At 52.9% G+C, this 243793-nt stretch overlaps 10 protein-coding genes, 1 long non-coding RNA gene and 1 pseudogene across 20 annotated transcripts; 6 read left to right on the top strand and 6 right to left on the bottom strand.

Moving 5' to 3' along the window:
- Positions 1-604: 604 nt before the first annotated feature.
- Positions 605-12221, top strand: LOC105480546 (semaphorin 3G). The gene is made up of 16 exons (XM_011739584.3): positions 605-798; positions 2360-2520; positions 2646-2708; positions 2963-3082; positions 3357-3447; positions 3576-3692; positions 3856-4001; positions 4217-4331; positions 4442-4511; positions 4745-4889; positions 5184-5415; positions 5511-5602; positions 6293-6334; positions 7079-7307; positions 7614-7753; positions 9200-12221. Exons 1-16 carry the CDS (start codon positions 684-686, stop codon positions 9668-9670), a joined length of 2349 nt encoding a protein of 782 aa, XP_011737886.2. The 5' UTR covers positions 605-683; the 3' UTR covers positions 9671-12221.
- Positions 12222-22794: 10573 nt separating this feature from the next.
- On the bottom strand, positions 22795-37196 carry LOC105480545 (PHD finger protein 7). The gene is made up of 11 exons (XM_011739582.3): positions 36545-37196; positions 34870-34979; positions 33405-33457; positions 32867-32958; positions 26505-26606; positions 26005-26129; positions 25376-25535; positions 24682-24788; positions 24095-24211; positions 23551-23672; positions 22795-23339 (listed from the first exon to the last, which is right to left on the bottom strand). Exons 2-11 carry the CDS (start codon positions 34908-34910, stop codon positions 23113-23115), a joined length of 1146 nt encoding a protein of 381 aa, XP_011737884.1. The 5' UTR covers positions 34911-34979; positions 36545-37196; the 3' UTR covers positions 22795-23112.
- A 474-nt stretch (positions 37197-37670) lies between these two features.
- Positions 37671-47717, top strand: LOC105480544 (BRCA1 associated deubiquitinase 1). Of its 4 annotated transcripts, none has more exons than XM_011739579.3 (17): positions 37671-37991; positions 38090-38119; positions 38226-38280; positions 39228-39360; positions 40066-40185; positions 40677-40738; positions 40821-40963; positions 41230-41308; positions 41761-41884; positions 42225-42372; positions 43141-43325; positions 43849-43982; positions 44849-45327; positions 45445-45605; positions 45870-45962; positions 46066-46138; positions 46319-47717. In XM_011739579.3, exons 1-17 carry the CDS (start codon positions 37955-37957, stop codon positions 46450-46452), a joined length of 2190 nt encoding a protein of 729 aa, XP_011737881.1. In that variant the 5' UTR covers positions 37671-37954; the 3' UTR covers positions 46453-47717. The 4 variants fall into 4 exon arrangements, with proteins under 4 accessions (XP_011737881.1, XP_011737880.1, XP_011737882.1 ...); XM_011739578.3 differs by having other exon boundaries at positions 37836-37991; positions 45801-45962; XM_011739580.3 differs by lacking the exon at positions 45870-45962 and having other exon boundaries at positions 37836-37991; positions 46004-46138.
- A 536-nt stretch (positions 47718-48253) lies between these two features.
- On the bottom strand, positions 48254-139697 carry LOC105480542 (dynein axonemal heavy chain 1). 2 transcript variants are annotated; one of them, XM_071091828.1, is made up of 81 exons: positions 137896-139697; positions 137001-137094; positions 136189-136305; positions 130704-130800; positions 129676-130042; positions 128587-128659; positions 126162-126336; positions 125583-125739; positions 124477-124609; positions 121216-121377; positions 120129-120381; positions 103726-103883; positions 102665-102876; positions 101608-101906; positions 100383-100533; positions 99281-99474; positions 98942-99167; positions 98265-98384; positions 97786-97868; positions 96262-96403; positions 95654-95809; positions 95060-95258; positions 94728-94981; positions 93315-93527; positions 91570-91734; positions 90764-90885; positions 90495-90600; positions 89784-89963; positions 89134-89274; positions 88435-88598; positions 88090-88203; positions 87171-87359; positions 86757-86862; positions 86018-86131; positions 85368-85517; positions 83793-83879; positions 83498-83684; positions 81999-82090; positions 81662-81816; positions 79623-79800; positions 78514-78708; positions 78304-78423; positions 77932-78090; positions 77742-77849; positions 76491-76631; positions 76189-76349; positions 75523-75680; positions 73241-73414; positions 72661-72699; positions 69849-70027; positions 68514-68744; positions 66897-67093; positions 66277-66412; positions 65133-65341; positions 64696-64867; positions 63749-63940; positions 63278-63388; positions 62379-62564; positions 61871-62062; positions 60400-60567; positions 60125-60316; positions 59798-59929; positions 59155-59280; positions 57685-57804; positions 57411-57560; positions 57136-57296; positions 56052-56277; positions 55716-55911; positions 55256-55407; positions 54077-54273; positions 53675-53823; positions 53271-53425; positions 53059-53190; positions 52215-52385; positions 51952-52131; positions 51705-51881; positions 50879-51049; positions 50596-50726; positions 49549-49900; positions 48973-49207; positions 48254-48413 (listed from the first exon to the last, which is right to left on the bottom strand). In XM_071091828.1, the coding sequence occupies exons 5-81, from the start codon at positions 130006-130008 to the stop codon at positions 48292-48294; spliced, it is 12798 nt and encodes a 4265-aa protein (XP_070947929.1). In that variant the 5' UTR covers positions 130009-130042; positions 130704-130800; positions 136189-136305; positions 137001-137094; positions 137896-139697; the 3' UTR covers positions 48254-48291. The 2 variants fall into 2 exon arrangements, with proteins under 2 accessions (XP_070947929.1, XP_070947930.1); XM_071091829.1 differs by lacking the exons at positions 66277-66412; positions 66897-67093.
- LOC105480541 (serine/threonine-protein phosphatase 2A 56 kDa regulatory subunit gamma isoform pseudogene) lies at positions 73737-75208 on the bottom strand (annotated as a pseudogene).
- Positions 139698-159754: 20057 nt separating the features above from the next.
- LOC105480540 (glycerate kinase) lies at positions 159755-164504 on the bottom strand. 2 transcript variants are annotated; one of them, XM_011739573.3, is made up of 4 exons: positions 162303-164480; positions 161911-162062; positions 161107-161282; positions 159755-160767 (listed from the first exon to the last, which is right to left on the bottom strand). In XM_011739573.3, exons 1-4 carry the CDS (start codon positions 162677-162679, stop codon positions 159901-159903), a joined length of 1572 nt encoding a protein of 523 aa, XP_011737875.2. In that variant the 5' UTR covers positions 162680-164480; the 3' UTR covers positions 159755-159900. The 2 variants fall into 2 exon arrangements, with proteins under 2 accessions (XP_011737875.2, XP_011737876.1); XM_011739574.3 differs by lacking the exon at positions 161107-161282 and having other exon boundaries at positions 160452-160767; positions 162303-164504.
- Positions 164505-164954: 450 nt separating this feature from the next.
- LOC105480539 (uncharacterized) lies at positions 164955-179948 on the top strand. The gene is made up of 3 exons (XR_986497.3): positions 164955-165206; positions 168410-168513; positions 179791-179948. It is a non-coding gene; the product is annotated as an uncharacterized lncRNA (long non-coding RNA).
- LOC139360823 (uncharacterized) lies at positions 165359-167870 on the top strand (the record flags this gene model as incomplete). The annotated part of the gene is made up of 3 exons (XM_071088919.1): positions 165359-165639; positions 165875-165926; positions 166475-167870. Coding segments are annotated over 3 exons (726 nt in total), but the record flags the coding sequence as incomplete, so codon positions are not given.
- Positions 170151-179862, bottom strand: LOC139361972 (uncharacterized). Its single transcript, XM_071091827.1, has 6 exons — positions 179723-179862; positions 175735-175866; positions 174406-174589; positions 173542-173817; positions 172596-172702; positions 170151-172260 (listed from the first exon to the last, which is right to left on the bottom strand). Exons 1-6 carry the CDS (start codon positions 179750-179752, stop codon positions 171925-171927), a joined length of 1065 nt encoding a protein of 354 aa, XP_070947928.1. The 5' UTR covers positions 179753-179862; the 3' UTR covers positions 170151-171924.
- A 1728-nt stretch (positions 179949-181676) lies between the features above and the next one.
- On the top strand, positions 181677-206720 carry LOC105480538 (WD repeat domain 82). Its single transcript, XM_011739572.3, has 9 exons — positions 181677-182132; positions 189406-189503; positions 193533-193599; positions 199661-199760; positions 200636-200752; positions 201306-201461; positions 201915-201984; positions 202502-202644; positions 203662-206720. The coding sequence occupies exons 1-9, from the start codon at positions 181972-181974 to the stop codon at positions 203689-203691; spliced, it is 942 nt and encodes a 313-aa protein (XP_011737874.1). The 5' UTR covers positions 181677-181971; the 3' UTR covers positions 203692-206720.
- Positions 206721-211152: 4432 nt separating this feature from the next.
- Positions 211153-215976, bottom strand: LOC105480537 (protein phosphatase, Mg2+/Mn2+ dependent 1M). 3 transcript variants are annotated; one of them, XM_011739566.3, is made up of 10 exons: positions 215688-215976; positions 214937-215054; positions 214520-214774; positions 213953-214065; positions 213506-213590; positions 213290-213408; positions 213039-213102; positions 212676-212783; positions 212416-212564; positions 211153-212071 (listed from the first exon to the last, which is right to left on the bottom strand). In XM_011739566.3, exons 1-10 carry the CDS (start codon positions 215909-215911, stop codon positions 211927-211929), a joined length of 1380 nt encoding a protein of 459 aa, XP_011737868.1. In that variant the 5' UTR covers positions 215912-215976; the 3' UTR covers positions 211153-211926. The 3 variants fall into 3 exon arrangements, with proteins under 3 accessions (XP_011737868.1, XP_024648217.1, XP_011737873.1); XM_024792449.2 differs by lacking the exon at positions 214520-214774 and having other exon boundaries at positions 215688-215926; XM_011739571.2 differs by lacking the exon at positions 215688-215976 and having other exon boundaries at positions 214870-214937.
- A 7024-nt stretch (positions 215977-223000) lies between these two features.
- LOC105480535 (twinfilin-2) lies at positions 223001-242074 on the top strand. 3 transcript variants are annotated; one of them, XM_071091826.1, is made up of 9 exons: positions 223001-223174; positions 227423-227500; positions 230441-230619; positions 231013-231108; positions 231319-231423; positions 231556-231681; positions 232478-232628; positions 232765-232886; positions 238210-241536. In XM_071091826.1, exons 1-9 carry the CDS (start codon positions 223150-223152, stop codon positions 241303-241305), a joined length of 3978 nt encoding a protein of 1325 aa, XP_070947927.1. In that variant the 5' UTR covers positions 223001-223149; the 3' UTR covers positions 241306-241536. The 3 variants fall into 3 exon arrangements, with proteins under 3 accessions (XP_070947927.1, XP_024648216.2, XP_011737866.1); XM_024792448.2 differs by lacking the exon at positions 238210-241536 and adding an exon at positions 233344-233933 and having other exon boundaries at positions 223007-223174; XM_011739564.3 differs by lacking the exons at positions 223001-223174; positions 227423-227500; positions 230441-230619; ... (3 more) ...; positions 232478-232628; positions 232765-232886 and adding an exon at positions 233509-237014 and having other exon boundaries at positions 238210-242074.
- The last annotated feature ends 1719 nt before the right edge of the window (positions 242075-243793 follow it).

The raw sequence follows: 243793 nt of genomic DNA, 5'->3' as shown, positions 1-243793 counted from the left end.
CCCCAAAGCAAGCCTGGTGAGCTGAGATGGGGCCTGTAGATGTGGCGAGAGGCTGGGGTGGCTGGAAGCCAGAGGGGGACAGGCCTGGGTGGAAGAGGCTGGGCAGTCATCTCTTGCTGGCTCTATGAAGTGTTGCCAGACCTCAAACACCAGCCTAGGACATGGTGCCCCCTCTGGCCGAGGCTTCAGGAGGCTGGAACATCCTGGAATTGGGGCAGGGCCAGTTTGGAAGGTCTCTGCTGTGGGCAGTGGAGGGGCAGAGAACAAGGCAGAGCCCAGCTCGGCCTCTACCCAGCCCATCAACCTCGACCTCTGATCCCTGACCTCCCTTCCAGGCTCTCTCCCCACTTGTCACTTTGCTGGAGCCTGAGGACCTGTATTTGTGGACATCTCTGTACACATGGCCCGTGCCCCAGCTGGGAAGGTCTTCCCAATGGAGAGCTAGCTGGCCAGTGTGACACAAAGGCCTGCACTGGGCCAACAAGGTGGAAGGAGAAGTGGCAGGTGGACGGCAAGGCCCCGGCCTCCTTCTCTCCCCCCTCCCTCTTCCCGCCCAGGACTGGGTGGAGCCACTGCCTTATAAGTGGTGGCCTGGTGGCAGCAGAGCAAACTACAGCCGGCGGCCAGCAGGACCAGAGGGCGGCTCTGCAGGCAGGCGGCAGCGGTGCCCTCAGTTCCCCACCATGGCCCCCTCGGCCTGGGCCATCTGCTGGCTGCTAGGGGGCCTCCTGCTCCATGGGGGTAGCTCCAGCCCCAGCCCTGGCCCCAGTGTGCCCCGCCTGCGGCTCTCCTACCGAGGTACCAGCCCCTGCATGCCCTGTTTGTGTGCATGTGCTCTGTTTGTGTGCATGTGCCCTGTTTGGGTGCCTTGGGCTCTTGGGTGCCTGGCCAGCTGTAGGGGAGTGGGAGGGAGGCAGGTCCTGGGAGATAGGACCAGGGTGGTGGGGAGGGACCTGAGGAGGACTGCTGAGAAAGGGACAGATGGAAACCCCGAGAGAACTCAATAAAGATGGGGAGGGGACAGAGGAAGGGACCAGGCAGGGGAGAGGGACAGAAAGGATGGGGCTGAAGGGTCTGTCTGGGCTCAGCTGGCACTTTTTGCCCAGGGTGGCCAATGGGAGAGTGGGCAGCACTCTATCCCTTGGTCCTGGGGCCACAGAGAAGGGGAGGAACCCCTTGCAGCCCACTTCCCAGAGTGGGTTTCTTCATGTGCTCCCCCATCCAAGAAGTGCCTCAGCCCAGGGGGAGTTTCACCTCCCCTCTTTGCCCATCCCAGCCTGGGGGTTCCTGTGTTCTACCCTAGACATGTGAGCCGGCTCAGGCCTCCACGGACGGGCCCGGGGAAGGCCCCTGAGACAGGCTCTTGGGAGATCCTTCCTAAGGAAACCAGAGGGGTGACCACCTTCCCCTGGGAAGCCCAGTCTGGTGGGGGAGACACCACTCCCTCCTGGAGAGGCTGAGGGGAATGTGGTCTTATTCTGGGACCTGTGGTTTTGGCGGGAGGTCAGACTACTAGAAAAAGCCCCAAATAGGGAAAGTTCCCCAAGGTACTGTCATCCATGGAGGGCTTCCCGGAAGAGACTGTTGATGAGTTTTGGGGGTGGAATGGGTGTTGGGTGGAGATGCTTCTGTAGGGAAGGCATAGGACACTCTGGGCCTTCCCAAAGGTGGTCAGTGCCCCCTTCCTACCACATCCTACTGCCCCCATTACTTCCCCCTCCCCAGCCAAGCCTGAGGACCTACCTCAGGATCCTCAACTCCTGGGACCAACGTCCCCAGACAGCTCCCGGCTCTCATCTCTGGGGCCGGGATGGCCAACATCTATGGGGAGAAAATTCTCTTCGGCTGCAGACCTGGACTGGAGGTGGGAGCCCTTCCTGGCCACACCTGCCCTCTCCTGCACTCAGGCGGTTGCCAGGGGTCCCCTCTGCTGGGAACACTTTTGCCTGCTGGCCCACCCTCCAGCTGAGTCAGGCGGCTTGCAAAGACTCCCACCCTTCCTCCAGGATCTTCCAGCACTTTGCTCTAGTTTCTGCTGGTTGGGGCCATCCTCCCTGGGGACTGGGTAGGGCACAGATGGGACAGTGGGAAGATAGCTGCACGATGAAGGGCTAAGGAATGGAGGGGTGGGAGGTAGGTCCCAGGGTAGGCTGGGCTGGGTGGGAGGCTCTGAGCCTCCCGTCCCACCTGTCCCCAGGAGCCATGGTCCAAAAACCTTCCAGCACCACGTGGATGGAAACATTTTCCAGATGTGAGTGTGTCAGGGGTGGATGCTCAGCCGGAGCCTCCACCTCCACTCCTTGGCTGGGGAACTAGGCTGAGCCATGGCCCTGATCTGCCTCCCTGTACTCCCTCCTAGACCTCCTATCTGCCAACCGCTCTGCCATCTTTCTGGGCCCCCGGGGCTCCCTGAACTTCCAGGCCATGTACCTAGACGAGTACCGGGACCGCCTCTTTCTGGGTGGCCTGGATGCCCTCTACTCTCTGCGACTGGACCAGGCATGGCCAGATCCCCGGGAGGTGAGCTGGACTGGCAGGGCAGGGGGTCTGTTTGAGAGCTGGGCACCTCCAGATGGGAGGCCACATGGGGAAACTGAGCCTGTGAGATCAGGGGAGGACCTGAGGTCAGCCAGGCTGTGTTTCAGGTCCTGTGGCCGCCGCAGCCAGGACAGAGGGAGGAGTGTGTTCAAAAGGGAAGAGATCCTTTGGTGAGTGCTGTCGGGAGGGATGGCCCCTCAACCCGACACCCTGCCCTGACCTTCAGGATAGTCTGTGGCCACGCCCCAGGTGCCCCTACCAGGGGCATTTGGAGCAGATCCTGAGGGCTTTTGAAGGTCTGCTGGGAATGTCACACCCACCCCCTTCCCCAGAGCTGACTGCCAGACAGGGCTGAGCCTTGGGCCCCAAGGAGATGGCGAGCACCCCCTCTCACCCCTCAGCCACCCACTCCTTCTCCCCACAGACAGAGTGTGCCAACTTCGTGCGGGTGCTGCAGCCTCACAACCGGACCCACCTGCTAGCCTGTGGCACTGGGGCCTTCCAGCCCACCTGCGCCCTCATCACAGTGGGCCACCGTGGGGAGGTGAGCCTGGGCCAGGCCCCACAAGGGACTGGGAGGTAGTGACATTTCCTCCCTGCTGCCTGAACGTTCCCATTGAGCCTGGGTAGGGACAGAAGGGCAGGGACAGAAAGGCGCCTTTGTGTCGGGGAGCTGACCCCATTAGAGGGGCCCTGGATGAGGACGCCTTCCGCCCGCCCCCACTCTCTAGCTGCACGCAAGGGCTCCTGCTTGGGTGTGGGCTGCTGGCGCGTGTCTCCCAGGTGACGCCCCTCCCTCCCTCTCTCCCTCCCCTTAGCATGTGCTCCACCTGGAGCCCGGCAGTGTGGAAAGCGGCCGGGGGCGGTGCCCTCACGAACCCAGCCGTCCCTTTGCCAGCACCTTTGTAGGTGGGTGATGCCCAGGCCAGGGTGGGAACAGGGAGGGTGGCAGCTGGCCTATGTCACTGAGAAGGGAGGGACCCGGCTGCTGGGCCTGGGCCTCCTCCCCTGACTCTGTTCCCCAACCCCCACCCCAGGCGGGGAGCTGTACACGGGTCTCACCGCTGACTTCCTGGGGCGAGAGGCCATGGTCTTCCGAAGCGGAGGTCCTCGGCCAGCTCTGCGTTCTGACTCTGACCAGAGCCTCTTGCACGGTGAGGCCTGCCCCTGGGACTGGCACGGGGGAAGAGGCTACTTTCCCGGCTAGGACACCAGCCTCCAGTGGGAGCCGCCTGCCCCATTCCTCTCCCCACTGGGTTCTGCTCCCGTCCTGCCTGTGGGGCCCCTCCACCCAGCATGACCCTGTCGCCCTTCCAGACCCCCGGTTTGTGATGGCCGCCCGGATCCCTGAGAACTCTGACCAGGACAATGACAAGGTGTACTTCTTCTTCTCAGAAACTGTCCCCTCGCCCGATGGTGGCTCGAACTATGTCACTGTCAGCCGCGTGGGCCGCGTCTGTGTGGTGAGAGCTGGGAAGGGGTGGTGAGGTTCAAGTCCCCGCTGCACTCTCCCATTCCCAGACCTTTCTCCCCCAACCCCTGGCCAGCAGTAGGGAAACTGAGGCAAGGATGCAAAGCTGACATGCATACCTCTCCCCGAGTGGGCGAGGGTATTAGAGCGGATGGTGGGACCCATCCTCGTGGGGCCCAAGGCTGACTCTGGCCCCTTATCCTGCAGAATGATGCTGGGGGCCAGCGGGTGCTGGTGAACAAATGGAGCACTTTCCTCAAGGCCAGGCTGGTCTGCTCAGTGCCCGGCCCTGGTGGTGCCGAGACCCACTTTGACCAGCTAGGTGAGGGCCTGGCCAAGCAGGTCTAGGGCTCGGGACTAGGGAGGGCTGAGAGCTGGTGAGTCAGGGCATTGGCGGTGGCCATGACACTCGTGCTCCCTTTTCTACCCCAGAGGACGTGTTCCTGCTATGGCCCAAGGCCGGGAAAAGCCTTGAGGTGTATGCGCTGTTCAGCACTGTCAGGTGGGCACACCCAGCTTCCCTGCACCCAGCACCCTGGCCTTGCGATGGACCCCGTCTTTGTGACCTATGACTGTACTCTCTGAGTCTCTCTTTGCCTTTGCCTTGGGGTCTTTGCTTTTTGGAGTCTCTGCTTGCACAGGCACTATTATCCTGTGTCCTGCCCATGGAACCAGGCTATCCCCTTCTTGTCCTTGATGGCCACTCTGGCCTGACTGTCCCGTGTGCCCTGGCAGTGCCGTGTTCCAGGGCTTCGCCGTCTGTGTGTACCACATGGCAGACATCTGGGAGGTCTTCAACGGGCCCTTTGCCCACCGAGATGGGCCTCAGCACCAGTGGGGGCCCTATGTGGGCAAGGTGCCCTTCCCCCGCCCTGGCGTGGTGAGTATCTCCTGGGGCAAGGCCAGGGAATTGAGTTCTGAGCAGATGTGGGGAAGGGCTCCTTGGAGTGGCCCCATGTCCCCATGCACCCCCATGGCAGCGGACGTTGGCTGAGCCTGGGCTCCAGAGGGCCTGGGTGGGGTGGGGTGGGGTGGGGTGGGGTGGGTGTGGTGGGAGAGGAGAGCCCTCCTGCAGTGAGAGAGGTTGCCCTGGTTGTGGTGGAAACAGACTGGTGGTGGGGGTGTGTGTGCTGTCTCAGGATACCTCAGGCCCTCCCTTCCCTGCTGCCCACAGTGCCCCAGCAAGATGACTGCGCAGCCAGGGCGGCCTTTTGGCAGCACCAAGGACTACCCAGATGAGGTGCTGCAGTTTGCCCGAGCCCATCCCCTCATGTTCTGGCCTGTGCGGCCTCGGCATGGCCGCCCTGTCCTTGTCAAGACCCACCTGGCCCAGCAGCTACACCAGATCGTGGTGGACCGCGTGGAGGCAGAGGATGGGACCTACGATGTCATCTTCCTGGGGACTGGTAGGACAGCTGAGCAAGAGTGGCCAGGCTGGAGAGGGGTGTGGGGTCCCTGGCTGTCCCCTCCTGTCCCACTGACCCCTCTTCCCTGGCTCCAGACTCAGGCTCCGTGCTCAAAGTCATGGCCCTCCAGGCAGGGGGCTCAGCTGAACCCGAGGAAGTGGTTCTGGAGGAGCTCCAGGTGTTTAAGGTAAGCAAGGGGCTGATGGAAGGGTCCCTCCAAGCCCCATCTTTGGGTCTGAGCCTAGCTGCAGGGATGCAGGAGCAAGCCCAGTAGGGAGCCAGCCTGTCTTTACTGAATTTGCAGCTGGCAGGATGCTGGGGAGAGGGTGCAGAAAGAGATGCCCCCGCCACCTCCGCTGTGGCAGAGGCCTTGCAGCCACTTATGAATGACTGGAGGCCCAGAGCTACAGCCTGTGAGCTGAAAGTGCCTGGGGTGCTGGGAGGGATGGTCAAGGGGAGCAACCCTTTGCAAAACCCTGTTGGGCTCACGTTGCAGGGAGGAGATGGTTGAGACCCCAAGGCCCCTCTAGAGACTCAGGAAGGGGATAGTCTGTGTTTGGAGGCCTGTTGTACCTCCTGGACCTGAGCTGGGTAATTTAGGACAGCTGCCTCATTGCTGGGGAACAAGTGGAGAGAGGGGACACTCTAGCTCTGTGCTTTCAGCCAAGCCTCCTGCTTGGAGGCCAGCCATGACCAGGGGGCCTTTCTTGTAACCCATTGTCTGGGAAAGACTGTCTAGCCTTAGCTGCCAAGGAGTGCAAGACCCAGCCTGGGAGCTAGGTGGTTCCCACCCCAGGGTTGGAGGAGACCGAAAGCAGGGGGGCAGTGACAGGTCCTGGTCCACCCCACCCACGCTGAGACCCTTCTCCTTCCCCAGGTGCCAACAGCTATCACTGAAATGGAGATCTCTGTCAAAAGGGTAAGAGCAGCTGCCACCCTCCTCTTGGACCCCTCTTCTGCCCCTGCTCCACAGCCTCCTCCTCTGCCCCTGCTCCACAGCCTCCTCCTCTGCCCCTGCTCCGCAGCCTCCTCAAGCTCCACTGTAGTCTGGGGAAAGCTGTGCTGAGGCAGGCCTGATTAGCCCCTGCAACAAGTGGCCAGTGGGCATTGGAAGCACCGAGTAAGTGGGGCTGCGTCCAGATAAGGGGATAGCCACAAAGCCCAGTTCCTAAGGGAGGCAAAAGTGTGCCTGAAAACAAAATCCAGATGTTAAGTCCAACAAGGCCACTTTTTAGAGGCCTGCTATATTTGCCAAGTGGCAAAACCCGTCTCCCCGTGTTTATCTGCTTCAGTGTATCTTTGTGCAAATCCTAACTTTTGTGCAAGGATTGCTTAAAGCAAGGTGCACCTCTAAAGTCAGGGACAAGTCAGGATAAAGGCCCCTGGGATAGAGGGCAAAGGTCAGCAGCTGGGAGGGCCTGGAGAAGTCCCTTAGAGAAAACATCCCAGGTCTTGGTTCTCCTCCATCCCTTCTGTGTCCTGGCACAGAATCTGGTATGCAGCAGGTGGGTGATAAACACTTTTTATTTTTTGAATGAATCCAAGAGGTTCTGGAAGACTTCCTGCAAGTGGCAGGGGTCTCAGGAAGCCAAGGGGCTGAGAGCCTGGCTGCGTGTGGGCGAACCCCGGGCTCACCTCAGGCTCTACTTCCGTCCCTCCTCAGCAAATGCTGTATGTGGGCTCTCGGCTGGGTGTGGCCCAGCTGCGGCTGCACCAGTGTGAGACTTACGGCACTGCCTGTGCAGAGTGCTGCCTAGCCCGGGACCCATACTGTGCCTGGGACGGTGCCTCCTGTACCCACTACCGCCCCAGCCTCGGCAAGCGCCGGTTCCGCCGGCAGGACATCCGGCATGGCAACCCTGTCCTGCAGTGCCCGGGCCAGAGCCAGGAAGGTGAGTGGTGGCAGGTGGGAGGGCCCAGGCTGGGCTTGAACTCACCCCTGTGGCTCAGCTCCACCCCTGCAAAGTGTGTTCTCAGAATGGTCTTCTTATGATGGATAGTCCTGTTTCCCTCTCTGTGTAGCTCCTGCTAGTGCATGGAAGCAGAGCCTTTGGACACAGTGGCTGGCTTAGGGATCCATGGATACCTAAGTTCTTGTCATACTAGTGGGGCTTCTGAACTGTGGTGAACTGAAGGTGGTGGCACTGGGATCTGGGTCCCATAGTTCCCAACCTGAGCCAACCTCTGCCTCTCTCCAGAGGAGGCAGTGGGACTTGTGGCGGCTACCACGGTCTACGGCACGGAGCACAACAGCACCTTCCTGGAGTGCCTGCCCAAGTCTCCCCAGGCTGCTGTCCGCTGGCTCTTGCAGAGGCCAGGGGATGAGGGGCCTGACCAGGTGAGTGAGAAGACCCCTGCCTCCAGCCTCCATGTCCTGAGGTCACTTCCCATCCTGAACCCCAAGACCTGAGCCCTAGAAAGGGGTTCTGGGGAAGCACCTGCCAAGATCAACCTAAGAAAAGTGTGTATTAGGCTCCTGAGGTGCCTAGATGGACGTGCCCTATGTCTGCCTTCTGGGAATGCCCAGGCCAGATGTGGCTGGAACTCCCCCAGTCTGGCAGGTGGGTGGTGGAAGAGAGGGAAGAGGGTCTGGGCTGGCCAGTAAGTCTTCCATATTTACACACATGGCTCATCTTTGAAGGTTTCTCTTCTCCAGGGGTTCTTGGTTCTCTTCTGCCCCAGGCAGGGGAGGGGGCTGTGCCCTGGGCCCAGGACTAGGCTTCAGAACCTCCCTATGCTACACACACACACAGCAGAAGAGAACCTTCTGGGTCCTTAACCACTGGTCCTTGCCCTCCACCTTCAAAGCCTGGCCCCACACTTCCTCCCTGGAGTCCAGCTGTCTGCTCAGGCCCTCTCCTCCCCCATCCGGAAAGGTCTCTCAACCCCAGGGATGGTTTAAGTCTGGGGCCTGAGGATGGGCATTGGCTGGGGCAGAGAAGGGGAGGGGCAGGAGTGGATTGATTACAGGAGGGGCTCTCCCTCCAGCCTGGGAACTGGAGGAGGCCAGCCTTGGGCCAGCTGTTGGGCTGGGCACTGAGAAGATTCCCCAGGGGAGGAGGGGAGCAGCAAGATGGTGTTTCATAACACTAGCTAACGGCCCAAGCAATCCACCCTCAACACACAGATGTGCAGACTAAAGCCCACACAGGGTCCAGGCCAGAGGCCAGCTGGGATCAGAACGGCACTCCCGCTTCCCACGCTGTGATGGGCGCTCAGCCCACCCTGGGCTGGGGCTGTTAGCTCGCACCGTCGGGGTGTGAACAGTTCAGACCAGGATGGGAAGGCTGCGTGTGTGTGTCTGTGTGTGTGTGTGTGTGTGTGCGCGTGCGCGCGTGCATGTGCATGTGTGCAGTATAGGGAGGTTCTGAAGCCTAGTCCTGGGCCCAGGGGCACAGCCCCTCCCTTGAGAAAAGCCTGTAGATGGGATGGTACCTCCAGAAGGGCTAAGGGGATAACATCTTAGCCCCTCTGTTCCTTGGGAATGTGTGCCAGGGCCCTCCGAGGCCAAGATTGGTGTCCTCTGACTAAGAGAGAAACTAGCCAGTAAAATCCTTGAGGAGGCCCCTTCCTGGGCTACGGGAAGGTGAGGCCCCACCTGAATTAGCTCGTGGTCTAGAGGAGGCCCACATTGCCAAGCTGCTGGTCCTCTCCTGGGAAGGGGAGAACAGGGCAAGAAGTGGCCAGGCACTGGGCCCCAAGGATGGCAGAAAAGCTGGGGCAGAGAAGCTGATGGTACACTCCCACCTCGCACCACACTCACGCCCTCCCGCCCGCCTGGCAGGTGAAGACGGACGAGCGAGTCTTGCACACGGAGCGAGGGCTGCTGTTCCGCAGGCTCAGCCGTTTCGATGCGGGCACATATACCTGCACCACTCTGGAGCATGGCTTCTCCCAGACTGTGGTCCGCCTGGCTCTGGTGGTGATTGTGGCCTCACAGCTGGACAACGTGTTCCCTCCGGAGCCAAAGCCAGAGGAGCCCCCAGCCCGGGGAGGCCTGGCTTCCACCCGACCCAAGGCCTGGTACAAGGACATCCTGCAGCTCATCGGCTTTGCCAACCTGCCCCGGGTAGATGAGTACTGTGAGCGCGTGTGGTGCAGGGGCACCATGGAATGCTCAGGCTCCTTCCGGAGCCGGAGCCGGGGCAAGCAGGCCAAGGGCAAGAGCTGGGCAGGGCTGGAGCTAGGCAAGAAGATGAAGAGCCGGGTGCATGCTGAGCACAATCGGACACCCCGGGAGGTGGAGGCCACGTAGAAGCGGGCAGAGGAGGGGTGGTCAGAATGGGCTGGGGGAGCCCACTAGCAGCCCCCAGCATCTCCCACCCACTGGCTAGGGCAGAGGGGGTCAGGATGTCTGTTTGCCTCTTAGAGACGGGTGTCTCTGCCCCCACACTGCTACTGGGCCACCTACAGAAAAGACTGGGGTCTGATGGAGGGGCCGGCTGCTTGAGGCCTGTTCCCTGCCCCTCTCTGTGCTCTCAGACCCAGCTGGAGCCAGCACCCTTTGGCCGCTGGCAGCCCCGAGGGATCTGCCATTTGTTCTCAGAGATGGCCTGGCTTCCGGAGCACATTTCCGGGTGTGCCCAGAGGCAAGAGGGTTGGGTGGTTCTTTCCCAGTCTACAGAACAATGGCCATTCTGAGTGACCCTCTGAGTGGGTGTGTGGGTGGGTCTAGGGGGTGTATCGGTAGCGGGCTCTCAGGGAGCCAGAGGAGGGAGGAAATGGCCTCTAAGCTAGCACCCCGCAAGAAGAGCCTACCTGACCGACTTGGGGAGGGAACATGGAGGTGTTAGGAAGGTGGAGCAACAATGCACCTCCCCTCCTGTCATGCCCTGATATCTTGGTGGCTCTCTGCCACTGCCCACCGCCTCTTCTCCATCTGAGAATCAGAGAGAGGCATAGATAATCTAGAGGCATGGACTGCTAGAGTCCCCAGGGATCTGGGTTGGTCAGGGCTTAGGCTTCACTTTGTAAACCAGGTGGGGGCATCTCACAGCCTGACTTCCTTTCCCCAGGCCAGGGTTGCTGGGATACCTACCCCTCCTGAGAGGACCCCCTCCCCACTGTCAGGCTCTCCATTCCCACGAGCGGGGAGGGGTGGGTTTTGGGGGATTGTTGTCCCTTGTGTCTGTGGACTAGAGATAGGGCGGGGGAGCTGGGGAAGGGTGCAGGCGGGAAGAGTGGGCTGTCTTTCCCAGGGTGATGCAAGCATGCCGCAGCCCTGGAGGCTGGGAATGTGGAGGCTCTGTGAGCCCTGCAGTCCTCAGAATCAGGGCCAGGGATGCAGAAGATTGAGAGGATATGGAGATGGACAGAGGGCAGGAGACCCTTAGGATAGACTGTGGGACCCAAGCAGGAACAGGTGTCCACAAGGACTCAGGATGGCATCAGTTAGCTCAGAAGCCACCTGTAAGACCCCGTGTTTCCATCTCTGGAATCTCTGTTTTATGCTAAATGGATTTAGGAAGACTGTTTTTCTTTTAAGGGGGAAACAAGGTAGAGAAAAAAACGAAGTGTAAGTCCTGCTGATTCTTGGGGGGAAAGATCGGACGGCAAGGATGCATTCTGCCGGGGCATGTAGCGGAGGTGTTTTTGCCATCAGCAGTTTCTCAGGCTGGGGAGCACAGAGCGGAGGAGGAGGACTAAATGAAAAGTTGTTCCCAGCCTGCACATGAACACGTTCATGATGCACAAAACTGACTGGAAAGAGATAAGACCACCGGGTTTGAGATTCCCTCCATTAAAACAACCAAGACAAAGAAAGGAGGGGAAAAAAAGATAAAAATCAAGACAGGGTTCCCTGCCCCACTGAAACTCAAACCCAGACTGCCTACCCCTGGCACCTCCAGAGAACTGGGACCTGAAATACCTGCTCCTTTCTCCCTTTTGACCATGTAGTAAATGAACCAGAAGCAGAGATTAACCTATCAACGCCCTGAGAAGCCTTCCAGCCTGCAGTGCTGTCTGCTGGGAGGTCAGCTGGTCAAAGCAGAGGAGGAGAGGAGGAGAGGATAGGGGCTGAAGAGCAGAAGGGAGGGGAGACAGAGGGGATTAAAGAGGGGAGGAGAGAGTGCGGAGCTCCAAGAAAGGGTGTCAGAGCTGCAGCCAGCTCTGCCCTCTACCCTAGGGAGGCCAGAAAGAAACAAACAGCCCTCTGGGCCTTTAGGCTAGACTCTGGCTTGGCAGGCTCCAGGCAGGGTCCTCTGGGAAGTTACTCTAGAAAATGAAGGGAGGAGGAGCACAAGGTCCTCAGCAACGAACACCTGCACTTGGAAAAAGTGGACAGCTTCTGCCAACCGCACCCCACCCATGGTACTGTATGCTACTAACTCCTGGAAACGCCCTGTATGTTCGAGTTCTATTTTTGTATTTGTATGTTGAGATGGGCTTTGTGGTTTCTCTGTTCTCAGAGCATATTTCTTGTAATTACTATTGTTATTTTTATTGTCATGACTGCCCCTGAGCTCTGGTGAGAAAAGCCAAATTTATAAGGAAAGGGATGAAGTTAATATTTGCATCATGTAATTATATCATTACTGTGTATCTGTGTATTGTACTAAATGGACTGATGCCAGCACATGAGCTGAAAATGAAGAGCCCTCCCATCCATTGCATGAGAAAGAAGGTCACCCTGAGTGACCTCTGTTTCATGATTTCCCAAACAGGTTTTAGAGCTGGAAAAGGACTTAAAGAAAGAGACTGGGTGGTGCTTTCTAGAAAGGAGGAAGATGGGTATCAGGGGAAGGAAGGAGTTAGAGGGCTTTGTCTATGAAGCCGAGATTGCTCATTAAATGAGGAACATCCTGGCCTGTGGGCTTGTAAGACTGACCTTCTTGGGACTTCAGGAGGATCTTGAACCAAAAGAGAAAAAAAAACATTGGCAAAGGGCAGCTGGGCACGTAGGCAGCTCTGCTCCTTTTTCATAATAACACTTGACATTTGTCACAGTGACACTTGGCATGGTTCCTGCCTTCATCCCAAGCCACATACCAACGGATATTAAGTCCTCATGGCTGGGGGACTGGGGCTGTGCTGTGGGGGCTGTGGCTTCTGGAAAGGAGGGGAGGCCCCGAACATCTGACCTATTGGGCACACTGCAGGAGGTCCGTCTGGGCATGGCTCCCACTCCCCAGTGACTACAACACCCCAGCCCAAAGAGCAGACTCCACTGCTGCTGGAGGAAGATTGAAGGGTCATAACCCTACCTTCCCAGGGAGACTTCCCTGGGCCTCTTGCTTGAGCAGGCCCCTCAATCCATGCTGTAGACTAGGGGTCTTAACAGGTCAGTCATAAGTCTCATCTTGCAGCCCGGGCCCTGGAGCTGGCCTTTCCTTTTGTTCCTTGCGCCCTCCACGATCACTTAGGCCTGACAGAGCCTGAAACCCTGTCACCCCACCCCAGGAAGCATCATCACCTCTGACTGAGAAGTGTCACCAGGGCACCCACCTGGCACAGTGTGCTGGGCTGGGAGGGGTGTGTGAAGGCGGGCTCCAGAGCCCCCTTCTTCCCTCATGCACCACTCTCCCCAGGGTGGCCTGGAAGAACCCTCTGGACCAGACCCCTCCCTTGTCCACACCACCTCCCCCTCCCATCTCGAGCCCTATTTCCTGCCTCAGTGATTTCAGCCTCTCTCTAGTCTTGTCAAAGCTCTTTCCTCCGCGTCTAAAGCTTCCTCTGTTCTTGGGGCCTCTGTTCCATGACTTCCCAAACAGGTTTAGAGCTGGAAAGGTGCTTAGAGAATGAGACTAGCCCAGTGGTTCCAAGAGATAACTATAATCCCATGGGACCCTCCACGATCTCCTGGTCCCCATGTTCTGCCCCTTTGGCCCTGACAGAGCTGAAATGCTGCCTGCTGGCTTGCCCTGTGAAGGCCCTGAGAAGTCCTGTGATGATCTCTTGCTAATGTGCATGCCTACTATGTGCTATGTGCTTTTCCAAAACATTTGGTTCTCTCTTTTTTCCCATGGAGCAGCTAACATCTCATGTTTCTAACATTTTGAAGAACATATTTTGGAAAAATGTTGATTAGGTTAATTCCCTCCCTTAACATGTGAGCTTGATTAATTAGTAATTGCCTTCCCAGCCTGTAGGCTCTGGAAGCCCCAGCCTTCTGCTGAAATAGCCACATCTTGGTTTCCTATGACCCTTGCCGGAGTAGACTCTGCTACCCCAGGACAGGGCTGCCAAGTGGCCAATCTGCTGCCCTTTGGGCCTGGACTGTGCTCTGTTCCTGGCTCTCGTCCTCCCATACCCAGCCTACTTCTGGCTCCTCCTGTGTCTGGCATGGTCCTCTGTGGAGGGCTAGCATTCACCCCTAGTCTGTGGCTGTCCTGCCATCCAACAGAATCATTTCTAAGAAGGTAGGGGGCAGGGAGGAGTCAGAATAAGAGGAAAACAGAGTTTCCACTTTCTCAAGTGACTCCTGGGCTTTTCTTTCATTGGCTAAGCTCGGGGTCAGGCCCTAGACAGCCCTCGAATCCCTTGCTTGGAAGAGTGGTCAGGTAGCAGCCCCCAGGAACCTGGTGTACCTCCCGCCAGCCTGTCCTCTTCATGGGCTGGCAGGGGGTCCAGCTGCAGCTCCAGCCAGGTGGGCCCCAGAAGACTGGCTCACATGCCTCTGGAAATCCAGCAAACAGAGGCGCCCCTGGCCAACCACATCTTAGAGCTAGGAGGTAGTTGCTCAGAAATAGCCCAGTTTCCATCCCAGTTAAGGTCCCATCCCAGCCTCACGTAAGTCTTGGATTGCAGTGGGTTCTACAAGAAGGAAGTTCAACATACACCAAGAAGAAATTCCCAGGGTCTTCTAAGACTTTAAACTTGGAGAGAGGGACAGTGGGTAGGGCTAGGTTTGGACACAATATCTGAAAAGGTTGCCAGGCACGATGGCTCACACCTGCAATCCCAGCACTTTCGGAGGCTGAGGCGAGTGGATCAGCTGAGGTCAGGAGTTTGAGACCAGCCTGGCCAACATGGTGAAACCCCTTCTCTACTAAAAATACAAAAATTAGCTGGTGGCACACACCTGTAATCCCAGCTACTCAGGAGACTGAGGCACGAGAATAATTTGTACCCGGGAGGTAGAGGTTGCAGTGAGCCAAGATCGTGCCACTGCACTCCAGCCTGGGCAACAAAGCAAGACTCTGTCTCAAAAAATAAAAAAAAAAATAAATAAAAATCTGATAAGGTGCCTGGGAATTGTTGGGCCCCACCCTGGCTCTCCTTCCATACTCAGCCATCCCTCGGGTGTACAGGAGACAAGGCAAGGCAGCTGTGGCCCTGTGCCCATTCTCACTGCCCAGTCCCTGGCCGCCTTTGCTGTGGGTACCACTACTGGGCCCCTCTCCCTTAGAGACTGCATCCTAATGAAGCCTTTCACTTTCCTTGCTGGATTTCCATTAAGGAAACTCCTGGTTCCTCATGAAGCCTTTAAAAAAATCACCCTCCACTGAGGACGAGGGCTGCTGCAAAGTCTCCAGGGAGGCCATGTAAGGGATATGGGGCTGTCTTTGGGCCAGGCCTCCAGTGGCTAGCTAACAGCCTGCATGCAGGGACACTGCTGATGGGAGGACTCAGCTGACCAGTCTTGACCTCTTTACCCCAGAGAGGATGATGACCAGAGTACCCCCTAATCCACCCAAAAGGGCCTGTTTCACTGCTGTGAGGAATGACCAGGGCAAGGAGACAGTTGCGGGCTGATAGGATTCCAAAGTAACTCAACAGAGGCCTGGAACAGAGTCCAGGTGTCTATCACCAAATGGAGGGGACTGGACTCAGGACACATGAAGCCCAGATTGATGGAGGGCGAGGCAGGCTCTGCTCTCACAGATGAAGGCATAGGGGAATGACGTGGTACACTAGCCACTTGCTCTGTGGACATGATCTCATCTGTTCACCCCCCTACTCCTGCCCCCAGCTGATAAGAATCTGGTGATGTTTCCTGTAGTCCAAGGGTCTCAGACAATGGTGTGAACGGCTGGCCCTACTGGAAAGGACATTGTTCAGGGAAGAAAAAACAACACACCAGCACAAAGCCAGGGCAGGACCTGTCGAAATGTAAGGGGCTGTTTACAAACCCATGATTTCTAAGGGGAAGAACACAATGGAGAATTGTTTTGGCAAGGCTGGTGTCTCCTCCAGTATGCTCCCGGGGGCTGGAGATGGCTTTGATGATCCAGACAGGTCTCAGATGCTCTGAAAAGGATGGACACTAATGGCGCAGATGCCTTCCTGTTTATTAGGGGTATGTGCAGGGCAGGGTCAAGAAGCCAGTTTACACCAAAGACAAGGGGAAGGGGCTCCTGGGGCTTACCCCATCCATCTGGACCTCATGCTGTCAAATTGCTCAGGGATCCCAGGATTAGAGCAGGTTTGCTAGGGAGAAGTGAGGGCACGGGCTTTTTGTTTTGGGGAAAAAAATCAGTTCTTCAGTTTTTCTGTCGTTTTTTGGAAAAATGTACAAGCCATGACACCTTTGCAAATAGCCAGCTTCTTTGAAATGGAGCTTCCTGGCTTAGTCACTAGGGAGACTTCTTTTTGAGACGGAGTCTCGCTCTGTCCGCCAGGCTGGAGTGCAGTGGTGCGATCTCGGCTCACTGCAAGCTCCGCCTCCCGGGTTCACGCCATTCTCCTGCCTCAGCCTCCTGAGTAGCTGGGACTACAGGCGCCCGCCACCGCGCCCGGCTAATTTTTTGTATTTGTAGTAGAGATGGGGTTTCACATTGGTCTCGATCTCCTGACCTTGTGATCTGCCCGCCTCGGCCTCCCAAAGTGCTGGGATTACAGGCGTGAGCCACCGCACCCGGCTCACTAGGGAGACTTCTCACACCTGGGGGCCCCCATGATGCTGTGACTGGGGGCACCTGGGAAACTGATGCTGTCTCCCTGGGGTCAGGGCCAGTGGAGGTGCTGCTTCTCACAGCATCCTCCCACCCCACCCATAGAGGCTAGAGCCTTTGAGCCATCACCCAGAGATCCTGATGTCAGTGAGTGTGCATTCGGGTGGACATGGACCTGTGCATGTGTGCACTTGGGAGGAGGGTGGGGCAGAAAAGGAATAGAATCATATCCCACATTCCCCTTGGGACTGGCAGTCGCCATTTTTGGTGGAGGAGAGGGCAGCGGGATGCCTCTCAGTGAGTAACTGGGAGACATTTTTGGTGGGTCAGGAGAGCCACTTTGGATCTGGAGGGACTATGAAGGAGGTCTTGTCTGAGGATTTGACCTGTGAGGGGGAACCGTCATTAGTAGCTTTCAAACTCATCTCTAATCCCAACAGGAACGTGCCTCATGAATAAATTCAAACAGATGTGTTTAGAACAATTGAGGTGCAATAAGTCTCAAGCAATCCTGAAACAGAAGCAAGATTTTCATAAGCCATTCCCAGCCTTCCAGGTCTGGGGTTGGGGCGGGGTGGGTCATAATCATCTTCATCAACATGCTAACACTGCCCTCTGGTGTTTGGCAGCAAAACACAGGCTTATGAATACGGGGTACGGAGCATCCATCAATTCTGTAGACATTAAACTGCCTCTGAACGTGGAGTCCTGGGCCAGGCATCATGAGGGGAAGAAAGGTTAATAAGACAGACAGGTCCCTGCTGATAAGGAGCTTCTGATCTAGCAGGAGAGACAGACCCACAACTGTAGGACAGACAGAGAATGACATGGGCTATAACAGGGGTACAAATAGAGCCAGTAAGAGTGCCTAGAGATGAAGAAGTAGCCCTTAGGCTGTGTTTAACAGGCTGAAGATGGATGCCAGGATTCTCCAGGCTGAGAACCCCAGGCCCAGGGCCCAGTATTCTGAGGCAGCCAGAGCAGAACGCCTGTGGGTGGGGTGTCCTGGGAGATGCAGCTATGGAAGGCCCTATTTGTAGAAGGTCTTGAATGCCAATCTCAGCAGGGCCATCCTGAGCAAAGAGTTAGCAGATGTTTTGTGGCAATTGGCAGAAGGGAAAAGGGTGGATGTGTCAGAGAAGCAAGTGGACACAGGAAACCATGCAGACAGAAGACTTTCGCTGCCCATCCTATGAGGCACCAAAGTCTGAGCTGAGCACTGACAATGGGAAGGAGAGGAAGGCAAACATTTGAAAAACAGTCAAACTGACAAAAAAGAGGTTGGCTGAGCAGAGAGGGAAGCCGAAGGAAATTGTGAGGTTTCTGGCCTTAGTTTATGGTTCCTGTAAAGGTAACGATTAGAGGAAGGGGAGCAGGTGCTTTGGGAAAGTTTTATTTAACATCTATTTCTACTATCCCTAAGTGAACTAATTTGTCCCAGCTCCTAAGTTATGAAACAGTAATTAATTCTAATAAGACACATCAGTTATGAAAATAGGTATTAAAATTTTTAAACATGTGTTTGTAATGAAACAGGCATTTAAAAGAAGATGAGCTTGGGGCATCTTGTAGTGCCAGAAAGTAAAAAAGTGCTCAAAAACAAAACCAAACCAAACACACAGTGATGGGGATGTGTGAAAAGGTCACATGAACACCCAATGGCGAATGCAATTTGAGCAACAAAATAAAGTATTATTACATTGTAACCCAAAGTATCAAGTACATGTCTAGGAGTCCATACTAAATGATTGAACAGGCTGTGCACGGTGGCTCACGCCTGTAATCCCAGCATTTTGGGAGGCCGAGGCGGGTGGATCACCTGAGGTCAGGAGTTCGAGACCAGCCTGACCAACATGGTGAAACCCTCTCTCTACTAAAAATACAAAATTAGCCGGGCATGGTGGCTGGAGCATGCCTGTAATCCCAGCTACTTGGGAGGCTGAGGCAGGAGAATCACTTGAACCCGGCAGGCGGAGGTTGCAGTGAGCTAAGATTGCGCCACTGCTCTCCACCCTGGGCAACAAGAGCAAAACTCCGTTTCACAAAAAAACAAACAAACAAAAAGATTGACTAAATAAATGAACAGGAGAGAATAGGTAAATCTCCCATGCAGAACCATTCCAAATAATTTATGTAGATACTCCATCCTCAAGGAGTTGCATAAAAATCCCTACTTAACTGTAGGCTCCACATAGTGACTTCCCTTTGGAAGGTGTAGTATGAAAAGAGGAAAAGCCCGGGCACAGTGGCTCACACCTGTAATCCCAGAACTTTGGTAGGCTGAGGTGGGTGGATCTCAAGGTCAGGAGTTCGAGACCAGCCTGGCCAACATAGTGAAACCCCATCTCTACTAAAAAATAATTAGCTGGTGTGGTGGTGCACATCTGTAATCCCAGCTACTTAGAGACTGAGGCAGGAGAATTGCTTGAACCCGGGAGGCAGAGGTTGCAGTGAACCAAGATTGTACCACTGTATTCCGGCCTGGGCAACAGAGTACAACTCCATCTCAAAAAAATAAAAAAAATAAAAAATAAAAAAAAAAAAGAAAGAAAGAAAAGAAAAGGGGGGAAAAGGGTAACTTTACAGTGGAGAAATCTGACAAAACCTTCCTCAGCCAAATGATCAAAGTCAACCTCAGTAGTGACAGGTCATGTTGATACTATGTAACTTTGATATGATGTGATGAAAATGACACTTCATCCGTATCTTCCTCCCCAAAACCCATAACCCCAGTCTAATCATGAGAAAAACATCAGAACAATCCCAGTTGAGAGACACTCTGCAAAATACTTGACCAGTACTCCTCAGAACTGTCAAGGTCTTCAGAATCAAGGAAAGTCTGCCACTGGGTCACAACCAAGAGGAACCTAAGGAGATATGACACCATGCAATGTGGTATCCTGGAACAGAAAAGACAAGAAAATCTGAATAAAATTTGGGCTTTAGTCAATAATGATGTATCAATATTAATTCTTTAATTGTGACAAATTTGCTGTACTAATGTGTTAATAGTAGGAGAAAGTAGGTTTGGGATATATGGGACTCTATATTATCTTTACAATTTTTCTGTAAGTCTAAAACTATTCTAAACTAAAAGCCTATTTAAGAAAGAAGCTGGCTGGGTGTGGTGGCTTACGCCTGTAATCTCAGCACTTTACGAGGCCAAGGTGGGCAGATCCCTTGAGCCCGGGAGTTCAGGACCAGCCTTGGCAACATGGTGAAACCTCATCTCTAAAAAAAAATTTAAAAAATTAGCCAGGCATGGTGGTGCGTGCCTGTAGTCTCAGCTACTTGGAAGGCTGAGGTGGGAGGATTACCTGAGCCCAGGGAGGTAGGGGCAGCGAGCCATGATCATGCCACTGCAGAGAGTGAGACCCTGTCTCAAAAAAAAAAAAAAAAAAAAAAGGGCTGGGCATGGTGGCTCATGCCTGTAATCCCAGCATTTTGGGATGCTGAGGCAAGCAGATCACGAGGTCAGGAGTTCGAGACCAGCCTGACCAACTTGGTGAAACCCTGTCTCTGCTAAAAATACAAAATTAGCCTGGCATAGTGGCATGTGCCTGTAATCCCAGCTACTCAGGAGGCTGAGGAAGGAGAATCGCTTGAACCCGAGAGGCAGAGATTGCAGTGAGCTGAGATTATGCCACTGCACACTAGCCTGGGCAACAGAGTGAGACTCCCTCTCAAACAAAAAAAAAAGAAAGAAAGAAAAAGAAAAAAAAGCAAAAAGAGGCCGGGCACGGTGGCGGGCGCGGTGGCTCACACTTGTAATCTCAGCACTTTGGGTAGCCGAGGTGGGCGGATCACGAGGTCAACAGACTGTCTCAAAAAAAAAAAAAAAGCAAAAAAGGGAAAAAAGAAGTAAACCAGTTATTTAGTGGAGAATGACTGATTAGGCCCAGATGAAGAATAGAACATTTCAAAGTTGGACTTTCCAGCCTATAAAAATAGGCTATTAACATCAGTGGAGACTAAAAATACAAAGAGTAAGAAACAGTTAATAGGTGTGTGTGTGTGTATGCATGCACTGTTCTGTTAGCTAAGCAAGTACCCACAACGCCAACTGTACACAGAGGTAGGGGCGGCTGACATCTGGGTGACAAAAACTACCCCCTTCCAAGCTCCCCTTCCGCCCACTGAATCTGAAGTTGAGAGGGCACTGTTAGGGGCCATTACTCTCAGTTTAGATAGTGTTTTTCACACTTGAGTATACAAATAGACTCCTTAAGAAAATATATTAATACTACCACAGATCCCTAAGAATTTGCCTAGTGACCCAAGTTACAGAAACTCTAGGTTTAGAACTAAAGTCTTAATCTAGGGAGCATCTTTCAGTTATGAATTGTCACTGCAAGAGTTGAATCTTTAGAATGGGTTAAATATTGTGTTTTATATGAAAGCTCACAATTAAAAAATGTTCCTGTTACTTGTAGAGCTCTGACAAAATTTCCCTGGATAGCCAGATAAGCAAGGATAGGATTGAGTGGTCAAACCCAAGAGAAAGGAAATGAAGAAAAAGGGCATAATTGTGGGGAGCCCTAGGAGGACAGCTGTGCAGGAACTCTAGGAGCAGCCAGCCCAGGAGCAGGTGGCTCTGGGAGGCAGGTCTTCAGGAAAAGAAGTGCAGCTGATAGTGATCTGATGCCTGGCCTATGAGGAAAACTGCATTTTGAGACATTTTGTTGATCATTTGCAACATTTGAGAAGAATGAGCAATAGGTATATACCAAAAAAGCAGCAGTTATTACTTTCAGAAAAAAACATTGTACAAAAGAAGAAAAGTATAGTGTACTGCTTGGCTCAGTGTGAACAGTATTTCTAGCATCATAATAATATAAACACTGAAAGTTAACGAAAATTGTGATACAATTATCTGAGGCGAATGAAGATGGGAAGATTATGTTTTTTTAATTTAATTTTTTTTTGAGACAATCTTGCTCTGTTGCCCAGGCTGGAGTGTAGTGGCGCAATCTCGACTCACTGCAACCTCTGCCACCCAGGCTCAAGCAATTCTCCTGCCTCAGCCTCCCGAGTAGCTGGGATTATAGGCACCCACCACTATGCCCAGCTAATTTTTGTATTTTTAGTAGAGATGGGGTTTCACCATATTGGCAAAGCTGGTATTGAACTCCTGACCTTAAGTGATCTGCCTGCCTCGGCCTCCCAAAGTGCTGGGATTAACGGGCATGAGCCACCGTGCCCAGTCAAAAATGAGAAGATTGTAAAAGTGCTAACTCTTTATGTAACATAATAGAAAGTCAATAATGTCTAAGATTAATAAATTAAGAAACAGCTTTAAAAAATGGGAAGTAGTTGCCTTTAGAGAGTAGGAATGGAAGTAGGGAAGGGTAAATCAAAACTGTTTTTCATTATAATCCTTTTAGTACTATTAGACTTTTAAAAGTCTGTGTTACTTTGCGTGTATACTTTGATAATAACAGAAAGACACAGCCAGCCTCCATTTGATTTCAAGTGAATTTGCTCAAATCTGAAGACACTCATTGCATACACACCTTGGATATAAGTCTTCAGGGTCTACAACGTTTGGAATGAGAACATCGTCTTCCTCTGTTAGTGGCGATGATACAGTGGCAAGATGTTGAGAACTATCTGGTTCTGAATTCTCCCCACTAACCAAATCCCATGAAATCATTAAAAATATAAAAATGTAAGATAGGCTTTGTTCAATTTCTCACTAGGCCTTCTGCCAGATTCCCATCCTAGTTGTCTTGCCTGTTTTTGTTTGAGATGGAGTCTTGCTCTGTCGCCCAGGCTGGAGTGCAGTGGCACAATCTCCGCTCACTGCAACCTCCACCTCCCTGATTCAAGTGATTCTCTTGCCTCAGCCTCCCAAGTATCTGGGATTACAGGTGCCTGCCACCATGCCCAGCAAATTTTTGTATTTTCAGTAAAGATGGGGTTTTACCATGTTGGCTAGGCTGGTCTAGAACTCCTGACCTCAAGTGATCTGTCTGCCTTGGCCTCCCAAAGTGCTGGGATTACAGGCATGAGCCAGTGCGCCCGGCCACCTTCCCTAATTTGAATGTCCTGGCATGCAAATTCATAGTTAAACTCTGGACGGAAATGCTCAAACCACCAGGCAGTGAGGGTTTGACTGGGCTCACTCATGCTGTGGAAGTATGCTGAAGCCCACACCAGTCTGGAAAGAATGGAGTCCCTTATGCCCCATGTATAAGCATGGCAGTCCCTGACTTGTTTGAGTCCAGGGCCCCAAGCCTTGCAACAAGGGCCTATTCTCCATCCAGTGTGGACTGCTATGCTGGCTCACCTCCCTAAAGAGAACCTGTGTACTTATTATTTGCACAATGATTGATGAAGATTCTCTGCCCCTATAATGCCAATTTCTGTATAAACAGGTTTCCTTCCCTCCAAAGAAACATGTCTATATTCTAAGCTAAAAGTTCTACATTAATTCCCTGAATTTTATGGATTAGGAGGGTGAGTTTTCTTATTCTTGTACTCTACCCCCTAGAATCTTTACTACCCACGCAAATTTCAGAATGAATTTATAAGGAGACACCAATGGAGAGAACACCTTTATTGCAAAACAACAAACATGGGTGAAGAAGAGGCATGTGAAAACCAGATTAAGGTGGAAGAATCTTGGTGGGAGGAGAGGAGGAGAAAGCAGAGGCACTCTTGTAGCCATAAACTCATTTCCTTGTTGGCATCTGGGCTGCTCCCTCCTCATGCTCCCCTGAGACTTCTCTTTGCTTGGCTCATACACTCACTGCTGGTCCTGCTTCCTTGTCTCACAGTCCCAGAGTGTTCCCTCCCCAAACCGGATGGAGGAGCACAGCTTCATACCCTATTGTGCGGGATAGCAGCTACTCAGAAGGTGTTACTTGGATTTTTTGCAGCTGTTAGTGATTCTGACACCCTTGGACCTCCAGGAGTGGCTCCTCCTGCCACGAGAGGACTCTGGCTTTTCTAATAAGGAAGGTTCTGGCCAATCTGTCCAAGAAAGGCCCGGATTCTCTTCCAGGGTGTTGTCTCTGCAGAAATGCTCCTCAGGGTGGAAGGTGCTGCTGCAGCAAGGGATGTCCCCTGAGTTTTCAGGTATGTAGTCTGTGGTGAGAGAAAGGCAGGAGAGGAAAACTCAAGCTTCTGCTTCTCCCAGGCACAGGTCCTTAAGCTCCTCTCTAGCCACTTTCCTTCCAAAGTCAAAGGCATTAACTATTAATCCCTCTCTGGTGGGATGCCTTCCTCCTTCCCCAGGCACCACAAGTCCCTACAGCCCGCTCCTTGCTCTGAGGCTGGCCCATCCCTCCAGCCTCACCTGTGGCTGCAGCAGGTGAACACTCCTCACACTCCCATTTCTTACTGTTGGATCTAAGAGAGGAGCAGTCCCTGTGGGTTCCGTGGGATCCGCATGTATCACACAGAATGAGGCACCACCTCCTACAGGAAGAGCCCAGGAAGGATTGTGGAGACATACAGAACACTAACTGCCATTCTTGGATGTTTGCTATGGGCCAGGCATTTTTTACGGCACATTTTACCCACCATGAATGTATAGCTCAGAGGGGATGAGTGCTGATCCCGGGAGCCTGCCATCAGTCATAACCCCTTGAAAGGTAGATTAGGAAAGGAATTGGCTCTGAATGTCTCTCCACTGGGCACAAGGTGAGTGGATCTTGCAGGGGAGACCTGTTCACTTGCACACAAGTGAGTCAGGGGCTGGTCAAGAATGAGACTTAGCAATTGTGTTTATCCTAAGGTCTGCATACAAGAGTGAATTTCTTACTTCCAGTAACTGTGCCAAGGTCTAACTCTAAGATAGCACTGATGAGAGCTCTTTCTAGCCAGAATCCTTCTCCTACCCTTCATCCTCAAAGCTGTCTCTGCCTTGTTCATACAGACAGATGGGGGCATCACAGTGCTGATAGCGCTGATATAAGTCTGAGAAAGCCCCTGGCTCGAGTTCCCAGGCAGCATCTCTGCAGTGGGAGAAAAAACAGTGAATAAGAACATAACGGGTTGGTGAAACTTTTGTCCATCAGGGAGGAATTAGGAAGAACCCCAAGCTAAGCACAGTAAGAGTTCAGTAGGCTGCCCGAACACTTCCAACAAGGCTGGTCAAGTGGCCTGGCAGTGGGAGAGGGTTGAAGCAGGATGAATGGAACATGCATGCGGGTTCCTTAGTTCCACTGTGGAATCCAAGAACTCAACCACCCAGGGAATTCTGATTCCCCAAATGCCCTTTTTATCAACAAGCATCCGCTTCCCCCACAAACTTCTTTCCCCTCCCTTGTTTTGATAATTGAAAAGCACTCCCTCCTCCCTTTCCTTCTTCACTATAAGTGCCTCTGCTGCTCTCATTCTCTGAACTATCCTCTCACTCACCTCCTCTCTAGAAATCTAGGCAACCCTCTCCCTGGCTCAGTTCCTGCTCTGGGGTTCCCACTACCTGTCTGGAATATGAATTCCCATTCTCAGCATTTCTTGAGGAAATTCTTTTCGATTGTTACACTGTGGACATTTGAAGAAATGCTTTGCTGATGTGTGGGCATATTTCTGTAAGAGAAACAGGTAAGAGCTTTGTGTTTATAAAAACCCTTTGACTACCTTCTTTCCCCTCCCACCCTCACCCCCACAAAGAGGATGTTGCTAAGAGAGTTTGACTGACGGTACAGGAAAAGGAGTTTGGGTGGGCTAGGGTGAGGACTGCAAATCCAAGTGTCAGACCTGGGACCAAAATACTTTCAAGAGAATTCCCAGGAGTGCCTCAGCCGTCATCTCTGGCCATGGGGCTCGGCAGTACTAAGTAGGGGTCAGGTACCTGGATACACATTTGCCTTTTCTTTCATCCCAGGAAGTGAGGCTGACAGGGAGGCTCCTCAGCGCATTCTGGGATGAGCCCATTTGCTCTAGCAATGCCGAAGATTTTGCTTATTCTAAATCTTATGTGTGAGGTCCTATAGGTCAGGAATGACCACAGACTGGACTGACTTTCTTCTAACTGCCTGAAACCAGCCCTGAATACAGGCCTCCAGCATGGAGCACCAAAGCTGAGGCACGCCTGAGGCACGCCCAGGGTGCTCTGGTTCCAGGCAGAGAACCAGGGCAATGGTGGAAGGGCCCCAGGGCAGAAAAAGCCCCACCTGTATGCACTTGCGGTGGTAGATGGCTTGACTACAACATGGGCTCTGGATGTTCTCAACACTCTGTTGGGATAGGTCTTCACAACACAAGATGCAACTTTCCTCCCCCATATTCCCATGTTGGATGTTCTGTGCTGGGCGATGTTTGTCACAAAATGATCTGTGGCAGGTAAACAGACTTGGTTTCTGGTTTGTCATCGATGCAGTTTCCCAATGGCCCACTCTAGGAGGGGCAGCCAGCCACCCAGGTTGGTGCCCAGTGAACCTCCACACTCATGGGGAAGAGGAGAGGCAGGGTGAAGAACAGCCACATGCCTTCTCATGGCTGCTCGCCTACTGAGCAAAGTTCCCAGAACTGTCTCCATAGCCTCTTGTTCCTGAAAGCCCCACTTAGTGCTGAGCAACTGTTTAAGTACCCCAGCTGTTTGTAATTTAAGGAGGGGGCAGGAAGCAAGAAGAAACCCCTGTGAAATCTCCAAGTCAAGACACTGTTTCTTATTACTGAATGGAGGGACAGATTCACTGGTGAATCAAAACAGGCCTGCTTGTGAGAACTGGACTCTGATTTCATTAGTGGCTGAAAAACAAGTTGCAAAAAGGAAGCCGGACTTTTCCCCTTCCTCACTCACTTGTACTCTCCAAAAAATTGTGAAAGGCAACCCTTTTCTTGGCCACAAGGCAGATGGAAGTTTCTGATGCACTGATCCTTCTGGCAGTTGATAGCAGCTCCCTTTTTCTTGCACACAAAGCAGATCTGCAAATGAGTTCCCAGACAGTGCTCAGGACCCCAAGAAAGGCAAATAGACACAGTGTGAGACATTTTTCTATTAAATGGAAGTTTTGTGAAATAATAGCCATTCCCTTTCCTCGGTGGTCCTGAATGCTCTGGGGCACCTGGAAGCTGAGCTTCAAGCAGCACTGAGTTCTTTCCTGTTTTCTCAAGATGTTTCTCCCTCTTCTCACTTAGGACACCATACCCCAGAGGAATATGGGACTTAAGGACTAGTTGGAAAATCCAAGAGTCCTTTGATGTCTAAACTAGGAAGTAGGGAAGAGAATAGAAACAGGAATGATGGGTGAGGTATGAAAAGAGGCCTACCCCAAGGTCCTCACTTCAGGGGATTCTAACCTTCCTAGAAGCCCGAGCTGCCTCCTTTTTGATATCTTCAGGCAGGAATCCATGGAAACCTCTGTTGGACTGGCCCCTCTGAGGCAGCTTACTAGATAAGATCTGGGGGGCAGTAGAACCAGGCTGTTAATATTGATCAGTGAAACAGTGCAGTGAGGTGAGGAGAAAGACAGGGTAAGAGAGCTAAAGAATAGAGATTGGGCTGAGCGCGGTGGCTTACGCCTGAAATGCCAGCACTTTGGGAGGCCGAGGCGGGCGGATCACAAGGTCAGGAGATGGAGACCATCCTGGCTAACACGGTGAAACCCTGTCTCTACTAAAAATACAAAAAAAATTAGCTGGGCGTGTTGTCACGCGCCTGTAGTCCCAGCTACTCTGGAGGCTGAGGCAGGAGAATGGCGTGAAACCAGGAGGGCGGAGCTTGCAGTGAGCCGAGATCGGGCCTCTGCACACCAGCCTGGGCGACAGAGCAAGACTCCGTCTCAAAAAAAAAAAAGAATAGAGCTTGGTGTGGAATATATATGCACTGACAGGGTAATTTATTTAGTGAAAGCTTACATAGCACCAACCATGTGTTGAGTAGTCTAGGCGGTTTCAAATATTAACTCATTGAATCCTCCCAACAGCCCTAGGAGGTAGGTACTATTATTGTCTTTATTTTATAGGAGAGATGATGCGACTTGCTCAAGGCCACAGGACTCTGGAACCTGGACTCTTACTTTTGCTCTAGGCTGCCTCTCATTTACTGAGGGCTGCTATTGTATGCTGGCACTTTGGGGGAAACATTTCCTTTGTATTTACTTATTTTATGCTTACAATCCTTGGCCAGGCACGGTGGCTCACGCCTGTAATTCTAGCACTTTGGGAAGCTGAGGCAGGCAGACCATCTGAGGTCAGGAGTTTGAGACCAGCCTGGCCAATATGGTGAAACCCTTTCTCTACTAAAAATACAAAAACCAGGGCATGGTGGTGCACATGGTGGTGCGCACCTGTAATCCCAGCTAGTCTGAGGCAGGAGAATCACTTGAACCCGGGAGGCGGAGGTTGCACTGAGCCAAGATTGTACCACTATACTCTAGCCTGGGCAACAGAGTGAGACTCCGTCTCAAAAAAAAAAAAAAAAAAAAATCCTGTAATGGCAGATGCTATTATGACCCTTATCTTACAGAGGAGGCCACTGAGGTGCAGTGTGGCAAGTGACACTGCCCGCCGGGGTTATAGGGCAAGGAGGAACAGAGCTGGCTATTCACACCCAGGCCCATGGAATCCACACTCTTACCCTTCCTGCTGCATCACCTTTTTTTTTTTTTTTTTTTTTTTGAGACGGAGTCTCGCTGTGTCGCCCAGGCTGGAGTGCAGTGGCGCGATCTCAGCTCACTGAAAGCTCCACCTCCCGGGTTCATGCCATTCTCCCACCTCAGCCTCCGAGTAGCTGGAACTACAGGCGCCCGCCACCTCGCCCAGCTAGTTTTTTGTATTTTTAGTAGAGACGGGGTTTCACCATGTTAGCCAGGATGGTCTCGATCTCCTGACCTCGTGATCCACCCACCTCGGCCTCCCAAAGTGCTGGGATTACAGGCTTGAGCCACCGCGCCCGGCCTGCATCACCTCTTAGTAAATACTCTTCTTAGAGTAATACAGGAAGAAAAACAGGGTTTTAATATCTCTTGATGTTGTCATTCTGTTGTCATTCATTCTAGTCAAATGATAGGGGAAGGAATTGGACTTTTGAAACATATATTTTAAAACTATCCCAGGGCTTTGGGATAATATGAGTGATTTGTTTTCTTTATACTTTTAAGTATCATTCATGTTTTCTGCAATAAGCATGTATTGATTCTATAAACAGAAAAATCAATAGTGAAAGATCAGAAACAATCTAAATGTCCTTTAATCGGGATTTGTTCTGATACTTTTTGGCATACCTATAGCATGAAATACTAATTAGCTACTAAAAAGAAAAAAACTAAACCTATATGTTTTATATAGAAAGATGTCCGAGATATATATGATGGAAAAAAGCCAAGATACAAAGCACTCTGTATAATGTTTAATGTAAAAAATGTATATGCTTGTAAATGCATCAAAATTACAACTAAGCCCTGACACCTGATAGGACTTACAAGAAAGGAAAATCACAGACCAATCTTTCTCATGAGCACAGATATAAAAATCAAACAAAACAGATGCAAACTGAATCCAGCACTGTATAAAAAGGACAATACATCATGACCAAGTAGGGTTTATACCAAGAATGCAAGATTAGTTTAACATTAGAGCATTTAGTTGATGTAACAAACTACATTAACAAAATTAAAGAGAAAAATCAAGATAATCTCAATAAATACAGTAAAAGTGACAAAATTCAACACCCATTCATGATACTCTGGGCAAACTATATATGAATAAAAGGGATCTTCAACCTGATAAAAACACCTATAAAAAAACCCACAGCTAACATACTTTTATAGTGAAAAATTAGATGCTGTCTCCTGATGTTGGGAACAAGACAAAGATAACAACTCACACCACTTCTATTCAACATTAGGTTGAAGGTCCTAGCCAATACAACAAGGCAAGAAGAAATAAAAGGCAAAGATTGAGAGGAAGAAGTAGAACTGTCTTTATTCACACATGACGTGGTTATGTGCATAGGGAATCCTGTGTACACAAGGCATTTACAACAAAATAAAAACAACTAACCAAACTGAATTTAACAAGATTATAGGATACAAATCAATATACAAAAATAAAATGCATTTCTATATGCCAGCAATAAACTTAAAAATGAAATAAAAATACTATTTACGATAGCATAACCACAAAATATTTAGGAATACATTTAACAAAAGATGTACAAGACTTCGTCACTAAAACTGCAAAACATTGCTGAGATATATTTTAAAAGACCCAAATAAATGGAGAAATATACCATGTCCATGGATTGGAAGGTTCAATATTATTTGTCAATTCTTCACAAATTGACCTATAAATTCAATGCAATCCCAATCACAATCCCAGTAGATGTTTTTTTAAAGAAAAATTCACAAGCTTAATATAAACTTTATAAAGAAAGGACCTGATAGTCAAAACAATCTTGGAAAAGATTATAGAACTTAACAATACTGAATTTCAAGACACTACAAAGCCACAATAATGAAGACAGTGGGGATTGGTGTAAGAATAGATACACAGATAAATGACATAAACAGATCATCCAGATCCACAGACTGATTTTGACAAAGGCACCAAGGTAGTTCTATGGGTAGGCAAAGATTTCCTGTGACACACAAAAAGCACTGACCATAAAAGAAGAAATGGATAAACTGGGCTCCATTACAATCATTGTTCTTTGAAAGACACCATTAAGAAAATGAAAAGGCAAGCCAAAGACTAGGAAGAAAATAGTCTTAATACATACATTTGAAAAAGAACTTGTATCCGAAATATGTAAGCAATTCTTACAACTCAATAATAAAACCACTCAATTTTTTTTTTTTTTTTTGAGCCGGAGTCTCGCACTGTCACCCAGGCTGGAGTGCGGTGGCGTGATCTCAGCTCACTGCAAGCTCTACTTCCCTGCTTCATGCCATTCTCCTGCCTCAGCCTCCGGAGTAGCTGGGACCACAGGCACCTGCCACCATGCCCGGCTAATTTTTTGTTTTAGTAGAGATGGGATTTCACCGTGTTAGCCAGGATGGTCTCGATCTCCTGACCTCATGATCCACCCGCCTTGGCCTCCCAAAATGCTGGGATTACAGGCATGAGCCACCATGCCCAGCCCGGCCCACATATTTTCTTTTGTTAAGTATCTGTACAAATATTTTTGCCCATTTAAAACATTGAGTGGTGGCCAGGCGCGGTGGCTCATGCCTGTAATCCCAGAACTTTGGGAGGCCAAGGTGGGTGGATCACGAGGTCAAGAGATCGAGACCATCCTGGTTAACACGGTGAAACCCCATCTCTACTAAAAATACAAAAATTAGCCACGTGTGGTGGCGGGCGCCTGTAGTCCCAGCTACTTGGGAGGCTGAGGCAGGAGAATTGCTCCAACCCAGAAGGCGGAGTTTGCAGTGAGCTGAGACCGTACCACTGCACTCCAGCCTGGGCGACAGAGCAAGACTCCATCTCAAAAAAAAAAAAAAGAAAATATGTGAATGGCCAATAAGCACATGAAAAGAAGCCTTGGTCATCAGAAAAATGGAAATTAAAACCACAATGAAATACCAATACACACCTAGAATGGCTAAAATTAAAAACACTGACAAAACAAAGTTTTGGCAAGAATACTGTGCAACTGGAATTCTTTTTTTTTTTTTTTTTTTGAGACAAAGTCTGGCTCTGTAGCCCAGGCTGGAGTGCAGTAGCACGATCTCGGCTCACTGCAGCCTCCGCCTCCTGGGTTCACACCATTCTCCTGCTTCAGCCAGTAGCTGGGACTACAGGCGCCGCCATCACGCCTGGCTAATTTTTTTTGTATTTTTAGTAGAGACGGGATTTCACCGTGTTCGCCAGGATGGTCTCGATCTCCTGACCTTGTGATCCGCCCGCCTCGGCCTCCCAAAGTGCTGGGATTACAGGCGTGAGCCACCGCACCCGGCCACAACTGGAATTCTTTTTTTTTTTTTTTTTTTTTTTTTTTTTTTTGAGGCGGCTCTGTCGCCCAGGCTGGAGTGCAGTGGCGCGATCTCGGCTCACTGCAAGCTCCGCCTCCCGGGTTCACGCCATTCTCCTGCCTCAGCCTCCCGAGTAGCTGGGACTACAGGCGCCACCACCACGCCCGGCTAATTTTTTTTGTATTTTTAGTGGAGACGGGGTTTCATTGTGTTAGCCAGGATGGTCTCGATCTCCTGACCTCGTGATCCGCCCGTCTCGGCCTCCCAAAGTGCTGGGATTACAGGCTTGAGCCACCGCGCCTGGCCTGGAATTCTTATAAATTGCTGGTAGGAGTGTAAACTGGTACAACCACTTTGGACAGTGATGTGGCAACCTCACATAAAGTTAAATATCTAATTAGCATACAACTAATAATTCCACTTCTAGGCATTTGCACAAAAGCAGTGAAAGCACATGTTCACAAAAAGACTTGTACACAAACGCTTAAAGTAGCTTTATTCATAATGGTCCTCAAATGGAAACAATTCACATGTTCATCAACAGGTGAACAGATAAGCAAATGGTAACTTATTCATGCAACCGAATACTACCAGGTAATAAAAAGGCACAAGCAACGAATACATGCAACAATATGGATGAATCTCCAAAACACCGTGTTGGGAGAAAAAAGCCAGATACAAAAGATTATAAACTGTATGATTTCATTTATATCAAGTAAAAGAATAGCCAAAAATAATCCATGGATCAGAACAGTGATTACATCTAGTAGGATTGACTGGAAAAGGAGGCAGGAGTGAACTTTCTGGGATGATGAAAATGTTACTTATTTTGATTGGGGTGGTGGTTATGTGGGGACATACATTTATAAAAACTTATCAAACTGTGTCCTTAAAATTAGTGAATTTTATTTAAGACCAGCCTGGCTAACATGGTGAAACCCATCTCTACCAAAAATACAAAAATAGCCAGGCGTGGTGGCAGGTGCCTGTAATCCCAGCTACTTGGGAGGCTGGGGCAGGAGAATCACTTGAACCCGGGAGGCAGAAGTTGCAGTGAGCCGGGATTGTGCCACTGTACTCCAGCCTGGGCGAGAGAGTGAGACTCCATTCTCAAAAAAAGAAAAAAATTGGTGAATTTTACAGTATGGAAGTCATACCTAATAAAAAAGAATATTAAGAAAAAACAATTAGAAAGATGTTATAACTTTGATAGCATTTGTTTCTGAGGAGAGGGAGAAGGATTGGAAACATTGTTTAGGGAAGAGACTTTTTTACTGAACTTACTTTATACTGTCAGGATTTTATACCAGACACATATATTTTTGTTTTTTTGAGGCAGGGTCTTCCTCTATCACCCAGGCTGGAGTGTGGTAGTGTGATCACCGCTCACTGCAGCGTCCACCTCCAGCGCTCAAGTGATCCTCTTGCCTTAGCCTCTGGAGTTGCTAGGACTACAGGTGTTTGCCACCCTGCCCAACTTTTTTTTTTTTTTTAATTTTTTTTGTAGAGACACGTTTGCCCAGTCTCAAACTCCTGGGTTCAAGAGATCCTCCTGCCTTGGCCTCCCAAAGTGCTGGGATTACAGGCGTGAGCCACTGCGCCCAGCCTAAAAATAGATTTTAAAAGAAAAAAGCTATTAAGAAAAACAAAAAAACAAGTCTGTGGATCTGAGGATGGATGTAACAGAGAATAGTCAGTACATCAAAAGCCATAGGATATTCAAAGCAAAGGAGGTCTCATACTCACAAGACAGAAATAATGCACGCTGATATTGTCTTTCTGAAGAAATTCCCCTAATTTTTCAGGATCCCCAGGTTCTTGAAGGCATAGCCAGCAAACTGGAAGAAAGGACACTCAGAATTTGGCTCAAGTTGACCATTAAGAATGGAAGGGAAGGGTGAGAATGTAATCATTCCTCTAAGTCAGGAAGGAGTAGAATACTAGGAAAAGGGTCACTTTGGCAAGAAGGCAGGTTGGGAGGAGGTCTTATTTGGTATCAATTAGGCTGTCACATAATTCTGGTTACAATGAACAAGTTGGCCACAACTGCTCACTTCACTTTTTTTGTTTTGTTTTATTCTAAAGTGACTTGAATAACTTGTTTCTTGAACTTCAAACATGGTAATTTAAAATGACAGTTCCTGAGTCCTCAAGATCTTAAGAGAATCTGGGAAAGAACTAGGGCTGGGAGAAAGAGAAGCAGCAAGTGTACTGCCCCACACAGGTGGCCTTCTTTGCTGAGGGCTGGAGGCAGTGGCTGAACACAAGCTCCAGTCTTTCTTACCAGGCCCTGAAGACGGTTTCCTCTGGGTTACCCTCCTAGTCTTGGCAGATTTCCTATACAAGAGAAATAAGAAGCACGAGGTGTTCTTTGAGGACCTTGTTGATAACCTTTTTAACATTTCCCTTTTTTTTTTTTTTTTTTTTGAGACGGAGTCTCGCTGTGTCGCCCAGGCTAGAGTGCAGTGGCCGGATCTCAGCTCACTGCAAGCTCCGCCTCCCGGGTTTACGCCATTCTCCTGCCTCAGCCTCCCGAGTAGCTGGGACTACAGGCGCCTGCCACCTCGCCCGGCTAGTTTTTTGTATTTTTTAGTAGAGACGGGATTTCACCGTGTTAGCCAGGATGGTCTCGATCTCCTGACCTCGTGATCCACCCGTCTCGGCCTCCCAAAGTGCTGGAATTACAGGCTTGAGCCACCGCGCCCAGCCAACATTTCCCTTAAAATGCCATTCATGGGTCTGATGAAGGACCAAAATATCTAAAGCCTAAGACATCAGCTTATTTTCCTATTTCATATATATATATATATATATATATATTTTTTTTTTTTTTTTTTCTTGAGACAGAGTCTGGCTCTGTTGCCTAGGCTGGAGTGCAGTAGCACGATCTCAGCTTACTGCAACCTCCGCCTCCTGGGTTCAAGCAATTCTCCTGCCTCAGCCTCCCGAGGAGCTGGGATTACAGGCACCTGCCACCACGCCCAGCTAATTTCTGTATTTTCAGTAGAGACGGGGTTTCACCATGTTGACCAGGCTGGTCTAGAACTCCTGACCTCAGGTGATCCACCCGCCTCGGCCTCCCAAAGTGCTGACATTACAGGCGTGAGCCACTGTACCCGACCATATTTCGTATTTTTTTTAAAGTGCAAAACATACTCTCACTGAGTTATTTGAGGGCAGGAACCAGACTGTAAGCATCTCTCTCTCCCCAGTGCCTGTTCTGCCTATGTTGCAATTAATGCAAGAGTAAACCCCCTTTTACTTTTTTACTGTTTCTTCTGCCAACTATTCTGAATCTCAGGTGGTACCAGCTTTACAAAGCATACTAAAATAAACCAAAATTGATAAAAGTATTTCCCGTTGTGAGGCACTATGCTTAGCACTTTACATGTATTGGCTCAATTAATCTACAGTAGCTCAATGAATCTACAGAACACTCTAAATACCATTATTATGTACATTTTCCAGATGAGGAAACTGAGATATAAAGAAACGAAGTGACTTCTGTCACAGTTGTTAGCAAGTGGCAGAGCTAGGATATGAATCTGGGTAGTAAGGTTCCAGAGTCAGCATTTTGCTACTAGGGACAGCACTGATAAGACAGGTATGACAGCTCCCAGCTCCCAGTGTATGCTTCCACACTGTCCAACCCCAACCACCAAGACTATGACAAAGGGGGCAAAAAGTGCAACCTATACCACAGGCCATTGGACAGTTTCTCCCAAACTCTCTATGTCAATTCCTTCTACCTCAATCTTTGGCGTTCCTTCTTTTCTTTTAGAGTCTTCATTCGCTGCTGTCTCTTTCTCCTATCTTGAATTCTTCTATATTATTTTGAGGACAACACAGGCTCTTCCAGCTATAAATATAAATGGGGTTTGGTAAGCAATTTAATTCTGTATTTGGTTATCAAGTTCCCCAGGGTCAAGGCAATGGTGCACTTCACCTCCCAACCCATGTGATGGAATAAAAGGGACTGTTCTAGGTACTTGACGTGTTAAGTCACAAAAACGCCATGCAATAGGTACCATTATTATCCCCATTTTCAAGATGAGGGGACTGAGACACAGGTTTAAGTATCCTGCCCAAGGTAAGAGTTAGTAAGTGATATAGGTAGGATTTGAACTCAAGTAGCCTGGCTCCAGAGGCCAACACTAACTCTCATGTTATACTGCTATCACACAGTAGCAAAAGAACTTAGAACCATTACTTGACCTAGCTAAATGGTTCTTTGTGCCTACAAAAGCACACATGAAGTAGGACTCAGGAAAAAAAGGCTCCTTTTGCACCTAAGTATGGGTGCCTTAATTCTACCCAGTAAAAGCTAGATAAGGTAGCTTTTTCCTAGGCAAAGGAGCCTGTGAGATTCGGGCTGCCTAAAAGCAAGAACTCCCTCTAGTGAGAGACAAGAGGTAACACTGACAAAACCCTCTAGGCTCTATCATTATTTATTTTTTATTTTTTATTTTTTTTTGAGACAGGGTCTCTCATTGTTGCCCAGGCTGGAGTGCAGTGGGTGAGTGCGGGAAAGTGCCACTTTCTTAGGCTCAGATGATCCTCCTGACTCAGCCTCCCAAATAGCTGGGACCACAGGTGCCATGCCACCGCACCAGCTAATTTTTTTGCAGAAACGGGATTTTGCCATGTTGCCCAGGATGGTCTCCAACTCCTGGGCTCCAGCGATCCTCTCGCCTCAGCCTCCCAAAGTGCTGGGATTACAGGTATGAGCCACCAGGCCTGGCCTCTCCTATCAATTCTTTTCACCTAGGCTCAGGTGGCCACTGAGATATGGTTTGTTCCCAACTTTTGTCTCCATCTGAGCCGAGTACAATAGCCAAAGTGCAGAAGGTACCTTGTCTATTTCCAATGTCAGCCAACTCCGGCTGTTACCTGTTTTCATTAGTAAACAAACTGTAAAACAAATGTATAGTTTCACCATTTAAGGGGGAGATCCCTGAAAGTGAAGGGGAACTAAAGAAAGAAAATCCACTGCTGTGAAGAAAGGACTATCTAGTCAGGGGAGAGGAGAAGGACAGCATTTCTTAGAAGGAGCGCTGGGTGAATCAGGTCACTCCAGAGACACTCCAGTATCCATGGCCTCCGATCACCACTGGAGATCGGGAATATCTTCAGGGACTGTATTCTGCATGAATAAGGACGACTGAGAAAATTACTGTTCAAGAAACCAAAGCCACCCTGCCCTCCCCTTCTTTGTGCTTGTTCTGTCTCCTCCTCTAACCCATGAGTTGCAGAAGCAATCACATCTGATGGCTTCTTCCTCAAGGAAAACATTGGACAGGCTGGAAGAGGAGAGAGAAGAGCACGTCCTGACCTTGCTATTCCCACAGGGGTCCATGTGAGCGGACTGCGGAGCAGTTCCCAGTTACTGGGGCTACCCCGACCATCCAGCAATAGAAATAAAACCTTGAAACTTCAGTTCTTTGCATCGCTGGGCCAAGACGTTCCTTGAGTAGGATTCTGTGCACACACTGCTATAGTTACAAGACGTTACGATCATCTGAAGGGGGGCGTTGCAAATACGGCTTCCACGAGCTGCCAGGCAGTGGCCTCCTAAACCGGCGGACGCTCCTCGAAACGCTTATCAAGTTGTTTCACTGGACAGGTGCTGGGTAAATGCTTGTTGAGAAAATAAAAAATAAATAAACGCGTTCGACTCGCCGCGGCAAGAATGATTTATTTGTAAAATACGTGTCGGTGTGATCACAACCGTTCCCGAGGTTCACAGCCGGAGAAGGGGCTCAAGGAGCATCCCGCGGATGCCAGACCAGGCTCATGTCGCGCCTGCCAGACGGCTAGTGCAGGGCCGGGCCGAGGTCGCCTCCGCCGCTCCTCCTCGCGGTAGCTCACCGGCCGCCGCTCCCGGCCAGAGCCACCCTCCCAGCTGTCTCTGAGGGCGCCGCTGTACCGGAGCTTTAGTCGTTGACACAGGCCGTGGTAGCTACCTCTGGGCGGCCGCCCTGCGCGGTGACTGCGCCGGCGAAGACGGCGAGATTGCAAACGGAGGCGGGTCACGCGGACTGTGACCCTCGGGAACCGCGGCAACGCCTACCGTTGGTAGAAAGGGACCGCTAACGGCCGCGCGCTAACGGCCGCGCGCCCGCCCCGCCCCTCCTTCCGCGCCTCAGGGCCCAGCACCACCCGCCCCCGCCCCTTCCCCTCGCCGCCCCCGCCCCTTCCCCTCGCCGCCCCCGCCCCTTCCCCTCGCCGCCCCCGCCCCTTCCCCTCGCCGCCCCCGCCCCTTCCCCTCGCCGCCCCCGCCCCTTCCCCTCGCCGCCCCCGCCCCTTCCCCTCTCCCGCGCCTAGCCCCGCCCATCCCCTCCTTTTTCCCTAGCCTGCCCCGCCCCTCCTCTCGCACCACCCGCGCCCAGCACTTCCCGGCCCCGCCTTTTCCCTTCGCCCGCCCTCGCCCCTCCTCTCCCTCCACCCGGGCCTAGTACTGCCCGGCCCCGCCCCTTGCCCTCGCCGGTCCCGCCCCTCCTCTCGAGCCTCAGCGCTCAGCATCGCCCGGCCCCCCTCTTCCCCTCGCCCGCCTCGCCCCGCCCCTCCCCTTCGCCTCCGTCCCTCTGCGCGTGCGCGTTCGCCTTCGAGCGCGTGCCCGCGTCTGAAGTCCGGCCGGCGGAAGACGAGCCCAGAGGCGGAGCAGGGCCGTCGCGCCTTAGTGACGTCGTGCCGCCGGCGCGGGCGGGTGACGCGGCTGGGCCCGTTGTCTGTGTGTGGGGCTGAGGGGCCCCGGGGGCAGTGGGGGCTCCCGGTGGGGGCAGCGGTGGGGCGGGAGGGCCTGGACATGGCGCTGAGGGGCCGCCCCGCGGGAAGATGAATAAGGGCTGGCTGGAGCTGGAGAGCGACCCGGGTAAGGAGGGGACCGGGAGGGCCAGGGGCTGGGGAGGCCGGATGGGCCCGGAACGCGCCTGCCTGACCATCACCCCCTCCCCTTGTCGCCCCACCCAGGCCTCTTCACCTTGTTGGTGGAAGATTTCGGTAAGAGCCTCTTCTGCCTGCCTAACCGGGGATGTGGGGGGCCCACCCCTGCGCCCTCACTCACCAGAGTCTGTCCTTCCCTACTGCTTTCCTTTCCTCATCGCAGGTGTCAAAGGGGTGCAAGTGGAGGAGATCTACGACCTTCAGAGCAAATGCCAGGGGTAAGTGGCTGTACACCAGGGCTGCCCCTTACACCCAGAGTGCTGGGGAAGGTCCCAGAGAACAGGCCCCTTAGGGAAGGCAGTGCCAGGAACCCTACGTTATAAAATCTGACATAAAGAAGCAGCCTTGCTCTCTGAGTGCGCGCCTCCTGATCAAACTGATACTTTCTTTTCTCCCAATCTTTCCTTAGCGCTTCCCTTTTTGTAGCGGCCCGCTCCCTACCCCTAACCATCCTTTGGTTCAGCTGCTTTCTTGGCCTTGCAGCAGGAAGACCCAGGGCACACAGTGCCTTTTGTGCGGTTGTGTAATGTATTAATTTCAGTGTGTCCATGTGTGCCTGGCTTTAATCCTGACACAAAGTCATCCTGTATTGATTGGTTGGGGTGACAAGGCCCCTCCTGGGTGCCCACACTTAGGATCTTGTCCCAGTGGGCCTGCAGAATAGAGATGTAGGAGAGTAGCAATAGTAGCAACAGTAACTGAACCAAGAAGTCTGCTTTAATTTCCTGGAACAAAAGAGACTGGTGTAGGTGTTCATTTGCTTTCCTGACTTCATTGGGGCCCACAAGTGAGAATTAGTGCCTCAGTTCCTCATCAGAGTTTTTGTTCTTGTCTTACTTTGTGTTCTTACCCTGTCCCATCCTTGACCCTCAGTTCCAGCTTTTCTTCTCTTACCCTGAACCATAGACTTTATAAGGAGACTGGGTGGACTCCCGGAGCATCACAGCCAGAAGCTTATGCTTAGCTCTGCCTGTGGCAGGCCTTTGGTGTATGAGAGCACAAGGCCACTTCAGACACAGTATTGGGAAGAAGCCAGGGGAGAGGTGGGATCACAGCAAGGACACCTGAGTGATGACGCAGTACAAAGGCTTAGTGGGAGAAATAAGGGAATGCTGATTGCCTTCTCCCCTTTGGCTGATTTGGCTCTGCTTCTTACTTCCCCCAGCCCTGTATATGGATTTATCTTCCTGTTCAAATGGATCGAAGAGCGCCGGTCCCGGCGAAAGGTCTCTACCTTGGTGGATGATACGTCCGTGATTGATGATGATATTGTGAATAACATGTTCTTTGCCCACCAGGTCTGCTGGACTCTGTGCTTTGTTTGGAGGTTGGGATGCTGCCATTTTTTTGCTTGGGAAGTGGAAATGGAGGAAGACAGAAGGAGGAGATAGGCAGATTCTAGGGGCGGTGGCTACAGAAACCCTCGCAGAAGGAACTGAGCTCTAATTCATTAAAGGGAACAGCTTCAGAGTAGGGGAGTGTGTGAGTCCACTCTCTGTGTCCTCAGATACCCAGTGCGTATTTGGTAGGTGCTTGTTAAATAAATAAACATTAGGCAAAGATGGAGCTGAGAATGGGAGTTGTCCAGATATGACTGACCTGCTTTGGATCCCTATTCTTTTTTTTTTTTTTTTTTTTGAGACAGAGTCTCGCTCTGCCGCCCAGGCTGGAGTGCAGTGGCGTGATCTTGGCTCACTGCAAGCTCCGCCTCCCGGGTTCACGCCATTCTCCTGCCTCAGCCTCCTGAGTAGCTGGGACTACAGGCGCCCGCCACCTCGCCCGGCTAGTTTTTTTGTATTTTTTAGTAGAGACGGGGTTTCACTGTGTCAGCCAGGATGGTCTCGATCTCCTGACCTCGTGATCCGCCCGTCTCGGCCTCCCAAAGTGCTGGGATTACAGGCTTGAGCCACCGCGCCTGGCCTGGATCCCCATTCTTGATGTATGTGGGCTTGTGGTTTGCAGTGAGGGGTACTGTGTATGGGTGACTATTCTTGATTTCACAGCTGATACCCAACTCTTGTGCGACTCATGCCTTGCTGAGCGTGCTCCTGAACTGCAGCAACGTGGACCTGGGACCCACCCTGAGTCGCATGAAGGACTTCACCAAGGGCTTCAGCCCTGAGGTAGGCTGCAGTGCCTTCATCCTGGCTCACAGCCAACTGGGCAGATCTGACCCTGAGGGCCACTGGGAATGCTACCACATGATACTGGGTACTATTAGGCTGGGTTTTTTTTTGGTTCTTTTTCAAATGATCATTTATATTACATTAGACTCTTAAATAAATTGTGTAAGGCCATTGTTTTTAGGCACAGTTGTGGGGAAAGGAGACAGGCTTAGGGAAGGAGGAGACTTTCCTTAAGTCACACCATGTCAGAATCTTCTCTGTCAGGACTTTTCCTCTCAGGCCATGTTGCTTCCTAGTATCCACGAATTACCATGCAAGGCCAGCACAGTCCATCTCTTTGGGACTCCAGAGCTCTTTTCTGCCCTGACAAACCTTTTAAGAAAGTTCATCTGGAATGCCTCCAGGCTGCTCTTTGAAGCTTTGCCTTCCAACCATAGTCCTACCTGAGGAGAAATTATTCTGATACAGCCTTATTTTCTTCCCCGTAGAGCAAAGGATATGCGATTGGCAATGCCCCGGAGTTGGCCAAGGCACATAATAGCCATGCCAGGTGTGTGGGAGCTGTGGGAGCTGATGTGGGGTGCGAGTAGGGGGAGTATCATTTTTTGGGTCTTGACTCTGTCCTTCCCCAGGCCCGAGCCACGCCACCTCCCTGAGAAGCAGAATGGCCTTAGTGCAGTGCGGACCATGGAGGCGTTCCACTTTGTCAGCTATGTGCCTATCACAGGCCGGCTGTTTGAGCTGGATGGGCTGAAGGTCTACCCCATTGACCATGGTAGGCACCATGAGCTGGAGGCCCGTTGGGTGTCTCTGCCTACCTCCTAGGGAGCTGGGGCTCAGGGCCCTCTGGTATGTGGGACCCAGTGGCAGGGGTTGTGGGTACCGACACCTGGCCCTGGCTGGGGTTTCACCCTGCACCATATTGCCTGACCAGCTCCTGACTTCCTGGCTCAACTGCTCTCCCGTGTCTTCCTTCCCACTGCTGGCCTGCCCAAACTCAGGGTTTCCTTCTCGCTGATTCCTTGTCTTGGTCTCCACCAGGGCCCTGGGGGGAGGATGAGGAGTGGACAGACAAGGCCCGGCGGGTCATCATGGAGCGTATTGGCCTCGCCACTGCAGGGTAAGGGCCCTGCACCTGCCCTGTTCTACCTTCTGGAGCTGTACCTACTTTGGGAGGGACAGAGAGTATCCAGGTGATTTGTAAATTGCAAGGCCATATGGTGAATCTGGCAAGATCAGGCTTAGATCATGGGCTCTCAACTCCTTGTCCTATTTCCTGCCTGGGCTGCCTGTGGCCTGCTCCTCGTTGGGCTGGGGGAGGGGCAGGCCTTGGTGGAGCCTTAGGCAGCCCAGGTCTGCTAGTTCACTTCCTGATAGGCCCCTCATACAGCTTGTTGGAAGGTACCAGCTCAGGTGCCTGGCGTGTATGGCTAGTCGCTGCCTGCCTGTTGGGGTGGGGCCTATACCTACAGCTGCAGGTGTGACTGCAGGGAGCCCTGCCAGGATATCTGCCTCAACCTGATGGCGGGGCCGGGGCAGGAGCTGCTCTCACGGCTGCGGCTGTGACTGCAGGGAGCCCTACCACGACATCCGCTTCAACCTGATGGCAGTGGTGCCCGATCGCAGGATCAAGTATGAGGCCAGGTTGCATGTGCTGAAGGTGAACCGTCAGACAGTACTAGAGGCTTTGCAGCAGGTAGGTGCCCTTTCTCCCTGGCCCCTGCCCAGCCCAACCCTCCCTGCATTCCTCCTCCCTTCCCCCACAACATTTGTCTCTGATTCCCGAACACACTCTTTTGTAGATCTGGGTTTCAGCTAACCACATCTTTTCTTTGCTCCCTTTATGGGAAAGGTGGGACTTGGAGTGGGGAGGGAGAATAGCTTCTAAAAGGAAGTTTGCATTTGGGTGTTTTATTTCCCTGTAAGTGAATGGGTAGAGCCAAGGCCATTATTCCTTTAGGTCCTCAGCCCTTAGCTGTTCAAGGTAGAAGCCCGGGTCTACCCTTCCTCCTCTGAGCCTTGGATTCTGTTGTTAGCTGATAAGAGTAACACAGCCGGAGCTGATTCAGACCCACAAGTCTCAAGAGTCACAGCTGCCTGAGGAGTCCAAGTCAGCCAGCAACAAGTCCCCGCTGGTGCTGGAAGCAAACAGGGCCCCTGCAGCCACTGAGGGCACCCACACAGGTACTAGGGGGTTTGGGACCTCGTGTGGGCCTCAGAGCCACCCCCTGATGTCTGACCTGGGAGGCCTAAGCCGGGCAAGTCTTTTTCTGGGGATGTCCTTGGGCAGTGTTCTTCCCCTGGCAGAAGGTAGAGGGAGAGCAGTCCTTTCCTAAAGAAAGGCACCTGTAGGCCGGGCGCGGTGGCTCAAGCCTGTAATCCCAGCACTTTGGGAGGCCGAGATGGGCGGATCACGAGGTCGAGAGATCGAGACCATCCTGGCTAACATGGTGAAACCCCATCTCTACTAAAAAATACAAAAAACTAGCCGGGCGAGGTGGCGGGCGCCTGTAGTCCCAGCTACTCGGGAGGCTGAGGCAGGAGAATGGCGTAAACCCAGGAGGTAGAGCTTGCAGTGAGCTGAGATCCGGCCACTGCACTCCAGCCTGGGTGACAGAGCGAGACTCCGTCTCAAAAAAAAAAGAAAAAAGAAAAAAAAAAGGCACCTGTAAAGGGCTGCTATTACCACAGGCCCCTGGGCCCTTCTGTGTAATGTACACTCCCTTTCTAGTTTTCTCTAGAGGCATTTTTTTTTCTGCCTCTTTTTTTTTTCCATCTCATTCTTTTCCCTGTCTCATTGCGGGATCATGACTTAGAGCTTGCTGACTTCCATTCCACCGGCTGGCTCGGCTGTTCTTCCCTGGGAAGTGCTGTTCCACAGGGCTGGGGAGACCGTGAGCTTTTCTTGGAGATCCTACTGGAGGTCCTGCCTGTGTTCTTGCCCTGTCTCAGATGGTGCAGAGGAGGCGGCTGGTTCATGCACACAAGCCCCATCCCATAGCCCTCCCAGCAAACCCAAGCTGGTGGTGAAGCCTCCAGGCAGTAGCCTCAACGGTGTTCCCCCCAACCCCACTCCCATTGTCCAGCGGCTGCCAGCCTTTCTAGACAATCACAACTATGCCAAGTCCCCCATGCAGGTAAGCTGGGAGCACCCTTGCAGGATTCTCTACTTGATTCTCTTGAGAGGCTGCAACAGGCAATTTCCCCATGTGGTTCCTTGGTGTTCACCCTTGGCATGGCTGGGTCAAGCTGCCTGGGCCTGGGATGCCAGATTCCTCTGCCTGATACAAAAAGGCCTCACAACAGCAGGGGCTTAGGGAGGCAGGGAGAATTCCTTTGAATTTAATCTACTTACGTGACTGTGGGATTAAATGTTTAGGTCACGTTCCTTGGTACAACTTTATGGGTTGGGTTTTACTGGCAAAATAAAGGCTTGTGTTTCAGGGCACTCTGTTTCTCTTAGAACCCCTCCGTGGGTTTCTATGCAGTGTAAGTGGGTGGCAGCCACCCCACAAGCCAAGGACAGGCCGTGGAACACCTGGAGGGGTTCCGCTGACTCAGTCTGGAAAACCATGTTTGGCTTTCTCTCTGGCTGTGAGTGTCTAGGCTCAGCCTGGGCTGAGCAGTGCTTGTTTGTAACTGCCCTGGTCTTTGTCCCAGGAGGAAGAAGACCTGGCGGCCGGTGTGGGCCGCAGCCGAGTTCCAGTCCGCCCACCCCAGCAGTACTCAGATGATGAGGATGACTATGAGGATGACGAGGAGGATGACGTGCAGAATACCAACTCTGCCATTAGGTCAGCCCCAGCTTTCTTTTTTTTTTTTTTTTTTTTTTTGAGACAGAGTCTTGCTCTGTCGCCCAGGCTGGGGTGCAGTGGCCGGATCTCAGCTCACTGCAAGCTCCGCCTCCCGGGTTTAGACCATTCTCCTGCCTCAGCCTCCCGAGTAGCTGGGACTACAGGCGCCCGCCACCTCGCCCGGCTAGTTTTTTGTATTTTTTAGTAGAGACGGGGTTTCACCGTGTTAGCCAGGATGGTCTCGATCTCCTGACCTCGTGATCCGCCCGTCTCGGCCTCCCAAAGTGCTGGGATTACAGGCTTGAGCCACCGCGCCCGGCCAAGCCCCAGCTTTCTAAGGCTACCAGGCTCTGGGTGCTTCAGATCTCATTCTGAATATCTCAGTCTGTGTCTGAGAATGCCCTGCAGCAGATAATGTTGAGCACCTGCAAAATTTGGGGCCCTGGGGGAGGCTGGCACGATGGGGCTGACCCCAAGTGTCCAGGAAGTTTTTGGTGGACTGGGGGGTAAGCATATAAGCATAGATCATGTCCTGTTGGAAGTGGCCTTTTAGCCAGGCCTTGAAGGATTGGTTGCAGGGATGGAGATGTGGGTGGTGGGGAGGCAGCTTTGCTGGAACACAGGGCATTGGCAAAAGGCCAGGAGTGAGATGGCTGGAATAGAGGAAGTGTCTTTTGAGGACACTTGGCTGCAGCTGACAGAACTTGATGCCAGGCTTAGCAAGGCTAGTTCAAGCTGCTTAGACCAAGTATAAGGAGTTTTAGGGTCAGCCCCTGGAGGTCAGGATGTGTTTAAGCCATTCTGGGTACTGCTGGGTATGGTCACCTGGCCCGTTCCCTTGCTTCACATCTTCTCCGGCCCCACAGGTATAAGCGGAAGGGAACAGGGAAGCCAGGGGCATTGAGCGGTTCTGCTGATGGGCAACTGTCAGTGCTGCAGCCCAACACCATCAACGTCTTGGCTGAGAAGCTCAAAGAGTCCCAGAAGGACCTGTCAATTCCTCTGTCCATCAAGACTAGCAGCGGGGCTGGGAGTCCGGCTGTGGCAGTGCCCACACACTCGCAGCCCTCGCCCACCCCCAGCAATGAGAGTACGGACACGGCCTCTGAGATCGGCAGTGCTTTCAACTCGCCACTGCGCTCGCCCATCCGCTCGGCCAACCCGACGCGGCCCTCCAGCCCTGTCACCTCCCACATCTCCAAGGTGCTTTTTGGAGAGGATGACAGCCTGCTGCGTGTTGACTGCATACGCTACAACCGTGCTGTCCGTGATCTGGGTCCTGTCATCAGCACAGGCCTGCTGCACCTGGCTGAGGATGGGGTGCTGAGTCCCCTGGCGCTGACAGGTGGGCCTTGGACTGGCTCACTGGCCACTTGGTGCACCCAGGAGGGAGAAGGGAAGTGGCCAAGTGACCACAAAGTGTCCTGCACTCTAATGATTTTCTTGTGACCTCTCTTCCCAGAGGGTGGGAAGGGTTCCTCGCCCTCCATCAGACCAATCCAAGGCAGCCAGGGGTCCAGCAGCCCAGTGGAGAAGGAGGTCGTGGAAGCCACGGACAGCAGAGAGAAGACAGGGCTGGTGAGGCCTGGCGAGCCCTCGAGTGGGGAGAAGTACTCACCCAAGGTGAGCCTCCTTTGTGGCTTTCTCCTTTAATCCTGGAGGAGGGTAGGGCCTGAGCTCCTCCTGCCCGGGTGCCAAGTTCTTGATGGGAACTTTGGTGTGAAGATTGGCTGGAGCCATGTGCCAGGAAGACTTTCTGGGTTGGGTGGTGGCAGGGGCCTCTGTAGGCATGGACTCGCTGCTCATCCTTGCCTCTAGCTGCCTATTGCTCGTGGGGCTTTGTTGCTGGCCAGCCCCCATCAGAGGTGCAATGCTGGGTTTTGGCAGGAGCTGCTGGCACTGCTAAAGTGTGTGGAGGCTGAGATTGCAAACTATGAGGCGTGCCTCAAGGAAGAGGTAGAGAAGAGGAAGAAGTTCAAGGTGGGTGATCTCTCCAGTTGCCTGATCTGGCCTCTCCCAAGGTCTGCGGTGGCTGCTCTGGCAAGATTGGCTCCAGTGCTCTCAGCCTTCTCCTCTCCTACAGATTGATGACCAGAGAAGGACCCACAACTACGATGAGTTCATCTGCACCTTTATCTCCATGCTGGCTCAGGAAGGTGAGGCGATGTGCTGCTGGCTTAACTGGAATGCCCTGCTGAGGGCCATGTCCTTCAGCTTCCCTCCCCTGGCCTCTCCTGAGGCTTGAGCAGACCTTGGGGCACAGGGAGGGCCATGAGAGCCTTAGCTCCTGGCCTGAGGCAGCCAGCACCTGCTCAAGGGTCTCTGCCTCTCCACAGGCATGCTGGCCAACCTAGTGGAGCAGAACATCTCCGTGCGGCGGCGCCAAGGGGTCAGCATCGGCCGGCTCCACAAGCAGCGGAAGCCTGACCGACGGAAACGCTCTCGCCCCTATAAGGCCAAGCGCCAGTGAGGACTGCTGGCCCCGACTCTGCAGCCCACTCTTGCCGTGTGGCCCTCACCAGGGTCCTTCCCTGCCCCACTTCCCCTTTTCCAAGTATTACTGAATAGTCCCAGCCAGAGTGTCCAGGCCCTGGGAATGGGAGGAACCAGGCCACATTCCTTCCATCGTGCCCTGAGGCCTGCCACAGGGCAGATCAGCCCCATAGTGCTCAGGAGGCAGCATCTGGAGTTGGGGCACAGCCAGGTACTGCAGCTTCCTCCACAGCCGGCTGTGGAGCAGCAGGACCTGGCCCTTCTGCCTGGGCAGCGGAATATATATTTTACCTATCAGAGACATCTATTTTTCTGGGCTCCAACCCAGCATGCCACCATAGGTTCCTACCTGACTATGCTTTCTCTCCTAGGAGCTGTCCTGGTGGGCCCAGGTCCTTATATCATGCCAGGGTCCCAACTACAGGGTCCCAGCTGGGGGCCTGGGTGGGCCTTGGGCCCTGCTGCTCTAGCCCCAGCCACCAGCCTGTCCCTGTCGTAAGGAAGCCAGGCCTTCTCTCTTCGTTCCTCTTAGGAGAGTGCCAAACTCAGGGACCCAGCACTGGGCTGGGTTGGGAGTAGGGTGTCCCAGTGGGGTTGGGGTGAGCAGGCTGCTGGGATCCCATGGCCTGAGCAGAGCATGTGGGAACTGTTTCGTGGCCTGTGAACTGTCTTCCTTGTTCTAGCCAGGCTGTTCAAGACTGCTCTCCACAGCAAGGTTCTGGGGCTCTTCGCCTTCAGTGTTGTGGCCCTAGATATGGGCCTAAATTGGGCTCTAGGTCTCTGTCCCTGGAGCTTGGGGCTCAGAGGAGCCTCTGTCCAGCCCCTCAGTATTACCATGTCTCCCTCTTAGGGGTAGCAGAGACAGGGTTGCTTATAGGAAGCTGGCACCCTCAGCTCTCCCTGCTACTCCAGCTTCCTCAGCTTCTGCAAGGCACTCAGGGTGGGGACAGCAGGATCAAGACAACCAGTTGGAGCCCCTGTGTTCCAGAGGGCCTGATGCCAAGGGGTAATGGGCCCAGCAGTGCCTCTGGAGTCCAGGCCCCAACACAGCCCCATGGCCTCTGCCAGATGGTTTTGAAAAAGGTGATCCAAGCAGGCCCCTTTATCTGTACATAGTGACTGAGTGGGGGGTGCCGGCAAGTGTGGCAGCTGCCTCTGGGCTGAGCACAGCCTGACCCCTCTAGCCCCTGTAAATACTGGATCAATGAATAAAACTCTCCTAAGAATCTCCTGAGAAATGAACCCTCCTGTGGTTGCTGGCCTGAGATGTGGAGGCTGGGCTATGTGTGTGTGGTGGGAGGGGGGCCTTACTAGACCTCGTGTGCTCAGGGCCCTGGGACCAGAAAGGTAAAAGTATATGATCTTTGAGCGTCCAACTGTCTTGGGCCAGAGATCCTTGGGATCCTAGGCCTGGGATTTGGACCTGAGCTGAGGAGGGCTTCAGGTGGACTGTAGACAGGGTGTACTTTCTGGGGGGAGGGCCATGGCTTTCACCAAATCTGTGGCTTTGCAACCTGGAGAGGTGCTGGGACTCTGGGTCAAAGAGGCAGGGCTGCCTCTAATCTTGCCTGGTGTGTTCTCCCTGGGAGGGCGCTGGGCATCTCTTCCTTGTTGCGTTTGGACAGGTAAAGCAGGTCAAAGCTGCCACCTCTGTCCCGCTCTCCTCTGCCAACTGCATCATCTGCTGAGGCTGCTGCAGCCCCTCACTACCCCACTGGCAATGAATCCTGCAGAGGGGTCCTCATGCAAGCAGCTAAGGCACAGCTGGACTGCTTAGAAAATTCAGCTTTAATGGCCTCAGCCCTTCTGTCTCAGTCTAGTAGTCCAGGGCACAGATGAGGGCCACACCACGCTTTATCCAGTGTCGCTGGGGCTGATGGGTGGGGATCTCCACAGCAATGACATAGTTGGTGGAGTGTCCTGTGGTTGATAGTGTTCCTGGAATGGGCAAGGAGGGGGACGGGTTAGGTCATGCCCTATTACTACTAGAGCAGGGATAGCGTAGGGGCAGGGCAGTGGGCAGGCTAAGCTGAGGACAGGGAGGGGGCCCTGATCCAAGAGGAAGCCTGCCTGGTGAGGGGGTCTGGCCAGGGTTCAAGCCTGCCCAGGGTTACTGTATTGGGGACTGAAGATAGGGATGGCAGAGTTGATGCCACTTTTCATTCTCCAATGGACCCAGTCCAGACAAGCTCCTGCTCTGGGCCTCAGTTACCCCTCTGAACTCCCAATGACAGGCTGGGGCTTGTAGGCTCTTGGGGCCCAAGGTGGGCCTGCTGAGGGAGGCATGTAGGATAGGAGCTCAGGGGTGCTCCCCACAGCCAGATGGCAGGCCTTGGGCATTAACCTGCCTGCTGCTTGCTGGCCTGGCCCAAATCTCTGTTGTCCTTCCTTGTTCAGCTAACCTGGATCAGTCTGACTGGCTTGGGCTGGGCCGGGCTGGGTTAGTCCTGGGTACCCCCCCCGCCCATAGTGTAGGCTCCCACCCCAGGCCTCATACCAGCACGAGTCAGTGTCTTGTAGATGGGGCACAGGTAAAAGTCCTGGTCCTGAGCCATGCGGTTGGGTGTTGGCAAGAGCCAGATAACGGCCATCTCTGTGTACAGCTCCTTGGGCTGAGACTCGGCCAGCTGGAAGGCCTCTGGATCCCAGCGGGCACCTTCCAGGAATAATCCATGGATATAGCACCCTACTTGGGGTCTTTGTGTTAACTCCGATGGTGTCTCAAGCATCACCTGTGGGTAGACACAGACACACCCCCCACACACAACAATACCCAGAATCTGGGTTAGGAGGCACAAAACTCCCTTCTGAGCTCTGCCTAATGCTGCCTGCCTGCCCATCATCATGTACCTACCACGTTAGCCCACGGCCTGTGGTCTGTGCCCTGCCTCTGTGGATTTCTGATGGACCCAGGCCAGACCCGTTCCTGGGACTCATGGCCTCTTCTGGCTTGGGTCTTTCCATGCCCTGGCTTAGGGAACCCCCAACTGCCAACCAACCGTGGCCTCAGAGCCTCTCCTCCTTGGGCTGTACCCTAGCCTGTCACCTGACCCGGCCCTGGCTGTGCCCAGACCTTGAAATCAAAGGAGATGGTGTCGATGGAGATGACAAATTTGCGGGCAAAATTCTGCAGAGTGCCTGTTAAGAAAGCCTGGGGGAAGAAGAAGCCACTGATCCAGAAGACAGCTGGGATGCCACCTTGGATCCAGGCCTGCAGGAAGTCCAGGCGTTGCAGCAGGTCCATGACCCATGAGGACAGAGGCTTGAGCGATGGGTAGGCCTTGGCACTCCAGAGCTGAGGCACAGTATTGTTGTACAGGCTGGCAGCCATCAGCTCCAGCTGCGAGGACATCACCACCAGCCCCTTGAGTGCCTTGAGTAGGTCTTGCAGTGTCTGTGTGATCACCCGCAGCAGCCGATTGTACCTGTGAGGCCAGTGGCAAGAGAATAGGTAGTGGGCTGGGGTCGCGTGGCAGTAGCTCAAGGCCCCAGCTCAAGGCCACAGACTGAAAAGTAGCGTGGCCCCAGCTCAAGGCCACAGACTGAAAAGCAATGGCAAAATACAGAGACTAAGAGCAGAGAACTGGGTCAGGTGGCCTGGGTACAAATCCCAGCTCTGGCCCTTAGCAAATGTGTGAACTTGGACTGGGATAGCTTACTGAATATTTTGGGGGCACAGTTTACTCGTCTACAAAATGTGAATAATAAAAATATGGCTGAGTTGGCCAGGCACGGTGGCTAACGCCTATAATCCCAGCACTTTGGGAGGCTGAGGCAGGTGGATCATGAGGTCAGGAGATGGAGACCATCCTGGCCAACATGGTGAAACCCCGTCTCTATTAAAATACAAAAATTAGCTGGGTGTGGTGGTGCACGCCTGTAGTCCCAGCTGCTCAGGAGGCTGAGGCAGGAGAATCGCTTGAACCCGGGAGGTGGAGGTTTCAGTGAACTGAGATCACACCACTGCTGGCAACAGACAGAGACTCTGTCTCAACAACAAACATGGCTGAGTTAGAGGTGTAGCACTTGGCATGGCACCCGGCCCATAGTAACTCCTGTTGTTATTTCTCTACAGTCCAGTGGCCGCTGACTTGGGGCGGGGGTGTGGCGAGGTGATTACCTAATGACCTCTTGTACTAGCACTGTGTTCATTGATTCCTCATACAGCACTGGGTACTTGGCCATCACCCATTGCAAGTTGATAGGCTCAGGCACCTTGAGCAGAATGTTTTGGGTGACGTCCTCCACTATCTGCAGGGGCAAAGGAACACGGGGGTCAAGGCTGGCCCCCCTTATCCCCTGTGTGATTCCACATACACAGAGCTCCTTCCCACAGGGGAGTGGGCAGGATGGTGGAGCCCAGCCCGTCCAGCCCTTGGGCCCCTTCCTCTGACACCACCCACCTCCTCCCGGCCCCGGCCGCCTGCAGAAGATGATTTGGGTTGCAGCTGGATGATGGTGCCCAGGAGAGCGAACGTCTCGTTCTGGGCAAAGGTGATGTTGGCATTGTCATGCAGGCCAAAGATCTCAGGCATATCATTGAGTGGGAGGCTCTTGATGTAGGAGAGGTAGCCCTAGGAGGGAGGAGGCCAACATGGAAGCCCCTGGCTTGCTCCACCCCAGCCTTCAGAGTTACCCTCCAATGGAGCACATCCCCACTTGTCATATCCCCACTTGTCACTCCTGCTTATAACCCTTATGCATGTCCCTGCCTTCGGACTCCAGGCCTCTGAGGCACTGTGTGGCATGGCCCTTGCTTCCCTCCCAGCCCCCTTGTTACTGCCATCCATTCCCTGCCCCTCTATTCAGTGGCCCAAATTTGTCAGGCTCCTTCCTGCCACAGGCCTTTTGCACTGATGACCCACACAACCCAGCCCTGGCTCATGGCTTCTCCCCACACATCTTAGGGGAAGCGTCATTTCTGTGGCAGCCCTCCCTGACTGTGGAGTCTGAGCCTTGTTACCATCTTGGAGGAGCTGCCCCAAGCCTCCACTGAGTAATTCTACCCAGGAAGTGGCTGACCAGGAGTTCACTCACAGAGGCGAACCCCATTGGGCAGGGACTGACTCCCTTGCCAAGGCTGTCTTCGTGGGATGGATTGATTGATGAAAAGAACGCTGATGGAGGGTGGGGGCTGCGTCTCCTCCCACCCAGCACCAAGGTGCTCATGGTACCCTAGAACCCCAGCCTAGCAGGCCCCTCCTGTGTAGCCCTTTGGGCTGGACTCACGTGGAGGTCATAGGTGGGTGGGATCTGGTGGTAGATGCCCGAGGCACTGTAGCTGTGCTCAGGGGAGAGCACGTCAGGGTTGTAGAAGTCCTCCAGGATGTTCATGATGCAGCGCCGGTCCCAGTCATCAGTGACACGGCCCCCGTAATTGATCTCCCCTGCCGTGTACTTGAGGACCTATGGGGTGGGTGGGTGAGGGCTCCCCTAAGTGCCCAGTCCCCCAAGTCCCAGTCTGCCCCAGGCCCACCTTGTAGGGGATGTCATCATATTCGTCCAGGAACATCTTGAGCTGGCTGATGCAGATGCGCAGGTCTCCGTCTGTGAACTCATAGGGGATGTTGAAGCCCAGGGGCCCAAACTTACGGCGCTCCAGGGCATTCCCATGGAACAAGCACAGAGACAGCAACAGAGACTTGAACTCCATCACCTGGGGGAGGTGGGAGGCAGCGGAGGTGAGGAGCCGGGACAGGGGCCAGGTATGATGGGCCTGTGTGCCCAAGTGTGCCTCACCTTGTGGCAGGAGTTGAGGAAGTCTTCACTAAGGCTATTGTAGGACTTCAGCAGGTTGGCCTTGACACCGCGTGGCGGCTCAATGGTCATCTTGGAGCCGTTCTGCAGGATGGACACTGGGAACTTGTTGCTGGGCAGGCTGGTGAGCCAGAGGCGGAAGTCCCTGTGTACCTGATGGCCATGGCTCCACGTGAGCATTGAGATCCATGCCTGGTGGCCATCCTGACACCAGGCTGCCTCCTGCTCAGGGACCCTGAGGTGGGTCAGACGCGGCTGCACAGACAACTGGTTAAAAATTGGGCTTTTGGCTGGGCGCAGTGGCTCACGTGTGTAATCCCAGCACTTTGGGAGGCCAAGACAGGCGAATCACTAGGTCAGGAGTTCGAGAACAGCCTGGCTAACATGGTGAAACCCTGTCTCCACTAAAAATACAAAAAATTAGCTGGACGTAGTGGTGGGCGCCTGTAATCCTAGCTACTCAGGAGGCTGAGGCAGAAGAATCACTTGAACCTGGGAGGTGAAGGTTGCAGTGAACCGAGATCGCACCACTGCACTCCAGCCCTGGTGACAGAGTGAGACTCCATCTAAAAAAAGAAAAAGGGGCTTTGGCAAGTCCCAGGTCACAGTCTGTGCTGGGTGTCCCTGGGCAAGTCACATCACCACTTGTACAGGTAACTGGGGGTGGGGGTGGATTGAGAGGATTAAGGACGTCAATGCGTGGCACATGTCAGTTGCCGAGCACATGCGGCAGAGTGCTTTGCATGATTCTCTTATTTCTGCCTCGTTAGTCCCTGATGGATGCAGAGGAGGCCCCAGTGGGCCTGTGATGGGCAGGGCAACACACCTTGTCGGGGTTGATGTGCTCAATGAGGCGTTCTAGGGCTGGCATCCAGCTTGGTGCCAGGTGGCAGTTCTGGAAGAAGACCCACTTGCCCCTCTCTATGGAGCTGCGCATCATGGCTTCTGCCCGAGGGCCCTGCAGGGGCAGGAGCACTGAGCAGGGGGGCAGCTAGCCCATCCCCCAGCCCACTCCCTTCCTCCCTGCCTAGCCCTGACCTGCCCCTGGCCCAGGGAGATGGCAGAGAGCTTTTTGGAGAACTTCATTTCTTCGGCAAACTTGTAGAGGTCGGCAGCAGGGTCTGTGCCGGGTGACAGCACAAAGATGAGGGGCGTGGTGGAGTTGGAGTCTTTGAACACCACTGACAGGTTGGCTGTCTGCAAGGGCAGGGGGAGATGCTGAGACCACCTGGGGCTGCAGAGCGATCAGGGCAAGGGAGGGGGATCTGGGGTTCTCAGAGTGGTCCCCAGTGACTTCCTGGTGGGGGCTGGAACCTCTCAGAGCCTTTAGGGAGCAAGCAGGGGTCCTGGCCTGGCCAAGTAGTCTATCCAGATGCAGCCAGGGCCCTAGGACCCAGGGCGGGGACGAGCTCAAGGTGCCACTCCTGCCAGGGTGCCAGCACTTGCCTGGGGCTCAATGAAGCGTGGTTCCAGGTTGGTGGCCACAAAGTCCTGCATGGCGTTGGTAACCTTATCCCCGCGCAGGCAGCGGAGGACTAGCAGCTTCTGGAACTGGTCTAGGTACTTGTCCCAGATGCCAGGCAAAGGCTCCCTGCAATAGTAGCCCACACCTCCCTGAGAGCCAGCCTGTTGGAAGGAGGTTGGTGGCCCTAGGGATTCGGCTGGCTGGACAGCTGGGGAGAGTGGGCTATCCCAGGGATACAGCACTGGGGGCACAGAGGAGATGTGGCCACAGCTGCTGGGCAACCCTGGGTGGCCCCCTAGAGAAGGCTCTCAGACAAGACTTTCCTAGGGACTCGTCCCCTCAATGGGCTCATCCTGCCATATTCTGGGGTCCAGCTAACCGGTGGGGCTCAAGGCTGTCGAAGATGACCCGGAATTCTGAGAGGTGCTTCACGAAGTCGGAAGAGAAGGAGGAAAAGTTTGGCAGGTTCGAGAGTGCTAGGATGTCTCGCCAGGCCCGGTCTGACAGCCAGTCCGGTGCTGGATTCTCAGTCATGATCTGGATGGAGCCCCCGGACAGGAGGTAGTGCCACTCACTCTGGCAGGGGACAGGAGGAGGCTCATGCTCAGGCCCTCAGCTCCTTCTGCTCTGGGCACCCCCACCCAGTAGTGTCTCTCCAACCACCCTCACCTGGAGAAACTGAGTCTCCCTTGGGGGTGGTAGTCAAACAGGTCTGGGTTAGTGTTCCCACCCTGCCTTTTCCTGACTGTGTGCCTTTAGGACAAGAGATGTGACTTCTCTGGGCCTCTGCCTTCTCATTTGGGAGTAGAAAGAATCAGAAGGTTGACTGCTTCCCAGGCCAGAGTCCTGTGCCAGGCATGCAGTTAGGGCTCTGGCAGTGGTGGCTGTCACTCTCACTGTCTCGGCAGGGCTTTCCACTGCACCACGAAATGCGTGGGGCTTCATGAGAGTGTGAGTTCCTGGCCAAGCAGGTGTGGGAGGCTCAGGACAGTCTGTCCCTGGGGACAGTCTTCGTGCTCACCAGCACACTCAAGGCTCGAGAAGGCCTGTGCTCACAGCATTGGCCTTCTTGAACCTTGAGCCATTGGTTGGAGCACAATTAACCCAGGGTCTTCTGGCTGTTTTTATTTATTTATTTATTTTGAGACAGAGTCTTGCTCTGTCTTCTAGGCTGGAGTGCAGTGGCACGATCTCAGCCCACTGCAACCTCCACCTTCTGGGTTCAAGCGATCCTCCTGCCTCAGCCTCCTGAGTAGCTGGGATTACAGGCATGCACCACCACACTCAGCTAATTTTTGTATTTTTAGTAGAGACCAGGGTGGTCTTGAACTCCTGGCCTCAAGTGATACACCTACCTAAGTCTCCCAAAGTGCTGGGATTGCAGGTGTGAGTCACCGTGCCCAGCCCTGGCTGTTTTAAATCAAGGAATTGTGTTTCCTCTGCCCCTTTGCTCTTGTGGCGCCCTCATGCCTGGCTTTCCCTTTCCTTCCAGCCTATTCTCAGGCCCTGCCACAGGGCCACCCCTCAGGCAGTCTGTCCTTGGCATCTCTGCCAGCACCTGGTTGATTTTGCCTTCGTTCATCATGATGCGAACACACAGCAGGAAGGCAAACATCAGCTTGTGCTTCTCAAAGAGACTGCGGCAGACGTTGCTGTAGAGGCTGTAGGTCAGGTAGCGGTTGATGTTGGAGATGCGCTTCTTCAGGTTGTCTGTGGAGTGGAGAAGTGATGGCAGCGCAGAGAGGTGAGAGGAAGGAAGAGCCCCGGCGTCCAGCCCAGCCTAGCCAGTCTCCCCAGCAGCCATAGGGGCAGCCTGGGCTTCCCCTTGGGCACTTGGTGTTCCCAGTGAAGGGGCTCTGAGGAGGGTAGGAGTGCTGTGTGCATTCTTATGTATTGTGAGTCTAAGAGGAGAGTGTATGCCAGTGAACACAGTTGTGAGTCTGTGTGTGCCCCACAGTGGAAATGTGTCCACATGGGTCATATCTGTGCAGGGTGGGAGCCTGGCATGCCGGTGCTACCTGCTCTCTCTGAATTGGCGATGCCCGAGAGGAAGATGTTGAGAAACCACTCGAGGGAGTACTGGTACATGGGGTCCACGTTGGCCAGGTCAGACACACAGAAGAAGAGGATCTGGGTGCGGACAGCCACGGGTATGTACTCCATGCGTGTCAGGTCGATGTCCTTCTCCGTCTGCTCTGCAATCCTGACCTTGGCCTGTGGGTGCAGTGGGTGGGGGGAGGGGTCAAAGAGCAGAAGGCAGAGGGTTTGGGGGGCAGGCCTAGGGCAGACAGGGAGAAGTGGGGGGCAGGCCCGGGGCACGCCCAGGGCAGGTAGGGGGGCAGGCAGCGGCTGACCTGGATCTCAGCAGCTTTCATCTTGGAGGCTTCCAGCACCTTGATGAGTTCCATGTCATCTACAGGGTTGCCCTCGGAAGAGCTGAGCCGGTACAGGATCTGGTCCTCAATGTCCTTCAGCTCCTGGCGCATCTTGGCATTACTGATAATCAGCTGGTTCTTGGCCTCCTCCAGGTCGGGTCGCTCCTCTGCCACTACCTGGCCCAGTAGCTGGTCCTCTAGGCCACTGCCGGGGGGAGGGGACACCAAGTCTGTACTACCTGGTGGGCGCCAGAGGGCCAGCTGTGAACCTGCTCACTTATCCACCTGTGCTTCTAGGGCTCCAAGAGCCTAGCATCCTTGCCAGTGTTGTCCTAGGAGGCCTAGCCTCCATCTCAGGCTTCAGGGCTAGTGCAGAGCCTGCCTTCAAAGATACCAGTTCTCAGTGAGACCTTGCGGGGCAGCCTGTAATCCTAGAAGGGGCTGAGCAGTTGGATGTGTGAATGGCTGGGGTCTCAGGACAATACCTCCTTGGCAGGAGGGGCTGTGATACCCGGAGCAAGCCTTCAGGGTGTTTTTGCCCCCTGCTTTGTGGAGAGGTTCACACTGACCACTGAAATGGAGGCCTTAGCACAAAGCAGGCCTGTGGGCTGTGGGCTGTGTGTGGATGGCCCGTGAAAACCACAGTGCCTGGGCTTGTGACAGCAAAGGTAAGAAGCAGGGTATTTGGGTTCAGGGAGCCAGAGTGTGCCCGACTCAGGGCTCTGGGGCAGCTCTGAGGATGAGGGCACAGGGCCTGGTGAGGGCTCAGCAGGAGAGAAGGGGTCCCTGAAGGAGGTGAGGCTGGTGCTAGACACAGAGGCTGGGGACCTTGGCCAGGGATCTGATGAGGTGGGGATGAAGGTTCTTAGGTGGAAACAGTGGTGGGTAGGAGGAGCTGGTGGAAGGGCTAGAAAGGCTTGCAATGTGAGTGCCTGGGGGGAAACTGGTGGAGACTTTGAGTGGGGGAAAGTCCCACTGACTCCCGACCTGGGGGTGGGAGAGGGGCAGCTGGGCAGGCAGAGTCAGAGCTGATGCTTGCGGGTTCCCAGGGGTGGGGGCTTACCTGGGCGACAGGGTGAAGTTGATAAGGGTGAGTTTGGTAGAGATCTCGGGCGTGTAGTGTGGGTTGGGCAGCTTGGTGGTGATGTACATCCTGAAGTCCTCATGGTAGGGGATCACCGTGTCCCCCAGCTTCAGCACCGTGTTTCCCTGCTGCTTGTACGTCTGTGGCAGGTGGGACTGGTGGGTACTATGGCCTAAGCATCACCAGTGGGGCAGGGGGAGGGGACTGCCCTGTCCAGGCCTACAGCCACCCTGCCATCACCACTGAAGACTCACCTGCTTGAGCAGCACAGGCTCCAGGGCCGGGTCCAGCTCCTCGCCCACGTTCTCCAGAAGACATGGTTTTCCAAAGCGGATGGCGTTCTCCATGCTGCGCAGGAAGTCACGGTCACTCAACTTGAACACGTCTAGCCCATTGTCCTTCTCCTGTAAGGAAAGGGTGAAAGAAGAGGTTGCAGGGACTGACAGCCAGCCTGAGGCTCTGCTGCTCACCATTACCCTTGCTATGCCTGGCTGGGGTGGGGTGGTGGTGCCTGGTGGGTGGGCTCACCATGTTCTTGATCCATTTGTTGGCCTGGCTCTGAGGGTCAATGAAGTGGGTCCAGCGCTGGGAAAACTGGTTGATGACCCCATTCTCCACCGAAAGTGTGTCGTTGGGGAGGCCAGCGATCTGTGGAGAGCCAGGCACTGGACTAGGTCAGGGCTTTCCTGCAAGCAGGGTCACTGGGGGCATCAGCATCTCCCAGCCTCATGCTTTGGCTATGGACTTCCCTCTCCTTACTGCATCCCCTTGGAGGTTGCGGGCAGGTAACAATGTGGGCAAGGCCTCACCCCAGGACTCTTGCCTCTCCCCCGCTCCTGGGCTGGATACCTAACCATGGCACAGCCCCTGAGAAAGCACAGGCCCAAGGACACTGATGGCCCCAGATGGACAGAGAAATCCACAGACAGAAATGCCCTCCTTCGCTGTGCCTTTCTGTCCTCTTGCCTACTGAGTGCTCGCTTGGTGAGACCATCTTCATGGAGCCCATACCCCACTGACCCTCTTGACCTCTGCCTACGCCTGGCCTCTGCCTATGGCCTCTTGGTTCCCTCTCTTTGCCAACTCTCCCTGCCCTTCGGAGTCTTGCTCAGACACTTCCTTTAGGAAACCTTTTCTTTTCTTTTTTGGCAATGGCAAGATCTTGGCTCACTGGAGCCTCCACCTCCTGGGTTCAGGTGATCCTCCCATCTCAGTCTCCCCAGTAGCTGGGACTACAGGCATGTACCACCATGCCTGGCTAATTTTTGAATTTTTAGTAGAGACAGGGTTTTGCCATGTTGCCCAGACTAGTCTCGAACTTCTGGGCTCAAGCAATCCACCTGCCTTGGCCTCCCAAAGTGCTGGGATTACACTGCATCCGACCAGACAACCCTTCTAAATCCGACTGTGGATGCTGCTTCTCAACCTCCACCCAACCCATTTTTTTTTTTTTTTTTTTTTTTTTTTTTTTTTTTTTTTTGAGACAGAGTCTCGCTCTGTCACTCAGGCTGGAGTGAAGTGGCACAATCTTTGCTCACTGCAACCTCCACCTCTTGGGTTCAAGCCAATTCTCCTGCCTCAGCCTCCCGAGTAGCTGGGATTATAGGCTTGTGCCCCCACACCTGGCTAATTTTTATATTTTTAGTAGAGACGGGTTTTCACCGTGTTGGCCAAGCTGGTCTCGAACTCCTCACCTCAGGTGATCCACCTACCTTGGCCTCCCAAAATGCTGGGATTACAAGCGTGAGCCACCATGCCCGGCCCATCACACTCTTAAAAGTACCCCTAATCCCTCTCCCCACATTTAGCTGTGCCACACTCAGTCCAGCTTTCTTCTCCTCTCCTACCCACCACCCTCTTGCTGGACAGGAGGGTTCAGCAGAGGCAGCTCCGAGCCAGGCCCTGGAAAGCAGGGTAGGAAGGAGGCAGAAGGCTCCTGGCCCAGCCTGGACCACACCACAGGCCCTGCCTGGGCATTCCTGCCCCTGGGGTGGGCACCTGCCACGAGCGGATCTTCACAGGGTTCCCCAGCGTCCCGATTAGCGTGGGCTCGGAGGTGTGTGGGACGTTGTGGCTCCTGAGCTGCTTGACCCAGCTGTCGTAGAGCACTGTGCGGTACTGGCCCTGGGGAGATGCCAGACTCAGGACCACTCCACCATGACACCCACAGAGACCTCCCAACTCCCACTAAGCCACAGTCCTTGGCAGTTACAGAGACCTGAGCTCAGACATGGAGCCAGATACCTGCATTCTAATCCCACTTTGGGTGAATTTCTTGGCCTCCACAAACCTCAGCCCTTCATCTGTGAAATGCTAACGATGCCCGCCTGTAGTGGCGGCTATGAGGATTAAATGGGACACAGATGGCATGTTTAGAATAGTGCCTGGCACGCAGCAAGTGCAGAAGTGTGAGCTCTTCTATGTTCCCACTAGGTGGCTTTTCTGGCTGTTTTGTACACTGCTGTATTCCCAGTGCTTTACAGTGCCTGGCTCAGAGAGGGAGCCTGCTAAGTGCTTGTTGAATGACTGAGTGAGGGGAGAGCCACCTGCAGGCTGCCTGTCATTGGAGGCGAGGCCTCAAGGAGGAAGGGTCTCTTTGGGAAGGCGAGGCTGGTCAGAGACACAGGTGGGGACTTCTTACCGTGAAGGGGCCCAGGTAGGCCACAAAGCCGGCGGCCACCAGGACATCGCCAGAGATGTTGTTGAGCATGTACTGAAGGTTCTCCACCGTCTCCTGCCAGCGCACCTTCTCATCCGACAGCCCGTTGATGAGCTGGAGGGGCAGCCCCGTGGCGTGGGCTCTGGGAGGCTGGGCTAGGGGCCTGGGGCTGACCTACCCGCTGTAGCACCTGGGGTTGCCAGGGAGGGGGTGTGGACAGCCACCCCAAGACCCACCCTCGCCCTGGTCCCTTCTGGCCCCTGTCTGGGCCAGGCCCACCCGCAGGCCTTGCAGGAGAAGGGTGCATACCTTGCCAGCGCGGCCCAGCCGCTGCTCACACTGCTCACACTTCAGCTCCAGCTCCTCCTTCTTGGTAATGCATTCCCGGTACTTAGCCTGCATTGTGGCGATGCCGTCCTCCACCTCACGAAGGCGCTGTTTTGCCTCATCCAGGATCCGCTGTGTCACCCCCAGGTCGTCCTGGGCCTCCCGCAGGGCTTGCTGTGGGGCGAAGGGCGCAGGGTTAGCTCGCCAAGTACCCCGGGGAGGGGAGCATACCCCCACCAACTCCACTCAGCCCTCACCCGCTTGGGCTCCACGGCCTTGGCCACGAAGTGGTACTTGTGCATGGCGCGCACCCACTGGCAGATGGAGGTGCAAGCCTTGGACACCTTGGCAATGGCGGCTGGCTGGAACTCTTCATTATCGATGTACGGCTGGATGGCTTTGATTACCACGTCCCCAATGTTGTCCTGAGGTGGGAAGCCTGGGCCTCAAGAGGTTGCTTCTCAAAGGTGACAGGGGAAGGGCTCTGCTGGGAGGTGGGGCCTGCCGAGGGACGCCCTGACTTTTATGCCCTGTGCAGGCCTCAGTATAGATTCTTTCTCCTTAAGGAACAACATAGCCCAGAAAGGCTGGCCAGAAAGGAATCTTTGGTCCCCAGGATTTTAGATCATATGATTAGGGAGGTCTTCCTTGGTATACTGTGGCAGTCTCGAGAGCCCATAACACACAAGACCTCACTTAAAAGCTCATTTAGAGGCAAGGGCTACTTTCTGAAAGCAAGCCCATCAGCAGGTATTGGGATGAGTGAGTGGTTCTGAGGCCCACCAGGCTCATGTTCAACCTCAAGAGCTGACGCCATCCCCTGGGGCTCTTGTCCCACCCAGGGAGAGTCCAGCCCTGTAATTCATAATAGGCCCAGGTATTTGCATTGCTCATGAGCTCCCAGAGGTCAGAGCGTGGGCCCCGGGGAGCCTAAGCACCAGCCTTGAGCACTCCTGACTTGGGCGCTTCTCTCAGAGGGACTTGATTAGGCCTGTGGGGCCTCTAGTTTCCTGTCTGATGGAAGAGGAGAAGGAGGGGTGGGACAGCCCATAAGGAGTCCAGATGCTGCTGAAATGGGTGTGGGATGTGCCCAGGGCCTGATACTGACACACAGTGGATGGTGGCCTGTGTGGGACAGGCAGCTACCCCCTAGCTAATTTCTGGGCTGCAGAGCTAAGGGGCTATGAGCTCCAGGCTACTTAACCATGGCACAGCCCCTGAGAGAGCACATGCCCAAGGATACTGATGGCCCCAGATGGACAGAGAAACCCAGAGACAGACAGGGAAGCTGGGCCCCAGGTGCTGAGGCTGAGGGAGAGAGGGAATGACTGGGCAGATGGTGAAGGTCTTGGCCAAGGCCTGGGGGTTGCTGGGAAGTAAGGGCATGAAAGAGAATCCCCAGGCTGTGGAGACTTGGAATGACCATGGGTGACTTCCTATACGGCACAGGAGCCTGTCCAGGTCCCAATTTCCTCAATACCTTTCTGTGGGTGGGTCTGTCACCCTCAGACTGAGAACTCCTTGGGGCCGGGCTCTGGTTCCAGCCATCTGCGTGGCCCTCAGGCCCTTGTGTGGTGCTGGTGGTGGGGAGGTGGACAGAGAGAGACGGGACAGAGGCCACTGCACATGCAGATGCTGTGGTGGGGCAGGCTCCTCTCCAGCTTCACTGTCCTGCCGGGCAGGCCTTGTCCTCACTTGCTGGCTGGCCAGGGTGCCTGGCATGCTTACCTTGTCAAACTTGAAAAGGCTCTCGAGGAAGCGGCCCGGGTCCTGCAGCAGCCCCTTGCCAGGCTCCCAGTAGTCATCCACCTTGGTGCCTGGCTTTTCTCCAGGCACCTTCTTGGGCTTGATGCCTTTCATGATGCACACAGCTTCTATGACCAGCTTCACGCCTGGGGGTGGCCGCTGCATGGCACGTACCTGCAGGCCCAGCCACCAAGTGGGGAAGACTCAGACCCAGTGGGCACCCCTGGGCAGGGACCCTGACAGAAAGGTTGGCCCTACCAACCAAGTCCCTACTACCACAGGACACGGGCAGATCCAGAGATCCACCGAGGTTGGCCTCAGCCCACAGTTCCTCCTGCTCCTCAACCCAGGTACCCATACTCCTACCTGGGCCCTGGGGGCTGGAACGAGGAGGGCGGGGCAGGCAGCTGGGTCCCAGGGGATGTGCAGAAGGAGGGCCTGAGGACAGAAGCATATGAGAGGGAATGCCAGGAGATGCCCTGCTGCCCACCTCAGTCACGTCGTTCTTGTTGAGGTTGCGCAGGCTGGCCAGTGCCGCATCCAGGGCCGGCAACGCCTCGTCCAGGTCCTTCTGAGCATCATCGGCAATAGCTTGTGCCTTCTTGGCCTTCTCATTGGCTTTGATCTCCTCTGTCTGCACTGAATTCCGGGTCTCCTCGGCGATGGCCGTATCCACCTGGGGATGGGAGACACAGGGCTGTCCTCTTCCCTTTTCTCTTCTCTGCATCTCAGTCTCCTCAGATGGAAGGAAATGAGCGTTGGGGTGCCCTGTTCTCCAAGGGCCCTCCAGCTGTGATAGGCCAGAGAGGCCTGGGAATATCAGGAGTCCCTTCCACCTCCTGAGTGCTCACCACAGACCTGACATGTGGCTGGGGGCCTTACAAGTTTGGATATCAGTGCCCCACAGGCAGGGCCCCCTAAGCCTGCAGGCACCTTCACGCAAGACAGAGAAAGACCTTCCTCCTGCCTTTCTTCCAGCTTCTATCTGCTGGGAAATTTTGCAATGCACTGACTTTGCTGAGCAGGATACTTGACTATTCCTTCCAGAAAGTTGTCATAAGGAATACACAAACTGCAAGGTCTGCTGTGAGGATCGGGCCCTCCAACGCGGGGCCCTGTGCTGGGCAGACTCCGGGTTGTGGTTATTGGAATCGTTTGGATTCCTCTGCCTTGCTCCTCACCGACCCCCTGCCCAGTGCAGTGCCTGGCACAGAAGAGCTACCAGGCAAACATTCCATGACTAAATGGATGACTACTGATTGAGGAAGCTGGGGCACAAGGAGGCCAGATGACTTGCGGGGGCCAAGCAGCTAGCAAGCCTGTGCCTGTGTGAGGGTGCTGAGCTTCCTCAGAGTCAGGCATCAGGGAGGGGCTCAGGAGCACCCCAACCTTGATCTGCTCCATGGTGAGCATGGTGTCCTTGGCAGCCTCCTCCAGCAGGGGGTGCATACTCTCCAGGTCCTCCTGCATCTTGGCTACGTCCTCAGAAGTGCGCAGCAGCTGGGGGTCGGGGCACAGAGAGGAAAACAGGTGTGGCAGGGGACAGAGAGAGCACAGGGCCTGCTGGGCCACCCTCATTCATGAGAGAAAGGCTGTGGCTGGCAGGTTCAGTGGCCCCCAAGTTGCCCAGACAACCCCAGAGGAAGGGCATCAGTCCCCCAAGTATCTGTGGGGTGCCCTGCTCTGGCCTGGCCCTTGACTGGCAACTTTTGTGCTTTTGACGAGGGGGGAAGCCACCCACTTCAACAATGTGGGCTGCAGTTTGAAAGGCCGAGCGCGGTGTCACCCTGGAGTTAGGGCTGAGTCAGCAGGTAGCCTGCAGGCAGCTGGCCTTGTCCACGGGGACTCGCCTGGGCCCACCTTGTCGAGGCCGCTCTTCATGCGGTTCTTGGCAGTTTTCAGCTCCAGTTTCTTCTGCCCGATGAGGATGGAGAAAATATGAAGCAGCTCCAAGTAGCTCTTGGGGGTCACATAGTTGTGGCGGGTCAGCTCTGCCAGGTACTCGATGCACTTCTTGGACACTGACTGGTGGATGTACACACAGACCTGGATCTGGGGGAGTGAGACCATGGATGCCGGCCTGGTAGAGGCCCCAAGAAAGACAGGGAGTGGGTGCCCACAGCCACTGCAGCCTGGGCCGAGGAGGGCACCACAGCAGGAACCTCCATGCCTCTCACACTCACTCTGTGAGCCTCACGACCTCCAGGTCAAGGTCACCTTTTGTGCAGATGAAAAACCCCAGGCCCAGGGAAGTCCAGAGGTTAGTTCAAATTCACATAGCTATCAAGGGCAGGGCTGGCTTTGAACTTGGACCTAGGTTTCTCCCAGCTCTTGGCCCAGTGGTCTTGTCACAGCCCCCATGACCTGCCTGTCTCTGAGAGCCCTGAGGGGTTGCCTCCTCAGATACTGGATCTAGGGGGAGAGAGGGCCCAAGGCCTCAGCACAGCTGGGCAGGGAAATGTTGGGACTGTCACGGTCTCAGGTTGGACCAGGCAAATCTACATCCCCATCTGTGGTCTCTGGAGCTCTATCAGGGGGTTCTTGGAAGAAAGCACCATGAAGCCCTCAGGGAATAAGGGAAACAGTACCCATGCAGCTGTGTTCCCAGCACTCTAATCACTGTGATGACCTGTGGCACTGCCCATTTACAGATGAGGAAACGGAGGCTTAGACAGGAAGCACAGCCTGACCAAAAGCTTGCCCTCTGTGGTGGGCCTGGGAATCTCACCCAGACCTTGGTGACCCTGAGCCCATGCCTCAAACTAAACAGTTCTCCCCAAGGGCCTGAGCTTCACCAAGACACCCACCAGTCCTTGGATTTCTTCCTGGGAGGATTCCAGTTCTGGGATCTCATTGAGGAACATGGTGGCTACAGACTTCAGGGCCTCTGCCGGCCACTCGTTAAACCAGTCGATGGTACAGCAGTTGACCAGGGAAGGAAACTGCCTCAGACGAGCTCGGAAGACCTCTCCGATGGGGCTGGAAAGCCAGAAATCCAAATGAGGTCCAGAGACACTGACCAGTGCCCCCAGGAGCCCAGGACCCAGGGTCCTTGCACAGCCCTGTGGCATGGCAGCCAGGACAGAGCAGCACAACAGCCTGGGCCCAACGACATGATGGCCAGGCCCAGGGCTGCGTCTCCTCATCTCAGGCTCCAGCGCGTGGTGTCCAGTGTCCCTGGGGCCAAGCCCTGTACACACCCAGCTCCGCTGCCCCGGCGCAGCCTGGCGACAGCTGCCTGTACCTCATGCACAGCACCATGTGGATGTTACTGCGCACACGTCCAGTGTAAGCAGCCATGAGGTTGGCCTTGGTGGGCTGCAGGCCCTGCTCCTGGACATAGGGCCGCATGGTGCTGACGATCTGGTCCTGCTCATCCACGGTATAGAGGTTGGGAATGTCACCGGAGTTTAGGACGTTGTTGATATCCTCCAGGAAGGATTCGTTCTTGATCTGGGGAGGAGTGAAGGGTTGGGGAGCTAAGCCCCTGCAAGTTGGACTTCATGACCATAGTTTTGTTGGACCTTCACAACAGCTCCATTTGACAGACTGCACCACTAAGGCTCAGAGAAGCCCAGAGTCACACAAGTGACCTCATAAGAGACTAGCCCGTATTCATAGTCTAGGATTTGCCCCCGTACAGAAGCTATGAAAACCACCGGGTTGCAGCAGGACCCTGGGTCCTCAGTGGGGGATTTGGCATCTTCCTCTTCACCCCTCTCCATGCCTCAGTTTACTCACAAGAGGAAACCATTGCCACGGGCAGAGATAGGTCCTTGCCCATCTCATACAGCCTGGGCCCGGCTTGTGTTAGATGGCATCCTCCCTTTCCTGACTCACACAGTGGCTGCCTTGAAGGGAGTTCTGGGGTTAGGACAGGGCTGTGAGCAGAGGGGCCTTTGTCCAGGGTGGGGCATGTTCAGGGGCTTCAGCCTGGGCCCCTGGGCCCAACCCTGACCACCAGCCAGGTGGAAGCCTGTTCTGTCTTGTGACCCTAGACAACCTCTCAGAGATCTAGGGAGAAGCCTCATGTCACTCCAAGAGGGAACAGGGAAGCCATGGGTCTCCAGCACTTTGGAGACAAGCCCTGTGGTCCTTGAGGTGGGATGCCATTGGCCAGTGAGTGGGGTGCTATGCTACCAGGGCTTGCTTTACCCTTGGGGTATGAGTGATGATCTATGCCCCACCTTAGCTCTGAGAGGTTGGATTTGGTCTCATGCTCTCAACTTGCCCATCTGTGGCCCCACCTGGTCCTGGCGGTTTCTTCTGAGATCTGCCCTGACTGACAGTGAGCTGGGCATGAAGGACTGACCACCTTCTGGGATGCTATGCTCAGATGGGGTTGTGTCCAGCCCCCCGAGCCCTGCCCTCTGCTGTGGCAGTGGCACCTGGGTGTCCGAGAACAGGAAGGTGATGGGTAGGTTCTGAAGGCCTGCCTTGAGCAGGACCTTCTTGACATCCTCGCGCCACTCGGGCATGCCGTAGTTCTTGGATAGTTCAATCTGGAAGCACTCGTACTCGGCCCTGGAGGCAGAAGTTTGGGTTGAAGCATGCTAGGGGCTTGGGGCCAGGCGCTGAAAGGTGGTGGGTGGCCACACCCTACCCCGACCACCTGGAGTTCTGCTCCCATCCTGAGCAGACCTGCAGGCCCTTCAGGCCCTGAACCCGCTTTTTTGCCTCTAGACCTTTGCCCAAGCTGTTCCCTCGGTCCAAACGCCCTTCCCTTCCATCCTCCCAGCTCTGATTCTAAGAGCAGCCCTGGCCACCTCCCCTAGTAATCCCTCTGGGATGCCTGCTCTACACTTCCCTCCCCACAGCACCACAGGGCACTGCTGCTGCCTCTCCCTGCAGCCCAGGTCCTGCTACTAGTCTTTCCAGAAGCCTGTGGGCTGTGCAGGTCTGCTTCAGGGCTGCCTGAGGCCTCTACCACTGTACAAAAGCATGGGTTAAACCGAGCAGCCAGCCCGCCCCGGCCACCCACTGCCCAGCACGCCTCGGAGGCCCTCACATGTGCGAGGCAAGCCGTGTGAGGGAGCTGCGGCCACTGCCACCCACACCCAGCAGGAGTGCATTGCCCAGCGCCTGGCGCAGGGTGCGGCTGATGCGGCAGATGTGGCTCATGGCGTCCATGAAGAGGACCAGCTTCAGCTTGGCCGTGTTGATCTGGTTGTAGTCCTCTATGTACTCCTCAATCACCTGCATCATCTGCGCACCAAGGTGAGGATGGCGAAGGCGGGGCTTCTCTTACTGTAAGGTCTCCCCGCTCCCCCGCACCCACCTGCTTTCTTCTCTGTCCTGACCGAGAAGCATGGGTACCTTGACAACCCTGTGACCTGGCCAGCTGCATGTTTCCCCTGCAGGCTCGAGCCCAAGCTGAACATTCCCAGACACTGATAAACTTGCTTAGGTTGTTGCTCTAAACACTGAGGGATTGGCCTAGTGCGGTGGCTCATGCCTATAATCCCAGCACTGTGGGAAGCCAAGGCGGGAGGATCACTCCAGCCCAGGAGTTCAAGACCAGCCTGGGCAACATGGCAAAACTCTGCCTCTACCAAAAAAATATATATATAAAAATTAACTGGGCATGTTGGTGCATGCCTGTGGTCCCAGCTACTTGGGAGGCTGAGGTGGGACAACTGATAGAGCCCATGAGGTGGAGGCTGCAGTAAGCCAAGTTTGTGCCACTGCCCTCCAGCCTGGGTGATGGAGCAAGGCTCAGTCACACACACACACACAAACAAAAACAAAAACAAAACCCACTGAGGGATCAAGCATATTGTTAAACACATAAAAGCTAGCCCCAGCCCACCCAAATTCCTTCAGTCCTCATGTGAACTCCATAACTCATATGACTCCTTCGTTGCAGACGTACCATACTGAGCTAGAACATCTCTGCTCTCCCCCATAAGTGAGTTCCCCTAATAAATGCTCTGGACTGATTACCCTGGAATTTAATGCTTCTTTCTTTGGAATCTCAACCAGTCCAATCTAGGGATGGCTTGGGGGCAGTCCCTTGTAGGAACTTGCTTTCTGCCACTTTTGGGGTGACTCCAGCCATGGGCTCAGGCAATCAGAGCACCGTGTACTGGGGCCCTCCCTGATGGGGAGCTCACCTGCCACAGCGTACCCTGCTCCTCCTGTGCATGGTGGGGATGCTGGGCCTTAAGAAGCCAGGCCCCCCTGCACGAGGCCTCACCCAGGGACACATGGAGGCCTGAGAGGTGAGTCAGAGCCCTGCCTGCTCCTTCTGGGGCTCACCAGGGTGTGCTGACCCTGGGACCCTGGTGGGAGCTCTGGGAACTAGGAAAGGATGCATATAGAGAGAAAAAGAACCATGGCCCCAGGCCCCCCAACCCAGCCCTCTGTGGAGGGATGATTGCCCCTATGTCTAGAGCCCATCTCAGCTGGACCACAGGCTGGTTCTCAGAGATAAGCAAAGAAACTGGTACCCAGAGAAAGCAAGGGCATGCTGGGAGTCTCCTGGAGCTGGCCTTCTCATCCCGAATCCTGGCCCCCTGGTTACAGTGTGGTGGTCTGTTAGTGGTGACTGCAGGGGGCCTGGGCCCCAGGGAGGCAGATTGAAGAAGACCCCACCAGGGGTAGGGCGCCTGCCTGGACCCCTCACCTTACTCTCACTGGTGATGAGCTCGTAGGACTTGACATCGGAGCCTGGTGACATGAAGTCCCCATAAAGAATGGGCTGGAAGGGGCACACCTTGTTAAAGGTCACCTCCCACTGCTCCATGCAGCGCTTGAGGAGCTGGTCGAACCAGCTGCGGTCCTCCTCATTCACCAGTCGGTCCCGGAACACGCGGCAGTTCTCATGATACCACAGTCGCAGCAGCTGCACTTGGTCCTGTGGTAGCCCCAGCATCGGTGCCTGTCCTTGGCCCCCGAGCCCTCAGCTATCTCTCAAAGCACTAGGCGAGGGAGGGTGGACCGCAGTTCCTGGGGCCCTGACTGGAGCCTGGCTCCCCTACCACGGCCCAGGCACAGTGTGCGGGGGCTGCTGGCCAGTGCGACTGCTGGCTGGCTGAGGATGCAGTGGACTGCACAGTGCTGCCTGGCCTCCTCATGCCTCAGCTCCAAGTCCAGCTGGCCAAGTGCCTCCTGGGTGTCTGGCTCTGCTAGTTTGTCACAAGCACCTCACTTCCACCATTTAGCCCCCTGTGGCTCCCCTAACCCCAAGCCTGTGAGCGATGCTTGATTCTCCTAATACCTTCCCAACACCCCACATCTAACCACCCACCAAGCCACACTGACATGACCCACAAATCTCCTCGGAACCTGCCCCTCTCTCCATCTCTGCTGCCGCCTCTGTCCCAGCTTCCTTGCATCTCCCTGGGTGGCAGAACTGCCCTCCGGAAGCTCCCAGCCTTTTCTGTAGACTTTGTTGGCTATAAACATGGCTACAAGGCCAGGGCCAGCTTCTGTCCTGCTCACCCCATCTCCTTAGCCTGGGCTACACATACACTGGCCGCTCAGTCCCATTCCAAAGTGCAGGTCTGTCCCCCGCCCACCCACACAGCTCCTCATTAGAACAAATTTAAGCTCCATGCTGCCCCCCCACCGTGTCTAGTGCCTGGCCCCATCCCTGCCACTGCTCCTGACACCTGGCTCCCTACTACACTTCCCCCTCCTTCCACCTGAGTGTTTTTGGTTCCCAGAGGGCACCCTGCTCACTGTCCCTCAAGCGTTCTCACATGCAGGGCCCACACCAGAAGCCCTCTTTCTCCCTCATCTTGCCCTGGCTCTCTCATGTGATCCCTGTCTCAGCCACCATTCCAGGTGTGGGTTCAACCCACAAGACTGGGCTCAGCTGCACCAAGGCTAGGCTCTGGGGGGCCTGGCATCCCCATGTTCCAGGGCCTGTTTGGGCAGGAAGGCCTGAGATTGGTGGGGCTGGGGAGGATGGGGAGAGCAGTGTGGGCATTGGGGAGGGTGCCTGCCCGGTCCTCACCTCGACCTTGGCTGGATCAGCCATGAGCATGCCTTGGAAGACTTTGGAGAGGTCCCTCAGGTTGAAGGTGTAGTGGGACTTGGCTGGAGTGGGCAGCAGCTGGGAGGTGATGGTGGCATACACCATGATGGTGGCTTCCACAAGGGGGTCCGTGAAGTGGGCAATGTGGGGGGCCCCGGCTGGGGGAATAGGAGAGTGGCCTGGGTCACATGCCAGGAGCTCCCTCTGTTGCCTCTGCAGGTCCTGACGTCCTTGCCTTTGCTGTGCCCCCCACTAAGCCCCTTCCCCAGCCTTCAGGCTTGGATTCCATGTACCCTTTGGCTCCGTCTTGGATGTCCCCAGTGTGGGGGAGGTGAAGAATCTCCTGCTCTGCACCCCCTATATCTTTATGCCAACATGGCCTGTCGGAGCACTGGGACTCATCATGGAATTGGGGGTGCTCGTGTGGTCAGTGCTGGGCGGGGCCATTACTGCCTTGTCCTACGGGGGCTGTGCCCAGACCTGAACATTCCATCTCTGAGCCACATGTGGGGAGGGTCTCATGGTCCACATAGGCCTCAAGATGCCTAAGAGTGGGTGTGGGGAGGCCTGGAGCACACCCCCGACCTTGAGGGCTCACTACCCACTTCAGGGCTGCCCACTTCTCAACCTGCATTTTCACCACTCACACACCTATTGGCCTGTTCTTTGAAAACTATCCAATTCTGTGCTGGGAACTCAAATTCTGTCAGTGGAAACTCGGTGAGAGGTAGAAAAAACGGAAAGAAAGGGCAGGAGAGGGGCTTGTCTGTTGACACAGGAACTGGGCACAGAGTGACCCAAACAGACATACTCCTCGCTCTCAAGCTGACATTCTTGTCGGGAGGCCGACAATGAGTGGATTAGCAAGTAACAAAGACAGCAAACAGGTGTCAAGGGCTACGGGCAGCCCCGCAGCAGGAAAGGGCCTGGGGATGGCCAGAGTTGGGCTTGGGGGCGATTTTACAGCAACGCTGGGGGAGGCCTCACTGAGGAAGGGGATGTCAAGCAAAGAAGTGAGATGCAAACTCGCACATAACTGGAGAAAAATTGTCCCAGGCAGAGGGAAAAGCAAGGGCAAAGGCCTAGAGGTGGGAGCAGGCCTGGCATGTTAAGGACCAGCAATGAGGGGGTGAGCAGGAGGCGGTGAGATCAGAGGATGAGGTGGGGCGAACTGAGGATGGCTTTCCCTACCACTGTCAGGACCCGGGCTCTTGCCTGGATGCGATGGGTGAGAGAGGAGGAATGTGGCCTGATGGAATGATTTCATGGGTCCCTGTGCCCTTAAGCAGAAGATAGACCTTAGGCAGGAGAAGGCAGCTGCCAGGAGACCATGGCAGGGCTGCAGCACTGGCCAGGTGGGCGAGGACAGGGTGGTGAGCAGTGGCTGATCGGGATGGATTCTTAAGGGAGAACCTATGGGAACTCCTGACAGGTGAGCTGTGGGGCGAGGGAAGGGGGCATGGAGGATGGTGCCAAGACTCCATCTTGCCTGGAGCACCTGGAAGGATGGAGCTGCCAAAGCCTGAGATGAGAAGAGTGCAGGGACCAGGGCACTTAGGAGTTTGGCTCTAGACAGGTTCGGGGAGATGCGGAGCCAGGTGTTGAGGGGAGAGGTCTGGGCTGAGGATGTAGACTTGGGAGTTGCCAGCACAAAGATGGATTTCCCCATCAGAGGCGGGATGGGACTGTCTGAGGAGAGTGTGGTTGGAGGGAGAAGAGGGAGGAGAGTGTGGTTGGAGGGAGAAGAGGCTGGAGACCAAGCCCAGTCCATCTGAGAATGGGCAGCCAGGGATGGGGGAGGCCTGAGAGAAGCCTGCAGCAGGAAGGGGATGTCTGCTGGCCAGCACTACTGACCCCCGGGAAGGCGAGGACAAGGGCTGACCGCTGGTCTGGCCACAGAAGGCCACTGGTGACAAGAGCACTCTCAGAGGGTGAGGCGGGCATTCACAGGAAAGTGGGAGGGAAGGGCGGGTACAGGGGGAAGAGGCAATGCTTTGGAGGAGTTTTGCTATCAAGGTGAGCAGAGAGGTAGAGTGATGGGCTGGGGCAGGTGGGAAGGGGGCCCAGAGAGGCTGTTTTGCATTTGGTGGTTAAGATGGAGAATGGGGCCTGTTTGTGGAAGGCCCAATGGCGAAGGGAGCACTGGTGTTGGTGGGGAAGAGGGGAGCCGCATTCCCAGGCAGGCCCAGGAGGAGGCTGGGCTTTGCCGTGGAGCAGCAGTCCGTTCCCAGCCACAGGAAGGAAGGCAGGGCGCAGGTAAGCAGATGGGTGCAGACCCAAAAGGCAGCTGTCTCCCGACAGCCTCTTTCAGCTGAAGGCAGGGGGAGGAGGCAGGCCTGGGCAAGGACAGGGGCTGCAGTGGTCAGCTGCCTTGCCACGACGACGGGCAGATTCATCACAATGTCTGCCCCACAGACATCCCGGCTTTCCTGCGCACACCTGCTCCCTGGAGTTCTGATTCTTCACATAGGGTGGGAGTTTGTTGGATTCCCTTATTCATGCATTCATTTTGCATTTAATTTGCGTCTATCATCAGCTGGACACTAACGCAGGCATGGAAGGGCTGGCTGACTCTAAGAATGGGTGAATGAGCCTGTGGGGCAGCCAGTGCCTGTGTCAACCTTTGCTCTGGCACCCAGTGGCCCAAGGTCCCCGCATGAACCTGGGGATGGTTCACCACGGCGCCTGGTCCCAGTCTCAACATATCCAACCAGAGCCCAGAGCTCCTCCTGGAACCAGTGCCCCCTTCCCACCCAGGCCCTCCTGGGCCTCCGCCCAGGCCCACACTTACGCACAGGCTCCCGGTAGCTTTTCTCTCCAAGGAGTCCATCTAGAGGATGGAGGGAGAGACACGGGGCTCGGGGTTAGGTGGACATCTTGCTGCTCACCCTGGCCAGGTGAAATGGTAGGGGAAACAGCATCTTGGGGTAAGCTTTTCCCCAAACTCCATAAAGGCTCAGAGACACTCCATCCATCCTATCTTGTGGCTTCTCCTGATTTACAAAAGTAACATGCCTCCCCCAGAGTTTCTGGGCAAGTACTAATGTATACATATGTATGTATGTGAGTGAGTGCATATCTATGTGTATCATACATCCAGCAATCACCACGTGCCAGGCTTCATGCTAGGTACTCTACATGCAATATCATATTTAACCCTCACAACCTGGAATGGTAGGTACAGATGAAGAAACAGGCTCAGAGAGATTCATGAGCTGCCAAAGGTCACACAGCTGAGTGAGAGGTGAAGCCGGGGTTGCGGTCATGGTTTGGCCACTCCACCCTTTCTGGTGGCCACCCAGCTGTCCTTGGTCTGGCCTCCCTGGCCTGGGCTTCTGCCTTTGTCCATGCTCACCCCCACCAATACTCACTCATCCAGTTGCCCAGGATGGTAGAGAAGATGCGTTTCTTGCTGACCTCGTCCATCTCAGCGAAAGACAGGTAGTTAAAGTGACGCATCAGCCGTGGGGTGATGGTGTTCCTGCCTCCACCGGGGGGGCCCATGGCACAGACGAAGTTGATGTCCACTAGGTTCTTGAAGGCGCCTGGAGTAGGGGCAGGAAGTCAGGAAGGGCCCTGGCCAGGGCTGCATTCATTATGACCTTTGTGGCCCCTTCGCCATACAAAAATTCAAAATTATACTTTAGAACAGTATTGGAATAAAGACAAATACATCAATATTACACATGAAAATTTTTCTTTGCCCTAAAAATTCATCCTCCTCCCCTTTAATTTTTTTTACAAAGTTTAAAAGTACTTTTTTACTGCAGACATTTTCATATACAACGTTAGTGAAATTGAGCCCCTCCCCCGGCATGGTGAACACATACTTCAACCTTATAAAAACATTCAAGTAACCCTGGACATTTTCATGTCACTCTCTTTTTTAGTACCTGGGGATTGGCTTTGGCTAGATTTTCTATTTTAACCCATGCTTCTTCCTGTACTTTCATTTTTAGCTTCTCTTTTAGTTCTTCTGCTTTGAACTGTTGTGTACAGTCATCAAATAGCTTTTGGTTCATCTCCATGAACAGCTTCAGGGCGTTGTATAGCAAGCCATGTATTATCTTGTTGCAATGGGTCTTTGAGTTGCGGTACAAGGAAGGAAACACGATGGGCAGAATCTTTGCGGCGTTGTCACTGATTAAACTCATGATGTATTCATTATTCCAGTAATAGAGAGCTCGCTCTGCCACCTAGAAATGTGGGCTGGAGACACATTTGGCCAACTGCCGGAAGAGGGGCTCCATAGTCTTCACAAATTCTGATGGTTCAATGACATCTAAAATCGCTTCTAATTCATTTAAGAACATTACTTCTTTTGGACTGTGAGTCTTTGGCCAGTATTTGAGAAGTGCCATCACAACAGGTTCTGTGAGGGTGTTGTCCTTTTCTAAAAACTGCACTACACAGTATGCCAGCGGGGGGTGGTAGACACTCAGAGATCTCACTTTGCAAAGGTAGTAACACCTTCAATAAGAAAATCTTGTGTTCTTTAAGTGGTAAGGCAAATCCATTAATTATACTTCCCAATATTTCCAGTAACTCTGCTATGCCATTATGATGCTCTGTTTCATAAATAAACCTATAAAATAGATTATCTGTTTTCTGATGTAAGCTCTCAAGCCTAGGAATTTCCCATAGATTCTGTGAAGGGTGGTTTTAAGAAAATCTCTCTCCTGAGGATCTTCACTGTCAAAGAGCTCTAAAAGCTGCAATACAAACTTCTGAGCAATGTATTTCTTTGCTATATTAGGTTGGAAATCTGGAGACTCTAAAAATATTAAGAAAAATTCATAAACAAGTGTAGATGAGGCCAGGCTGCTTCTAACATCGGTTCATCTTCCTCTGGGTCAAATTCTGCTCCCCTAGGATTAGAGGAAGGTGGGAATGTTCGAAACGTGTTAACTGCAAACATATGGACTACTTCTGGGTAAATAGGCTCTGTGATCACATTCCGATTATGGGTGATATATTCTACCATTTCACTTCAAGCAGCTCGTGTTACTTCCTTCCACTTTAGGTCACTTAGTGGATCAGAAACAAAGTCAAAAGAGGACGCAACACTGACGTAACCTTGGGATAAAAAGCTTCTCTTGATCAGCAGGAGGAACATCTTTTAAGGATGGTAGTTTTTGAAGTTCTCTATTATTGCTTGCACTAAACCTTGAAGAATTGTGCCATTTGTCTTTCTTCACTATGGGCTGAGAGACGGGTACTTTTATTTTAGCAGACACTGTAGATGGGACAGCAACAAGGATGTTTTCCTGACGGAAATTTGCTCTGATTCTACTATGTCTTGTCCTTCTTTTGAACTTATTCCACTCTTCTCTGCTTTTGGTGATTCTTTCTCCTTCTTGTTTTTATTCGGCATGGCTGGAGTGGGCCGCCGCCGCCACTGCCCCTGCCGCCGCCTGGGGACTGAGTCGTTTGCTTGCTCTCGCTTCACCTTTTTCAGGTTCCCAGAGACTGCGGCAGCCATGGCGGCGGCGTCTCTCCGCCCCTCCCCCCGCCGGCCCCCCTTTAATTTTAAGATAAATTACAACATTTTTGTGGGTGCCTTAAAGTAGTGTAGGCCTTTAGTGCTGCGCCTCCTGTGCTCTTGCACAGCACGCCCAGCCCTTGCCCTGCCAGCCAGGCCAGCCACACTCACCGATGATCTTGCGGTCGTACCAGCCGCCGTGGTCCATCCACTGGCGCAACAGCTCGATGGGTGGCTGTGCGCCGTAGGTCTCCAGGGCCGGCATGTTCAGGTCATCGATGAAGAAGATAAAGCTGCGCCCCAGAGGTGGTCCAAACACACCCTTCCGCCTGAGGGGAGAGGCTGTGTGAGCCCAGCACCCACAGGCACCAGGTCCTCTGAGAATCCAGGGGCAACGGGGTGGCAGCTCTCCCTTTGGGAAGCCCTTGCTAAATTTCAGCCTCCTCCAAATTGCTAGATGTCTTGACCCACCCTCATCCTTGTTCTGACTGTCCTGGGACAGCTGGGACAGGCTGACTTGAGTCTGAGCTCCCTCAAAGTGAGTCTCACCTCGCAGGCAGATGGACAACAGGCTTCTCACAGACAGACCCAGGGCCCTGCCCAAGGGCCCAGCCAGGGCGAGCACCCACCTGCTGACCAGCTTTGTAGGAATTTTTGATAGAGGGAAGGCTCTGGAGCAGTCTGTGAGGGAACCCTGGGCCCCTTGAGGGGCTGCCAGTTCCCCCTTGGAGGTTTCTGGCAAACCCAGGAGCATAATTTGGTGGAGAGGTGGGACAGCAGCTGGGTTGGCCAGACCAGGGGGACGCAGGGGTGAGGAAGGAGGGAGGGGTGCCCTGCCTCTTGTCCAGTTTGCTGTCAATGACGTCCTGGGTCTGGTTGGCTGAAGTGCGGGCTGAGAAGGTGAGGAAGTGGCTGACATACTCCAGTGCCAGGTTCTTAAGGAGCTTGTCAGAGATGGTGAGTGTCTTCCCCGTGCCTGTCGGCCCAATGCACAGCACCTGGCAGAGCAGGGATGGCACAGAAGGAGCACGCAGTGGGCCTGGTGCACAGGAGGAGCTGCCCCTGCATCAGTGTGGGAGGCTGGTCAAACCCCAGTGTAGGCCTTGGGGACGGTGGAGGCAGGGCCTGGGGGTGCTCACAGGCTTCTTGTTGGTGAGCAGCATGTCCAGCAAATGGGACATCTGCACGGTGTCCATGGTGGGCACAATGATGTTGCAGTAGTTGGTGTCTGGTACCATGGTGAATGGAGCTGAGGAGTCCATCCACTTCACCCAGGCAACCTGGAATCACAGGTGGCTCGGCGGTGGGCCTGGAACCCCTTCCTGCCCCACTCCTGGCTGCGGCCCCATGGCCAAGTGCAGAAGGGCCAGGAGCTGCACGGCTGGGCTTTGGCAAGAGGGTCCAGGGGCAGGGTTGCTTCTGGCGGAAACAGAAAGTCCTGTGCCCTGCTTTCTGCATGGGGAGGGTAACTCCCAGCACAAACAGCCAAGAATGGGGACTGAGCACAACTGCATAGGAGGGCTCTCCCTGCCCAGTTTGGGGGCTCCCTAAGGACTGCCAGGCCCTGAGTCTCTGCAGAAAGGAGATGCTCCGAGAATTGAACAGCCCAGAATGCAAAGGTGTTTGCTGTTTAGTTTCAGGCTACCCAAGAAATGTGGGGACCAGAACCATGGGCGCTGGTAGCTGGAAGCTGAGAGGCCACTGGGTCCAGTCTTCCCATCACCGTCCCTGCCTGCACAAATCCCTTCACTCACAGCAGCCCTGACCCAGCTTGCAGACGTCCCCTGAAGGGGGGATCACTACGGCCAGCCAAACCAATGCATCCCACTGGGCACAGTCCTAACTGTTAGACCCAAATGCGCCCTGGGAGCCCCCAGCAGGACCCTGCACAGTAATGGACAGGTCTCTGCAGACACCTTTCCACCTCTGTCCTCCTGGGCTGGGGTCTTGACCTTGGGATGAGGGTGGGCTCCTGGAGCCCTTGCTAGCTGATAGCAGCGATGAGGACACTAAAGCAGGCTTCAAGAGCTTGCCCCCCACCCCTGGGGAGCCCAGTCTCGGGGAAAATGGGGCTTTTAAGTGGAACTGAGGTGGGCAGTCCCTGGGCTCCGCATCAATGTGGAAGAGGCAGTGTGTATGGCTGGAAAGGGAAGTACTGGAACGTCTCCCCTCTCAGCCCAGCCCTAGGTTCAAGTACAGTTCTGCCACATCTGGAAAACAAGCACAACAGTAACCACTCTACAGGGCCATGAGGATTCATGGGATGATGTAAATAACCCCCGCCTGAGACCTGGTGGCCGTCAATGTGACCGATCCCTGTGTGGCCATAATTCATTGTGGGAACAGCAGCCACCCTCCCTGTGCAGTCTCTGGGGAGGACCTGTGGCCACCTGCTTGTATTCCTCCTCTTCATCCTCATTGTCATTGGTGCCACTGATGCCCGCATCCTCCAGCCTGTAATCGAACACCAGCCCCTCTTCTGGGAAGAGCAGAGTCAGCTGCCAGGAACCAGGAGGAGAAGCAGGCTGTCAGGCCCAGTAGGGCTGAGGCTCCTGGTCCCTGGGGGCTGCCTGCTCTCACCTGTTCGTTCTCCATCTTGAGCCTTAGCCAGTGGCTAAAGCTGGTGCGGCCATTGCTGTCCCCAGTGACACCCACACTCCAGATCAGGGAGAAGATGAACCAGGGCTCAATCAACTCTGCGACGCGACTCAGCTTTTCAGAGGGTATTTTCTTGAGGCCCTGGGGATGAAGGGAACAGTATCAGGCTGAGACAGGAATAGTATCAAGCGGCCTGAGGAAGTGGAGCAGGGGCATGTCTTGACCTCTGCCACACAGCTTTGTTTCTCTACAGCCAATTGGACAGGTGGTCTTGTGACCCATGTTGCACCAATCCAATTCTCTCTTTCAGGCCCCAGAGAGCAAGGAGAACAGTGTGGGGAGAGGGACCAGTACCTCTCTAGGCAGAAAGGGCTTGAAGAAGCAGTCCAGCAGCTTGAGGAGGCTCATGGTCAGGTTGCAGTTGGTTGAGGCGATCACCTCCTTCACTGAGGACCGAACGAAGGAGATGGATTCCTGCAGGGAGCAGGCACCCGGTTCTCATGGCTAGCAGCCACAGTGCCCTGCTGCCCTGCCGGGGTCAGGCATACCCATGGCCTCACTCACCTCCAGGAAGCTGACAAAGAGGGCCTTGAAATGCTCCTCGTAGGGCTTCAGCAAGGGGGGCAGCTTTTTCAGCCAGCACTCGATGAAAGGCATGAGCCCCAGGATGCTGGGCTCCAGGTACACCATGCCACAGCGGGAGACCGTAGCTGGTGAAGCCACCGCCAGGTCTTGTACCTCGAACATCATGGTCATTGCCTGGTGCCAAGACGAACCACATGAATGGGCTGGCTGCCAGTCCCCAGGCCTGGAGAAAGGGCTGCAGGGCTGCAGGGAGGGGCTGCACATCCTGTAAGTGGGCGATGTGGGCAGGCTGTGGGGCAGGGGCAGTGCTGGGTGGGATGCAGGAACCGCTGGGTCCTCAGCTGATAATGTGGCTCTCCCTGGAGCCCTGAGGAGGACCCCAAGCCAGGAGATTCCTGGAGTTCGCTGACCAGACTGGGGTGAGGACATTTTGGGGTCCCTGGAGGCCTGGGGACATCTGATGGGAACTGTGTATTTTGCTCCAGAGCGCCCCCCCCAACCCCTGTGCACATAGACACAGGTCCACATTGACTGCCAGCTATTTGCTTTTAGAAGGATTCAAGAGCTGAACTCAGTGTAGACCTGTGAGTTGCTCTTGTGCCCAGGCCATATCCCTCTTTCTCTGACAACTGCTCCTCACACACCAGGCAGGTCCCCATGGTGGTCTGTGCCAGGCATCTCCCAGACCCCGGGCACACTGCCAGGACCAGATGCATACCTGACCCCACCTGACCCTACTGAGGCAACATGACTGAAAGTGGGCCTGGGAGGCAAGAGGCAGCATCAACCAGGGAGCAGTGGGACAGGCATCCTGGTGGACTCAGAACACAACAGAAAGAGGGTCTGTATAAAGGGTGCTCTGAACAACTGTGGGACACCCTGAGGTGTGGGAGCTCAGGCCAGGGAGGGGCACTAGGAGCTGAGCCTAAGCTCCTGCTAGCAGGAGGGCTTTTGCTGAGTCACGGTGACAGCCTGAGACGCACCCATGGCCTTGAAAGGGGTGAGGGGGCAGAGTTTGGCCAGCATGGTGCAGCCTCCAGGCCCACCCAGCCTTGGAGGATAGTGGGCAGGTGGACAGGTGGGTGCACCTCCGTGAGCTTGATGATCTCCCCAGAGCTGAGGCACAGCTTCTTGTTGTCATCCAGCACCGTGTTCATGTTCTCAATCCAGACGGCGTCCACCGGCCCATCGAACATGTACCACTTCTTGTTGGTGTCGGAGGCGATGGCCCCAGCCCGGATGAGCGAGGAGAAAATCCCGTCTGTCCTGCAGCGCCAGGGAGGAGAGGGCTGGAGACATCAGGGAGGCTGTGCTTCGAGCACAGCTGGCTCCCAGGGAAGCCTGGCCCCCAGGTGGGCGGGCTCTGCTTTACATTTTCCTTCAATCTCTTTGTCCTTTTAAAAAGTATAATAGGAAAAGTGGGAATTTTTGGTGTCACATGGTGTAATGAAGACATGGGCTTATGTACCCGCCCTGCTGAAGCCCCATTAAAGGTGAAATCCCAACAGGAAAAAGGGACAGGGGAGGAGGCAACAGCAGAGATGGAGGCAGCGCAGCTCTGGAAGACAATGGACAGAGATGGAGGAGGGTAAATGACAGAGCAGAGAAAGCAGCGTGGTGAGAAGTGGCCAGGTCCTGCTTCAGAACCCAGGGGCCTCAGACCTCAGAGGCAGCACACACCAGGGAAGGGGCTGGTAGGGCTGACAAAGATGCTGTGCTTGGTCCAGCCTTAGGCTCTGGAAATTTCTCCTAGGTGTCTATATATGCACATCCTTGTAAAATCCAGTTTCAGCAAAGAACCCTGCTAAGTCAGTTTAGCCAGAACCCTTGATATCTGATCACTCTTGAGGCTCCTTCCCTACACTACCCCCAGGTGATGTCTGGTTACCCTGAGGCCTGCCTTCAGTTGGAATCCTGTTAGGTTGGTTCAGCCAGAATCCCCCTCACCACTGATGTTTCCTCTGGATTTTCCACCCACTGATGCTCACCCTGCCCCTTGACTATAGATTCCCATTGACCCATGCTGTATTCAGAGCCTGGTCTCTCCCCTTAACTACAAGGCCCCAGTGCAGTGGTCTCTGTGCCTGCCATGCTCCTGAATACGTTCTTCCTCAGCATGCTTTAACAAGTATCATTGAGGGCCGGGTGTGGTGGCTCACACCTGTAATTCCAGCACTTTGGGAAGCCGAGGTGGGCAGATCACCTGGGGTAGGGAGTTGGAGGCCAGCCTGACTAACATGGTGAAATCCTGTCTCTACTAAAAATACAAAATTAGCCGGGCGTGGTGGCACATGCCTATAATCCCAGCTACTCGGGAGGCTGAGGCAGAATGGCTTGAACCCAGGAGGCGGAGGTTGCAGTGAGCCGAGATGGCGCCATTGCACTTCAGCCTGGGCAACAAGAGCGAAACTGAGTCTCAAAAAAAAAAAAAAAAGTTTCATTGAATAATTTTTTTTTTTTAAACAGGGGACCTTTTTCTGGTCTGACCCCCAGCCCCCCCACCTACCTACATAAGAAACTGGAGTGGATATGGGGGAGAATCTTCATCAGAAATGGGGGAAGCAGTACAGGTTCATGTTGTGGAAGGTGGGCGACTGTCCCTTCCCAGTGACCATCCCCTACAGGGCTCCCAGAACACTGGAGCCAAGCAGACACCCCCAGCAGAGAACTAGAGACTCTTGTCTGGAGAAACAGAATAGCCTTAGAGAAAGGCCCCTCAGGTTCTGATGTCTCAGCAGTCTCCATCCAGCTGCCCTTCTCCCATCTCAGTGCACTTCCCCTAAAATGCATACCCCGGCCTGGGAGCGGGGGCCCGGAGAGGGCTCACCAGCTTCTCTCAGGTCATAACAATGGCCAGATACTGCAGAGGCACTGAGCATGTTAAGTCATTCTTGCCTTACCATGAGCATGGTGCCATTATTGTCCCCCACTTTACAGACGAGGGAACCATGGCCTGGGGGGTGAGGAGAATCACTCAGCAAGGAAGTAGAATGGAGAATAGAATCCCAGACGCTGGACTGCAGAACCTGGCCTTCCACTGGGCTAATGGAGGGAGGGGTGTCTGCAGCCAACAGCCTCCAGAGGTCTGGGAGCAGGGCATCACTGGTGGGACTTGGGGGTCACTCACCACTCATGGGTGAGGAGGTCAAACTCCCCGTACAGCTGGCCCATCGTGATGGACTTGGGGTTGAGCACGTAGTAGTTGACAGCCTCGTACATGCCACCACTGATGGATGGCTGCCCTTTCAGTGATGTCATGGCAGCTGCCAGGACTCTGTAACACTGGGAGACGGATCGCCTGAGAGTGAGGCTCCCAGAGAGCAGGGCTGGAGTGGGCTGGGGACCACGGGGCGGGGAGGGGTATTCTATGCCAAGGGGCACAAATGGAGGCCAACCCCTGTTGAAGCCACACCCCCTGCAGGCCCACTGTCTGGACACTGGCTGCCAAGCTTGGCTCTGCTTACAGTACTCTTGCCGGAGCCTGTGGGCCCGACGAGCATGAGGCCGTGTCGCACCACCGTGGTCTCGTAGAGCTGGATGCACTTGGTCAGGAAGCCTGGGGACATGGCATGGGGCCCAAGGGTCAGAGCATGGGCTTGGGTCCTGGCCACACCACTATGGGTGAGTCACTGCACTTCCTGAGCCCCAATTTCCTCATCTATAAAATGAGGACGGTGGTAGCACCTACATCATAGGCAAGGGCAGGTGAAGCCTAAGCACAGAACTTGGCACAGAGTAGAAACTCTGTAAATGCCAGCCATTCTTCCCACTGTGACCACCATTCCTTCACAGCCGTTGGTCAGGTGGTCAGCCTTCACCAGCTTGCTCAGTGTCAGCTGTCACAGGCCCCAACTTCAGCCCTGGCCTGCTGAGAGCACCACCTCAATTAAGTGCTGACTCCTATGAGCAAACTTCCTAGAGACAAGATCCTAGGGTCAGTCAGGAGCTATAGAGACAGCTGCCAGCAGGCAGAGACCAGGTCCACGGGGTAGGGAATAAATGCCTCCCTTTGGCCCAAGAAGGGTGGTCTCTGCCAAAGGGATAGGGCCCAATTAGCCAGGGATGGCGAAGGTGACCTAAGGCTGTGAGGGAGAGAAGAGCTTGAGGCTTCATTCAACAAGCCTGCTGGGGTCGGGGGTGCAGGAGGTGACCAGAGGAGGAAGCATTAGAGCCGCATGTGGAACTGAAGCACAATGGAAGGCATCTGGGAGAGGCCTTGCAGGGCTGAGCAGGAGCACATCAACTGCCCGGGGCCCCAAGGAGGGCCCTGAGTGGCCAGGGTGACCGGCCATGGCTTCCCAGAGGAGCTCCCCTTGCAGCCCCACCAGAGGACCTGCTGGAGGGGGTGGCCAGCTAGGGATGAACTGAGACCCTCATCCTACTATGAGGAGTGAAGGTTTGGGATGAGAGAGAGTCTATTTGAGGGCAGTGTGTCCCACAGCCCTCCCAGACATGTGGTGGCCTTTGCAACAAGTCAGTGAAGGAAGGACCCAAATGTTCTTTTTTAGCGCGATGACGCCAGGGGTGTCACTCAACAAGGAACATGGGCAAGTCCCGCTAGTGGGGTGGAGCCAAGAGGCCTCTGGAAGAGGTGAGTGGTGGCTCTGGTGAAGTGGCCTGGGGTGCAAAGAACATGGCCTTGAAGCTCCAGTCACACCCCAGTGAGGTCCAGGCCCTGATGAAGCAAGGCCCAAGAGAAGCCTGGGGCTCTCAGCCCACACGGGAAGGAGGGCCCGGGAAGGGGACAATGCCTGCTTCCCCACCACCAGGAAGGTTTTGGTGGAGACTGGGCCAGGACATCTGCCCTACCCCTGGATTGCTCGGCTGAGAGCCTGGGCCTGCAGCACACTTGGCCAGGTGTGAGCGCCCCAGGGGCTGGACTGTCCTGTCTCTGTCTCCCTGACCTGGACTCCAAGGTGGCCAGGGCCAGCCCTTCAACGAACACTCAGGGCCCAAGGCTCACCCTCCACGTCCTTGAGGTTGCTCTTCCTGCAGGCCTCGCGGATGGCCTCGTCCAGGATGCCATAGTCCGTGTCCTCCTCCCTGATGGTGGGAAACAGGTCGGACACGATCCCAGAGAAGAGCTTGAGGTCCTCCTGCAGGAACTTGGGTACATTCACGTCACGGATGGCCCGGAGGCAGATCAGCTCCTGCAGCAGGTGCCAGCCGAGCCTTCAGGGCGGTGGGCCAGCTGCCCTCCAGCTGCCCAGGACCCCTCCCAGAGTTCCACTCCTGGAGCACTGCTGGGTGGAGCTCACCTCATTCATGCTGGGGTTTTCTCGCTTGAGGTTCCCAGCAGCCGAGATCACAGTCTTCACGGCTCTCATCCCGAAGTCATAGTGATCCTGTCACCATACAGAAGGAGGCATGGGTGAGCACTGTCCCTCTCCGAGGCTTCTGCCTGGAACACTCTGCCTCCCACCTGGCAGCTGGCCAATTCTCATCACCAGCTCACAGCACTTCCCTTGCAGACCTGCTGGGACCACCTACATGCCCAGCCTGGGCAGATGCCCCTTCTTTGGGCTCCCCAGACACCCTGTACTTTACTGTCCCGATAGCCCCCTCCTTTATCCGATACCCATCCTGCATCCTTTGATCACTGTCCCAGCACATGGCCAGGGGCAGGAAGGCACTCTAGCTGTGCTGGAAAAGTGAATGAAGGAGTTTCCCATCTGTGCAACAATCAACTTGGCCTTGATGGCCCTTGAGCTTCCTTCTAACATTCTCCCATAACATCTCTCCAGACCCATCTTTTTGGTCACACCACAGTGGTTTTTTCCCTAGCCTGTTTCTCTTCATTACACAGTAAGTGTGTTGGAAATAGTTAAATTAATCATTCTGCCCCATGGTGCCCAGCCAAGAGGGCTCCATATAGACCCAATCCATAGACTAGCATATGTTCCAGAAATCTTGGACTTGGAGTCGCATGAAGAGGCTGGGCTTGACTTTGGGTCATTTCTACTTGGGAAGGGTTGAGTGCATTTCCAAAACCATGTGGGATAGTTGCTCTGATTGGGGGTGTGGAGCATTTTGGAAAGAAGGGTATGTGGGAGCGCCGGCACCTAGGAGTGCACCGTGATGAACTGCCGCTGCTTTTCCTGGTAACAGGCTGCATCTTTTCTAGCTCATAGATTTTGGTGGACTGCATCTGGCCAAAGATAGTACTGATTACCCCTGACCACAGTCATTGGTGTTCATGGATGAGCAGGTGACCCAGAGAAGGCCCATTGGGGTGACACCAGGGATATTTTTCTGAAATCATGATGGAAAACAAAGTTGCTAGCATGTCAGCCCAGAGGTGGGACTCGTCTCTGCTGCTGCAAAGTGGGGGCCTGCCTGGGAACCAAGCTGAACAGGAAAGCTCATCCACCAGCACTGGTGCCTGGGCCGCCCCATCTGTCCTTAGAATCTGGGCTCAGCACGCTGAGTGGAAGGATGGTGGTGCTGGGAGGCTCGGAGGGCCTGGTGTCCTGTTCTGGTCCCCACGAGGCCCAAGTGCACTTGCTTCCCAGCCTGGAGTTCTGAAGCTCTTCGTGCCCTAATGATCGAGGCTCTTGCACCTGAACTAGCCAGATGGGCATCTGTTCCTGGCTCCTGCTCCAGCGCTGCTGTGTACTGCATGAGCCTGGCCAGACCTTTAGTTACCTAGGACCTCAATGTCCTCAACTGACAAATGGGCATGTAACTCCTATCTCCAAGGATTGCTGGGAGAAGCCCACAAGGTAATGCCTGTAAAGCACCGGGCATAGAGCCTGGCCCTCAGCAGGTGCCCTGGAGGCTGGGAGCAGGCAGAAGTTCTCAGACCCTGGAACCCCATCAGGGCAGGACCGCACCTGGGAGCTGAGCTGCTCAGAAGACAGCTTGAAGGTGGTTGTGATCTTCTTAGCCAGCACACTGGCCTCATTAAAACCAAAGGAATAGAGGGAGATCTCAGCGATCATGGCGTAATCTGGAACCATCATGGCCACGGGTCGGAAGAGCGCCTGGGGCACACGGTGCACATGTGAATAGCAGACAGAGCTCACTCCCAGAGCATCCTCAGCTTCACCCGGCCCTCCTCCCCAACGCACTGGGACTCTCTGCTGCACCAAGCCTGCCACAGCTGAGGCTTCCACTCCCCTGAGGCTGGCAGCTCTGCCATTAGAGTGGATCCTTTGTGTTGATCCAAACCTGCCCCCACATGACTCCCAGGAGATGCCCCTCTTGGCTCCTGCTTTCCTATTTCTCCTGAAGGCCCAGGGTGAACCGGTCTCATAAGATTCCCCCTCCACACCACATCCCTAGGCAGCCTGACTTCTCCCATGAGAAGCACCCTGAGAACAAGTTTGAGGCCCTGAGGCCTCCCCTCCATGGCTAGGGGACTGCCACAGGGAATCACAGTCCCTGGAGTCCAAGCAATTGTGTCCTTGCATAAGTGACTTAGCCTCTCTGAACTCAGGCCAGAGCTCTGGTGCTTCCTGGGCCACTCTGGGCCTGCACTTGCCTTCAGATTGTCAGGCAGCTCCGTGCGGCCAGCGTAGCCTGGGTTCATGGTGATAAACACCGCGCAGGATGGCACCAGTGGGATCTCCACACCCTCAAACATGAAGCGTTCCACCTGCAGCAGGGAGAGGCTGACTTGCCTGGGACTAGGGTGCCCAGCCTTGTCCCCTCCTCTGAGTGGGCCCCTTGTCCCCTGGTGATGCCCCTGTCCTGGCTGTAGCTGGTAGGCCAGGCCTGGACCCCTGACCATGGGTTGGACCCTGTCTCAGGATCTGGCCTGAAACCTCAGGCCCCAGTGGCTGGCTGCCCATGGCCTCCCAACTCCTGGCTTCAGGCCCTTGGAGGTCTCCACATCTCCTGCTTCCCACTCACTCCACCCTCAATTCCCCAGCCCCAAGCAAGCTTAGCCTGACTAGGGGAGTTGAGGAGGAGGTAACTGCCAGCCTCTCAGCTCTTGTCTCCAGAACAAGGTTCCTGGCTGCCCTGCACGTGGCTAGAGAGAGGACTAATGCCTGGGGCTTTCCATAAAGGTCAGGATGTAACGAGGAGGGGACTCCTTCATCCCCCGCAGCTTGGCCTGGGAGATGCCCACAGACTGGGGTGAGGGTGTGCCCCCTGGGACAAGAGAGGCTGGACCCAGGGCGGACCCTAGCGCCTGGCTTCTCAGCCTGCAATGGGGAGCAGTATGGTGGCACGAGTGTGGCAGATCCAAGGGAGTAGAGCGGCGCCCCCAGGCTTACCCGCTGCTGCTGCGCCTTCTGGATGGTGGTGATCTGCTGCGCCACCACAGACAGCACCTCAATGTCGATGCGATTGAACTCGTCGAAGCAGGCCCAGGCCCCGGCACTGAGTGAGGCCAGAACATCGGATGGGGCACATGTGTTCAGAGCCCAACCTGGGCACCTCCCTCTGAGGGCCCCCTCCAACTCCACTCAGGAGGAAGCCCTCAGGGACAATCTCCATCAGCTCAGTCTTCAACCCACTGCCACTCCCCACCCCACTGCCCCCGGGACCAAGCCCTGATGCCTATTAACCCCTTCTGTCCCCTCCACCATCCTTTGAGGCCCCTCTCAGGCAATGTCCTCACCTAGCCCTCCCCAAGGAGAGTTTGGCTGTTCTACCCCATCCTGTGCCACCCTCAGGCCCAGCCTCACCTGGCCAGCCCCTTGAAGAACTTGCCCATGGCCATGAAGTCAAGCTGGTCAGAGCAGTTGAACACAACGGTCTGTATGGCCAAGGCCTTGCCCAGGTCTTTGGTGGTCTCAGTTTTGCCTGTGCCAGCCGGGCCAGCTGGGGCACCCCCAAACTTGAGGTGCAGGGCCCCGGTCAGTGTCAGGTAGCACCTGCAGGAGAGCGAGGAGGTGGGCTCGGGCTGCACATAGCCCAGACACTCCCCCTTTCCTTGGAATTTCCTGTGGGCTGGGGCCTCTAGCCCCGTTCCCCTCTGGGGGGCCTGGGTGTGCCCAGCCCGGCTCCAGGGTCAGGACTGGGGCCTGCGGACACCTGCCCAGCGTGTTCCTTGTCCCACTTCACTGCCCTGCCCAACTTTGCCCAGGGACCCCTGGGGATGGCCAACATGTGGCCACACTTGACTTCCCTCACTCAAAACACAGCTTGAAAATCCAGCTGGTGCTAGACACAGGCAGCAAGATGACGTGACTGACTGAGGTAGGAGAGAACTATTAGAAAAGGGCTCACCCATGATGTCTCTCAGCTCAGTTCCTCTGGCACATTAAAGGAGGAATTGACGGATAAAAACAGGAAAGTGCATACCCATTAGATGCTCACTGAGTGCCACACGTGTGCTGAGAGCTCTACATGTATCAGCTCATGAAGTTCTCATTACCACCCTGAGGAGGCCTCAGAGGAAACTCAGGCACAGAGGGGTCAAGTCACCTGCCCGAAGTCATTCTGCTTGTGACGGGCAGAACTGAGATCTGAGCCCAAAGCCCTTGGTTTTAACCCTGCTCTGCTCTGATGGACTAGATCACCCCAGAATGGCCATGGTCCCTGGACTCCTGGGCCAGAGAGAACTGGAGGGAGGGTGGGAAGGAGCAAGAAGGGAACGCTCACCTGTCGGTGAGGGGCGTGATCACCAGCCTCCCACTGTTGCCCAGGTACTCGTAGCCATAGATGAACTCAGCATTCACAGCACGGATATACAGGTCATTATTTGTCCAGTAGTACCTGGTGGTGCAGGGAGATGGGGGCCTGGCTATGGGGCTGTGGGCCACTGGGCAGGATATATAGTCAAGGAGAGAGGGTTCTTTTTGGGACTGAGGGCATCAAGGCACACATGCCCAGCTTGTCCCAGAGCCTCGAGGACAGGGACCAGCTTATTGCTAACTGACTTTCCTCTTTTCCCCTGCCCCTTCCTGGCAGCTGCTCTGGCCCTGGGGGCGCCCCCCACATCCTCACCTCAGCTGTGAGATCCACTCGAAGTCATTCACGCTGACCACATTCTCCTGGATTAGCTTGCTCACCACATCCTTGGCGTGGACCTCAATGACGATTAGTGCTGACAGCACTGCCCGCTGCATACGGGACAGCTTCCCTCGCACCAGGGCCACCAGATCACTGAGCTGCAGGAGTGGGGGGCACTGTCAAAATCAGGGTATCACGAGGAGGCTCACCCTCCCCTTTCATAGAGGGTGGGCTTCCACCACGAACGGTCCCTCTATCCTGGGGGGCTCTGATGGTCTGAGTTGGGAGGGAAGCAGGGACCAGGCTGGGGGAAGAAGGAAGTAGAATGGAGACACATGCCTGGTGTCTGCCTCCCTGCAGCATGTGGTGCTGTCTGAGCCCTCAATGCCGGGAGGGGGAGCCTGGCAAGGTGCCGGAGCACAGGGCAAGGGGTACCTGCGGTACTGTGCAGGAGGGACCAGGCGCATGGCTCCCTCACTGACCCTTGGGGAGGCGGCATCGCCTCAGGCCCATCCTTCCTGTGGGTGGCTTGTTGTAAGACACTTCAAGGGTGTCTGACCTCTCCTTTAGACCCAACCCTGGGCCTCTTCCAGGCTCAATATAGGAAAAAGCTCCTGGACTGGACTGGGACTGGGCCCTCCTGTGCCATGTTGGGGGTGGAGGGGGACAGACAGGGGTCCTCTTGACTCCAACCTGCTGGCAGAGCTGGGGGAACAGCCGGCTTCTGAGGTCGCTGGCCTCCAGAGCCTCTGCCACCTCCATGGTCCAGTAGGTCTGGCACCCAGCGATGGTCACCTGGCCAGGCCAGTTCAGAACCCACTGGGTCCTGAGCATCTGGGAAGACAACATGGGCAGGCTGACCTGGACAGCTGCAGCCCCAATCCCGTTCTCTCTTCTTCCTCTGAATGCTGTCTATGCTCTGGCCTTTCAGACTTGACTCCAGTTGTTGATGCCACCAGTCCCTCTAGAGCAGGGAAGCCCTTATGCTCTGGGCTTCTCGGGGTGGCAGAGATATCTCTGAACTGACTCTGCAGGCTGGGGAGTCACCTAGAGCCCAGCTGCAGGTCACGGTCATAGGGCTGAGAGAAAGACTACAGGAGAGGGCCCAGCCTGGAGCCTGGCACCCAGTGAGTGCTGGGAACGGAATAGCCATCCCGATGATCATTAGGAGTGAGTCTCACTTTATGGAGTGTGTACAGAAAGGAAAGACTTCAGAGTCCCTCCTGAGCCCCCAGGGCCCTCATGGCTGCAGCCTGAGGACGAGGCCGGCTGGAGCAGGAGAGCACTGAGAGGAAACAGAGGGGCGCAGGGGCGGAAGACTGTATGGGCTGCGGGAGGCTCACCGTGGGGTAGGCCCTGATGGCCCTCTCAATGATGTCGTGCACACTGGCCTTCATGCTGCGCTCTACCTCCTGCAGCCAGTCCTCCACGTTGCTAGAGGGGTAGATGGAGAAGGACAACTGCACCTCCTCCCCCTCGGCCGAGTACATGTGCGTGATCTCCAGGTCCTCCTGGAACAGCAGCTGCGAGCAGTGGGGGAGCAGAAGTGGGGTCACCTCTGGTATGCCCAGATGCCCTGGCCACCACAGCCCCAGCGCTGAACCTGCCCGGTGCCCTCCACCTCAGGAAGAGAGCCCTGACTTCGCGTCCCCCCGCGAGTCTATCTTGCCTGCCTTCTCCCCAGCAGTGTTCAGGCCCCAGCCCAGGCCTGGCATGAAGCAGGCTTTGGGGAAGGAGGCTGACTGCCCTGCATGTCCCCAGCCTCCCAAATAGATAAGGGAAGACAAAGCAGGTCACAGGCCTCTGGCCTCATGGGTTTTGCAGTGTGCTGGGGAGACAGGGAGCCCCTGGTGAGTTGGAAATCCAGGGCTCCCAGCCCTGAACTGGAGATTCTGCAGTTGACCTTCCTCCCACAGGCCCCGGGGGTGTCTCCAAAGACCAGGAATGTCATTTGCCACGTTTCCTGCTAAAAGGGCTCAGCACAAAAAGAGAGAGGTTCTCCCTGGGAAGATGCCCCATGCTCCTGGCCCTGAGCCCCAGGCCCTGCTGCCCACCCGGGCGATGTTCTCGAAGCACTTGCGCAGGTGTGGCTGGACGGCCGTGGGGTCCTTCGTCTGCGACAAGATCTCTAGTAGTTCGTCATCTGACAGGAAGTAGAATCTGCCAGGGGAACAGGGGTGAGGAATCGGGTCGTGCAGGCTCCCTGGGCCCCAGCTGCCCCAGCACTACGGACATCCCCACACCCTAGCCTGAGCAGGGCCCTGGACGCCTCAGCCTCATGGGCAGGCAGTGGTGGAGTGGGCATGGGCCAAGTGGCGCCCACCTGGGGAAGGCACTCCGCTTGGTCTCCAGATACTCGCTGAGGCCCTTCTGCACCAGGTCCAGAATCTTGTTGCAGTCCCGCAGGCTGTCCAGCATCCTCAGGTCGGAACACACATTGATCACCTGCAGGACCCAGGCCATGCACAGAAACGGGTGGTGAGCATGGTCCAGGTAGCAAGGCAGGCTCGTCCCAGAGCACCCTCACCAGCCAGAGCTCCTCAGCAGGGACTGGGGAGGAAGATGCAGAAAAATTCTGCCTGAGCCAGTGGCTGCATCCATCAGCCCCACAGAAAAAATTCTATGGTCAAACAAGTTAGAGTTAAACAAAGCTAAAGAGTTTGCTTTGCTGCAGGACTTGTCAGGGCTTCTAAAATGCTAATATGGGCCGGGCACGGTGGCTTACGCCTGTAATCCCAGCGCTTTGGGAGGCTGAGGCGGGTGGATTACCTGAGGTCAGGAGTTCGAGACCAGCCTGACCAACATGGTGAACTCCCGACTCTACTAAAAAAAAAAAAAAAAAAAAAATCAGCTGGGCGTGGTGGCACATGCCTGTAGTCCCAGCTACTCGGGAGGCTGAGGCAGGAGAATGGCGTGAACCCGGGAGGCGGAGCTTGCAGTGAGCCGAGATTGTGCCACTGCACTCCAGCCTGGATGACAGAGCGAGACTCTGTCTAAAAAAAAAAAAAGACCAAATCCTCAGTAAGCCAGCTACCAGCTTTTTCTGTGTAGGGAGGGAAGAGACTAGGAAGCTACGTGACCAGGGCCCTTGGGCATCCCAGCTTCCCCTCCCACCCCCGTTGAGCTTGCCTCCCGGTTCTCATAGGCATTCTTCATGATCTTCTTCCAGATCCGCTCCATGGTCTGGTAGCGCTTGCTCTCCACAGGCAGCTGCCGGTTGATGTCCTCAGAGCTAAAGATGGGCTCCAGGTAGAGCCAGGACCGCTGACAGTTCAGCCACTCCTCCAGAACCTCCTGGGGAGGGGAGGGGCAGGGAGGGGTGTGATATGGACTGTCAGGGTCCAAGCTGGGGTTTGTCCCAATGACTGAGACATTTCACCCCACCAGCATGTTGGGCAGAGCACTGGACACCAGAGCCAGTGTCTACAGGGAGATTTCTAGATGGTGCTGTCATCTGTGATACTCCAGGGAACAAAGAGGATACAGGGATGCCTGCCCTCCAGAGAAGTCCCACATCCCCACAGGACACCCAAGCCTCCAAAGGAGCTGGGGGAGCTGCTCTTCCGAAGGAAGGAACACACCCACGCCAGCAAAGCCTGCAGTGATAGGAAAGACTTGGAGCCTGGGAGACAAACCAGCCTCCTTCCTGGAAGGACTTCTGGGTCCATGACCCCAGGATTCTCTGAGATCCAATGGGTCTTGAGTGTGAGAGTCCTAAAATACTCTCTGAAACATGAGTCCAAGGGTGAGACATCTTCAAAATGAGCCATTTCCCCCTTCTGCCTCCAAAATCCCAATTCAGGATGTATCTCTTGTCTTCTCGCATCAGCGCAAACTCACACACTCATCCATTTCTTCCTCATGGGATGGGGGTCACAGTCAGCAGTGTCAGCACTGTGCCAGGCCCTGGTGGGCACTAGGGGAAATAGAATGGAACGTGGCCTGGTCCCTTCCCTCGAGGGGCCTACAGCCCACTAGGGAGCCAGTTCTGCCTCTGAATCATGGACCCAGCATGTGTAGTGGACTCCGTAAGAGGCACTGACAATGGCCTTGGTGGGAACCCCTTGAAGGAGGGTGAGGGAGATTTGGCAAGGCTGCTTGGTGCTGGGCCTTGGAGGAGATGGAAGGCGGGCATCGAACTCCAGGTCGAGTGGACAGCGTGAGCAGAGGGAGACCTGGGACAGTGCTGACCAGCTCAGGCCTCTCTGGGTGGTCCAGGCACACAGAGGAGCCCTCCTCACTTGCTTCTGGCCTTCACCGGAGGTCTCTGAACAGCTCCCAGGGAGGCCGGGGGAAAGGGATATCACAGTCACACCTGCAGGCTGGCCCTGGGACTGCCCTCCAGGGCTCTGTGGGCAGCCCTTGCCTCTGGCCTTGAGAGCCCAAGACAAGCACAGTCCCTGGTGGCCCAGTCCCTGGTGGCCCAGTCCCCTCAACCAAGGTAGCTCCAAATGAGACGAGAATGGAAGCTCAGGACAGGGTCGGAAAGGGTACTGAGGTGCTCTGGGGCCTTGTGATATCTGGCCCAGAAAGTGTCAGTACTGGAGATCCTGGTTGTACCAAGCTCAGGCAGCCCTGGGGAGGCCGGCTGGCAGTTCTCAGGCCCATCCTCAGCCACATTTTGGGACCGAAATACTGCCCCTACACACCCTTATCTGCCTCATTCAGTAGCTGAACCTCATGGATGGAGAGCCCATCCTAGTTGCCCCCCTCTGAATGCACTGGGGCGGGGTCTGCCAGAGAGCCAGGGCTGTGTGAATAGGGGCAAGGCACTGCGACGCTTTGAACCCCACCCGGAGACCATCAGTGACACCTGTGGGCCGGGCTCTCTGAATTGGGGGAGCAATAAGGGAAGGACTGGGGGGAGGGCCGACCTGGGTCAGCTTCAGTTTGTTCTCCCAGGAGTTGATGCGCTGCTCAAAGGGCTTCTTGTAGGGTGAAAATGACATGCTCTGAGTCATGACGATGTGGTCGTCCAGCAGCTGCGAGGCCTCGTCCGGGCTCTTCAGGATGTAGGTGTCTGTCGCCTTGTAGGGCAGTACATTGAACAGGATGGTCGACCACTCCTTCTCCATCTTGTCCAGTGCCTGGGGTGGGGGACAAGCCAGGCTGAGTTCCGGGAGGAGCTGGTCCTGATGCTGTCTGACTAGCCCTGCCCAGAGAAGCAGCAGACAGTACCTGGCCATGACCTCCACATGGCCCCTCTGGCAAATACTCTCGGCTTGTTTGGCAACAAGTCCCATGTGAGCCCTTGTCTGAATTCAGGGCCAATTCACTCTTTTTTTTTTTTTTTTTTTTTTCTGAGGTGGAGTCTTGCTCTGTTACCTAGGCTGGAGTGCAGTGGCACAATCTTGGTTCACAGCAACCTTTGCCTCCCAGATTCAAGCAATTCTCCTGCCTCAGCCTCCCGAGTAGCTGGGATTACAGGCGTGCACCACCATGCCCAGATAGTTTTTGGGTTTTTATTAGAGACGGAGTTTCACTATGTTAGCCAGGCTGGTCTCAAACTCCTGACCTCAAGTGATCCACCGCCTTGGCCTCCCAAAGTGCTGGGATTATAGGCATGAGCCACTGTGTTCAGCCCATTTCACTCTTACACATGTGCTGCATGTGGTTGTACATACATGTTGGGAGGCAGCTAAGATTAGCAGGAGTGTGGGCGTTGGTCTCACCTCCGGCATTTACTGTGTCACCCTGGCCAGTTGCTGAACTTTTCTGAGCCTTAATTGATGTATATTTGTTTTGTTTTGTTTTGTTTTGAGACAGGGTCTCAGTCTGTCTCCCTGGCTGGAGTGCAGTGGCATAATCACTGCTCACTGCAGCCTTGGCCTCCCAAGAAGCTGGGACCACAAGTATGTGCCACCATGCCTGGCTAATATCTTAATTTTCTGTAGAGATGGGGGTCTCCCTATGTGCCTAGGCTGGTCTCAAACTCCTGGGCTCAAGTGATCCTTCCTCCTCAGCCTCCCAAAGTGTTGGGATTTACAAGCATGTGTCACTGCACCCGGCCTGACTCAATCTGTTAAATTGAGGCTAATGCTATCAGCTCCTTCTCGGGGCTCTTGAGAGGAGTAACTGAAGAATAATAGCAATGGTGGACACTGTCAAGAACTCTATGTGCATTATTAACTCACTTAATAGAATGCATCTCAATCCCTGGGCCTCATGGCCCCAGGGATGGGGCTTATTACTGTCATCCTCCCAAGTGGCTGTGGTTGCCAGAGCAGGAGGCCAGGCTGTCTGGCAGGGCCTGGCTGGGGTGGTTGGGCCCACTGGTGGCTGCCCACCTGCTCGATGGCGTACTCCTTGCCAGCCACCTCGGCCACCTTGCTGATGCTCTCGATATGGTCCTGCAGGTTCATCTCGAGGCAGCGAGCAAAGGTCAGGTTGGCCTTGGGCCTGACGTTGATGTTGATCTGGTTGGACAGTGTCTCCCAGTGCCGGTTCCGCATGCCAGGGTTGCGCAGTCCCTGGATCAGCGGGATGTATGGTTTGAACTCCTCGATGCGGGCCCGGATGTCCAAAGCCACTTCCTGGCAGGCTGCCGGGTAGGACAGAAAGGCATAAGAGGCAGGCGGCAGAGGCAGGGAGGAGGAGATCAGCCGGCTTGTCTCCCTACCTGGCATGTCCTTGAACTGCTTCACGCACTTGTGCATGGTCTTGAAGGCTTCAACCACGTTCTTCTCCAGCTGCTCGGCATCAATGGCAGAGAGGGGGTCATTCATCCAGCTCTCCGACCAGCGCAGCCAGTCAGAGGCTGTGGTCCAAAGGTCCAGGTAGGGCTGGAACTCCTTCACCATCCTGGAGAGCTTGTCATACTGCAGGGACAGGAGGGCAGGGATGGGGCTGTCCTGGGACACTCCTCAGTCTCTCTCCATGCTGCCCCTTCTTGGGCCAGGTCCTCTCCCTCTCCCTTACTCCTGGCTGCTGTCCCTGACCCTGCCGCCACACACCTGGGCCTGGTCTCCCTTCTTCTCTTCCCACCCGAGATCTGGGCTCTGAGCTGTTGCACCAGGCCTGGGCTGACCCTCAGGCCTACTGCCTGGTACCAGGGGCCTCCTCAACCTGAGGGCCAGGGTTGGGCTATCTCCACTCTGCAGCCTGCTGGGTCCTGCCCCCAAATGCCAGAGCCCTGCCCCCTGGCAGCTGCATCTACATGAGATGCTTCCTCAAGCCTGGGGGGATGGGGGAAGGGTGCCTGCAGGAGGCCTACATTGGTGATGGGCAAGCCGAAGATGCGCTCGCGGTTGTTGTAGAGCATGGCCAGCTGCTGGCAGTCCTTCAGCTGCTTCTTAACGCGCCGCACCTCGTTGGCGATCTCGTGTGCTCGCGAAATCTCCACGTGGATGGAAAAGCCAGCTACCACCAGCTGCAGGCCAAGGAGCAATGAATGGGTCAGATGCCCCTGCAGCCCTACTTGTGTCCACGCCTTCCCATGCAAACCCAGGGAACCAGAGGTCCCAGGACATCCACTCCTCTCAGTTCTAAGGAGGTTGTTCTCCTGGAGTGAGCAGGTTCCTCACAGAAAGGCCAGGGGAGACCCAGTGCCCTGACACTGTGCCCACTGCCCAGTGGGCTGCCAAGGACACAACAGAAGAGCTGAGAGCTTTACTACTCTGAATCTTTCTGGAGCTTGCTGCCTAGGCATCTCTTTGGCCTTTGGGTTCATTCTTTCAGCCATTTATTCATTCATCCATCTGCTCGCCCATCACATGTTGACTCAGCACCTCCTGAATGCAAGAAGTGAGGCCAGGCCCTGGAGAACTGTGTGTGCGTGTGGTGGGGGGTGTGTCCAGCACCAAGCCTGCAGCTGTGCCCCACCTGCAGCCCTTCCAGCTTCTCTTGGAAGTTGTTCTGATCCATGATCTGGATTTTGCGGAACTTCTCCTCATCCTCCACATGCTGCTGCTGCACCAGCTCTATCTGCCCAAGGATCTTAGAAGGCCAGTTGCTGGCAATCCATCTGGCCGGGATGGGGGTGGGGATTGGGAGAAATATCGCGGCTGAAGTGGTGGAGTGGCAAGGCCAGGCAGGGGCATCCCACCAGGCACCCAGGCAGCCAGAGAGAAGGGGGATCAGGGGAAATCCAGGCAGCTATGGAGGCCCCTTGGGGCCGGACAGCTGGGAAGTGCAGGTGAGCTGGGAGGCACTACTGCCACCATCAGGGAGGCTGCCCTGCCCACTGGGAGCTACAGTCTGCATCCAGTGAGATGCAGACCCAAGGTGCCCAGTGCAGTGATGGGGACCAAGGGGAAGTGAGAGGAGTGAGGCTGAGTTCCCCTCTTAAGCCTCAAGGGCCAGAGGGGCCTTTCCTCAGAGGAGGCAAAGCCACAGTTTCTAGCCAGGGCCCTCAGGCCAGCTGCCTTCAGGTCAGACCAACTCCCTTTGCCCAGCTGACATAGGGGATCTGTGGGATGTGGGGATTCCATCTGCAGCCGGCCTAGGGATGCTGACCCTGGGGGAGCTCCCCCTGAGCATCCGGGTGCCCTGTCTGCCAGTGTCTCCCTCTCCTGGGCAGGGTCCTGACGGTCCTGACTCCCCCAACACCTGTGAGGCAGCAATGGGTGTGGGGTCTCTGGCGGCCTCAGTATGGCTTGGTTGGAAAAGGGCACCTAAGGCTGTTTCCCACAAGGCTTTTGACTTGGGTGGGGACAAATGCCCCTCTCCAGGGATTGCCCACCAGGCTGAGCTTTGCCTCTCTCAGTGCTCCCAAGAACCCCAAAGGGCACCAGCCACAAACAGGAAACCCTAGGTCCACAGTAAAATACGTGTGTCAGGCTGGGCGCGGTGGCTCACGCCTGTAATCCTAGCAGTTTGGGAGGGCAAGGCAGGCGGATCACCTGAGGTCAGGAATTCAAGACCGGCCTGGCCAACATGATGAAACCCCGTCTCTACCGAAAATACAAAAATTAGCCAGGCTTGGTGGTGGGCACCTGTAATCCCAGCTACTCAGGAGGCTGAGGCAGGGAGAATCACTTGAACCCGGGAGGCAGAGGTCACAATGAGCTGAGATCGTGCCACTGCACTCCAGCCTGGGTGACAGAGCAAAACCCTGTCTCAAAAAATAAACAAGCAAAATGTGTGCCAGGCCACTGACAGGACAGAGACAGGGTTGGGGAGCCACTGAGGCCAAGAGGCCCAAATGAATTCCCTCTGCCCCACTGGCCACCTGGCCCTGGCTGCTCTCGGCCCATGTGTGGAGCCCTGGCCTCTGGAATCTCAGTGGGGCGTTTCTGGGGAGACTGTACAGACTGTGGCAGCCGGGGCATTTGGGAGCCTCTGCAGCTCAGCAGCTCCCCTCACGTTCCAACCTGCACCTGGCATGGGGGTCAAGCTCCCACTCACTTGTCATTGAAGTCATCTGAGCTGAGGTTGTAGAGGAATTCATCCATGACCTGGTAGTCATCCATGACCTTCACAATCCGCTCCTGCACAGACAGGTGGTAATGAGACTGCATGTGTGCCAGGGAGGGGTGGGTAATCGGAACCTGGCTCCCCAGAGAGACGGGTGCTAGAGAGGGGCTGCTCTCTTTCAGATCGGGAGGCCTGGGCCGGGAGAGGAGGCCCAGGGTGCAAGGGCAGCATCAGGCTCAGGGTTCCAACAGCCATGGCCACCACACCTCCAGCTTCCATCCCCCGACCCCCAGACAGCAGAGCTCTGAAGCCCCGGCTCACAACCCCCTAAACCCCATCTGTCCTCTGTCCAACTACCTCACCCTCAGCCTCCTGGGTCCTGACCTCCCAGTCCGTGCCTGACCCAGCCCTCGGACTCTTAACACCAGCCCTGTGCCTCCCTGGCCCCAGTGCCCGTGTGCCTGCCTCACCTCCAGGCCCACCAGCCTCTCCGGGATGCCCTTCATCCACTCTCGCAGCTCAGCCAACTCCTCAATGCTGTTGGGTTTCTCATAGATCTTGCGGCTGATGCTGCGGAACTCATCGCAGATCTGGCAGTGGGAGGAGGCGCTGGGGAGGGCAGCGTGCTGCTCCCTTGCCTTCCCTCGCCTGCTCCTCCTCCTCGGTCTCCCGCATCTCCCAACAGGTAACTGTCCCCTCCCCCAAAACATCTTGCGGTGCTTTCCAAGAGGGGTGCTCTTGGTGGGCTCCCTGGGTTGCTGAGGACTGTCAGTGGGGCAAGGGTGTGACTCGGCACACCTCACCCTCTCAGCCTCCTCCAGCCCTATCAACACACGCAGGGCTTCTGAGGCCTGTGCTCGAATCCCCTAGCTCCATGAAACAAGTCCGTCAAGGGCTTGTTTCCTTCGTGAGGCTTCCCAGGCCTCTACAAGTCTGGGGAAGGAGGTGGAAATCCCCATTTCCTGGGACCTCCCATATGGGACAACTCCCCGCAGACAGGCAGGGATGGGGCAGGGTGATTTCCAGCTCCTTCCCTTGGCCTGGGCGTCCGCAGACACCCCAGACCCTGCCTGGGAACATACTGCCGTGTATGTGAGGGTCCGTGTGTGCTGCTGTGGTCACTGAGGTGGGGCAGGTGGGCACTTACGCTGTCCACTTCCTTGTGCAGGTTCTTGGCAAGGATGTCCAGCATGGAAGTGGCCAGGGCCTTGCGCTTCTTGGACAGGCTCTGCTTGACGTTGTCAGTGTTGATGTAGAAAGGCCCAATGATGATGCTGCTGGGCAGTGAGCTGTCCAGGATCTCCTTCTCCTGCAAGTGGGTGAGCACCACCTCCCGCACGTCCTGGGCCAACAGGCCCTGCGTCTGGTAGGCTCTGAGGACAGCAAGCACACGGGAGGGGGCAGAGGACGGTGAGCAGAGTGGGCAGGGGATACACATGCACAGACACACGGACACGCTCCAGCACACATGGGCACACATACGCACTTGAGGAAGGAGGCAATGTCATTGTTGTTCAGCTCCAGGTATTTTCGGTACTCCTTGGCATAGGCCTGCAGTGGGATCATGGCCTTGGACACAGCACTGGCAATGGTGGCCCGTAGCTCTTCCACCAGTGGCTCATGAAGGCCCACTGACTCCAGCAGGGGGTCACCGCTGATGAAGATGTCCTCCATCACCAGCTGCGGAGGGAAGGCATGGGGCAGGGCAGACCTGGATGAGCCAGGGGGTGAATGGGCAGAGGGGAGATGGGGAGTCCTCCCGAGGAGCAAGCAGGGGCAGGATGTGGCCTGAAGCCTAGTGGGCAGCAGGGTGCCAAACACAGAGAGCGGGGATGCAGGGGGAGGAGGGAGTTTGCTGTGCTGTCTCTTTACAAGGCCAGAAGCCCCTGTGAGGCCCACCAAGAGGCAGCATCTTCCTCTGCCTGGGCATGACTCTGCCTGGGCCTGACTCAGCCCAGGACCAAGGGAAGGTGCAGAAAAGACAACCGGGTGATGAAGGCTCTGACTGACCAGCAAGGGAGACAAGAAGGGCTAGGGTTACAGGGGCTCTTGGGCCTGGAAGTGGGCTGTGTGCAGCTGGGTGTGTGTGCAGTGGCAGTGACTGGTGGGGACTTTGGACAGAGGGTCTGTATGTGGAAGCCAGCCCGTGTCCACCTCTGGAGATGAAGAGAGAGGCCAAGAGCTGGGTGGGATCAAGAGCATGGGGTCTGCATCAGATCTGGCTGTAGCAGCAGAGGTCCAGCAAGCCCAGGGTTCAGATCGCAGTTCCGACACTTGGCAGCTATGCAAACTTAGGTTAACTATTACACTTCTCCAAGCCTCACCTACAAAATCTGACACTAGCAGCTACACAATCTTAGGCTATTACACTTCTCCAAGCCCCACCTACAGAATGCGAGGGTTAATAGGTCACAGTGCAGCTTGTGATGAGCATTAAATGGGATACTTGAGAGTTACAGGGCTGAGCGTGCTGCCTGCCCGACAGGAGGCCTGTGATACAGCTGAACTGCAGCAGTACCCCGAGCTCAGGGAGCCATCAGCAGCCAGGGCAGCAGGTGCATGGGGCCTGCTCAGGCTGCAGCATGTACCTTCTCCAGCTGGGGCACAGCATGGGTGGCCAGGATGCCCTTGTCAAAGAGGTTCAGCAGAGATGTCTCAAACTGCTCCAGTGGGGTGCTATAGTGCACCCCGGAGCTGTCCAGCACCAGGTCCACAATGAACAGGGGATTCTTCCGGGGCCTGCAGGCAATAGCGGGTTGACTGTGGGCAAAGGCCTAGGAGGCCTGCGTGCAGGGGCGGCCCTCTGTCCTTCTTGCCAGCGCTATGACTCTCAAGCCTCTTCATGCACAATACTTGCCTTCTCCTTCCTCCCAGACACCTCCAGGTTATCAGACAGGAAGACCCAGGCCAACCAAATAGGTTCCTCTGCTCCTAACATGCCCCGAGGTCCACAAGCGCCACAAGAGAGGGAGGCTCCCAACCCCTGTGCTGAGGTTGCCAGGGCCTAGGCATTGTGACCCCCACACTCTCCCTGGGAGCCCATCTTCCTTGGCTTCGCATCTCCGTTATGCAGCAAGAACCAAGCCTGGATCCCAGCTGGGGCCCTCTGATGGTTTCTAACTGTACTTAGAATAAATCCAGCCCCCAGCTCAGACTTCAGGAGGCCCCGTGAGATCTGGCCTGGTCCCTGCAAGCTCTCCCACTCCATCCTGAGCAGCCCTCCCTCCCCTCACCCATTCCAGCCACACTGGCCAGCCTTTCCTTCCTCAACTGTGCCAGGCTCATCCTCCCCTTGGTGCCTCCGCCCATGCTGATCTCTCCGCCTGTACCTGCCTCCACCTTGCATCACCTCACAACTTGTTTCTTCTTAACATCTCAGGTCTTGGCACAGATGCCTGACCCCCTGGCAAAGGCCCACCCCCAGTGTCCACCATGGCCCCTGCCAAAACCGGCAATGACTGTGTGTATTTATTTATCTGCTTGCTGCCTGTCTTTCCCATGAGACCAGGGACTGGGCCTCTCTTGTTCCCCTAGAACCATGCCTGGTTCACAGCAAGTGCTCAAAGAATATTTCTGCACTGAGTAACTCAATGATCGAGTAAATGAAGGTCACCAGAAGCAATGCAAGCCAGGGTTGGTGGGACATTGTCCAGCAGACTGCAGGGAGCTCAGCTCTGGCTCTCCCTAATGCCTGGGACCTGGCACGGATGGGCACCCTGGCCCTGGTCCTCGACCCTGCTCCATCCCAACCACTGGGGCCTAGCAAGGAACAGTTCTGGTGTCAAGAGGTGCCTCCGCCCAGCTGGGCCCCACCTGTAGGGGCTGTTAATTAAGTCGTCACCCCAGACCATGTCATCGGTGCAGTTAAGTACGCTGCAGCAGGCGTCACTGATGAACTGTGAGAAGCTGGCAAGTGAGTCCTGCACCAGGAAGCGCAGCGTGTCCTGCAGCATGTACTTCACCATCTCCATCAGCTTGCGCAGCTTGGACATGAGGTACACTTCCCAGTTGGTCTCGTAGAGGTTGTACCAGCCCTTGCTCATGTCGCGCAGGCTGCTGCGCATGGCCACCTTCAGCGAGCTGATCCAGCTGTCCTTGAGGAACATCTGCACCTGGAGTGGCCACAGGCATCATCACATGGCCACCCTGGGGACCCACCACCTATAGCTGCACTTAAGGACTCTACCACCAGGGCGCTTGGGGTGGCTCAGGGCTCATCTCACTGCAGAGGGATGTCCCCTACCCCAACTTATCGCCAAACCCTGCCAACCAACAGCCTCATGTGACCCTGGGGGCTCAGGGCTGCTGGGCGGGGAAGGAGGGAAGAAAGGAGGGACGGAGGGAGGACAGGGCAGCAGAAGTGGGACTTTCCCTCCAGGCATGAGAGAGAGAGACAGAGACCCAGAGAATGAGATGAGAGAAGCAGAGAGACAGAGAACAAGACTAAAATGGGCCGAGAGGGAAAGACACAGAGAATGAGGCAGAGACACAGACAAAGACAGAGTGGAGTGCGGAGGGGGTACACCCCCACCTCCCTCATACCCTAATCCACAGGTCAACATGGGGGTGCCTGAGGTTCCTGCTCCCCCTTCTAAGACAAGGGATCTGCTTCAGAGGCAACCAGAGTTGGGATGGAAAAGGTTTGGAAAGAAAGCCTGCCCTGGTTTTCCCTTCTCTCCAAGAGAGCCTCCAATAAGGTCTCCAATAAGGTCTAGGAAGAGACTGAGGCTAGGTTTTGAGAAAAGCAGGGGCTCACAGCCTCACCACGTGGCCCATTGACCCTGGCCTTCTGCTGCGGCTCAGAACTGTGCCTGCCAGCTCCAAGGGTCTGCCCTGCGCTTGCCCCTCTGTGCCCTTGATGCCCACAAACCTGGGAGAAGGTCTGTGACTGGATCTGCTCAAACTCCTCCAGTCGGCTGTACTTGGAGAGGTTCGAGTGGAACAGGGACATGGTGGTCACCTTGTTGCACTCGGCCCTCACCTTGCTGAGGGCCGTGATGACCTCTGGCCGTGTGAGCAGGGACACGAAAGTGAAGTCCTCCTTCTGCTCCCGGAAGTGGTACTTGGGGACACTCACCAGCCCTGTAGGGGTAGGGGCCAAGGGCCAGGATCAGACCCTACCTGGCCAAACCAGGGGACAGGACAGATTCACAGGGTGCTTGATGGAGGGCTATGACTCCTGCCTTCTCCCTGAAGAGTGACTGGAGTTCCCAGAGCCCCGCCTTTCCTTAGTTTGCCGGAGTGGTGCTGCAGCTTTTCAGTGAGGTGCCTACTCTGAGAATGGGTAAAAGAATTCCTTCCAAGACCCCCTAGTCACAGGCTCCTCTGAGAAGTAGATGAGAACTGAGAACCCTCTCCTCATCCACTCCTGCCCGTGCTGCACACAAGCTCAAGGTCTGTCCACAGCCTGCCCTGGGGCACCAAGGAAGGAAAGGGTAGGTACCAGGACCTCTCGGAATGCCCACTGTCCATACCCCAGCCTGCGTCCTGAGTACATGACAAGCAGGAAGCTGAGTCTAGGAAGGTTGGCAGGTGAGTTGAAAGCAAGGAGGGTTCTCGGGCCCCGGGGTCCTGCTCTGAGACTCGGTCTCCTCTCTTGCTACTGGAGGAAGAAGGACTATCCTCTAGGTCAGATCAGCAGAGCCCCTTCCATCTACTGCTGCAGCATCATTTCCTAGTACACATTCACCTTGCAACTTCTGTGCTATTCCCACTAATATGTTCAAAAACAGCCTTCTTCCCCTTCCCCCCATCCAGAGCCCTCCAGGCAGCAGGGACAAGTGAGACAAGTGCTGGGGACGGGGGAGGTGCAGGGAGTGTCGGGCTGATGATGTCCACAGTGGCAGGGCAGATGATCCTGGAGGGGAAGGTGGGAGGGGGCTCTGGCCAGGTGGATGGCCATGGGGCCCGTCTTGGTCCAGTGACCCTCACCTTGCTCAGGCACCTGCTCCTCCTCCTTCTTGGGGAGGGTCACGTAGGAGAAGGTCTGGGGCTTGGAAGAGACAATGTGGTCAAAGTTGATTTTGTTCATGCTGCGCTCATAGTCCAGGCTCACTTCTCTGGCGAGACTGCTGAGGTGCTCTAGAACCCTGCCCATGGAGATGAGAGATGGGGGAATCAGGGGCTCCACACCCTGTGAACCCCAGCCGGGGGCCAGGCTCTCCTCTGGCATGGACCTGGGGACACGCATTTAGGGCTTCCCTTCTGGATTCATGGGCATACCCCTGCCCGGCCCTGAGCCACTAACATCCAAGTGTGCCTCCCCTGCTTCTTTCATGCCCCTTGTCCCCATTTTCTGTCCCCCATTTTCTGCCCCTGGTCCCCATTTTCTGTCCCCCATTTTCTGCCCCGGTCCCCATTTTCTGTCCCCCATTTTCTGCCCCTTGTCCCCATTTTCTGTTGTCAGTCTCTGGAGCCAAGGCAGGCCCCAAAGCAGTGGGACGGGGTGTAGGAAGTCCTGGGCCTGGAAGCCTCAGAGAACTGCCACTCACTGCCTGCACCTCCCCCACCCGCTGCCCCATGGCTCAGTGAAAGATGCCTGCCACTGAGCTCCTTTGCTTTCACTGAGCAATCACAGCAGCACCTGGAAGGTGCTGAGAACTCAGGATGTGCAAGACCATGACTGGGCCTGAGGGTAGGTGACCCCTGCACTTCACCCTGAAACTGGGCTCCGAGATCGGAAATCAGCAGACCTGGCGTGAGCGTGCACACCATCTACCCCGTCCTCACACAGGCAGACCCCTTGGAGGCCATTTCACTCACTTGCTCGCTCGCTCACTCACTCGCTCACTCACTCCTCAGCACATGTTTCCTATGCCCCTGTGTTCCGGCACCTGGCTTGCTCAGGCCTTATCTGAGCCAGCCGGCGTCTCCGTCCTTTGTGGACAGCCCTTTCTGTTCCTTGAGTTGGTCTCTTCCATTGATCTCTCCCTCCCTCCCACCTCTGCCACCCCTGAACAGTCCCATCAGCCCTGGTAATGGCACCACAAGGGAATCTCAGTTTCCTGCAGCCCACACTTGCACCAGAGCTGCGGGATGTTGGAGAACTTCACCGGCAGGGGACTGGTCTCACCTTCAACACACCCTCAACCTGACCTAGAAATCCATTCACTCCCTCGGAACCTGGAAAAGAGTCTTTCTCACCTTCTCTGCCAACTCACAGACATGCCCTCCCTCACTGGGTGAAGTCCATCGAATTTCATCTGGAACTCAGAAGCCATTGGACAGAAATGACCCCATTTCCACACCCCGGAATCTCCCTGCCTTCTGCCAGGGTAGAAAACATGCCCTGCTCACAGGAAGAGCCCAGCAAGCTTCCCTTCATGGGAGCCCCTCTTTTCAGCCACCTCAGTCTCTTTGCCTTCCCTCCCACGCCCTCCCAGGGGTCCCCACACACTCCGGTGTGTCCCACATTAGAAGCCGCCCCTTGACTTCCTTCCCTCCCTTGACTTTATCTCTTTGTGTTTCTTTATGGAAAAACTGGTGTGCTCACTTCTTCCCATCCTCATCTCTCCTCTTGCTGCCCCTGAGACTGCTCCAGGCTCTGCCTCATCTCACTGTACTCTCAGAGACTTGGCACAGTGGCTCCCTCCTACTCTGCTGCACCACTGTCCTCATGGAGCTTCTGGAACACCCTTCCCCTGGATCTTCCTCACCTCCCTGACTTCTAAACACTGCCTGTGCCAGGGGTCCTGAGACCTCTCGTCTTCCCCAGCTACACCTCCCACCAGGTGAACTCCTCTAGCCTTGGACTCTGAACACCACCTATTCTATTCAGCCAGAACCCTCACACCTATCTGCAGTTCTCTCCCCTCATTTATCCACCAGCCCACTCAACACTGACACTGGAAGCCTCACAACATGTCAGAACTAGCACGTCGGAAAGCAAGCTCTTCATTTCTGTCCATGACCGTCACTTGCTTGCCCCCAACCCCCACTAGCCTCCTTGTCTCTGAACAGCAGTGCACACACCCTGCTAATCAAAGCCCTAGGGAGGGGGTCCCTGGTCTCTTCCCGCTACTGGATGTGCAACACCATGACCGGGCCCGAGGGTGGGTGACCCCTGCACCTGATCCTGAAATTGGGCTTTGAGATTGGAAATCCCTAGATCTGGGGTGAGCTTGCATTTAGTCCATTAGCAGCTCTCATTGGCTCCACCTCTGAGGAAACCTCAAATATATCTCTTTCTCCCCTGCTACTCAGCTACTATTCTGGTTCAAGCCACCGTCATGGTCTCTGGCCCTGATTATGGCATTAGTCTCCTCGTTGATCTCCCTGCTTCCATTCTTGCCCCCTTACAACTCATTCTCCACTGGAGTTGGAAAAAGATATCTTAAATATGTAAATGATCAAGCCACTCCTCTGCTCACCACCACCCATGGCTTGCACAGACTGTCAGCCTGTGGCCGCATCTCTGCCCCTGCATGTGGTCCAGCCTCTCCGACCAACATCTCTCTCTCTGCATCCCAGCCACAGTAACCCTGTCCTGCTCCTCAAGTACCACAAACTTGTCCCTACCTCAGCCTCAGGACTGCTGTTCCTTCTGCCAGAATCCTCTTCTTCCCTTATTTTTTTAAACCTCAACTCAAATGTTATCACCACTATGAGGAAGGCTTTCCCTGACCGCCTAATATAAAGAAGCCCTTCTGAGACACCTCTATTCCCTTCTCTCACTTGGTCTTCACAGCACTTATCAGAACCCTAAATCACCCAGAGTTTTCATTGTCTGTCTTTCTGGCCAGGCGGAGAGTCCCCAGGGTGCAGGCTGTTTGTTGGAAATGTTCACTGCTATGTCCCCAGTGCCTGACACAAGACGGGTACTTCCATACATGGCTGCTTGCTGGCCTGACATCCACTCCCTCCCTTCTTCCTCAGTTTTGTTCTAGAATTCCATCCTTCCTCACTTGACTCAGGGGAAGATGACTACAGCCCCAGCTCCAGGGGTACATCTCAGCTAGTCCAAGCCAATTGTGGTGGAACTTACCCCGACTGCAGTTGGTTTAGGAGTGGGAGCATGTCCCAGTTATGATCAACCACTGATGCAGAGATATGAAAGTCAAGCCCTCTGCAGTGAGCTAAGATTGCTCCACTGCACTCTAGCCTGGGGGACAGAGCAAGACCCTGTCTCAAAAAAAAAAAAAAAGTCAAGCCCTCTTGTTCTGGCTCCCTCCAGGACAAATTCGGTGGTGCCATGCTTGCTCCAGAGTTTCCCACAGGAACTAGACTTCTCAAACCATATTTCACCAGCTGCTTCTTCTATTATACCCCCTGCTTCCTTCACTTCCTTGTAGATTTCTCCTGAGAGGATTTCATCAATCACTTGCACAAGAATCCCCAAATCAGGGTCTGCTTCTAGGGAATCCAATTGAAGACAACCCTTGTTGTGGTCATGAAACTGCTGCTGCCATCTCGCCTGAAGATGAAGCCAGCATACACTGCAGACAGAGCCCTGATGCACCAACCTTGGGGTGGCCTGCATTGGTTTTCCTGCTACAGGTACAGGAATGCACTTCCCTACTGTCTAAGCCAATCTGAGATCAGCATCTTTTATACTTAAAGCCAAAAACATTATAAACTGAATAAAATTCAAGAAACAGAATTCTGGACAGCCAAGGTAAGGTGGCTACATTGATTCAAATTTCCCAACACACCCTAGGAAGGAAGGAAGGGAGGGAAGGAAAGAAGGAAGGAAGGAAAGAAGAAAAAGCTAACACTACCAAAACCCACACCTTTAGCACAACTAGAATAAGCAGAATGCCTAGATTTCAAATTATCTTTAAATTAAATACATAAACATCTATCTTCAGTGAGCTGTCTCTCACACTCTTGCTACAAGTTTTCACAGAGAACAAGGGTAGTCTAAGAAAAACTGCAGAAAAGGGAAATAGTGGTAACCCCAAGATAGATCTAAAATCCTACCAGAGGTTGGGCGCAGTGGCTCACACCTGTAATCCCAGCACTTTGGGAGGCTGAGGTAGGTGGATCACCTGAGGTCAGGAGTTCAAGAACAGCCTGGCCAACATGGTGAAACCCTGTCTCTACTAAAAATACAAAAATTAGCCAGGCGTGGTGGTGAGCGACTGTAGTCCCAGCTACTCGAGAGGCTGAGGCAGGAGAATCATTTGAACAGAGACGGCAGAGGTTGCAGTAAGATGAGATCGCACCACTGCACTCCAGGCTGGGTGACAGAGGAAGACTTCATCTCAATAAATAAATAAATAAATAAATAAAATAAAATAAAATAAAATCCCACCAGAAAGAGAAAGTAACCCCGGCTGCGCACAGTGGCTAATGCCTGTAATCACAGCACTTTGGGAGGCCGATGTGGGTGGATGAATTGAGCCCAGGAATTCGAGACCAGCCTGGGCAACAAAGTGAGACCCCCATCTCTACAAAAAATTAAAAAATAGCAGGTGTGGTGGCACATGCCTGTAGTCCCAGCTACCAGGGAGGCTGAGGCAGGAGGATTACTTGAGCCCAAGAGTTTGAGGTTGCAGTTAGCTGTGATTGCGCCACGGCACTCCAGCCTGAGTGAAAGAGAGAGACCGTATCTCAAAAAAAGAGAAAGTGACCCTAACTGTAAAAATACTGGAAAAAATCCCAGGTAAATCAGAGCACTTACTACAAGGAAGGGACTTAAGGACATGCAATTCAAGGCAGTATTCTTTGAAACGCATGACTTACGGGACAGGAGGTAGAAGGAAAGGGGTCCTTTGCAGACTGGAGGGTAAGGGAAAAGAAGCAAAAGTGAAATTTTGAGTTCTGCAAGATAAGAGGACAAAAACGTTGGAGGACCCACATCCCTCTCCCCAGCACATATGTACACACACACACACACACACACACACACACACACGAACACGGCATTCTAAAAAAAAAAAACAAAAACTAGTGTGCAATACTGACAGAGGAGGGCGCCTTTGAACTAGAAAGCTTGCAAATCACTCCAAATCCTGAAATGAACAGGTGAAAGCTGACTACATTTGCTTCTATAAGAAAAAGAGAGCATCTTTTAGCTTTGTTTGTACGTTTGAGAAGATGAGAGCATCTTAACTGATAAAATTCCCATCACCCTTAAAAAAAATAAACAAGGACCAAGCAGAAGAAAACTGTAACACAACACTTCAGCTAAATAGCCTTAAACAAGTGTTTGGGCATCTGAAAAACCACCTTGAATCAGAAATTCAAAAATAAAACATATAAATGACAAATGTCGGTAAGAAAAGAGACTTCCTTAAGCTCAAGGAAAAAGTAGAAAATAAAATTATCTTGGGGAGGAAGGTGCCCAAGAGAAAATAGAGTCAAATCAAAGCATAATGAAGTAAACTGAAGAAAGGCAGGATATAACCAAAAGAATAAAAATGAGAGAAAATAAAGGAAGTAAAAGAAAGAAAATAAAAATTTAAAAAATAAATAAAATTAGAAAGAAATAACTAAAAAGGGCCAGAAACTGGTTGAATTAAAAGATAGGCAAAGAAGCAGCAATATATAAAAAGATACATATATATATATAAAGATATAGATACATAATGGAATCTTTGATGAAGAAAAACAAAAGAATGGAACAGAACCAAGATTTAAAACTGCAATTCAAGGGAATTTTTTTTTTAGACGGAGTCTGGCTCTGTCACCCAGGCTGGAGTGCGGTGGTGCAATCTTTGTTCAATGCAAGCTCCGCCTCCCAGGTTCAAGCGATTCTCCTGTCTCAGCCTCCCGAGTAGCTGCCACCTCGCCTGGCTAGTTTTTTGTATTTTTTTAGTAGAGACGGGGTTTCACCGTGTTAGCCAGGATGGTCTCGATCTCCTGACTTCGTGATCCGCCCATCTCGGCCTCCCAAAGTGCTGGGATTACAGGCTTGAGCCACCGCGCCCGGCCTGGCCTCAGACTTCTTAAAAGCAACACACAGGCAAGGCAACCAAAGTGGAGTATTTTTTTAAAACTCATAGAATAAAAGCTGTGAACTAAGAATTTTATATCTGATCAAGCTGTCCTTCATGTTTTAAATGTGTGAGAACTCAAGGAACTCTATACCCTTGAGCCCTTCATGAGGAATCTACTAGAAAAGGAACTTTATATAACCAAGAGATGGCGGGAGACTTCAGGAAAAAAGACTGATACGTTTAATAGAGTTTATTGTAAGTTGAAGACTAAAAGGTGGAGATGAGTGTGGAGGAAAGTAATAATATTTTAACGGTTAAAATATGAAGTAGAGTATGGGCATGGAGGCTCATGCCTGTAATCCCAGCACTTTGGGAGGCCGAGGCAGGTGGATCATTTGAGGTCAGGAGTTCGAAAACAGCCTGGCCAACATGATGACCTTCTTTACTAAAAACACAAAAAATAGCCAGGCATGGTGGTAGGCTCCTGTAATCCCAGCTACTCAGGAGTCTGAGGCAGGAGAATAGCTTGAGCCCGGGAGGCAGAGGTTGCAGTGAGCAGAGATGGCACCATTACACTCCATCCTGGGTGACAGAATGAGACTCCATCTCAAAAATAAATAAATAGATTAATTAATTAATTAAGTAGAGCTGAGCATGGTGACTCACTCCTATAATCCCAACACTTTGGGAGGCTGAGGTGAGCAGATTGCTTGAGCCCAAGAGTTTGAGACCAGCCTGGGCAACATAGGGAGACCCTGTCTCTACAAAAATACAAAAATTTACCAAGCGTGGTAGCTCACACCTGTGGTCCCAGCTACTCAGGAGGCTGAAGTATGAGGATAGCTTGAGCACAGAAGGTCAAGGCTGAAGTGAGCTATGATTGTGCTACTGCACTGTGGTATGGGTGACAGAGCAAGACCCTGTCTCAAAACAAAACAAACAACAATGAAACAGGCCAGATACTAAAGGGTTAAGTAGGAAAGCAGGGGATAATGGAGACTATAAAAGAAACCACTAGGAAGAGCACAGTGGCTCACGCCTGTAATCCCAGCACTTTGGGAGGACAAGGTGGGCGGATCATGAGGTCAGGAAATCAAGACCATCCTGGCTAACACAGTGAAACTCTGTCTCTACTAAAAATACAAAATATTAGCCAGGCATGGTGGCAGGCGCCCGTAGTCCCAGCTACTTGGGAGGCTGAGGCAGGAGAATGGTGTGAACCCGGGAGGTGCAGCTTGCAGTGAGCTAAGATTGCGCCACTGCACTCCAGCCTGGGTGACACAGCGAGACTCCATCTCAAAAAACAACAACAACAAAATAAAAACCACTAAAATAAAGGTACAACCCTTCCTAGACACCAAAAGAAATTTTTAAAATAGAAGAACTAAGAAAACATATCATGTAGAGAAAGAAACACAGCATTGTATTACAATACACATAATGATTATAACATGAAGTAATATGACTGAGTTGAGGTCAAACCTATTAGCCATACCAATAAATGTGAATGGGCTTAACTTATTACAGGAAAAATATTTTAAATTTGGGTCACAAATAAAACTCAGACTATATGCTGAAAGTAAGAAATTGATCTAAAATGAATTAGTTCAGAAAGGCTCAAAATAGAGGGATTTATCAGGCAAATGGAAACAATAAAATTTCAGGTTGCTATGTTGATATCAAACAAAGTAAAATGCAGATCCAAAAGCATTAGAACTCCACCAAAAGCCTCCTGGAACTGATAAACAACTTCAGTAAAGTTTCGGGAAACAAAATCAATGTACAAAAATCAGGAGCATTGCCACACACCAATAATGTTCAAGGTAAGAGCCAAATCAAGAACACAATCCCATTTACAATTGCCACAAAAAAAATACCTAGGAATACCTTTAACCAAGGAGGTAAAAGATCTGTAGAAGAACCACAAAACACTGCTAAAAGAAATCAGAGATGACACAAACAAATGGAAAAACACTCCGTGCTGATGGACTGGAAGAATCAATACTGTCAACATGGCCACACTGTCTAAAGCAATCTACAGATTCCCATCAAACTACCAAGTCATTTTTCACAGAACTAGGAAAAAATTAGCTGAAAATTCATATGAAACCTAAAAAGAGCCTGCATAGCCAAAGCAAACCTAAGCAAAAAGAACAAAGCTGGAGGCATCGCCTTATCTTCAAACTGTACTACAAGGCTACAGTAACCAAAACACCATAGTACTGTTACAAAAACAGACACATAGGCCAATGTAACAGAATAGAGAGCCCAGAAATAAAGCCACACACCTATAGCCATCTGATCTTCAACAAAGTTGACAAAAATAGGCAATGGGGAATGTGTTGCGGCAAGTCAGGGACCCCGAACAGAGGGAATGGGTGAAGCCATGGCAGAAGAACATAAATTGTGAAGATTTCATGGACATTTATTAGTTCCCCAAATTAATACTTTTATAATTTCTTATGTCTGTCTTTACTGCAATCTCTGAACATAAATTATGAAGATTTCATGGACATTTATCACTTCCTCAGTCAATACTCTTATAATTTCCTATGCCTGTCTTTACTTTAATCTCTTAAACCCATCATCTTCGTAAGCTGAGGATGTATGAAGCCTCAGGACCCTGTGATGATTGCATTATCTGTACAAATTGCTTGTAAAACATGTGTGTTCGAACAATATGAAATCTGGGCACCCTGAGGCCGGGCGCGGTGGCTCAAGCCTGTAATCCCAGCACTTTGGGAGGCCGAGACGGGCGGATCACGAGGTCAGGAGATCGAGGCCATCCTGGCGAACACGGTGAAACCCCGTCTCTACTAAAAAAAAATACAAAAAAACTAGCCGGGCGAGGCGGCGGGCGCCTGTAGTCCCAGCTACTCGGGAGGCTGAGGCAGGAGAATGGCGTAAACCCGGGGGGCGGAGCTTGCAGTGAGCTGAGATCCGGCCACTGCACTCCAGCCCGGGCGACAGAGACTCCGTCTCAAAAAAAAAAAAAAAAAAAAAAAAAAAAAAAAAAAAAAAGAAATCTGGGCACCCTGAAAAGGAACAGGATAACAGCGATTTTCAGGGAACAAGAGAGATAACCATAAGGTCTGACTGCCAGCAGAGCCAAGCAGAACAGAGTCATATTTTTCTTACTGCAGAAAGCAAATAGGAGAAATATCACTGAATTCCTTTCCCAGCAAGGAATAACCCTGGGAAAGGAATGCATTCCCAGGGGAGGTCTGTGGACAGCTGCTCTGGGAGTGTCTGCTTTAAGCAGTTGAAGATAAGGGATAAAATACGCCCTGGTCTCTGGCAGTGCCCTCAGGCTTGCTAGGATTAGGAAATTCCAGCCTGGCGAATTCTAGTCAGACTGGTTGTCTGCTCTTGAACCCTGTTTCCTGTTAAGATGTTTATCAATGACAATGCATGCCCAGCAGGACATGGAACCGCCTCAGTAATTCTAATTTCACCCTGGCCTTGTGATCTTGCTCTGCCTCTCTGCCCTTGTGATCTTTTATTGCCCTTTCAAGCATGTGATTTTTGTGACTTACTCCCTGTTCATACCCCCCTCCCCTTTTGAAATCCCTAATAAAAACTTGCTGGTTTTGTGGCTCAAGGGACATCACAGAACCTGCCGATATGTGATGTCATTCCTGGAGGTTGAGCTGTAAAATTTCTTTCTTTGTACTCTTTCTCTTTATTTCTCAGACTGGCTGACACTTAGGGAAAATAGAAAAGAACGTATGTTGAAATACTGGGGGCTGGTTCCCCCGATAGGAAAGCACTTCCTATTCAATAAATGGTGCTGGGATAGCTGGCTAGCCATATGCAGAAGATTGAAACTGGACCCTTACCTTTCACCATAAACAAAAATTAACTCAAGATGGATTAAAGATTTAAGTTGTTCTTTCTTTCTTTCTTTCTTTCTTTCTTTCTTTCTTTCTTTCTTTCTTTCTTTCTTTCTTTCTTTCTTCTTTCTTTCTTTCTTTCTTTCTTTCTTTTTCTTTCTTTCCTTCTTTCTTTCTTTTTCTTTCTTTCTTTCTTTCTTTCTTTCTTCTTTCTTTTTTTCTGAGACAGCATCTCGCTCTGTCACCCAGGTTGGAGTGCAGTGGTACCAGCGCGTCTCACTGCAATCTCCACTTCCTAGGTTCAAGTGATCCTCCCACCTCAGCCTCCCAAGGAGCTAGGACAACAGGTGCGCCCCACCATGCCTAGCTAATTTTTTTGTGGTTTTTGGTAGAGATGAGGTTTCACCATGTTGTCCAGGCTGATCTTGAACTCCTGAGCTCAAACCATCCATCTGGCTCAACCTCCTAAAGTGCTGAGATTACAGGTGTCAGCCATCTCGTTCAGCCAGGATTAAATATTTAAATGTCAGACCTCAAACCATAAGAATCCTAGAAGAAAACCTAGGAATCACCATTCTGGACATTGGCCTTGGGAAAGAATTTATGACTAAGTCCTCAAAAGCAATCGCAACAAAAACAAAAATTGAAGAGTGGGACCTAATTAAAGAGCTTTTACACAGCAAAAGAAACTATCAACAAAGTAGACAGACAACCTGCAGAATTGGAGAAAATATTCACAAACTATGCATCTGACAAAGGTCTAATATCCAGAATCCATAAGGAACTTAAGCAATTGAACAAAGAAAAAATGAATAATCCCATTTAAAAAATGGGAAAAGGGAGCTGGGCACAGTGGCTCATGCCTGTAATCCCAGCACTTTCGGAGGCCAAGGCGGGCAGATCACTTGAGGTCAGGAGTTCGAGACCCACCTGACCAACATGGAGAAACCCCGTCTCTACTAAAAATACAAAATTAGTCAGGTGTGGTGGCACATGCCTGTAATCCCAGCTACTCGGGAGGCTGAGGCAGGAGAATCGCTTGAACCCAGGAGACGGAGGTTGCGGTGAGCCGAGATTGTGCCATTGAACTCCAGCCTGGGCAACAAGAACAAAACTCCACCTCGAAAAAAAAAAAAAAGGAAAAAGGGTCAGGTGCGGTGGCTCATACCTGTAATCCCAGCACTTTGGGAGGCTGACACAGGCGGATCACCTGAGGTCAGGAGTTCAAAACCAACCTGGCCAACATGGGAAAACCCCATCTCTACTAAATATACAAAAATTAGCCAAGTGTGGTAGCACACACCTGTAATTCCAGCTACTCAGGGAGACTAAGGCATGAGAATCGCTTGAACCCAGGAGGTGGAGTTGAGTGTCAAGGGGAAAAAAAAAAAAGAAATACTAGGTTTCAGAATTTGTGGACTACCTTTTTTTTTTTTTTTTTTTTTTTTTTGAGACGGAGTGTGGCTCTGTCACCAGACTGGAGTGTAGTGGCGCAATCTCAGCTCACTGCAACCTCTGCCTCCTGGGTTCAAGCAATTCTCCTGCCTCAGCCTCCCAAGTAGCTGGGACTACAGGCGCCTGCCACCATGCCCAGCTAATTTTGCATTTTTAGTAGAGACGGGGTTTCACCATGTTAGCCAGAATGGTCTCTTGACCTCGTGATCCACCTGCCTCGGCCTCCCAAAGTGCTGGGATTACAGGTGTGACCCACCGTGCCCAGCCCCTTTGTGGACTACTTTTAAAGCAATTATCAGAAGAAAGTTCATAGCCTTAAACACATTTGTCAATAAGAATGAAATGAATTAAATTCCTAATACATGCAGGCACACACACACACATACACACACACACATACACCCAACACACGAACTATTCAACAGAACAGGTAAGCCCAAAGATGGCACAAGGAAGGAAATAAAGATAAAAGTAGAAATTCAAAAAAGAGATATAGAAAAGCAATTACATTAATAAACCTAAATCCTCTTTTTTAAATTAACAAACCGGGCCTGGTGCAGTGGTTCACACCTGTAATCCCAGCACTTTGGGAGGCCAAGGCAGGTGGATCACCTGAGGTCAGGAGTTTGAGACCAGCCTGGCCAATATGGTGAAACTCCATCTCTACTAAAACTACAAAAAATTGGCGAGGTGTGGTGGCGGGTACCTGTAATCCCAGCTATTCAGGAGGTTGAGGCAGGAGAATCTCTTGAACCCGGGAGGTGGAGGTTGCAGTGAGCCGAGATTGCACCATTGCACTCCAGCCTGGGTAACAAGAGCGAAATTCCGTCTCGAAAAAAAAAAACACAAACAACAACAACAACAACAACAACAAACTGAACAAACTACTAAGTAACTTAATAAAGCAAAAACAGGAAGAGAGCATAACTTTACAAAATAATAGGTAATGAGGAGTAAACATTGAACCAGAAAAAAAAATTGAAAATAAAAAACAACTTTGCAGAATTCTATGCAAATGTATTTCAAAACGGATATAAGATGGATAATTTTCTAGAGAAACAATGTATATGAAAATGACTCCATTAGAAGTAGAAAGTTTAAAATAGACCAATTTCTTTCTTTCTTTCTTTTTTTTTTTTTTTTGAGACAGAGTCTCCCTCTATCACCCAGGCTGGAGTGCAGCAGCACCATCTCGGGTCACTGCAACCTCCGCCTCCTGGGTTCAAACGATTCTTGTGCCTCAGCCTCCTGAGTAGCTGGGGCTACAGGTGTGTGCACCACGCCAAGCTAATTTTTGTATTTTTAGTAGAGACGGGGTTTTACTATGTTGGCCAGGCTGGTCTCGAACTCCTGACCTCAGGTGATCTGCCCGCCTCTGCTTCCCAAAGTGATAGGATTACAACTGTGAGCCACCACGCCCGGCCAGTCAAATGATTTTTAACAAGGATGCCAAGACAATTGAATGTGCAAAAGAACATCTGTAGCATGCTACCCTTCACCTAAGAAAGTGGGGAGTATAAGAAAACATACATATATCTGAAATATACATGTTTCTACTCATTTGTGCAACAAAAAACACAGAAAGGATAAACCAGAAACTATCAATATTGGTTACCTGTGGGCATGTGGTAGGAACACAATGGAAAAGATGGGGAATGTGGACAGGATGTGGAGGTGGAGAGTAACAGATTTCTGAGTATAGCTTTTTGAGTAATAGCTATTTTGAGTAGTATACAAACAGTCATGTGCTACATAATGACATTTTGGTTACAGATTGCATATATGATGGTGGTTCCATAAGATTATAACGGAGCTGAAAAATTCCCATTGCTTAGTGACATCATAGCCCTCGTAATGTCAAAACACAACAAATTACTCAAGTGTTTGCGGTGATGCTAGTGTAAACAAACCTACTGCAGCCAGTCATATAAAAGCATAGCTCATACAGTTATGTATAGAACATAAGTGATAATGATAATAAATGACTGTGTTACTGGTTTATTTACTATACCTTACTATACTATACTATACTTTTTAATTGTTATTTTAGAGTGTATTCCTTCTACCTTTTTTTTTTTAAGTTAACTGTAAAACAGCCTCAGGCAGGTCCTTCAGAAAGTATCCCATAATCATAGGAGATGACAGCTCCATGTGTCATCTGTCCCTGAAGATTACTGTCTCATTACTGTCCCTGAAGACCTTCTAGTGGGATAAGATGTAGAGCTGGATGATAGTGATATTGACGACCCAGGCCCTGTGCAGGCCTGAGCTAATGTGTGTTCTTGTGTCTTTGTTTTTAACAAAAATGTTTAAAAAGCAAAAAACAAACAAACAAACAAAACCACATTTTTTAAAAGCTTATAGAATAAGGATTTAAGAAAAAAAATATGTATATATATATATTTTTGAAACGGAGTCTCACTCTGTCCCCCAGGCTGGAGTGCAGTGGTGCGATCTTGTCTCACTGTAACTTCCACCTCCAGGGTTTAAGAGATTCTTCTGCCCCAGCCTCCTAGGTAGCTGGGATTACAGGCACCCACGACCACACCTGGCTAATTTTTGTATTTTTAGTAGAGACAGGGTTTCACTATATTGGACAGGCTGGTCTCGAACTCCTGACCTCAAGTGATCCACCCGCCTCTGCCTCCCAAAGTGCTGGGATTACAGGCATGAGCCACCGTGTCCAACCTTAAAGAAAATATGTTAATACAAAAGAGTCAAAAAGTTTTTTTAATTAAAAGTTTATAAAATAGAAAAGTTAAAGTAAGCTAAAATTAATTAATTAATTAATTAATTAATTTTGAGACAGTCCCACTCTGTCACCCATGCTGGAGTGCAGTGGAGCCATCTCAGCTCACTGCAACCTCTGCCTCCCAGGTTCAAGCAACTCTGGTGCCTCAGCCTCCCAAGTAGCTGGTATTATAGTCATGTGCCACCATGCTCAGCTAATTTTTGTACTTTTTTAAGTAGAGATGGCGTTTTGCCATGTTGGCCAGGCTAGTCTTGAACTCCTGGCCTCAATCAATCCACCCACCTTGGCCTCCCAAAGTGCTGGGATTACAGACCTAAGCTATCATGCCTGGTCCTAAGGTGTGTTGGGTTAATTTATTATTGAAGAAAGAAAATGTTAAAATAAATTTAGTGTAGCCTAAGTGTATATAGTATTTATAAAGTCCACAGTAGTGTATAATAATATCCTAGGTCTTCACATTCACTCACCACTCACTCACTGACTCAACCAGAGCAACTTCCAGCCCTGCAAAGTCCATTCATGGTAAGTGCCCTACATAGATGTACCATGTTTTATCTTGTATACTGTATTTTTACTGTACCTTTTCTATGTTTAGATACACGAATATTTGCCATTGTGTTACAGTTGCCTGCAATATTTAGTAATCACACCCTGTATAGTTTTGTGGCCTAGGAGCACTAGGCTGTACCATATATCCTGGGTGTGCAGCCAGCTATATCATCAAGGTCTGTGTCAGTACACACTATGATGTTTGCACAACGATGAAATCACCTAATGACACATTTCTCAGAACACGTCCCCACCATTAAGTGATGCATGACTGTAAATATACAGATGTTCCTCTACTTACAGTGGGGCTACATTCCAAGTAAACCTGTCATAAGTTTAAAATGCACTTGATACACCTAAGCTACTGAACACCATAGTTTAGCCTAATCTACCTTAAATGTGCTCAGAACACTCACATTAGCCTACAGTTGGGCAAAATTATGTAACACAAAGTCTATTTTATAATAAAGTGTTTAAAATCTCTTGAAATGAATACTGTACTGAAAATGAAAAAAAGATCAGTTGCATGGATGCTTGAAGTACAGTTTCTACTGAATGCATATCACTTTCACACCATCATAAAGTTGAAAAATGATAAGTCGGCTGGGTGTGGTGGTTCACACCTGTAATCCCTTTGGGAGGCTGAGACTGGGGATTACCTGAGGTCAGGAGCTCGAGACCAGCTTGGCCAAAATGGTGAAACTTCGTCCCTACTAAAAATACAAAAATTAGCCAGGCATGGTGGTGGGTGCCTTTAATCCCAGCTACCTGGGAGGCTGAGGCAGGGAATCTCTTGAACCCAGGAGGCAGAGGTTGCAGCAATCCAAGATCGAGCCACTGTACTCTAGCCTGGGAGACAAGAATCAAACTCCATTTCAAAATAAATAAATAAATAAATAGAAAGAAAGAAAGAAAAATGGTAAGTCAAACTATCATAAATTGGGGACCATCTGTATATATATTTCCCAGACCTGTCTGCTATGGAAGTCTCAAAATAATGATATCCCAGTAGCAATGAGCACATCTAATGTCCAGATCTTGGCTTCTAAATATCATTCCTCAACTAAAAGGAACTTCCAGCCAGGCATGATGGCTCACGCCCATAATCCTAACACTTTGTGAAGCCAAGGTGGGAGATTTACTTGAGCCTAGGCATTCAAGACCAGCCTAGGCAACACAGGGATATCTGTCTCTACAAAAAATAAACAGAATTAACCAGAGGTTGTGGTACATGCCTAAGTCCCAGCTACTCAGGAGTCTGAGGTGGGAGGCTTGCTTGAGCACAGGAAACTGAGGCTACCATGAGCCAAGATGGCCCCACTGCACTCTGGGCACTCCAGCCTGGGTGACAGAGTAAGAACTTGTCTCAAAAAATAAACTAAAATAATAAAAGGAGCTTCCTTGGAGAAACAGCTGGTTTCAGGACTGGACCTGGGAAAATACACAATGAGCCTGGAAATTCTTGCTGTGCCAGAAAGTAAAGTTATCTTAGGGGCACGTTGCTAATAAACCATCATCCAAGGGTTTTGAAGAATAATGGAAACATGGTAAAACGACATAGGAATTAACTTGAAAAGTCTCCCACTGGCCACATCTGGGACAATTTGAGCATCGAAATTTTTAAAAAGTAGTCAATTGTAACCCTTTGAATAAAATAAGAATCCAAGAGTGCATATGGATAATGAGGGATCTGGAGATGGACAAAAAGTTGTTTGGGGCCCCAACAAGTCCACAGGGCAATAGGCAGGACAGTCTCAAACAGACGAGCCCTGAGGGAGCTCCACCCTAGAGTAGCACCAACTTCCTAGGGGAAGGTTCCCTGGAGAAGGAGATGCCCAGAATGGGGAAGGCCGAGCGGGGACTCACGAGGGGCCTTTGCGCATCCGAGGCGTGCTCAGGGCCCACTGCTTGATCTTGCTCAGGCTCTGTTCACTGATGACACGCTGGCCGTCAGAGGGCATGCAGTCCACATACAGGTTGTAGAGCAGCAGCGCCTCCGTGTTCTTGCGCAGGGCGTTGGCCTGAACCACACGTTGTGCGAACACACAAGGGTCCTCAGCACAGAAGAGAAGCTGGATCCGTGGCACCCAGTACTGACAGACCTGAAGGGGTGGCCTTCCTGGGGGCCAGGTGGGAGGGAGAAGGGGACACACAGTTAGGCTTCTGGGCTGAAGCACTAAGTTCCAGCCGGCTGTGCCGCGGATGCCCTGTGACCCTGAACAAATTGTTTCCCTCTTCTGACCCCCTGTTGCATCTGTGAAATGGGCATGACGACACTCCCTGCCTGGCCCATCTCGCAAGGTATCATGGACGGATGTGAAAGCACATAGACAAGGCTGGGATGCGGTGGCTGACGCCTGTAATCCCAGCACTTTGGGAGGCCGAGGGGGGAGGATTTCTTGAGGCCAGGAGTTCGAGACCAACCTGGCCACCATGGTAAAACCCTGTCTTTACTAAAAATACAAAAAAGTAGCCGGGTGTGGTGGTGGGCGCTTGTAATCCCAGCTACTTGGGAGACTGAGGCACAAGAGTCGCTTGAACCCGGGAGGAAGAGGTTACAGTGAGCCAAGATTGCACCACCGCCCTTCAACCTGGGTGACAGAGCCAGATTCCGTCTCAAAAATAAAAATAAAAAAGAAAAGAAAGTATTTAGACAAGCAGTTATACAGGCATGGCTGTTCAAGTGCCCATCCCTTGATCCCACACCCAGGGCAGGCATTACTTATTGATGAGACTTGGGCTCAGAGCTGACATGCCAAATAATGGCCACTTGTCCTTTCTGGGGTCTCTTGAGTGATGAGTCCTCTGGTCCTTACCAGTCAGTGCGTTGGGCAAACAGAGCAAAGTAGAATCCAGAACTGATCTGGCAGTGCCCTGGGTGGGGTTGGCCTCAGTCATGGGCCGGTCAGTCCCAAGCTGGGGGTCTGCCTGGGGCAGCAGCAGCAGCTCGTACCTTCAGGGGTGACCCCTGCATTCAGGATGGGCCTCCCCATCTCATCTCGCACCAGGCCTTTCTCGTCTGTCTTGTGCACCAGGTATAGCTTCTTCTCCTCATCGTAGTCCAGGACACCGACCTCGCACCATTCGTACTTCAGCTTCTGACTCTTGGGGTCCTCTGAAACAGGAGAGGAAACCCCACCAGTGCCACCTGCCATGGGGGCAGGAAGGGGCCTCTGAGTGCTGGCAGCAGCGCTGGGAATGGGTCTCAGAGATCACCAGTCTGGCGTCTCTCCCGCCGAGATGCCCCCATCTGCTCCAGCAGAGCCAGGACCCTGCTTCCTCCCAGCCGAGCTGGCCTCTGAGGAACCCAGGCTGCAGGAGAGCCAGAAAGACCAGGCTTCTCTGCCCTGGTGCTCAGCACAACCTGCACCAGGGCAGAGAGAAACACAGGCCAATAGGAGGCTGGGACAGGCAGCACGAAAGCCCCAAGTTAAGGGAGACCTGCTGAGAACCCATTTGTAAAGGTCATGAATGAGTTGGACCCCCTTCAAGGTGACCAAGACCAGGGTGAAGCCCTCCTCACAGGCTGCCCCTGGCTGCTCAGTCCCTGGGCCCCTCATCTGAGAACAGGGCATGGCAGGGCAGGACAGGGCAGGAGCCGCTCTTTGGTCAGGATGGGCCTCCCACTGGTTCCCTGGGCTGAAAGCCTGTGCCCACTTCTCTAGCTTACCTCCTGCCGCTGCCCCTCACACATTTCTCTCCAGCCACACTGGATATCTGGCTATTGCCGTGAGTTTCAACCTTGTTCCCATGGCAGAGCCTCTGCACTGGTTGTGCCCTCGGCTTGGAACTCTCTCCACTCAGGTTACCTCATTGCTGGTTGTTCCCTTCACCAAGGAGAAGCCTCTGTGCCTAAAATAGCACCCCTGTCCCAGGCACTCTCTGACTTGTTACCCCATTCTATCCCTCACAGTGCCGAAAGTCACACTACTTACGCATCAGCTCCTGGTTCACAGCTGACCTGCTCACACTAGTGTCAGCTCACTAAGGGCAGGAGCGACTTTGTCCCGTCTCAGTCACAGCTGTGTCCCTGGGCCTAGAATGAAAACTAGTACCTTGCAGGTGTTCGATAAATTTTTGCAGAAGGAAGATGCACACACATGGTGCCCAGTAGAGCAGCCACAATGCATAGTGGCTTAAAAACAAACTGAGGCCAGGCGCGGTGGTTCAAGCCTATAATCCCTGCACTCTGGGAGGCAGAGGTGGGCGGATTGCACTCAGGAGTTCGAGAGTACCTTGGGCAACATGGTGAAACCCCGTCTCCACAAAAATACAAAAAATTAGCTGGGAGTAGTGGTGTGTGCCCGAAGTCCCAGCTACCTGGGAGGCTGAGGCACAAAAATTGTTTAAACCTGGGACATGGAGGTTGCAGTGAGCCGAGATAAAAGCTGTTTGTTTTGTTTTGTTTTGTTTGTTTTTGTTTTTTTCAGATGGAGTCTTGCTCTGTTGCCCATGCTGGAGTGCAGTGGTACAATCTCCACTTACTGCAACCTCCGCCTCCCAGGTTCAAGCAATTCTCTGCCTCAGCCTCCCAAGTAGGTGGGATTACAGGTGCACGCCACCATGGCCAGCTAATTTTTGTATTTTTAGTAGCGACTGGGTTTCACCATGTTGTTCAGGCTGGTCTTGAACTCCTGACCTCACAATCTGCCCATCTCAGCTTCCCAAAGTACTGGGATTACAGGCATGAGCCACCACGCCTGGCCCCCTGTTTTTTTGTTTTGTTTTGTTTTGTTTTGTTTGAGTTCTACAGACTGGGTTGAGGAAGGAAGGGCTGGAATTCTCAGGAAATGCTCCCCACCTGTTGACACCAGCTAGATGAGTAAAGAATGGATAAAGAAGGCCTATAGCTCACCTATTTTGCTTCTCTGTTTTGCTTTTCCCTTCCCTTCCTAGTAGGTTCCCTTTCTGAAAATGCTGGCCTTGTCTCTGCTCAACTCAGATGAAAATATGTCACTGGAAGCTCCCAGCAGAAAACAAGAGGTCCCCGGCAGAGCCCCTCCCTGCTCACCCGTCCTCCCACCCATGCCACCACCCCAGTCTCCCAGCAGAGCACCTCGGTGGAGCCTGGTACTTGGTGCATTTAAGGTTAATGCAGTCCCAAACCTTCTGGTTTTATCACCAGGAATTGGTGATCTGGGAACAATTGAGTTAAATTATTTTTGTAATCAAGTCCAAAGTAAAGAGAACATTCTGGGCTTCTTGTCTAGTTCAGAGAAATTGATTCCAGCATTAACGTGTTTATAAAATGAAACATAAATTTACAGCCTGCTCAATGGACTGGTTGTGCAGTCTTAAAACCAGTCATGGCTCTTACAATCCTGCTTCCCACCTGGAGCTGGCCTACTGGGTCCACTTCCCACTCACAGCATCTTGTCCACCCACCAGGTGGGGAGCAGAGCAGCCTTCAGCCCTGCACAGGGGAACAGCCACCTCCAACTTCCCAAATGATGACCCAGACCTTCCTAGGATGCTGCATCGAGACCCAGCCGTGCAGGCCAAGACAGCAGCCATGGATGCCCACCTGGCATTGCTTTCCACAGCAGGAAACGGGAGAACCTTCACAGCCACTGGGGCAGGCCTGAGGCCAAAGGAGCAGCCAGGGGCACTCCCTGGGCAGATACAGGCAAGGCTAAGACAAGGCAAACCTGTGTGGCATCAAGTGGGCATGGTGAGGTGTGACAGTGGTTGTTGATGGGTGACAGTAGGCGAGTGTGTTTCTGTGTGGTGAAAATGTGTACATGAGAGTGGTTGTTGGGGGTGTGCGTGACAGTGAGTGTGTTTGTCAATGTGTGTGACGATGGGGATGTATGTTTGTGAGCAAGTGTGTGATGGTATGTGTTGTGCACACAGAAGTGAAAGCTGAGGGGCCACGGTTAGAGCTGCAACAATGGGGCTTCTGGGTGGAGGGATGGAGAGTGGAACTGTGCCCCTCGTGCATGTTTCAACATTCCCAATGAGCATGTACACATTTTACTACCAATAAATCAAACATTTTTCAAAACACTAGGCACTATCCAGCTGTCCCTTTTCCAGCCCTGGTCCCTGCATTTCCTGCCTCTGTGAGGCCAGCTCCTAGGCCTGTCTCCCAGCTGAGAGGTCTTGAAAGACCCCTCGCCTTCGGTGGCTGCCAGGTCCCAGGGGAGCCCAGAGTCTGTGACAGGGCTGCTACTGGAATGAGATAGTGCCCTCACTCCAGACTGGCCTTGCTCACCATGCCCCAGGAAGTCATCAGTGGGCAGGAGGGCTTTTCCTGGGACAGGTTTCCTGTCCAGAGACCCTGGCTCCAAACCCATGTTGATCCACTCTCTGGGAGTCCGGCAGTCAAAGTCCTCATTGTCAAATACCTGGAAGAAAGCAGACCAACATTGGGAGGAAGCAGCTCCTCTAGTGGGACCCAGGTGGGACTGGGTGTGCCAAAGGATGGGGCGCCTAAGTAATCCCCTCCCCAGGTGAGAGAGCAGCAGGCTGGGACTGGGGGTTGACCCTCTCCACTGGGGGCTAGGGGCTGACCCACTCCACTGCTGCTCCCAGGGGTGCACAGCATCTGGTTGGGTGTTTGAAACCCTGGATCCCCATCCAGCCAAGCCACCTGAGGCTCAGGCAGAAGGGTGTCCAGGGACCCAGAGCAGGCGGTAGGTTCTTTCTCCCACTGCCCAGGGCCACCTAGCTCAGGCCCAAGGGAAGAGGTGGCCCTTGGGTTTTCCTGGGGACCCTACTACAACTTGGAAATGATGAGATTCAGGGCTGTTAGGAGGCAGCCCTTAGCTAGACTCAGCTTTACCTCCTTACAGGGACCACCAGGCGAGAGACACTCAGGGCCGCAGAGAGGAAGGGAGGGGAGGTGGGTGAACGCCAGAGCCAGGCCATGCTCCCTCTTTCTCCTCCCTGGATTCATTTCCTGATTCATACCCCGAGGGGGTGGCACTGATTCCCTCTTCCATCCCTGCTCTTCCCGTTTCAGTGAGCCCAGAAGCAGCTCTCTACCCTGAGGTGGGCCCTGGTCAAGGAGGACTACTCCACAGTCCAGCTGGGCCACATCTAGATTGCCCATGGGTGGCATGGAGGCCAAGGCCAGGCATACAGTCTACCCAGGGAAGAAGCAAAGACTCAGCATTCCGGGGGGCTGGGGGCCCCTCCTGCCGCATCTAGGATGCTCAAAGTGCCTGGGATGGGTTCCTATTGGTGACCTGCCCTGTTTGACAAGAGAGTGCTGGTGACTGGTGTGGGAATCCCCTTTCAGATCTGACTCCTGAGCTTCCACTGGGGTCCTGCACCTCTGCTCCCTGTCCCTCAACCATCTGTGGAAGCCCGGCTCACCTTCAGTGGGAGGTAGATGGGGAAGAGTGGGTCATGGCCCTGCTCGATGGTTTGGGGGTGCTGGGGGTCCAGGTGCCTAGGCATGAGCTTGTTGGAGTCGATGCCTTGGCTGAACAGCAACTGCTCAATGTCCAGGCTCAGGTACTGCTGTTTCCTCCTGGTCAAGGGCAGGGATGGGACCTCAGGATGGCTTGGCTTGTGTGATGTGGTTCCATGGGTGTCCACAAGGGCTTACGGGGTTGTGGGGACAGGGGTGTGGCCGAGAGACCCCTCTGGAGCCCTCCGCCCCTCTGAGACTCATCAGGAAGTCGTGTGGTGGCTGGGGCTGGTGTCCTGGGCTCCAATTGTCCTTCTGTCCTGCCCCGCAGTCCCATTCACTGACCTCAACACCACCTTCCCCAATTCCAAAACATGTAAATTGTTCCTATTAAGACACCAAAGGGCTAGAAGATTCGATCTAAACACTTGTGCACAGGTTCTGCTATGAGGATTGTCACCTGGTGATCTGCAGTTCCTCACCCCCTGAGACAGGTGGATGCCATCTCCCAGACAGTCTCCCCACAGCCCACCCAGCCGTACCTCTCGATCTCAATCTTGCGAGGACGCTGGCCTGGCAGCACCTGGAAAGGCACCTGCACCTTGGGCTCATAGGCCTGCAGTGGGAAGTCAGTCTGGGCGAGCAGCCGGGTGGTGGACCCAATGCACTGCTGCTCCACGCGCTCCTGGAAGTCCTCAGGAACCTCGAAGGTTCCAACTGCAGGTAGAAGCAGGGGCAGGGGCTTTGGGGCTCAGGCCAGCACCCAACAACCAGCCTCCACCCCATAAAACAAATCATCTATCAGGCAGTATGCTTTGGAGTGTGGGAAGCTCAGAGCTTGCCAGTGGCTGGGAGAAAGGCATGGCACCAGGTGCCCTGGGGCTATGAGCCTGGAGGGATGGTGGCTTCCAGAAGGTCTGTCCTGGCCCTGCTCTCCCTGTCCAGAGCCAGCATGCTTGACCACTCCTTTCCATACCACCCATGACTCCAGCACCAGGGGCCATTGCTCAAGCCAGGTGTTGAGTTCAACAAGGGCAAGGGTTACCACTAGACAGGAAGATGAAATGGGATGGGCTCCTCCCACACCTACTGCAGAAGCCCCTCAGCATATTAGAGTCTGATATTCATTCCCTGAGGCTATTGCCAGCTTGAGGCATCCTGGATACTGTGGGTGGCTCCACCATTCTGGCCCTGCAGGACCCTCAAATCACAAAATGACTGCCCCTACTTAGATGAGCAGGGTATACAGAGGCTTCCATTCCATACCTAGGGGAAGGGGAGTTGGTGGGGAGAGATCCATTGATAGGATGACCATCCATCTCAGTTTGCCCGCGACACCAGATGGTCAATGGAGAAGAAAGTCCCAGGCAAAGTCCGAGACCACAGAGGTGGGGAGAGGGGAGTGGGCACTTGCTTCAGGAGGGGATGACCACATTTCCCAGGGCCTGGCTGCGCTCTGGGCAGTCTCCTGATGGTCCCCTCTATTTTCTGGTTGGAAGAAGGGTCCAGAGTCCCAGGGGCCCTGGTGACCCCTTCCTTGGGCCTTACTGCCTCCCTGGGACCAAGAGGTGGTTGTGCTGCAGGAGGGCCCACCTTAGGAGTGTCATCTGGGGTCCCACAGAGGCCTCCAGAGGTGGAGCCTGGGCAGTGTCCAAGGCTCAGCGGAGCCTCCACTATTAGCTGGAGTCTGCTCTCACCAGGTTGCCGAGTAGTCAAGGGACCCCACCAAAAAGGTCCAGATCTCAGGGCTGCCAAGAAGGTTCTTTCCAGAGCCCTAATCACCAGTTCTTGAGGCTGCGTGACACCACTCCACCCCCAGGACCCACTCAGTGGCCAAGAAGGAGCCAGGGTGAAGAGACCCACACCTGGCCTCCAGACCCTGCTGTGTCTGTGCGCCGGGGGAGGCTACCCCAGCCCTCGGGCAGCAGAGTGAATGTCCACAACTGGCTGCTGAGAGCCCTGACTGACACTACCCTGTGCCGCTGGGGCCTACTTTTTCTCATGTGGGCAGAGCTGCCATCTGCCGATCACCCCCTGCCCACCCTGCCATGAGTGGCAGGAGCACCATTCCCAATACCCTCAGTGCTGAGATCTGTGGTTGGTAGCCATTTTCTGGGTCACAGATACTTGTGATACTGTTGGAAACAATAGGCCAGACCCTCAGGTAAGTGCACAAATGTACATGCTCATGGTGTTTTCTAAGGCCTGTGGGCTCCGAGAGGACTGGTCTGGATGGTGACAGCAAGGAGCCAGGTCTTTCCTGGGGGTGGGGAGGAGGGGTGGACAGGGGGAGCCACAGGGCATCTGGGCCTGATCCAAGGGGACATCCTGTCTGCCAGAGGAGAGGGGCAAACTCTGGCCAGGTGGGAGGCCACCTGTGCAGTTCCTCACCACCACTCAGGGCTTCTCCTGGAGCCCCTGTACTCCCCTCTGCCACTGGGGAAGGCCCCACACCCTGCAGACCTGTCCCAGTCCTCGCCACTCCAGCCATGCTCTGAGACTCTCCATGAGCCTGAGAGGAGAAGCCCCCTTTCCTCCTTCAGCAAGGATCTCCCAGGCATCTATCTGAGCCAGGCCCTGTTCTAGGTGCTGGGGCCACAGCAGGGAGCAACTCAGACAGTCCTGGCCTTTTCAGGGCCCACATTCCAGAGGAGGCAGAAAATACACCCATATGCCCTTCTGACCTCAGCCAGGGAAAGAAAGCTGTGGCTCTGACCCCCGGCAGCCCAGCCCAGCCCAGCTCAGTGTCAAGGTCACGGCTCCACTAACAGTAATGACTCGGCAGCTATGGCTGACTGAGCACTCACCATGAGTGGGCGCTTGTGAAGCACCCTGTTTCTTGTTATCCCCACTCCACAGTTAAGGAAGCTGAGGCCCACAGCCAAGAAAAGGTTGTCTCCCTGAGGCCAAAAGCCTGCTTGGAAATACCTACTGGAACCCACTCACACAGCCCTCCTGAGCACTGACCTCTTGGGGTGAACTTGTCGAGGTCAGCCTGCCGCAGGAGGTTCTGGCTCATTCGGGGGCCACGACACACCTCCTGAAACCAAACCGCGGAGCCCTGAGTATGTGTCAACATCCCAGGGACAGGCAGGACCCGGGAGGGACCATGAGGCCAGGCGCCTCCCTTGAGGTCCACCAGGGAGCACTCCAGGAGCACAGGAGTGGGCAGAACCAGTGAGTACGCACAATTTCCCATTCAAAGGCCACAGTGGGCAACACGTGTGGCCACCCAGGACATCCTGACCCCGCCCCATTCTGGTCCAGCCCAGCTCCCCTCGTTGCTCTGAGAACACTCCACAGTGCATCCTGGGGCTGAGCCACGAAGCAGATACTGCAAGGCCAGCAGGTATCTCTGTACATACTTCCTCTCCCAAGGGCCACTGGCACTGCAGGTGTAATGCATATCAGGGGGTCCTCACCCTGTCTTTCTTGGCCCCTCCCTGGCCTAAAGCCTAGGACTGCCTGGGACATACAGGACTCTGAATTCTCTCCTTGTCATTCCCTCCCTCCCCTCTTTCCCCTGCCCCCAGCCTCCTCCCTCACATTCTAGCCTTCTTCATACAGCCGCGCCCTCTCTCAGGGACCCCAAGTCTTTGTATCTGTTGTCTCCCCTGCCTGGAACACGCTCCCAGGCCCCACTCTTACATCCTGTCTCTTAGATCTCAGCAGTATATCACCTCTTCTGTGGAACTTCCCAACCAGAGCAGGGGAGGGGGTCATCCCTACCAAAGCCACTGCCCCATGACAACGACAATAGGGACATGGGCGTCTCATCCCTGCTGCATCTCCAGGGCTCCATCCAGGGCCTGGCACACAGCAGGAGCTCAGTAATGAGTTGTCGAATGAATGGACAGATGGATGGGTGGTGAGAAAAATGGATGGAAGGATGGATGAGGGCAGAATAGAGGGTAGATGGATAGAAAGACAGATGGATAGGTTGATAGACAGCTAAATGAACAGATGGACTGACTGATGGGGAGAAGGATGAAAGGATGGGTGAACGGAGCCCAGAGGAAGGGCTGAGGCTTGGTAGGGGATGGCTGCCATACTCACTCCAAGTTGATCCAAGGTTCCAGGGCTGAGGATGTCAGAGTAGTACCCACGCTGCTTCATCAGCGGGTACTTCTTATCATTGCCTGTCAGGGGTGACTTCCGGGGCTGCCCCAAGTCTGAGAGTGTGGGTGGGGCCGGGGGCAGGGATAAATGTGGGAGCTTGGGGTCAAGGGCTGGAGGATTCCCCAATCCATAGTCTGATCCTGGAAGAATCTTCTCCGGGTTATACTCTAGGCCCCTGTGGGTCCCCGCTTGGACTCCAGGAGCACCGCTGCACTCTGGGCCTTGAGGGGTCCTTCCTGGGCTACAACCTTTACTGTTAGGCTGCTCCATGCTGCTTCTCAGAGAGATGCCCCAGCCGAAGCTCCTAGGAGAAGATCCCAACGTCAGTCCGCCCTTGCCAGCCTCTGTCTCAGCCCCCAGACACATGGATGCCTAGATTGCCTGTCTGCCACAAGCCCCAGCCCATGACCCATGGGTAACAGAAGAGCAAGGAGGAGGGAGTGGTCTCCTTCTAATCTGGACAGGCATACAGTACCCCAAGTCCCACCAGGAGACAGTGGGGCCTGCCCTGGACACTGCATGTGAGAAATGAGCCTACCCAGAGTTAAGGCTGAGTGAGGGGAAGCACTGCAGATGCCCCCAACCCATGCATGTGACTGCACTTGTCCACCCCTCTCCCCTATTTTATAGAGTAAGGCCTGGCTTCTCAGTAGTGGGAGATGGGGAGGGAGGCCCAGAGTTCGCTCACCCAATAAATTTCCCTAAAATGACTTTCAGCCAGAAGCAGCCCTAGCACCTCCAGCCTAGCCCTGCTAGACTTCCCTGCCTTTTCCCAGTGTGGTGCATGAGCCTCCCTAGCACCTGTGAGCGCGGGACCATGCCCTGCGTCCCCTGTGTTTGCCCACTCTACTTCCTCCCATACCCCAGGAGCCAGAGGAATAAATGGCCTCCCCAGCAGGACCCCAATCCTGACCCTCCATAGGCCCACAGATCCCTCTACCAGCCACAAAATAGCATTCACCTACCCTGGCTCTCAGGGTCAGATCAGCTCAGGAAACGTATACCCTCCTGTCTTATGCAAGGGAGTAGCAGATGCCGCCGGGGTGCGTGCACATCCACCACCTGGAGGACAACGGTTTATAGAGTTTTTATTGTGGGAGGAGCAAGCCCTTGAAAAGCCACTGTTGCTTTTGGCTACCTCAAAACTCATCACCATGGAGAATCCTTGGGCAGGAGTACATGACAAGACATTGGACAAGGATATGGTGAAGAAGAGGTTTGTATATAATGCTAGTGCAAAAAATAAAAAGAGGGTCGGGCGCGGTGGCTCAAGGCTGTAATCCCAGCACTTTGGGAGGCTGAGACGGGCGGATCACGAGGTCAGGAGATCGAGACCATCCTGGCTAACACTGTGAAACCCCATCTCTACTAAGAAATACAAAAAACTAGCCAGGCGAGGTGGCAGGTGCCTGTAGTCCCAGCTACTCCGGAGGCTGAGGCAGGAGAATGGCATAAACCCGGGAGGCGGAGTTTGCAGTGAGCTGAGATCCGGCCACTGCACTCCAGCCTGGGCGACAGAGCGAGACTCCGCCTCAAAAAAAAAAAAAAAAAAAAAAAAAAGAGGGTCTACAATTATCTCAATAAAAATTGCAATTAGAAAAGAAGAGGCCGGGGCGGTGGCTCACTCCCATAATCCCAGCACTTTGGGAGGCCAAGGTGGGTGGATCACCTGAGGTCAGGAGTTTGAGACCAGCCTGGCCAACATGGTGAAACCCCATCTCTACTAAAAATACAAAATTAGCCAGGTGTGGTGGCACATGCCTCTAATCCCAGCTACTCGGGAGGCTGAGGCAGGAGAATCACTTGAACCCGGGAGGCAGAGGTTGCAGTAAGCTGAGATCGCGCCATTGCACCCCAACCTGGGTGACAAGAGCAAAACTCCATCTCAAAAACAAAACAAAACAAAACAAAAAAATGGCCAGGCTTGGTGGCTCATGCCTGTAATCCCAGCACTTCGGGAGGCTGACGTGGGCAGATCACTTGACGTCAGGAGTTTGAGACCAGCCTGGCCAACATGGCAAAACCCCATTTCTACTAAAAACACAAAAATTAGCTGGGTGTGGTGGTGTACACTTGTAATCCTAGCTACTCCAGAGGCTGAGGCAGGAGAATCATTTGAACCCTGGAGACAGAGGTTGCAGTGAGCCAAGATCATGCCACTGCATTCCAGCCTAGGCGACAGAGCGAGCTTCTGTCTCAAAAAAGAAAAGAAAAGAAAAGAAAAGAAATAAAAGGAAAGCATCTTAACAAAAGGAAATAGAGGCTTAGCCCAAGCAAGCCGCCCTTCCCTGGCCCCATCCTATTTTCCCATCCCTTCTGCACACTGAGACAAAGAGCCAAGAGCTTGAAGAACAGGGCACTCTTTTTGCTGGGTGTTTTGTGCTAGTGCAGGCCTCCTGATGGATCGTGGCAGGGGGCCCTTGCCTGCACTGACCTGAGGAGTGGGGTGGGTGGCCAGAGCTGTCTAGAGCAAAACTACCCAGCAGTGCTGAAGCAGCATTCAGCAGCTGAGTCCATTTCTAAGAAGGGGGTGGTGAGTTGTCAGGGCACCTGAGGGCTGAAGAAGGGCAGATGGGGCTCTGGCAGGAAGCCCCAGACACTCAGCCCAAAGGCCGACCTGCCTCCAGCCAGTCTGGCCTGCCAGGCCTCCCCCAGCGGAACTCCGCTCCCTGAATCCAGTCTCTGGCGGCCAGCTGCCTCCCAGGGCAGGTGCTGAAGACAATGCCAAGTCTGGCCCACCTGTCTAACAGTCACCAGCCCTTCCCGGAGCACCCTAAAGAACAGAGGACCCCTTGGGGCTCAGCCTCATCATGCTGCAAACCCATAGATGTTTGTTTCATCTTTGAACAAAATCACCCAACAGAGCAGGGCTTAGAGAGGCCAGGGTCCCAGATCCACAGGAGAGCATTCCATTCCATGACTTCCTCAGCTCTCAGAGAGGCCTGAACATGCTTGGTTTGCTTTACTGGTGCATTATAAGGAGTTATAAGGATCTTTGGAGATAACAGATGTGCAAATGTCCAGGAAACTGCAGGGTTGCTGGGGGCAAAATGAATCCATAATGGGTGAACTTGCTGCCCCGGTAAACTGTTTCCCTCCATGCAAGCTGGCAGTGGGGGGATGCACCGAGGTGTGTCCCAAAGAAGGTGTGGGAGTGAGCTGCAAACTCAGAACCTGTTTCCCCTCCATCCCTCAGCCCTTCACAGTGGCTCCCTTCCAGCCCTGCCCCAACTCTGTGCACCTGTGCATTACCAGTATACTCAGGAGCTAGGACAGACAGAAAGAAAGACCTAATCTGCCTCCTGCCGTGGCCTCATAGGTGACAGCAGTCTCTACCTGGGAATGAGTGTGACTGGCAGGGGGGAGAAGGACATGGCTCCCAGCAAGGCCTCTGCCTCTGGTCATTCTGGGCAGCTCTCCCTGTGTGTTGAAGGTAACTGGCCAGTGAGATGGCAGGCGTGGCCCTGGTGGGCACAGTGTTGGGAATGGTGACTGTTATTGGGGACTTAGACTTATTTTATGCATCATCTCATTTAAACTTCTAAGGTGGGAACTGAGAGTATCCTCATTTCTCAGAGGCAGGAAAACAAAGCTCAGAGAAGTGACCTGCTCAAGATCACACAGCCAGCAAGAGCCACAGTTGAAATTTGAACCCAAGTTCTTCTTTCTCCCCACTCAGATCACCTGGGAGCCCTATTGGCCTGAGCCAGCGGAAGCTTCTGGTTGGATTCACTGACATTCAACCCCACTTGATTCAACCAGTAGCCAAGCACTTGGCTGAATAGACACAGATGAATAGGGGTATTCCAACCTCACAGCAGGTACCACTATTATTGCCAGTTTACAACTGAGGAAACTAGGGCCCAGGAAAGTAAAGAAACTTGCAAAGGTCACACAACCAAACACTGGCAGAACCAGAATGGAAACTGAGGTCTTCACCTCTGGCTGACTCAAAGGTCCATGTTCTAGCACCACAACAGTGTTCTCCAACTGGGTGCTGAGATTCTGCAAAGTGGGTGCCTGTGGGGAGCCACCTAAGCAGGAGGGCTTCTATGCCACCCACCCCTGATTCAATAAGGACCCTGCACCTTTATCCATTTCACACCCCGGGGTTCTGCATAAGCAGACAAATGGATCTGTGACTTTAAGGGATTTTGGAAGCATCTGCCCTTGGGGCTACCAGGCAAACAACACCATGAGTGGTTCTTGCTCTTCCAGGCTTGGGGTTCTCTCCACCATTTTGAAGCATTCACCTGATGCAAACTGCCCCCCACAACTGTGTCTTTCCCCTCCAGTGTATGTCTCCCTGTATTATATGCGCACATCTGTCTTTCCTGTCAGCTGCACAAGCATTTTCAAGTAACGTTGATCTCTGGAAACTTGGCACCTAGCACCTAGCATGAGACTGGCATGGGCTTGGCACACAGCTGGTGCCTAGAAAGTACTTGCTGAATGATTGTGTGAACAAATGAACTAATGGATGGGCGAAGTGGAGAAAAGAATGAAATTGACCTCTGTAACAACTCCGGTAGGGATCTGGAGAGGGACTGGGTAGCTGATGGGACTTCCACATGCTCAGCATGGGGATGGGGCCCAAAAACTGGTCTGGTAAGTACAGGACTTAACTGCAAGGCTGTTTAAAGTGCACTTCTAGGCCGGGCGCAGTGGCTCACGCCTGTAATCCAAACATTGGGGAGGCCAAGGCGAGCGGACCACCTGAGGTCAGGAGTTTAAGACCAGATTGGCCAACAGGGTGAAACCCCGTCTCTACAAAAATACAAAAATTAGCCGGCATGATGGCGAGTGCCTGTAATCCCAGCTACTCGGGAGGCTGAGGCGGGAGAATCGCTTGAACCCGGGGGGCGGAGGTTACAGTGAGCCGAGATCGCGCCATTGCACTCCAACTTGGGCGACAGAGCGAGACTCCGTCTCAAAATTAATAAATAAAATAAAGTGCACCTCCCTTCTTTCCCCCTGGCCAAGGCTCAGCAACCAGACTCCTGCGAGACCCCACCCCCCACCCCCCACCCCCCACCCCCGTCCACTAGCCCTCCGCGCCTTTTCGAGGCCTCGCTGCCCGCGCTGGCCTCGCAACCCCTCCGCCTCACCTACCTACCGGCTCCACCGAGCAGTGCGGGGATGCGTCATCCCCGTCTCTAGGGAGGGACGCTAAGCCGTTGCTAAGGGGCGGGGCCATCCGGCACCGCAAGGCGGGAGCTTCCGTCCGCGAACCTCCCCAGCCTGAACCCATACCTACCCACCAACTCCAGGTCTCGGTTACTTCCGCCCAGGACGCTAGGACTGGGGTGTTCCAGCACATGCCCCTATCGGCAGGATTAGGGCCGGCCTGGGAGTGTCACTCTTCTAAGTTCCATTACTCACCCATCTTCTCTCCTGTGCCCTTTTAGAGTAAGCAGCGAAACAGCTAAATGCAGTGTGAGAACTTTGATTAATTCCTGATTTAAATACATATACATATGTAAATAATTTGGGGAGGAATAATTGGAGAAATTTACGAATTGGAAGTTGGCATTTAAGCCACAGCTGCGGGACAGCTGGTCAGGGCACTGAGGAAAAGGTGGGTTCTGGTTCTCCTGGGGCTTGGCTCACACAGCCACACCCTCCCCATTGCACGGTGACTCCACTCTGGCCGCCGCCTCCACTGGGCAGAAGTTGCGCCCGACCCCCGCTCGGCTCAGGCGCCCACCCTCTGATGCCCTTCATCTGCTCTCAGGACCTGGCATGGGTTCAGGTTTTCACCCTCCTGCCCTATTCTGAATATTGAGTTATGTTAATTTTCTTAGATGTGATAATGCTACTGTGGTTGTATCAGACTATCCTTAGTTGATGTGGCCTGAAGTGTTTCAAGAAACACATCAGAATGTCCGCTACAATTTCCTTTCAAATAGTTCAGCAAAAATTATATATAGGTAAGCATAGCTAGATAAAAAGAGAAAGAGGAGATAAAGTAAAAGTGGTGCAATGTAACAATTAGAGAATCTGATGGTCACAGATGTCCACTGTACCAGGCTTCCGATTTTTTCTGTAAGGGAAAGAAGTGGTTCACAAACCAAATGAACCAAAAGAAAAAGATCACCTCATCTGACCTGAGAACCCCTGCCCAGAGCCTTCTCAAAACTGGCCCCATTTCATAGATGGGGAAACAGACTTGGTGAGACATTTAATGTTGGGGGAGGTCATAGGCCCTGATGTTGAATTTTACTTGGCATTTTAGTCGTGCTGGCTTGATGCCAGGCCTGTTGCTGGGCACTAAGTGTCTGGAACTGAACTGGACCCTATCTCCACCATAAATTATATTGAGTGGGAAAGATGGAGAGGCCAGGCCATGAGGAACCCAGAGGCAGGGTGTAAGCTCTGCCTGGAGACAGCAGTTCAGCCCTTGCACAGGCTTCCGCTTCCTCTGTCTAGAACCTGTCTCCATTCACTCACATGTCTGGCAGACTCCTACTTATCCTTCAAGACCTGATACTGGTGCAACCTTTCCTGAATCCAAACCGTGGTTTTATTTTTCTTGTTGGCATTCACACAGTAGGTACTTGGTGATCACTGCAGAAGGAAGGAAGGAGCATGATGGGAACTGGAGGCAAGGTGTCCACAGCTCTTAGAAGGGACAGGGACCCCATCATCCTGTTTAGGGCAGTCTGGCTGCTCAGTGGGTCTGGGTATAGGCTGGGTACCCCCCACTTGGCCTGTAGAGAGGCACCTGCTTCCCTGCTTTTGCCTGGTACTTCCCACACTGGGTACAGCTGTCCAAAAAGCTGCAGCATCCATCCGGGTTGCCACGGCAACATCAGCCTATGGTGGGACGTCAGGAATGAGAGGGGCAGAAAGCTAATCCTGGAAAGTTGCCAGGCAACACAGTGGGCTGGTGACACCACAGGGGCTGTGGCTGCTGGACAGATGGACAGGCCACAGCTGAAAGGGTCCACTCTCAGGAGGCCCGGTTCACAGAACCACTCACTGCCTACCATGTGATGGTCACTGCTGTTTCTCCCAACTGGAGAATGAACTTGAGGGGTGGGGGCCAAAGGGAGCTGGTTTTGCCAGCAGCCCTGCCAGCTCCACTTCACCCCTCTTCAAGGGCGTGCTGTGGCCTCCCTCCTCCCTGGCAGGAGACCATGAGTCAGTCCCTGTTCTTCTGGGTCTCAGGGGCTACCCTCTAATGCTCTGTCTTCTCCCATGGCTGGGCAAGGGTTCAGGCTTTGGCCTTCCTGCCCTGTCCTGAAGGCTACCATACTTACCTTGCTCCCTGGGAAAGGAGCAAGGGGCTGAGCCATGACCCACTGGACTTCTGCCCCTCTTGTGATGGGAGGGCCATCTTTTAACCTGAATAAGCTGGAAGACAGGTAAGCCTTACTCTTGTTGAAACAGGCGGACTGGGTTTCTACAAGAGTTGGGGAGTCACTGCCCATCTCTTGCTCAGAGCCCCCTTGCTGAGGACTCTGGTGGCCTAGAAGCTGGGGGATTGGGGCAGATGGGCTGCTTAGGAGGCCCTGGCCCAGAGCCATGCCTTTCCAGCATGGGGTCTGAGGGCATGGCAGGTCTGCACGCCCCCTCCCCTGTGTCTCCTTGCTGGCTGAGACGGGAGCAATGCTTCACTGACTGCAGAGATGAAAGCCCCTTGTGAATGGGCAGCAGAATGGGCCCTTCATGTGGCTGGCCAGCCAGAACGGAAGGTGACAGGCATCCAGACTGCATGGCTGAGCTACCCGCTCCCCACCTGCCCCCAGCCTGCCTCTTGGGCCCCCAGGATCTTACTCTGATTTTCTAGGCCAGGGGCTCTGAGCTATGCCAAGAGAAAGTGAGTTGCAGGCATGGGGGGGTGTCAGAGAAGGGACTCGGTGAGGTCTAGGATTCACCACCTCCCCAGGCCTCCCTGACATAAGCCTCCCTGCCATTGCTTAGCTGCCCTCAGCAGTTCTGATCAGCATAATCATTTCTTTGATGAATAAAAATGGAGACAAATTAATTCTCCTTTGATCCACATGATCACCTTGACAGACAAGACCTTGAAAGCCCAGAGCTCAAGGAAGAAGGAGTAGAATAGAGTTTCTCGGGGGCTGGAGGACTGGAGACCACTGGTCCATGAACAGACAGTCTTCATCCATCACAGCCCCCACCTAATCCCGTGCCCACCTTTACTCCTGTGCAACCTCCCTGCCAGAGCCTCCTCCTTCTTTGTTTTTCTATGATCTTCCATCCCATCTTGGGTTACTTCTCAGGACGCCCTCCCTGAGTGCCTTGGCCAACAGAACACACATGCTCCTCAGGGCCCCAGAGGACCATGGTCAGTACCACTTGGTAGATGGTCACTGCTGAGTCCCTCACCGGACGGTGGGCTTGAGCTGTGGGTTGGTGACATCACAGTGGATGTGGCTGCTGGATAGATGGACAGGCCACAGCTGAAAGTGTCCACTCTCAGGAAGCCCAGCTCAGAGAACCACTCACTCTGTACCATGTGATGGTCATTGCTGTTTCTCCCAACTGGAGGGTGGACTTGATGGCTGGGGCAGAGGCACGGCTTTTCTCAGCAGCCCTGCCCATGCATCAGTCCAGGAAAGATCCATAGAAATGACTGGAAGATACAGCAACCCATATCAGGGCCACCACCCCAAAGATAGTGGCTGCTGACACCAGCCCACCTGCACATGACCCCACATTATCCCACCCTCACCTCCTCTCCCCCAGCCTATTTTTCTCTGACCTCCATCTGAGGGTGCAGGATGCTGAGGCTCTGTGCTCCAGGAGCAGCAGCCCAGGGGGGATGCCTGCTGGTCCCCACCTTCCTGGGCCAAAGCACCAGATGGCAGGCTCTGAGACAAAGACATCTTCCGCAGGACATTTCCCGGGAGGGCTCCAGGAGCTGCACAGCAAACTGCTTATTATAATTAGACTCTGAGCACCTCTAATTTTCCCTCGGTCCCAAGGAGTTTGGTGAGCATCAGCTGAGCAATATCTTGGCAGAGTGGGTGACTTCATCAACCTGGCCCTGTGACCCACCAAGTGCCTCCACTCCCACTTTCCAGGGAATCTGGGTTTGCTAAGGCTTAGCTGGGCCCTCCCATCCACCCGTCCCCCAAGGCTGGCCACTTTGGGGACCAGACGCCAGCATGACCTTTCATCCACCCCTAGGAAGGGCTCTGGATGGGGCAGGAGGCTTGGATTCTTCAGATTACTCACCGGGCAAGTCCTTTCCTTTGTTAGGCCTCAGTTTTTCTTCTGCACAATGAGGAACAGAAACCTTGCCCAGAGTCATGGTGGGGTCATCAGCACAGAGTGGTGTGAGGGACACCAAGACTTTTCCTGCCCCGAATACTTCCATTCCCGGCAAAAGCACTGCCCTTGCCAGACCTCCAGGAGGGAGTGTGTAAAAAACTCCCAGCAGGTCAGTAAGGAAGGGTTTGTTCCAAAGAGATGGAATCCCTCACTCCCAAAGAGGTGCGACAATCCTCCTCCCCACCACCCCTTGCAAATGGCCTGGGGACATTCAAACAGCTAGGGTGGCCATTAGAGCTGACAACGTCCTTGGCAATCCGCTCCCACACTCTGGGTCTGCAAACTGAGGTGGCAAGAAGGGAGGGGCCTCACCCAAAGTCTTGGCAGAGTGGGATGGGAACCTGTGGCTGTCCTGCAGGATATAGGGAGCCGCAAGGAAAAGACCATGAGACAAAGACTTGTTGCCCTGGGAATTCCACTTCCCTTTACAGGAGGATAAGGGGCATCTGCCTGGCCTCGTACTCCTCTCACTCCTTGTCCCTCCTCCACTCCACCATCCTGAGGTGGGGCATCAGGAAGCCGGCAGCAGGCCTACCTTATGCACCAGACACTGATAGTTGCGAGAGTCTCAGTTCCCCTATTTATGGAAGAACTGGACTGTCCACCACCTGGGCCCCCAGTCATCCTCCTGCTGCCCCCTGTGGAGCATTCTCCTCCTGGAGAGTCCCCACCCCACTGTCTTTCTCTTTCCCCTGTACTCCTGATAGGCCACTCAAGAGCCTGGCACTGGCTGGGTGTGGTGGCTCATACCTGTAATCCCAGCACTTTGGGAGGCCGAGGCGGCGGATCACGAGGTCAGGAGATCGAGACCATCCTGTTTAACACAGTGAAACCCTGTCTTGACTAAAAATATAAAAAGTTAGCCAGGCATGGTGGTGGACACCTGTAGTCCCAGCTATTCGGGAGGCTGAGGCAGGAGAATGGCGTGAACCTGGGAGGCGGAGCTTGCAGTGAGCCGAGATCACACCAGGGCACTCCAGCCTGGGCGACAGAGCAAGACTCCATCTCAAAAAACAAAAAAAAAAAAAACAAAACAAATATGAAAATTAGCCAGACACGGTGGTGCATGCCTGTAGTCCCAGCTATATGGGAGGCTGAGGCAGGAAAACTGCCTGAACCCAGGAGGCACAGGGTTCCAGTGAGCTGAGATCATGCCACTGTGCTCCAGCTTGGGTGACAGAGACTCCATCTCAAAAAAAAAAAAAAAAAAAAAGAAAAAAGAGCCTGGCAATACTGGGTCTCCTGCCCACTTCCTCTGTACCCTTGGAGGCCTCTGGAAAATGTCATCTCCAACCCTAAGCAGTGACTCTGAAGTGTACAGAAGGGGCTCAGGTTTCCACCTGGACCAACAGAGGGGGCCCTGAGAGTATGACCCAAGATACCCCCTCTCTGTTCTCTTCCCAACCTGGCCTCAGCCTTCCCTCCAAGCAGAGAAAAACTGGTCCTTGCAGGCCCTGAAGGCAGTATTGGCTGCTCCCAGTTTTCAGGTGAGCAGACTGAGGTCCTGGAGCAGAGCCTTGTTGCAGGCACACACACTGCTGGCCAGGCAGAGCTGGCTTGGCAGCTGGACCCTTGGTCCCTGCCCAGGACCTTCCCTGCTACCCCTCCTGGTTCCCCAGCCCTCCTGGCTGGCTCTTAGAGAAGGCAGGTGGGCCTCAGGATGGGCAGGGCCTGCCCTGGGGAGGGAACTTGGGCTCGGAAGCAGGTCGGGGGGGCGGTGGTCAGCAGGTGCAGGATAATGGGGCCACTGGGGGAGGCCCAGGGAGCAGGTGCTGCCCATGGAGGGGCTGAGGTTGCCATTGTATGCCCAGCTTTGGTGGGCCCAGAGCAGGAGGGGGGTCCCTGTGGGCCGCCAGGCTGCCCTGGCTCATGCTCAGAGGTCGTCCTGATGCCTGGGCTCAGGCACACAGCCAGGCCCCTCCCCTGGGTCCCAGCCACCCCACCAGGTTGCCATGACAACCAACACTTTCATCCCTGTCCCTTTGTCTGGTCACGGTCCAGCTTTTGTGACCAGCTATAATTGGTGGGTGGAGGGAAGGGGGCCTTGCATCAGGATATACTCAGCTGGGGTTGAGCTGTGAACTCAGGCAAAGGAAGGCTGGACGGCAGGTTAAAGAAAACTGGAGATGCAAAAAGGCTGGGCTTTGCTGACATTTCCCCCTGCAGCCTCCTCTCCTGGCTGCTGGCCACATGCTCAGAATTGAGTCTGCTGGCCCCAGAGTGAACTGTCCCATCTCTGGGCCTCATTTTCCCCTCTGTGACTGCAACTGCGGATGACCCCTCTGCCCAGATGCGCTGTGGTTCTGGGAGGCAAAAAGGCATGAGCCAACCCAGAGCTTAACTGCTTTGTGCAACTGAGGAGACTGAGGCATAGAGCAAAGCTGGATCCCGGTCCCGGTCACACCCACGGTGAGCCAGTGGCAGAGCCAGCCCTCCTGCAGGCCCAGCGCCTCAAGTATTAGGCCCCCAAACCAAACAAACTGAACCTCACAGTTTTTCTCCCCTAGTGCCCCCATAGGGAGGAGCCTTGCCAGCAGGACTCAGCAGGGGTGTAAGGGGGCCCACACCTCCATCATCCTCCCCCAGGCCCCACCAGCTGTGTGCCTTTGGGAAAGTCCCTTGGGGCCAAGTCCAGGGTGTGAAAAACAAGGGGGTGTGTAGAAACAGTCAACCCTCCCTCAGCTGGGGTGAGAAGGAGGTAAGGCCTGCTCTGCACAACGCCAGCTCATTGCCAATCCCACAAACACCACACACCCTGCTCCCACCCATCGCCCCTGCCCACCCACATGACACTGCATTGCCCAAATGGCTGCCCTGCCCATGCTCTGGGCATTCCTTTGCCCCTGTGGTTGCCTTCCCCTGTGGTGCCCTCTGTCCTCTGAAAGGAACCTGGTGGTCCCTGGTGACCAGGGCTCAGGGAAGATGATCACTGCTGTCCTTTAAATCTAAAGAATTCCCCCTTGAGACAAGCACTGGTTTTCAACAGGGAAACAGAAGAAGCAGCAGAGAGTGCTGCGGCAGCCAGTTTCGCTGCTGCAGACAGAGGCTCCGGGATGGGACCGCACTGGAAGAGGCAACAGGATGGCTTTGTCCTTTCTTGGGCGGCTCTTCTGATCTTTGAGGGAAGCCAGGGTTTCCTGCAAGCCCCTCGCCCCAGGCTCAACACCCTGTAGCCTTGTGGGAAAAGTATGGGCACCCCAGACAATGATGTGTTTCTAAAGGGTCTGTGACCCTCCAAGGGATCTGGGGCTCAGCGGGGCCCTCAGGCTCAGGAGGGACTCCCACCACCACGGCCGCTTCACAGGCATGACAGGTCCACTGGTGCCCCTCAATGAGACACTTGAGGAGCAGGGGGACCAGAGGGGAGGGGCTGGGGCTGAGCAGAGAACTGATTCAATAACTAGCAGCGCAGACCCTGCATGTCATCGTGGCTCTGCCATCCCAAGAAAATGTCACTTCTTCCCCATGGACATTCTTCTCTGCAGTTAGCTCTGCATCTACGCTGGATGTGAGTAGGGTGGTAGCAGGATCAGCTACTTGGGGCCAACAGATGGGTACCACTGTTGTACCAATGGTACAAGGCTGTACCACTGGGCAGCCCAAGCCAGAAGGAGCACAGTGTCCACCTCTACAGCTATTCATCCTTATTATGGGCTAGGAACCAGTTACTAAGAAATTAGCATGTGGCCAGGTGTGGTGGCTCACACCTGTAATCCCAGCACTCTGGGAAGCCAAGGTAGGAGGACTGTTGAGCCCAGGAGTTTGAGGCAAGGTAGGAGGACTGTTTGAGCCCAGGAGTTTGAGGCCAGCCTAGGCAACATGGCAAGACCCCCATCTCTACAAAAAAATTTTAAAAATTAGCTGGGCATGGTGGCATGTGTGCACCTGTAGTCCCAGCTATTCGGGAGGCTAAGGTGGGAGGATCGCTTGAGCCCAGAAGGTCAAGGCTGCAGGGAACCATGATCACGCCACTGCACTCCAGCCTGGGTGACACAGTTAGACCCTGTCTCTGAAAAATAAAATAGAAAAGTGAGCATATGCCATGAGGTTTATACACATTATGTCATTTAATCCTCACACCAATCCTAGAAGGGGGTGGCTGTTACTGTTTCCCTTTTTGCAGGTGGGGACACTGAGACTCTGAGAGGTGAAGCTGGCCAGGGAAAGGAAATTGGCAGACTTGCCTGGGTAGAGGGGAGGGTAGGAGGCAGGGCTGAGTCAACTGTTGGAAGAAGACAGTGCAAGACAGATTTGGGCTCAGGATACAACATTTTTATAATGGTCCCAACCAAAGGACTGGGCTGCCCAGATGGCAGGAGCTCCCTGTCATGGGAGGCATGCCAGGGGAAGCTGAATAGGCACCTTTCCTGTCATTTGGACACCTGAATGGAAAGAGAGTACCTATCCAGAGCAAATGAGGCCTTAAGGTGTCAATCCTGGCCCCAGCCCAGTGCTGGAAGGTACAGAGAAGACAGCACCTCCCAGGTAGGGGTTGAAGGACCCAGGGGGCACACCCTGCTGAAAACTATGCCCCCACTGTCCCATCTCCAGGAGTGGCTTCCACTTTCCAAAATGTGTCTGTCTTAGGGAGAAATTTCAGGACACCTGAGAGGGGCACAAGCAGGAACACAAGGCTGGTTGCAAATTCCCCCAATTTTTCACCCCAGGCACTTCCCTTGTCTCATCCTAGTTCCAGCCTGTGGGGATGTCTCAGAGCCCAACCCCACTCCCAAGGCCCCTCTCCGCAAGGCTGACAGCCTCCTCCTAAACCATCCCTTACACTCAACCAAAGCAGCAAGCCCCACTGATTCTTCTCCTAAATATCCCTCAAATCTATCCACTCCTTTCTGGATCCACAGATGCAGCCCTGGCCACCTCCTCCCTGGTCTCCCAGTCACCAGCGCCAGTTCATATTCTACCCAGCAGCCCTGTGTAGACGCCTCCACAGCCCACAGTCCTCCCTGATCTGGCCCCACTCTCCCCACTCAGTGCCCTCATGCTGTCCTCCAGCCAGAGGGAAGCCCTTTCAGTTCCTGACACACACCCTGTCCCCCTGTCACCTGCATCTCATTCACTGCAGCTTGGACATCTTTCCTCCAAGGCCTGGGTTAAACACCCCTAGGTGCCCACAACCATGGCAAAATTGTGTGGCCAGAGTCATTAACATGTCTGCCTCCTTGGAGAGACCAAAGGTGCCATGGGGCAGAGTCCAACCTGTCTTACCCAGCCTATATTCCCATCCCCTGGTCCTGCTGCCTGGCACAGAGGAAATGTTCAGTGAGCAACAGCTGAATGCATGCAAGCATGAATGCATGAATGAGAGTGTGACTGAGGCTGAGAGAGCTGTCCCACACAGGCAGGTCCCCAAGGACAGCTGAGTCTAGAAGCCATGATAAAAAGTGGATTGAGGGAGACGTTTGGGGCAGGAGACTAACTGGGCCAACAGGTCCTCTGTGGAGGCCCGGACTTGTGTAGCCCCAACTCCTGCCCTGAATCAAAAAGATGGGACAGATCCATGCACCTGCCAGAAGGGACAGGAATGGGGGATTCAAGCCAAATAGAGTGAGTGAGGCAGATTCCTAGAGGTCTTGCCCACTCCCTCTGGCCCACAGATTCCCTTTCAGCAAAGTCACCTTAAAGTCTTTCCTGGGGACTGTGATGGGGTGTGAGAGAATTGAGCCCAGGCCAAAAGACCAGTCACAGTGCACCTCCCCTACTCAACCAGAGGGGAAGACGCCTGCCTCTTTGTGGCTTTGTATACACACACACACACACACACACACACACACACACACAACTTCCCCCATGCAGAGACTGAGCAGGGCGTCCCTGGGCCTGGGAGACCTTGAACCTCCAGTCACCACTCTCTGTGGGTGGCCCCTGGCTTCCTTGTACCCCTCCCAGCTCAGCGACAGCCTCCTGAACTTCCTGGCAGGCTTCCAGGCCTCGGAGAAAGCCGCTGTCTCTGCCACACCATTACTGTCACCATCACTGCTGCTGCGAAAATGCAATTACAGCAAACAACAGTCGCCGCCTCACTTGAGCCTCACCATCCACACCTGGAACTAATTAACTTAATTAGGCCTTAATGAGCTACACTGGTCGAAATGCCTATTTTTACTTAATTATCCCCTAATGTGCTTGGCATGGAGGAGCACAGGACCCGGAGGATGGCTTTGGCAGTGGCAGTGGCAACCACCTCCTCTCCCTGAAGAAGAGACTCTCAGGAGGTGATGCCTGTCTGCCTGGAGTGGGCCCTAAAAAGCTGAGGAGGGGTGAGGCAGGGGCCACGGGCCACGCTGTAAGAACAGCAGCCTACCAGCTCCAGCCTCCCATCATTCCCACTGCACAGTCTGAGCTGGGGCTGAAGTCACACTTTGCTCAGTTGGGGGTGTAACAGGCATGACCTGGCTGGCTTTTGCATTCATAGACCTCTGACAGGGACGACATGGGATCAGAGAGTTACTCTTCCAACTGTCTCTAATGGGAAGGCACAGAGAGATGAAGGGCTTGCCTAAGAACACACAGCTAACTGGTGGCAATGGATGTGAATGGCTCCCAGGCCCTTTGAAGGAGCACTTTAAGCCATGATGGGGTCCTGTCAGGGTGGAGTCTAGCCTCTTTCACACCAGGCCAGGCTAGGATAGGCAGAGGATCACTTAGACAGCTGGTCTCCAGGGTCCCTATGGCAGCACCTTCCACCCCCAGTTGGGCCTTGGCTCCTGAAAGCCAAGTTTGCATCATCAACTTCTCTAGCTTTGGGGTGAGGTGAGGTGGTCTTGGTTCACTAGACAGATATGGGGGAGGCTTCAAGAGCAGGGTCCCTCCCTACTGGCCCCTGCCTTGACCCTGCTAGGGTCTCCAGATCAATGGCTCATTTGAATCTCTGGGTTCCTGGGGCTGGAGGGGTACCCTGTCCCTTGTATAAGCACAATGCACCTCTATGCTAAAGATGGATCAATCTCCAGGGCAACCCCCTCTCTGGAACTCCAGGCTTAAATCTGACAACTGTTTCCTTGGCACCTCCAGCCCTATCCAGCCCCAGGAGTCCCAGTCCTAACACAGACGACCCAGAACCTTTGATTTCCCTCTCCCTGGTCTGCTTTTCCCAGCATCCCCCTCTTCTGAAAATGGTCATGCCATTGGCTCATGTGCTTAAGCCAGAAACTGAAGAACGGCTCTGGACCACCCTCTCTCACACCCTACAGCCAACCCTTCCTGAAGTCCTGTTGGCTTTGCCTCCAGATAACATCCCCAAATGTCAACTTCCCACCACCTCCCAGCAAGCACCCAATCCTGGCCACCATCCTCTCCCATCTCGACAGCATCTCCCTTGGTCTTCATGGAGCCTCCACAATCTGGTCTCCATGAAGCTGTCATAGTGATTTAAGGAAAAAAAATCATTCCCTAGTTCAAAATCCAATGACTTCCCATGACACTTATAATAATAAAGTTCATAGGCCTTAGCCCAACCTACAGAGCCCCACCTGCCTCGCTGGTCCCATCCACCTCCTTTCCCTTCTCCTTGCCCCACTGACGTGGGCTGTCCTTCAGGGCCTCACAGGCCTCAGGGCCTCTACACTGCCTACTCCTTCTGCCTTGAATGCTCTTCCCGCTGACCTTTGGATCACTCAGATCTTGGCTTAAACATCACTGCAGCCTTCTCTGGCCCCACACTCTAAAGTCTCCTCCTAGGCCCTAGCCCTGTTAGATCGCCTCCTAGATCACCCTGTTAGAATCTTATGCATGGCACCTGCTAGCATCTGAAAATGCTGTTTCTATCTCCCTTGAACTTCATCTGTTTTGATCCCTACTGAATCCCCAGCCTAGAACACCATATGCCTGGCACACTGTATGAACTTTCTGCTAAATGGGTGTTAGAGGAATGCCTTGACTTTTCCACAAGTGATTGGAGTCCCCAGCCCCTTCCTTGAGCTGCCCAGAGCCCACCCAAATACCTTAGGCCAGAGCATAGTATCCATGAATCCTACATCCTGGCCCCCAGCCTCTGCTCACATGGTCCAACCACCTGGAATGCCCTTTTCCTATCATTTGCTAATGGAAACTCTGGCCTGCCCCCAGGCTTCTGACCAGTGAGGGTGTGGGTGGGGACCACCATCTGTTTGAACTAGTGAGCTTGACTTGGTCCTTGGCCTTGGCTCTTCCTGGGATTTCTCTCTGCCTACTCTTTGGAGAGAACTCCCTGGGCCTGTGTCTGTCTGGACTCTGAGGACATGAGCCTCTGGAGGTGCTGGCCTTCATCTCTGCCTGCTCATTGCTCCCCATTCCTGCCCCAGTAGCCAATCCCAAGGTGGCTGGCCTAGAGTCAGCACTTAGCAAACATTTGATGAAGGAAGGAGGGTGGATAGGCATATGGGGTCCCTCAGCTGTGGGTCCTATCTCAGGGCTGAGGATGTGGCCAGGTCTGAGTATAAGCCTAGGCAGCTAGCCCAAGTGAGGAGAGGCTGCCTCCAGCTCTACCCAGTCCCAGGAGGCCCAGTCCTAACACAGACAATTCAGGATCCTCCCACCAGCCAGCGTTCCCCTGACTATGGCTATGCCATTTGTTCCCTGGCCTCAGGCTCCCCTCCTGTGCTGGCCCTCACCTCCTTGGCTTGAAACGGCCTCTTTCCTGAGGCTGAAAAGTCCAGGGGCACCAGGCCAGATGGCTGGGTGCTCAGGACCTTCTGGCCCTCTGACCACAGCCCCTGCCTCCTCTGAGAGGTGAGAGTGGGCTCCTCTCTCCTCCTGGCAGCCCTGGCCTCTGCCAGTGGATCTTCACTGTGCCATCTCACAGATTATGCCCCAGCCTTCATAGAAATAAGGAGGTTTTAGTCTTGTTGTGACTATTGCCTGTGACCAGAGCTGTCCACCAACCTTCTGTGTGCCCACCCCACCTGCGCCCTGCCTGAGGGGCTAGGCCCCTGGAGACAGCTCTGACTAGTAATTCCCTTTGTCCAGGATAGACTCTCTCTGTCCTTCTGAACTGGAGAATCTGTCTCCCACCTGGAAGGCCTGGGCTTTGGGTGTCATCCCAGACCTTCCCACTCAGTGGCACCCCATCTTACCAGCAGCATTCCCAGCTGGCTGGACCCTGCTCTCATCCGAGCCCCTCCCACCCTGGATCCTAGATCTAGAGCCATGCGGTCAGGGCAGGACAGACTTGAGGACGCTCAGTGTGAGGGGAGTCACTGACCTGTAGGGACCAAAACCGGGGTTTGGGACTTGGCACCGTCCTTTACTGGGTCTTGCTGCCTTGGTTTATCCACCTAAGAGGCAGAGACATCGTTGTCATTTAGCAGGATGTAGGTGACGCCCATGAGATGGAAGCATGAAGTGCGTTGTAAACCTAGCCTTGGTGACTTCACCTCAATTGCTGTTGAGGTGGGAGCAGGGAGTTGTGGGGTTTTAAACACCAGTCTACCCTCTAAGAAGGCTGTGGTTCCAGCACTGCAGGCTGAGCACAGGGATCAAGCGAGATCACAGGGCCCAGGAAATGGGTTCCATTCTCTGCAGCCAGGGACTTTCATCTGCTTCATTCATGCAATGGGGCTAACCCATAAAGGGGCAGGACACAAAGGGAAGGCACGGCTCTGAGGACATAATTTGGAAGGAAGGAAGAGGGATGGCAAGTTCCTTGGGTCCTATCTCCTAGGGGGCTCTGGATAGTCCCAAGATGTCTGAGATTATGGAGCATAAACTCTCTCCTTTGACAAGAGGAAACTGAGACCCAAAGGAGAGGGTCAGCCCAGGTCATCCTGCTGGGCCAGAAGTACGGTTGCTGGGGGCTGATACCGGTTCTTACAGCACCTCCTTGAAGGCCCTGGAGCCTCAGTTTCCCTACCCTCACAATGGTGGCACTGACTCCCATCTTCCTTTCTTCCCTTCCTTCCCGCAATGCCCCCCACTCAAGAAAGCTGTGAGGTTCGCTGAGGTTCACTGAGGGTAAGGCTGTGGACAGAGTCAGGGCCCTGCCTCCTAGCCTTGTATAAGGTGGAGGAGAGGCTAAGGGAACCAGGAGCCTGGGGACCACCTCAGTACCTCCAAAGGCAGCCCCACTCCTTCCAAGGGAAAGAGGCCATGGGGCAGGACACCTCCTTGGGGGTAAGGGGGGACATACCCAGGCTTGGGGAGTCTCCAGCCACAACAGGCTCCCTCTTGGGATTGGCACTGCCATGACTCTACCACCTTCCTTGCCCTGAGCCCCACTTTCCCCATGAATCCAATGAGGATAACAGGGATCATCCCTGTCCTGTCAGTCTGTGGCCTCCTGGGGTCACCAAGCATAGCCAACCGGCCAGTGGGTATGAGACGGTGGCTCTTATGAATAGCAAAGCCCTAAAGAGAGACAAAACAGCCTGCTAATGGTGGCATTTCAGGCAGAGAACTTGGGGGCAGAGGAGCCTGCAGTGCTCAGCCCCCCAATCACAGCCACCCCAGCCAAGCCACTGCCCCTGCCTTGCCCTGGGGCTAGGGTCAAGGGTGGCAATGTCTGTCAGCGATGTGAGTAGGCTGTCAGGGACTCCATTAGCCCAGGAAAATGCCTTTCTGTCCCCACTTACTCTTCTGTCCTAGGCTATGGGCTGCCTGCAGTCACCTCACATGCACAGCAGCCGCCACCACCCACCCATCTCCCTCCCTCCGAGCAGAGGCAGCTGCTAGGCCTCCATGCTGGAACCAAAATTGAATGAGCACTCTCACAATGTCGCCTCCCGCTGACAGCTCCTAATTGCATGTTGAAGCCATGTGATGGAGCCCAAGTTACACTAATTATGTCATTACCCTAATTAAGTAAATACTGTATGTGCTAATTGGCTGAAATCTCTTCAGGGGGATGGGCGCTGGTGTCCCCTGGGCTTCACTTGGGTGGGCTGGAGGTAACAGAGGAAGGTGGGGGCCCACCCCTCCCTGGGGTCACCCAGTGGGCATCAGTGAGGGCCCCTGACCATAGCGCAAGACAGGTGTGCCTGTGCTGCAGGGGAGTATGCAGAAGGTACTGACCAAGTGGTCAGAGACCCAGGTCGAAGGCCTGACTTGACCCTGACAGGCTGGTGGTCTTGAATAAGCCCTTTCTTCTTTTGATGTGGGCCCCCTTGCTGTTCTTCCCCTCAGCCAGCCCAGGGCCTGTGGCCTTTCAGACATACTGGGCACAGGGGCACCAGAGGAGCCCAGTGTTCAGTCATCTATAGATGCCAGCTATGTGCCTGGCCTGGGGTAGCAGCAGGAAGAATGGCTGATGACTGAGCAAAGCCCCAGTTCCTGGGCTTAGCACCCAAGTAAACTAGCCAAAGGACAAACAGGGCTGGCATTCCCAGGAAGGCAAGTGAGGTGGGAGGCTCTGAAGAGGTCTGAAGGGCTTTCTGAAGAAGGGGGACTTCACTTACAAAGGAGGGAGAATATCACTGCATTAGAACTCAGATCATCTCTAAGATGTGATGTCTAAAGCATTAGAACTCAGATCACCTCCAAGATGTGATTTCTAAATCATACCAAACTTTTTTTTTTTTTTTTTGAGACAGTCTTACTCTGTTGCCCAGGCTGGAGTGCAGTGGCACAATTGTGGCTCACTGTAGCCTCACTCTCCTGAGCTCTGGTGAGCCTCCCACCTCAGCCTCCCGAGTAGCTGGGACTACAGGTGCACACCATCACACCCGCCTAATTTTTGTTTGTAGAGACAGGGGTCTCACCATGTTCCCCAGGCTGGTCCCAAACTCCTAACCTCAAGCAATCCACTGGCCTCAGCCTCCCAAATTGCTAGGATTACAGGCATGAGCCACCAAGGCTGGCCTAAGTACCAAAATTCTTTTTTTTTTTTGAGACGGACTCTCCCTTTGTCTCCCAGGCTGGAGTGCAGTGGCCGGATCTCAGCTCACTGCAAGCTCCGCCTCCCGGGTTTACGCCATTCTCCTGCCTCAGCCTCTCAAGTAGCTGGGACTACAGGCGCCCGCCACCTCGCCCGGCTAGTTTTTTTTTTTTTTTGTATTTTTTAGTAGAGACAGGGTTTCACCGTGTTTTTTTTTTTTTTTTTTTTTTTTTTTTTTTTTTTTTTTTTTGAGACAGAGTCTTGCCTTGTCACACAAGCTGGAGTGCAGTGGCGTGATCTCGGCTCACTGCAAGCTCTGCCTCCCGGGTTCACGCCATTCCCCTGCCTCAGCCTCCCAAGTAGCTAGGACTACAGGCGCATGCCGTCACACCCGGCTAATTTTTTGTTGTTGTTGTATTTTTAGTAGAGACGGGGTTTCACCATGTTAGCCAGGATGGTCTCGATCTCTTGACCTCATGATCTGCCCATCTTGGCCTCCCAAAATGCTGGGATTACAGGCGTGAGCCACCACGCCACCACACCCGGCCAATACCAAAATTCTTAACCATGACCTTAGAGTGGGACTTGGGAGGAATGACAACAGCCATCTAGAAGGAAGATCTCCGGATGGGACTCCAACCTACTTGGGGGTACTAGGGGTGCAGAAAGAATGCAGCCCTGTGTCAGGGACTGGTATGTAAGCCTCAGTAGGGCTGGAGCCCCATCATGCCCCTTCTGAGCAGATCAGCACAGACCAGCTGGTCAGGTGGACTCCATCCCTGCCCTGTCCTTCACGGAGCTTTAGGGAGAGTCCCAAAGGCAGGTGGTGGGGCTGGGGCCTCCAACAGCTGGGTCCTCTCACATCACTTAGGGCCCAACAGCGCTCTGTCTCCCAAGTGTGCCAGGTGCCGCAGCATGGCCATCCCACTCTCCCAGCTCCACCCCGCCCGCCTGCCTGCCGCCATCTCTACAAACATATGCTGCGGCTCCACACCCGGCAAACACCACATGCTCACTTTGGTGGGCAATGGCTCCCTCCCCGTTTGCTCACTTGCTTCCCAGGACCCCAGGCCCAGTACAGCCCCCTACCCCGACTCAAGCCCTGGGCTGGCTGAACTCCCAGGGTGGCCTTGGCCAGTCCCCAGGTCTCAAGCTCCCAGTAGGTGACATCTGCTCATTCCTTGCCTGTCCCAGGCCTTCATTCATTCTACATAATGTGGTCTGGGCTCCCGTGGGCTGGCTCCAGACACAGAGACAGACAGGAAGCAATCCTTTCAAACGTCTGCAACGTACTCAAATGAGTAAGAAAGAAAATATGTACACACACACACACACACACAGAAAGAGAGAGAGAAAGCAATAGAGCACAATATTCACAGTAGTTGAACATATCCCCAAAGGGGCACATGTGTGTCTTCTGTACTATTACTATTCTGGCAACTTTTCTGTAAGTTTGAAATCATTTCTAAATAAAAAATAAATAAAGAAGAATAAGGAAAGAAAAAAGGAAGGAAGGAAGGTCCTTTCCTTTCTCCAAGCTCCAGGCTATAGGAAAAGACAGCTGGACCGGTGGCAGCCAGGTCACTGTACCCCTGCTGGGTGGGGCCAGCAGGGATTCCCTGAGGAGGTGATAGGGCTTGGGGCAGTCTAAGGGGCACACACCTCTGACCCTTGTATGCAGGGTGGCACTGAGGGGCTGACTCTCTGAGAGTCTCCCTGTCACAGCTTTAGGCAAGCCCTCACTCCCTCCCCTCCTCCTACTCTCCAAAGAATGTGCTCTGGGAGTCTGAGATAAGAAGGGGAACTTCCCTTGGTCACAAGGTGTGGGAAGGTGGCTGGAACTTCTGTGCCTTTGAGTGTGAGAGGAGGCTGAACTGGCCCGGGGGCTGCGCCTGGTGGGGCGAGAGGGATGGGATGGCCCTACTCAAGGCCATCCTGTCCTCCCTCCCAGCGAACACTCACACAGACTCACCGAGCTGACTTCCCCAGGCAGTGCCCTTGCCTGTCACAGCAGCACTTGGCAGCAGGAGGGCAGCAGCAGGGAAGTGGCTCATTATTTCATCCTTCATTAGCTCGGCATTAGGCAGCCTGAGAATTGTGGGGTGTGGAGTGGGAGCCTCTGGTTCTGTGGTCCCGCAGCTCCGGGCCCACCCCTTGCAGCCTCCTTCCCCCCATCCGCTCTCTCTCCCCTGCTTCCCTACCTCTTTCATCTCCACTCCTCTCCTGCCTCCCTGTGCTCCCTACCCTGCCCTCCTCCCTGGGGTGGAGGCAGGGCACACACGCTCCGTAAGAGGGGCTTCCCCTACCCAGTTCTCAGTCACAGGATAGGCCCCTTCACTATCCCCTCCCCGAAAAGACAGTGACACCAGCATCCTGATGTGTGGTCAATCATGGTGTGTGTCCTGGGTGTTCTGAGCTCTCAAAGAATGACTGGGACCCCTGCCTGGCCTCACAGCCCATCTCCTCTCCCCTCCACCTCAGGCTGCCACTTTAGAGCCTGGACTGCCCCAGAGTGGATCTGCCCCCCCGCCCCCACTCCAGGAGGCTCTGGCTGGGATGCTCAGGGCTGGGGAACCCAGGGGTCAGCAGAAACCGATTCCTCCATTCAGACGCTGTTGTTTCTTCTCACGTCTTTGTAGCCTTGTCACTGGCCGCAGTCCTCCCAGCCAGCCCACCAGCCCAGCCCCTAACCCAACGACTGGCGGGTTTCCCTCCCTGCCAGTCCCCTTCGTACATGGCCTTCTGCCATTCAAGTCCTATTGGTCTCCTCTGAATCCAGAGCCTGGCACGGGACAGGGGTGGGACCCCTCTGCCCAGCTCAGTCATCAGCCATTGGCCCCCTGCAACCTGCCTTTCACCCTGCTCTTCTCCTGCCCACGCCCCTCACTTGCCCACCACCTCCTCACCCTGTCCCTGCTCTCCCGCCCCTCTAACAGTCTCCCCACTCTCAGTCTGGCCCCTCACCTCCCCTGCCCCCTCCCCATTTCCTCTCCCCTCCTCTACTGGCCCTTTAGTCCCTGGGTGTCAGGCTTTATCTCTCCGAGGGGGGCGGGCAGGCGGGCAGGCGGCAGGCTCGTTGTTCTCCCCTCCCCTCTCCTCTTCTCTCTCATCCTCTCCCTTCTCTCTTCCCCCTCCAGCCTCCACTCCTTCGCCTGCTCACTCACCCTCTCCCTCTCCCGCTGCCCCCCCTTTCTCCCCCACCTCTTTGTTTCAGCTGAGAACCAGCTCCTCGGGACAGTTCCCACACTGCAGTGCCTCTGGTGAGGAGACAGCGCCACTGAGGTGAGCCTTGGGGATCTGGGGACACAGGCATAGGGCGGCCGGAGCCCTGGAGGGCAGACAGGTGGAGAGAATGGGAAGAATGCTTCTCTGCCCTGGGCAATGGGAGCAGCAATGGAGTGCCAGCTTCAGGTCCCCAAGGGGTCAGCAGGAGTGGGGGGCAGAGGTGCGGCCAGTTAGCCGCAAGGGACAAGGCTGGCCGGGAGCTGGCAGGCTCTGTTCCTGCCCGGGTGCCTGGCTTCTGTGGGTGGCCCTGAGCTGAGAGAGACCCTCAGGGGGACCTGAGAGGGTGGGCGGGGGCTGGGCTGCCTGGAACAGCCTGCCCCTGAAGGTTTTAGTATATGCCCAGTCCTGGAGTCCAGGGCTCTGACCCTGCCTCTGACTGGGCTGCAGCTATTGGGTTACTGGGTGCCAGCAGCGGTACCGTCCAGGGGACTGTGACCCTCACAGGTGCCTGTGCTAGCAGGGGGGTTGGCGGCTGGCTGGAATGTGCTGGGGCTGCTCCCACTGCCCAGGTGGAGAGTCTGAGCGGAGGGAGAGATCTTCCCCCTGCCACAGGCTCACAGGTTTTACTCCAAGCTACTGATCCCCAGACCCATAGAGCCACATGGCAAAGACAGGCACTTCTGCCTCCCCTAGGGATCTTTGATCAGCTCCCTCCAGACAGCATCCCTAGAAGAGCTTTGCCTAGAGTTGCAAACAGCAGGGTTTCAACCCAGAGCCTAGATATTCCTGCAGTCAGCTTCCTGGAACTGGGCAGGACAGGGAGGAACGGGGGCTCTGTGGATAGGGGTGGGGAGAGCAGGTGGAGACACAGGCCTGGCTCCAATGAGGCTACAAGTGTGATTTTTGGAGATAACCCAGGGCCACAAGGAGATCCTGAGACTCTAAAGCTGTGCAGGTGGGTGGGAATGATCTGAAGGGGCAGAAGCCAAGTGCCAGGGGCCCCACCCCCTTCTCAGCTGGTGCTGGGGATGGAGAGGCAGGGCTGGATAAGGGAAGAAATGTATGGCTCACACCATCCCAGGGAGGTGGGCAGGGCGGCTCTGCTGGCTGCTAGTGGAGGAAAAGAAGAGGCCAGCCCAGACATGAGGGGACACCAGGGAAAACCTTCTCAATGGGATGCATTTTGGGGGTCTAGCCTCTGGCTGTCTGATTGGGGCAGAGCCAAGTCCTACAGCTCCCTGGCTCCCCAAGGAGGCAGTGGTGGACCAAATCATGGTAAGTAGTGGTCCCATGAGGCAGAGCTGCTAAGGGCAGTGGCCCCACAGGACGGGGCAGATGGGGCATTTGCTTCTAGGGGCCAACTGTCTTGCCCTCTCCCCTTGGCTAGAACTTCCTCATCTGAGCAAGGTGACAGCTGCACTTGCTCCCACCCCTGCCCCCCAGAAATCCCTGGATGGGAGCAACATGTCTAGAGAGGTGGAATCAGAGCTGTGAGCATGAGCTGGTGCCAGGCTGAGTGTCCACCCCCGGCCCACCCTCCTCCAGCCACTACAAACCAGCCTGAGTCAGGAGAAGTGGAAAGCAAAGCCTCAGAACTGGCCCTAGCGGTTACTGGGGAGAGGTCTGGCCCACAGCCTTGGGGAGAAAGCCCATCTCTCCTGGACTAGGCACAGCTCACGACAACCCCATAGTCCTATTGCTCACACAGCAGCCTGCCAAGGTCATTGGCTTGCCCATCACCCAGGGTGTGTGTGTCCCTCACCCTTGCATACCACCTCCCTTCCCCTAGCACATCCCAAATCCTCTTACCTAGCTAGGGATTCTGGCCTGGGGTTAAGCCAGTCCTCCCTCACCACAGTCTGGGCCTCCTCATGTCCCTTACACATGACCCAGACCCAGAGGGAGGCAGGTTGCCCTACCCATTTTCCAGAGACGTTGGGGGGGGCTCTCTTCCAGGTGGCTCAGCTCACTCTGACTCCAGGCGATCATCCATCAACTCTGTGACCTCCTAGGGCACTACACACCCTACTGGCCATTAAAGACTCAAATACCATTCCCTGCTGGTGCCTGTCTAGTGCCAGAGGCCAGCAGGTTGCTCACTCAGCCCCAGTCAGTGAGCACCAAGGTCCCACTGGCTCTAACCCTGGTCCTACCATGGAACAAGGGGGCCTCCCTGAGCCAAGAGCTCCCTGAGATTCCCCTTGGAAGAGGCCAGTACTTCAACCTTCTTTCTCTCCCTCCCTGAGCTCCCCACTTGCACAGAGCTTTCCCGCATAGATCCACCTGCCGCTGATACCTCCCTAAAGAGGCGATAGGGCAAGGATGTTTTCCCCATTAAACAGACGAGAAAATAGGCCTGGAGAAAGGAAGGTGGGAAGGCCAGGACAAGGACTTACCACCTGACTCCTATTCCAGTGCTCCTTCCAAGCCACTTAACTGCCATCCTCGTGAGATCCTACATGGGAGTGGGGTCCCTATGCCCACCAAAGTGTCCACTAGCTGCCCAGCCTCTGCCCCCCAAAATCCTCAAAGCCCTGAGGCATTCCCAGAGACAGAGAGGCTCAGTTACTCCCAACAGTGTTTGAGCCAGGGCTTTCGGCCTTGGTTCCAAAGCAGGCATCTAAAGGGTTCCCTGGGCTGGCTAAAGGCTTTGGAGCTGAGGCTGCATAGGGGAGGTGGGAGAGGGTTCTCAGAGCCTGTAATGCACCTCTCCTATCTGCAACCCCTTCCATCTCCTTGCATGCCCCCACCTCTCACCCTCTGCAGTAAGGATGTTGGCTCTCAGCATTAAAGTCCCAAAACAGCTCCATGACATTATTCCCTGCCAAAATCTTCGTGAGGTTTGCCATTGCTGTCAACATGAAGTCAACTCCCTCGGCCAGGCACACTAGCCTCTGCCAGTCTTTTGGGCCTCTTTGCCCAACTTGCTCCTTGTATCCCCTACACTCTACACCTGTCTCCACCCTGGGATGGGGCACAGCACAGCTCAGAGACTGGTTGTGGGCTGCACTACACATTCACATGTTTATATATGTATCCATGCACACACACGCACATGCACACTCACATACACACAGATGTGCATACAGATGCAGACACACATTTATGTAGAAGCCTACCACTCAACTGAGCATGGTTCTGCCAAATCACACACACAATGGAGCTGTCCCTCTGAGCCAAGAAGAGTCCAACACATCTGCTGTGTGGATCACTGGAGAGGCCAAGCATGGTTATGTCGCCATCCCAAGCCCTTGAGGGGCAGTGGGGAAGCAGTAGATCCCCTGGATCTGGCTGAGCCCTTGCTTGGCCCCAGGGTCTCTGAGCCCCAGAGAGTAGCAGAGGATAGTCAAGCAGGTTCCAACTAGGTTCTCATTCTCGTTCTGTAGCCTTTATGTGAGACTATGCAGTCCCAAACAAGCCACCTTTTCTCTCTGTATCTGCAACTATAAATCAAATAGTTGGGACTAGCTGACACTGAAGGGCTGCCCAGGCCCACTGCCCCACTGCTCTTGGCTCATGCCAAGTGCAGAGAAGGGAGATGCCTGTGAGGGCTGCTATAGCCAGCAGGGCCAGACACCCTCCATGGTGAAATCCTCCAGCTAGGCCAGGGGAAGCTTCAGAAAATGAAGATGAGGTGGGCACAAGGACGGCAGCAGCTGGAAGAGAAAGAAGCCAAGATCAAGGGAGGGGCACTTTAATGATCCAAAATTGACATTTATGGAGCAAGTAATGAGTCCTATGGAAACATTCACTGTGCAGGGTTTATCTCATCTCATCATCCAGACTGTGGCCACATACATCCTTTCTTATCTCTGGGGTATCCAGTGAACAAATCTAATGGGTTAGGCTCACAGACTATTTGGCCCTATGGGGTCCAATCCAGGCCCTGGCCTCCCAGACCCTATAAACAGAAGTATAGGGAAGGGATCAATGTACAGCAGGGGGAACTTCCTGCAAGATCCTATCCATACCCAAAGCCCTCAGCAGGGATGCAGGGAGCCATGTGCCCTGTACTAAGTATCTGTGTGTATACTCACAGATGCATTCCCACTCTTAGTACGCCAACACCAACGTCTGTATACTCACACACCCACCACACACACACACTGGGGACATGGCTGCCAGGCCCTCAGCCCCTGCCCCAGTTCTCCTATCCTGCTTTTGCCTGGAACTTGGCACCCAGTGCCAATACTCATGCTCCCAAGAGCAAGTACTGAGGCAGGAACTGGTTACGTGCAGAGGCTGCCAGAGGAGCACCAGGGTACAGGATCATGTGAGGATCACCATAACCCCAGAGACTGTGACCCTAGTCAGCAGGAACTCCACACCAGCACAGAAGGAAAGGAAGTAGTACCCGTGCATCCCAGTGGGGTGCAAGCTCCCCTTTACCTAAACCTCCCTGGTCCCCAGAGTCCACTTACCATGTTCACCTCCCTCCCAATCCCCAGCCTGCCATGCGTGAGCCAGGCCCCCAGGTCATGAACCATCTGCAAGCTAGGCTGTTCAGAGCCCAGGTGGGGAAGGGAAACCCTTCCCAGCGGAAAGTCCCGCCAGCCCTGGCCCAGGGCCCCTCAACACCCTCAGGGAGGAGGGGAGGGCTGGGGTGGAAGAAGTGCCTGTAAGAGCAGCCCCAGGCCTCGCTGTTCTCTATGGCTTTTTATTCCTATGTGATTCTACTGCTCACTCATATAGGGATTGGAGCCGTGGTGCACGGCGGGGACAGCCAGCGGAGGGCTCTGACACTGAGCAAGGGAGCCCAAAGGGAGGCAGGACAGTGGCACCTCCCTCTCTCAACCCAGGCTGCTGGCCAGGCCAAGGCAGTCGTTCCTCTATTCCCACTTGCCTCTTCTCCCACCAGCGGTCATGGGAAGGGGTGTGGGCCACTGGACCTCATCACTGGCTGGACCCACCATCCCAGTGCTGAGACCCCCACTGAAGGGCTAACATCAGGGTCTGGACTTGGTCCCCAGAGGAGTGGCTGAAGGAACTGGGGATGTTCAGCCTAGGACAAGGGCTGTCACAAGGAAACAGCACTGGGGGGTGGGACAAACTTCAGCTCAACCAGAAGTGCAGTATGTGGCTAAGGGCTGTCCAAAGACAGAAGGGACATCCATCTAACGAGGCCTATAAGCTGAGACTGGAGAGGCCATGGTGACGGTGCCATGGCGGAGTCATGGTTGGGTGGGTGGCTGGTCATCACAGATTGCAGTCTTTAGGCCTGTCCTCCCTGGGGTCTCTGCTCACACACATCAAAGCTCTCAGGAGCCAGGCTCAACCCTCACACGCTCCAGAGACACAGGCACAGGCACCCATTATGTGAGGCACACCCTGCATGTACTCAGTCCAGCAGAGGGGCGTTAAGAGTCCTGCCAGGCCCTGGCACTATGGCTGCAGCCATACCACACTCCTCTCCCAGCGGCTCCCCTGTGAGGCCTCACTCTGAGGGAAGGTGCACGGAGAACCCATGTCATGGTCCTATTTATTTTCAGACGTTCTCGCTTCACAGAAAGAAACAGGGTGAGGGGCTCAAGAGAGAGGCTGCCCAAGGGAGAAGCATGGGAACACTGAACTGGCCAAGGGGCTTGTCCTTGTCCTCAGGGGTACCTGCTGCCATGCAGAAAGTAGGGGTAGGGGGGAGGCCCCATCTGCTAGTCTGGCTGGAAGGGAATAGACATAGAGCAGAGGCCCTGAGTGGGAGGTGACAGCTAACCAAACAGCCAAGGCCAAGGAGAGGAGGGGCCCTAAGGCTTAGTGAGGCCCTGAGGACCAACCTTGCTCTGCCATCTGACCTTGCCCTTGTAGGCCTCCTCTGAACTCTCAAAATGTGACCTATGCCATCACCGAGGCCGCAGGAACAAGAGGTGGGTGTCCATGACATTGGTACCTGTCATCCCTGTGTGCAGCAGGTGTGCCCCACCCTGGAGGCGGCAGAAAAAGGTATGTGAGTCATTGTGGGCTAGGAAGGTGGCCATGTCCAGGCCCTCAGCTGCAGCCTGGCTGGCAAGCTCAGGTGTGACCCAGGCCCCAGCAGCCTCTGTGGGCCCATCCTGCCCATCAGTGCCACCGCTCAAAAACAGCACATCTATTTGCCCCAGCGGCCACCTTCTCAACTCTGCTCCAACACGCAGGGCCAGTTCCTGGTTCCGGCCACCCCTGCCAGAGCCCTGCAGCTGCACTGTGGGCTCACCACCAGCCAGCAGGCAGACTGGGCCCCTTCCCCGTGCCATGGTCTCCAGAGCCTCCTCCAGCTGCAGGTCTGGGATCTGAAGCTCAGCTGCCAGCTCATGGAGCTGCACATCTTCCTCCACAGAAGCCCCAGCCGTGGATGGGGTGCGGCGGGTTCTAGCCACATGGGCCAGCAGCCCGTAGAACTGGGCCATACTTTTTACATCACCCTGCATGGCTGCACTCAGCACCACAGCCTGGTAGCCCAGTGCCTCAGCCTGCCGCTGGGCCTCAGCTAGTGCCAGCACATTGGAGCCAATGATCACATTCAGGACATGGCCACAGGTGCGTGGCCCATGGGGATCAGAGTCGGCCCGAGACAGCACAGTCTTCACGGAACGTGGCAGGGCTGCACGGAGGCCGTAGCGATTGAGGATATGCAGGCAATCTTGCACACTGTGGGAACTGGCCACAGTGGGGCCGCTGGCAATCACCTCCACAGGGTCCCCCACCACATCTGACAGGATGAGGCTCACCACCTAGGGAAGAGCCACCACACAAGGCTCAGGCCCCCTTCCTCCTCCCCTCAGAGCCCATAAGGACAAACTGCTCCTTGGGTATCCACACACCCTCCCCCTAACTCAGTGCATTTCCTTACCCATGGTTAACTCCTCTCACGTGGGCTTGCAAAACACCTGGTCATGCAGGCACCTCCTCCCCATCTCTGGCACCCCTCCCATGATGTCACCCAGCCAGCCCCATAGTCTTTCACACCATGCCCCTGCCAATCTGTATGCTGTTCTAGGCTTTCACATCCCTGGCACATGTGGATCTGGCTCCACCAACCCAAGGCTGCCTGGGGAAGAAGTGACTCATACCTGCGCAGGGTAGGCGGCCTGAGCCAGCCCCCCACCCTTGAGCTGGGACAGGGCCTTCCGAATGGTGTTCAACTCCTGGATGGTGGCTCCACGGGCTGCCAGCAGTCTGGTGAGTGTCTGCTTCTCCTCCAGTGTGACAGGTGGGATGGGGGCAGGCAGCAGAGCTGACCCCCCACCTGCAGAGACAATGAGGGTATCAGGCAGAGGAACTATCCCAACCCAGGGAACCAGGCGAGCAGGGGTGACAAGTCCACATTAGAAAAGGGGGGTTGGAAAGGTGGGGTTAGGGTGCCCCCGTGTGGATATGCAATATGTATACAGTCACCACATCTTGGCCGCTGGAGGTTGTCCCCTGCCTTGGGGTACCCCAGGTCCCAGGAGGCACTGGAAGAACTAATTACTTAAGAGAATAGAACAGGAGGCAGGGCAGGGGGCACACAATGGAAGATTAAGGAGAAGACTCCTTGAGGTCTGAAAGCCTAGCTCTAGGTAACATCAGTACAGACAACAGCAACAGCAGTGACATTTTCCAAGGACTCTATGGATGTGCCAGGCCCTGCATTAGGTGCTCCCCGTGCACCCTCTCACTGACACCCAAAAGGTCAGTTCAGGGGGAGGACTCCACAGCTCAGGGGAGGCCAGACGAATAGTCCAAGGCAACCCGGGAGTCACCATCCAGGCTCCTTACCACCTCCCTTGCTCCTAACTTCACCCTGTGACCCTGGGGGCTCAGATCTGATTTCTCAAAGACCTGATATTGGGTGTACCCCCCACCAACTGTCTTGGGCCAATGTGGTATTAAACCTGAGATCAGCACGAGCAGCAGGTCATCAGCTGTGAGTCCCTCAGCCAGTTGCCGGATGGCCAGCGCAGCCCGCAGTGCATCGCGGTCCGGGAGGTTGTCCTCCGCACCCTCGAATACTTGGACACGGCTATGTGGCTTCAGCAGCATCTCCCTGGGGAGGGAAAGGTCAGCGTGCAAGAGATGGGGTGGGCTCCTCTCCTCCCACCTCATCTCTCAACTTTACAGGTGAGGGGGGCATGAACGAAGATGCCCACTGACATGCATCCTGGGGCCAGGCCAGACCCAGGAGAAAAGGGAAGCAGGTGGGGAAAGGAGGCCTGATTCAGCCTGGGTCTGGGCCCAGGTTTCCCTCCAGATAGACAGCAGGAGGCAGCCCCCCATGGCTCCTTACTGCTTGCCGGCGCGCTCCATGGCAGCACGGATCCCCTTGGGAATGCTGATCACGCCCTGCACAAGATGCTGGCCCAGTAGTTCCTCAGCGGCAGCTGCCATGCCCATCACAGCCTTGCCAAAGCCCACCAGGTAGACGTTTTGCCTCAGCTGAAAGCTCCGGTCCCGCACCTTCAGCTGTCTGCCACTAGGGTCCAAGGATAGTGCCCGGTGCAGCATGGGGCCCGGCAGCACTGCACCCACAGCACTCTCAAACAGCTGCCAGGCCTGCTCTGCCAAGGCCATGCTGCTGGCCAGCCGGGCCACTGAGCCCCGCCAGAGGAGTGGATGCAAGGGGGCTCGGGCCAAGCGGGGCAGGACCTGCAGGGCTGCAGCCATGCCCCACTGCTCTCAGCACTGCCTGGCACCCATGGCTGCCTAGAGGGAAAAAGCACAACTGAGGCCCTTGCAAGGCAAAAGACAGGAGGTCCCCCACGGCCAGTGGACCCCACAGCTGCTGCTACAAGAAGGAGCCATCTGATAGCCCCAGGAGACTTCCTGAAGCCCACAGCTGCAGGATCTCACTCATCCTTGGATACCAGCCCTGCCACCCAGCCATGTCCTCCTCTTCTGCAGACCACATGCCGGCCCTCTGGATACTCTGCCTTAAGTCCAAAGTTCCTATTAGCTGGGCCCTCCTCCTAGGTCATCCCTTTGGCTGTGAGTTAATCATTGACAGAGGGAGTAATTTCTACCAATGGGCTCCCATCCCACCCCTTTTCCACCCCCTGCACTTCTGAGCTCTTACCCAGGGGCAACGCCCCTTTCTGGCACTCCTTCCTTGCCTCTTTACTACCTCTGCTGCCAAGAGTCTGTTGATTGTCCCACCAACTGACCCCGAGCCCACTGACCTCCAGCCTACTCTACTTTATCTCATGAGACTGGGATTAGGAGGCTGGGAAGTCAGGGTCTATAGGAGGCTGCAGGTTTATCAGGTCAAGCCCAGAGCATATCCTCAGGGCAAGCAATCTGAGGAATCCCAGTATTCAGGCCAGTTCAGCAAGAGGTTTAGTTTCAAATCAGGAGTGAGGGCAAAGTCTGGCTCATGGTGGAACCTTAGGAAAGTCCCCAGGCACCATGTGAGGCCATGTGCCATGAAGCCCAATTGCAGGACAGAAAAGGATGCCCTTCTACCCACATAGCTGGCCAGACCCAACCCTGCCAAGAACACCCCTTCTAGTTCCAAGATAACAAAAACAAGTCCTAGATCACACCACCCACAGTGGTGAGAGCCCAAGAGCTGAAGTAGGCAAAGGCCAGGCTCCCATAACTGAGCCCAGATAGCCATTTTCCCCACTGGGCAGAGTAAAAGCTAAAGAAGCCTTGGGGTGAAGGTCAGGAAGCTGTAGAGGGGTATAGGAACAACAAAGACCCAAAGAGCTCATCTGTACTACATATGTACTATTGCATCTACTTTAATAAATGCCTACCATAAATGCTGCAAGCTGACTTCATCAGCAAGTATGGACTGAGCGGGGTAAGGAGGCTGGGAATTGAGCTTCCAGCTGTATCTACTACAGGTTTTCTGAGCGGCTGGGGACATCCATTTCTCTCACTGGGCCTCATCCACAAAATGAGACACAAGGTGAGATTAACACTACACTCTCCCCTTAACACCCTCAGGCTCTCTGATACTGTCCACTGCAACACAGATCTCAAATACCGGTTTATCCTACACCCAAATGTGGTGGTTACTTCTAGACTCTGACCATTTTGTGTGCCTAGTCTCAGCTCTCCCGTAAGGGAAGACAGCCATGCTTGACTTCTGTTGTGAAACGGAACACAGAGGGCATCGTCATGGGGATTCCGAAAATGGGTCCAGTTATGGCCAGGGGGACCCCTGGAGCTTGCCCATTAGGCTTGGAGCTAAAAGCATCTTAGCAACTAAGACAGCCGGTCTTTATAGCCTGGGTGAAATCTGTATTTACTTCCCAGATGGACAAGAGCCTAGAAGATCCCAGTCTTGCCACTGGGTATGAGCAGAGGACGGGGGACGCTCAATGCCAAGGCTGCCAGAGAAAATACAGGACGTCCTGTTAAATTTGAATTTCAGAAAAACAAGTAATTTTTAAAGTATAAATATGTGCATACAATGTTTAGGACTTAACAATTATTCATCGTTTATCTTAACTCAAATTTAACTGGACACGGCCGGGCGCAGTGGCTCAGGCCTGTAATCCCAGCACTCTGGAAGGCTGAGGCGGGCGCATCACCTAAGGTGTGGAATTCCAGACCAGCCTGACCAGCATGGTAAAACCCCGTCTCTACTAAAAATACAAAAATTAGCCAGGTGTGGTGGGCGCCTGTAATCCAGCTACTCAGGAGACTGAGGCACGCGAATTATTTGAACCGGGGAGGCGGAGGTTGCAGTGAGCCGAAATCGCGCCACTGCACTCCAGCCTGGGTGACAGAGTGAGACTCTGTCTCAAAAAAAAAAAATTAACTGGACTCTCTGCATTTTTATTTGCTAAGTCCTCCAATTCTATACAAGACATGGTCTCTCCGAAACTCCGGAGGGATCCAAAGCAAAACACGGAAACAGGAAGACTACCGGCCTTGACTCCTCCCCGCTATTAAAGGGGGCTGGCACCATTTCCGGTTTCCCGCAGTCAGCAGGGGGCTGGAAGTGACGTCATCCTCAGATAGGGCCTTCGCGAGGCAAACCGCTGCCGCGTAATGCCCGGTGATACGAGAAAGAAGGGCCTGCTGCCACCAAGACCCTTCGTCGCCCAGCCCAGGGATTGCTTCTGAAGGTCATGCGCGCCCTGCCAGCGCAGACTTACCAGCCCACAGCTCCGGGCCACGGCGCCCAGCACTGGAGACCGGAAGTACTCGCGGGTGGGCGGAGCGGAATCCGGAAGTGTGGGTGGGTGGATCGGCGCTGGCGGCTGCGAGCTCTGGCTGAAGCTGGGGTCTGGAAGGGAGAGTTTAGGATATTGACTCCTTGCTGGCCACCAACAGACCTGGAAGGAGTCACCTTCAGCCCTCATTTTCTTAATCTCTACATTGAGGGTAATAATCCCCGCCTCACTGATTGCAGATTTTTTTTTTCGAGACGGGGGTGTCACTCTGTCGCCCAGACTGGAGTGCAGAGGCGCGGTCTCGGCCCAGTGCAACCTCCGCCTCCCGGATTCAAGCGATTCTCATGCCTCAGCCTCCCGAATAGCTGGGATTACAGGCATGTGCCACCACGCCGGGCTAATTTTTGTATTTTTTAGTAGAGACCAGCTTTCGCTATGTTGGCCTCTCTGGTCTCGAACGCCTAACCTCAATCGATCCACCTACCTCAGCCTCCCAAAGTGATGGGATTACACACTTGAGCCGCCGCGCCTGGCCTCTCCCTTCCTTTATCTTGTACGATCAGTCAGCAGATACACCCTGAGGACTGGGCTGAGCAAACGAACTGAGAATCACTACTTACCCACAACTAACCCCTTCTGGAGCCAGATTAAGTAATTCTCGCTCCTCTCCATGGTTTTTATTCCACAACTTATTAGTGTTCTCCCCTCTCCCACCATGGGCCACCAAATACAGCTCTGACCTAGCAAGAGTTCCATTCCGCTATCCTCAAGCACATAAACTGCATGTAAAAGCGAATGACTCTGGACCTTCCTCACTGTCCCTGCTCTCATGCTGGGCCCACCCTGAGCTGGCTGGATGCCTTCCCACATTCATGAGTCCTCATCAGACTCCAAGAACACAAAACAGTTCACTGTTTTTACTGATGTTTTCTTATGGAGATAGAGGAGAGAGTTGCATCACAAATCACATACTTGATTTCCTAACGATTTTATTGAAACATGTTTCTTGGCAGGGCCCAGTGTTTCACGCCTGTAATACCAACACTTGGGGGGGCCAAGGTGGGCGGATCGCTTGAGCCTAGAAATCCGAGACCAGCCTGAGAACATGGCAAAACTCTTATCTCTACAAAAAAAAAAAAAAAAAGAGCCGGGTGTGGTGGCATGCTCTTGTAGTCCCAGCTACTTGGGAGGCTGAGGTGGGAGGATCTCCTGAGCATGGGAGGTAGAGGCTACAGTGAACCTTGATCATGCCACTGCACTCCAGCCTGGTCCCATGTCTCAAAAAAAACCAACCAACAAACAAAAACACATTTCTTTCTCCTATTTTTGAGGTGGTGTCTTGCTCTGTCACCCAGGCTGGAGTGCAATGGCACAATCTTGGCTCACTGTCACTATACTCCAGCCTGGGCACAATCCCGGCTCACTGCAACCTCCGTCTCCCAGATTCAAGCGATTCTCCTGCCTCAGCCTCCCAAATAGCTGGGACTACAGGCACCCACCACCACGCCCAGCTAATTTTTGTATTTTCAGTAGAGATGGGGTTTCACCATGTTGGCCAGGCTGGTCTCGAACTCCTGATCTTGTGATCCACCCACCTTGGCCTCCCAAAGTGCTAGGATTACAGGTGTATAAACAATTACAGGCGCCCGGCCAATATAAACAATCTTCACCTTTCCCCACGCTGGGGAACACTAATTGCCACTGCTTGGTGTCTGTGTTTCCCTGATGGCTGCCCTCACACTTTATGCTTGAATAAATTCTTTTAACTGGATCTCGAACCTTTTGATGATTTTTAGGTTGACATTAGAAATGTGTTTTTGGGCCAGGCGCAGTGGCTCATCCCTGCAATCTCAGTACTTTGGGAGGTTGAGGCAGCTGGGATCATTTGAGGTCAGGAGTTGGAGACCAGTCTGACCAATATGGTGAAACCCCATCTCTACTAAAAATACAAAAATTAGCTGGGCATGGGCCAGGCGCAGTGGCTCACACCTATAATCCTAGCACTCTGGGAGGCTAAGGCGGGTGGATCACCTGAAGTCAGGAGTTCAAGACCAGCCTGGTCAGCATAGCGAAACTCCGTCTCTACTAAAAATACAAAAATTAGCCAGGCATGGTGGTATGTGCCTGTAATTCCAGCTACTGGGGGCGCTGAGGCTGGGAGGCTGAGGCAGGAGGATCGCTTGAACCTGGGGGGGTGCAGTGAACCAAGATTGCGCCACTGCACTCCAGTCTGGGTGACTCCGTCTCCAAAAAAAAAAAAAAAAAGATTGTTTATATAGGCAAAAACGGGTGCTGACCGGAATTACATTTTGCAAAAAAAGCTAACATAAATACAAGATTTGATTGGCTACCATTTATTATACTCGAAGGAGTTTGCTTAACATTCTATTGTAAAGAGACAACAATCACAAGGGTCTCTATCTCCCACATCATCTAGTCTAAGTTTGAATGAAGAATAGGGAGCCTGGTTAATGTATAACATTTCAATATAAAGGTCAGGAAGCAGCAGTCATGGATCAGAGAAGAAAAAAAAAGCAATGCCTGCTCAGTTTCCAGGGTTTAACTTTTCTCCTTCACATTATAAATTGAGAATGTCCTGAAATTTTCTTTTCTTTTCACACCCCCTACCTGCTCCCTTTGGCAGTTGCTACATCTCTCTGTAGGTCTCCAAACCATGCTGTGCTCTTGTCATGAAACTTTACCCTCCCCTGGCCCCCACTTGAGATCTCTCCCTGGATTTTTCTTTTTCATATATATATATATATATATATATATATATATATATATATATATTTTTTTTTTTTTTTTTTTTTTTTTTTTTGAGATAGGGTCTCACTCTGTCACCCAGGTTGGAGTTCAGTGGCATGATCTTGGATCATTGCAACCTCCACCTCCCAGGCTCAAGTGATCTTCCCACCTCAGTCTCCCAAGTAGCTGGGACCACAGGCATGAACCACCATACCCAGCTAATTTTTTGTATTTTTTGTAGACAGGTGGTTTTGCCATGTTGCCCAGGCTGGTCTCAGACTTCTGAGCTTAAGCCATCCACCTGCCTCCGTCTCCCAAATTGCTGGGATTACAGGCGTGAGCCACCACACCCGTCCTTCTCCCTGGATTTTTCCTTTTAAAATATGAAACTGTGTATTCCTTCTCCTAAATGATTTCCCACCACATCATCAAAACAAAGGCATCCTCAGGTGGAATTGCTCTCTTTAATGCGGGAGAGGTTGTAAATACTGAAAATTTTATTGTTTTTCCTTGGTTATAGTCGGCTGTCTTCATCCATCCATGCATTTATTACTTCTTCAGACATAATTCAAGAATTTCCTGAGTGCCTTCTGTGTGGGCCAAATGCTGTAGCTGCTGGGATAGGTAAGAAGTGGTACTTTTAATTTTAATTTTTTTTTTTGAGAGACAAAGTCTCGCACTGTCGACCAGGCTGGAGGACAGTGGTGATTACAGCTCACTGTATCCTCAACCTCCTGAGTTATAGCAATCCTCCTGCCTCAGCCTCTCAAGTAGCTGGGACTACGGGTGCACACCACCATGCCTGGCTAATGTTTTGGAGAGACAGGGTCTTGCTTTGTTGCCCAAGCTGGTCTCAAACTCCTGGACTCAAGCAGTTCTCCTGTCCCAGCCTCTGAAAGTGCTGGGACTATAGGCGTGAGCCACTGTGCCCAGCCTGGGCTTGCAGGGTTGCTCCGTGGGAGGGAAGGTCAGCTGTGTTGGAGGCAGGGTAGAATGGAGCTGTGTCCTGTGTAAGGGCTCTGAAACACCTTAAAGCTGGGAGGCCGAGACGGGCAGATCACTTGAGGTCAGGAGTTCGAGACCAGCCTGGCCAACACAGCAAAATCCCGTTTCTACTAAAAATACGAAAAAAAAAAAAAATAGCCGGACGTGGTGTCATGCACCTGTAATCCCAGCTACTCAGGAGGCTGAGGTGGGAGAATTGCTTGAACCCAGGAGGTAGAGGTTGCAGTGAGCCGGGATCACACCACTGCACTCCAGCCTGGGCCACAAAGTGAGACTCTGTCTTAAAAAAATAAATAAATAAATAAAATAGGCCGGGCGCAGTGGCTCACACCTGTAATCCCAGCACTTTGGGAGGCCGAGGTGGGCGGATCAAGAGGTCAGGAGATCGAGACCATCCTGGCTAACACGGTGAAACCCCGTCTCTACTAAAAATACAAAAAAATTAGCCAAGCGTGGTGGCGGGCGCCTGTAGTCCCAGCTAAAGGGGGGCTGAGGCAGGAGAATGGCATGAACCCGGGGGGCGGAGCTTGCAGTGAGCGGAGATCGCGCCACTGCACTCCAGCCTGGGCGACAGAGCAAGACTCCAGCTCAATAAATAAATAAATAAATAAATAAATAAATAAAAAGGAAACACCTTAAAGCTATTTTTCTTGGAAGGAGGAGTTGGGTAGAGTAAAACAAAGCACCAGGAAGCAGTTCAGTTATGACTAGGCAAGTCACTGATGAGAGGCCACTAAAACTGTATGTTGGATTGTTTGGGAAAGTTTTTAAGCCTTTGGAAACAGTGCTGTAGTTTTAGAGACAGAGGCCTTGGCCCTGAGACTCTAGGCAGGTCCTCCTGGCTCTGAGCAGTCAAGGCTTATCTGGGAAGATTCCATCCTTTCCTTCCAGACTAAGAAGGCATTGTTTCCTAACAGTGGTCTTTGTTAAATGTGAATGATTGCTTGTCCTTTGCCCTGGAAACAGAACACAAGCTTTCCAGTGCTGAAGCAGAGTGTGAATTCAGACTTTAGGGCTTACTGGCTAAGTGACCCTGAGAAAGTTAACCTTTCAGAACTTCAGAGTCTTCATCACAATATATTTCCAGTGCATGTAGAGAGACTCACTGTTGTTGCTGTACTAGTCCTGGGTTGAGCCAGCTTCATGGGTGTGACCTGTGCAGTCAGAAGGATGCTACACTTGGTTTAATAGTGTTGGAACCGAACTGTCGATTCCCTCCTGGGCAGGGGTCGCCGCGAAGGATCACCGACACGAGATTCACAGCAGAGAGTTATTTATTACTAGCGCGCTAGGGTCCCAAGCTCTAAGTTGGCCTTGGGACCCCGACTGCTTGTTACAGGCTGTTTATATAGGCAAACACAAGTTTAAACACAGCTTAGGGCGCGAAATTCAAACAAAGCTTTAGGCGCGTGGTAATTGGGTCTGTCTATGGCCTGAGCAAGGTGTCTTGTTCTAATTGGTTAGAGCAGGACCTTATGAGGTTTTTTTCCTGGAGTTGTTGATTCCGGGAACTTTGAGGCAGGGTGGGACCCCATGAGGTTGTTTCCCGGAATTGGCAGGGTGGGACCCTATCAGGGTGGGACCTTATCCAGAGCCACCTGGTGTTAATTTTTTTAAGTTCTTTTTTTATGAGGCCTAGTTTCTAAGTTTTATGCGGCCTAGTTTTATTCCCTCCTCTTTTTGTATCAGAGGCTCAATCTTGAGCCTCTTCTTCAGTCCTGAGGGTCTGGTATTGTTGGGTCAGAACCATAGCATGTACTATGTTTAATCTATTTTTAATAAGGGTGAGTAAGCGGTTGAGTATGCATGGCCTGAAAGTCAGGATGAGCGTGAGCAGGATGAGGGGTCCTAAGATGGTGGAGATTAGGGTGCTAAGCCAAGGGGATTGGTTGTACCAATTTTTAAACTAACTTTGTTGAGATTTTTTCTTTTTTTTTCTCTTGTCTAATTTTTTTCTTAGTTTTGCCATAGAATCTTTAACTATTCCTGAATGATCTGCATAAAAACAACATTGCTCTTTCAGGGCTGCACAGAGCCTGCCCTCTTTCAGAAAGACAATTTCTAGTCCTTGTCGGTTTTGTAATATAACTTCAGACAGAGAAATCAAGGACTCTTCAAGTTTTGTGATAGATTGTTCTATGGCTCTAAGGTCTTCATCTATGGCTACTTTAAGTTGTTGCAGATGATGGTTACCATGCACTAGGGCTGCTGTCCTGGTTTTAACTTTAGCCGCTACCTTAATTCCTAACATGTCGGCGAGGGTGAGGGAGATTAAGGGCGGGGAGGTGCTTTGAGGAGCTTTTAGTTGGGGCTTCTCTGATATGGAAACCGGGGGCTTCCTAGCTTCAAATAAAACCTGGTTTGGCCTTACTGCAACAGCGGCAGTGTCTGGATTGACTAATAGTCTGGAGGGGAATTTTAGGCGGGTTGTGCTGGTATAAATAGAGACCTTATATTAACCTTGTTGTTATTTATCTGTTATCAGATTTTGCCGCATCTTCAAACTTGATGCGAACCAGGTTGCAATTTTCCGAATATTGGGTTGTGGTACAGGGCTGGACAAAGGACATGGTTATATACCAGGGTTTTGTGGCCTATTTTTACTTTCCATTATTAGTAGTTACACAGGACCAGCTTTTGCAATATAAGTGAGTCAGATTTTCACAAGTTTTTCTTATTTGTCCTGTCCTGAATCCGGGACAGGCATAAAACCCGTTCCGGCTGATGGACACCTTTCTAGCCTGTCCTTTCCATTCTTGTCCATCCTGAGGAGTCCTTAATAGGACTCCTGTGGGACCAGTAAACCGGGGGCCTGTGTTTTTTATCTTTCCTGCTATTTTTTTTTTTTTAGGTTGAAATAGAGGTCTGGAAACCAAGTCTTTATAGGAGCATTCTCGGAGGTCTTATTTAAGACCTCTTGATTATTAAAATTAACTATCTGTCAGGTCAGGCTAAATGGCCGGTGGGGGTTAGCGTCAAAAACTACACTAGAGACGGCGCAGGGAAGAAGGGCAAACAATAAGCAAGGAGTTATATACGAGAGAGTTTTATCTTGAGCGGGTCCGCGGAGCGTCGGAGTTTCCATGTCTTAAGTGGTGTTGGTCCGGACGTCTCTGGAGCAGCCTTGGCGTGGGATGCGTGGATCCAAGTGGAGATTCCGTCAACCTTTATGGCTGTGGGCGTGGTCAGGAGAACAATGTAGGGTCCTTTCCACCGAGGCTCTAGTCCTTGAGTGTGGTGCCGTCTAACGTAGACAGAGTCTCCCACCTGGAAGGGGTGACTGGTCTGTGGATGTCCTGGTTGGTACAGTTCTGCCAAGGGGGCCCAGATTTGGGCCTGTACTGCTTGGAGTCCTTTTAGCCGAGCCTGTAGGTCAGTTTTAGGATCAGAGGGGGAGAAGGAGTTAAGCAAGGTTGACAAAGGGGGAGATCCTCCGTAGAGGATTTCATATGGAGTGAGCCTAAAACGGTTAGGCGTATTTTGGGCCCTTAACAGAGCTAAGGATAGGAGGCGTCATCTTTTAAACCAGTCTCTAAGGTTAATTTAGTAAGGGTCTCTTTTATTGTTCTATTTATTCTTTCTACCTGTCCTGAGCTCTGGGGTTTATAGGCACAATGTAATTTCCAATTAATCCCCAATATCCTGGCGAGCCCTTGACTTACCTGAGAAACGGAGGCCGGCCCGTTATCTGACCCAATTACCTTGGGAAGTCTGAATCTAGGAAAGATTTCTTCTAGAATTTTCTTGGCTACTATGTGTGCCGTTTCTTGCCGGGTGGGGTAGGCTTCTACCCATCCTGAAAAGATATCTATAAACACTAGTAAGTACTTATATCCAGCATAGTGAGGTTTTACTTCAGTGAAGTCTATTTCCCAATAGACTCCTGGGCGATTACCACGAGTTCGTTTCCTTTCTGGCACTCGGGTAGCCCTAGCGTTTACCTGCTGACAGACCTTACAGGCAGATGTCACTTGTTCTACGAGGTTACTTGCCTTTGGGATTAGAAAGTTAGTTTTTTTCAATCAGTAATTTTAGCTTTTTGACTACTCAAGTGTGTCCAGGCATGCATCTGCTGGATCATTGCCAGGGCCTCCTTTTGGGGAAGGACTATTTTTCCTCCTTTTTCTCAGTTTTTAGTGTCTTTGTTCTCTATAGCCCCTATGGCTTTTGCTTCTTCCTGGTCTCCCGGGGTTTAAGTATGTTTAATAGTTATGTGGCTGGTTTCGTCAGGTTCTGTGGCTAGGGTTAGTACTTCCGCCATGGCGGCTTGCCTGGCCACTTGGTCGGCCTGTCTGTTTCTTACTGCGACTGGATCTTGTCCTTTTTGATGCCCGGGGCAGTGAATTATAGCCACTTCTTGAGGAAGAAAAAGGGCTTTTAATAAGGCAATTATTTCAACTTTGTTCTTGATTTCCTTTCCTTCTGAGGTTAGGAGACTTCTTCTTTCATAGATACTTCCATGAGTATGAGCCGTTGCAAAGGCATACCGGCTATCAGTATAAATGTTAGCTTTCTTTCCCTTGGACAGCTCTAGGGCCTTGGTTAGTGCTATTAACTCAGCCTTCTGTGTAGACGTGCCAGGAGGTAGTGATTGTGCTTAAATGGTGTTGTGGCCATTTACTACCGCCGCTCCCGCCCTCCAGGTACCTGAGTCAAGGTAATTGCTGCCGTCTGTGTACCAGGTGTGATCCGCATCTGGGAGTTCTTGGTCTTTAAGGTCTTCCTGTGTTCCATGGGTCTCAGCCAGTACTTGCCGACAATCGTGTGGGCTTGGTTGGTCTTCTGGTACCGGCAGCAGCGTAGCAGGGTTTAGGGTGACCGGAGGGCCAAACTGGATGCGGTCCGTGTCCAGTAGGAGGGCCTGGTAGTGGGTTAGGCGTGCGTTGGTTATCCACCGGTCCGGGGGCTGCCGCACTATGGCCTCTAGAGCATGTGGGGTAATAATAGTTAGTGGCTGCCCAAGGGTTAACTTAGCAGAGTCCTTGACCAGCATAGCGGTGGCTGCCGATGCGAAGACACGGGGGCCAGCCGGCCGCCTCCGCTTCTCTCCCTCTCTCCCTGGTCCTTTTTCTCTCACAACTGCCGCCAGGATTTTTGTTAAATGCTTATCCCTCACTCAGTCCTTACGATCCTCTCGCTCCATCTGTTCCTTCGCTAACCTGGCTTCCCTTTCCTCAGGGGTTTCTCTCTTATTATACACTTTTTCTGCCTCCTTAACCAATTCCTGTAATCTATAGGTTTGGATTCCATCTAGTCTTTGGAGTTTTCCTTTGATATCTAATGCAGCTTGGTCTATGAATGCCATAGCTACGGTAGCCTTATGTTCTAGGGCCTCTGGGTCTAATGGGGTATACATTTGGAACCCTTCCAGAAGCCTTTCCATGAAGGCTGCCAGGCTTTCATCCCTTTCCTGAGTTATGGTCCTTACCTTGGCCAAATTTGTGGGGCGCTTTCCTGCCTTTTTGAGACCCGCCAACAGAGCCTGGCGATAGATTTGGAGACTCTCCTTACCTGGTGCCGTTTCATAGTCCCAGTCTGGGCGGGTGAGGGGAAATCCCTCATCTATTTTATTGGGAAGTTGGGTTGGGAGGCCTCCTGGTCCTGGCACATTTTTCCGGGCCTCCAGGAGGACTTGCTGCCTTTCTTCAGTGGTTAGGAGGACCTGCAAGAGTTGCTGGCAATCATCCCAAGTGGGCTGGTGAGTGAGGAGAATGGATTTTATTAACGAGGTTAGGGCCTGGGGGTCTTGGGAAAAGGAAGGGTTATGGGTTTTCTAGTTGTAGAGGTCAGAGGCAGAGAAGGGCCAGTACTGGACCGTGCGATTGACGGTACGGAGGGGAAAAAGGGAGGATTGCCAAGTGGAAGGGCCATCTGGGTCCTCAGTCCGCCGCAAGCGGAGACTAGGAGGTGTCGGTGGCGGCGTCCGAGGGGTGAGTTTGGGCGGGGCTGGAGAAGGAGACGGGGTGGAGGGAGGGGCCGAGGGAGAAGTTGGAGAAAGGGTAGGGGCCGAGGCGGTAGAGGAAAGAGCTGGGGACAAGACAGGGGGCAAGGGTGAAGCGTAAGGTGGAGGTCTCAGAAGGGGGTTTTGAGGTGGAGGAGGCAGGGGGTCAAGAAGGAGGAGATCCCTCTGGGGTTCATCTGGGAGGACTGGCTTATGCGGGTCTGGTTTCCGATTTTTTGGGGGCTTCTAAGGCAAGAAGGGTAGACTGGGGTGGGGAAGGAGAATGGAGGAAGGGTTTCACCCAAGAGGGAGGGTTTCGGACCAGATCCTCCCAAGTAATTATGTAGGCCACCTGGTCTGGGTGTTCGTGTGGCCCAGGATCTATCACTGTTGCTTTAACCTGTAAGATAATTGGGAGGTCAAATGTTCCGTCCTGGGGCCACCCAACATGGAGGGTAGGCCACTCGGATGAGCAGAATTTTCGCCATCGTCCCTTACGGACTTCTATGGAGAGGTTGTGGGCTCAAGCCCGAGCGTCAGGGAAGTGAGTCAGGGTCAGAGACAAAGGAGTCGTCAACGTCTGTCTTATTTCATCCACGTATAACAAGGACAAAACGAAAGTAACAAAAACAAAGACCAGACAAGTAAGGAGAAGCCACGCGGCCAGAGAGTGGCGCCACAAGATCATAAAATACTCAGACGGCAGGGGCGACCTGCCTACAGATTTAAGGAGGCTGACTGAGTCGTCAGCCTTCTCCTAGACTACCGCCAGGGCGTCCCCCGGGGCGTAAGTGGGAAGGTGCCGGACACGTCTGTCCCCCTTCCCCACTTAATTCAGAAGGAGTACTCCCTAGAGTTCAGAGTTAGCCAGCAAGACAGACAGAACAAAACGAAAGTACCTGGTAGGTCCGTTCAGTCAGCAGTCCGTGGCCCGGGCCAGATGGGTCTCCGCCAGATGGGTCGGGGGTCCTTGGACGACCCCACTTCCCGGCCAACGCACCAAATGTTGGAACTGAACTGTCGATTCCCTCCTGGGCAGGGGTCGCCGCGAAGGATCACCGACACGAGATTCACAGCAGAGAGTTATTTATTACTAGCGCGCTAGGGTCCCAAGCTCTAAGTTGGCCTTGGGACCCCGACTGCTTGTTACAGGCTGTTTATATAGGCAAACACAAGTTTAAACACAGCTTAGGGCGCGAAATTCAAACAAAGCTTTAGGCGTGTGGCAATTGGGTCTGTCTATGGCCTGAGCAAGGTGTCTTGTTCTAATTGGTTAGAGCAGGACCTTATGAGGTTTTTTTCCTGGAGTTGTTAATTCCGGGAACTTTGAGGCAGGGTGGGACCCCCGGAATTGGCAGGGTGGAACCCCATGAAGTTGTTTCCCGGAATTAGCAGGGTGGAACCCTATCAGGGTAAAACCCTATCAGGGTAGAACCTTATCCAAAGCCACCTGGTGTTAATTTTTTTAAGTTCTTTTTTATAAGGCCTAGTTTCTAAGTTTTATGCGGCCTAGTTTTAATAGTCTGTTGTTGCCATCTTAAGATTCTTAGCAATTTTTTAACACAGGGCCCCACAAATTGGGTAGTTGGTCCTGCTGCCAGGGAAAGATACCCTCTTTTGCCGGGCTCGGTGGCTCAAGCCTGTAATCCCAGCACTTTGGGAGGCCGAGGCGGGCGGATCACGAGGTCAGGAGATCAAGACCATCCTGACTAACACGGTGAAACCCCGTCTTTACTAAAAAATACAAAAAAAAAAAAAAAACTAGCCGGGCGAGGTGGCAGGTGCCTGTATTCCCAGCTACTCGGGAGGCTGAGGCAGGAGAATGGCGTAAACCTGGGAGGCAGAGCTTGCAGTGAGCTGAGATCCAGCCACTGCACTCCAGCCTGGGCGACAGAGCGAGACTCCGTCTCAAAAACAAAAAACAAAAAAACAAGATACCCTCTTTTTATCCAGGCCCCTTGCTCGGAGTCTCAGGACCTCTCTGAGGAATTCCAGTAAAAGTGGACATACATTAGTAACTACATTTATTATTTCTAGTAATATTCATGTATATCCCACACGATTTTCCATGCACACACTTATATTTTCTCTAAATAAAAATGGCTTACTTCATCCTTGTAATATTTATTTTTTCTTTTTCTTTCTTTTTTTTTTTTTTGAGACAGAGTCTCACTCTGTCGCCCAGGCTGGAGTGCGATCTCAGCTCTGCAACCTCTGCCTCCAAGGTTCAAGCAATTCTTCTGCCTCAGCCTCCCGAGTAGCTGGGACTACAGGCGCACACTACCATGCTTGGCTAATTTTTGTATTTTATGGTGGAGACGTGGTTTCACCACGTTGCCCAAGCTGGTCTTGAACTCCTGACCTCAAGTGATTCACCCACCTTGGCCTCCCAGAGTGCTGGGATTACAGGCGTGAGCCACTGTGCCTGGCCCTTATCTGAGGAATTTAGAAAGGAGCAAAGACCACCTGGTGACCATCCAACAGGCCATCCAGAGGCAAAACTCCTCATCTGGGGAAATTAGAAGTAATTAAACTTCCCTAGTATCTAAAGTGGGGATCTGGTTCCACGCCTCTTTCAACTTTTATAAGTAACTAAAATTTCTAGGCATCTCTGTAATGCCATGCTGAAACTCATTTTACAACCCTAAGCTCCGGCCTGAAGGTCCATAAATGCACCTAAGGAAGATCCACCAAGGCCCTCAATCCTCTTGCGGGGGTGCCCCGCTGCACTCTTCTGCAGCCTTCTAAGAAATTTTCCTTTTTCAAACCTATACTGTTGTCATTAAATTCCTTTTGCCAACCTGTGAGGCGACCACTTCCCGGTGCTGGAGCTCAGACACCTCACTAGGCATTTTGTGTTCCAGTGTTCTGCTTTTCATCTTTGGCAATTAAGCGCGTGCACACACACGCGCGCACGCGCGCAACTGTCCCAAAGAAGAGAGTCACCTGATTCTAGTTATTGCAAGGGCTGTGTAAGCTCACACACACACACACACGCAACTGTCCCAAAGAAGAGAATCACCTGATTCTAGTTATTCCAAGGGTTATGTGAGAAGTTAGTCTATCTCTAGAGAAGCCCTGCTGCTGGGCACTGGAGCTCAGAAATTTATCTCAAAGAATTAGGATTCATAAGGAGCTCTCTGTTTTGGAAAGAGGATACATTGTTTAGGACAGTTTCCATTTTGTTTTTTTTTTTTTTTTTTTTTTGAGACAGAGTCTCGCTCTGTCGCCCAGGCTGGAGTGCAGTGGTGCGATCTCGGCTCACTGCAAGCTCCGCCTCCCGGGTTCACGCCATTCTCCTGCCTCAGCCTCCCGAGTAGCTGGGACTACAGGCGCCCACAACCGCGCCCGGCTAATTTTTTGTATTTTTAGTAGAGACGGGGTTTCACCGTGGTCTCGATCTCCTGACCTTGTGATCCGCCCGCCTCGGCCTCCCAAAGTGCTGGGATTACAGGCGTGAGCCACCGTGCCCGGAACAGTTTCCATTTTCAATTGTGTAGCATGAAACAGAAAAATTTAATAAATGGGCCAGTCAAGTATCTGGAATCCTTTGGATAAATTAATTTATTCAATTAATCCATACTGAGCTCTGGCTGGGCTCTGGACAAAATGGGAAGCAAAATTACTTTACAACCATATAATAGAATACTATGTAGCCATTCAAAATGATTGTATTGATATTTATTGACCTGGAATATGTTCATAGTATGGGTAAAGTTATAAACAATATATTATGAACCCATTAAAAATGTATTTCAGGGACTGGCTGGGTGTGGTGGCTCACGCCTGTAATCCCAGCACTTCGGGAGGCTGAGGCAGGCAGATCACCTGAGGTCAGGAGTTCAAGACCAGCCAGGCCAACATGATAAAACCTCATCTGTACTAAAAATATAAAAATTAGCTGGGCATGGTAGCGGGCACCAATAGAAGGCTGAGGCAGGACAATCACTTGAACCCACGAGGTGGAAGTTACAGTGAGCTGACAGCATGCCACTGCACTCCAGCCTGGGTGACAGAGCAGAAAAAATAAATACATAAATAAATAAATGAAAAAATCAGAAAGGTTCTACATCAAAATGGTAAATTTTATGTTATATATATTTCACTATAATAACAGACTGTAACGGTGGCTATCTCTGGATCCTACGTTTTTATTATTTGTATTTTTTAGTTTTTTTGCAATGAATATGTGACAAGCAAAATGACTACAAATAAAAGGAAATATAAAAAATTAAGTCTGATGCTCTTTTAAAGGCCATCTGATTCACTCCTGACTGCAGCTTTCTCTCCATCCACCCATCCAGATCTGGAGCCGGCTTTCTGGGTCACTTTTTAAAGTCCATCTCTTCTTTTTTTTTTTTTTTTTGAGACGGAGTCTTGCTCTGTTGCCCAGTGCAGTGGTATGATCTCGGCTTACTACAACCTCCGCCTCCTGGGTTCAAGCAATTCTCCTGCCTCAGCCTCCCAAGGAGCTGGGATTACAGGTGCCCACCACTGTGCCCAGCAAATTTTTGTATTTTTAGTAGAGACAGGGTTTCACCATTTTGGCCAGGCTGGTTTCGAACTCCCGACCTTGTGATCCACCCACCTCGGCCCCCCAAAGTGCCACCACACCTGGCCTAAAGTCCATCCTTTAAGGCAACCATGCTGTTGGGCTGGAAGCCAGGAGAGCCCCACTATAATAGGGCAGAGAGCCAGGCTAGGAATTGGAAACAGTAAGAATGTGAAACAGGATGAGCATTTGAAGACCCTCTTAAAAACGAAAAAAAAAAAAAAAAAAAAGACTGCATTCCAAAAATAATGCAGAAAGGCAAGTCTTGGGAGGAAGGTTTGGTCTTAACGGTGAAATATGGAAAAGGTATAGGAAGTACAATACTTGAAAGATACCCTGAAAAGATTTCTTTTGGCCGGCAACATTCAGTAGATTACAGCTGTTTCTGTGGTTATTTTTGTAGATTAACATGGACCAAAATACGGCATCATCTTACTGGGCGCGTTCACTTCCCGACAGTTCCAGAACATGGCACTCGATCTGTCCTTGTTGCCTTCTAAACTATTCGAAGCAGACTCTGTATCAGCCTTTCTAGCTTCTGAAATAAAGGCACAGGAATTACAGGGAAGCAGAGTGAGTGATCTGGGGCGTGGAGGGTTTTTCTTCCATTGCTGTGCAGTTTGGAAAGTTGCCATCTATTCAGGTTTCACTCAAACCGGCTTTTTCCAGACCCCAGAACAAATTGTAGCCAGAAGCTCTGCTCTTTGTCAGGAGGCAATTATACCCTAGACTTAGCCAGGAACTTGCCCTCTTCCCTTAGAGAACAACTTCTCTTTATGTATAAGGATCCTGGCTCTCCTTTTACCCAGGGGGTTGGGATACAGCCTCTAAGTTCTTTCTAGAAAGACCCCAGCTGTCCCAGGGTTTCCATTTTGTTTTTTACCATTGCACAGGTCTCTGGATATCACACCTTCCTAATAGCGACTGAAATGTCTCATAGCCTTTCCTTGTTTTTGTTTCTCTTTAGCTAAAGAAAGCAAAAATAAATAATCCCCATCTCCACTGTTGGAAACCCCAGGCTTTTTAACCTTTGGAGGAGCTTCACACAAGATAGAGATCTGTGAAGCTACATAGGTTGGCACTGAGTTTAACCCTTTGCCCATAAAGTTAAGGTTAGGAAGCTTGGTTCCTATTTTCTGTTCAAATACTGTTTTCCTTTGTTAGAGATAAACTTCTTTTAAGGCAAAGAATCACTTATATGATAGAACCTTTAGAATAATCCTGTTCACTACAAACAGGATAGTGCAACTCTTCCATATCTTGAATGTGGTGGTGATTGCATGACTGTGTTATGGGTGTTAGAACATAAAACTAGCCACTAAAAAGGCTAATTTTTGGAGGGAGACCGTCTGTTCTGTCGCCCAGGCTGGAATGCGGTGGCACGATTTCGGCTCACTGCAGCCTCTCCCTTTCTCAATTCTCGTGCCTCAGCCGCGCCATCATGCCCGGCTAATTTTTTGTATTTTTAGAAGAGATGGGGTTTTGTCATGTTGGCCAGGCTGGTCTCAAACTCCTGAGCTCAAGCGATCATCCTGCCTCGGCCTCCCAAAGAGGTGGGTTGGAAAGGCGTGAGCCACCGCGCCCGGCCCAAGGCGGCTGATTTTTACTGTACCTAAAGTCTACCTCGATTAAGAACACCAGGCCGGGTGCGGGTGGCGGGCGGACTGCCTGAGGTCAGGAGTTCGAGACCAGCCTGGCCAACATGGTGAAACCCCGTCTCTTCTAAAAATACAAAATTAGCAGGCGTGGTGGCGCGCGCCTGTAATCCCAGTTGCACGGGAGGCTGAGGCAGGAGAATCCCTTGAACCCGGGAGGCGGAGGTTGTGGTGAGCCGAGATAGCGCAACTGAGCGACAAAGCGAGAGACTCCATCTCAAAAAAAAAAAAAAAAAAAAAAAAGAGGTCGAAGCTGTCTAAGCAGGCGCTGCGGTGGACTAGCGGTCAAGCCTGCCCGCGAGCGGCTCACCTGATTCGCCCCCAAAACCGGCCTCCAGCGGCGTACTCGACCCTGCAGTACCCCCTTCCCACGCGGCTTGTGGTCGGGAAGCCTGCAGGAGGCGCCAGAGCCTTCGCAGGGGTTGCAGTCTAGCGCAAGGGCCCTCAGCTCCCAAGGCACCCACAACCTTCCGACCCCCGGAGAAGGCCCCGCGCGTCTGAGCCCCTCCCTGCCAGCGGCCAGCCCTGCCACTACACTCAGCCGCGGCCGCGCTGACGTCACCACCCCCACTCCCGGCCTCGCGAGGCCGTTCCTGCCCCGCCCCTTTTCCCGGCGTGCGCCGCGGCTAAGGCTCCTCGCCCTCAGCTTCTGCCTGTCGCCCCAAAATGGCGGACACAATGAGCCGGCGACGCGCCGGTTGTCCGTGAGGTGGCTGTGAAGACGAACAGACGGCGAGGCTCCGCAGTTCAGGCAGAAGACCCTCGTCCAAGCAGGAGGAAGAGGAGGAGGCGGCCCAACTGTTGGCCGACTTCCCTCTAGCCGCCGGCGCGGCGCCCGCCCCGCCTGGGTTGGCCCCTCGGCAGCCCGCCCGTTCGCCGCCGGGCCCCGCCCCGGTCCTGCGCCGCCGCTGCCTTCCTCAGCCGCCGCCATGAAGCTGACCGATAGCGTGCTGCGGAGCTTCCGCGTCGCTAAGGTGTTCCGCGAAAACTCGGACAAGATTAACTGCTTCGATTTCAGCCCCAACGGCGAGACGGTCATCTCGAGTAGCGACGACGACTCCATCGTGCTCTATGACTGCCAGGAGGGCAAGTGAGTGCGGCGGAGGCCCTGGGCCCAAGTCTCAGTGCCTCCCTCCCTCCGGTGGCCCAGCACTGGTCCCTCGGCCCGCCCTCCGTCCCAACTTCAGCCCCCGGCCTATTTTGCACGCGTTCCTGCCAGGGCCGCCTCCACCCCGCAGCAGTCCAGGAGACCTTTTATTTTTTCTTATTAAAAAAAATTACGATAGTCATAATTTTATAATAGGATTCTTATTTGTATGTTTTCGGTCTCCTTTGAGCGCTATGCATCGCTTGCCAAACCCCACCTTGACCTTGACCTTTAAACGCCCGGTCCGCCCACCGTGGGCCCAGCAGGTAGCGTTTTCAGCTTCTCAGGCTGTCAGAGGTGCTGGTCTGCTCCGGCCTCGACGCAGGACTGCAGGGGCTGCTCTCCTGCCTCCTTCGGCAGCGTCAGCTCGCTCTTCTGCCCTCTCCGCTGTGACCTCGATTCCGCCCTGGCACTCCGCCCATCCCCTGCCCCTCAGCTTCCCGCGGCCTTTCTGCCGTCAGACAGCGTGGGTTGCAGTTCTTAGCTGTCAGGATTTATTTGTTGTGCCTCTTTGAGCCCCCTTGCTTTTTCTTCGTGCTCGTAGCCTTTCTCTTATTCTTTCAAACTCGGTGCCCACGTTCATAAGTGAACTTTTCAGCAACATCTAAAACTTCTTTTTGCCACACACAAACGAACTTGGTCTTCCCATCCTGACCTGAATGTGAGCTTCTGTTAAAACAAAGCAAGCATCGTAGAACAATTTCAGGTTTCCTTTCATACTTTTTTTTTCTATTACACTTTTTGGTCCACTTTGAATTCCAATTCTGATCATGAAACTTTTATGTTGCCACAAGTCATCTGGAGACCCACCATACCTGCATCTTTTCGCAAAATCTAAGCACAGCACTTTGACTTTTCCCCTGGGAGTCCTTGTCAGCCCCCTCACCGCACGCCTGTGGACTTGCAGCTCCTTGGAGCCAAAACTAGTTTAGATTAAATTTGTTTTACCCTTAGCCACCTTCCCCAAGAAGGCTTGCTGATGTTTGGTTTAATTCGGTGACCTCTGGTTTTGTCAGACTTGATTTTGTTACCTAGTAACAGATACTATTATTATTATTGTGAGGTCTTGGGTTTTTTCCTACCTTCTCCAGCTGTTCCTTTTGCTTTTTTTTTTTTTTTTTTTTTAAACTGGTGTCTTTCTTTTGGAACGTATCTCTTCATTTGTGAATTTGATTATCTGAAATAATGCTAGTTTGGACTGAGCTATAATGGTATCCCCCCTAATTTTTTTCCCACTGGGACTGTGAGAAATTATTACGTAACCGGCTCTGGATCTGCCTGCAGTATGTGGCAGAGTGGTCTGCAGTGGTGGTCTTAAGGAAGAGGGAATTGTTAGCTGAACAAATACTTAGTTATTTGAGTCAGTGTTACTCCTTGAGTAGATAGATTTCTGTCCTGGTCTGGTCACTTGAATCAGTTTAGAAGAGGAAGTAACACTTAAAGGTGTGGTAGTAGGGTCGGCATTGTGGGGTCCTGGAGGAGTAATTTGAAGCTGGCTTGCATGAAATGTTTAGTGCTTTTGCACAGATTAGAACCTCTTCCCAGAACCTCAGGATGGAGATATATATCCTCATTTAAAGAAAATGAAGGTTGTGATAGCCTTTCTTTGCAGTTTGTCCCCAAATTTGGCATAATTTTGATTTGGGAAGGATGACCTTGACGTGAAGTCCTGTCTTTTTTTTTTTTCCTTGTGTTTTTGGGACAGAGTCTCCCTCTGTTGCCCAGGCTGGAGTGCAATGGCATGATCTTGGCTCACTGCAACCTCTGCCTCCCGGGTTAAAGCGATTCTCCTGCCTCAGCTTCACAAGTAGCTGGGATTACAGGCGCCTGCCACCATGCCCTGCTAATTTTTGTATTTTTAGTACAGACAGGTTTCACCATGTTGACCAGGCAGGTCTTGAACTCCTGACCTCAAGTGATCCACCCGCCTCGGCCTCCCAGAGTGCTAGGATTACAGGCATGACGTGCTGCGCCTGGCCAAATCCTGTCTTGTTAAAAGTAAAATGCTAGTTTTGTGACATAAGGCAGTTTATTCACTCACATAGCATTTTTACATAATTGCAAACGAACAGAAAGTTACAACAATGTTTCAGATAACTCCCATATGATTCAGTAACTGGTTACATTTTCTGCATTTGCTTCATCACTGTAGGTAAATATTTATATGTACTGTGTGCCTCCCCCCACCCTTAGAGTTGGAGGTATCAAGCCCTTTTATCTCTAAACACTTCAACATGGACTTTCTTTCATCTTTCTTTTTCTTTCCCTTTTTTTTTTTTTTTTTTTTTGAGATAGAGTCTCGCTTGGCTGCCCAGGCTGGAGTGCAGTGGCGTGATCTTGGCTCACTGCAACCTCCAGCTCCTGGGTTCAAGCGATTCTCCTGCTTCAGCCTCCTGAGTAGCTGGGATTACAGGTGTGCGTCACCAAGCCCGGCTAATTTTTGTGTTTTTAGTAGAGACAGGGTTTCACCATGTTGGTCAGGCTGGTCTCGAACTCCTGACCTCGTGATCTGCCCTCCTCGGCCTCCCAAAGTGCTGGGATTACAGGTGTGAGCCACCACACCTGGCTCAACATGGATTTTCTAAGCACAAAGATATTCTTACATAACCAGAGATCCAAATTAGGAAATTTAGTATTGATACAATACTACAGGGCATGCTCTTTTGAGTTTTCTTTGATCAATTAATTGTGACCTTGTTTTGTTATCTGTGGTGAAGGAGTGGCCTGGTAGGTAGGAGAGAACTGCGTTCTAATTTGGCCTGTGACTAGGTATGTGACATTGGTCAAATTCTCTGGATATTAAACAACCTCTTTAGTTTCCATTCTAGGCAATAATATGACAAAAAATTTTGTTGCTAGTATAGGTCAAACCAACCTCAGAAGAAAAGAAGTATTTCCTTGGAAGACATGGTATTGTATCTTTTTTTTTTTTTTTTTTTTTTTTTGATACGGAGTTTCGCTCTTATTGCCCAGGCTGGAGTGCAATGGCGTGATCTCAGCTCACTGCAACCTCTGCCTCCCGGGTTCAAGCGATTCTCCTGCCTCAGCCTCCTGAGTAGCTGGGATTACAGGCATGCACCACCATGCCTGGCTAATTTTGTATTTTTAGTGAATACGGAGTTTCTCCATGTTGGTCAGGCTGATCTCAAACGCCCAACCTCAGGTGATGCACCGCCTCAGCCTCCCAAAGTGCTGGGATTACAGGCATGAGCCACTGTGCCTGCCCAGCCTTTATTTTATTCTTTTTTTTTTTTTTTTTTTTTTTTGAGATAGCCTCACTCTTTCCTAGGCTGGAGTGCAGTGGTGTGATCTTGGCTTACTGCTGCAACCTCTGGCTCCTGGGTTCAAGCACTTCTTGTGCCTCAGCCTCCCGAGTAGCTGGGATTACAGGCGCCCATCACTATGCCCAGCTAATTTTTGTATTTTTAGTAGAGATGAGGTTTCGCAATGTTGGCCATGTTGGTCTCAACGCCTTACCTCAATTGGTCCACCCACCTCGGCCTCCCAAAGTGCTGTGATTACAGGCGTGAGCCACTGCACCTGGCCCTTTTTATTTTATTTTTTTTAAAGACAAAGGTCTTCCCCTGTTGCCCAGGCTGGAGTGCAATAGCATGCTTATAGCTCACTAAAGCCTTCATCTTCCGGGCTCAAGCGATCCTCCCACCTCAGTCTCCAAAGTAGTTGGGCCTACAAGCACTTGCCAGCTTACTTGGTTATTTTTATTTTAGTGGAGACAAGGTCTCACCAGGTTGCCCAGGCTGGTCTCAAACTCCTGAGCTCAAGGATCCTCTCACCTAGGCCTCCCAAAGTGCTGGGATTACAGGTGTTAGCTACTGTGACTGGCTGAAGGCATAGTATCTTTATTAGATGACCCTAATGTTAGAATTTGGGAGTTTGAAAATGGCTAAAGCAAGATTTCGTATGCTTAGTATTTTCCAGTTTACTGGTCATTTAAATTTTCTTTATAATGGAGTTTGCCCGTTGAGTGATATTTCAACTTGGAAGAATATAAAGGATATTGTTTGTGGTAGGTGAAGCAAATTACTCAAAGCGAAAGGTTAATACTGTTTTCCTTGTTGATGCTTGATCACCAGAATTGGTTGGAGGAAGGAAGCTTACCAAAATATTTGAAAAATGCCATGCATATACTTTGTAAGACCCACATGGATGCAGTACAATATAATCTTGCTTTCAAATTAGGAAGTGAGTCCAGGTGAGGTGGCTCACACTTGTAATCCCAGCACTTTGGGAGGCCAAGGCGGGCGGATCGCCTGGGTCAGGAGTTCAAAACCAGCCTGGCCAGTGTGGTGAAACCTGTCTCTACAGAAAAATACAAAAATTAGCTGAGCCTGGTGGCAGGGGCATGTAATCCCAGCTACTCAGGAGGCCGAGGCAGGGAGGCAGAGGTTGCAGTGAGCCAAGATTGTGTCACTGCACTCCAGCCAGGGTAACAGTGAGACTCTGTCTCAAAAACATAAAAATAATAAAAATCAAATTAGGAAATGAAATGAGGCAATAGATTTCTGTTATTAGGAAAAAAAATCTCAGGTTAGTGTTTCTGATAAATTTGAGACAAATAGACCAGATCTAAGTGGAACCAGAAGTTTTCCTTATATTATTCCGTTTTAACTTGTCAAGTTAGAGTTGGCTTTTCACGTTCTTTTTTTTTTTTTTTTTTTTTTTTTTTTTTTTTTTAAAGACAGAATTTCGCTCTTGTTGCCCAGGTCGGAGTGCAGTGGCACGATCTTGGCTCAATGCAACCTCCACCTCCTGGGTTCCAGTGATTCTCCTACCTCTGCCTCCCGAGTAACTGGGATTACAGGTGCCTGCCACCACACCTGGCTAATTTTTTAAATTTTTAGTACAGACGGGATTTCACCATGTTAGCCAGGCTGGTCTCAGACTCCTGACCTCAGGTGATCCACCCACCTTGGCTTCCCAAAGCGCTGAGATTACAGGCGTGAGCCACTGCGCCTGGCCAGGTTCTGTTTTTACTATTGTAAATGGGATGAAATAACTGATGTAAACTTCTTCCACTGGTAGAAGCAAAGTCAACTATCTAGAGAGTAAGTATATAGCCACACACTCAGATTCCCTCACTGGTTACCACACAGTAACACACATCAGAACCCCAGACAGTGGACTTGGCAAAGTAGCCTTTGCCGATCTTTTTAGGAGTGAAGTATTATTTCAGTAAAGGTAAGAATGTGGACAATCCAGTGCATTTGTAGTGAGAAGTCTTTTGGAAATGGGTTTCATGTAGGGAAACCCTTGGCCTCACTTTAACAAAAATTGAAAGTGCAAATAATTGACTTCTTAAAGACTGCTTGAGTCATGTGATTGTTTCGTATCTAGATTCTGAGAGGATTTTACATTGAGAGGGTCAGCTTTCCTTTTCATAAATTGGAACTCTTGGTTAACATTGGTACAGGATTTATGAAATCCTTCTAAAGACCTAAATGTAGGACATTATGTTAAAGGCTTGCTTGTTTTCTGAAATGGTCATATTGGAGAGTTGTTTTAGCATGTGAATCTAGATTTACATAGATATTTAAGTCTCAAATTTTTCTTTTTCTTTTTTGAGATGGAGTCTCGCACTGTTGCCCAGGCTGGAGTGCAGTGGCGCTATGTCAGCTTACTGCAATCTCTGCCTCCCAGGCTCAAGCGATTCTCCTGCCTCAGCCTCCAGAGTAACTGGGACTACAGGCGCGTGCCACCACGCCCGGCTAATTTTTGTATTTTTAGTAGAAATGGTTCTTCACCATGTTGGCCAGGCTGGTCTCAAACTCCTGACCTCAGGTGATCCACCCTCCTCGGCCTCCCAAAATGCTGGGATTACAGGCGTGAGCCACCGCGCCCGGCCTAACATTTTTCTAATTTAACCAGTATGTGTTAGAGTTTTTGGTTAAAGGTTCTGTTGAGATCAGTTTTAGCCTTGCTCTTCAAGGTTCTGTGGAGGGAGACATTTAAGGAACTTCAACAAATGGAGATTGGTAACCTCTAGCTTGGAAATGTGTGATTTTTTGTCTCTTTGTTTGTTTTTGAGGTGGAGTCTCACTCTCTCGCAAAGGCTGTATTGCAGTGGCACGACTCTTGGCTTACTGCAACCTCTGCCTCCTGGGTTCAAGGAATTCTCCTGCCTCAGCCTCTCAAGTAGCTGGGATTACAAGTGCGTGCCACCACACCCGGCTAATTTTTGTATTTTTAGTAGAGATGGGGTTTCATCATGTTGGGCCGCTCTCGAACTCCTGACTACAGGTGATCTGCCTGGCTCGGCCTCCCAAAGTGCTGGGATTACAGGTGTGAGCCACCACCTTGTGGCCAGAAATGTGTGATTTTACATTAAAGTAAAAACAAAGGAACTATTTAACTGGTTTTGCTAGAGAAAGTTAGGCTTGCCTTCTAAAAGGCTCAGCAAGTGCTTTTGACCTGTAGGATAGGAAGGAAGGATGTCTTCTGCAAGAGCAGGTTACATTAGCAAAGGCAAGCAGTTTTTGCATCTGGTTTCAGTCCCTCTTTGTTGTAAGTTAGGAAGGACTTGTTTTGTGTGCTTTTCTTCCCAAGTAGATGTACAGCCAGGCATCACTTAGATGGGGATCATTATGTGAGTTTTTGTTGCACAGCGTCATAGAGTGTACTTACACAAACCTGATGGTATAACCTGTACATACCTAGGCTGTGTGGTATGGCCCATTGCTCCTAGGCTACAAACCTATACAGCATGTTACAGTACTGAATACTGTAGGCAATTATAATACAGCATTGTTTGTGTATCTAAACATAGAAAAGGTACAGTAAAACAGTATAAGGAATTTTAAAAATGATACATCTGTTGTAGAGGGCAGCTCCATTATAATCTTATGAGACCATTATCCTATGTGCTGTCTGTTGTTGATAAAAATGTCATCACATGGCACATGATTGTATGTTTTCTCAAAGCTTACTTTTGAACATTGTAGTAAAGACTGAATTGAATCGCCAGATTTACTTTTACTTCCTACCTAACCTTGCCATTAGGTGTTCTAAGGTGGAAGGCTTCTTCAGATGGCTGTTGCTTGAGGGTTGTTTTTTCCCTTTTGGAAGAAATTGTTTCTTTCCAGTGTTAGAACTTACCAAAAATCCTCACCTTTGCTACGTCATTCAAGTGCTTCTCTTTATGTGGATATCCCAGATTTTGATGATGGCGAATGTTTATGACTTTCTATTTTCTTATCAGACCAAAGAGAACCCTGTACAGTAAGAAATATGGCGTGGACCTCATCAGATACACTCATGCGGCAAACACAGTTGTTTACAGCTCTAACAAAATAGACGGTAAGCAAGCCTTCTTTTTAGGAAGTTAAGGTCGTGGTTTCCTTTGTTAAATAGTTCATGGAATCTTTGTGACTACTACTGCTTTGACTATAGTTACTTTAGTTTAAATATTTTCATATAATGTTAGTAATGTTAATTACGTTGTTTTGACTGAAGGAATGCTGGAAGCAAGCCATTAGCACTTTTGAAGGACTTGAGACTGAGTATGAAAAGTCTCCAATTTAGAGAGGGGAGTGGAAAAATGAAGCAACGAATTGTATTTATGATTTGTACTTCCTTAAACTTAAAAGAACACTTTTAAAGCCGGGCGTGGTGGCTCACGCCTGTAATCCCAACACTTTGGGAGGCCGAGGTGGGCGGATCACTCGAGGTCAGGAGTTCAAGACCAGCCTGGCCAATATGGTGAAACCTCGTCTCTACTAAAAATACAAAAGTTAGCCGGGCACAGTGGTGTTCGCCTATAATCCCAGCTGCTCGGGAGGCTGAAGCAGGAGAATCGCCTGAACCCCGGAGGCGGAGGTTGTGGTGAGCCAAGATCCCGCCACTGCACTCCAGCCTGGGCAACAGAGCAAGATTCCATCTCCAAAAAGAACACTTTTAGAACAAAGAAAAGGAAAGAACACTTGACACACAGCAAGTGATGAACAACAGGACTTTTTCTTTCAAAATGATAGAGATTTGAGAAGAGTTTCACAAATGCTTGAACTATGATAGTTTAAGGGAAGTTAGAACAGTTTGGGTATTTTCCCAACCTTAGTCACCTCTGATTCCAGGAACGTTTTTTGATCTAAAGAGTAAAGAGTTACTCTTAGAAATTGAACTTGTGAGTTTCTTTCTATTATAAACAATCTCTGTTTTTACCTGCATTTCTCGAGATAAGTCCTAAGAGATTGTCTTGGTAACTGAACTGTAACACTTATTTTCATGTTAGGATTCTTTAATTTTTTTATTTTTGTTTATTTTTTATTTATTTTGTTTTGTTTTGTTTTTTTGAGACGGAGTCTCACTCTGTTGCCTAGGCTGGAGTGCAGTGGCGCGATCTCAGCTCGCTGCAACCTCCACCTCCCGGGTTCAAGTAATTTTCCTGCCTCAGCCTCCCAAGTAGCTGGGAGTACAGGTGTGTGCCACCATGCCCAGCTAATTTTTTGTATTTTTAGTAGAGACAGGGTTTCACCATGTTAGCCAGGATGGGTCTCGATCTCCTGACCTTGTGAGCCACCATGCCCAGCCTATTCTTTATTCTTTTGAGACCAAGTCCTGCTCTTGTTGCCCAGGCTGGAGTGCAATGGTGCAGTCTCGACTCACTGCAACCTCAGCCTCCTGGGTTCAAGCGATGCTCCTGCCTCGGCCTCCCAAGTAGCTGGTATTACAGGCACCCACCAACACACCCGGCTAATTTTTGTATTTTTAGTAGATTTGAGACTTCACCATGTTAGCCAGGTTGGTCTCGAACTCCTGACCTCAAGTGATCTGCCTGCCTCAGCCTCCCAATGTGCTGGGATTACAGGTGTGAACCACCATGCCCGGCCAGGATTCTGTTTTTAAACTTATTTCAGTGGTTTATTGATGGTCATCTCACATTTTGCAGTAAGGATTTTTTTAGGCCAGGCATAGTGGCTCATGCCTGTAATCCCAGCACTTATGGAGGCCTTGGAGAGTGGATCACTTGAGCCCAGAAGTTTGAGATGAGCCTGGGCAATGTGGGGAAACCCCGTCTCTACAAAAAATACAAAAATTAGCCAGGTGTGATGGGATGTGCCTGTAGTCCCAGCCACTTGTAAGGCTGAGGTGGGAGGATTGCTTGAGCTCTGGAGGTCTAGGGTGTCGTGAACTGTGATCACACCACTGCACTCCAGCCTGGGTGACAGAGTGAGGCTCCATTTCAAAAAAACAAAAAAGATTTTTCTAATGTCATTCCACAAGGATGGCTTATACTGCTATTTTGGCTATACCTATCTCAGAGCAGATTGGGTGGACGTCTTTTTTTTTTTTTTTTTTTTTTTTTTTAGTTTCTTTTTTTTTTTTAATGAGACTCTTCTGCCTGTACTTGATTTTTAGTAAGTATATCACTTCTACTTTCCATGCCTGTATTTCAGAAGTGGTTTTCTAAGGAAGCAGCGTAGTTAATGATTTTGGACAAGAATGTAAAACCTTAGGATCCTGAGGAAACATGTCTATGTGATCATCTGAATGACTGGTTTATGTCTTCTGTTGGGCTGTTTTTCTGAGTGATTAAATGAGGATTCTCCAAATGTGGTGCAAGATGAGGCAAATGTGTGGCACTTGTAGCTTTGCTACCAGGCCTCTGCTGTGAGGATGTTCCCTTTCCTGTCTCAAGTGCATCCTGAAGAGTTCCTCCAGTGCTCCGTTTCCTTTTGCCTGATTCCAGGCTGAGGTAGTAGTTTGTACAGTTTGAGGGTCTATGATACCACCCGGTACAGGAGATAACTGTACAGGCCACTGCCTTGCCAGGAACAGCGCGCCAGCTGCCAAGTGGGGCTGAGAGGATGGCGTCACCCTGCTCATCTCTGGGAAACCAGGTAATGGGAAGGAAGTCTTTTTCTTCTTAGGGCAGGTGAGTCATTGTTAGCAATAGAATAACTAGAAATACTTCGTAGTTGTCATTCAATAAGTTTGAAGATGTTTTCAAGGAAAATTGTGTAGTGTTCAAGCTATGGAATATACAAATATCCCTATTCCCCCTCCCAAGTTAAATGCCCTCTTATTAGAAAGCACCCCTGTGAACCCCTGGGATGACTCAATGCTTTCAACCCCTTTATTCCTATGTTCTGTTTGCCTTCAGAATGTTCTTTTTTTTTTTTTTTTTTTTTTTGAGACGGAGTCTTGCTCTGTTGCCCAGGCTGGACTGCAGTGGCCGGATCTCAGCTCACTGCAAGCTCCGCCTCCCGGGTTTACGCCATTCTCCTGCCTCAGCCTCCCGAGTAGCTGGGACTACAGGCACTTGCCACCTCGCCCGGCTAGATTTTTGTATTTTTTAGTAGAGACGGGGTTTCACCATGTTAGCCAGGATGGTCTCGATCTCCTGACCTCGTGATCCGCCTGTCTCGGCCTCCCAAAGTGCTGGGATTACAGGCTTGAGCCACCGCGCCCGGCCCAGAATGTTCTTTCTGCATTTTGGTACCATTTTCCCTTAGCTGTTTCTCAACAATTTTTCCTTATTCCTAGTCTTTTTAAGGGGATAATACTTTCCTCTTTTGCAGTTTTATTCTTTATGGCACTTCATTTCTCTATCGCCACCATCTTTTTTGTTTGTTTACTCTTTCAGATAGAATCATTTGGTTAAGAGTGTTTGTCTTATTTTTCCCTAAGCACAAATCTCTGATTGTTCCTTTCTTTAATATTGTCAAAATCTCACTGCTATTACTCATTGGTATAAGGATTTGATTTTTTTAATGTCTTAAGATCTTTTTAACCCAGGTCTTGACATCACTTCTCTGACCTTATGTTTATTTTCATTGTAATTTGTGTATCCAATTGAAGAATGTTCAAATGTTCAAGAGGGTGGGTCAACACACTGATAGAGAACTCTAGACAAAAATTGCTGCTAGGGTTCAACCTGATCTTCAGTTTAACTGCCATGGCTGCTCACCTCTTTAAGTCTGTTTGCTTAACAGCCACATATTTTTCTTTAAGGTTTGCCATTCTGTGGACACTAGACCAATATCTAAAATTATTATGTGTGCTTTACTCGTTTTGTTTTTTGGCCAGGGTATATTTGCAGGGCGCAAGTTGCATTGTAATTATGAAGAAGCCAAATTGGTAATATAATGTGTTTTCAAACATAGCTTTCTATGCCATCAACTTAAGAGCTCTGCTTTTGAGTTAGGTGAAATCTACATGCCCACTCTTCAGCTGCAGAGTAGAATTATTCACCATTATTTATTCATGCCTTGCTTGGGATATATAGAAGATAAGGGATTATTTGACCTTGTCCTTTCAAGATGAAAATGCAAAGTAAGTTTATTTTAAACAGTATGATATCATCATACCTTGTTTGTCTTTTTACAGATACTATTCGTTACTTGTCCTTGCATGACAACAAATACATCAGATACTTTCCTGGACATAGCAAAAGGTAAGACCCATGTATTATAGAAGCAGATAGTTCTTTTATCCCTGAGGTTACCCAGAGAATAGAAGGCTAGAGAGAGCTTATTAGTGAACTGAAGCTACTTCCTCACTACTGTTTGGCATTCTTCATCTTCTCTTAAATAGTCAACTCTTGATTTACTAAGGTTATAGAGGTGCGGGGGTAGGTGTTCAGAGATATCTCAGTTAAAATATAACTAGGCCCCGTGCAGTGGCTCACACCTGTAATCCCAGCACTTTGGGAGGCCGAGGCAGGCAAATCACTTGAGGTCAGGAGTTTAAATCCAGCCGGCCAACATGGCGAAACCCCATCTCTACTAAAAATACAAAAATTAGCTGGGTATAGTGGCGGGCACCTGCAATCCTAACTACTTGGGAGGCTGAGGCAAGATAATCACTTGAACCTAGGAGGCGGAGGTTGCAGTGAGCCGAGATCGCGCCACTGCACTACAGCTTGGGTGACAGAGGGAGACTCTGTCTCATATACCTATATCTATATATATATGTATTTCTAGTTATATATATTTTATATATATAATGTGGGTTACATATAATTTTATGTAAAATTTTATATAATTATATATAATTACATATATATATATGTACAGTAACCCAGGATGGTTTTGATTGGTATGGAGCCCTGACAGGAGATAGCCTGAGAGCCTCCTGTTAGGAGTTACACTTCCAGGCCGGGCATGGTGGCTTAATGCCTGTAATCTCAGCTCTTGAGGGCAGATTGCTTGAGTGTAGGAGTTCGAAACCAGTCTAGGCAACATGGTGAAACCCCGTCTCTACAAAAAAAATACAAAAATTAGCCAGGAGTGATGGTGTGCGCCTGTAATTCCTACTACTTGGGAGGCTCAGGCATGAGAATTGCTTGAACCCATGAGACAGAGGCTGCAGTGAACCAGGGTGGCGCCACTGCACTCCATCCAGCCTGGGTGACAGAGCAAGACCCTATCTCAAAAAAAGAAAAAAAAATGTTGCACTTCCAGTTGGGCAGGCCATTGTGTTGCTGAAATAAGAAGGCAGCTGAAACTATAGTTTCAGACAAAGGATGGCTCATGGTAAGTAGATGTTTTTGCTTGTTTGTATTCAAATTAATGTTCACAAATGTACTATTTGTAATTAAGAGTTGATGCAGTTGTTTCAAATCCTTTCCAATCTTCCCAATTATTCACCCTCTTGACCTCCTGATTTTTTTTTTTTTTTTTTTTTCGAGACAGAGTCTCGCTCTATCACCCAGGCTGGAGTGCAGTGGCGCAATCTCTGCTCACTGCAAGCTCCACCTCCCGGGTTCACGCCATTCTCCTGCCTCAGCCTCCCAAGTAGCTGGGACCACAGGCACCCACCACCAAGCCCGGCTAGTTTTTTGTATTTTTAGTAGAGATGGGGTTTCACCGTGGTAGCTAGGATGGTCTCAATCTCCTGACCTCGTGATCCGCCCGCCTCAGCCTCCCAAAGTGCTGGGATTACAGAGGTGAGCCACCGCACCCAGCTGACCTCCTGATTCTTGATAGATGACTTTGTCCCTCCTTTTATGAGAAAACTAAGGCTGAACAAAATGAGTTCTTTCAGCTTGGCGAAGTGGTTCAGGCCTGTTATCAGCACTTTGGGAGGCTGAGGTGAGAGGATCACTTGAGTCTGGGAGGTCGAGGCTGCAGTGAGCCATGATTTTGCCACTGTACTCCAGCCCGGGCAACAAAGCAAGACCCTGTCTCCAAAAAAAAGAGTTCTTTTAAACATCTGTCCCTTCCACCTAAATTCCTCTCTTCCTTGGAATCCTTTCCTTGAGAAAGCTGTGGTCTTTCTTTCACAAAACAAACCTTCCTCTTTCTGCTTGCTTCCATCTCCTTAATCGGCTTTTCCTTTGCTGCCTACAAATTTACTTGGTCTTTCTTATCTTAAGTCTACTTATTGACCCTATCACCCACTCCTTTTCACTATCAAACTTGAAAGAATAATCTGCACATTCCCATCTCCACCTCCTCACACATGTTCACTGTTGAAATCTTTTTTGCAAGGCCGGGCGCGGTGGCTCAAGCCTGTAATCCCAGCACTTTGGGAGGCCGAGACGGGCGGATCACAAGGTCAGGAGATCGAGACCATCCTGGCTAACACGGTGAAACCTCGTCTCTATTAAGAAATACAAAAAACTAGCCGGGCGAGGTGGCGGGCGCCTGTAGTCCCAGCTACTCGGGAGGCTGAGGCAGGAGAATGGCGTGAACCTGGGAGGCGGGGCTTGCAGTGAGCTGAGATCCGGCCACTGCACTCCAGCCTGGGTGACAGAGCAAGACTCCGTCTCAAAAAAAAAAAAAAAAAAGAAATCTTTTTTGCAGTAGTCCCAGAATCATCTGTGGGGCTTTATCCAAACCTTTGTCCTTCATTCCCTGCTGCCTCTAGTTAAAACCCACTGCTTTGGGCTTTTCTTGGTGTTTAACCTCTCAATAAAACTTACTTTCCCATGGCAGGTGACTTTTCCCATGTTGGTTCTGTTCTTGTAGTTCTTAGCCTCTGTTTTGACTCTAAAATAAATACTCTATCCGCTTTCTTGTGATTTTCTATCTCCATCGCTGATTTCATTCACCTTCATTCAGGTGGCTTCCCAAATCAGTATTTTTAGCTCATGTCTGTTATGAATTTCAGACCCACCTTCTACCTACAGGTTTTGTTTTTTTGTTTTGTTTTGTTTTTTGAGATGGAACCTTGCTCTGTCACCCAGGCTGGAGTACAATGGTGTGATCTTGGCTCACTGCAACCTCCGCCACCTCAGTTCAAATGATCCTCCTGCCTCAGCCTCCCGAGTAGCTGGGATTACAGGCGCCCACCATCATACCCGGCTAATTTTTGTGTTTTTATAGAGACAGGGTTTCATCATGTTGGCCAGGCTGGTCTCAAACTTCTGACCTCAGGTGATCTGCCCGCCTCGGCTTCCCAAAGTGCTAGGATTATGGGTGGGTGTCACCCATAATCGCCCAGCACCACCTACATGTTTTATACACATCTTCGTAGCTGTCTCTTCTGTCCAATACTCTTTCCAATACTCAGGTCCAGTAGTCTGTCCGTCATTGTTACATTCTTTGGGCCAGCTTCTCTCTATCTTCCTCATATTTCTTCATCTCTGTCTCTTCCAATTCTGGCTCAAAGCATCTGTTGTCAGTGCACTCTTTTTCCCTTGCCATCACATTCAGTGAGTTGTTAAACTATTTAGTTCTCCCTAGGTTTAACCTCATGTATTACTTCCTTCTGTGTTCTCTCCTTTGCTTCTGCCCTGGCTCACATACCGTGTAAGGTAAATTATTGTTAGCTCCTAATTAATCATCCCATCTCTTACCATCCTGCTTCAGCATCCTGGATTGCAGTTTGATTGCTTCACCATCTCCCTTAATGGTTCTCTACATTTTCCTTGCTCCTTCCTCTTGTAGTCAGGTTCTGCCCCTTCTGGCTCTGACCCATTTTCCCAGCATTTTCTCCTACCGTTCCCATTAAGGTGAACTCTGGGCTACTTCTTGAACATGGGCTTCATGCCTTCCTGTCTGGCACCTGTCAGAAAGGTGTCCCTTCGAAATCCTTTCCACCTCAGATGTTGTATCTTTCCAGAAGCCATCTCTGGTTCTCTTGGAGTCATGTGGACTAGACAGTTAAAATTCCTTACACTTGGGGTCTGTCTTCTCCATGTGTTCCCTGTACTTCTCAGCATAGAGTCTTGTACCTCCTCTGAGCTCTTGGGCCGAATGCCATGGCATAAAATTACATGTCCACAATGTGTTCTGCTCATTCTGGTTTTTGTTTTTTGAGACAGTGTCTTGCTTTGTTGCCCAGGCTGGAATGCAGTGGTATGATCTCGGCTCACTGCAACCTCCATCTCTGGGGTTCAAGCGATTCTCCCGCCTCAGCCTCTTGAGTAGCTGGGATTACAGGTGCATGCCACCAGGCCTGGCTAATTTTTGTATTTTTAGTAGAGATGGGATTTCACCATGTTGGCGAAGCTGGTCTCAAACTTCTGACCTCAGGTGATCCGCCCACCTTGGCCTCTCAAAGTGCTGAGACTACAGGCGTGAGCCACCGCACCCAGCCTGCTCATTCTGTTTTATTACCTCCTCAGCATTCCCAAGAAATTTTGGCTTTTAACAATATCTTTTAAAATTTTAAGTTGAGGAGCTGGTGCAGATGTTAGTTGAGTTACATTGGAAGAAAATGTTTTTAAGTGAGTGCCTCTTGATGGTATAACCACAAAAAGGGATCAAATCAGGAATACAGTTGCTGTTAGCGTAGGCTTGTGGTTCTCTAGGTGTGGTGCCCAAATAGCAGCCTCACCCATCACCTGGGGCTAGTTAGAAACTCAGATTCACAGACCCCAAGTCAGGCCTACTGGATTAGAGGCTCTGGGAGTAGATCCTAGCAATCTGTTTTAACCCACCCTCCAGGTGATGCTGATGCCACTTAGGTTTGAGAACATCTGTGTAGTCCTCACACATCTTGATAAGGAATCATGCTTTTCTGTGTTTTTTTAAATTGAGATACAGTCTACATACTATAAATGATTCCTTTAAAAATGTACACTTTAGTGGTTTTCACTATATTTGCAGAGTCGGACAACTATCACCATTGTCTAACTTTAGAACATTTTTATCACTCCAAAGAGAAACTCTGTACCCATTAGTAATCACTGCCCCAGCCCCTACCAACCACTGATCTACTTGTGTCTCTATAGATTTGCCTATTCTAAGGCCGGGCGCGGTAGCTCACGCCTGTAATCCCAGCACTTTGGGAGGCCGAGGCGGGCGGATCACGAGGTCAGGAGATCGAGACCATCCTGGTGAACACGGTGAAACCCCATCTCTACTAAAAATACAAAAAAATTAGCCAGGCGTGGTTGCGGGTGCCTGTAGTCCCAGCTTCTAGGGAGGCTGAGGCAGGAGAATGGCGTGAACCAGGGAGGTGGCGGAGCTTGCAGTGAGCAGAGATCAGGTCACTGCACTCCAGCCTGGGCGACAGAGTGAGACTCTGTCTCAAAAAAAAAAAAAAGTGGCCGGGCGCGGTGGCTCAAGCCTGTAATCCCAGCACTTTGGGAGGCCGAGACGGGCGGATCACGAGGTCAGGAGATCGAGACCATCCTGGCGAACACGGCGAAACCCCGTCTCTACTAAAAAATACAAAAAACTAGCCGGGCGAGGTGGCAGGCGCCTGTAGTCCCAGCTACTCGGGAGGCTGAGGCAGGAGAATGGCCTAAACCCGGGAGGCGGAGCTTGCAGTGAGCTGAGATCCGGCCACTGCACTCCAGCCTGGGCAACAGAGCCAGACTCCATCTCAAAAAAAAAAAAAAAAAAAAAAGGATTTGCTTATTCTAGACATTTTGTGTAAATGGATCAGTTAACATCTGATCTTTTGTTTCTGGCTTCTCAAGATTCCTCCATGTTGTTGCACGAGGCAGTACTTTATTACTTTTTATTGGCAAATAATATTCCAGTGTATAGATATAGCACATTTGTTTGTCCATCCATTAGTTAATGGACATTTGGGTTATTTCTACTTTTTGGCTATTATGAATAATGCAGCTCTGAACATATGTGTACATTTTTGTGTGGACATGTATTTTCAGTTATCTTGGGTAAATACCTAGGAGTGGAATTTCTGGGTCACATGGTAACTCTTGTTTTTTTGGAAAAACTTTTCCAGAGCAACTGTACCATTTTTACATTTTCATTAGCAATGTATGAAGGTTCCAATTTCTCTATGTCTTCACCAATACTTGTTGTCTCTCTTTTTATAGCTATGCTGGAGGGTGTGGAGTAGTATCTCATTGTGGTTTTGATTTGCATTGGAATCATATATTTTTATTTTGTAGCTTTATTATTTTTTTTTTTTTTGCATTATACTAGTTGTCTTTGTTCCAGATATGGTTGTGGTATGTGTGTTTTAGTGTGCTTCTTAAAATGGCAATTTCAGGAGAACAGATACATATATATAGGCAGAGTGGTTTAGAATTCACATCCAGTTTTTGCTAATATTTCGCATCAACTCCTATTTATCTCGATGTATTGCAGGGTGGTGGCCTTGTCCATGTCACCTGTGGATGACACTTTCATTTCTGGGTCTCTTGATAAGACCATTCGACTCTGGGATCTCCGGTCTCCTAACTGCCAGGTAATGGTACCTCACAGTTATGCTTTTTGAGCATTTTCTATGGTAGGCCCTATAATGAACTCTGCCTCTCAAAGAAGGGAGAAAACAGTGGTTCCATTCTGGGATCCCAGGGTCTTTTTAAATTTTGGAGAAAATCTGTTTTCTTAGTTGGTAGCTGCTAAGCAAATACCCTAATCTAGTGCAGATTGTATTGTACTCTGTGGCTTAATTGTTGTGGGGTTTTTGTTGTTTTGTTTTGTTTTTGTTTTTGTTTTCGTTTTGAGACCGGGTTTTGCTGTTGTTGCCCAGGCTGGAGTGCAATGGTGCGATCTCGGCTCACCGCAACCTCCACCTCCAGGGTTCAAGTGATTCTTCTGCCTCAACTCCCAAGTAGCTGGGATTACAGGCATGCATCACCATGTCCGGCTAATTTTATATTTTTAGTAGAGACGGGGTTTCTCCATGTTGGTCAGGGTGGTCTCCCGACCTCAGGTGATCCGCCCACCTTGGCCTCCCAAAGTTCTGGAATTGTAGGTGTGAGCCACTGTGCCCAGCCAGCTTAATGTTTTAAAAGTGTTCCTAGAGCTTTTAGCTTCAAGGGATTTATTTTTATTTGAATTCTGTGTCTGTAATATTGTGCAGTTAGAGTTGATCAGAAATTGTCTGGAGACCTGTTTTTTAAAAGCTTCATTTTAGTTTTATGTTTGCTTTTTCTGTTCTGTAGGTAGACTGGTATCTGTTTGTATGCCTTTCTTAGTTTTAATTGGGAAAAGTAAATTATATAGTGGTAGGGTCCTGGATTCATTTTTTTCCCCATTGTACTAGCAGTCTTTGGTTGTTCCAGGTGTGGTTGTGGTATGTGTGTTTTAGTGTATTTCTTATTTCTTTTCTCTTAGGGCCTCATGCATCTGCAGGGGAAGCCAGTTTGTTCTTTTGATCCAGAAGGGTTAATTTTCGCTGCAGGTGTCAACTCTGAAATGGTCAAACTTTATGACCTTCGTTCTTTTGACAAGGTAAATCTTTGAATCTTTGAGCTATCTTAATATTATGGTGAAATAGACATGTAACTGCTTTTTTTTTTTTTTTTTTTTTTTTTTTTTGAGACAAGAGTTTTGCTTTTGTTGTCCAAGCTGGAGTGCAGTGGTGCAATCTCAGCTCACTGCAGCCTCTGCCTCCCAGGTTCAAGTGATTCTCCTACCTCAGCCTCCCAAGTAGTTGGGATTACACATGCCCGCCACCACGCCTGGCTAATTTTTTGTATTTAGTAGAGACGGGGTTTCACCATGTTGGTCAGGCTGCTCTCAAACTCCTCACCTCTGGTGATCCACCCACCTCAGCCTCCCAAAGTGCTGGGATTACAGGCGCGAGCCACCACGCCTGGCCCTGTAAGAGCATTTTCTACAAAAAGAAAAATATGGTAGATATTAGAGAGTGGCAGAGAAGTAGCTCATTCTCTGCTTTCCTTAGTCAAAAAGGAATCTAAAGGAATAGGATGGGAATTGGCTCTAGCAGAAGAAATTGTTAATATGCCTTGGGCCTGGGGCTACTATTTTTTATCTTTTGCAGGGGCCATTTGCTACCTTTAAGATGCAATATGATCGAACTTGTGAGTGGACAGGACTTAAATTCAGCAATGATGGCAAGCTCATCCTCATTTCCACCAACGGCAGCTTCATTCGTCTCATTGATGCATTCAAAGGAGTGGTGATGCACACGTTTGGGGTGAGCTGATGGCCTTCAAGCATGGCTGTTTCCATGCTTATACTTCCTATGCTAAGAATTATGTTAGCTGGTTGGTGGAGACCAACAGTTACTCTTGACTTACTCATGAAGGCATGCACTTGTATTTTTTCTTCCTGCTCATTGAACTTACCTCCCTTGGATTCTGTAGACATTCATTTCTCACCAAGTGACCCAAGTTTGGTATTTAGATATAAAATAATGTCCTAAAAATAAAGTTTTCTTGCTCCCTTGAGTGTACCTTGAATACAGAGTTGAAGGTGGGAGTGGATTGTCAAGGATGGCAACCACATTTGGAAGCTTGGTGGTGTAGTACATGACAAGGAAAGGGTTTCATGGAAAGGAAGGTGATGCATGTGCTAAGTTAGTGTTTGTAGGCAGCTGTTTTTATTAACGGCTCTGTAACAACAAAAGAACTGCTCTGTTTTGTTTTAGGGTTATGCCAATAGCAAAGCTGTCACACTGGAGGCTTCATTTACTCCAGACTCTCAGTTTATTATGATTGGTGAGTTTCCTTTATCCCCTGTGGGGGTTATTTCTCTGGTACTATGCATTTTTTTGTTTAAATTATTAACTGAGACATTATTATCTATTTGATAGACGTTCTCAGATTTCTGTATAGCACATTATGCCAAGGACATAGTGTCTTTTAACTGCCCTGACTGGACCAAAATTTGAGTTAAACTCTACAAGCACTACCTTATTAGTAATACTGATGTCCTGGTGTAACCCTACATTCAGTCATCTTAGTGGCTGCCTGTCGGTAGGGTAATGGTATTCGGCCCCTTTTTTAGATGAGAAAACTGAAGTCAGAGGGGAAGTGACATGCCTGTGAACAAATAGCTAGGGTCAAGATCAATTTCCAAAATGTTCTTCCTTCACTGCCTCTCTTCCCTCTCAAATTTGCCTGAGGGATGGGTCCTAAAGCTTGGCCTATCCTCAGACCTCAATCCATGTCTCATTTCCAGTTGTCTTTGGATTGTGTCTTGAGCTGTTACATTTTCCTTGAATATCCTCTTTAGGTTCAGAGGATGGCAAGATCCATGTCTGGAATGGAGAGAGCGGTATAAAAGTAGCTGTGTTGGATGGTAAACACACAGGCCCGATTACCTGTTTGCAATTCAACCCCAAGTTCATGACTTTTGCCAGCGCATGTTCCAACATGGTATGTGAACAGTAAGAGGTGTCTGCCACTCAGGGACCCTTTCCAGTTGAGGTGGTGGGTGCCTCAATAAGCACAGCAAGCTGTGTTCTATGTAGGTAGATTACAAGCATCCAAGTACATGTTTCTCAACTGGTGGTTTCCCTATTTCACCTCCTATTATTTGACCTCTGGCTGGGCTGGTTTTGTCTTTCATTTTTATTCTTCCTAGAGGTGATCAGGAATCACCTTTGAGCTCCAAGGAAATCATAGGCCAGTTTTTGCTCTGGACCCTAATTTTAGGTCCAAACTACCTGGGCTATGCTTGGCAATTTTTTTGCTCCTTAAAATACTCTGAACTGGCCTATTGTGGTTTCAGTTTTCCATTCCTGTTGGTTTATGCCAAATTCCCAGAAATTTCTACAGTTGGTCATAACTCACCACTTAGAATTAACTCCAGGCCCTTGTCTCTTCCTAGATAATACTAACAGAATAAAGGATCAGTGAGTCTCAGCTCCGGTTTTCCCTTGTGATCTCCTAAACCTGCCTGGGTATTCGGGGATGAGACATTTCATTACTAGCCTACCCAGAACACATTGCCCTCTTGCTTTTTTTTTTTTAACCAAGAAAAAAAATATTAGAAGAAATACAGCAAAACCATCCAGTTCCTTATTTTTTACAGCCCAGGAAGGAGAGGACCTGTTGGAGGTAACCTGGTGGATTAGCAATGAGGCCAGGTTACCTATTCACCCACCTCCCAGGCAGCACTCCTTTTTTTACATTCCTTTTAAAAAAAAAAAAAAAGGGTGTGCTCTGGTGGAAGGTGTTCAGTGATTATTGGAGAAAAACAGAACCAGTTTACTTTCACATAGAGGGAAGAGTGTTTCTGTCTCCTTAGAGCATCAGGGTTGGTTGGTCAGGAGGGAGGACCACCAGAGCCATTGGGGTTGGGCACATTTTTGCTGTGGGGTGAGATGTGAATAACCCTCAGCAGTGAGGAGATGCTTGGCTTTTTAAAGTTGATTTATGTTCTCTTTCTAGGCCTTTTGGTTGCCCACCATTGATGACTGACCCTGATGCTGCTCGGCTATTTCTGTACAGTGAGGGCGGCCAGCAGGAAGATACTCAGAGGGGACTGAGATAATAGTGGGATTGGATCATTTGACTGGGCTGGAGAACATCCTTTTACATGGCCTTCCCATGGATGTGCTGTACATCTGCTCAAAAGAAAATAATTACTTTGATGAGCGTCTTCAAAAGGACACTTGGTGCAACAGACTGAATTGGAACTCAGCTTTTCTAGCTGTCACTGCACCAAGCTCTGCTAGAGGAGCGACTGGACTCACAATTTGGTATAGTGGGGCTCTCAAGCATCTTCAATTTGAATGTACATTCTGCTGAGGAGCCAGTGAAGTCATCAGTTCCTCACATCCCTTCTCCTACCCCCCAACTGCATGGGAAGTCACAGTCCTGGTTTTGAAATGCTCGGGCAGCTCAGCCGCTTGCCCTCACCCTGCATGTCTTGTTACTGGGTCTCCCTGTGTACTTGTGGCATTATCCACAACCATCATGTTTCTTAGGTGCCAAACATTTACAGAAACATTTTCATATATCTTGGGGTCAGAGAGAGGGACAGATACAGAAGGAAGTCATGCAGTTAGTTTCTGCAGTTAGTCGTGTGAGGCTAGGTGGTCGGGCAGGCCTCAGGCTGTCGGTGTTGGGTGGGAAAAGACCCAAGGGCCTGAAAGGGACGGAAAGGGGAGGGTAGCGGGAGGGTAGCAGGTGAGTTCCTAGGGCTGGAAGGTTTAGCAGCAGCCTGGTGCAGTGCCCTGTCTCAACACAAACCCACAGTCGTCCTGGGTGCCTACCAAGCTTGGTTTGTACAAAAGCAAGGTGGGAGTCTATTTTTGTACATGAGATACATCACACTTTCCTGTGGGCCAGTATTGTGAAGTGAGTCTGAGTTGTTTACACTGATGCCTTCCCTGCCCACCACAAATTGTGTACATAGTCTTCAGATGATACCACCCCTTTCCCCGGCTCCCAACTAAGAGCTGGTTCTAGGTCTGTGTTATATGTCTTATTTAGCCTTTTTATATATGACCTTTGATTTCTGTTGTTTGTGTTTTAGCACCTTCATTTAAATACATCTGTGTGCATACAGATACGCATATATGTGTGTGCGTATGCATATATCTTTCATCTGTAGTTTCTGAGAGTTCAGCTGAGGCAGATGGAGTCCTGCAGCCCAGGAGACACATTGCATCCCTGCTAATAGTGTTTGCCACAAGTATTAGTGAATCTTCCTTATTAATGTTTTTATTTCAGAAGACTGAAGCAAAGCTTATAGTGCTTGCTGTTTCCATGGCAGCTAAGTGAGGGTCTTGGGATGACTCACTGTGTTCCTCAAGCTGCACTTTGGGGCCATCTCTGCAGTATTAGCCCCCTTTTTGCTTGGTGGTACTCTTGTCTGTTGCCTGTGTGTGTGTGATAGTCACTCTTGCATGGCTTCCATGTCTGGGTTGTGGCATTTGGGGATAAGGTGCTGGAGCCAGAGCATTTTCAGTTTGTTTGAGGCCTCGTTGCCAATGATAGATCACTCCCGTTGACCTGGTATGCCTGCTTGCTTGCTGCTTTTCCTTGCTTTCTCTTGGATGAGGAAGGGACTCTGGTCAGGCCCAGGCTGAGTGAGATGAGCTGCAGCTGGCTCATGGCCTTCTTGGAGCGGAGAGAGTGGTCTCTCATTTTACTAAGTTCCTAAACAAACATTTATACAGGCAACACTCCTTGCAGATCCAGAAACTGAGGCACAGTAGGGTTATGACTTGCTCAAGAATACGTAGCTTCTAGGGAGTAAATCAAGGCATCACAACTTCTGTTCAGCGGGCAGGAATAGGCTGTGAATTGCTAGCACTTTTTTTTTTAAGCAATTACTTTTTGACTTGTTCCTCCAACGGAAAGTGCAAGAGGCGTACACCTTTCCCAAATGTAGACTAGAATCTGCAGGATGCCACCCACTGTATAGCTCTGCTTTCCCAGAGAGGAAGAACTTTTAGAAACCAAATGATCTTGTTATTGCCCACCCCTGGCTTTTCAGGGTAGAAAATTCATGATAGGAATGATTGTTAAGAGAATGCTTGGAACCATGGGTTAACAGGAAAGGCTACATAACTTCACATATCTGCAACCAGAGCAGCCACCAAGCATGACTTACTCAGCAGCAGGAAGATGATTGTATTTGAATTCCTGTGTGTCCAAAACTGAGGCACCATGTTCTTTGAAAACATGCCACCTCAAGGCTGAGCACAGTGGCTCATGCCTGTAATCCCAGCACTTTGGGAGGCCAAGGCGGGAGGATCACTGGAGGTCGGGAGTTCGAGACCAGCCTGACCAACATGGAGAAACCCCATCTCTACTAAAAATACAAAATTAGCCGGGTGTGGTGGCACATGCCTGTAATGACAGCTACCCGGGAGGCTGAGGCAGGAGAATCGCTTGAACCTGGGAGGTGGAGGTTGTGGTGAGTTGAGATCATGCCATTGCACTCTGGCCTGGGCAGCAAGAACAAAATGCCATCTCAAAAACAAACAAAACATGCCACCTCATGGCTTGTATTGTTGGGCCCTGTGGTTGCAAAGCTGCCTCCTGAGTTAAGGAGGAAAGGGAAAAGATATAGCTGGAAGTGAGTGGAAGAGATGCTGAGGGCTGGGGCTGCACAGATGCTCTCAGCAGAGCTAGAGGTGCTCGAGCCCTACTGGGGATGGATGGGGAGTGGGGCAGCGGCATTTGCTACCTTAGGAATCAGGGCCAAAGCCACTGATGTTTATTTGACAGCAACACTGCACTGGGTACTTAAAGAAATACTTAAAGAAATTATTTCCTGTTGCAATTATAATTACTGCTTATTAAGGAAATTTTGGGAATTTTAGAAAGAATCAAGTTTGCCACCCAAATGCTACCACTGTTAATCTTTTGGTGTTAAATGTTCCCCCTAGACATTTCTGTGCATAGATTTTTGGTGTGTTTACATAGTCATTATTCTACTGTATATACAATTTTATGTCCCTTTTGTACTTAACATATAAACATTTTTTCCATGTTACAGTCTTAAACAGAATTTTATGGCTGCCTTCTCTTTGATAGGAGTTTCTGTAGCATTGTTTTCCTGGTCCCAGAGCTGGAGGGAGGCTTGGGTTTTCTCCTATTAGTTCTCCTGGCTCACACTGCAGCTTGCTGTAATGCTGTGTGGATGGATTGCTGGGCTCTCTGGGACTGCCTCTGACTGCCCCTTGGTAACTTAAGATTTATGGGCTGGTGGGAGGAACCCCTAGAACCAACCTTCAACCCCAGGCTGTAATAGCCATAGAGCCAGAAATGACTGACTGGGAAAGGCAAGCCTGAGCCAGCCTGAGTCTTTGGAGACTGTCTGGCACTTATCTCAGGCTGCCTTGCATCCCCTACTGTTTACCTCAACCCTTGACCAGATTGACAACCTCTAGTTGGAATATGTTTTGTCCTGCTAGGCCCTGGCTTCAGGAGGGCAAGGATATTGGAGTCTCTCTGAGGCCCCGGCACACAGTCTGGCAGAAGGTAATTGCTTTGGTAACCCATCAGGCTGCTGCTCTAGCTCAGCATCCTCAGAGCTGTAGAACCTGCTTCCTGCTCTTGCTTCACCCTCTCTGGATCAGCGAAGAAAACCTCGGGCCTGCTACATTTTCACATTGCTCATGGGACTCTGCGACAGTGGCAGAGGGAACATCCTAGCTTGTGTGTGACAGGCTGTGCATAGGCTTCTCTGACACAGACTGTACGAAGGAAGAGACCCACTCCTGGCCTGATGGGAGGACTGCTGCCATGTTCAGCTCTGCTGGGAGACATGAACAAGTAGGTAAGCATGGCTGCCCTTCCAGCAGCTACTCCAGTCTCTGGCCTGCTCGCAACTGAAAGACCCACTTCACCCACTCCCCAGGCTTCAGCCTTGTGATGTGAGGAACAACAGCAGGCCGGGTGGCAAGCTAGGCAAGCAGGCTGTGGGGGCGAGCTGGCTCAGCAGTTGATGTGGGTAAGAGAAGCAGGCACAGGATGCTGCCCACACTTTTTTTTTTTTTTTTTTGCCCAGGCGGAGTGGTGAGGTAGTGGGGGCTGTGGTGAGGAAAGAGGAAGTGACACTCCTACAGGCTGGTAGGATAGCACTCAAGCTGCCTGATTAGAGGAGTCCTGGTGAGACTACCATAGGGCCCAGCTGTGGACAGGTTCAGCCCTGAAGTCCTGCACTGTGGAATACAGCAGTGGGAAATGTCTGATGCAGTTTTTCGAGTCTTCCCTGGAGAATGTGTAGGAAATGAAATCTACAGTTAATGGGTAGGAAAGGGGGTCTGGGGCCAGGTGCAGTGGCTCATGCCTGTAATCCCAGCACTTTGGGAGACCGAGATGGGTGGATCACTTGAGGTCAGGAGTTTGAGACCAGCCTGGCCAACATGATGAAACCCCATCTCTACTAAAAATATTAGGTGTGGTGGTGTGTGTGTGTAATCCCAGCTATTCAGGAGGCTGAGGCAGGAGAATCACTCGAACCCAGGAGGCTAGAAGTTGCAGTGAACTGAGATTGCACCATTGCACTCCAGCCTGGGTGACAAGAGTGAAACTCTCTCCAAAAAAAAAAAAAGCCGGCGGGGGTGGTGGTGGGTTCTGAGAGCCTCTCAGTTGAGTTAATTATACAGGTTTTACCATTGGCTCTGCGACCTGTTGGATATTCTTTTTGGCTGCAATTTTGGGCTGTCAGTTGCCTGGTAAGAGAATTCACATAAATTATAAAGTAGGAGTAAATCAGGGAAGGGTCAAGTAAAGCTGAGGTCATGAAGGTGGTTGCCTTGTAATTCAACAGATACTTCATGAGCACTTGAGCTTTGGTACGTTCTAGTTGACAGCATAGTAGTTGTTTTTGAGACAGAGTTTTGCTCTTGTTGCCCAGGCTGGAGTACAATGGTGCGATCTTGCTCACCGCAACCTCCGCCTCCCAGGTTCAAGCGATTCTCCTGCCTCAGCCTCCCAAGTAGCTGGGATTACAGACATGCGCCACCACACCTGGCTAATTTTGTATTTTTAGTAGAGACAGGGTTTCAACATGTTGGTCAGGCTGATCTCAAACTCCCGACCTCAGGTGATCTGCCTGCCTCAGCCTCCCAAAGTGCTGGGATGACAGGCGTGAGCCAGCATGCCCAGCCCCATTTGTGTGTGTGTGTGTGTTTTGAGATAGTCTCACTGTGTTGCCCAGGCTGGAGTGGAGTGGCACAATTTCCGCTCACTGCAGCTTCCACCTCCTGGGTTCAGGTGATCCTCCCACCTCAGCCTCCCGAGTAGCTAGGACCACAGGCATATATCACAATGCCCAGCTAATTTTTTGTATTTTTTTATAGATACGGGGTTTCACCATGTTGTTCAAGATGATCTCAGACTCCTGAGCTCAAGTGATCTGCCTGCCTCAGCCTCCCAAAGTCCTGGGATTACTGGCGTGAGCCACTGTGCCTGGCCAAGATGACAACATAGTCTTTTTGGATTAGATGAACTAAGCTGCTTATTACACAGCAAGCCCTAGGGCCCTAACTTTATCCAGCTAATTCTAGCTTTACAGAAATTTGCATTCAAAAGTAAGTGAAAAAGTCAACAGTGTACATCTGTAATTCCAGCTACAGGCTGGGAGGACTGCTTGAACCCAGCAGTTTGAGACTAGCCTGGGCAAAACAGACCCTGTCTCATTACTTTTTATTTTTATTTTTTTGAGATGGAGTCTCGCTATGTCGCCCAGGCTGGAGTGCAGTGGCACAATCTCAGCTCACTGCAACCTCCGCCTCCCGTGTTCAAACGATTCTTCTGCCTCAGCCTTCTGAGCAGCTGGGACTACAGGCGCGCACGACCACATCCAGCTAATTTTTGGATTTTCAGTAGAGACAGGGTTTCACCATATTGGCCAGGCTGGTCTCAAACTGACCTCATGATTGGCCTGCTTCAGCCTCCCAAAGTGCTGGGATTACAGGTTTGAGCCACCATGCCTGGCTTTTTTTTTTTTTTTTTTTTTTTAAGTGAAAAGACCACCCTTCCAGTATCTCAAACCCATAGCCTACAAGTAAGTACATGGTGGTGCACGCCTGTAATCCTAGAGAAGCTGAGGTGGGATTATCACTTGCATCCAGTTTGAGCCAGTCTGGGCAACAGACCCTGTCTCTACAAAAAATAAAAAGTGAGCAGGATGTGGTGGTGCATACCTGTGGTCCCAGCTACTCGGAATGCTGAGGTGGGAGGATCACTTGAGCCCAGGAGGTCAAAACTGCAGTGATCACACCACTGCACTCCAGCCTGGGTGACAGAGTGAGACTCGGTCTCCCCCCGCGCCCTGCCAAAAAAAAACTAGTGTGGTGGCTCATACCTGTAACCCCACCACTTTGGGAGGCTGACGCAGGTGGATCACTTAGAGTCAGGCGTTCAAGACCAGCCTGGCCAACATGGTGAAACCCCAACTCTACTAAAAATACAAAAATTGCCGGGCACGGTGGCTCACGCCTGTAATCCCAGCACTTTGGGAGGCCGAGGCGGGCGGATCACAAGGTCAGGAGATCGAGACCACGGTGAAACCCCGTCTCTACTAAAAATACAAAAAATTAGCCGGGCGCGGTTGTGGGCGCCTGTAGTCCCAGCTACTCGGGAGGCTGAGGCAGGAGAATGGCGTGAACCCGGGAGGCGGAGCTTGCAGTGAGCCGAGATCGCGCCACTGCACTCCAGCCTGGGCGACAGAGCGAGACTCCGTCTCAAAAAAAAAAAAAAAAAAAAAATACAAAAATTAGCTGGGTGTGATGGCGCATGCCTGCAGTCCCAGCTACTTGGGAAGCTGAGGCAGGAGAATGGCTTGAACCCGGGAGGTGGAGGCTGGAGGTTGCATTGAGCCCAGACCGTGCCCACTGCACTCCAGCCTGGGTGACACAGCGAGACGCCATCTCAAAAGGAAAAAAAAGTGATGGTAGAGACTTCTGTTTCCTGGCCAAAAATTCTCTCACTGGGGCTCACCCAGGCTGAGAACTAGGGAAACTGCAAAGAAAACATAGTCCTGATTACGTGCAGGCTTACAAGGTGGAGCTAAAACTAATCCACTGGAAGGTAACAAGAAACAGCAATAGGTATCCTTTTTTTTTTTTTTCCTTTTTTGAAACAGAGTCTTGCTGTCACCCAGGCTGGAGTGCAGTGGCGTGATCTCCACTCGCTGCAAGCTCCGCCTCCTCCCGGGTTCACGCCATTCTCCTGCCTTAGCCTCTGGAGTACCTCGGACTACAGGCAGCCGCCACCATGACGGGCTAATTTTTTGTATTTTTAGTAGATACAGGGTTTCACTGTGTTAGCCAGGATGGCCTTGATCTCCTGACCTTGAAGTCTGCCCGCCTCGGCCTCCCAAAGTGCTGGGATTACAGGCGTGAGCCACCACACCCAGCCAACAATAGGTATCCTTAATCCAAGCTGTACAGCAATTCATGATTCACAAGTCTCTTCTGTAGAAAACATTTAATAATAGGGAGGTGATGGAACAACAAAGCAAAGGCAGTGTTGGGGCATCAGACCAGGGCAGGGCTGGAACTAGGGAGAAGCAACCAGTTAGGAGGCAGGCTACTACAGGTAACAAATGGAAAGCCCTCTCACCCAGCCAACTCCAAGAGTTCCTCTAGTCCCTTGTGCTTTACCCCAGACTTTAGCCCCAGAGCCTGTTCCTCATCTCCAGCAAAGAATAGCAGGGCAGGACCTGAGTTGGTCTCTTTTCAGGGGCTGTCTTGAAGATGGCTGTTTTAGCAGACATGAGGCTGCCCAAAGGTTTCTACAAGCCACCCTGCGTGGACTTTGGGGGTTGTTGAACGCATGCTCTGACATCCATGAATTGGAGACCTGGATCTAAACATGGGTTAGCTGCCCATCCTGGCATCTTTGGCTAATACCCTTAGCCTGGGTGCCCCTGAGAATGATACTTTGGGCTGTTGAAGATCCTGTCTGAGGAACCTCACATGGGTTTCCTAGTTAACTTGTAAAGTCACTTTGCCAGAGGTTATCACCGCAAAAAGCAGGACCTGGTGGGCTGGGCTCTCCATACCCTTCCAGCTCTGACTGCCTGGCATAAATGTTCCTCTTGAGATGGATGTGTGTTGAGGTGCAGGGAGAGCGCTGGGCTGTGGCTAGGGATAGGGCAGGCAGGATTTGCTCTTGGTCACACTGGAGGGATGCCCAGACCACACCCGGGCACTGGAGCAGTTCTGGGATACAGTGTCTGAATCCTCAGTGGCCACTGCTCTCTTGGCCCTGACTGTGCAAGGGAATCACGAACACAGAGACGTCATCGTAGGACACCTGCCCTTCCTCTGTGGGACTGTCTTCCTTTCCCTGTGTGCTGTGTATCAGCATCTGGGCCAGCTTCAAGAACCTGTGAAGACCATCCTGCAGATAGACTTCAGGGGCAGAGCAAAGGGGCAAGGCCAGCCCTCAGGAGAACTCACTGCACAAGGCTGGACATGGGGACCCAAGCAGTGCAGTCCGACTGGGGACCAAGCAAGCAGCAAGCCTGGAAGGGCCATGGGCTGAACCACAAGAGACTATATCCAGGGATTTTTGGAACCCTAGTCTCCCCTCCTCCTCCAAGAAGCTTGAGACAGCCCTGATCCTGGCCAGCTGCCAGCTCATTGTCAGTGCTATCTTCTCAGCCATAACTACTTGGGCTTGCTGCTGGCACCAACCCAGGCCCAGGCAGGTCCCCAGCAGCTACAGTACCTGTGTGGGTCCTCTTGGTTCCCAGGGAGGAAGCTCCGCACCAGCCATGCCACCTGCTCGTTGGACAGGACATCCCAGAGTCCATCAGTCGCCATGACAACCACATCATCCTCCTGTAGCTCCAGCTGGCCCACATCCAGCACAGTCACCTACAAGTTAAGCCTGAGGATCTTGCACACTCCCTTCCCGACTCCCAACAGCCTCACTGTCCGCCTTTCTGGGCAAATGGAAGCTGGGTTGGACAGCGTTTCCCCCCTTACCTGTGGGACAGAGAGCAAGAAGGGCTTGAGCTGGATGTTCGTGTCTAGGACTCTGAGCTGATGGTCTCCCAGCCCCCGGGAGACAGCCAGTGTTCCTAGTAACCGAGCCTGAGGGAAAGTGAGGTGTGAGGTGATGGCAAATGGCTCCAGCAAATGCACAAGTACCAGGCCCTAGCACTGCAGAGCACACAGGGAGAGGTGGACTGTGGCCCTTGGAAGCCTTAGACTGAGAAAATTCCTGGACTCAGAGCAAATCCCAGGCCACCAGCCACAGCTACCAGCAAGAGGCAAAGAAAGGAGCTCCCACCTCTGCAGGGGACAATGAAGAGGGATTCTTGGGGTTAGGGGGTGCCAGGCACTGACCTGCCTACCCTGTCCATGGATCAGTGGGTACTTGAGATCCGATTTCTCCACACGTTTGTAGCTCCTACCAGAAGCAGAGCCAGCATCCATGCAAGCCCTGTGCCCCATCTCATCTTTCCCCAACTCAGGGCCCAGCTATCACACCCTCACAGTGTCCACCCTGCCAAGGTAGAGGGGGGCTGCCCCAGGCCATACAGCTGGGACTGGATCCCAGGGGTCTCCCTTCCCACCTGTCCACCATCCCCACTCACCAACCACTCATGTGGTGATCCCTGAACAAAACCTTCTGTCCCAAGTCATCCCCCTTCAGCCGCCGAGGGAACTCCAGTCGGGTGAACTCGCCAGCCAGAAGCTCAGGGTAGACAAAGGCCTGGGGTGGGGAGGCTGCACTCAGGTCATACTCACTCTTGTGGCCCTGGACCCAGGAGTTGGGGCTTCACAGCCTCCATGCTGCCAAGGGCACCTACCAGCTGCTGGATCCGCTGCCGCTCAGTCTCTGGGGTGAACTCGAAGCTCAGTGGCCGTATCTCATCTCTTCGCACCAAGATTGCCCTGGATTGAGGAGAGAAGGGAGAGGTCTAGGAGGGGGGCTCCACCCTCACCCATGGCCACCCTCCTACCAGTCCTTCCTCCAACCACCAGGACCCAGCTCTGCCCATGATGATTCCTTAAAGCCCTCCATGACTACCTAAGACCTGCAAGGGTGAAGGCTTAGCCCTTTAGCAGGGCCCCTGAGGTCCCCGCCCTCCCCAGCAGCTACTGTCCACCCTCACACTCAACACATACCAAATACACATAATTCAGCCAGTCAATCCTTCCTACTATCCCTCCACTTCCAGCCACCTTTGCTTGTCCCCATTGCTGCTTGTGCTCTCCCCATCCCACCCTTGCCCACCTTCCAAGGGGTGACTCACCTGCTATCCCCAGCATTGGCCACGTACAGCTTTCCCTGCAGGGACACAGCCACCAGGGCTGTGCAGCCGCCCACCTGGCCTGAGGCCTCCAGCTCCCGCCCGATCACCTCGTCCTGGGGCAAACCAAGGCCACCTTAGCTGCTGCCTGTTCTGCCACCATACTACTTTGTCTCTCGATCCCCACCCTACCCGACAGTTCACTTCTACTAGCAGGCCTGACAGTCCCAGCCCAAAGTCCAGCCATGCCTCCAAGATCCCTGCAGTCAGGAGATCTAGACAAGGGAAGTGCTACTCAAAATAGGAAGAGAAACCAGCCACTGCACCAAGAACCAAAAGGGTATTCAATTAGATGATGCAGGTAAAAGCACTTAGCACACAGTAGGCGCTGGATAAAATGAGAGGGTTATGCTGACAGTGATGGCTGTTAGTAACAACCCAACCAACCCAATCTCATCCTCCCAATCCAAGGATCTGGTGTGATGACCATGGGTATACAGAGATGCCATTTCCCGAGATCCCTAGGGGCAAAATCTCCACTTCTTTCCCAGCCAAAAGCCACACACTCACACATTCCTGAAAGGCACTCTCCAATGCCCCGATCACCAAGTCTTCTGCCCTGATGCCCTTTTCCTCCACAAACTGAGGGTCACTGGGGCAGATGCAGCGGCCATTGAGGTGCATGGGGGGCTGAGTGGCCACCAAGCCCTCTACCACCGCCTCCAGCTGCCGGCGCAAGCAGGAGTGCAGGGTGTTGGCAGCCAAGATGGCTGCTGCAGGACCGCCGTGCCCATCGAACAGTGCCCAGTAATGGCCTGTCAGGAACTGCACAGGAAGGGCTCAGTGTCAGCCTCTGCCTGACTTCCCCAGTTGTCCCCTGACCCACCCTGAACTAGAACATGGGGCAGCAGGGTAAGAACCTCAGCCTGCAGGTCGTGGCCCCAGCCTGTAGGAGGGATTCCAGTCAAGAACTCAGGCTGCGCTCACCTCCTCTGGGCACAGGGTCAGCCACTCTTCTTCAGCCCCAAATTCACATCTCCGGATGCACAGCTTCCCACAGGCGGCTTGATCCTCATTGAATTCAGATTTCTCTGCATTGATAATCCTGAGGCCAGGAAATGGTAAACGACCCTCCAGGGACACACCTATGTCCCCATGGGCACAGGAGAGGACCCCTCCCTCTGGGGCAACAGCTCCCCAGTGCTGTCCCTAACACACACTTAAGACAACCACGATGTAAGCTTCCTAACTTCAGTGGCCTCATGGTTAAGGTAAAAGTCAGGGCCCAGCTCCTCTGGAGCCTACCTGGTGACCCTGGGCTAGAAGGTAAGGGTATGTTGCCATTCCTGTCCCCTGCCCTGTCGCAGCCCAAAGCCCTGTCCCATACAGCGCAGGTCATACCCAGGGTGAGATGGTGGGGGTAGGGGGCGAGGGGAAATCTCCAAAGTCCCGAATGCTGGAACTCTACCGAGTCTCTGGGCCTCATCTTGGAAGCCCCTGGGCTGCAGGTCCTTCCCGACCTCCTGTCTTCTCTGAAGGGGAGGTCGGAATCCCAAGGAAAACGCAGGGTCGGGATGATGGGGACGTTGTCAGGATTCCGAGGAGAGGGCAAGAAGGGGCTGTCCACAGGTGGGTGGGGGCTGTCACTCACTCAGCTTCTCCCGCTTTCTAGGCCGGCGCAAGACCCGAGGCGGGCTCCGGCCCGGGCCCGAGCCAGGGGTCGGGAAGGGGCACTCACTCGGCGTAGCCTGCATTCCAAGGCAGCGTGCGTCCTCGCGCGGGACTGCGCACGGGCCGGGAGTCTGGGCGGCGCGAGGCGTCGGCTGCCCCGGGGCTGGAGCTGGAGCCGCGCAGGAAGCGGGGCCGTCGGTAGGGCACGGGGCTGGCACGCGGCCCGGGCGGCCGCGGCGCGGGGAGCGGCTCCCCAGGCAGGAAGCGGCGCCGGAACCAGCCGGCGGACATGGCGCGGCGGCAGGGGGCTGCCCGCGCAGCGCGGGGCGCTAGGGCTGGGCAGCCCGCGGGAGGAGGAAGTGGGTCGGGGGCGGGGTCGGGGGGGGTGCGCGGGCGGGAGGCGGGGCCTGGGGCGTGCGGAGGGGAGGCGACGCCCCCCAGCCCCAACCTCAGCCTGGGAGCGTGTTCGCGGCTGGCCTGCTGACTCCAGGGGTCAACCCTCGCGACCGCCCGAAGAAGCCCACGCCGGCATCAGCCCCATTTGACAAGCAGGAAAACGGAGGCCCAGAGAAGCGAAGTGGCCTGCCCAGCGTCTCACAGTAGCCAGGGAGGACTGTTCACCCACGCTTGTGGGGCACTAGTGGTTGAGAGGAAAAGCCCCCCACACTTCGCGGGGCCAGCGTCGCGCAAAGCCTCAGATCTCCTCCTGCTGGGTGGGGACGTGACGCAAGGGGAAGATGGGGACAGGATGAGCTGGGAGGTGTCAGACCCGCACAATGAGTAAGTGTCTCCGAGCACAGGTTCCTTCAGGTGGCCTCGAATCCTCTCCACCCCCGCCTGCCACCCTCCACCCCAGACGGGCTTAGTGGTCACCTTGGCTTTCCCTGTCCTGAGAGGCTGCTGCCACCCTTGAGGACAGTCTTCCAAATGGCTGTCCCTGCATTCAACATGTCCTCGCAGAATAGACAGCAGGATCCTTACTGGACTGTGAGTGAGTGATGGACAAGAGAAATCTGTGTGAGTGTAAAGGGCAATCAGTGGTCCCCCAAAGGCTCCTGCTGGTCCGAGTTCAGACCTGGGACGGAGGGAAGTGAAAGACGAGGAATCATCTTGCGGTCTCTCAGCCACTGGCTAGCTGTCACCAGGGGGTCAGCAGCAGTGTCCTGTTCACATCTGCGAGTTAATAAAGCACTTTGTCACTCTTTTTTTTTTTTTTTTGAGACGGAGTCTCGCTCTGTCGCCCAGGCTAGAGTGCAGTGGCCGGATCTCAGCTCACTGCAAGCTCCGCCTCCCGGGTTTACGCCATTCTCCTGCCTCAGCCTCCCAAGTAACTGGGACTACAGGCGCCCGCCATCTCGCCCGGCTAGTTTTTTGTATTTTTTAGTGGATACGGGGTTTCACCGGGTTAGCCAGGATGGTCTCGATCTCCCAAAGTGCTGGGATTACAGGCTTGAGCCACCGCGCCCCGCCTTTGTCACCCATTTGTCACTCAAATCCAACTCCCTGTGCAAAAGTGTAACTTTGGCCGGACGCAATGGCTCACCCCTGTAATCCCAACACTCTGGGAGGCCGAGGCGGGCGGATCATTTGAGGTCAGGAGTTCGAGACCAGCCTGGCCAACACGGTGAAACCGTCTCTACTAAAAATACAAAGATTAGTTGGGTGTGGTGGTGTGCGCCTGTAATCCCAGCTACTCAGAAGGCTGGGGCACAAGAATCGCTTGAACCCGGGAGGCAGAAGTTGCAGTGAGCCGAGATGGAGTCACTGCACTCCAGCCAGGGCGATAGAGCGAGACTCAGTCTAAAAAAAAAAAAAAAAAGAAAGAAAGAAAAGAAAAAAGTGTTACTTTATATGGACGATTCTGAGGCCCATGGAGGGGAAGTCTTGGACACCCAGGGGTGTGCTATTTCCATTACGACAATGCAGCTGACTCAATCCTCACCCCCAAGGCACTTCTCTTCCCCTTTCCTCCTCCAGGAAGCCAGGGCTTGCCAATTGAAAGTGGCTAAGGCTCCACAGCCCAGTGCCCCCATATGAGCTGTATGAGGAGTCTACCTTCACCTCCACTCCCTAGCCCAGGCAGACGCTCAGTAGGCCCCACTTCCTCCCAGCAGCTAGCCCTGCCCCAGTGGGAGTTCCTCGGGCCGAAGAAGGAAGGTTCTTAGGGCAGAGAGCTATGCCCAACACCCACTCCCTCCGATGACTCAGTTCCAGAGCAGGCTGGGGGCTGATTGACTGAACCCACAGTGTGTGCTGGGCCCACACTGGGCACAGGAACACAGTACTAATGGAGACAAGTCAGGCCTCTGCCCACCAAGCCCCCTGCAGTGATGGTAGCAGTTCTGGTGGATGCTGCTTCATCCAGCTGGCAAGGGGATAGGGGCCACCTCAGAGAAAGTTTCCCAAAGGACCTCTGAGCTGAGAACTGTCACTGTGACAGAACAGAAATGTACCAGGGTGGGGCAGGCCCAATTCAGTCTATGGGGCCACTTTCTTACCCTCACCAGTTGATGCCTCAGAGGATTTTAAAGTCTAAAATTGGACAAAACAAAGCGCATACACTCTATTAAGCCTTGTCCTAAAGTATTTTCACAGAAGCTCTGGGCAACCAGATGTCATAGGCGGTCTGTTGCACAGCTTAGCCATTTTCTATTTTCAGAGCCATGTGGAACCACATGGCAATCCCATCCTCTCTGTTCCAAGGTGGCCTGAGTGTTCCTTCAGTGCTACCAGGCTCTTCTGACTTCCAGGGCTCCTGAGCGCCTCACTCTTGCCTGGATCTTAAGCCAGTGTCTCCTGGTTTACTCCCTCATTTTGCTGAAGTGCATCCTTCAACAACTTTCCAAGAAAGGGTGACTGGGAGGTACTTTCCTGAGAGAGATTATTTATCTATCTTTTTCTGTGAATGGTCTGTTTGTATCCTTTGACAAACTTTCTACTGGGCCATTCGTCTTTTTCTGTTTTGTTTTGTTTTTTTTTTTTTTTTTTTTTTTTTTTTTGATACGGAGTTTCGCTCCTGTTGTCCAGGCTGGAGTGCAACGGCATGATCTTGGCTCCCCGCAACCTCCACCTCCCAGATTCAAGCAATTCTCCTGCCTCAGCCTCCTGAGTAGCTGGGATTACAGGCATGTGCCACCACACCCGGCTGCCACTGGTCTTTTTCTTATTGGCTTATGAGAGTTCTTTATATATTAGAGAAATCAGCTCTTTATTTTGAAATGAGTTACAAGTATGCTGTTTGTAACAAGTTACAGTTTGTTATTTGTGTTTTGGCTGTGATGGTGGCTTTTTCCATATAGACTTCATTTTTAATGCAAATGGTTATTGATCTTTTCATAAATGAAAATAAAAATGTCAGGAACCCCAAATTTGTTATGCTAAAGGGAGAGTTAAGCTTGGAGACTGAGTCACACACACTGGCATTCCTTTTTTTTTTTTTTTTTTGAGATGGAGTCTTTCTCTTCTGTCGCCCAGGCTGGAGTGCAGTGGCATGATCTCAGCTCACTGCAACCTCCGCCTCCCGGGTTCAAGCAATTCTCCTGCCTCAGCCTCCCCAGTAGCTGGGATTACAGGCACCCGCCACCATGCCCGGCTAATTTTTGTATTTTTAGTAGAGACAGGGTTTCGCCATATTGGTCAGGCTGGTCTCGAACTCCTGACCTCAGGTGATCCACCCGCCTCAGCATCCCAAAGTGCTGTGATTACAGGCATGCTAGGATTACAGGTGTGAGCCACCGCACCCGGCCTCTTTTTAAATTTTTTTAAAAATTTTATTCCGGCAACACTTCATTCTATGCTGTAGAACTAATGTTCTCCAAAACTGTCATTCTTTTCCCAAATGGATACCTGTTACCTTGCAACCTTGTGTCAAAATATTATGCATTAACCAGATCTCCATAAAAAGGCACAAAGCCTCACGCATCTCCAGGTGACTGCACTCACAAATTGCTCATCAGTAAATTCTTTGCCAGTCCCTAAAACTTTCAAGATGTATATCCTCCTATAAAACAAGCACATGTCAATTGCAACTTTAGGTCTGCAACCTAAACCTAACTCCTAAAACCAAAGTCTGTTAAATTTCACACTGACAATGTCAATTACAAGTTTATCTGCCCAGGTGCAGAACAAGGATAGGATGAGATCAATCATTCCTCCACCTACCCTGAGACCTCTGCATAATTGGCTCTTCTGTTACTCCCTGTTCTTCCAGTGCTCAACCTATCTTCCATATAGCCTAGATTTACGGGACACTAATTAAGAGTCTCACAAAAACATAACCATTTGCCTCACTGTCTTCTCCCCTTTATTAAAGAAATGTACAAATATTGAGCCTCCTGAAAACTTCTTGGGAGAGCACAGGCCACAGACGTTTCTGTGACTTGTGTTGCTTTCCTGGGCACGCTCAAACTCTGGCTCAATAAACCTCAACTGATTGAAGCTCTTGCCTCAGTCTCTTATTTGGTTAAGATTTTCTTTTTTTTTTTTTTTCTATAGACTAATTTTGGATGTGAAAGATTTTCTTTGATGGTTTCTGTGTTTGGTGACACAGAAGTTTCCTCCACTCCAAGATTCTACAAACTGCTCCCTTTGTTTCTTCAGTATTTTTAAATTATTTTAGAGAGGGTCTCACTCTGTCACCCAAACTGGAATGCAGTGGTGTGATCAAGGCTCACTGCAGCCCTGACCTCCTGGGCTCAGGTGATCCTCCGGCCTTAGCCTCCCCAAGTAGCTGGGACTACAAACGTGTGACTGTGCCTGGCTAATACATATCTATCTTTTAATCTATCTGTCTATAGATACGTATATGTACAGATGGGGTCTTGCCATGTTGACCAGGCTGGTCTTGAATTCCTGGCCTCCAGCAGTCCTCCTGCCTTAGCCGAGTATCTGGGACTGCAGATGTACATCACCATGCCTGGCTAATTTAAAAATATTTTTTTTTTGGTAGAGATGGAGTCTCACCATATTGTTGTCCAGGCTGGTCTCAAACTCCTAGGCCCAAGAGATCCTCCCACCCTGGCCTCCCAAAGTGTTGGGATTACAGGCATGAGCCACTGCACCTGGCCCCCAACTTCTCGAATAAAGGAAACTATGATTCTTGGGCACACTCACTACCATGTGACATTGATCAAATCACTTCACCTCTCCAAACCTCAGAGTCTTTATCTCTAAGACGGAAACAGTAACACCTACCTCAGGGGCTGTCATGAGGATTAAATAAATGTGCCCAGCAGGTAGTAAGTGTACAAAACAAAGCCTCTAATGGTTCATTAATACATTTACTTATTTTGCAATTATTGGCCACCTGCCAATGCTGGGCACTGTTCTAGGCACAGGGGATACAGCAAGGGCAAACACCTAACACTGGTGGAGGGAAGACAATAAACAAATACGTAAAGGTATGTGCCAGGTAGTGATAAAAGCAAAGAATGACCCATGGAGAGGGTCAGCTGGGTAGACCACACAGTACCCTACCTTGTCACAGTTTATCCAGTGAGGGACACTTTTACAGGGCACATGACCTTAATCTTTTTCATTAATCTTGGTTAATTCGTTTCCAGGAGGTCAAGTCTCTTGTGGTTCTGTGGAATCACCAACTGCTCCTGTGGATGTGGCTTGGTCTGAGCTGATGTAACAAGTAGCTCTGTGTTGCTGGCACTATTTGGCTGGAGCAGGGTTCAGTGTGGGAGGCCTTGCCTGTGAACTGTTCCAGATGGCAAGCTGCAGGGCTGCATAGCACTCCATTTTCCACTGTGAGTGCTTGAGGGGACAGTGATTAGCTGATGACACAGGCCCAGTCCTCAGGGTGAGCACAGGAAGATGAATAAGAAAACCCTTCAATTCTGTGTATGCTGGGTTCTCTGGGGATGAGAAACTCAGGGGTTGGGGGGCACAGAGGAGGCCTCAATGCAGGCTAGTGAGCGTGGGGAGCAAGATAGTAAACGGAGCTGAAGCTGGGGCCAGATGCCAGGTAGGCCACACACTTCATCATCACATCTCTTAGCAATCCCAGCCCAAAAAGCTGGCCTCCTTTCCAATCTTCCCAGCCAAAGTCCCTGGACAAGCTGATTGGACCAACCAGAGTCAGATGCTCATCCCTGACTCATCACAGTGGCCTGGAAGATGCCACATGTTGACTGGATGGTAGCAGCAGGCAGGTACTGGTATCAGTAAGACAAGGCTGCTGGATATAGACACAGGTCATTAGGACATGGGAAGTTCCTCAGACTCACCAGGCTCTGGCCCTCTTTCAACCTCTGGGCCTTTGCACATGCAGTGCTCTCTTCTCAGAAAGCCTTTCTGGCTGGGACTAGCGGCTCACACCTGTAATCCCAGCACTTTAGGAGGCCATAGGCAGGAGGATTGGTTGAGCCCAGGAGCTCCAGAGCAGCCTGGACCACATAGGGTGACCCTCTTTTTTAATAATAATAATCATCATCATCATAAATATATATATATATGTGTATGTATATATATTTTAAAGAAAACCTTTCCACCGGGCGCGGTGGCTCACACCTGTAATCCCAACCCTTTGGGAGGCCGAGGCGGGCAGATCACCTGTAGTCAGGAGTTCGAGATCGGCCTGACCAACATGGAGAAACCCCGTCTCTACTAAAAATACAAAATTAGCCAGGCATGGAGGCGCATGCCTGTAATCCTAGCCACTCGGGAGGCTGAGGCAGGAGAATCTCTTGAACCCGGGAGGCGGAGGTTGCAGTGAGCCGAGATCGCGCCATTGCACCCCAGCCTGGGCAACAAGAGCAAAACTCCGTCTCAAAAAAAAAGAAAGAAAACTTTTCCCTCCACTCTGCTGGGCTGTTTCATTCTCCCCTCTAGGTTTCCAATCTTCGCCTTCTCCTGGCAGCCCCTCACATTGTCTCGACGGGCTCTTACCACCATCTAGCGGGTGAGGCGGGCCTGGGCTCTCCACCGTGAGGGCAAAGCCTAGCGGCCATGACCACACCGAGGTACCCAGGACCCCACGGGAGGCGCTCAAGAAACGGCCCCTGGGGAAGAGCTGGCACACGCACGCATGTGCGCACGCCCATCCACAAGCAGACCCCTTCCTGGGTGCAAACCCGGGTACGCTGCGACCCCCTCCTATTCGGAAACCCACCTGGCTTGGGGGGGCACAGGTCGGGCGCGCGCGCACGATCCGCCCCACCCACAGACCACCGTGATCAGGGCGCACACACACGCGCGTCCTCCCACGCACGCTCCGTCACACGCAGGCCCCCTCTCCTGCCACAGAGGAACGCGCTGGCGTGCGCACGGCGGATCAATCAGCCTTAGACCCACCCGGACCGACGCGCAGGCTGCGCGCACGCGCGGCTCCGAGTCCCCGCCTCCCGGCCGCGCCTGTCGGGGGCGGGGCGCCGCTGGGGGCGGGTCCTGCGGCACCGCCCGGGAAGCTGCGCGAGGCTCGAGAGCCTCCGCCACATCCTTCTCCTGTCTTGGTCCAGCGAGCGGAGGCGGGCCAGGGTCAAGTGGAGGGCTCCGACGGCGCGGACGGAGCGAAGCGCCGAGCCATGGCGCACCAGACGGGCATCCACGGTGAGGGCGGATGGCGGGCGGGCAGGGGGCCTGGGTCTCGGCTCTCGGAAGCGCCCCCTCCCCGGCTCTCGGCCCCTCCCTCCACCCCGCACCAGCCGGGAGAAGCTTCCTGTTCTCTTTTGCAGCCGTGGGTCGCCTGGGGTGGGCACATCTGGGGGAGTACGGACGTGGTGTGCATAGCTGGGAGTGGGTGTACATGTACGTACACAGCTGGGGTGGAAGTATCTGTGTGCCTACCTGGAGATGAATGTGGCTGTGTGTGCCCATCTGTATATTTTTGTTCCTTTCCTGTAGTGGGTGTACACGCATGTGTACCCGTCTTCCGTGTACAGTCCTACGTGTGCACCTCTCGATGTGACTCCCTTGTGCACATCTAAGGGTCATTCATGCACTGGCACTTGTGGCTGTTTGAATGGACACTGTAGGTCGCATAGGACCCTCTTTAGACATCAGTGTTTCATGGCAGTGTGCACATGTATGTGGGTGTCTGTGTGTGTGCATAGTTGGAGCGCATCTCAGTGTGCATTTGTTGCCAAGGATGCATATACCGCATGTGTCTGTATCACTTGAATGGGTTTGTGTATGTGTGAGGGGACCCTGACCTTTGCTCCTCCCAGGACACTCACTCTCCCCAGGCTGGGGAAAACCCAGAACAGAGACTGCTAAGTGGGATGGAGAAAGCTGCCTATCTGACCTTGACCTCTGACCTCCCTCCCATTTTCCGTTGTGACTTTCTGAGCCTGTCTCAGTCTGGTTGGAAGATCCCAGCTCCAGACTGCAGACAGGGAAGAGGTCCAGATACGGGGTTTGTGGAGGAGAGTCCTGGCCCTAAATAATCCAGGCCAGCTCCCACCCCCGCCCCCCCCATCCCTAGGAAGCTTCACCATCCCCTAGCATCACACACCCCCTCCCCCAGGGGTCCCAGTTTCCTTCTTGGTCGGGCTGTGAGAGAAGCAATGGCCAGGAGCCAGGTGCCCTGACTCTACCTGGGGCTCAGTGTCCTCATCTGTCACTGACCTGGGAGGGCTGCCTGGCCTGTGGGGAAGGCCCAGGCTGTTTGCCCAGACAGCCTGGCTGGTTTGGCCATCAGCCACCCCTCCCACCGCACTAGGATCACCTGCTTGGGGCTGCCACCATCGACCTGCCTGACCACCTGAATCCTGGTGCGGTTGTGGCCACTTGGTGGCTGGGCTGCCCTGAAAAGGTTTCCCTGGCCCTGCGAAGGCAGGGGCCTGGGTCAGGGCCAGGCCTCCCAGATGGGCCAGCCTTTCTCCAGGAGGAGCTGGCAGGCGGGCTTCATGACTCAGCCCCACAGGAGGGAACTGCCTCGTGGCCAGCTTCTTCCTTCCCCTTTGTCTGGTCATAGCTGCTGCCTCCCGGCCTCCAGCCCTGGTGGAGGAGATCCCAGGAAGTTAGCAACCCCATACCCCTTCCCTGCTGCCTCACTCCCTCATTACCCATAGTGAGACAGGCCCACTGAGGGGGTCACTGGGGACTGGGCTGCCCCCAGTCCTCCTTCCGCCTGTGAGCAGCCCACTCCTTCCCATTTCTGGCTGGGGGAGTTGGCAGGAGAGATCACCCTGGAGGACCAAGTGCCAGCCCTGTCCTGACCATAGGTGTGGATCTGCTGACCTCAGAGCAGGGCAGGAAAGGGACCTGTAACGTGAGGCTCACTGGAGTCGGAGGGAGGGTGTTCATGAATCATTGATAATAGAGGCTCAGGTGTCCCAGGCCTGGTCTCTGGATTATTGATGGCGGCTGGGCAGGCATTGGGGCTGGGGTGGGCAGGGAGGTGTGCCTTCCCCTGCTGGGGTGTCAGTTTGCCCTGGTAACACTAGAAGGGGCCCGTCGGCCTGTCCTTTGGGGGAGCTTCTTGGTCTCCCTTCCGGGAAGGTCTGGGCAGATAGAAGAGGCAGCTCAGCACAGTCAGCTTGCTGTTGTTATCGTAATAAAAGATTAATTGTTGTTAGTAGAGGCCACCATTGCCAAGCCCTTTCTCCCATTTATTCCTCACCACAGCCCTGCCAAGTGTGGGGCTATTATCTCCATTTTATACACTGAAGTTCAGAGAGGTCAGGGGTCACCCAGCTAAGGGAGAGGTGGAGCCCCAGAGGCCAGGCTTAGGGCCTCAGGGACCTGCTTGGGATCTGCCAATGGAAAGTTCTGTCCTGGCCCAGTGGGACGGTGTCCACCTGCCTACAGTTCCATGCCATGTTTCTCTGAGCCCTAAGGGTCTGCTGAGCTCAGCTGGGCCCCAGCCCACCCAGTGGCCTTGGAGGGTGGTGCATAGCCTGAGGTCTCAGATTAACGGTCACTCTGCAAGGGGGGCACCTGAGGACATGACCAGAGTTTGTTTTCCTAAGGCCCCCCCCGCCCCTGAGTTGCCCAGTCCTGGCCCTATAAATATTCTCTGACCTCAGGCCTCCAGCTGTGTTCCTGATGGAATTCCCCTGACCCCTGGGCAGCCTCAAGGTCACTCTGGCCAAGCCCTGCTCACCCAGGGACCCAAGCAGGGACCTTCCCCGCATGGTCCGTGGTGGTTTCCCTGTCCACTAGTAGATCCACCACTTATGGCTCCCTGGCTCTCACCATGGTCCTCATCTCTGCCCTGGGGTCCTTGGTCACTCACTGGCTCTTACCTTCCAGCTCTACAGCCCAGTGGCCAAGATGGAGTCTCTCTCTCTTTTTTTTTTTTCTGAGGTGGAGTTTCACTCTTGTTGCCCAGGCTGGAGTGCCATGGTGTGATCTCAGCTCACTGTAACCTCTGCCTCCTGGGTTCAAGCGATTCTCCTGCCTCAGCCTCCCAAGTAGCTGGGATTACAGGCGCAAGCCACCATGTGCGGCTAATTTTTTGTATTTTTAGTAGAGGCGGGGTTTCACCATGCTGGCCAGGCTGGTCTTGAACTCCTGACTTCAGGTGATCTGCCCACCTTGGCCTTCCAAATTGCTGGGATTACAGGCACGAGCCACCGCACCTGACCAAGATGGAGTCTCTTTTTTTTTTTTTTTTTTTTTTTTTTTTTTTTTTTTTTTGAGACGGAGTCTCGCTTTGTCGCCCAGGCTGGAGTGCAGTGGCCGGATCTCAGCTCACTGCAAGCTCCGCCTCCCGGGTTTACGCCATTCTCCTGCCTCAGCCTCCCGAGTAGCTGGGACTACAGGCGCCCACCACCTCGTCCGGCTAGTTTTTTGTATTTTTAGTAGAGACGGGGTTTCACCATATTAGCCAAGATGGTCTCGAACTCCTGACCTCGTGATCCGCCCGTCTCGGCCTCCCAAAGTGCTGGGATTACAGGCTTGAGCCACCGCGCCCGGCCTAGGATGGAGTCTCTTAGTGAGTTTCCGGGGTCCACTCCTCCTGGAAGCTGCCCCAACTGCCTGAGGGTTAAAGGCGTCTTGTCGCCCCACCCCCCACAGGGCTGTGTCTGGGCTGGCTGTGGTTCTTCAGGGTCTCAGGGTTAGACAGTCTGGCTTGAGGGCTGGGACTGGGGCTGCATACATGGGTGTCATGTGTGTCCATGTGCTTCTGTGTACACTTTGATACATCCAGTTGCCTGCACACACGTCTCAGCCAAGCTCTGCACTTGCCTGCCTGTGTGCGTGTTAGCAAGCTGGGGACTATATCTCTTTGTGTGTTTGCGTATCTAAATGTGTGTGTCCATTTGTGTTTAAGCAACTGAGCGTGTGTTCATGTATGAGGGTGTTTGAATTTCTGCTCCTCTGTCACACATCCATGTCATGTGTTACATTCACACATGCTGGATTGAACTCTATGTGTGTGTGTGTGTGTGTGTGTGTGTGTGTGTGTGTGTGTGTGAATGGACATAGTGGTCATTACACAGTGGGGGCATTTGTCTGTGTTCCTTTGTCTGTGTATATGACCATGCTGAGTGTGTCCAGGCCAGCCCAGAGCTCAGCCATCCTGGGGGGCAGGGGGCAGATGGAGGCTATTCACTGTGGCTGGCCTGGCTTATGCCAGAGCCTGCCCATCTTCTGATGAGCTGTCCCATCCCTGCCCACCCCGCCCCATCACCAGACCTATCCCAGCCAGCAGGCCACTCGCCTGCCACCTCTGCTGGCTAAATTTGGGAGCTTGTGTTCAGTGGCTGTCTCAGGTTCCCAGTCACATGGGGGGCTGTATTTAACCTGGTTCCCAGCTCAGCCACCAGACCCTGTGGGACAGAGCAGGCCCCATACTCGTCTCTGTCCACTCTGCCCACTCATCCCCCACCATGTTTCTTGTTCTTATAGCCACGGAAGAGCTGAAGGAATTCTTTGCCAAGGCACGGGCTGGCTCTGTGCGGCTCATCAAGGTTGTGATTGAGGACGGTGAGTGCCCCTCACAGGCCAGGGCATAGGCTTGGGGGTGGACTCTGCTGCCTCTATGGGTGGGGGAAGGTAGATGTTGGCCCCTGGCCTGCTGGGGACAATTTCCCCTCTGGAAATGAGTGTGAGGAAATCCTGACAAAGGAGAGCCTCACAGGGCAGCATCAGAGGTGAGTGCGATTGTCACCTCTGTTATGCAGAGCGGGAAGCCAAAGCTGGGGTCAGCAAACAGAGCCCTGTCCTGGGGTCCTGCCACCTCCCAGAGACTGCATGGGTATTCACATGGGCCTGGTCAGAATGCCGAGCTGGGCTGGGCAGAGGGGCAGGGGATAAGTGAATCCAGCACCACCCCTTGTGGTTGGTGCCACCCACCCCTATCTGTGGCCTGGCCTGGCTCAGCTGCTGGCCGAGGGGAGCTCTAAGGAGATCCTGCACCCTTCTCTTGGAAGTGCTCCCATGATGGGGAGAAGGGACGAGTGTCTGGCTCATCTGAGAGCAGGATGAGAGGGTTCTAGGCTTGGCTGGGTCTTGGCCTGGCCCCTGAGAATCTGGGAGCTGTATAGAGGGCAGTGCTGGGGGCGCTGGGACTTGAGCTGAGGCCTGAAGTGGGGAGGGTTTGGGGAGGCAGAGGATTAAACTGAGGAGGATTGGGAGGTCAGAGGACAGAGAACATTTTTTCCCCTTTCCTCCTTGCCAAGGGACTGCCCCTTTGGGTGAGGGGTACAGACTTTGGGACTGGTGTGGGCCAGGCTCCCCAGAGGTCCTCCCAGCTCTCCTCAGTAGTCATTCAACAGCGAGTACTTTGGATGGCTGCCCGAATGGGCCTGGTGCTCAGCTGACTTGTCGCACGTTGAGTTGGCTCAAAGCAGGGTCTGCCATTCCAAGTTTTAGGGCCTCAGTCGTGCTTTGCCCAGGTACTCCAAATTCTGATGCCCTCAGAGACTGGGCAGGGGTCACTATGGCAGGATATTGGTGATGGCCTCCTGGAGTGGCAGGCCACAGCCACCCCACCCTTAAAGAGGCAGTTGCACTCATTGACCCCAATCCTCTGCCCTCCCTGTTGCCTCCCAGACAAGATGTCCCTGCAGATTTTTTTTTTTTTTTTTTTTTTTTTTTTTTTTTTTTGAGATGGAGTCTCGCTCTGTCGCCTAGGCTGTAGTGCAGTGGTGCGATCTCGGCTCACTGCAAGCTCTGCCTCCCGGATTCGCACCATTCTCCTGCTTCAGCCTCCCAAGTAGCTGGGACTACAGGTGCCCGCCACCATGCCCGACTAATTTTTTTGTATTTTTAGTAGAGACGGGGTTTCACCGTGGTCTCCATCTCCCGACCTCGTGATCCGCCCGCCTGAGCCTCCCAAAGTGCTGGGATTACAGGCTTGAGCCACCATACCCGGCCGTCCCTGCAGATTTTAAGCAGGAGGAATCTCTGGATTGACTTTTTTTTTTTTTTTTTTTGAGACGGAGTCTTGCTCTGTCCCCCAGGCTGGAGTGCAGTGGCCGGATCTCAGCTCACTGCAAGCTCCTCCTCTCGGGTTCACGCCATTCTCCTGCCTCAGCCTCCCGAGTAGCTGGGACTACAGGCACCCGCCACTTCGCCCGGCTAGTTTTTTTTGTATTTTTTAGTAGAGACGGGGTTTCACCGTGTTAGCCAGGATGGTCTCGATCTCCTGACCTCATGATCCGCCCGTCTCGGCCTCCCAAAGTGCTGGGATTACAGGCTTGAGCCACCGCGCCCGGCCCTCTGGATTGACTTTTATCTCAGTTCTGCATGACAGTTTTTGGGGTACCTGGGAGTGCCCAGGAGGGTCCAGGCCTCCGATGGGCAGCCACTGTCCTTCTCCAACTGAGGGTGGCCCCAGTGTGGCCAGAGGGCTTGATTTTTCTAGAGAGGCTGAGGATTCCACTTCTTATGTAAAAATTTCCAGTTTAAAAATGTTAGCAACAAATTCAGCAATGTGGACAGTGCTGTGGGGGCCAACACAGGCCATGACTACTCAAAGTCACTGTGACTATGATCCTGTCTGAGTTCTGGGTGGGCAGGTGAGGAGGCCGAGGCCTCAGAGGGCCTGGCCTGTTGGGGTGTCCAGGCATCAGGGCCCCTGCCCCCATCAGGAGAGCCTGGTAGACTGACACCAGGACCCCCAGCCAGGCTGCCTGCCCCTTTGCCCCAGTTATTGCTCCAGGCTGGACCTGTGTATACCCAGGCTGGTGTCTGGTGCCCAGATGAAGTCCCAGCCTACAAGTGCAGCTCGATGCACCATTCAGCCAAGGAGCTGGCAGGCCTATAGGGCCTAGGCACTTAGATGGTAGCTGCTTTGGATCTGTAACATTTTCAAGAGGACTGCAGCTGGCAGGTAGCCGCAGGATGTCTGGTTATGCAGGGTCTGGTAGGAGCCCCTGCTCCTCCTCCCCAGAGGCTTTTGCCCCTGCAGGTCCCTGTGGCCTGGGGCTGTGATCTGCCCCTCAGCACATTTGTCCTGAGGGGGTCTGCTGCAGTTCTTCTGCTGGAGCCCCAGGGGAGGAGGCGAGCAGGAGGCAGTTTCGTGGAGACTGTGGGCTGAGCAGCTGTGCGGTGGGGTGGGGTAGGGAGCACCCAGGGGTGTGGTGTCTGTGAGGGGCTGACAGCTGTGTGTCTTTGTGTGGCTATTTGTGTTGGTGATCTGCGCGTGTGTATGTGGGGGGGGGGGCGGGTGGGGCGGGTGGGGGCGGGTATGCATGCGCTGGGGATGTGCAGGGGGGCAGCCCCCAGGTGGCAGCTTTGTGCCCTCCCTTGCTCATTCATTCAGCCACACAGCCTCACACTTCTGGGACCTGGGGGCTCCAGGGAAGGTGAGGGGCAGCCGGCAGCTCTGAGCCAGCTGGGCAGCCACGGCGAGGCTGGAGGTCCGCAGCGGGAGGTGCGGTGGGAGCTGGGAGCGGCTGCTCACCCGGCCTCTGCCCCCAGAGCAGCTCGTGCTGGGTGCCTCGCAGGAGCCGGTAGGCCGCTGGGACCAGGACTATGACAGGGCTGTGCTGCCACTGCTGGACGCCCAGCAGCCCTGCTACCTGCTCTACCGCCTCGACTCACAGAATGCTCAGGGCTTCGAATGGCTCTTCCTTGCCTGGTCACCTGATAACTCCCCCGTGAGTCCTGGGCCAGTGGGGAGTGAGGAGGGGAGCTGGGGCCGAACTGAACAACAAGGCCTTGCCCTGGGGGATCTAAGAGGGGACACAGGCCTGCCCCTGGAGGATGGGGGAAGAGCTGTCAGGCCCTGCCCTAGGGAGTCTGAGAGAGGGTCAAGGCCCTGTGCCTGCAGCCTGGGTACCTCACGCTCTCCAGACATCAGCCTGGCTCCAGAGGCGGTGGTCAGGCTGGACAAGGGCTCCCCCTGCTGGTGGGAGCTACCTGCTGCGTCTTGGCCCTCTGCCGGGTGTGCCAGTGCAATGAGCCTACCGGGTGGCTCCAGAGGTGCCTGTCTGTTCCGGGAGAGGCAGCCCTGCCCAGAGGCCTCTCATGGTTTGGTCCTTGCCCTTCAGGTGCGGCTGAAGATGCTGTATGCGGCCACACGGGCCACAGTGAAAAAGGAGTTTGGAGGTGGCCACATCAAGGATGAGCTCTTCGGGACTGTGAAGGTAGCCCTAAGCCAGGACTTACCGGGACACGGTCCTGGGCCCACAGAGAGGTCACTGTGCAGGGTCAAAGAGCAAGCCAGTGCCAGCCTTGGGAGGAAGATGGGGGCGCTGGGGGAGTCCAAGGACTGCAAGCGGGGGTGCTCGGTGGGCTTCCTCTAGCCCACCCCCAGGTGCCCATTTATGGCTCTGCATTCACCCCCACCCCCGCAGGACGACCTCTCTTTTGCTGGGTACCAGAAACACCTGTCATCCTGTGCAGCACCTGCCCCACTGACCTCAGCCGAGAGAGAGCTCCAGCAGATCCGCATCAACGAGGTGGGTTGGGTAGCAGAGGCCCCAGCCTCGAGCCCTCAGGGTCACATTGGCCCCATGGCAGCCTGTGCTGCCTGGGAGTCACACCCTGCTTTGGGCCGGTGAGGGCCTCCCTCACCATTCCCCTACCCATAGGTGAAGACAGAGATCAGTGTGGAAAGCAAGCACCAGACTCTGCAGGGCCTCGCCTTCCCCCTGCAGCCTGAGGCTCAACGGGCACTCCAGCAGCTCAAGCAGAAGATGGTCAACTACATCCAGCTGGTGGGTGCCTGCTCCCTACCCTGGCACACGCTGCTGCAACCCCTACTCCTGCCCGTGCACATGTGCTGGTGTGCATGGAGTGCCCACCCCATCAGCCTGCAGTCTGTCCCCTTCAGCTCTTCCATGTGCTCAGGGGAACACATGGTCCACCCCACCCCTCCCTGATCCCTACCTATTCCGCCTCGGGCGCAGCCACTGTGTGCACATAGATGCGCTCAGGTCCCTTGTCCCCCAGGCCCTGCTCATACACAGGTACACCCATGAGCACACTGCCCCATTCTGCCCTCCACACATACCCCTGGGGTCACACTGACCCCTCAGTCCCGAGCCCCTTCCTGTCCCAGATTCCCTGTGTTGTCTCCTTGACCACCCCGTTTCCCTAGGCAGCGTCCTTCTGCCCTGGCCGTTCTGGCTGCCCCTTTCAAGCAAAATGTCTCCTCCCTTCCAAGGTGCTTCCACCAGAGGCCTTGCCTCTGAGGATGGGCTGGCCCGGTGGCAGTATCTCCCTGAAGTTGAGACTCTCCACACCATCCTGTCCCAGGAGTCACTACCGTTTACTACCCTTGGGAGTTCCCTCTATAGCACAACCTTCAAAGGGGCAGAGTTGGAGCTGGGCCCAGGACTGGCCTCTTCAAAGGGACCCCCATAGAGTGATGGCCATTGCAGGGGAGTCTTGGGAGAGGGAGGTCACATCAGGCTCCTGCCACCAGCTAATCCTATTTGAGGGCTTCTTTGGGAGAGGGGCCTGGGCCCGCCCCGACCTGGTGCTCTCCCATCTTCCCTTGGCCCTGGGCAGAAGCTGGACCTAGAGCGGGAAACCATTGAGCTGGTGCACACAGAGCCCACGGATGTGGCCCATCTGCCCTCCCGGGTGCCCCGAGATGCTGCCCGCTACCACTTCTTCCTCTACAAGCACACCCATGAGGGCGACCCCCTTGAGTCTGTAGGTGAGTGGCCATGGCAGGGCCGCCAAGCCTGTGGCTGGGTGGAAGCAGGGCTGGTCTGCAGTGGGGCAGGCCCGCTCTGGGTGTGAAGGTCAGCAGGTTTCCCAGGCCTCCCAGGCTCACCTCCTGCCCCCCACAGTGTTCATCTACTCCATGCCGGGGTACAAGTGCAGCATCAAGGAGCGCATGCTCTACTCCAGCTGCAAGAGCCGCCTCCTCGACTCCGTGGAGCAGGACTTCCATCTGGAGATCGCCAAGAAAGTAGGCCCCTCCCCAGGGCCTCGCCGCCCTAGACCCTATCACCCCAATCTCCATGTGACGCGCTGGGGTCCTGAGATGACGGCAGAGCAGGAACCATTGCTGCCATGTTGATCACAGGGCGTCTGAGGCCCAAGGGGTGACACGCATGGCCCAAGGCTGCCCAGCTGATTGGTGGCTCAGAAAAGTCCAAGTCCTGGCCACATGTCATGTCCTTTCCCTGGGCCTGGAGACAGGGAGGAAGTGACCCCGGCAAGCAGAGTCCAAGGCATGCAGGGCAGCAGGCCCGAAGCTCTTGTTCTCCTGGGGGTGGCATTCCAGGTGGGGATTCAAGGGGAGACCCCAAGAGACCCCAGGGCTAGGATGTGAGATCAAGGGGTACCCCAGAAGTGAGGCCTACCAGGGGTGGTATGTGTCAGAGCCCCTCCCATTGGAGTGACCACTGCCTTGCCCCATGCAGATTGAGATTGGCGATGGGGCAGAGCTGACGGCAGAGTTCCTCTACGACGAGGTGCACCCCAAGCAACACGCCTTCAAGCAGGCCTTCGCCAAGCCCAAGGGCCCAGGGGGCAAGCGGGGCCATAAGCGCCTCATCCGTGGCCCGGGCGAAAATGGGGATGACAGCTAGGAGGCTGGAACAGGGCCGGCCACATGTGGACTGTGGGGCTGCCTGCCTTCCGCTCCCTGTCACCGTCCTCCTTCCTGGGCTCCAGGAAAGTGTTTCCAGGAGGGCAGGAGGGCTGGCGGCTGAACGCACTTGCAGCGTCCGAGGGCCACCGGGCTGGCATTTTGTGACCCTTCCCTGTTGCTGTCCCTGCATCTCATGTGTGTTCCCAGGGTGTCCGGGAACCCTGCCTGGCTGGCTTAAGGGGGCTGGGTCAGGGGCCTGGCATGAACCTGGCCTCCTGGGGAGCTGAGACTAGGGTCCCAGCACAGCCCAAAAACCTTTGGCCACAAGAGGTGGGGTCAGTCAGGGCTGGGGCAGGGGTCACTGCAGTTTGGGATGGTTGAATGCTGTATTTTCTAAAGAATAAAATATTTTTAAATCAAGACTTGTGCTTGGCCCTGAGAGACCGCCTCTGGCCCTGGGAATTGGGCAGTCTTGTGCATGTAACTGTCCTTTCCCAGTAGGGGAGAGGGGACTGCTAGCCTGTGAGGTGGAGCCCCAGCACTCCGTCGCCAGGTGTGTGGGAGAGGCTGTGCCTGTGAGGGGGTGCGCAGCCTCACTCGGGTCTCCCAGTTAACAGGAGCCCTGCTTGAGAGGCAGGCGCACCTCCACTGTGACATGAGGGATCTGTGTATGGTCATTTGCTGTGGCTGCTGTAACAAATTACCACCAACTTAGTGGCTTACAAGAAACCCAAGTGTATTCTCTTACAGTTCTGGAGGCTGGAAGACTGAGATGGGTCTCACAGGGCCAAAGCTGAGGTGTTGGCAGGGCTGACTCTGTCTGGGCCCCTCAGGAGAACCCATCTCCTGGCCTTTTCTGTCTGTATTCCTTGACTTGGGGCCCCTTCCTCCACTTTCAAAGCCAGAGGTGACATCTCTGATTCTGCTTCCCTCGGCCTCTGGGCTCCCGTGGCCTTTTGTAGTCAAATCTCCCTCTGTCTCCGTTTCATAAGGGATATTGTAATTGCATTCACCCTCCCCGCCCCCACCACCTACCCTCTTCAAGATGGGTAACTTAATCACATCTGTGAAGTCCTTTTGCCATACTCTATGTGGGGCTTTGGGGTCATGTGTTTGCAGGTTTGGGGAATTAGGACAAGGATCTCTGACAGGGATTTTATGCAGCCTTCCACATGGGATAAGGGCTCCTCCCCGAAGGCTTCCCAGCCTCCCTGGGCTGAGGCCAGGACAGGTGTTTCTGTGGACGTCGGTATTGGTGTCTCCAAGCCGAGTGTGTCCATGTGCGTGGGTCTGTACGTGTGTGTACAGACCCCTCTGTCAGCTTACTGGCCTCTGGTTTTCTGCCTCCAAGGGAGGCAGGGCTACTGCTGAGTATGGGGGTCTGGGTCCCTGGTCCAAGGGACTCTGGGAAAGTCTCATGCTTGGGGCTCCACAGGAGCCCGAGCTTTGGTGTATGCCTCTGAGAGGTGGATGGAGGGAGTGAATGCAGGTGCCTTCCGCCGCGGGCAGGCAGGAGTGGAAGCATGGGGTTGATGCCTGTAGCCCAGCTGCTGAGTGGGCACTGCTCTCCCTCCTGGCTCAGGGCAACATTCCATCCCTGGTGCCTTTCTGAGCCCCTGCTCAAGCCCTTAGAATTGTAGAGAGGAGAGCCAGACCCTAGCTAGGATCCAGAGGAGGCTTGTCCTTGCCCAGCCTAAACGCTGGCTCCCAGGTGGGCAGGAAGACGATGCCATCGCCCCCTGCTGCTGAGCTAGCTGGATGCCTGGCACTTTGGAGCCTGCCTGTCATGATGCCCACCCAGAGTGGGCCTGCGGGGAGCAGGCTGGCAGATGTACAGCCTTGCCTCCTCCCAGCAGCAACCCCATTTGTTCATTCATTCTTTCATTCGTTCATTCAGCCTTCACTCAGAAACGCCCTATCCGTGCCTGCCCAGAGCTGACTGCTGGGTACACATAATTCAGCAGATATCAAGCACTTGCTATGTGCTGGGCACTGCACTGGATCCTGGGGATGCAGATAAAAGATTACGACCCTCATGAAGCTGACATTCCAGCAGAGGAATAAGACAATATACAATAAACCATGAAAGATCAGTGATCCGTTGTGCTAGCAGTTAAAAAATGCTAGGCCAAAGAGAAACAGAGCAGGCAAAGGAGCTTAGGAGTGCCAGATCTGGGGTGGGAGGTTTCTAAGAAGGCTGGATGGCCCTGTTGAGAGGGTGACATGGGAGCAGAGACATAATGGAGGCAAAGGAGGGGTCATGTGAGACTTGGGAGAGTTTCCAGGCAGAGAGAACAGCACATCCCAAGACCCTGAGGCGGGAGGGTGCCCAGGGGCTACTCAGTTAACTGCAAGCAGGCCAGTGATCGTGGAGAGCACTCAGGGGAACAGCGGAAGGTAGGTCCCATAGGGCCTTGTTGGCCATCTGTGGACTGTGCCTTTGACTCCAGAGTCAGCCAGGGAGGGGTCTGAACAGAGAAGGGACCCAGTGTGACTTAGGTTCCTGTAGGGGCTGAATGTGACCAGCCCTTGGAGGGTGGACAGCAGGGCAGGACAGCCAGAAGGGTGGTGGCGTGGGTCTAGGAGAGAGGATGGAGGCTGGTGGGCACGGCAGTGGGCTGCGGGCACACACTTCAGCATGGTGGACCCAGCAGGACTTGCTGAGGGGCCCGGGGTCAACTGAGGCTTTGGGCCCGAGGAATCTGAGTCCTGTCACCTAGGTCAGAAGGAGTGTGGGAAGAACTGATGGGGAGGACCGGCTGGGGGCCCCACTGGGTCAGCGCACACCTGGCCCCTAGGAGCCCCATCTGGAGTGATGTGATGTGTGCTCTGATGGGGCCCCAGGGGCTCTGAGAATGCGGAGGAGGAGGTCTTGTTTCCGGAAGAGGTTGCAAGGCTGTGGTGAAGGCAGGTGCAACCCAGCCTCCCACTCAAGCTACACCCTGGCCCTCCACACACGAGGCCCTGCAGAACTCTGGAGATGGTGCCCACAAGGGCAGGAAAGGACAAGTCGGGAGCTGCTGTCCTGAGGGCACCAGCTGTGGTGCGGGAGCCAAGACCTGAGGGTGGAAGAGTCCTCTTAGAATGGGGATTGCCCAGCAAGGTGTACCGCTACTGGTGCTACCCCAAATTCCCATCTCTCCCTGCTCTCCGCCTGGGCTCTGGGCCTTAGCTCCTCCCTGGGCTTGGTAGAGGACAGATGTGAGGCCCTCATGGGATGTTGGCTGTCTGAGAGGGGAGTGGAAAGAGGAAGGGGTGAAGGATCTGTCTGCCATTTGACTATGCAAATGGCCTTGGACTCATGGGACCCTGTCCTCCTCACCATGGGCAGGGTGGAGTGGAGGGGGAGCTACTAGGCTGGTATAAAAGTCTTACTTCCTCTATTCTCTGAGCCGCTTCTGCCCCCGTGGGAAGGGACCTCGAGTGTGAAGCATCCTTCCCTGCAGCTGCTGTCCAGTCTGCCCGCCAGACCCTCTGGAGAAGCCCCTGCTCCCCAGCATGGTAGGACAACAGCTCTCAGTCCCCTGGGGAAGGGAATATCCTGGGAAGGGGTGAGGAAAGAGGTGGGCTTGGCAGCTGCAAGCAACAGTGACGGGTTGTCACCCACATGGCCCTGGGGACACTCACTGAATCCTGAAGACATCAGAGCTGAAGCCCTCTTCTTCTTCTTTTTTTTTTTTTTTGAGACGGAGTTTCACTCTTGTTGCCCAGGTTGGAGTGTAGTGGCTTGATCTCGGCTCACTGCAGTCTCCACCTCCCGGGTTCAAGGGATTCTCCTGCCTCAGCCTCCCAAGTAGCTGGGATTAGAGGCTTGCACCACCATACCCAGCTAATTTTGTATTTTTAGTAGAGCCAGGGTTTCTCCATGTTGGTCAGGTTGGTCTTGATCTCTTGACCTCAGGTGATCCGCCCACTTCAGCCTGCTGGGATTACAGGTGTGAGCCACCGCGCCTGGCCACTGAAGCCCTCTTCTGAGCAATGAGACCCAAACCCACAGAGGCGATGAGGAGGCTGAGGCAGTGACACAGCTGGGTCTGGAGCCTGGGTTTGGGTCTCACTGGGCCTGCAGCTTGGGGCTGGCTCTGTCTGGCACTTTGCTGGCCACCCCTCCTTCCATCTGTTCTGACCTGTAGGGCAAGGGCTCTCGGGCTAGGTGAGATGGGCAGAGAGTGATGGAGCTGTGCAGTGCCCGCTGGCCAGGGTCTCTGGGAGGCAGCCGGCCCGGGTCATAGTGGGAGACTCTCATGCCTGCCTGGATCTTGGCTGAAGGGAAAGGAAGGGGTTGTGGGGAGGCTGGTGGGGGGCAGAGAGCGGATTTCAGGGCAGCTGGAGGGGAGGGAGCCAGCTGCCACCTTGCTCAGGAGCAGGAAGGGAAAGTCGGGGAGAGACAGCGGGTGCCATGGGCCACCTTGCCTGGCCTTGTATAACCAGGGATTGGTTATGGTGAAAGCTCCAGATCATAAGTCTGGATTCTAGGTCTCAGTCCTGGTTCTGAGGCCTAATTCTGAGCCCAAGATGGTCTGAGACCGAGTTCAGGTTCCCCACAAGCCATGGAGGATGGGAATGGGGCTTGGCAGCCAGGGAAGAACTTCTGCAGGTAGAGCTTGGGGAGAGGGGTTGGACGATGCCCATGAAGTGGAGTGGGTGGAGGTGGAGCTGGGGGCCGACCGCTCACACAGCCCTCCTACCCCCACAGGGTTTCTGCTGCAGCGCCCTGCACCCTCTGTCTCTCCTGGTGCAGGCCATGGTACTGGCCACGACCCTGGCCCTGGGTACCTTGCCTGCCTTCCTACCCTGTGAGCTCCAGCCCCACGGCCTGGTGAACTGCAACTGGCTGTTCCTGAAGTCTGTGCCCCACTTCTCCGCGGCAGCACCCCGTGGCAACGTCACCAGCCTTTCCTTGTCCTCCAACCGCATCCACCACCTCCATGATTCTGACTTTGCCCACCTGCCCAGCCTGCGGCGCCTCAACCTCAAGTGGAACTGCCCGCCGGTTGGCCTCAGCCCCATGCACTTCCCCTGCCACATGACCATCGAGCCCAGCACCTTCTTGGCTGTGCCCACCCTGGAAGAGCTAAACCTGAGCTACAACAGCATCACGACTGTGCCTGCGCTGCCCAAATCCCTCATATCCCTGTCCCTCAGCCACACCAACATCCTGGTGCTAGACTCTGACAGCCTCGCCAGCCTGCATAGCCTGCGCTTCCTATTCATGGATGGCAACTGTTATTACAAGAACCCCTGCAGGCAGGAACTGGAGGTGGCCCCAGGTGCCCTCCTTGGCCTGGGCAACCTCACCCACCTGTCACTCAAGTACAACAACCTCACTGTGGTGCCCCGCAACCTGCCTTCCAGCCTGGAGTATCTGCTGTTGTCCTACAACCGCATCATCAAACTGGCGCCTGAGGACCTGGCCAATCTGACCGCTCTGCGTGTGCTCGATGTGGGCGGAAATTGCCGCCGCTGCGACCACGCTCCCAACCCCTGCATGGAGTGCCCTCGTCACTTCCCCCAGCTACATCCCGATACCTTCAGCCACCTGAGCCGTCTTGAAGGCCTGGTGTTAAAGGACAGTTCTCTCTCCTGGCTGAATGCCAGTTGGTTCCGTGGGCTTGGAAACCTCCGAGTGCTGGACCTGAGTGAGAACTTCCTCTACAAATGCATCACCAAAACCAAGGCCTTCCAGGGCCTAACACAGCTGCGCCAGCTCAACCTGTCCTTCAATTACCACAAGAGGGTGTCCTTTGCCCACCTGTCTCTGGCCCCCTCCTTCGGGAGCCTGGTCGCACTGAAGGAGCTGGACATGCACGGCATCTTCTTCCGCTCACTCGATGAGACCACGCTCCGGCCACTGGCCCGCTTGCCTGTGCTCCAGACTCTGCGTCTGCAGATGAACTTCATCAGCCAGGCCCAGCTTGGCATCTTCAGGGCCTTCCCTGGCCTGCGCTATGTGGACCTGTCAGACAACCGCATCAGCGGAGCTTCAGAGCTGACAGCCACCATGCAGGAGGTGGTTGGAGGGGAGAAGGTCTGGCTGCAGCCTGGGGACCTTGCTCCAGCCCCAGTGGACACTCCCAGCTCTGAAGACTTCAGGCCCAACTGCAGCACCCTCAACTTCACCTTGGATCTATCACGGAACAACCTGGTGACCGTGCGGCCGGAGATGTTTGCCCAGCTCTCACACCTGCAGTGCCTGCGCCTGAGCCACAACTGCATCTCGCAGGCAGTCAATGGCTCCCAGTTCCTGCCCCTGACCAGTCTGCAGGTGCTGGACCTGTCCCACAATAAGCTGGACCTGTACCACGAGCACTCGTTCACGGAGCTACCGCGACTGGAGGCCCTGGACCTCAGCTACAACAGCCAGCCCTTTGGCATGCAGGGCGTGGGCCACAACTTCAGCTTCGTGGCCCACCTGCGCACCCTGCGCCACCTCAGCCTGGCCCACAACAACATCCACAGCCAAGTGTCCCAGCAGCTCTGCAGCACGTCGTTGCGGGCCCTGGACTTCAGCGGCAATGCGCTGGGCCGTATGTGGGCCGAGGGAGACCTCTATCTGCAATTCTTCCAAGGCCTGAGTGGATTGATCTGGCTGGACTTGTCCCAGAATCGTCTGCACACCCTCCTGCCCCACACCCTGGACAAACTCCCCAAGAGCCTGCAAGTGCTGCGTCTCCGTGACAATTACTTGGCCTTCTTTAAGTGGGGGAACCTCATCCACCTACCCAAACTGGAAGTCCTTGACCTGGCGGGAAACCAACTGAAGGCCCTGACCAATGGCAGCCTTCCCACTGGCACCCGGCTCCGGAGGCTGGACGTCAGCTGCAACAGCATCAGCTTCGTGGACCCCGGCTTCTTTTCCAAGGCCAAGGAGCTTCGAGTGCTCAACCTCAGTGCCAATGCCCTCAAGACAGTGGACCCCTCCTGGTTTGGGCCCCTGGCGAGTGCCCTGCAAATACTAGATGTCAGCGCCAACCCTCTGCACTGTGCCTGTGGGGCGGCCTTTATAGACTTCCTGCTGGAGGTGCAGGCTGCCGTGCCTGGTCTGCCCAGCCGGGTGAAGTGTGGCAGTCCAGGCCAGCTCCAGGGCCTCAGCATCTTTGCGCAGGACCTGCGCCTCTGCCTGGACGAGGCCCTCTCCTGGGACTGTTTCACCCTCTCGCTGCTGGCTGTGGCTCTGGGCCTGGGCGTGCCCATGCTGCATCACCTCTGTGGCTGGGACCTCTGGTACTGCTTCCACCTGTGCCTGGCCTGGCTTCCCTGGCGGGGGCGGCAAAGTGGGCAAGGTGAGGATGCCCTGCCCTATGATGCCTTCGTGGTCTTTGATAAGACACAGAGCGCAGTGGCAGACTGGGTGTACAATGAGCTTCGGGGGCAGCTGGAGGAGCGCCGTGGGCGCTGGGCACTCCGACTGTGCCTGGAGGAGCGCGACTGGCTGCCTGGCAAGACCCTCTTTGAGAACTTGTGGGCCTCGGTCTATGGCAGCCGCAAGACGCTGTTTGTGCTGGCCCACACGGACCGGGTCAGTGGCCTCTTGCGTGCCAGCTTCCTGCTGGCCCAGCAGCGCCTGCTGGAGGACCGCAAAGATGTCGTGGTGCTGGTGATCCTGAGCCCTGATGGCCGCCGCTCCCGCTATGTGCGGCTGCGCCAGCGCCTCTGCCGCCAGAGTGTCCTCCTCTGGCCCCACCAGCCCAGCGGTCAGCGCAGCTTCTGGGCCCAGCTGGGCATGGCCCTGACCAGAGACAACCACCACTTCTATAACCGGAACTTCTGCCAGGGACCCACGGCTGAATAGCCCTGAGCTGGAATCCTGCACGGCGCCACCTCCACGCTCACCTCACCTCTGCCTGCCTGGCTCTGATCCTCCCCTGCTTGCCTCCCTCACCCCACACCAGGCACAGAGCAGGCACTCAATAAATGCTGCCGAGAGCTAGATGGCTAATCCTGAGCTCACTGGAGGCATGGACAGGAGGAGGGAAGGGAGAATTCTCCAGGCCTCCACGAAGCAGCTTAGGGAAAATTGCCATAAAGACAGGACAGAGGTCTTCAGGGGAGGAAGCTGCTAAGCTCAGTTCTCTGGGGAGTCTGATGATGGTCTTTGGATGTGGTTTTGGCCCTTCCCAGAGAGCAGGGGCCCCTTTTAGTCCCGCCCAGAATGCCCGGCCCTACCTTTCCCATGCAGAGCCGGGCAGCCCCTGACAGACTTAGCAGCACCCCTTTGTTGACGGGTCTCAGGTATTTGTCTCCCTCACCTACTGGACTGGAATGCCTTGAGGGCAGAGAAACTGCAGGCTTGGTTCCTTTCTGGCACTCAGCAAAGTCTTGAGCGGCAGCAGCTCTGGGGACTGTTCGTTCCAAAATGGAAGGGGAGAATGAATTGCAGCAAGGGTGGAGGGGTGATTGTGCCCTTTGGTGGCCACGCCTGTGCCAGGCGGAGAAGGCTGGTTCAGGTTGGGGAAAGGAAGGCCTGTGGGTGCATCCTTGCAGCAGGGAGCTGGGAGCCACAGACAGGAGAATCCACTCCTTTCTCTTTCCACCTACAGGTACTTGCTGGGTCTCTCCATTCTGATATGAAAGGGATACCTAGGCAAGTCACCTCCCTCCCTCCCTCCCTCCCCCTTTCTTCCTCCCTCCCTCCCTTCCTTCCTTCCTTCCTTCCTTCCTTCCTTCCTTCCTTCCTTCCTTCCTTCCTCTCTCTGTCTCTCTTTTTTCTTTCTGAGACAAGGTCTCACTCTCTCACCCAGGCTGGAGTGCAGTGGCATGAACGCTGCAGCCTTGACCTCCTGGGCTCAAGCAATTCTCCCACCTCAGCCTCCTGAGTAGCTAGGACCACAGGGGTGCACCACCATACTCAGCTAATGTTTTATTTTTTTGTAGAAACAGGGTCTCACTATGTTGCCCAGGCTGGTCTCAAACTCCTGGATGCAAGTGATCCTCCCACCTCAGCCCCACAAAATGTTGGGATTATAGGCATAAGCCACCAAGACTGGCCTTTTGTTGTTGTTGTTGTTTTGGTTTTTTTTTTGTTTTGTTTTTTAGCCACTGTCTTGCTCTGTCACCCAGGCTGGAATGCAGTGCAATGGTGGGATCACAGCTCACTGTAGCCGCAACCTTCTGGGCCCAGGTGCTCCACCTCGCCCTTCCATGTAGCTGAGGCTACAGGCATGTGTCACCACACCCAGCTAATTTTTATATTTTTAGTAGAGACGGGGTTTCACCATGTTGCCCAGGCTGGTCTTAAGCTCCTGGGCTCAAGCAATCCTCCTGCCTCGGCCTCCTGAAGTGCTGGGATTACAGGTATGAGCCTCTATATTTGATAGTGTACATTTCAGGATAGAGCTGGGAGCCCTGATGACCAGTGTTTGGAGAGGTCAGGGTCTGTCCTCAGCAAGGTCTCCTCCACACTCTGTGTGGAGCCATGAGGAGTGTCAGGCCTGGAGCCCCTGAGGGGCCTTCTCTTGGACGGGCAGCCTACACCATTACCGCAGCCAAACCTGCCCTTTGAGGAACAGGGGAGAAATATGTAGGCTGACAGGTCAGAGCTGGAGCCCAGTTTGGCCGGCTCAGGCCGGTTTGAGATCTGCTCGTCCACTCAGGGCCTCTGGAGGGGAGAGCTGGAGCTGGCAGCAGACAGCTAACTTGGTGGGCTGGTCATGGGCAGCCCTTGGAGGCTTGCTTTTGCCCCACTCCCCAGGACATGGCTGTGGGGAAGTCTAGGCTGCCGTCCTCTTTCTGACTTAGGTACAGGGGCTCCTGTAGTGGACTGGAGTTCCCTGTTGTCTGCTCATCTGAAAGAAGGAAGGTCTCTGACCTACCAATCAGAAGCCCCGTGCCCCACGTGGGCTCTGACCCAACCTGTCATCCTTCCTTGGCTGCCTGCAGAGAAAAGAAAACAACAGTCCTTTTCCCCAGGCTGGAGTCTAGGGGAGTCCCCTGTTGAGTGGCTCTGAGACTATTCTGGCCACAATCAGGGGTAGGGACAGGAAGCTGGAAACAGAGTCCCATTCAAGGAACTGTATTTTGCATGTGAGAGGCAAGGCAAACCTGCCTCTCTTGGGATTGCCAGGCCTACCCTCCGGTAGTTCCTGGTGGACCTTCCATCTCCCCATCCCCCGCCCACCTTCACAGTCCTGATGCTTTTGGGGCTGGAGATTCAGGAGAGCATTTGGAGAGGAAGCACGCGGGCCATGGTGGGGGGCTGTTGGGCTCGGCTCGAGTGAGTCGGGGGGGTCTGTGGCACTTGGCTGTGTGCTGTCTACATGATCAGAGAAGCCGAGCACCAC

Source organism: Macaca nemestrina, chromosome 2, assembly GCF_043159975.1.
Source record: "Macaca nemestrina isolate mMacNem1 chromosome 2, mMacNem.hap1, whole genome shotgun sequence".
NCBI lineage: Eukaryota > Metazoa > Chordata > Mammalia > Primates > Cercopithecidae > Macaca > Macaca nemestrina.
This window is presented reverse-complemented; position numbering and strand designations above follow the sequence as displayed.

Bases quoted from the DNA above. Each gene is read 5' to 3' on its own strand.
- LOC105480542 (XM_071091828.1), bottom strand. From the start codon at position 130,008: ATGGAGCAGCCTAACAGTAAAGGTTGTAGCCCAGGAAGGACCCCTCAA. The intron at 79,801-81,661 runs GTGAGTGACCCC...CTGGCGCTGCAG, and splicing joins GACCTCCTCACCCATGAGTG to GACAGACGGGATTTTCTCCT. The intron at 72,700-73,240 runs GTGAGTATTGGT...TCCATCCTCTAG, and splicing joins CATCCTGGGCAACTGGATGA to ATGGACTCCTTGGAGAGAAA.
- LOC105480537 (XM_011739566.3), bottom strand. From the start codon at position 215,911: ATGTCCGCCGGCTGGTTCCGGCGCCGCTTCCTGCCTGGGGAGCCGCTC. The intron at 214,775-214,936 runs GTGAGCGCAGCC...CTTCCTGTGCAG, and splicing joins TGACCCTGTGCCCAGAGGAG to TTCCTGACAGGCCATTACTG. The intron at 212,565-212,675 runs GTAAGGGGGGAA...CTTAACTTGTAG, and splicing joins TCTTGCTCTCTGTCCCACAG to GTGACTGTGCTGGATGTGGG.
- LOC105480544 (XM_011739578.3), top strand. From the start codon at position 37,955: ATGAATAAGGGCTGGCTGGAGCTGGAGAGCGACCCGG. The intron at 40,186-40,676 runs GTAGGCTGCAGT...TCTTCCCCGTAG, and splicing joins CCAAGGGCTTCAGCCCTGAG to AGCAAAGGATATGCGATTGG. The intron at 45,963-46,065 runs GTGGGTGATCTC...CCTCTCCTACAG, and splicing joins AGAAGAGGAAGAAGTTCAAG to ATTGATGACCAGAGAAGGAC.
- LOC105480535 (XM_071091826.1), top strand. From the start codon at position 223,150: ATGGCGCACCAGACGGGCATCCACG. The intron at 230,620-231,012 runs GTGAGTCCTGGG...CTTGCCCTTCAG, and splicing joins GGTCACCTGATAACTCCCCC to GTGCGGCTGAAGATGCTGTA. The intron at 231,109-231,318 runs GTAGCCCTAAGC...CCACCCCCGCAG, and splicing joins AGCTCTTCGGGACTGTGAAG to GACGACCTCTCTTTTGCTGG.
- LOC105480538 (XM_011739572.3), top strand. From the start codon at position 181,972: ATGAAGCTGACCGATAGCGTGCTGCGGAGCTTCCGCGTCGCTAAGGTG. The intron at 189,504-193,532 runs GTAAGCAAGCCT...GTCTTTTTACAG, and splicing joins CAGCTCTAACAAAATAGACG to ATACTATTCGTTACTTGTCC. The intron at 193,600-199,660 runs GTAAGACCCATG...GATGTATTGCAG, and splicing joins TTTCCTGGACATAGCAAAAG to GGTGGTGGCCTTGTCCATGT.
- LOC139361972 (XM_071091827.1), bottom strand. From the start codon at position 179,752: ATGTTGCCGGCCAAAAGAAATCTTTTCAGG. The intron at 173,818-174,405 runs GTAAGGAGAGTC...CACATGCTCTAG, and splicing joins GGACTATGAAACGGCACCAG to AGGCCATAGTGCGGCAGCCC. The intron at 172,261-172,595 runs GTAATTGGGTCA...ACTGACCTACAG, and splicing joins CTAGATTCAGACTTCCCAAG to GCTCGGCTAAAAGGACTCCA.
- LOC105480540 (XM_011739573.3), bottom strand. From the start codon at position 162,679: ATGGCTGCAGCCCTGCAGGTCCTGCCCCGCTTGGCCCGAGCCCCCTTG. The intron at 162,063-162,302 runs GTAAGGAGCCAT...TTCCCTCCCCAG, and splicing joins ATGGAGCGCGCCGGCAAGCA to GGAGATGCTGCTGAAGCCAC. The intron at 160,768-161,106 runs GTATGAGTCACT...GCTCTTCCCTAG, and splicing joins AGGCCGCCTACCCTGCGCAG to GTGGTGAGCCTCATCCTGTC.
- LOC105480545 (XM_011739582.3), bottom strand. From the start codon at position 34,910: ATGAAGACTCTAAAAGAAAAGAAGGAACGCCAAAGATTGAG. The intron at 24,789-25,375 runs GTGGGGCTTTTT...TTTCTCTTACAG, and splicing joins ACCACCGCAAGTGCATACAG to AAATATGCCCACACATCAGC. The intron at 23,340-23,550 runs GTGAGGCTGGAG...CTCTCACCACAG, and splicing joins TTCACCTGCTGCAGCCACAG to ACTACATACCTGAAAACTCA.
- LOC105480546 (XM_011739584.3), top strand. From the start codon at position 684: ATGGCCCCCTCGGCCTGGGCCATCTGCTGGCTGCTAGGGGGCCTCCTG. The intron at 2,709-2,962 runs GTGAGTGCTGTC...TTCTCCCCACAG, and splicing joins AAAAGGGAAGAGATCCTTTG to ACAGAGTGTGCCAACTTCGT. The intron at 4,002-4,216 runs GTGAGAGCTGGG...CTTATCCTGCAG, and splicing joins GCGTGGGCCGCGTCTGTGTG to AATGATGCTGGGGGCCAGCG.